Below are 268,493 nucleotides of genomic sequence, written 5' to 3'. Positions count from 1 at the left end.
TATCACGCACGATTTTGAAGTCTTGGAGGTTGGTGGCGAGGGCTCTGACAGCATCTGGTGGGACAAAGCCACAGCATCTGGTGGGACAAAAGCCCCAGCATCTGGTTGGACAAAGCCACAGCATCTGGTGGGACAAAAGCCACGGCATCTGGTGGGACAAAGTCACAGCATCTGGTTGGACAAAGTCACAGCATCTGGTTGGACAAAGCCACAGCATCTGGTTTGACAAAGTCACAGCATCTGGTGGGACAAAAGCCACAGCATCTGGTGGGAAAAAGCCACAGCATCTGGCTGGACAAAGTCACAGCATCTGGTGGGACAAAGTCACAGCATCTGGTGGGACAAAAGCCACAGCATCTGGTGGGACAAAGTCACAGCATCTGGTTGGACAAAGCCACATCATTTGGTGGGACAAAGCCCCATCATCTGGTGGGACAAAGCCACGGCATCTGGTGGGACAAAGCCACATCATCTGGTTGGACAAAGCCACGGCATCTGGTGGGACAAAGCCACGGCATCTGGTGGGACAAAGTCACGGCATCTGGTTGGACAAAGCCACAGCATCTGGTTGGACAAAGTCACAGCATCTGGTGGGATAAAAGCCACAGCATCTGGTGGGACCAAGTCACAGCATCTGGTGGGACAAAAGCCACAGCATCTGGTGGAACAAAGTCACAGCATCTGGTGGGACAAAGCCACAGCATCTGGTGGGAAAAAGCCACAACATCTGGTTGGACAAAGTCACAGCATCTGGTGGGACAAAGCCACAGCATCTGGTGGGACAAAAGCCACAGCATCTGGTGGGACAAAGTCACAGCATCTTGTGGGACAAAGTCACAGCATCTTGTGGGACAAAAACCACAGCATCTGGTGGGACAAAGTCACATCATCTGGTGGGACAAAGTCACAGCATCTGGTGGGACAAAAACCACAGCATCTGGTTGGACAAAGTCACAGCATCTGGTGGACAAAGCCACAGCATCTGGTGGGACAAAGTCAACGCCAATTGTAATAAAGAAGTTGTTCATCCATATCCATATCCTTATCCTCAATATATCATAGACTCCCATTAGAAACTGGATGCTATAGTGCTATAGTGCAGCCGTTTCGTGACAAATATAAGGTCAATTTTGCCAGTCTGAACAAGAACACGAACAGCCAAATATCGGAATCGTTTGCCAGTTCCAAAGGTGAAACACATCTATTCTGTCTTACAATGTAATCTGCATAACAACGACATCAGTATCAACTGTTCAAATGACAATCCTATCATGACCCTTTCTGGCAGCATTTGACGTGTGGCAACAGAGCCATGGATCCCCCTCTTCATCTGAACATGGATGCAGAGCAGTGATTGGTATGACACCCATTGCGTGGAATTCCTTCAGGTGCGTTTTGGCTCATCCTCAGCTGATATAACCATCAATGTTTCTGAATCTCGGGTTTGGCCCTACAGCAGAACAGGGGGTGAATTGTGTTTAACGCCACTTTTAACAGTATTCTAGTTATATCACGGCGTCAGCTTAATTTTGGAGGAAAGACCGGAGTGATGCAGGTCTCAGACGTTTACCACTTCAGTGAAACCCACGAGCACGGGTATGGTGCTGACAAGGGACGCAACTCTGCACAGCGAATTGCGGCGCCTTAGACGACCCGTGTACTCAAAGCAGAACAGGAGAGGAGTGGCGCAACCAAGGAGCCACGCATAGTTCTATGCTGATATCTTTAAATTTCAGTGGTCCATATTTTAACACGTGTGTTGAATAGATGTATCATAATTACAGTAAACTAGTTCCTCGCGATCTATAAAGTTACTTTGACTCTTGTTCTACATGAGGTTATGGGGTAAACCTGATGTCTATATTCATTCCGGGGCAGTGGGTAGCCTTGTGGTCAAAGCGTTCGCTCGTCGCGCCGACGACCCGTGTTCAATTCCCCACATGGGTACAGTGTGTGAAGCCCACAGACAAACCTTACAGGTTAACCTAGGAGGAATGATATTGAACAGTCTTTTGTAGAATCGAGCGACATTCCCCACTCTAGCACCACATGGATACAATGTGTGAAGCCCAATCCTGGTGTCCCCCCGCGATATTGCTAGAATATTGATAAAAGCGGCATAAAACCATACTCATTCACTATATCCATTCCAATCTTCATAAGTGCCGCATTTTGATGTCAACTTGGAAATCTACATCCCTCAATGGATGTCCTGTTGGGTTAACATAGGAAACTTCGCACTGTTCTTTAAGGATAAATGCAAAGCAATTCCTCTGTATATATTGATATATGTAAATATCATGTCAATGTCAACACTGATGCAGTGAATATACCGAAGGTCAGAGGCCTCTAAGCATTATGAATAAATAGACCTACTTGGCTCACTTTATAATAGCGTCGTCACGCCAAAGACCCGGGTTCGATTCCCGACATAGGTACAATGTGTGAGGCCCATTTCTGGTGTCCCCCGCCGTGATATTGCTGGATTATTGCTAAAAGCGGCGTTAAACCATACTCGCTCGCTCGTTATAATAGCGCCTCCTAATAACTGTGATCAATTCAATAACGGTTACTTAACAATCATATTTTGACACACATGTATATACACAATGTTCTAAGTAAACTTCAGTGTAGATTAGAATGTTCTGAAATTTATAAATGTCCCTTTATATATGGTGTGGGTCACCTCTACGAATGTTTAATGGAATTAGCAGGACCTTTTACCTACAAATGATCAACCTCGCCTTGACTTCACATTAAGGATCAGTAATTACAGCTGAAGAACACAAGGTGGAGAGGTGAAATGGGGTTTAACGTCGCGCCTAAGATTATTGCATGCATATAGCGACGTGCATGCACGCGCGTGTGTGTGTGACTGCTTGTGCTAGTCCTGACTGATGCCATGCCGCAGTTTAACTTGAATACCCCACTCAGACACAATATACTGACTCATAGCCGACTAGTCCTTGTTTTAGCCCACTGAGATACTATGCCACAGTTCAACTTGAATACCCCACTCAGACACAGTACACTGACTCCGAGCCGACCAGTCCTTGTTTTAGCCCACTGAGACACCATGCCACAGTTTAACATGAATACCCCACTCAGACACAGTACACTGACTCCGAGCCGACCAGTCCTTGTTTTAGCCCCTTAATGCCGAGCACCAGGCAGGGTAACAACAAGTATCACGTTTTAACTTCTTTGGGTATTTCGTGGCCGGGGATCGAACCCTGGACCTCACCCTCTCCAGGCGGACGCTCTACCAGTAGACCACGGAGGCGGTCTAAAGTAAACAAAGAACAAACAACCCGTCACCGTATCTAGACTCAACGGAAATGTAACACACACGTGTAAGTAACACACACGTGTAAGTAACACACACGTGTAAGTAACACACACATTTAAGTAACACACACATGTAAGTAACACACACGTGTAAGTAACACACACATGTAAGTAACACACACATGTAAGTAACACACACATGTAAGTAACACACACGTGTAAGTAACACACACATGTAAGTAACACACACATGTAAGTAACACACACGTGTAAGTAACACACACGTGTAAGTAACACACACATGTAAGTAACACACACGTGTAAGTAACACACACGTGTAAGTAACACACACATGTAAGTAACACACACATGTAAGTAACACACACATGTAAGTAACACACACGTGTAAGTAACACACACATGTAAGTAACACACACGTGTAAGTAACACACACATGTAAGTAACACACACGTGTAAGTAACACACACGTGTAAGTAACACACACATGTAAGTAACACACACATGTAAGTAACACACACATGTAAGTAACACACACATGTAAGTAACACACACATGTAAGTAACACACACATGTAAGTAACACACACATGTAAGTAACACACACATGTAAGTAACACACACGTGTAAGTAACACACACGTGTAAGTAACACACACATGTAAGTAACACACACGTGTAAGTAACACACACGTGTAAGTAACACACACATGTAAGTAACACACACATGTAAGTAACACACACATGTAAGTAACACACACATGTAAGTAACACACACATGTAAGTAACACACACATGTAAGTAACACACACGTGTAAGTAACACACACATGTAAGTAACACACACGTGTAAGTAACACACACGTGTAAGTAACGTGTTGAGTCCTAAACGCTGCTGTTGACCCAGACTTCGGTACGTACGGGACTGAATTAGGAAATCAGTAAATAACCACACAAGATCAATGCATAATTAACAAATCATATTGAAACACACGGGATGAGGTTTACAACTATATAAGGCAAAACAGGCCAGCGAGCATTGTGCAGAGAAATGGATAGTTTCACAATGCTGCATATTCACATGGCGTGATCCTGGTATGAGATATACCGTCTACAGACAGATCATTGATCGCAAGGTCCAGGAGCTTATGTCACGTGATACAAAAGATATGCAATCAGCCCAGCTGTCAAGGCTCATATCCTCTACAATATATCACCAGGTAGTCTTACGTTTTACTTCGTCATCTGCACAGTCCTCAATACATCAGGTATTGTTCGAGGGTTAAAGTGTCATATAGATGCTCATAGAGGGTGTTCCTTGCATCAGCTAAAGCTGTACAACATAGCAGTTGGTGCTTTATTATGTCATCGCACTCCTCATCACACATTAAACACTGTCCAGGTGTTATATTGATAGTGTTCCTAGTTTCACAAGTGCATACATAGGTCTAGTTGGTATATTGTACAAAATACACATATTCCACAGTCTATGAGGTACAAGCTTACTGTGAATTTTTCTGCATCTGTTTAAATTGAGGGTGATCTTGCAGACACGTGCGCCACTGAGCAGTGTCGTAGTTTGTTGTCTAGGTCTGTCCGGGTGTATTCCACACATCCTTGGATGGAAACTGGTTACTTTTCATAAAGTAGATCACGTGTTCTGACTTTTTTTACGTGATCTCAAAGTACATGGCCGACTGATTTTGTTTCCACCTTTAACCACTAGGACACAGCTTTTGCTTGCATTATAGGCCAGCCTCCATTAGCAAGCATATTGCTGTACCGTCTATAAGGACATACAGAGGCCACGACTTGAGGCCGTGAGGGTCAGGACTACTGGGAAGGGATCACGTCCAAGCATAACACATAGTTTTAAATTGTCAAGGCGGCTTAATGTACACAAGGAACACCCACGCAGATGATTGGGAACGTGGGACTTGTCTCGCCAGCATATTTGACACATGCAGTAGATCCGACTGGCGCATGGTATGCCAGGCTTTCCCTTGCACACCGAGGATGAACAGTTCCATAATGAGAAGTCCGTTGTGCCAGAGGCCATCAATCGCTTTCTCGTTATAAAAAATCCCACGGTGTATACATTGGAAGATATTTCCGTGTAGAAAGATATGACTTCTTTGAGTATATAGGTAGCTATGTTTGCACCATGTTCTCGCCTGAAGCCAAATTGTAATCTATGTGGGAAGTCGGGCTCCATATATTTGATATTCCTCTCAAATTTTCTCTAATAGAATTTTTTCGACCATGTTTTCCCAGCACGGACGTGAGGTTGATACCTCTATTGTTTGCAGGATCCGAGCTGGCTTCATTGTTTCCTTCATGTATTGAAATACTTGTTGCAGATCTTCACAGTGCATGGGTTTTATAATGACAGATACATTGGGACGTGAAGTGGCTGTTGCACATTTGGCAAATACGAGGTACATTGGTAGCGTTATATACGCCTCTCAGTCATTTGCTGTCATTCACACTTTTCTTGGAAATTCATAAACGCCAGTTCCTCTTTACACTATCCTGTTGTGGACGTGAATGAATGAATGAATGAATGATTGATATATTTCAATATTTAAACCCTTATCAATCCCATTGAGTAATTACTCAAATGTTATACGTTCCATACTCGGAGTAATTACTCACATGTTAACAATCCTATTGATTAATTACTCACATGTAATCAACCCCATTGAGTAATTACTCACATGTTATCAATCCCATAGAATAATTACGAACCTGTTATCAATCCCATTGAGTAACTACTTACATGTTATCAATCCCATAGAATAATTACTCACATGTAATCAATCCAGTTGAGTAATTACTCACATGTTATCAATCACATAGAATAATTACTCACATGTTATCAATTCCATTGAGTAACTACTTACATCTTATCAATCCCGTTGAGTAATTACTTTTAGGTTATCAATCCCGTTGAGTTATAACTCACATGTTAACAATCCCATTGAGGAATTACTCACATGTTATCAATCCTATTGAGTAACTACTCACATGTTAGCAATCCTGTTGATTAATAACTCAAATGTTATAAATCCCATGGAGTAATTACTCACATGCTATCAATCCCATTGAATAATTACGAACCCGCTACCTGTTCCATAGAATAATTACTCACATGATATAAATCCCATTGAGTAATTACTCACATGTTATAAATCCCATACAATAATTACTCACATGTTCACAATCATATTGAGTAATTACTCACATATTATCAATCCCATTGAGTAATTACTCTCATTTTAACAATTTCATTGTGTAATTACGTACATGTTATCAATCCCATTGAGAAAGTACTCACATATTATCAATCATATTAAGTAATTACTCACATGTAATCAATCCTATTGATTAATTACGCACGTGTTATCCGTCCCATTAAGTAATTACGCACACCCAATCAATCCAATTGTGTAATTACTCACATTTTATCCGTCCGATTGAGTAATTACGCACATGCAATCAATCCCATTGAGTAATAACTCACATGTTATCCGTCCCATTGAGTAATTACGCACATGTTATAAATCCTGTTGAGTAGTTACGCACATGTTATCCGTCCCATTGAGTAATAACTCACATGTTATCCGCCCCATTGAGTAGTTACTCACATGTTATCTGTCCCATTGAGTAGTTACTCACATGTTATCCGTCCCATTGAGTAGTTACTCACATGTTATCCGTCCCATTGAGTAATAACTCACATGTTATCCGCCCCATTTAGTACTTACGCACATGTTATCCGTCCCATTGAGTAGTTACTCACATGTTATCTGTCCCATTGAGTAATAACTCACATGTTATCTGTCCCATTGAGTAATAACTCACATGTTATCAGTGCTGTTGGGTATTGATCGTTTTCTTTAAGTATACAATTTGGAGAAAAACCTACATTTTTTCAAATCGGAGGTAGTCCCTCTGTATATTAGATGCCTCATTATTATGATTTGAAACCGAGCGCGATGAGTGAAGTTTCCAGTGTGGCTTCCGGTCTGAATCAAGCAAACAAGGTCATATGCTTCAAACAGATTGTGGGGCTGTCTATGCTCCAACATTACTTTTAAACATAATTAATATTTCCTCCTATATATGCAAGACATGGGACATGGTATCACAGCTGCATGTCATTCACAAGCGAACATGACGTGGGCACCCTGAAGAATACAAGGCAGACCTTGCAAGGTTTAGTTCTACATCACACGTCCCCATTATAACGTCACACCGTTATAACGTCGCTCATTGTAACACCGCATCTATGACGTCACAGAAGACAGCCATCTGACAACACGTCATCTACCTTCCCAGCGTGAACTGTACTGTGCTTAACCCTTTAATCATTAACTGCAAATGGACATCTTGACTGCGTCATTGTTATACATGTATTGACGGCCTGGTTATCTCTTTGGTATCCAGACCCATCATCACACAGCCATTGTACTTAGTTGAGTTCTCTCCGTCAGTCATATGGATCATATTGGCCTCCTCATTATATTATCTCTGTCCATTACCCGTACCCTCTGGATGCCGAGGTGTTTTCCTGACGCACATTTTCATAAGATCGGAAAGGTGAAGGTTGTGCGAGAATTGCGCTCACGCGGCATTGGATCTACCTCTGGCTATAAAATTACGTAGAGGTGGAGAATATTAAATTTCCTATATCATGGTGTAAATTTAACTGCAAATATTAAACCGGTTTTAAAAAAAAGACACTTCTAAGTGTTGTCCGAGAATTTATTCTGCGTTGAAAAACAATAAATTTCTCCGCTTTTTATCGAACACCGATAAAAGTACTGTGCGACGATTATTGTTTTTAGAATCTTTACGGAAAATGTGAGCGAACTAAATACTGCGTAATATCTGAACGACATAACTATATATTAAATGGTGTTATTTGCGTATTTTAAACGACATAAATTCAATGCCAAAAATAGCATGCCGTAATTTCTCTATGACGTCAAAAGGCGACAGAGAGGTTACACACGTACAAAGAAAAAGGGGCATAACTCCGCTATGCTTAGCACTAGTTTATTGTAACTCAGGTCACTTGGTGAGAATTAGCTGTGGGTAAGGACAATATATCTTAATGGTGTTTTGTTCACGAGGATATGTCAATATACAAAAATACCAATATAATGAGTAAGCCAATTTGATTAACGGCGAAAGATCTTGTGTGGAAAAAGATATTCGTGCTCGTCAAAACTCCTTTATCCACACAAGATCTTTCGACGTTCAACGGCTCTTCAGATGTAATGAAAACTTTAACTTACATTGTAGTCCTAGGCGACGCATAACAGTAGTATTTGTGGCGTCATAATGCCTATGATGTAACAGTGACAATAGAGGGAGAAGTAAAACGTAGTCCTAGGCGACAGCCAACGTTATGCTTTTGACGTCATAAAGCATATGACATCACAGCTAGTGATAATAGTGGGAGGCATGAATACATTATGGTGTGGGTGCACAAATACACATTGAGCTACATGGGGAAGCTTTGAAAATGATACTTTTGAATTAAGTTTGGGTTTCCAAAGCCTAATGAACATCTGTTCTTTTTCCATTCGTAAATGTTTGTCATTGTTAAACAGTTTATAAAACGGAAAGACAGTAAAATGACACCTCCCGCATTCATCAATGTGTTTGCTCACATTTATACAACGTACATTTGGATCTCGTATTTGTTGTCTGTGTACAGTGATTCGGTCTTTTAGTTGCACCCTAGTTTCTCCAATATAATGCTCACCACATCCCGCACATGTTAACACAAATATTACATCTTAACTGCGACAGTTCATGTTGTTTTTAACAGTAAATAGTTTATCTTGGCAAAATTGAAATTTGCAGTCTTCAATTATTATTGGGCAAGTTCCACATCGAAGTGTGTTATACTTTATTACACTGACGGTCTTTGTATTTTGTGAGTATTTGGATGGACAAAGAATTTGTTTAAGATTTTTAGGCTGTCTAGTGCTGCGTATAAGTTTACACTTAGATATGTTTTCATAGTTTTACTTTGCTGTAAAATTAGATGACTGGCTTTTATAAGGGGCATAATGTTACAGTTTCTAGGATTGCAGGTGTGTAGGTGTGTAGGATTGTAGGTGTGTAGGATTGTAGGTGTGTAGGATTGCAGGTGTGTAGGATTGTAGGTGTGTAGGATTGTAGGTGTACACAGATGGAAGAATGTCCGTGTCTGTATCTGTTTCTGTTGTTTTCATTCATGTTTCTCGTGGAATTTTCATGGCTTTATTTACAGCATCTTTAACCACTCCACATGGATATTCTTGTAGTTGGAGATTTGTCTTTAATTCTTCTAATCTTCGGTTTCTTGTGTCCACATCCGAAACAATAGTACATACTCTTCTTGCCGTCGAATGTGGAATATTAATCTTAGTGTGCCGCGGATGTCATAAATTGTATTTCTACTGATGCGTGTCCGTCGGCTTGCAGTAAATATCTGTTTTCAATTGCTTCACGTCCAAAAGTGAAATCTCATTGTGGTCACATTCCATAGTGAATGAAATCAGAGGATGGATCGAAACCAGAATCTGCCGGAAATTGTGTAACTCTTTCACTGTTGAGAACCAAATAAAACAGTCGTCCAGATATCTTCTCCATGTTTCACGAATATGTTTGGCTGTATTTACATCCATCAAATGTTCTACTTTGGGATATAACATTTCTTCTATGTATTCCATTACCAGAGTGGCGTATGTGGGTGCTACGTTTGCACCCATTGCTGTTCCGTTTATTTGCTGATAAAACTTGTTGTTGAAATAGAACGTATTGTTCTCCAGTATACATTTCAAAGATTCCATGATGAACGTATAAACATGAGATTGCAGTCAATGGCATCTGGATGCTTATTCAACCAATATTTCACCGCTTCAAGTCCAAGATCATGGGGTATATTGGTCTACTAACGTTTCACGTCAAAGGTCACGAGAACAGCATCCGTTTGTTTGACTTCCGGTAGGTGACTTAAAAAGTCTACAAGGGGTGTTCATTAAAGATTTCCCCTGACCCACTTCCGGTTGACCTAGTGGAATGACACTTGGCATAGGTATTAGTCTTTCTCCACATAGGAACCACCAAGAGTTACACACTTCTCCCATCGTTTTATGCAACTGTGGAGACCTCGCTTGTAAAAGCCCTCATTTTGCGTCTCAAACCAGGACTTGACTTCAGAAATCAGTGTTTCATCATCTGTGAAACGTTTTCCCTTCAAAAATGACTTCATGGTTGGAAAGAGGTGGAAGTCAGATGGTGCAAGGTCAGGAGAGTAAGGAGGCTGTGGAAGGATTTCATAGCCACAGGACCGCGCTTCTGCCTGGGCAATATGAGAGTTGTGTACTGGAGCATTGTCTTGCAGGAGACGGACACCCTTGGTCAGCATGCCACGCCTCTTAAGCTTGATAGCGTCCCGCAATTTCCGCAGCAGTGAAGCATAATAAGCTCCTGTAATTGTGGTACCCTTTGCCAAGAAATCCATCATCACTACTCCGTGCTGGTCCCAAAACACCGTGAGCATGACCTTGCCTGCAGATGGTTTGACACGTGCCTTCTTTGGGGGTGGTGACTCCACATGCTTCCATTGCATCGACTGAACTTTAGTCTCAGGATCATAGTGATGGACCAATGTTTCTTCCTGTGTGATAAGTCTGTTAAAAAAGTTTGCCTGTTTTTTTTGGCACATGTCCAAAAGATCCTTTGAGCAATTGACTCGTTCCTGCTTTTGGAAAGGTGTGAGCAACCTGGGAATCCATCGTGCAGACACCTTATGCATGTTCAAATTGTCATGGATGATTTTTTCCACAGACCCTACACTGATCTTGACATCTTGTGCTAACTGGCGAACAGTTATACGTCGGTCTGCCACAATGGCGGTCTCCATTTGATGGATAGTGACCTCATCAATGGCTGAATGGAGGCGACCAGGAATGTCAGCTGTTTCCACAGATGTCCGACCACACTTGAACTGGTGATGCCAGTGTTTAACAACGTCATATGATGGGACATCTTCCCCATAAGTTGCTTTCATTTCATCAAAAGTTTCTTTTGGTGTGCGACCTTTCAAATATAAAAACCTAATCACTGCTCGGTATTCTACTGGCTCCATTGTTACACCCTACTCGATCATAACACCTGTAAAAGTGGTAAGATTAATAGTTCGGTGGTGCAAATTCAGACATAACCCATAGATACATGTATCATTACACATGTGAAATTTCAACCAAATATGATAACCCTAAGTGGTTTAGGGGAAATCTTTAATAAACACCCCTCGTATATCATCTCGAACAAAACTTGGAACTTTCTTCGTGAGAGGTTTCAGAATTATATCTATGAAGTTGCTCAAACGTTGAGTAGGGCTATGGGGGCCTCCTACAATAGGCCGAAATAAGTCTTTAGGGTTATTGATCTCCGCATATTCACAATTCTGTTCCTTTACAGCTGAGTTTATCTCTTGACTTTTGTGTATTTTGGCAGTCCCTAAAAGTTTGCACTCTGGTGATTGTAATTACATAAATAATCTTGTTCCTTTTCATGGAGCTGATTAGAACAGCGTTTTGTGTACTTTTTGATTTTCTGTACTACAGCATGTTCTTGGTCGTTAGTTTCCCCGATAGAATTCCCGGTCACGTAACAATTCATTCACTTTAGTTTCCCGATAGAATTCCCGGTCACGTAACAATTCATTCACTTTAGTTTCCTAGAATGCAGAATCCATAATGACCACCGCTCCACCTTCATCAGCCAATAGCATGATCACTTTTAATTCCCGCTAATGCTTCTCTCTCCTCAAACGATAAATTCATCCAAATATTTGTCTCTATTTCGTTAGGATTAAACCCACTTTTGTTTCTTAAAAAAGACACTTAGATTCGTGGCTTACGTTTGATGTCGCAGCTTCCTGTGAGTTGACTATATCATCATCTTCAAAACCTTCAAAATATTCCATAAGTCTCAGTCGTCTACAAAAATGATGTATATCCACTTTCAACTCTTCGTTGTTCTGGTTTGGTGTTGGCGTGAATTTCAGACCCCGTTTTAATAATTTGATTTCTGTATATGTTAATTTTCTGTTTGAGAGATTTATTATTTTAGGATCAATTCGTGTATCTTCAGGCTTCTCATAATATGGTGAGGCTGTCTTTTCCTGTATCGGTTTCTTTGATGGCGGTCGTAGTTTAAATTATGGTTGTGTTTATCATTTTCATGAGGATGTTTTCTATTAGTTTTCTGTACGTTCTTGACCACAGTGGTTCACATGTCCATAGAATCCGTCAACTCGAGGATGGAAACCTACTCTTTCCTCTGGTGGACATACCTAGTATCGTCCCTCCACGTATCGTGCACGTGGTTCACATGTCCATAGAATCCGTCACCTCGAGGATGGAAACCTACTCTTTCCTCTGGTGGACATACCTAGTATCGTCCCTCCACGTATCGTGCACGTGGTTCACATGTCCATAGAATCCGTCACCTCGAGGATGGAAACCTACTCTTTCCTCTGGTGGACATACCTAGTATCGTCCCTCCACGTATCGTGCACGTGGTTCACATGTCCATAGAATCCGTCACCTCGAGGATGGAAACCTAGTCTTTCCTCTGGTGGACATACCTAGTATCGTCCCTCCACGTATCGTGCACGTGGTTCACATGTCCATAGAATCCGTCACCTCGAGGATGGAAACCTACTCTTTCCTCTGGTGGACATACCTAGTATCGTCCCTCCACGTATCGTGCACGTGGTTCACATGTCCATAGAATCCGTCACCTCGAGGATGGAAACCTACTCTTTCCTCTGGTGGACATACCTAGTATCGTCCCTCCACGTATCGTGCACGTGGTTCACATGTCCATAGAATCCGTCACCTCGAGGATGGAAACCTACTCTTTCCTCTGGTGGACATACGTAGTATCGTCCCTCCACGTATCGTGCACGTGGTTCACATGTCCATAGAATCCGTCACCTCGAGGATGGAAACCTACTCTTTCCTCTGGTGGACATACCTAGTATCGTCCCTCCACGTATCGTGCACGTGGTTCACATGTCCATAGAATCCGTCACCTCGAGGATGGAAACCTAGTCTTTCCTCTGGTGGACATACCTAGTATCGTCCCTCCACGTATCGTGCACGTGGTTCACATGTCCATAGAATCCGTCACCTCGAGGATGGAAACCTACTCTTTCCTCTGGTGGACATACCTAGTATCGTCCCTCCACGTATCGTGCACGTGGTTCACATGTCCATAGAATCCGTCACCTCGAGGATGGAAACCTAGTCTTTCCTCTGGTGGACATACCTAGTATCGTCCCTCCACGTATCGTGCACGTGGTTCACATGTCCATAGAATCCGTCACCTCGAGGATGGAAACCTACTCTTTCCTCTGGTGGACATACGTAGTATCGTCCCTCCACGTATCGTGCACGTGGTTCACATGTCCATAGAATCCGTCACCTCGAGGATGGAAACCTACTCTTTCCTCTGGTGGACATACCTAGTATCGTCCCTCCACGTATCGTCCACGTGGTTGTCTCCTTGGGTTTAACTCCATCTGATCCTCGTGAGTGTTTTGTTGGTAATTGTGTCCTGTCCCATGATGGTTAATAATGTTTCTTTTTGTTTGTAATGTTCTCGATGAAGGGATTCTTGGATGACTTGAAATCCAAGGCGACCACGTCCTTGACACCCATGTCAGCCTTGTATGGTGAAGAGATGAAGACCTGCCGTGCAGCATCCGAGGTAGCATCACTCCCTACTCTCGAAAAATGCAGACCCAGCCTGTAATTAGCCTGTCGGTCTGTCCTACCCCCTCTACTGCCATCCAGATGTCCTAGCGACTGATTTACCACTACCATTGTCTGAAGTACATTTGACTCCAAAGGCTAAAAACCCTGTAGCCATGACATGTATATGTCTCCATAACTTAATTGTCATTATTTATAAGACACTAATCCCCGTTGTTAATCCTCACCAACATTTCATTGTATTTTGACTGTCAGTCAGCCTGGACTACCATATCACTTCCCTTTAACTACTGCTTTTTATAGTATGGCATTTATTGCCTTAATTGATTTTGTTCTTTATTCCCCCAAGAGCCAATTCCCCGTCAACATGCGCGTTGACACAGACAAGAACCATCAGTCGCCCCAGGAGTTTCAACACTCTCAGGCAAGGACTTTCTCCTGATGGATGATGGCGTGGAAGAGCGTATGCTCGCCTTCTCTACAGCGGCCAACCTCCGACTCTTGTGTGATGCCGAGACTCTCTACGGAGCTAGGACATTCTACACCAGCCCGGGTTGTTTTACCAGATCTACACGCATTCTTAACAAGATCAGCTTCACATGACATACATCTAGATTTCGAAAATTAATTTTGGTGTATTTAGTGAATGTTTATATGTATCTCAAAGTCAAACGCATATATATCTATGTATTTGTGTGCATGACTGTGACGTGATAATGATATATAAAATGGTAAATAATAATCAGAAATGCCACAATTTTGTGCTTAGATACGTGTGTAATCCGGACTAACGGCTTACAACAACATGCGACGTGGTCTATTGTACCGCTAAGCCTTTATTTGGCAAACTCTCACGAAGGGGGATTAACTTACCCGCGTCCAGTCATGGGAAGGTCGACTTCGTGGCCGCATACCATATACCACATACGATAACCTCCCAATTGTCAGACATCCCATTTGTCAGACAGCTTATACCAGGAGGAGTCAAGGCTGGTTAGTCAAGCAATAGTTACCTGTTTACCTTTCAATAAAGTGGAACTGACCAGAAAACACACATTTTCAGGAATTTACAGGAGAGGTTTTTTATGTACTTTTAATCATCAAATAATACAAGAAATCACGCAATTTGACGTATTCACCGGAACTGTGATAATTTTACATAAGAAATAATATTATTACATTATTAAAAAGACGCTATATACACAATATACACTGAAACGTGTGATATCAAACATTTTGAAGTTTTGACAGGATATATGTCATTACATTATTGCAAAAGACAACATATTTCTCAAAGTTTTTGTTGTTGCTGCTTAAAGTGTTTATGAGGGCTCCTTAAGTCTTAGCAATTTCGGCAGTCCTGCCCCTCTTTGGGCCTCATGTGTGTGAGTAGGGTACACATATCTATTGCGAGTTTTAGTATTCATAAACTTTATCTTAGCCTGTTGATATGATTTCTATTTTCGTATAGTGATGATTTCGTTTTTATCTTTGTCTGCTATGTTTATACATGGTGGAGTAGATGTTCGTCTCTCAGAAATTGAGATAGTTTGACCTTCGCCATTGCATCTCTTGGCTACATGAGATCTACAACAGATAGCGGATCTAACTGCAGTTCTTGTTTTGACCGAGCACTGGCTAGGGCATGGTCTGGACATTCCAATAGCACGTGAGCAATGGATTCAGGTTGATTGTCACGTCATGGTGGTTGTTGTGAATTCCCCAAAGTAATATTGTACGGTACTTATTGTACATGTGAGATTATACTGAGGTTATGGAGTAGTTTAATATTAGTTTTTATATAACGTGTTCTTGTTCTACCTAACAATTTATGGCATGAAAATAATGCTAAACACACTCAACGGTTACAATATTTTTATTAATCTTCACTGTCTTTCCTATATTCTGTATCACTGAACAAACTACTCTAGTCTTGCCTAATAAAACAGCCGCAACCCGACACAGTTCAAACGCAACTTACAAACACAATCATAATCTGGTTAATCTGTATCACTCAACGAGTTGGAGTAGTTTACTCTGCCCACAGTTTGGAGCAACTCAGTAATTAGTAAATTGTTTGATAGGCTTTACTTAGAAGTAATAAAGATGACTAAGTAGATACAATTTTTGGATAACAACATAATTACACTGGTCACACTTGACTGGTCTGCCTGGTGATTGGGTCGTCGTATGGAGTGAACCATACATACAAGTCTTTGTCGTCCAATCATGATGTTATCAATAAAACACAATAAGTACAACTCTTCACCTGCAGCAGATCATCTGAGGTTACTATTTTCTAATATAGCTTAAAGTCCTAAAATATACATTGAGAGGAAAAACGAACTGAGCACACATCACTTCAGGAAACCAAATACCCTGAGATGGAGTGTTCAGATGTTCCAACAACGCTCAGCACTGCAGGGTTTTAGACCACGAGGAAAGCAAGCAGTGAGGGGAAAAGACACTGCACCTCGCCCTCAAGATTATTGCACTTATACTGTCCTTGTGCGCATGCGTGTGTTCCTGCGTACTTGCGTGCTAGTCACGTATCTGTCCTTGCGTCCAGGACATTGAACCATTGGGTGGTAGTAGCGTCATAGTTGGAGTGGCATCTGGGACCAAATAAAGACGAACGTGGTTGTGTTAACCGCCACTTCCAACGCACAACGTTACATCGACGAGTTCTGCTGCCTTTTCTCCTGCAGAATCCAGAGATGACGTCTGTTGTTTGTTGATATATTCCAGCAATATTCCAGCTATATGACGTCGGTCTGTAAATAATCGTGTCTAAACCAGTCAAACCTGCTATTGACATCATGAGTATCGATCTATGCAATTGGGATATGATGACATGCATCAACCAAGTTAACGAGCCTGACCACCCGATCCGTTAGTCGCCTCTTAAGATAAACATAGTCGCCTTTTTCAGCAAGCATGGGTGGCTGATGACCAATTCTACCTCGGGTCTTCACGGGTAAGATGACGTCTGACCACACACAGCCCGTACCATGATTGATTTTCTTCCGACCCAGAATATCAACGTCTTGGTCTGCCCGACCAGCTGACACATCACCCGTGGAGCACCTGACATGTCACACATCGATCACCTGATATGTCACACATCGAGCACCTGACATATCACACATCGATCACGTCACAGGTCACACATTGATCACCTGCCATATCACACATTAAGCACCTGACATGTCACACATCGATCACCTGATATGTCACACATCGAGGACCTCACATGTCACACATCGATCACCTGACATGTCACACATCGAGCACCTGACATGTCACCCATCGAGCACCTGACATATCACCAATCGAGGCCTGACATGTCACACATCGATCACGTCACAGGTCACACATAGATCACCTGCCATATCACACATTAAGCACCTGACATGTCACTCATCGATCACCTGATATGTCACACATCGAGGACCTGACATGTCACACATCGATCACCTCACATGTCACACATCGATCACCTGACATATCACACATTAAGCAACTGACATGTCACACATCGATCACCTCACATGTCACACATCGATCACCTGACATGTCACACATCGAGGACCTCACATGTCACACATTGATCACCTGACATATCACACATTGAGCACCTGACATTGTCACACATCGACCACCTGATATGTCACACATCGAGGACCTGACATGTCACACATCGATCACCTGACATATCACACATCGATCACCTGATATGTCACACATCGATCACCTCACATGTCACACATCGATCACCTGACATCTCACACATCGATCACCTGACATGTCACACATCGATCACCACACATGTCACACAATGAACAGCTGACATGTCACACATTGATCACATGACATGTCACACATCGATCACCTGACATGTCACATATCGATCACCTGACATGTCACACATCGATCACCTGACATATCACACATTGAGCACCCCACATGTCACACATTGAGCACCTGACATGTCACACATCGAGCACCAGACATGTCACACATTGAGAACCTGACATGTCATCCATCGAGCACCAGACATGTCACACATTGAGCACCTGACATGTCACCTATCGAGCACCAGACATGTCACACATTGAGAACCTGACATGTCACACATTGAGCACCTGACATGTTACACTTTGAGCACCTGACATGTCACACATTGAGCACCTGACATGTCACACATTGAGCACCTGACATGTCACACATTAAGCACCTGACAAGTCACACATTGAGCACCTGACATGTCAAACATTGAGCATCTGACTTATCACCTATCGAGCACCAGACATGTCAATCATTGAGAACCTGACATGGCACACATTGAGCATCTGACATGTCACACATCGATCACCTGACATGTCACCCATCGCGAACCTGACATGTCAACCATCGAACAGCTGATATGTCACACCATGAGCACCTGACATGTTACACATTGAGCATCTGACATGTTACACATTGAGCATCTGACATGTCACTTATCGAGCACCAGACATGTCACACATTGAGAACCTGACATGGCACACATTGAGCACCTGACATGTTACACTTTGAGCACCTGACTTGTCACACATCGAGCACATGGCATGTCATCCATCGCGCACCTGACATATCGCCCATTGATGACATGACATGTCACACATTGAGCACCTGACATGTCACCCATCGCGCACCTGACATATCGCCCATTGATGACATGACATGTCACACATTGAGCACCTGACATGTCACACATTGAGCATCTGACATGTCACCTATCGAGCACCAGACATGTCACACATTGAGAACCTGACATGTCACACATTGAGCACCTGACATGTTACACTTTGAGCACCTGACATGTCACACATTGAGCACCTGACATGTCACACATTGAGCACCTGACATGCCACACATTAAGCACCTGACAAGTCACACATTGAGCACCTGACATGTCGAACATATAGCATCTGACATATCACCTATCGAGCACCAGACATGTCACACATTGAGAACCTGACATGGCACACATTGAGCACCTGACATGTTACACTTTGAGCACCTGACATGTCACACATCGAGCACATGGCATGTCACCCATCGAGCACCTGACATGGCACCCATCGCGCACCTGACATATCGCCAATTGATGACATGACATGACACACATTGAGCACCTGACATGTCACACCTTGAGCCGCTGACATGTCACACCTTGAGCACCTGACATGTCACCCATCGAGCACCTGACTTGTCACACACCGAGCATCTGACATGTCACACACCGAGCACCTGACATGTCATCTATCGATCACCTGACATGTCACCCATCGCGTACCTGACATGTCACACATCGCGCATCTGACATGTCACACATCGATCACCTGACATGTCACCCATCGCGCACCTGATATATCGCCCATCGATGACATGACATGTCGCCCATCGATGACATGACATGTCACACACTGAGCACCTGACATGTTACACATTGAGCACCTGACATGTCACCCATCGAGCACCTGACTTGTCACACACCGAGCACGTGACATGTCATCCATCGATCACCTGACATGTCACCCATCGAGCACCTGACATGTCATCCATCGCGCACCTGACATGTCAACCATCGCGCACCTGACATGTCACACATTGAGCACCTGACATGTCACACATTGAGCACCTGACATGTTACACATTGAGCATCTGACATGTCACCTATCGAGCACCAGACATGTCACACATTGAGAACCTGACATGTCACACATTGAGCACCTGACATGTCACCCAGCGAGCACCTGACACATCACCATTTGAACGTGCAGCTGAAGTGTGCACCTTCTCAAGGAGGAAAGGCTTCGGATTCCAGTTCACGTCATCAGGTATGTGACCCTCTCGGCACGGCGTATAGTCAGGGCACGTATTGGTGCCTATGGAGTACAAAAGTGTGACTTTCTTGTCAATAGTGACATTCCTGTGTCCACCCTTCTTATGTTGTGTGAACGAATACTGATGATGCTTATCTGTTAGTGTTAAGAAGCGTATGTTACGTGTGTCACAATTAGAGGTGCTCATCTGTTAGTGTTAAGAAGCGTGTATTACGTGTATCACAATTAGAGGTGCCCTTCTGTTAATGTAAAGAAGCGTGTATTACGTGTATCACAATTAGAGGTGCTCATCTGTTAATGTAAAGAAGCGTGTATTACGTGTATCACAATTAGAGGTACTCATCTGTTAATGTAAAGAAGCGTGTATTACGTGTATCACAATTAGAGGTGCCCATCTGTTAGTGTTAAGAAGCGTGTGCACTAGTGTCACAATTAGAGGTGCTCATCTGTTAGTGTTAAGAAGCGTGTATTACGTGTATCACAACTAGAGGTGCTCATCTGTTAGTGTTAAGAAGCGTGTATTACGTGTATCACAATTAAAGGTGCCCATCTGTTAGTGTTAAGAAGCGTGTGCAATAGTGTCACAATTAGAGGTGGTCATCTGTTAGTGTTAAGAAGCGTGTATTACGTGTATCACAATTAGAGGTGGTCATCTGTTAGTGTTAAGAAGCGTGTATTACGTGTATCACAATTAAAGGTGCCCATCTGTTAGTGTTAAGACGCGTATGTAACGTGTGTCACAATTAGAGGTGCTCATCTGTTAATGTAAAGAAGCGTGTATTACGTGTATCACAATTAGAGGTGCTCATCTGTTAATGTAAAGAAGCGTGTATTACGTGTATCACAATTAGAGGTACTCATCTGTTAATGTAAAGAAGCGTGTATTACGTGTATCACAATTAGAGGTGCCCATCTGTTAGTGTTAAGAAGCGTGTGCACTAGTGTCACAATTAGAGGTGCTCATCTGTTAGTGTTAAGAAGCGTGTATTACGTGTATCACAACTAGAGGTGCTCATCTGTTAGTGTTAAGAAGCGTGTATTACGTGTATCACAATTAAAGGTGCCCATCTGTTAGTGTTAAGAAGCGTGTGCAATAGTGTCACAATTAGAGGTGGTCATCTGTTAGTGTTAAGAAGCGTGTATTACGTGTATCACAATTAGAGGTGGTCATCTGTTAGTGTTAAGAAGCGTGTATTACGTGTATCACAATTAAAGGTGCCCATCTGTTAGTGTTAAGACGCGTATGTAACGTGTGTCACAATTAGAGGTGCTCATCTGTTAATGTAAAGAAGCGTGTATTACGTGTATCACAATTAGAGGTGCTCATCTGTTAATGTAAAGAAGCGTGTATTACGTGTATCACAATTAGAGGTGCTCATCTGTTTGTGCTAAGAAGCGTGTGTTACATGTATCACAATTAGAGGTGCTCATCTGTTAGTGTTAAGAAGCGTGTATTACGTGTATCACAATTAGAGGTACTCATCTGTTAATGTTAAGAAGCGTGTATTACGTGTATCACAATTAGAGGTGGTCATCTGTTAGTGTTAAGAAGCGTGTATTACGTGTATCACAATTAGAGGTACTCATCTGTTAATGTTAAGAAGCGTGTATTACGTGTATCACAATTAGAGGTGCTCATCTGTTAGTGTTAAGAAGCGTGTATTACGTGTATCACAATTAGAGGTACTCATCTGTTAGTGTTAAGAAGCGTGTGCACTAGTGTCACAATTAGAGGTGCTCATCTGTTAGTGTTAAGAAGCGTGTATTACGTGTATCACAATTAAAGGTGCCCATCTGTTAGTGTTAAGAAGCGTGTATTACGTGTATCACAATTAGAGGTGGTCATCTGTTAGTGTTAAGAAGCGTGTATTACGTGTATCACAATTAGAGGTGGTCATCTGTTAGTTTTAAGAAGCGTGTATTACGTGTATCACAACTAGAGGTGCTCATCTGTTAGTGTTAAGAAGCGTGTATTACGTGTATCACAATTAGAGGTGCTCATCTGTTAGTGTTAAGAAGCGTGTGTTACGTGTTTCACAATTAGAGGTGCCCATCTGTTAGTGTTAAGAAGCGTGTATTACGTGTATCACAATTAGAGGTGCTCATCTGTTAGTGTTAAGAAGCGTGTATTACGTGTATCACAATTAGAGGTACTCATCTGTTAGTGTTAAGAAGCGTGTATTACGTGTATCACAATTAGTGGTGCTCATCTGTTAGTGTTAAGAAGCGTGTATTACGTGTATCACAATTAGAGGTGCTCATCTGTTAGTGTTAAGAAGCGTGTATTACGTGTATCACAATTAGAGGTGCTCATCTGTTAGTGTTAAGAAGCGTGTGCACTAGTGTCACAATTAGAGGTGCTCATCTGTTAGTGTTAAGAAGCGTGTATTACGTGTATCACAATTAGAGGTGCTCATCTGTTAGTGTTAAGAAGCGTGTGCACTAGTGTCACAATTAGAGGTGCTCATCTGTTAGTGTTAAGAAGCGTGTGCACTAGTGTCACAATTAGAGGTGCTCATCTGTTAGTGTTAAGAAGCGTGTGCAATAGTGTCACAATTATAGGTGCTCATCTGTTAGTGTTAAGAAGCGTGTATTACGTGTATCACAATTAGAGGTGGTCATCTGTTAGTGTTAAGAAGCGTGTATTACGTGTATCACAATTAAAGGTGCCCATCTGTTAGTGTTAAGACGCGTATGTTACGTGTTTCACAATTAGAGGTGCCCATCTGTTAATGTAAAGAAGCGTGTATTACGTGTATCACAATTAGAGGTGCCCATCTGTTAGTGTTAAGACGCGTATGTTACGTGTTTCAAAATTAGAGGTGCCCATCTGTTAGTGTTAAGAAGCGTGTGTTACGTGTTTCACAATTGGAGGTGCTCATCTGTTTGTGCTAAGAAGCGTGTATTACATTTGTCACAATAAGAGGTGCTCATCTGTTTGTGTTAAGAAGCGTCTGCACTACTGTCACAATTAGAGGTGCTCATCTGTTAGTGTTAAGAAGCGTATGTTACGTTTGTCACAATAAGAGGTGCTCATCTGTTAGTGTTAAGAAGCGTGTGTACTAGTGTTACGATTAGAGGTGCTCATCTGTTAGTGTTAAGAAGCGTATGTTACGTGTATCACAGTTAGAGGTGCTCATCTGTTAGTGTTAAGAAGCGTGTATTACATTTGTCGTAATTAGAGGTGCTCATCTGTTAGAGTTAAGAAGCGTGTGTTACGTGTATCACAATTAGAGGTGCTCATCCGTTAGTGTTGAGAAGCGTGTATTACGTGTATCACAGTTAGAGGTGCCCATCTGTTAGTGTTAAGAAGCGTGTGTTACGTGTATCACAGTTAGAGGTGCTCATCTGTTAGAGTTAAGAAGCGTGTGTTACGTGTATCACAATTAGAGGTGCCCATCTGTTAGAGTTAAGAAGCGTGTGTTACGTGTATCACAATTAGAGGTGCTCATCCGTTAGTGTTGAGAAGCGTGTGTTACGTGTATCACAATTAGAGGTGCTCATCCGTTAGTGTTGAGAAGCGTGTATTACGTGTATCACAATTAGAGGTGCCCATCTGTTAGTGTTAAGAAGCGTGTGTTACGTGTATCACAGTTAGAGGTGCTCATCTGTTAGAGTTAAGAAGCGTGTGTTACGTGTATCACAATTAGAGGTGCTCATCCGTTAGTGTTGAGAAGCGTGTGTTACGTGTATCACAGTTAGAGGTGCCCATCTGTTAGAGTTAAGAAGCGTGTGTTACGTGTATCACAGTTAGAGGTGCTCATCTGTTAGTGTTGAGAAGCGTGTGTACGTGTGTCACAATTAGAGGTGCTCATCCGTTAGTGTTGAGAAGCGTGTGTTACGTGTATCACAGTTAGAGGTGCCCATCTGTTAGAGTTAAGAAGCGTGTGTTACGTGTATCACAGTTAGAGGTACTCAACTGTTAGTGTTGAGAAGCGTGTGTACGTGTGTCACAGTTAGAGGTGCCCATCTGTTAGTGTTGAGAAGCGTGTGTACGTGTGTCACAGTTAGAGGTGCTCATCTGTTTGTGTTAAGAAGCGTGTGTACGTGTGTCACAGTTAGAGGTACTCATCTGTTAGTGTTGAGAAGCGTGTGTACGTGTGTCACAGTTAGAGGTACTCATCTGTTAGTGTTGAGAAGCGTGTGTACGTGTGTCACAGTTAGAGGTGCTCATCTGTTAGTGTTGAGAAGCGTGTGTACGTGTGTCACAGTTAGAGGTGCTCATCTGTTAGTGTTGAGAAGCATGTGTACGTGTGTCACAGTTAGAGGTACTCATCTGTTAGTGTTGAGAAGCGTGTGTACGTGTGTCACAGTTAGAGGTGCTCATCTGTTAGTGTTGAGAAGCGTGTGTACGTGTGTCACAGTTAGAGGTACTCATCTGTTAGTGTTGAGAAGCGTGTGTACGTGTATCACAATTAGAGGTGCTCATCTGTTAGTGTTGAGAAGCGTGTGTACGTGTGTCACAGTTAGAGGTGCTCATCTGTTAGTGTTGAGAAGCGTGTGTTACGTGTGTCACAGTTAGAGGTACTCATCTGTTAGTGTTGAGAAGCGTGTGTACGTGTGTCACAGTTAGAGGTACTCATCTGTTAGTGTTGAGAAGCGTGTGTACGTGTGTCACAGTTAGAGGTACTCATCTGTTAGTGTTGAGAAGCGTGTGTACGTGTGTCACAGTTAGAGGTGCTCATCTGTTAGTGTTGAGAAGCGTGTGTACGTGTGTCACAGTTAGAGGTACTCATCTGTTAGTGTTGAGAAGCGTGTGTACGTGTGTCACAGTTAGAGGTGCTCATCTGTTAGTGTTGAGAAGCGTGTGTACGTGTGTCACAGTTAGAGGTGCCCATCTGTTAGTGTTGAGAAGCGTGTTACGTGTGTCACAGTTAGAGGTGCTCATCTGTTAGTGTTGAGAAGCGTGTGTACGTGTGTCACAGTTAGAGGTGCTCATCTGTTAGTGTTAAGAAGCGTGTGTTACGTGTATCACAATTAGAGGTGCTCATCTGTTAGTGTTGAGAAGCGTGTGTACGTGTGTCACAGTTAGAGGTGCTCATCTGTTAGTGTTGAGAAGCGTGTGTTACGTGTGTCACAGTTAGAGGTACTCATCTGTTAGTGTTGAGAAGCGTGTGTACGTGTGTCACAGTTAGAGGTACTCATCTGTTAGTGTTGAGAAGCGTGTGTACGTGTGTCACAGTTAGAGGTGCTCATCTGTTAGTGTTGAGAAGCGTGTGTACGTGTGTCACAGTTAGAGGTGCTCATCTGTTAGTGTTGAGAAGCGTGTGTACGTGTGTCACAGTTAGAGGTGCTCATCTGTTAGTGTTGAGAAGCGTGTGTACGTGTGTCACAGTTAGAGGTGCTCATCTGTTAGTGTTGAGAAGCGTGTGTACTTGTGTCACAGTGTCCCCATGCCCGACACAGTGAAGCTGTTATAACTGTACCAGCTGTCCTCCTCATCCCCTGCCCTATACCCCGCAGCAGTACGGGGCAATTTAGTTGAATACATATGCATTATTTATGTACCAGTTACTCCTACTGGAAAAAGAACCAATTTATACATATTTCATTGGTCAAATTGCTATATGACAGTGGGAGAGTCTATAGGTTGCCATGGCAATGTAGACAACACAGTCTCCGTGATCAATCTGGCGTCCCTGCTGGACTCCGGTGCCACACGTGGAGCAGTTTACCTGACAGGTGTGAGGGGGACGTGCTCAGCTTATAGGGGAGGGCATAGCGACATCATCGACTGCAGCCGCGACACCCGACGGTCGACACATCCACGCGCTCACTGCTTGGGACTGAGATGTGAGTGGCGCCAGACAGAAGTAGTCAGTCCAGGTGTTAGTCCCAGTTTACAGCGTGCACCGTATACACGTGCATCTGTTCTTGAAGACACCAGTGTAAAACTCTGTTCACCACGTGTCTGTGTTTTGGATTTTCTACCTCGATGTACATCTCGTAGATTGGTGAGTAGTGAACTTTTCATGAAGTTGTAACTGATGCTGTAAGCATTGTATAGATATCGGAGTACTTGTACATTTCTGTCTCAGCACAGTTCTTAAAGCCTACAGCAATGGTGGTAATATCACTCAGAATATAATACTGTACTATTACGCGATATTAGTAATATAACGGTGGATCTATCACTTTCTGTGTTACCTATTTGTGTTAACATCAAGGAGAATGTAATGCAATATCACCCAAAGGTGGTAATATCACAGATAATATAAAACTATGTCACCCAATAGTGATAACATTACGGAGAATATAATACTATGTCACCCAATAGTGTTAACTTTACGGAGAATATAATACTATATCACTCAATAGTGGTAACATCACGGAGAATATAATACTTTATCACCCAATAGTGGTAACATCACGGATAATATATAATACTTTATCACCCAATAGTGATAACATCACGGAGAATATAATACTATTTCACCTAATAGTGATAACATCACGGAGAATACAATACTATGTCACCCAATAGTGGTAACATCACGGATAATATAATACTATGTCACCCAATAGTGATAACATCACGGAGAATATAATACTATATCACCCAATAATGGTAACATCACGGATAATATAATACTATATCACCCAATAGTGGTAACATCACGGATAATATAATACTATGTCACCTAATAGTGATAACATCACGGAGAATATAATACTATGTCACCCAATAGTGGTAACATCACGGATAATATAATACTATGTCACCCAATAGTGATAACATCACGGAGAATATAATACTATGTCACCCAATAGTGGTAACACCCCGGAGAATATAAAACTATGTCACCCAAAAGTGGTAACATCACAGAGAATATAATACTATGTCACCCAATAGTGATAACATCAGAGATAATATAAAACTATATCACCCAATGGTGGTAACATCACGGAGAATATAATACTATGTCACCCAGTAGTAATAACATCACGGAGAATATAATACTATGTCACCCAATAGTGGTAACATCACGGAGAATATAATACTATGTCACCCAATAGTGATAACATCACGGAGAATATAATACTATGTCACCCGATAGTGTTAACATCACGGAGAATATAATACTATGTCACCCAATAGTGATAACATCACGGAGAATATAATACTATGTCACCCAATAGTGTTAACATCACGGAGAATATAAAACTATATCACCCAATAGTGATAACATCACGGATAATATATAGAGAATCTCACCCGTGTGTCTTTTGATATCAAATATATCAACACGAGTTGATAAAAGTGGAAAAATTCCGGGCTTGCCGAGGATTTTTGCCACTTTTATCAACGAGTGTTGATATATTTGATATCAAAAGACACGAGGGTGAGATTTTATTTATCATCCAACATCATTCTTTCAACCTTTTTCAATTTGTAGACAGTAATTAGCCGTTTCTTCAGTATAAAAAGTACTGAAAACGGCTTCAGTAGCAGAGCCATTAGTGATTTCATTTGATTGTGAGGTCATGGTAACCAGTGACGTCACAATGGTCTGCAAAGCATTGTGATGTAATTTCATTGCAGCAATATCTACAGTGTAGATATCGCTTGATCTCATCCAAGCGATATCTCCTCTGGGAGCCAGTTTTGGATGATTAAATACTATGTCACCCAATAGTGACAACATCACGGAGAATATAATACTATGTCACCCAATAGTGGTAACATCACGGAGAATATAAAACTATGTCACCCAATAGTGGTAACATCACGGAGAATATAAAACTATGTCACCCAATAGTGGTAACATCACAGAGAATATAAAACTATATCACCCAATAGTGGTAACATCACGGAGAATATAATACTATGTCACCCAATAATGATAACATCACGGAGAATATAATACTATGTCACCCAATAGTGATAACATCACGGAGAATATAATACTATGTCACCCAATAGTGGTAACATCACGGTGAATATAATACTATGTCACCCAATAGTGATAACATCACGGAGAATATAATACTATGTCACCCAATAGTGGTAACATCACGGAGAATACAATACTATGTCACCCAATAGTGGTAACATCACGGTGAATATAATACTATGTCACCCAATAGTGGTAACATCACGGAGAATATAATACTATGTCATGCAATAGTGGTAACATCACGGAGAATATAATACTATGTCACCCAATAGTGATAACATCAGGGAGAATATAAAACTGTATCACCAAAGAGTGATAACATCACGGAGAATATAATACTATGTCACCAAATAGTGGTAACATCACGGAGAATATAATACCATATATCACCCAATAGTGGTAACATCACGGAGAATATAATACTATGTCACCCAACAATGGTAACATCACGGAGAATATAATACTATATCACCCAATAGTGATAACATCACGGAAAATATAATACTATGTCACCCAATAGTGGTAACATCACGGAGAATATAAAACTGTATCACCAAAGAGTGATAACATCACGGAGAATATAATACTATGTCACCCAATAGTGGTAACATCACGGAGAATATAATACTATGTCACCAAATAGTGATAACATCACGGAAAATATAATACTATGTCACCCAACAGTGGTAACATCACGGAGAATATAAAACTGTATCACCAAATAGTGATAACATCACGGAGAATATAATACTATGTCACCCAATAGTGGTAACATCACGGAGAATATAATACTATGTCACCCAATGGTGGTAACATCACGGAGAATATAATACTATGTCACCCAATGGTGCCAACATCACGGAGAATATATAATCCTTTCTGTGTTAGTGATTAGTGTTAATATACAGGAGAATATAACCCTTTCTGTGTTAGTGATTAGTGTTAGTGTTAATGTTAGTGATTAGTGTTAGTGATTAGTGTTAGTGTTAGTGTTAGTGTTAGTGTTAGTGTTAGTGTTAGTGTTAATGTTAGTGATTAGTGTTAATATACAGGAGAATATTGGTGATTTGTGTCAGGGTTTCTGGGAATTTGTATCGAGATTACATCTTTTTTTATATATCTAAAAGTATCAACTTGAATCTCTTTAAAGATAAACACCACGGACAATGTCATTTTTGTGGCAGGATAAAACAGTTCTGAAGCATAATTTGTTTTCAAGAATTTTCAGGGACAATTTATTTATTCGAACACCATCACGTGATACCCACTAGATATGCTACAGCGCAGCATGTGTCATGTCTATATATATCGATATGTACAGACACCCCCATCCCCCTTCCATCCCCCCAACCTTCCCCTCCCCAATCTACGCGTTACACTCTATAGTAGACTGCAACCAGCCATCTGCCCATATTAATTCAACTGGTTATTTGAACTCCAAGTGTGTTGATAATTATTCTCCTTCGACGTGATCTGTTCGGAAGGCTCTGGTTCACAATGAGATCTTAACGTTCAGACTGCTGTGAGTCCAGGCCCGGGTAATTGGGCAGCCCTAGCCTAGTTACATTCCAACCATTCAAATACAACAAACTCCAGTAGGCATCATGCATTTCAATCCAGCAGACGGAGACACCGGTATGCTTTATGCATTTCAATCCAGCAGACGGAGACACCGGTATGCATTATGCATTTCAATCCAGCAGACGGAGACACCAGTATGCATTATGCATTTCAATCCATCAGAGAGATACACCAGTATGCTTTATGCATTTCAATCCACCAGATAGATACACTTGTATGCATTATGCGTTTCAATTCCCCAGATAAAAACACCAGGATGCAGTATGCATTTCAATCCTCCAGATAGATACGCTAGTATGTATTATGCATTTTAATCCAGCAGACAGAGAAAATACCCAAGAAATCATTTAAATCAAGGAGATAGAAAAACCAGTATGCATTATGCATTTCAATCCAACAGACGGAGACACCAGTATGCATTAAGCATTTCAATCCAGCAGAGAGATACACTAGTACGTATATACATTTTAATCCAGCAGACAGAAAATACCCAAGAAATCATTTAAATCAAGGAGATAGAAAAAACAGTATGCATTATGCATTTCAATCCAACAGACGGAAATAGCAGTATGCTTTATGCATTTCAATCCAGCAGACGGAAACACCGATACGCATTATGCGTTTCAATTCAGCAGATAGAAACACCAGTATGCATCATGCATTTCAATCCAGTAGATAGAAACAGCAGTATGCATTATGCATTTCAATCGAGGAGACGGAAACACCAGTATGCATTATGCATTTCAATCCAGCAGACGGAAACACCAGTATGCATTATGCATTTCAATCCAGCAGATAGAAACAGCAGTATGCATTATGCATTTCAATCCAACAGACGGAAACAGCAGTATGCTTTATGCATTTCAATCGAGGAGACGGAAACACCAGTATGCATTATGCATTTCAATCCAGCAGACGGAAACACCAGTATGCATTATGCATTTCAATCCAGCAGACGGAAACACCAGTATGCATCATGCATTTCAATCCAGGAGATAGAAACAGCAGTATGCATTATGCATTTCAATCGAGGAGACGGAAACACCAGTATGCATTATGCATTTCAATCCAGCAGACGGAAACACCAGTATGCATTATGCATTTCAATCCAGCAGATAGAAACAGCAGTATGCATTATGCATTTCAATCCAGCAGACGGAAACACCAGTATGCATTATGCATTTCAATCCAGCAGACGGAAACACCAGTATGCATCATGCATTTCAATCCAGGAGATAGAAACAGCAGTATGCATTATGCATTTCAATCGAGGAGACGGAAACACCAGTATGCATTATGCATTTCAATCCAGCAGACGGAAACACCAGTATGCATTATGCATTTCAATCCAGCAGATAGAAACAGCAGTATGCATTATGCATTTCAATCCAACAGACGGAAACACCAGTATGCATTATGCATTTCAATCCAGGAGATAGAAACAGCAGTATGCATTATGCATTTCAATCGAGGAGACGGAAACACCAGTATGCATTATGCATTTCAATCAAGCAGATAGAAACACCAGTACGCATTATGTATATATATGTGCGCCCCAATGCAGTATACCTGCCATACAAAGTTAAAAACTCTTTTGTGTTTCATATTACAGTTAGATTGTCATGCACATTTGATCTCGGGCTTCAGAGGGAATTGATAAACTGAATCATCTGCTCCCCTTCTTGCTGATCTATTTCTGTATGCATCGGAATTTCTCCTTGGATTGTCAAAATCAAAACATGGGAATTCGACCAAGAGGTTTAAGCCTGAGGTATATCCATGATCTGATATGGTTCCATAACGGTCAAACAGCCAATTCCTTTTCACTGGTGTATCCACTTGAACTAGAAACAAACGTATAGTCAACGAAGTCATCTATATCCCCCGCCATTTTAACACGTTATGGTCCCAAACCAGGTAACTGACCCAACATTTCTCTTAGGCCATCTCAAAATAGCTGCAATGGAAATTTTTAAATAAACATTTATAAAACCCCTTAATATCAAATGGCACCAGTTCAGTATGTGCTATATATATATAGACATGCAATGTTTGACAAGGAAATATTTAACAGTTTATTTGTTATACTCCATAAGTGAACCCACCCAAAAGTAAAACTGAAATCCAACTTGTTGCCATGGAAACGTAAAAAATAAAAATTTATAAAACTCCTAAGTAGCAAAAGGCACCAGTTCAGTATGGGTCTGGTAAACATGCAAAGTTTTGTAAGAAATTATTTAACGGTTTTTGAGTAACGCTCCGGAAACGAACAGCACCCTTATAGAACCTAAGTCCAACTTGTTGCCATGGAAACGTAAAACATAAAAATTTATAAAATTCCTAAATAGCAAAAGGCACCAGTTCTGCATGAGTTTGATAGACATGCAAAGTTTCGTAGAGAAATATTTAACGGTTTCACGCACACACGCACACACGCACGCACACACGCACACACGCAAACACGCACACACGCACACACGCACACACGGACGGAACCCATTTCTACATCCCCCGCCAACTTCGTTGGGGCGGGGGATAACAAAGGAGACCAGCGAGACCGCCTCGTCTGTTTCATAGTTAGATCTCTACATAAAGATTCAGAATGACAAAAACCGATCCTCAAGACGCTATGAAAAACGGGAAAAGTTCAACTTTCCAATTGTCAACTTTCCCTTTATGTCGAGCAATATTCCGACAGATCGAACTTTTGTTGTCTACATTTAACAACTTTTGAAGCACAATCCAGCATGCTGTTTCCACCAAGATTCCTGCGCTAACGTAATTTGATCAAGGTTCAAGGATCAATAACGCCTGCTTTAAATACGTTTTATGGAAGACAAGAAATTTTGATGCATCAGTGTCAAAAATGCTGTCCGATGAAATTCCCCAGTTTCGCTAGAAACATTTTAATATTCCTGTGTTTCTTTAGGTAAATAATTGGCTTGTCTTTGCATGTGTGTGTGACGGGTGCCGTAAGTGGGGCAGGATTCGCTCGCCTTGTCGTGAACACCTGGTATCAGCACTATTTGATAGTGAGTCCTAAACACCTTATCATGAGAACAAATGATGTGGAAATGTCTTTGTCGCTTTTATTGAAATGACTGCTAAAAGTGGCGATGAATTGTTTCAATCATACAACAATGTGGTGGTTGCCAGTATGTTGTGATCACTCTCTTTCATAGAATGGGGGTAGATGTAACCGCTGACGCTCTTGGTGTCTTGGTGACAGGACCCAGGACACTGATGCTGACACTCTTGGTGTCTTGGTGAAATCACCCAGGACGCTTATGCTGACACTCTTGTTGTCTTGGTGAAATCACCCAGGACACTGATGCTGACGCTCTTGTTGTCTTGTTGACAGCACCCAGGACACTGATGCTGACACTCTTGTTGTCTTGGTGAAACCACCCAGGACGCTGATGCTGACACTCTTGTTGTCTTGGTGAAATCACCCAGGACGCTGATGCTGACACTCTTGTTGTCTTGGTGAAACCACCCAGGACACTGATGCTGACGCTCTTGTTGTCTTGGTGAAACCACCCAGGACGCTGATGCTGACACTCTTGTTGTCTTGGTGAAATCACCCAGGACGCTGATGCTGACACTCTTGTTGTCTTGGTGAAGTCACCCAGGACACTGATGCTGACGCTCTTGTTGTCTTGGTTACATCATACAGGACACTGATGCTGACACTCTTGTTGTCTTGGTGAAATCACCCAGGACACTGATGCTGACGCTCTTGTTGTCTTGGTAACATCACCCAGGACACTGATGCTGACGCTCTTGTTGTCTTGGTGAAATCACCAAGGACACTGATGCTGACGCTCTTGTTGTCTTGGTGACAGCACCATTGACAATGATGCTGACGCTCTTGTTGTCTTGGTGGAATCACCAAGGACACTGATGCTGACACTCTTGTTGTCTTGGTTACATCATCCAGGACACTGATGCTGACGTTTTTGTTGTCTTGGTGACAGCACCAAGGACACTGATGCTGACGATCTTATTTTCTTGGTGAAATCACCCAGGACACTGATGCTGACGCTCTTATTGTCTTGGTGAAATCATCCAGGACGCTGATGCTGACGCTCTTGTTGTTTTGGTGAAATCACCCAGGACACTGATGCTGACGCTCTTGTTGTCTTGGTGACATCACCCAGGACGCTGATGCTGACACTCTTGTTGTCTTGTTGACAGCACCCAGGACACTGATGCTGACGCTCTTATTGTCTTGGTGACAGCACCCAGGACACTGATGCTGACGCTCTTGTTGTCTTGGTGACATCACCCAGGACGCTGATGCTGACGCTCTTGTTGTCTTGTTGACAGCACCCAGGACACTGATGCTGACGCTCTTGTTGTCTTGTTGACAGCACCCAGGACACTGATGCTGACGCTCTTGTTGTCTTGTTGACAGCACCCAGGACGCTGATGCTGACGGTCTTATTTTCTTGGTGAAATCATCCAGGACACTGATGCTGACGCTCTTGTTGTCTTGGTGACAGCATCCAGGACGCTGATGCTGACGCTCTTGTTGTCTGGTTGACAGCACCCAGGACACTGATGCTGACGCTCTTGTTGTCTTGGTGACAGCACCCAGGACACTGATGCTGACGCTCTTGTTGTCTTGGTGACATCACCCAGGACGCTGATGCTGACGCTCTTGTTGTCTTGGTGACACCATCCAGGACGCTGATGCTGACGCTCTTGTTGTCTTGTTGACAGCACCCAGGACACTGATGCTGACGCTCTTGTTTTCTTGGTGAAATCATCCAGGACACTGATGCTGACGGTCTTATTTTCTTGGTGAAATCATCCAGGACGCTGATGCTGACGCTCTTGTTGTCTTGGTGACAGCACCAAGGACACTGATGCTGACGCTCTTGTTGTCTTGGTGACAGCATCCAGGACGCTGATGCTGACGCTCTTGTTGTCTTGTTGACAGCACCCAGGACACTGATGCTGACGCTCTTATTGTCTTGGTGACACCATCCAGGACACTGATGCTGACGCCCTTGTTGTCTTGGTTACATCATACAGGACACCCAAATTGATTTTTATAACTTCAGTCATTGACCAAACATATAGCTGGAACCGTAGACGAAGTATCGTCAGTGACTCATGGCAACTGATCCACTTTATATATGTCGCATTTGTCAGATAATATGGACGGACAGCGATGTAATGTGATGCTGCGCATTTGGGCTGTAGTCAAAGTTTATATCCGCTGATTTCCTGTTTATTCCTATTGTATATTTATTTAGTGTCTCTCGTTTTATCATTGAATTCGATTCTTATTGTCTGTAAGCAATTACTCTGTGGCAACAAGCTGATCGTGTTTCGAGGTTTTGTCGTTTCCCAGCAATTAATGTTTATTGTATTTCAATGCATGTATTTATGCATCCTTACTTTATGACTCAGGGCACATATTCAAACCAGGAGTATTCAGTCCAGTCAACACGAAGCCTGCACATAAGCTGATCAATATCTACTCTTTCCTATTTTCAAGCCCAGATCAAAGCAGTATCAAAACGATTTGCGACATGTCAATAGAAAGATATAACAATCTATTCAGTCAGTGTTATTACATATATAACCCGATATGAACTCTGACCAAAGACAGGGAGAGTTGATGCAACTCTAAATTTGTTAACAATGCCTAGTGGTAAGCCCGGGCATTGTGAACATGAATTTCTATCAACAATTACTTAGTCATGACAGAGATTCCCAATACGTGAGTCAGTTTGATTTAGAAATGACGGAGTTAAAGCCACATTTTTGAAATAAGGATTATGCTGTTTGATTCCAGTGCTGCTGCTCTGATACCCTGCTTCTTGTAGACTCTTCAAAGAGTTGGTTTGTTTGTTTGTTTGTTTGTTGTGTAACGCCGCACTCAGCAATATTGCAGCTATATGACGGCGGTCTGTAAATAATCGCGTCAGGCAATCCAAAGATTGACATGAGCATCGATCCACGCAATTGGGATACGATGACAAGCATCAACCAAGTCAGCGAGCCTGACCACCCGATCCCATTAGTTGGCCCATTTCGCCTGTTACGGCAAGCTGAGCTGCTGAAGACCTATTGTACTCCGGATCTTCACGGGACTCTTTAAAACACAAGGGGATTCTCAGAAATACATTAAACTTCCAACATTGTAAGATATATTAGTTTCTGGTAATAGTTGTGTGATAATAAAGAACACATTGGTGACACATTACAACCGGTAGAGAACTATCACAGTAGATATTTGGACAGCCAACGCCATTGAAGGACGATAGTGATAAGATAGGAATTTTCAAAGTGGACCATTTTGGAACAGTGGTGCATAATGCCGACACGATTTGTCAAACATTCATTCACTCATGTTCAACCCACGGCGGCCTATGAGGTTGACGCACACGCCTCCCTGACCGACCCCTGACGTGTTCTCTAGGGCAAAGGTCTGGGTTCATTGCTGGTTATGGCATTCTATGGATGTTATGTTGTTGTCGTTGTCGTGATACAGAAGGATTTACAGATTGTCTGGAGTGATACGTGATGCAGAAGGATTTACAGATTGTCTGCAGTGAAACGTGATACAGAAGGATTTACAGATTGTCTGGAGTGAAACGTGATACAGAAGGATTTACAGATTGTCTGGAGTGAAACGTGATACAGAAGGATTTACAGATTGTCTGCAGTGATACTTGATACAGAAGGATTTACAGATTGTCTGGAGTGATACTTGATACAGAAGGATTTACAGATTGTCTGGAGTGAAACGTGATACAGAAGGATTTACAGATAGTCTGGAGTGAAACGTGATACAGAAGGATTTACAGATTGTCTGCAGTGAAACGTGATACAGAAGGATTTACAGATTGTCTGCAGTGAAACGTGATACAGAAGGATTTACAGATTGTCTGGAGTGAAACGTGATACAGAAGGATTTACAGATTGTCTGGAGTGAAACGTGATACAGAAGGATTTACAGATTGTCTGGAGTGAAACGCGATACAGAAGGATTTACAGATTGTCTGCAGTGAAACGTGATACAGAAGGATTTACAGATAGTCTGGAGTGAAACGTGATACAGAAGGATTTACAGATTGTTTGCAGTGAAACGTGATACAGAAGGATTTACAGATTGTCTGCAGTGATACTTGATACAGAAGGATTTACAGATAGTCTGCAGTGAAACGCGATACAGAAGGATTTACAGATTGTCTGCAGTGAAACGTGATACAGAAGGATTTACAGATTGTCTGGAGTAATACTTGATACAGAAGGATTTACAGTTAGTCTGCAGTGAAACGCGATACAGAAGTATTTACAGATTGTCTGGAGTGAAACGTAATACAGAAGGATTTACAGATAGTCTGGAATGAAACGTGATACAGAAGGATTTACATATTGTATGGAGTGAAACGTGATACAGAAGGAGTTACAGATAGTCTGGAATGAAACGTGATACAGAAGGATTTACAGATTGTCTGCAGTGATACGTGATGCAGAAGGAATTTACAGATAGTCTGCAGTGAAACGTGATACAGAAGGATTTACATATTGTATGGAGTGAAACGTGATACAGAAGGAGTTACAGATAGTCTGGAATGAAACGTGATACAGAAGGATTTACAGATTGTCTGCAGTGATACGTGATGCAGAAGGATTTACAGATTGTCTGGAATGAAAAGTGATACAGAAGGATTTACAGATAGTCTGCAGTGAAACGTGATACAGAAGGATTTACAGATAGTCTGCAGTGATACGTGATGCAGAAGGATTTACAGATAGTCTGCAGTGATACGTGATGCAGAAGGATTTACAGATTTTCTATAGAGAAACATGTGACACAGAAGCATATTTATGCGCAGATAAAAAATCAATCAGGTTGAACAGATGCCTCTACATCACCAAAATAAGATCATTTAAGTATTTAGGAGCATAGAAAATGTGCCAGAACGTGCCAGAACGCACAAGGACAGGCCGGAACGTGCCAGAACGCACCAGGACAGGCCGGAATGTGCCAGAACGTGCCAGAACGCACCAGGACAGGCCGGAACGCCCACGCAGTATTCCGATGCAGTATGACATGTGCTTCCATGACACCGCGAGGAAGCCGTGTTTCCCACATCTGGTGCTTGGACGTTTTCACGATGGTTTTTCGACGATTTTTAAGCGTCTACATTAAGCATTGACATCGGAATTGAGTGAAGAAAACCCGTCTTTTTAAACCATGCCAACTTGAGTGACGGGCACTGTCAGTGTAGGCTGTGTCGCACTCCCGAATCTGCGTTCTCCTGAGCGGACATTATAAGACTACGTGTCATTGTTTACAGGCGCGTACGTTGTAATAGTGCCCCTGTTCCACTGACAGGACGAAGTGATTGATCACCCAAAACTGGATTCCACAGTTTTGAGTGAGAGCAAAGAAATAACTTCACAATGCCTTGCCGACCATTGTGACGTCATCGGTTACCAAGATGTCATTATCGAATAATTACATTTTCGTTGTGTTAATTGAAATTCCTGTATTCTGATTAGCTGAATTGGTCACGTGTTATTGCATTCATTTCCCAATGAATGTAAAAATGTAAGCCACGCCCACCGAGGCGCACTTCTTTTATTACTTCGGAATGTCGGGGAATCGAAATATTACAGTCGAGGGAATTCCCTTTCTGCTCACGTGTATCGTCATGCACAGGACATTTAGCGACTTTCATGCATATTCATTGTCCAAACTGCCCTTGTTGAATGGGCGATGTTCGGATGATACAGAGGGTAGCTTTACTTGTTTTAAAGGAGACGGAGCAGGTTTTGTTGATTACTGTGTATGTTCAAGTGACTTATTTACCAGAGATATCGACTTTACTGTACGTGCACGGTGTGAGTCTGATCATTTTCCAATTGTTATGTCATTTCAAGTACATACTGACCACAGTGCAACGGAGAACGGGGCAGAAAACGAGGAAAATAATACATCATCAGATATACTAAGAAGGACGCTGTTATTGAAACTTTTCGGCAGTCTGTAGCTGATATGTTATCACCTTATGTATTATACAGTGACAGAGATCAGGTTCCACTTAATATCGAGTCTGTGGTGGAAACATTAGTTGATGTATTTCATATTTGTGCTGAGTCTTGTGGTCTTTTAAAAAAGAAATATAATGCTGTTTGCCGGACTAAGGATAGTAAGAATTGGTACGATGATGAGGGTATGAAATTAAAAATAATTTATTCAGAATCGGAATATAGTAAGGAACTTTTGTAGGAATATTTATTTTGTAATTAAGAATAAATATAGAGAGCTGTGTAGACAAAAGAGATTGAAGAATGATGAACATTGTATAAATGATTTGGTAAATAATAGCCAAAATTGTAAGTCCTTATGGAGACGCGTCAACAATATTATTTCTTCACCGTCCGTGACAGGGAACCCAGGTATTAGCAATATGCAGTGGACCGAATATTTCCAGCCTGTGTTTAATTTAACTGATATACCTGTGGATGGGGACAATCTGGATGAGGCAGAAACTTTTATGAACAGCCATGATATTAATGAGTGCAATTACTGTAATGATGATGTTATGAATAATCCCCTTAATGCTGATATAACTGAAGAAGGAATATCATCAGCTGTACATAACTTGAAACTGGGTAACTCGGCTGGACCGGATGGAAGTCGTCCCGATATGGTGAAATGTTGCAGCACTTCAATCATACCATACTTAACTATAGTTTTTAATAGGATTATTCATAGTGGTGTATTCCCTTACGAGTGGGCAAAGGGTATAGTAGTTCCTCTGCATAAGAAAGATGATATAAATGATGTCAATAATTATAGAGGAATAACGCTGATGGATGTATTTGGAAAGTTGATGACAACAATATTAAATGATAGACTCAAGACTTTTGCGGACGTTTATGATGCAATTCCGGAAGCTCAGGCAGGATTTTGAAGCGGATACAGTAGAATTGATAATATACTTACATTACAGTGTTTAGCTCAAAAATATATCTCTAAACGTCGGGGAAGACTTTATTGTTTGTTTGTTGATTTCCGTAAAGCGTTCGATTCGATTAACCGAAAGCTCTTGTGGTATTCAATAATGAATAATGGAATACCAGTCGTTTATTGGTTGTTTTGAAGGATCTATACTCTAAGATTCAGTGTGCTGTCAGGACATCAAATAACTCTCTTTTAGATTATTTCGAATCACTGCGTGGTGTTCGACAGGGCTGCGTGTTGAGCCCGTTTCTGTTCACGATGTTTATCCTTGAATTACAGTCTATGATAGAAAGTAGTGATTTGCGAGGAATTTTTATTGGAGAGGAGTTTAAAGACATATTACTTTTACTATATGCAGATGATTTGTGTATTTTCGATGACACAGTAATAGGTCTACAAAGAAAGATTGATATTTTATCCAATTTTTGTAAAATGTGGGGACTTGAAATTAACATGTCTAAAACCGAAATTTTTGTTTTCAGAAGAGGTGGTACTTTAAGGTATGACGAACGATGGTTTTTGAATGATAAACGTATCAATGTTAGTACTCTAGTTATCTGGGTGTTCTGTTTTCAAATAGATTGTCTTGGACTCAATGCATTAATACCCTCAAGATAAAAGTCAATAAGGCTTTGTTGATTGATTTAAACATATTTTATTCAGATTGAAATGGATTGGGAACAAGTTATCCAACTTAGGACTCCCTCTCCATGGTATTTACAAAGCTTGTACAGTAAATCATATACAAGAAAAACAGAAAAGAAGATGAGTGTAAAGATAACAAGAAATGTACAAAAGAGAGAGACTAGTATATGTACATTAAAGTGTTACCCAAATCTCTTTGTATGACTTATAAACATTTGCACTGCTTTAAAGATGTGTTGATTTTCGATAATGGACAAACATTCATTTCCGTTTAACATCAAATTTAAATCTAATTTAGCATTTTTGTTCACGGCGTTCTGTAAAATGTCCCGAATTATTATTAACATAGTTTTTCTTTGGTGGACGTACAATGGACACTTTAATAAATAATGATATGCGTTTTCACATGGATCACCACATTGACATATTGGATCACATTTTACCTCTATTCTGTATAAATCATAATTTAACTGGCTTTTCATGTATCTTAATCGAGTATGATAAATATTCAACTTTCTAACACCATAGGAAAAATATGGAGGTGCAATGACTTGCTCTTTTTGTATGTATGTCTTGAATTGGGATGTAGATGTACAATTTCTACCTGCTGCAGGAATAGTGTTCCATAACCTTACAGTTGATGGAATAAAAGAACACGTTGAGTGTTTTAATCTAGTATATGGAATCCCAATATTGTCTGAATTTCTTAAATTATATGATATATTTGAACCTACAGTGGTTGGTACAATGTCTTTAAGGTAAGTTGGGGCAATATTACTTTGTATTTGGTAGAACAAACATAGCTTGCGTTTCCTTCTTCGTTCTATTAACGTTTCCCATCCTGTTTCATAATACAGATGTGTGTGCGAAGTATACTTTGGGAGCCCAGTAACTACTCTGGCAGCTTCTAGTTGGAGATTTTCTAACTGAGTTGATAATTCTATATTACACCCATCCCACACTTCACACGCATATTCGAAATGGGGTCTTATGAAGATTGTATATACTTTATTTAGTGTATTTCTGTTCAATATGAATTTTAATTTTCTCATTGAATTTATCATTTTTGATGTTGACTTAATTATATTATCTACGTGACAGGACCATTTTCCGATGCAAACGTTATACCCAAATGTTTATGATTTTGAACATTCTTAACTTTACATTCATCAAAGTACAAGGGAATGAGGTCTGATTCATCTTTTAAGGAAAATATAACCGCTTCTGTTTTATCTGGGTTGTATTTAATTAACCAGCGTTTTGCCCAGTTACACAGCTTGCTCAGATTTAAATTTAGAGTTGATTCAACAAGTTGATTGTCTGGTGAAGAAAAGCCGAGTGCTGTATCGTCAGCAAAGAGTCTTGTTATGCAATCTAATTCATCAGCAATGTCGTTAACAAACACAATGAATAAAAAGGGACCTAACACCGACCCCTGTGGAACGCCAGCCTTCAAAATCCTTGGCTTGGATAGAGCCCCGCTTACAAACACTGATTGAGTACGATTGCTTATGTAACTGGACAGCCATTCAAGTAAATTCCCTTTTATACCATACATTTCTAATTTGTACATAAGCCCTCTATGCCAGACACGATCAAATGCTTTTGACACATCGCAAAAAACCATGCAATATTTTTCTCTATTATCTAAAGATATACAAATTTGATTATACAATTCAATTAATTGAAAGCCCGACTGGTATTTATATAACAATTTATTGTCATGAAAGTAGTTATAAAGAAGCTTAAATACAACTCTTTCAAATACTTTACCAATACAACTAATGAGTGATATTGGTCTGTAATTTGTCACAACTGAATGATCTCCTTTCTTATACAATGGCATGACATGCGCTCTTTTCCATTCTGTTGGATATGCATTTAAAGCCAATGAATGATTGAATAACATACATAAAACAATACTAATGCTGTTTACTGTTTTCTTTAATAGGTTGTTACTTATTCTGTCCGGACCAGATGCCTTGTTAATTTGAAGACATTTTATAACGTCAGATATTTCCTTTTCTGAGACAGTTAATTTGTCAAAAATACTCTTAGTGCGTTGATTGAAATCTGGTAATTCTTCCCGTTCTTCTGTAAGGGTAGATATGGATTGGAAATATTCATTTAATCTCTCTGATTTTTCTAAATCTGAAAATATAGTGGGACAGTCATCGGTGTCTTGTTTCCTCAACGGGGGGATGCTCGTAGATGTCCCAGAATTTTTGACGACATATCTTAGTAATTTCCAATATGATTGTTTATTTACTATATATAGTTCCGAAAGAAATTCATCGATGTTAGAATAGAACTTTTCTTTCGCATAACTTTTCATGTTGTTGACTTTATTGCGTTGTTTTTTGTATGCTATAATATCTGTCTCCTTATTACTTCTTTTTGATTTCTTTCGTAACCTATTACGTATCCTACACTCCTTTCTTAAATGTGAATCAAACCATGGTTTGTCATTTGGTCGAATAGTGACAATTTTAGATGGAATACATTGTGTTACAAAATCATTCAATCTTTCATACAACACTTCACACATATCATCAACATTTGTACATTCATTAAATAATACAGACCAATTGGTAGTGTTTATGAGATCATTCAATTTAACAAAGTCTCCTTTGTTATAACATAAAACCTTGCGTTTATAAGCTATCTTGGTGCATATTTGTGTGTCCATTTCCATATAAGTACCTCTGTGATCAGATATTGAACTATCGAAGTCGATCACACCACTGACCTTTACATCAACATCTTCACTAACAATGATTGGATCTAAAAGTGTGCTAGATTTAGAAGTGACTCTGGTGGGCTCATTAATTACATTCCTTAAATTTTTTCTGTGTAAAATTTCGTTTATGTAGTTTTTCCTGTTAGATAATAAATTTTCATTTAAATCACCGACAATCACCATTTTACTAGATATATCCAATGCAACTTCGATAGAAGTATCTAACCGACTCCAAAACTGTATAGAAGGCTTTGTTTGCTATTAAACAATTGCAGTTTCACTATGTAAATATGCCAGTTAACATTTTATTTAAATTGTTTGATATTAAGATAAAGCCCATTCTTCTTAATGGTGCTGAGATCTGGGGTTGCAAAGGTAGTCAAATTATCGAAACTTTTCATACTAAGTTTTCTAAATTTGTTTTATGAGTTGGTAAATATGTATCAAGTACAGCAATATTAACTGAATGTGGAAGATATGGTTTGCATGTGGATTATCATATGAAGTGTGTTAAATACAATCTCAGGATTAAAAATGAACTTTGAAAAAACCAAAGCAATATGGATAGGCAGTATGGCTGGTAGTAAAGTCCGATTTTGTCCTAACTTAAAGCTAGATTGGCATGATGGCAACTTTGAAGTTTTGGGCATATGTTTTAATGTTGACTTAAAAGACCTTTGGGTAATCAACACTAAAAAACGCCTTGATAATATCTATGGTATTATAAGCAAATGGAAAAAACGTAATTTGACTTTGATGGGTAAAATAACAGTTGTTAAGACCTTAATTCTCTCTACCCTTGTACATATTTTTCCGCTCTCCCAAATCCATCAAAAGCTTTTATTGATCAATTGAATAGAATTCTTTTTAACTTTATTTGGAGTGGCAAAAGAGATAAGATTAAGAGGGATTATTTGAAAAGGAATTATAGTCAAGGTGGATTGAAAATGACTGATATACCCAAATTTATATCATCTTTAAAAATTTCATGTTTAAAAAGATATTGTGAAAAAAACATTAATTATGACCTTCCTAGTTTTCAGCTGGCTCATATCTACACTTTAGGTGCCAGTTTGCACAAGAATTGGGAAATTGTAACTCCGTTCTGGAAAGATACCCTTATAGCCTGGAGTGACTTTATGCATTCATATGACTTTGAAGACTTAGAAAAAGCAATTAATTTTTAATGACTGGTTTAAAAAAGGTATAGTTACGATAAAAGACTTGTATGATGAAAACGGATGGATCCCTTTCCCACGTTTACAACAACTTTATGATCTTAAAGGAACTTTTCTCGACTATAACCGTATGTTTTTTAATATTCCAAGAAGTTGGAGACAAAATATTGATAAAAATCTACATTCCTCTTCCAATCTCACAGTATCTCCTTGGATTTATGATCTTACACGTTCTATTAAAGGAACAAAAGTGTTTTATAATAAACTGATAGGGAATTCCCTCCCTCTCCCTAAATCTGGTTTGAAATGGGAAAATCAGCTGGGATGCTCTTTTCCATGGAATCAAATATTCAGTGTATATTGCCATTGGTTAAGGGACACAAAACTCAGGGATTTCCAGTTTAGATTTATTCATAAAGTAATATTTACTAAACGTGAGTTATTAAGAATGAAACTCATTGATAACGATAAGTGTTCTATGTGTCATACTCACAAAGAAAATATTTTTCATGTTTATATCGAATGTCATGTTGTTAAGAATTTTTGGTCAGATTTCTGTATTTACTTGACTCATATCTTGCATAGAAAAATCCTTATAACTGACAACGAGCTCCTCTTTGGTACCTCTGATGTATTAATTAACCATTTGATTGTAGCTGCTAAAAGATTTATCTTTGTCCAGTGTATTAAGAATGAAAATGTTGACTTTGTTGCTTTTAAGAACACAATAAGAAGTATATATGACGTTGAATATCATATTGCACGTAGAAATAACGACTTCTCTGCCTTTAATAGAAAATGGGCTTTGTTTACTCAAACTGCAAAATAACTTATTCACTTGATGTTTGCAAAATAATTTGATGTACCATAAATACCGCATCTTCTTAATTGTATACATAAATATGCCTTCATCTGTACCATGATGTGGATTATGCCTTCATCTGTACCATGATGTGGATTATGCCTTAGGCCTCCTCTGTACCATATCCTTTTGAGGAGTACCTGTATTCATAAAGCTGTATTGTTTTCCGAGTGCTTATGTATCCTGTGTATATGACTGAATAAAAAAAAAAAGAAAAAAAAAAGTGTGTTAAATACTGATGTAAACTTATTAGAGTGAATTATGAAAGTTAGATATCCCTGACAGTGTTATTTGTTAACGAAGAAGCTGGATGAATGTGGTAGAATTACTTGGGCAACTCATGTTAAATATTTACTCAACATTTATGGATTTGGTTATGTGTGGCACGAACAGAATATTGGTGATGTTAAGTGTTTCTTGCAGTTGTTTAGACAGCGTTTGTTGGATTGTAACAAACAGAGTATACAGATGAAAATCTACGAGTCTTGTAAATTAAGGTATAATTCACATGTCAAGATATTATTGGATATGGAATATTATGTTACAGCTTTCAGAAATAGAGAAATGACTGTATACTCAGAAATGTAGCTAAGTATGAGAAGGAAGCTCTATTATTAGGGAATAAAGACCTAATATTGTACCCTTAGTATTGTTTTCAATGTACATTGCCTCAGTTGTGTGTTACTATATATAACTGAAAGGTACATGGGCCTATGGCCTCCCATACATGAATAAACATATATACAACCCTTTGATAACGAAGGCCGAGGATTAATGAAACAGCAAACGTGCAGGCTCGCTCGCCTGTTTTTGTCCCGCTAGCCTCGGTTCAACTTTCATGTCTTCGGGTTTCATTTCTAATTAGCATTTTCCAACTGTGTTGTACCGTAATCAGGGAAGCTGACCATGTAATTTGAAACAGCCGCCTTCTCCCGGACATATTTCTTCCGGTGCGTTACTCGTCTGACTGTTGCAGTTCTTTTCGCCTCTTGCCTTAATTAACAGGTCCAATGAACATTGTTTTGTTCCTGCTCTCCGTTGATTGGCTACTGACAGTGTAGGCGTGTCAAGTTATGTGCATAAATTAAACGATCACCTGATTCATGTCACGCCACAGTATGTATTCCTACACCTGGATAGTTTATCAATCTGCGCGGATTCATACAGTTTGCACATCGGTTTTTCGATTCATACCTCAATGAACCGAAAAGAATACACAGTCAATCCTTAAATGATGTCATAAATCTCTCTACGAGTGGAGCCAGTTAGCTGGATGGAAGAATGAATTTGGATGATAAATACCCAATTCACATGCGCCTCTATACATATGCGTGTATATGTGCAAACATTTGTAGAAATACATACATGAGTATACATGAGCAAATTTTGCACTGTGTGTATATGTTGCAATGTGAACATTTATGTCAACGCAAGAGGATGATCTAATTAATATCTGTTCTTTTGTCAACACCAAACAAATTATCAACAGTTGCCAACTTTTATGAGTATATACAGAGTTGAGCGGACGGTGTTTTCTTTTGGTTTCAAGGAGTCAAAACTTTGTGTACAAATTGAGACAAACACATGTTGCTTCACGCGAAGATTTTCGGTGAAATAACTCTCTTCTCGTTAAACTTTGGAAAACAACCTGTTTTGTGGTGAAGCCGTGAACAGACTGACGAATATGTGTGCCTTAAACAATTTACATACTTTATTTACACACCTAAGTTGATAGTCAATTTACATATACGCACGTATGTATAGTTACACATGTGTAAAATTACTTACGTTAGTAAATGTTGTGCATGTGAACGGGGTATTACAACCGTGTCTTTTAATATAAAAATGTATCAACGCTTTCTGCTGTACTCGCTTACATTGTAATAGTGCCAGTTAGCCACTGACATGGACGACAATGATTTAACAGAACGTTCTTGACGCATCTAATTCACCCAAGTGCAGCACTAGGGGTTTTGTAATTTTCTTCTATGATATAAGGTGAACATTCGTATATCTCCTTTAAAATAAAACGTAGACTCAAGAATTAAAAGTAGTGTTATAGCTAGAAGATTGTGACAAAGCAAAGGTCACGTTACACAGGTCACGTTTCTGCATATAATATTCTGCGCGCGTTTTACAGAAGTCGCCCCAGCACAGTATTGGTTTCCTGCGTGACATGTTCACGTGACATATTGTCACAGTCCTCGGTGTAGTCTTGATGTCTCCGTCATCAGTTTTCATATTGGTTTTACATAATGTTTATTTTCACGTTGTATTTTAATCAGTTTAGAATAATCAATATTACCTGTATTTTCTGTACAATTGATCGATCAACAGAGAAGCAAAAGACACCTTTATCATACTGACATCAAATTATTCATTAAATGTCGGACTGCATGTTTCCGATTCACGTTTCTGGTTCTTAAACCCAAACATGAATCAATAACGCCCTTCCTCGCTATCCGTCGCCATCAGCAGATATATGGTCTCTGCCATCAGCTGGTATACAGAAGACCTCATTGTTTGACCTTCACGTTGTCATGGCGGTGCACGTTTGGCAATGCAAATCCTGATTAACATAACGTGCATACGAAGTGATCTTTGGATGTCAGGACATATCCAACGAGAATAATTTTGATCACATTTATTAGTGGTCAATATCGCTGATACAAATGCCATTGATTCTAATTCCAACATTACATTCTCAATATTGAATATGACGTATACTTGGTGTGGTAGACATTCAGCACTGGCACTTGTTATTTTGATATCCACATGTAACACAAAACCAGTGCAAATCTATTTGATCTGATTTCATAACTCTGAATTAAATCCAATATATTACACGCCCACGCAAGAGAACAAACAGCCTCGATTAACCAACAAAACAGAATCCATTGGCAGAGAGGGCAAATTAGCGATGAATGTTATATGAATGGATCAATGAAAATCAGTGATGACACCAGGTGTTCGCGAAGGGGAAGCATGGCCTGCCCTACCAGCAGCACCCGCCCCTCACACAGTGTGCAGAAACAGGGATGCGTTTGTTGTCCTGCATTGCGATAAAACATTGTTCAGAAGACGTTTGTCAAATTGTTTTCTGACAATCTTGGCCTAACAATGTTACAAAGGTGAGATTTTCTGTATTCTTTCTATCATATGCCTATGTTAAGCCTAACGTGAGACGTGAACATTTCGCGCACGTGTCTGATGCGAGATTGGCACATGCTTGACGTTTTCTCTTTCAAAGGCAAATTATGACAATATTCATGTTTAAAGGCAGTGCATTGCATCCAAGGTTGACAGGTATGTGTTGCGTGCATGTCCGCCCCACATTTGACGCATCAGTGACACAAATGATGTCCGATCATTCCCTTTTGTCGCTTGTACCATCGGTTCCCGTGTTTGTTTCGGTGAACAATTGACTTGCCTCTGCATGTGTTTGTGACGTGCCAGGATACGTTCACCTATTCACGAACACCTGTTTGATGGTTATTCATAGACACATGCTCATAGTAAATGTTCAGTATTGTCTTTCGAACCGATCTCCATGCTGTATGTCTTCATGTGGCACACACAATGCAATATTTGTCCTAGTTTAATAACTGATCCTGAACTTAATAGCTTAAACATACTACACAAAACTTTTTGAAGACCAACCATGTCAAATCCCATGTAGCCTTTGTGGATTGACTATCGACAAAACATAACTTTTTACATTTCAAGGGGGCACGGGTGGCCCAGTCGTCTAAGGCGCCGAAAGTCTCTGGGCAGAGTTGCGTCCCTTGGGCATGCAAGAAACCTATGATTGTGGGTTTGAATCCCGGTTCGCCCCGATTATGTTTCTAGGTTTGTCAGCATCATACCCGTGCTCGTGGGTTTCACCGAAGTGGTAAACGTGTGAGTCCTGCATCACTTCGGGCTGTCCTCCCACATTAAGCTGACACGCCGTGAGATGCCATGAACTGTCATATTGTTAAAAGCGGCGTTAAACCAAACTCACTCACTCACTCACTATTGCATTTCAGGGTGCGAATAACGCCATTTGACGTTCACCATGGCCATAACTAGATGGATAGAACATGGCGGGACGTACATACAGAAGGAGTTTAACAGAGTTTAAATTGTAACAGGCGACTTATTTCTTTATTTACTGTAAAGGCGACGTTTCGGTATAGACCCTTATATCTAGGTCAAGCAAGCCCGATCTGTACCGAAACGTCGCCTTTACAGTTAATACAAAAGTTGTTATCCATGAATTATCTCATCCGTCAGCTTCAAAGTAATGCCTATGAAACAATTCAGGACTGAACTCATTCAGCAAATAATAAGTGCAGCCATATTTTACACAAGATATCCATTTATGTTTGTGCATTGTAACATATTCACGGAATAGTAGTCTGTATTTATTACACGACAGTTGGGTACTTTTGCCAGTTACTAAACGAGCCCAAAATGTAATATACGTGTATAAATAGTGACCCTTAGGGCTTTCGTCCTAGTTCCCCACAGAACATACATTTCGGTATACTGACCTTTACGCAGAGAAGTTTTCTTAAAATTTTGAGATGAACACTTTTGTATGGGTATAGCCCTACACCTGACACCCATCAGTAAGTATGGGTATAGCCCTACACCTGACACCCATCAGTAAGTATCGGTATAGCCCTACACCTGACACCCATCAGTAAGTATGGGTATAGCCCTACACCTGACACCCATCAGTAAGTATGGGTATAGCCCTACACCTGACACCCATCAGTAAGTATGGGTATAGCCCTACACCTGACACCCATCAGTAAGTATGGGTATAGCCCTACACCTGACACCCATCAGTAAGTATGGGTATAGCCATAGCATCACTGCTTTTTTGCAGTACAAAGAACATCGCCTTATTCGCCTGATCTACATTATGTTTCAGAGAAATACTTTTTTTCTACACTTAAGAATTTCCGTTAGGCTTCGTATTGTAAAGATACGGTCCATGGTTGAATATTACACAACTCTGATAGACGAGTACATCGAGTACATCGTACACATGTGAACTGTTTCCAAACACAGCTAATGAGACAAATTCATCGATAATTCGCAGAATTTTTGTTGACACCTTTATATTAATGAATAGGGTAAATGTTGCCTTGTCAACAGATATCAGGCACATTACCACTCTCGGAGATAACATTAGCTACAAAGAAATAGATCATGACTTCGGACGTATTGTTAACATAAATATTGATGATGTAATCAGCACCGCAACACCACATGCTTAATGATGTAGAGATCACAGATGGCCTTGATGATTCCTGGTTTATAGAATGATATACTGAGTCTACAATCTCCCTCTACAGCAGTGGCTGCAGCCAGTGACTCGTCCTCTATAATATCTTCCTCATCGTCACATTCATTCAATGGCGAAAATAATCATAGAAATCTTCTGTGGATGGCAATGTTTCAGTCCTCATCAGTTCATTCGATTTTAATAATTTCCAGAATAACTGAGAATCATTATTTGCTAAATTATCGAATTTTTTTTATGATATATTTATGTGCATACCGGCATGTTTTGATTGTGTAATAAATTCATTTTGTTTTGGATCGAAGAACGCTTTCTAAATTCAGTGCGTGACTGACGATATTTACCACGTGCAAACTTACATTCCTTTCCAAACCAAAGGCAATTTGCATGCGTTTTGGTTTCCCTGGGCTCGGAGGTCGTGCAGGGTCAAGGCCGAATGTTCTTGTGGCTGTATCAATAAATAGTGTGTTCATGTCACTCATATGAATATTTACCTCCTCTTTGGATGCACCGGATGTTGTAAGTGATGCAATTGTATCTGTAATGTCATTTAGAGCAGCTGTATCTAAGCTGTTCTTGGTGACTATAACGACAGTCCCACTTTCTATGTCTATGTCTGTATCTAAGCTGTTCTTGGTGACTATAACGACAGTCCCACTTTCTATGTCTATGTCTGTATCTAAGCTGTTCTTTGTGACTATAACGACAGTCCCACTTTCTATGTCTATGTCTGTATCTAAGCTGTTCTTTGTGACTATAACGACAGTCCCACTTTCTATGTCTATGTCTGTATCTAAGCTGTTCTTGGTGACTATAACGACAGTCCCACTTTCTATGTCTATGTCTGTATCTAAGCTGTTCTTTGTGACTATAACGACAGTCCCACTTCCTATGTCTATGTCAGTATCGAAGCTGTTCTTTGTGATTATAACGACAGTCCCACTTTCTATGTCTATGTCTGTATCTAAGCTATTCTTGGTGACTATAACGACAGTCCCACTTTCTATGTCTATGTCAGTATCTAAGCTGTTCTTTGTGACTATAACGACAGTCCCACTTTCTATGTCTATGTCAGTATCTAAGCTGTTCTTTGTGACTATAACGACAGTCCCACTTTCTATGTCTATGTCAGTATCTAAGCTGTTCTTTGTGACTATAACGACAGTCCCACTTTCTATGTCTATGTCAGTATCTAAGCTGTTCTTTGTGACTATAACGACAGTCCCACTTTCTATGTCTATGTCTGTATCTAAGCTGTTCTTTGTGACTATAACGACAGTCCTACTTTCTATGTCTATGTCAGTATCTAAGCTGTTCTTTGTGACTATAACGACAGTCCCACTTCCTATGTCTATGTCTGTATCTAAGCTGTTCTTTGTGACTATAACGACAGTCCCACTTTCTATGTCTATGTCAGTATCTAAGCTGTTCTTTGTGACTATAACGACAGTCCCACTTCCTATGTCTATGTCTGTATCTAAGCTGTTCTTTGTGACTATAACGACAGTCCCACTTTCTATGTCTATGTCAGTATCTAAGCTGTTCTTTGTGACTATAACGACAGTCCCACTTTTTATGTCTATGTCTGTATCCAAGCTGTTCTTGGTGACTATAACGACAGTCCCACTTCCTATGTCTATGTCAGTATCTAAGCTGTTCTTTGTGACTATAACGACAGTCCCACTTTCTATGTCTATGTCAGTATCCAAGCTGTTCTTGGTGACTATAACGACAGTCCCACTTTTTATGTCTATGTCAGTATCCAAGCTGTTCTTGGTGACTATAACGACAGTCCCACTTTCTATGTCTATGTCTGTATCTAAGCTGTTCTTTGTGACTATAACGACAGTCCCACTTTCTATGTCTATGTCAGTATCCAAGCTGTTCTTGGTGACTATAACGACAGTCCCACTTTTTATGTCTATGTCAGTATCGAAGCTGTTCTTGGTGACTATAACGACAGTCCCACTTTCTATGTCTATGTCAGTATCTAAGCTGTTCTTTGTGACTATAACGACAGTCCCACTTTCTATGTCTATGTCAGTATCTAAGCTGTTCTTTGTGACTATAACGACAGTCCCACTTCCTATGTCTATGTCTGTATCTAAGCTGTTCTTTGTGACTATAACGACAGTCCCACTTTCTATGTCTATGTCAGTATCTAAGCTGTTCTTTGTGACTATAACGACAGTCCCACTTTCTATGTCTATGTCAGTATCTAAGCTGTTCTTTGTGACTATAACGACAGTCCCACTTTCTATGTCTATGTCTGTATCTAAGCTGTTCTTTGTGACTATAACGACAGTCCTACTTTCTATGTCTATGTCAGTATCTAAGCTGTTCTTTGTGACTATAACGACAGTCCCACTTCCTATGTCTATGTCTGTATCTAAGCTGTTCTTTGTGACTATAACGACAGTCCCACTTTCTATGTCTATGTCTGTATCTAAGCTGTTCTTTGTGACTATAACGACAGTCCCACTTCCTATGTCTATGTCTGTATCTAAGCTGTTCTTTGTGACTATAACGACAGTCCCACTTTCTATGTCTATGTCAGTATCCAAGCTGTTCTTGGTGACTATAACGACAGTCCCACTTTTTATGTCTATGTCTGTATCCAAGCTGTTCTTGGTGACTATAACGACAGTCCCACTTTCTATGTCTATGTCAGTATCTAAGCTGTTCTTTGTGACTATAACGACAGTCCCACTTTCTATGTCTATGTCAGTATCCAAGCTGTTCTTTGTGACTATAACGACAGTCCCACTTCCTATGTCTATGTCTGTATCTAAGCTGTTCTTTGTGACTATAACGACAGTCCCACTTTTTATGTCTATGTCAGTATCCAAGCTGTTCTTGGTGACTATAACGACAGTCCCACTTCCTATGTCTATGTCTGTATCTAAGCTGTTCTTGGTGACTATAACGACAGTCCCACTTTCTATGTCTATGTCTGTATCTAAGCTGTTCTTTGTGACTATAACGACAGTCCCACTTTCTATGTCTATGTCTGTATCTAAGCTGTTCTTGGTGACTATAACGACAGTCCCACTTCCCATGTCTATGTCTGTATCTAAGCTGTTCTTTGTGACTATAACGACAGTCCCACTTTCTATGTCTATGTCTGTATCTAAGCTGTTCTTTGTGACTATAACGACAGTCCCACTTTCTATGTCTATGTCTGTATCTAAGCTGTTCTTGGTGACTATAACGACAGTCCCACTTTTTATGTCTATGTCTGTATCTAAGCTGTTCTTTGTGACTATAACGACAGTCCCACTTTCTATGTCTATGTCTGTATCTGGGGCGGTCGGGTAGCCTAGTGGTTAAAGCGTTCGCTCGTCACGCCGAAGACCCGGGTTCGATTCCCGACATGGGTACAATGTGTGAAGCCCATTTCTGGTGTCCCCCGCCGTGATATTGCTGGAATATTGCTAAAAGCGGCGTAAAATCATACTCACTCACTCACTCACTATGTCTGTATCTAAGCTGTTCTTTGTGACTATAACGACAGTCCCACTTTCTATGTCTATGTCTGTATCTAAGCTGTTCTTGGTGACTATAACGACAGTCTCACTTCCTATGTCTATGTCTGTATCTAAGCTGTTTTTGGTGACTATAACGACAGTCCCACTTTTTATGTCTATGTCAGTATCCAAGCTGTTCTTGGTGACTATAACGACAGTCCCACTTCCTATGTCTTGTTTCTGTCACCGTACTACCTTTATTACACGTGTCTGTAATAGAACCAATCAAATGTAAACAACGTGGATGATGGACATCAGAGATGACTGGTTATTCGGGCTACATTGAAGCAACTCACAAAACGCGTCGGAGACAAGTAGGTGGTGCATACACTAGGGCCAACATCTGGTTTGTTACAGGGAGAGACGGTGTACGCCTGGTTTGCATGTGCACACCATGACGATGAAACTGACTACGCTCTCGTGGAGAAACGTGTTGCTCATTGATAGAAGTTGATTAGAAATGTATAAAACATGTCCAAAACTAGGTAAGCATGGCGAAATCATACTTTGTCAGGCCTGAGAATTGGCTGATAATGTCATAAATTACATCGACAAAGAACGGGATAAAATGAGGATTTGGTTTGGTTTTTAGTTTTACATCGCACTCAGCAATCTGTAAATAATCGGGTCTGGACCAGACAATCCACTGATTTACATCATGAACATCGATCCACGCAGTTGGGATACGATGACCTGCATCAAAAAAGGCAGCGTGCCTGGATTAAATAAGGATTGAAGGAGTCAAGTATCACTATGTTAACTTCGCAATCTTCACAATCATTTGATGAATGACATTACACTTTTCATTATCACGTTTCAAGATTCGCCGTGCGGGTGGTAGACGTCGTGTTTACAGGGAACGTTATGCCCGAAACTGCATACAGGAAGTGGACAGATTTGGCGGGGGTAGTGTGATGATGTTGGCGACCATCTCCTAACACTGGTGGAACAGATGTGGTGTGAGTTCAAGGGAATTCAACGGCACAACGTTACACGGATGAGGAATCCCAACATCCAGGTCCTGACAGGGATGCACTGGATCAACGAGTGTGAGCATGTCAGCAACAACCACAGTACTTCGACAGTCGGCACAAGCGCTACAGGCAGAATGGGTGAACATTCCCTAGGCCACAATTCGGGATCTGACTGCTTTAATAGGACGACGATGCCAGTCAGCTTTGGATTCTAATGGCCATACAAGATATTGATCTACTGTTCCCTGCATGCCATATGGAACCTGGGTCAATGAGAATGATGTATGCAAATTTTGAACAATCGATTACCATCTGTTGATAATTAATATATGTAAAATTTACATCTAAAATCAATTTTGCGTTTCATTTTTGCAGAGTAAATCTATGATCCGATATCTTTCAATAACAGTCAATTCCCTCCCACTGATTTACACACCTGAACTGGAGATAAAGGAGACCAGTGAGACCGCCTGGTCTGTTTCATAGTTAGATCATGCATAAGATTGTATGGCCTGAGTGATGCTGCAACTCTCCAACAGTCAACTTTCTCTTTATGTCGAGCAATAGTCCAGTAGTTCCAGTCTTAGGTGCCTACATTGCATAACTTCTGAGGTACAATCGAGCATGCTCTTATTACCAAACATATCAAGGTGACTTTGTCTTGGGCCTCTGTGCAATGTGAGTATATAAGTATACGGAAACACACTGGAATCCTTAACTCGACATGAATGGCGAGAAAACGATATTGGCAGTACACCTCGACACACATCGAATGTGATTGGATCCCGTTCGACTACATTGTTGTGTTTGATTATCTCATGCCTAAATACCCAGTACAACTTTATTTCATTTCTATGGTCATTTTGCAAAATAATACAAAAATGCTAATGTGCGTTTTCAAATATACAAACTGTCAATCCCTGATAAATATCAGATTTCTCTCTCTGTCAATCACTCACTATCCCAGGTGACAAACTTCCAACAATGGGAAGAGCCCATGAATATTTCCAATGATTATTGAAAAGTGTTTGTCGTTTATAGTTATACATCTCTGAGACCCTGGTGCCCCAAACCCCGTAATGGACAATACATCAATAAATACAGTCTGTATACTGGAACATAGTTGACAATAAAGTCCAATTACTGAGAAACATTAATAAAATATCCCGCTGTAACCAAGAGTTTGGGCGAGCGAGTGAGTGAGTATGCTGTTTACATCTTTAAGTAATATCAAGGAATATCACTCGGGGGATACATCTTTAAGTATATCAAGGAATATCACTCGGGGGATAACTCATTAAGTGGCATCAAGGAATAATACTCGGGGGATACCTCATTAAGTATATCAAAGAATATCACTCGGGGGATAACTCATTAAGTGATATCAAGGAATATCACTCGGGGGATAACTCATTAAGTGATATCAAGGAATATCACTCGGGGGATACCTCTATAAGTGATATCAAGGAATATCACTCGGGGGATAACTCATTAAGTGATATCAAGGAATATCACTCGGGGGATACCTCTTAAAATGATATCAAGGAATATCACTCGGGGGATACCTCTTAAAATGATATCAAGGAATATCACTCGGGGGATACCTCTTAAAATGATATCAAGGAATATCACTCGGGGGATACCTCTTTAAGTAATATCAAGGAATATCACTCGGGGGATACCTCATTAAGTATATCAAGGAATATCACTCGGGGGATACCTCTTTAAGTGATATCAAGGAATATCACTCGGGGGATAACTCATTAAGTGATATCAAGGAATATCTCGCGGGGGATAACTCATTAAGTGATATCAAGGAATATCACTCGGGGGATAACTCATTAAGTGGCATCAAGGAATATCACTCGGGGATACCTCTTTAAGTGATATCAAGGAATATCACTCGGGGGATAACTCATTAAGTGATATCAAGTAATATCACTCGGGGGATACCTCTTAAAATGATATCAAGGAATATCACTCGGGGGATACCTCTTAAAATGATATCAAGGAATATCACTCGGGGGATACCTCTTAAATTGATATCAAGGAATATCACTCGGGGGATACCTCTTAAAATGATATCAAGGAATATCACGCGGGGGATACCTCTTAAATTGACATCAAGGAATATCTCACGGGGGATACCTCTTAAAATGATATCAAGGAATATCACTCGGGGGATACCTCTTTAAGTAATATCAAGGAATATCACGCGTGGGATACCTCTTAAAATGATATCAAGGAATATCACGCCGAGGATACCTCTTTAAGTGATAATATCCAGCTAGATCACACAGGGTAGTACATCCAGATCAAGTGTTTTTGAGATGTGTGTGGTGTGTGAGAAATATATGAAGTGAATGTGTGTGATGTATGTGAGATGCCTGTGAGGCGTGTGTGAGGTGTGTGTGGCGAGATGTGTGTGAGGTGTGTGTGGCGAGATGTGTTTTAGGCGTGTGTGAGGCGTGTGAGATGCTGGTGAGGCGTTTGTGAGGTGTGTGTGAGGCGTGTGTGAGATGTGTGTGAGGCGTGTGTGAGGTGTGTGTGGCGAGATGTGTTTTAGGCGTGTGTGAGGCGTGTGAGATGCTGGTGAGGCGTTTGTGAGGTGTGTGTGAGGCGTGTGTGAGGTGTGTGTGAGGCGTGTGTGAGGTGTGTGGCGAGATGTGTTTGATGTGTGTGTGAAGTGTGTGTGAGGCGTGTGTGAGGTGTGTGTGGCGAGATGTGTTTGAGGTGTGTGTGAGGTGTGTGTGAGGCGTGTGTGAGGTGTGTGTGAGGCGTGTGTGAGGTGTGTGTGAGGCGTGTGTGAGGCGTGTGTGAGGTGTGTGAGGCGTGTGTGAGGCGTGTGTGAGGTGTGTTTGAGGCGTGTGTGAGGTGTGTGTGAGGCGTGTGTGAGGTGTGTGTGAGGCGTGTGTGAGGTGTGTGTGAGGCGTGTGTGAGGTATGTGTGAGGCGTGTGTGAGGCGTGTGTGAGGTGTGTGTGGCTAGACGTGTTTGAGGCGTGTGTGAGCCGTGTGTGAGGCGTGTGTGAGGTGTGTGAGGCGTGTGTGAGGTGTGTATGGCGAGATGTGTGTGAGGCGTGTGTGAGGTGTGTGTGGCGAGATGTGTTTCAGGCGTGTGTGAGATGTATGTGAGGTGTGTGTGTGAGGTGTGTGTGGCTAGATGTGTTTGAGGCGTGTGTGAGGTTTGTGTGAGGCCTGTGTGAGGTGTGTGTGGCGAGATGTGTGTGAGGCGTGTGTGAGGTGTGTGTGGCGAGATGTGTTTGAGGCGTGTGTGAGGTGTGTATGAGGTGTGTGTGAGGCGTGTGTGAGGTGTGTGTGAGGCGTGTGTGAGGCGTGTGTGAGATGTGTGTGAGGCGTGTGTGAGGTGTGTGTGAGGCGTGTGTAAGGTGTGTGTGGCTAGATGTGTTTGAGGCGTGTGTGAGCCGTGTGTGAGGCGTGTGTGAGGTGTTTGTGGCGAGATGTGTTTTAGGCGTGTGTGAGGCGTGTGTGAGGTGTGTGTGGCGAGATGTGTGTGAGGCGTGTGTGATGCGTGTGTGGCGAGATGTGTTTGAGGCGTGTGTGAGGTGTGTGTGATGCCTGTGTGAGGTGTGTTTAGCGAGATGTGTGTGAGGCGTGTTTGAGGTGTGTGTGATGCGTGTGTGAGGTGTGTGTGGCGAGATGTCTTTGAGGCGTGTGTGAGGTGTGTGTGATGCGTGTGTGAGGTGTGTGTGGCGAGATGTGTTTGAGGCGTGTGTGAGGTGTGTGTGGCGAGATGTGTTTGAGATGTGTGTGAGGCGTGTGTGAGGTGTGTGTGGCGAGATGTGTGTGAGATGTGTGTGATGCGTGTGTGAAATGTATGTGATGTATGTGTGAGGCCTGTGTGAGATGCTAGTGAGGCGTGTGTGAGATGTGTGAGGTGTGTGTGAGAGGTGTGTGTGTGAGGCGTGTCGGAGATGCCAGTGTGGCGTGTAGGATGTATGTGTGTGCTGCATGTGAGAGATGTGTGTGATGTGTATGAGAGATGTGTTTGAGGTGAGATGTGTGATGTGTGTGTGAGATGCCAATGAGGTGTGAGAGATGTGTGAGGTGTGTGAGAGATGTGTGAGGCGCGTGTCAGATGCCAGTGAGGTGTGTGAGGTGTCTGTGGGTTGTGTGTGAGATATGCGAGAAATGTGTGTGAGATGCCTGTGGGTTGTGTGTGAGGTGTGTGTGAGGTGTGTGTGAGGTTATGAAGTCTCTGTAACTCCGTGAATTAAAAGCTGTCCTCCATGCAATTATTACAGGTGCTGAGAGAACCAGTAAGTCAGCATGGACTGTGAGGCGATACAGAAGGCGAGTTCGAACCTGACCCGCACCATGGGTATCCAGCCCACCATCCAGATGTGGCAGGCACTGCTGGCCATCCTCGGGACCGGCTTCTTCGCGGCGCTCATGGCGAGTCTGTTCGGCCTGATTAGGAAGCACATCTACAACGACGTGGTAAGACTTGGGCTCCACTGGTTAGTCACATTTACTCAGCACGGGGGGTATGGAGTCTGGCCTTTAGGGGGGCATGGAGTCTTGCCTTTAGGGGGGCATGGAGTCTTGCCTTTAGGGGGGCATGGAGTCTTGCCTTTAGGGGGGCATGGAGTCTTGCCTTTAGGGGGGCACGGAGTCTTGCCTTTAGGGGGGCACGGAGTCTTGCCTTAAGGGGGGCATGGAGTCTTGCCTTTAGGGGGGCATGGAGTCTTGCCTTTACGGGGGCACGGAGTCTTGCCTTTACGGGGGCACAGTCGGCCCAGTCGTCGAAGGCGCCGCGAATCGATGTGCAGAGTTGCGTCCCTATGATTGTGGGTTCGAATCCCGGTTCGCCCCGATTATGTTTCTAGGTTTGTCAGCATCATACCCGTGCTCGTGGGTTTCACCGAAGTGGTAAATGTCTGAGACCTGCATCACTTCGGGCTTTCCTCCCACATTTAGCTGACACGCCGCGATATAACTGGAATACTGTTAAAAGCGGCGTTAAACCCAACTCACTCACTCACTCAGTCACTAAGCAGAAACAGGGTCGGTCGGGTAGCCTAGTGGTTAAAGCGTTCGCTCGTCACGCCGAAGAACCGGGTTCGATTCCCGACATGGGTACAATGTGTGAAGTTCATTTCTGGGACATTGCTTAAAGCGGCGTAAAACCATACTCACTCACTCACTTAGCAGAACCTGTAGGTATTCCGGTCGAGAGTGGCACCCTTTGTTTGTGGTGAGAGGTGACGTAATAAATCGGATGGTAAGGCTCGTGTCTCTTTGATTCCAGGGTCATTGTACACCGTCGGCGTGTATTGTTCCTGACAATATCTTGACTTGATTATTTACAGCCCGCCGCCATATAGCTGGAATATTACTAAGAGGATCGTTAAACTACAAACAAAAGGACAAAAGAGTAGAGTATCAGACGTGTCACGTGTTTTGTTGTCGAGGATGTAGGTCAGCTTCCGGTTCCGGTAGGGCGGGGCTCGGTACAGATACTCGTCTGCTCCGGTAACGATTAGATAGATGGTCCCACGTGTCCTGGAAATAATGGGTCGTGTTCAAGTGATGGGCCATGCGCGCACATCCTGTGAGTCTATGTACAGAGCAGCGACCTGCCTGTTCAACAGCTACACACGAACACCACGCTTCTGAACATGACCTCATACTTCACTGTGCTGACGGCAGACATGGAGACTCGAGTGTCGGATACCCCTTAAGTCTGTGATGGTACTCGGGACACTGAGTTACCGAGGTGACGGTGCGTGTGTCGGATACCTATATATCATGTGATGGTACTCTGGATACTGAGTTACCAAGGTGACGGTGCGTGTGTCGAGCGTCGGATACCTATATATCATGTGATGGTACCCGGATACTGAGTTACCGAGGTGACGGTGCGTGTGTCGAGCGTCGGATACCTATATATCATGTGATGGTACTCGGGATACTGAGTTACCGAGGTGACGGTGCGTGTGTCGAGCGTCGGATACCTATATATCATGTGATGGTACTCGGGATACTGAGTTACCGAGGTGACGGTGCGTGTGTCGAGCGTCGGATACCTATATATCATGTGATGGTACTCGGGACACTGAGTTACCACGGTGACGGTGCGTGTGTCGAGCTAATCCTGCACGAGACAAATGGTGCATCTCGACTCATGGATCTTTGACGTCAAATGTGATGCGTTCGTGAGCGTCGGTTCACACAACATCTAATATATCTGAGGAGAGATAACTTCGTCACGGCACCGTTCACCTGTCAAATTGACATCGAAGGCTCAACAGATTCACTGATGGGCAGTGATGCCGGTCCGCACCATTACGCTTCCACTACCGCAAACAGAACGTTGAACAGCGCAGGCGACAGTGTAACGTTCACCACGTCGACAAACACGGCGACGGCCATCACTGCTGTCAAGATGAAACCTGGACTCACCTACAGTCCTACAACTCGAACTTTCAGATGAGGTCTTGACTCTTCCAGCCGTGCAGTCTACAAAGTTGCTTTTCACAGTTTAAACACCTCAACGCTTACCCAGTGTTTTAATTAGCTCGGTCCCAATGTGTGACGAATTTCTTACTCGTGGAATTTGATGCATGCAGTGACCGGGATGCACGGGCAATTTCCGGGTCATCATGGGCTACCATGACGACGTGCATCTGGCTACCATGACGACGTGCATCTGGCTACCATGACGACGTGCATCTGGCTACCATGACGACGTGCATCTGGCTACCATGTTTGACTCGATAGCAATGTTATATAAAGGGTTTTTATGGGCACATGAGTTTTGTCCAGCTGGAGTGAGTGAGTGAGTGAGTTAATATTTAGCCACATATCGGCAGTATTTCAGCCATATCGTGACGAGAAGTACATTAATAATACATATATTTAGAATGAATAAAAACCTGTCAATGATGGACAGTAAAATAACTAGATTTATCACAGATTATATTTGAAACTAGTAGATAGCCATAAAAATATAACATCATACGTAACAACACAAGATAAAAATGAGCTATTGATCGCCAGCCACTGAAGAGAGATCACCATGCTAGGGTCCATGGGGACTTACAGTACTTTTGCATCCTGCATGGACCCCAGCCGGATTTGCATCATCCCTTCAGCTGTTGGCGATTATGACAAATTTAGCCAAAGTTAAACGAACATATATACTACTATTAAAAACGTGGCTGAAATAAATATACTTTGAAAGACGTGGTCTTAGATACCCTCTCAAGGTAACAATAATTTTACACTACTTCAACCCCCTTCGAGGATACAGCCACTAACAATCTCAGTTATCACATTTATTCTGCCGATTATAAAATATTATATACACAACATATTAATCAAAATTTATGTGACAATTCAATTTCTTTTAAAAAAACAATAATTAAATTAGAACTAATAGTGTTAAAAAGATCCTTCATAGATTTAACCTTGAAATAGTTATCCCTTGTGATGGAAAAATCAACACAGTCAAGCAGGACATGCTTGACTGTGATTCTTTCATCACAAGGGGTGCAGAACGGAGGATCCCCACCTTTCAATAAATATTCATTTGTGTAACGCGAATGGCCAATACGACATCGTCGTAAAATGACCTCTTCAAATCTGGACTGACAACCCAAGTAGGTGTAACCGATATTTGGTTAAATGTCATGTAATTTATTGATACCTACTTGGGTGTCCCACTTCTTTTGCATCAGATCTCGTATATATGATCCAGTCACAGGTCTGTAATCAGTGTATGGAACAAGAAGTGGTGTCACAGATTTGTTGAGTGCTGCTTTAGCAGCAGCATCGGCCTTTGTGTTACCTTTGATGCCAACATTGCTTGGTAACCAGGAAAAAACGATGTCGTATTGGCCAGTAGCAAGTTCATTATATAATTCATGTATTTCGATTAAAAGTGGATGTTTAGTAGATTGATTAGTTTAGAAGACAGGAAAGAGAGTCTGAAAATATAATAAATTGTTTATGCTTTGATTGTTTACGAATGTATTCTAGTGCTGTTAATATGGCGTTTGATTCGGCTATAAAAATGGAACAGTTATCTGTAATTAAAGGGGATATTGTCCTGGATCCGACGATGGTGGCGCTAGCAACTGCGTCACCATCCTTTGATCCATCGGTAAATAAGTATCATATTTGTTTCTTAACTAATTATACTCTTGTTGAAAAATTAGTTGATTTGTTTCAGATTTTTAAAATTTAGTTAATGTTAGATCCACCTCTGGTTTCAGTAACTGCCATGGGGGAAGTCAAAAGTTGGGGTTATATTTTAGCATCCGAAATGGACGATTGTATTCTTAGTTCGAGGGGTGGCGTGAGTGATGATTTTTAAGTATAGAGGTCTTCATAAAGAGGGTTAAAAACACAGTCATAGGCTGGATTGGATTTCAAAGAACGTAATTTAGAAACATTTTGTAAAGATAATTTAATGCGACGTTGTTTAAGTGAAGGCTCATCAACCTCCACGTACAGACTAGGAACTGGAGAAGTTCTAAAGGCTCCAAGGCAAAGCCTCAGGCCCTGATGGTGAACAGAATCCAGTCTTTTCAAATTGCTTTTACATGCTCCACCATAGACGATGGAGCCGTAATCAAGTTTAGCGCGGATGAGGGCTCTGTACAGTTTGAGGAGGGTTTTCTGATCCCCTCCCCATTTTGCGTTTGAATTACTTTTATTATATCAAGAGCCTTCAGGCATTTAGTTTTTGAATAATTTATGTGTGGCAGAAAGGTCAAGTGCCGGTCAAAAATAATACCAAGAAACTTGGCCTGTTTGACAACTTTGATAGGAGCACCATCCAAAACTAAATCAGGGTCCTTATGCGGCTTATACTTTCTACAAAAATGAATGCAGTTGGTCTTGGCTTTTGAAAATTTAAAGCCATTTTCAATACACCATTTATGGATTTTGTTTAAACACAATTGCAGTTGCCTTTCAATGGTATGCATGTTTTTACCACGACAAGAAACATTAAAATCATCCACAAATAATGATCCATCAAGTGAATCGTTTAAAACCTTCGACAAACTGTTAATCTTTATGCTAAACAACGTTACAGACAAGATACTGCCTTGTGGGACACGCTGATCCTGATTGTAATGGTCAGACTGGGTTGAACCCACACGAACTTGAAATTGTCTTTTTTTTAAAAACTGAGATATAAATAGAGGCAAACGGCCCCTTAAACCAAAATCATGTAGATCTTTTAAAATACCATACTTCCATGTGGTATCATATGCGTTTTCGAGATAAAAAAATATTGATACAGCATGTTGTTTATTTATTATGGAATTTTTAATAAAAGATTCTAAACGTACTAAATGATCGATGGTACTACGATTTTTGCGGAAACCACATTGAATGTTAGTAATGAGATTGTTGGTTTCCAAGTACCAAACTAAACGATTATTTATCATACGTTCCATAGTCTTACAAACACAGCTAGTGAGGGATATTGGTCTATAATTCGAGGGATCGGTATGATCACAACCAGGCTTAGGTATAGGAATGACAGTAGCATTTCGCCATGATGATGGAAAATTTCCAGAAGTCAAAATATTGTCAAAGATATTTAGCATTGTTTCTAAACACGATTCAGGTAAATGTGTAAGGATCTGATAATGAATATTATCAGGCCCCGAAGCAGTATCATGAGCTTGCCCAAGGGCAGTATGGAGCTCATGAATGGAAAATACTTCATTATAATCCTCACCGTTATCTGAGTGAAAATTAAGTTTATTTTTTTCTTGTTCTGCCTTATATTTCTGAAAGTCAGGTACATAATTGGATGATGAGGAATGTTGAGCTAATGTTTCACCTTATTTATTAGCAATATCAGATTTATCTGTTATAAGAGTGTCACCCTCCTTGAGATGGCGAACACTGGATTTGGACCCTTTTCCTTTAATTTTCTGAACCATATTCCAAACCTTTGTAATAGGCGTTCTTGAATTAATTTTAGAAACATATGTTTGCCATGACTGTCGTTTATTTTGCTTAAAGGGGCGACGAGCCTTGGCATTTGAAATTTTAAATTGATTCAAGTTGTGGACTGTTGGATGGCGACGAAAATATTTTTCTGCCTTTTTTCTAGCCTTTCTAGGTTGTTTGCAGTCCATGGTAAACCATGGTTTACGGATATGTGGAACCGTAGAGGACTTTGGGATACATTCATCCGCAATTATATTCTATTCATCAGCAAAAACCTAAATAGGATCATGATCATTTAGAAATAATTCGGGTTTTAGTCTTTAAGTGCATAATGTTTGAAACAAAGACCAGTTTGCCTTTGTAAAATTCCATCTTGTAGGAGGAGGAACATCAGTCGGATTAACAGTTGATAGAACAGTTGGGAAGTGGTCACTTCCACAAAGATCATTGTGGACAGCCCAATCGAAATCGTTTAGTAGATTTGTATCAGTAAGGGACAAATCCAAAGAAGAGTAAGTCCCGGTTGCTGGATGCAGATAAGTATGGGTGTCATCATTAAAGGTACACAGATCATTATTGGTTATAAAATCCTCAAGTACTTTACCTTTAGTATTAGTGTTTGTACCACCCCAAAGAGGATTGTGGCCGTTCAAATCACCCATGATTATACATGGCTTAGGGAGTGTTTGAAGATCAGACTGCTGGAGAGCTGACGACGGCGGAATATACAAAGAACACAGTGTAAATGCAACGTGTAAAGTAAGTCGCACTGCAACGGCTTGCAGGTTAGTATTAAGTACAACAGGACTGTGGATAACTTTCTGTCGCACAATGATTGAAGATCCTCCAGTGGCTCTATCACCTGGAGGAGAAAACGAATAATATGCTCTATACTGACGTAAGTTAAAATTGTCTGTTTGCTTTAAATATGTCTCTTGTAAGCAGAATGCTGATGGATTAAGATCTTGGACCAATAGATGTAATTCATTAAAATTAGTCTTAATTCCTCTACAATTCCACTGTACAATATTTGATGAAGAAACTATCTTTTGGGGGGATTTACTGGGGACCTACCCCTCACCTTCCTTGAGGCCGACAAGCTTTGTGCCATGTGATGGCTCACGTCGGACACATCCATGTCCTCTAGTGATCCAAACTTATTGAATAGCTGGATCTTGTTGTCTGCCCCTTTCGAGGCTCTGCCACTCTGATACTTTCTAGATTGTTCTTTTAAGGTTTGGATTTGTTCTTTGAAATTTGTGTGACAGTTATTTCCGATTTTGATTGTTCAGATACTTTTGCTGTTGTCCGGTCCTGAGATAAATCTGCGTCCTTATCACAAGATGTCATGGTGTGAGTGAGTACCGGTGACGTTTGGGAGCTAGAGTTCTCTTGTAGTTCTCCCACCTGCATTGCTGAAGATAATAACGTTGGGCCAGAGGTTTTAGCCCACGTGTAATCAGTCTGACAAGCTATAGATTTACATGAAACATGTTTAGGCTTGGAAACCTGCAAAGAAGCAGAAACGGCAGAAGAATAAGTCGGACCTGCTTGTTCCTGAGCGAGAACAACCATTTTTTGCATCGAAAAAAGATATGTTTCGTTCATGCTTTACTTTGATATTTGTGATTGTAGTTTCCAAGTAGGACATTCTTTTGAAGAAGAGGGATGGTTACCTGAACAGTTGACACAGAGGTGGTTTGTCACAGAGATAACTATCTTCGCATGTTCCACCACATCGATGACATGCAGCTGGATCATGGCAAAATTTCGAGCCATGGCCATACTTTTGGCAAGTGTAGCACCTTAAGGGATTAGGGATAAAAGTATCCACCCTTAAGTTGCAGTAACCAGCTTTGAGTGAGTCTGGACGCATTGGGAGGCAAAAAGTAAAAAGATATGTGTTAGTTTTGGTGATTTCATTGTTCCTTTTTGCTGTAAAACGTTTTACAGCAGTAACTCCTGGGGAGTGAAGCTCTGTGACAATTTCGGATTCAGTCATAACAGCAAGGCATCGTCCGATATCACGGACGATTCCTTTACTACAGTTCAGTGTCCTGTGAGGAGTAACCTGAACGGGAACAGTAGCTAGTGATTTGGTGGAAAGGAGACCTTTTGACTGGCTTTGTTTTTTTGCAGTGGATCAGCAGAGAACCAGATCTTAACTTTTTTACTTCCTTTACTTCATCAACTAAACATTCAATACCTTTAGCTATGGCAAATGGATTCAGTTTCAGTGGAGCTGACATCACGAGAAATCGAGACCAAGCATCAGGATTGATAAGAGTTTGAGGAGAATCTTCATCCCCAGAAGAGAGCGAATCATCCGATTCGTGTGAGCGTTTTTTGAGGGGGGGTGCCATGGTAGTATTAATTGTATTTCGCCCTCCTAGCTCCCCACCCACCATGGAGTGTCTACGTGGACGATGCGACACATCTGTGGATCTCCAACAGACGGCACCAGGGAAACCAGGAGGGTATACTCAAGCAGAAGTACAAATCAAAAGATCAATAAATCTACCGGATTGGACCATGAGCCACCGCCTTCTGGCACTGGCATCTAGGCAAATTTTGAATTTATCAAGTAGTGTAAAAATCAATAAAATGTATATTAAAACATTTGTCATAAACTCAAACAATTCAATTATAGATATAAATTACCAAGCCGAATAGTGAGAGCAGTGAGCAAAAAGTAAGGTGCTCAGGGCATGGCATGACCAGCAGATTGATAAGACCGGGCCCATTCTACCACCCGTCTAGGCGAAGTCAGGGTCGAAGTGGTGTATTGGGCAAAGGAACGCTATTCCTGGAACCAGTGCCCTCAACCACCAGACTCCCGTCCTCCGCCGACACAGGGGCGCAACCCACGGCAAACGGGTTGCCCAATTCGGTCGCCTTTTACGACCAGCAATGGGGTGCTGTGGACAAATTCTACCCCGAGTCCACACTGGGGAAGAGCTATTAGCGCTACCCAGCACTCACCACGAGGAGGTTGCTCTTCACGAGTGCCTTGTCCAGCTGGAAGATATAGTAGTGGGTCCGGTCACCGATCCTCTTTCATGAAAAGGTTTTATGTACAATTATTTGTGTACATGTCGTATGATGTACGTGGACAAGTAAGCTGTTTAGTTCTGAACAAACACATTAACCAACACAATACCTGTTTGGATAAACATCAATTAAAATATCAAAAGAAAGAAACACAAAACAACACAAAACAACTGAATTGATACACTTTCCTTGAACTGCCTATACTTAGCGGTTTTGATTTTGATTCAAGTGAGACAGAACGAGACACAGTCGCTTGTTATGGGCTGAATAAAACAGTTAATTGCATTTGTGAAGTAAACGTACTTTGTTTTGCGTTATGATCAATATGGGTCATTAAGACACGGTACACGTCCGCTAAGTGGAGTTACTCGGCCACCATGTCCTCATCACACAAACATACATTTTTCACAATTATTTTCATGGTGACAATATCAGTTTGGTTTCCATGGTAATCACTCCATCAGCTGACTGAAACATCACAAAATGAGCAGACTATTGAGAGGATGCTTTCCTTTATTGGTTTCATAGAAATAGGAAAGTGTGTGTGACACAGGGTGAGACCCGTGAAGATCCGGGGTGGAATAGGTCTTCAGCAACCCACACTTGCCGTAAAAGAGGACTATGCTTGCGTAAACGGCGACTCACGGGATCGGGTGGTCAGGCTCGCTGACTTGGTTGATGCATGTCATCGTATCCCAAATGCGTGGATCGATGTTGATGATGTCAATCACTGGATTATCTGGCCCAGACTAGATTATTTACAGACCGCCGTCGTATACCTGTATTGTTGCTGAGTGCGGCGTTAAACAACAAACAAACAAAAACAACACACAGGTGTAACAACACAACTAACTACTGCTAACTATTAACCTACTGCAAGGTTGATGTTCCCTGGACTGGTAATATAACTTGAAGCGTGGAGGAACTAATCAATATACATGCTGATCCATTGTTGGAGCGGTCATCGACGCCTGCTTCACCCTCACGTACTCAGTGAACATCGGCTACGTAACGGGGATACATTAAGTACACCGACACTCGGTAATCCCGTGTGAGAAAGTGGGGCTCGTCAGACAACAGTTGCCCTTTGAAGAATTAAGTGCCAATGACTCGTCAATTGATACTTACAACCTCGTCGGCATATTGTTTTTATTATTGATCTCTGTTTTATTGACAAGAAAACTCTTTAGCTAAGATGTTTGTTTGGCTGTGATTTATTGTTCCGACCGTCAGTGTCTTGTGATCCAAACTGCGCTATTCATTACCGTGAGAAAGCGCAGCTGTCTGCTGATTTATTACTGTTAAAAATAATATTCTGTTGACATGACGAACAAAGTAGGGGGATATGATCTACAAGTGAGCGACCACAGCTGGTGACCCCGTTATCCCCTGTGACCATGACGTCATCACCTGCTGGCAACCCCGTTATCCCCTGTGAACATGACGTCATCCCCTGCTGGCCACCCCGTTATCCCCTGTGTACATGACGTCATCACCTGCAGGCGACCCCGTTGTCCCCTGTGTACATGACGTCATCACCTGCAGGCGACCCCGTTGTCCCCTGTGTACATGACGTCATCACCTGCAGGCGACCCCGTTGTCCCCTGTGTACATGACGTCATCACCTGCAGGCGACCCCGTTGTCCCCTGTGTACATGACGTCATCACCTGCAGGCGACCCCGTTGTCCCCTGTGTACATGACGTCATCACCTGCTGGCGACCCCGTTGTTCCCTGTGTACATGACGTCATCACCTGCTGGCGACCCCGTTGTTCCCTGTGTACATGACGTCATCACCTGCTGGCGACCCCGTTATCCCCTGTGTACATGACGTCATCACCTGCTGGCGACCCCGTTGTTCCCTGTGTACATGACGTCATCACCTGCTGGCGACCCCGTTGTCCCCTGTGTACATGACGTCATCACCTGCTGGCGACCCCGTTGTTCCCTGTGTACATGACGTCATCACCTGCTGGCGACCCCGTTGTCCCCTGTGTACATGACGTCATCACCTGCTGGCGACCCCGTTGTCCCCTGTGTACATGACGTCATCACCTGCTGGCGACCCCGTTGTCCCCTGTGTACATGACGTCATCACCTGCTGGCGACCCTGTTATCCCCTGTGTACATGACGTCATCACCTGCAGGCGACCCCGTTATCCCCTGTGTACATGACGTCATCACCTGCTGGCGACCCCGTTATCCCCTGTGTACATGACGTCATCACCTGCAGGCGACCCCGTTGTCCCCTGTGTACATGACGTCATCACCTGCTGGCGACCCCGTTATCCCCTGTGTACATGACGTCATCACCTGCTGGCGACCCCGTTATCCCCTGTGTACATGACGTCATCACCTGCTGGCGACCCCGTTATCCCCTGTGTACATGACGTCATCACCTGCTGGCGACCCCGTTATCCCCTGTGTACATGACGTCATCACCTGCTGGCGACCCCGTTATCCCCTGTGTACATGACGTCATCACCTGCTGGCGACCCCGTTATCCCCTGTGTACATGACGTCATCACCTGCAGGCGACCCCGTTGTCCCCTGTGTACATGACGTCATCACCTGCAGGCGACCCCGTTGTCCCCTGTGTACATGACGTCATCACCTGCTGGCGACCCCGTTATCCCCTGTGTACATGACGTCATCACCTGCTGGCGACCCCGTTATCCCCTGTGTACATGACGTCATCACCTGCTGGCGACCCCGTTGTTCCCTGTGTACATGACGTCATCACCTGCTGGCGACCCCGTTATCCCCTGTGTACATGACGTCATCCCCTGCTGGCGACCCCGTTATCCCCTGTGTACATGACGTCATCACCTGCTGGCGACCCCGTTATCCCCTGTGTACATGACGTCATCACCTGCTGGCGACCCCGTTATCCCCTGTGTACATGACGTCATCCCCTGCTGGCGACCCCGTTATCCCCTGTGTACATGACGTCATCACCTGCAGGCGACCCCGTTATCCCCTGTGTACATGACGTCATCACCTGCTGGCGACCCCGTTATCCCCTGTGTACATGACGTCATCACCTGCAGGCGACCCCGTTATCCCCTGTGTACATGACGTCATCACCTGCAGGCGACCCCGTTATCCCCTGTGTACATGACGTCATCACCTGCTGGCGACCCCGTTATCCCCTGTGTACATGACGTCATCACCTGCTGGCGACCCCGTTATCCCCTGTGTACATTAGTTTGCCTCGTTTTAGTAATATATTTCATGAACCTTCAATTCTTAATTACGAAAATGCCCAACGCTGAAAACAGTAAGGGTGAAACTATACGCCGAAAGTCCGATGCATTGGGATATTTGGTCCACGATACGATACACGTGGACCTATAATCGATACGCCACGATATAGAACGCAAATCTTACGTACAGTATCCCCTCCCTATTGCGCCCTTCAATATAGCGCTACCTCGGTTATAGAGGGCGGTGAAGCATCGCTCCCAAAAACTTACTACCATTGTTAATAAGCTCAAGTTTTGAACTGACACGATGTTTTTCGGCATCTCAAAAAACATTATCAGCTGATCACCGCGAGCATGTAACACCGGAAATACCAGTCAAAAATTCCAACAGAAGTACGCCATTCAATCCCATTATTATACTATCTGGTTTTAAAACGTGTTCATTGTATATCTGTTTGTAATATTTTTATCAATTTTATTCAATATTTCATTCATATTGTTTACATTAATGTCGGCGAAATCGTGTGTGAAGAGATGGGAAGATGGCACAACTAACTGTGGGCTACAGCAGCCACGGTCAGATTCCTGCTATTGACGCCATGGAACGGCCTTTTAGGTGCCAAAGAATGGAGTTATATTAGAAATACCATACTTTGACTCATCAAAAGTCATATTTGTGGCAATTTTACAATTATTTGCTACATAACGTTTTCGCAAGCGAAATACATGTAGCGCGGGAGAATAATCAAATAATTGTATTAATATCCTGCAATAGCAATAACATGTTCAGTTTACCTTGATTACAAAACATGCCCAACGCTAAACACGGATCACGTGGCTTTCACTGACATTTCAGAAGCTGATGACAAGCAAATACATTTCAGAAATGAATAAATTTACAAATGTGCCAGTTTGTATTTGAAGGATTTTGATTTTTTGTTGTTTAACGCCGCACTCAGCAATGTTCCAGCTATATGACGGCGGTCTGTAAATAATCGAGGCTGGACCAGACAATACAGTGATTGTATTTGCAGGAGAATCGTAAACCATCTCAGGTGTTGAGTTCATCAGTCGTCCAACGCAGTTATTCAGCTGCTGTGACATGTGACTGATCACACTCCTACTTACACGTCATTATATTGTGTTTAAGTCAATTGATGTTGGAGTGTGTGTGGTCTCGTTTATTTCTGTCGCTTAGTCGAATGTCAAAACTGACATAACGTCAGCGTCATTACTGTATCGCCAGCGTCATCACTGTACCGTCAAGGTCATCACTGTACCGTCAGCGTCATCACTGTACCGTCAAGGTCATCACTGTACCGTCAAGGTCATCACTGTACCGTCAGCGTCATCACTGTACCGTCAAGGTCATCACTGTACCGTCAGCGTCATCACTGTATCGCCAGCGTCATCACTGTACCGTCAAGGTCATCACTGTACCGTCAAGGTCATCACTGTACCGTCGTGATGATACAGATCGAAATTCGGCTTCAACGGACATTCTTGTAATACGTGCCCCATATAAAGAAACACTAGGAATCTCCTACATCCATTGTCTAGTCTTGTACACTGGCGATAACGTAGCGTTATACAGCGTTATCCGTGTTTATCCCGACATCCATTGTCTAGTCTTGTACACTTGCGGGTAGCGTTATACAGCGTGATCCGTGTTTATCCCGACATCCATTGTCTTGTCTTGTACACTGGCGATAACGTAGCGATATACAGCGTGATCCGTGTTTATCCCGACATCCATTGTCTTGTCTTGTACACTGGCGATAACGTAGCGTTATACAGCGTGATCCGTGTTTATCCCGACATCCATTGTCTTGTCTTGTACACTGGCGATAACGTAGCGATATACAGCGTGATCCGTGTTTATCCCGACATCCATTGTCTTGTCTTGTACACTGGCGATAACGTAGCGATATACAGCGTGATCCGTGTTTATCCCGACATCCATTGTCTTGTCTTGTACACTGGCGATAACGTAGCGATATACAGCGTGATCCGTGTTTATCCCGACATCCATTGTCTTGTCTTGTACCCTGGGAGAAGGTTTTGACTCTTCACCTGCCGGGTGAGACCAACATGAAGGGTTTAGATTACATCGTAATTTCCATGCAATTACTTCGCGTGGATATCATGGCGTCAGACGGATTGTTCCCATAAAGATATTAGAAGCAGATTTGTAAGCAGTCGTAATTATCAAATATTTGTTTGAAGAAGAATTGGATGCGATGTCTCAGAACGATTTAGATTTGATTGAGGTTCCAGGGTTGACTTAAAATCTGTCCCTAGGTGAGTCGATCTGTTACTAATACTATTATGTTTGTCAGAGTATCGATCTGTTATCTCAGTATTTCAATCTGTGACAAATATCTGTCTCGTTATATCGATCTGTGACAAATATCTGTGTCCTTATATCGATCTGTGACAAACGACTGTATCGTTATATCGATCTGTGACAAATACCTGTCTCGTTATATCGATCTGTTACAAATTCATATTTAGGTATATCGGTCTGTGATAGACGCCCCTTAGAAGTTCGATCTGTGTCAAATGTCTGTATCATCAAATCGATCTGCGACAGTTGTCTGCCTTTGTGTAGCGACATGTGGCAACCGTATTTTACATCATGCTAGGTACTCCGCTACCTGTCGCCGGGTGACAGAGCGAACGCGCGTCCCACATCACGGGGGTGAATGACTAATCACAATGATGGTGTAATGTGACCCCGGGACTGGCCCCAGAGGACAGTGAGACTGTTAGTGATATACAGGATTCCCTTTCCTGAAGGCGACGTAGAATGACATCACGGAATTCCAGATAGCGATCGACATATTGTTTTCACATATATCGTACACAATGTATCAACACTCACTCGCTCACTCACTCACTCACTCGCTCACTTGCTTGCTCACTCACTCACTCACTCACACACTGATTGATAGAGGATTTAAAAAAGAAATTAATGTTCACCTATTTTACAGAACAATCTTGACACGGCGTTTGACGCTGGGGGGACGGTGAACGCCGGACTGACAGCCACAACGATCGTCTCCCAGTGGACGTGGGCCGCCACACTGCTGCAGTCGTCCACAGTCGCCAGTAAAGTAAGGCGTCTTTGGTCGATATGACAAACCTAGTTTATACCTCAGCATGCACTGTGTATATGATGTCAAAGACATCCGAATCACGACAGCATTTGTTCCCGCGTGATTCAACACCAGCACGTAATGATTTCCTAATCGTGACACTGTCGGGCTGCTTCGACAATCTTTGTTTAAACAGATAGCTCCTTTGGGATCGTTCCAAATGGCACAATTTGCAATGAAGGAACTCTTTGGTATTTTCAGTACAACATCTGTGGGCCCTTCTGCTAGTGTGTTTCCCATTGTTTCCTGGTGTGTTTCCTTGCGTTATGTTCTGTACGGCGTCAGTGGGCCCTTCTGCTAGTGTGTTTCCTAGTGTTTCCTAGTGTGTTTCCTTGTGTTGTTTTCAGTACGGCATCAGTGGGCCCTTCTGCTAGAGTGTGTCCTTGTGTTGTTTTCAGTAAGGCATCAGTGGGCCCTTCTGCTAGAGTGTTTCCTAGTGTGTTTCCTTGTGTTGTTTTCAGTACGGCATCAGTGGGCCCTTCTGCTAGAGTGTTTCCTTGTGTTGTTTTCAGTAAGGCATCAGTGGGCCCTTCTGCTAGAGTGTTTCCTAGTGTGTTTCCTTGTATTATTTTCAATACGGCATCAGTTGGCCTTTCTGCTAGTGTGTTTCCTATTGTTTCCTTGTGTGTTTCCTTGTGTTATGTTCAGTACGGCATCAGTGGGCCCTTCAGGTAGTGTATTTACTAGTGTGTTTCCTATTGTTTCCTTGTGTGTTTCCTTGTGTTATTTTCAGTACGGCATCAGTGGGCCCTCCTGGTAGTGTGTTTACTAGTGTGTTTCCTATTGTTTCCTTGTGTTTCCGTGTGTTATTTTCAGTACGGCATCAGTGGGCCCTTCTGGAAGTGTGTAACCTTTTGTCTCTAGTGTGTTTCCTTGTGTTATTTACAGTACAGCACCAGTGGGCCCTTCTGGTTGTGTGTTTGCTGGTGTGTTTCCTATTGTTTCCTAGTATGTAATTATTGTTTCCTAGTGTGTTTCCTTTGGTTATTTTCAGTATGGCATCAGTGGACCCTTCTGGTACGCGGCAGGGGCGACAATCCAGATCCTGTTGTTCGCCACCCTGTCCGTGCAGCTGAAGATACGGGCACCTGGCGCCAAGACTTTTCTCCAGGTGATCAGGGCGCGCTTCGGCAGGACGACTCACAAGGTGTTCTGCGCCTTCGCCCTAACCACCAACATCATCGTCACCGCCATGCTCATGCTCGGTAATGCCTTTTTATTGTGTGAGACCTCTCTACTATAGCTGGAATACGATGGCACTTTGTTCAGGGCATGCCAACGTCAAGGCAGGTACATTTAGGAATTAGGTCATGATGAGGACACTCTTATGATCGAACGACCAGCGTAATATTGTCGCGGTCATGACACACAGCCTGGTCTTTGAGTGGTTTGTTTCCATGGAGACCACGGGAAGTACCATGTTGTGGGATCGATTGTTTACTTCATAAAATGTGTGTGTGTGTATGTGTGTGTCTATATATGCATTTATGTGTGTATATATGTGTGTGTGTGTGTGTGTGTGTGGTTGGTTTGTTGTTTAACGCCGCACTCAGCACTTTTCCAGCTATATGACGGCGGTCTGTAAATAAAGGAGTCTGGACCAGACAATCCAGTGATTGACAGCATGAGCATCGATCCACGCAATTGCCTTTTACGGCAAGTATGGGTTGCTGAAGACCTATTCTATCCCGGAATCTTCACGGGTCGTGTGTGTGTGTGTGAGAGAGTGTGTGTTTGTGTATCTGTACGTGTGTCTATATGTATGCATGCGTGAATGTGTCTGTGTGTATGCATGTGTAGGTGTAGGGGTATGTATGCGTGTACAACCACCTCACTCACTCACTCACTCACTCACTCACTCACTCACTCACTCACTCACAGGTGGCGCTGCCGTCATCACGAGTCTGGTTAAGGACATCAGTCTGGAGTACGCCACGACGCTGGTGGCCATCACCATCGGCGGTTACACCTTCATCGGCGGCCTCGGGGCGACGTTCTACGTCAGTTACTTCAACACCGCCATCATCTACGTCGTTATGATCATCTTCCTCCTCAAGGTGTACGGGGACGACTCCCCCGACAACCCACTCGGTAAGCACCCTCCGCCGATATTTGACTACGGGGTCTATTGAGGTGACGATGTTTGACTATGGGGTCTACACAGGTGACGGTGTTTGACTATGGGGTCTATACAGGTGACCATGTTTGGTTACAGGGTCTATACAGGTGACGATGTTTAGTTACATGGTCTATACAGGTGACGATGTTCGGTTACAGGGTCTATACAGGTGACGATGTTTGGTTACAGGGTCTATACAGATAACGATGTTTCGTTACAGGGTCTATACAGGTAAGGATGTTCGGTTACAGGGTCTATACAGGTGACGATGTTTGGTTACAGGGTCTATACAGGTGACGATGTTTGGTTACAGGGTCTATACAGGTGACGATGTTTCGTTACAGGGTCTATACAGGTAAGGATGTTCGGTTACAGGGTCTATACAGGTGACGATGTTTGGTTACAGGGTCTATACAGGTGACGATGTTTGGTTACAGGGTCTATACAGGTGACGATGTTTGGTTACAGGGTCTATACAGGTGACGATGTTTGGTTACAGGGTCTATACAGGTGACGATGTTTGGTTACAGGGTCTATACAGGTGACGATGTTTGGTTACAGGGCCTATACAGGTAAGGATGTTCGGTTACAGGGCCCATACAGGTGACGATGTTTGGTTACAGGGTCTATACAGGTGACGATGTTTGGTTACAGGGCCTATACAGGTAAGGATGTTCGGTTACAGGGTCCATACAGGTGACGATGTTTGGTTACAGGGTCTATACAGGTGACGATGTTTGGTTACAGGGTCTATACAGGTGACGATGTTTGGTTACAGGGCCTATACAGGTAAGGATGTTCGGTTACAGGGTCCATACAGGTGACGATGTTTGGTTACAGGGTCTATACAGGTGACGATGTTTGGTTATAGGGTCTATACAGATAACGATGTTCGGTTTCAGGGGGGGCGGTCGGGTAGCCTAGTGGTTAAAGCGTTCGCTCGTTACGCCGAAGACCCGGGTTCGATTCCCGACATGGGTACAATGTGTGAAGCCCATTTCTGGTGTCCCCCGCCGTGATATTGCTGGAATATTGCTAAAAGCGGCGTAAAACCATACTCACTCACTCACTCACTCGGTTACAGGGTCTATACAGGTGACGATGTTTGGTTACAGGGTCTATACAGGTGACGATGTTTGGTTACAGGGTCTATACAGGTGACGATGTTTGGTTACAGGGTCTATACAGATAACGATGTTCGGTTACAGGGTCTATACAGGTGACGATGTTTGGTTACAGGGTCTATACAGGTGACGATGTTTGATTACAGGGTCTATACAGGTGACGATGTTCGGTTACAGGGTCTATACAGATAACGGTATTTGGTTACAGGGTCTATACAGAAGGTGTACACCCTGCTGTCCTGTAGTACGGACGGCCCTGAGGGGAACACGGACGGGAGCTACCTGACCCTCGTCTCCAACCCCGGACTAATGTTCGGCCTCATCAACATCGTGGGTAAGTCAAACCTTGTCACAGTTAACATCCCTGATCACATATCTCAGTTACCATCACTGATCACATATCTCAGTTAGCATCCCTGACCACACATCACAGTTAGCATCTCTGACCACATATCTCAGTTAACATCCCTGATCACATATCTCAGTTAACATCCCTGACCACACATCACAGTGAGTATCCCTGATCACACATCACAGTTAGCATCCCTGACCACACATCACAGTTAACATCCCTGGTCACACATCACAGTTAACATCCCTGATCACACATCACAGTTAGCATCTCTGACCACACATCACAGTTAGCATCTCTGACCACAAATCACAATTAACATCCCTGATCACACATCTCAGTTAGCATCCCTGATCACACATCACAGTTAGCATCCCTGACCACACATCACAATAAGCATCCCTGATCACAAATCAAAGTTAGCATCCCTGATCACACATCTCAGTTAGCATCCCTCATCACACATTACAGTTAACATCCCTGACCACACATCACAATTAACATCCCTGGTCACATATCACAATTAACATCACTGATCACATATCTCAGTTAGCATCCCTGATCACGCATCTCAGTTAGCATCCCTGCCCACACATCACAGTTAACATCCCTGAACACACATCACAGTTAACATCCCTGATCACACATCACAGTTAGCATCCCTGATCACACATCACAGTTAACATCCCTGATCACACATCACAGTTAACATCCCTGATCACACATCACAGTTAACATCCCTGATCACACATCACAGTGAGAATCCCTGATCACACATCACAGTGAACATCCCTGATCACACATGACAGTTAGCATCCCTGATCACACATGACAGTTAGCATCCCTGATCACACATCTCAGTTAGCATCCCTGATCACACATCTCAGTTAGCATCCCTGACCACATATCTCAGTTAGCATCCCTGACCACAAATCACAGTTAGCATCTCTGATCACATATCTCAGTTAACATCCCTGATCACATATCTCAGTTAACATCCCTGACCACACATCACAGTTAGTATCCCTGATCACACATCACAGTTAGCATCCCTGACCACACATCACAGTTAGCATCCCTGATCACAAATCACAATTAGCATCCCTGATCACACATCACAGTTAACATCCCTGACCACACATCACAGTTAACATCCCTGATCACACATCACAGTTAGCATCTCTGACCACACATCACAGTTAGCATCTCTGACCACAAATCACAGTTAACATCCCTGATCACACATCTCAGTTAGCATCCCTGATCACACATCACAGTTAGCATCTGAGACCAAACATCACAATTAGCATCCCTGATCACAAATCACAGTTAGCATCCCTGATCACACATCTCAGTTAGCATCCCTGATCACACATCACAGTTAGCATCTCTGATCACACATCACAGTTAACATCCCTGACCACACATCACAGTTAACATCCCTGATCACACATCACAGTTAGCATCTCTGATCACACATGGCAGTTAGCATCCCTGATCACATATCACAGTTAGCATCCCTGATCACACATCACAGTTAACATCCCTGACCACACATCACAATTAACATCCCTGGTCACATATCACAATTAACATCACTGATCACATATCTCAGTTAGCATCCCTGACCACGCATCTCAGTTAGCATCCCTGACCACACATCACAGTTAACATCCCTGATCACACATCACAGTTAGCATCCCTGATCACACATCACAGTTAACATCCCTGATCACACATCTCAGTTAATATCCCTGACCACACATCACAGTTAGCATCCCTGATCACACATCACAGTTAACATCCCTGACCACACATCACAGTTAACATACCTGACCACACATCACAGTTAACATCCCTGACCACACATCACAGTTAACATCACTGATCACACATCACAGTTAACATCCCTGACCACACATCACAGTTAGCATCACTGATCACACATCACAGTTAACATCCCTGATCACACATCACAGTTAGCATCCCTGACCACACAACACAGTTAGCATCCCTGATTACACATCACAGTTAGCATCCCTGATCACACATCACAGTTAGCATCTCTGACCACACATCACAGTTAACATCCCTGATCACACATCTCAGTTAGCATCCCTGATCACACATCACAGTTAGCATCTCTCACCACAAATCACAGTTTACATCCATGATCACACATCTCAGTTAATATCCCTGACCACACATCACAGTTAGCATCCCTGACCACAAATCACAGTTAACATCCCTGACCACACATCACAGTTAGCATCACTGATCACACATCACAGTTAGCATCTCTGAGCACACAATACAGTTAACATCCCTGACTACAAATCACAGTTAAAATCCCTGACCACACATCACAGTTAACATCCCTGACCACAAATCACAGTTAATATCCCTGACCACAAATCACAGTTAACATCCCTGATCACAAATCACAGTTAATATCCCTGACCACACATCACAGTTAACATCCCTGACCACACATCACAGTTAACATCCCTGACCACACATCACAGTTAGCATCACTGATCACACATCACAGTTAGCATCCCTGACCACACCTCACAGTTAGCATCCCTGACCACAAATCACAGTGAACATCCCTGATCACACATCACAGTTAGCATCCCTGATTACACATCACAGTTAACATCCCTGACCACACATCACAGTTAACATCCCTGACCACACATCACAGTTAACATCCCTGACCACACATCACAGTTAGCATCACTGATCACACATCACAGTTAACATCCCTGATCACACATCACAGTTAGCATACCTGACCACACATCACAGTTAGCATCCCTGACCACAAATCACAGTGAACATCCCTGATCACACATGACAGTTAGCATCCCTGATCACACATGACAGTTAATATCCCTGACCACACATCACAGTTAACATCACTGACCACACATCACAATTAACATCCCTGATTACACATCACAGTTAACATCCCTGATCACACATCACAGTTAGCATCCCTGACCACACTTCACAGTTAGCATCACTGATCACACATCACAGATAACATCACTGACCACACATCACAGTTAACATCCCTGACCACACATCACAGTTAGCATCCCTGACCACACATCACAGTTAACATCCCTGACCACACATCACAGTTAACATCACTGATCACACATCACAGTTAACATCCCTGACCACACATCATAGTTAGCATCACTGACCACACATTACAGTTAACATCACTGACCACACATCACAGTTAACATCCCTGACCACACATCACAGTTAGCATCACTGATCACACATCACAGTTAACATCCCTGATCACACATCACAGTTAGCATCCCTGACCACACATCACAGTTAGCATCCCTGATTACACATCACAGTTAGCATCCCTGATCACACATCACAGTTAGCATCTCTGACCACAAATCACAGTTAACATCCCTGATCACACTTCTCAGTTAGTATCCCTGATCACATATCACAGTAAGCATCTCTGACCACACATCACAGTTAACATCCCTGATCACACATCACAGTTAATATCCCTGACCACATATCTCAGTTAGCATCCCTGATCACACATCACAGTTAATATCCCTGACTACACATCACAGTTAGCATCCCTGATCACACATCACAGTTAACATCCCTGATCACACATCACAGTAAGCATCCCTGACCACACATCAAAGTTAACATCCCTGACCACACATCACAGTTAGCATCCCTGACCACACATGACAGTTAGCATCTCTGACCACAAATCACAGTTAACATCCCTGATCACACATCTCAGTTAGTATCCCTGATCACACATCACAGTAAGCATCTCTGACCACACATCACAGTTAACATCCCTGATCACACATCTCAGTTAGTATCCCTGATGACACATCACAGTTAGCATCCCTGACCACACATCACAGTTAGCATCCCTGATTACACATCACAGTTAGCATCCCTGATCACACATCACAGTTAGCATCTCTGACCACAAATCACAGTTAACATCCCTGATCACACATCTCAGTTAGTATCCCTGATCACACATCTCAGTGAACATCCCTGACCACACATCACAGTTAACATCCCTGATCACACATCTCAGTTAGTATCCCTGATCACACATCTCAGTGAACATCCCTGACCACACATCACAGTTAACATCCCTGATCACACATCATAGTTAACATCCCTGATCACATATCTCAGTTACCATCACTGATCACATATCTCAGTTAGCATCCCTGACCACACATCACAGTTAGCATCTCTGACCACATATCTCAGTTAACATCCCTGATCACATATCTCAGTTAACATCCCTGACCACACATCACAGTGAGTATCCCTGATCACACATCACAGTTAGCATCCCTGACCACACATCACAGTTAACATCCCTGGTCACACATCACAGTTAACATCCCTGACCACACATCACAGTTAGTATCCCTGATCACACATCACAGTTAGCATCCCTGACCACATATCTCAGTTAGCATCCCTGACCACAAATCACAGTTAGCATCTCTGGTCACATATCTCAGTTAACATCCCTGATCACATATCTCAGTTAACATCCCTGACCACACATCACAGTTAGTATCCCTGATCACACATCACAGTTAGCATCCCTGACCACACATCACAGTTAGCATCCCTGATCACAAATCACAGTTAGCATCCCTGATCACACATCACAGTTAACATCCCTGACCACACATCACAGTTAACATCCCTGATCACACATCACAGTTAGCATATCTGACCACACATCACAGTTAGCATCTCTGACCACAAATCACAGTTAACATCCCTGATCACACATCTCAGTTAGCATCCCTGATCACACATCACAGTTAGCATCTGAGACCAAACATCACAATTAGCATCCCTGATCATAAATCACAGTTAGCATCCCTGATCACACATCTCAGTTAGCATCCCTGATCACAAATCACAGTTAGCATCCCTGATCACACATCACAGTTAACATCCCTGACCACACATCACAGTTAATATCCCTGACCACACATCACAGTTAACATCCCTGATCACACATCACAGTTAGCATCTCTGACCACACATCACAGTTAGCATCTCTGACCACAAATCACAGTTAACATCCCTGATCACACATCTCAGTTAGTATCCCTGATCACACATCTCAGTGAACATCCCTGACCACACATCACATTTAACATCCCTGATCACACATCATAGTTAACATCCCTGATCACATATCTCAGTTACCATCACTGATCACATATCTCAGTTAGCATCCCTGACCACACATCACAGTTAGCATCTCTGACCACATATCTCAGTTAACATCCCTGATCACATATCTCAGTTAACATCCCTGACCACACATCACAGTGAGTATCCCTGATCACACATCACAGTTAGCATCCCTGACCACACATCACAGTTAACATCCCTGGTCACACATCACAGTTAACATCCCTGACCACACATCACAGTTAGTATCCCTGATCACACATCACAGTTAGCATCCCTGACCACATATCTCAGTTAGCATCCCTGACCACAAATCACAGTTAGCATCTCTGGTCACATATCTCAGTTAACATCCCTGATCACATATCTCAGTTAACATCCCTGACCACACATCACAGTTAGTATCCCTGATCACACATCACAGTTAGCATCCCTGACCACACATCACAGTTAGCATCCCTGATCACAAATCACAGTTAGCATCCCTGATCACACATCACAGTTAACATCCCTGACCACACATCACAGTTAACATCCCTGATCACACATCACAGTTAGCATCTCTGACCACACATCACAGTTAGCATCTCTGACCACAAATCACAGTTAACATCCCTGATCACACATCTCAGTTAGCATCCCTGATCACACATCACAGTTAGCATCTGAGACCAAACATCACAATTAGCATCCCTGATCATAAATCACAGTTAGCATCCCTGATCACACATCTCAGTTAGCATCCCTGATCACAAATCACAGTTAGCATCCCTGATCACACATCACAGTTAACATCCCTGACCACACATCACAGTTAATATCCCTGACCACACATCACAGTGAGCATCCCTGATCACACATGACAGTTAGCATCCCTGATCACATATCACAGTTAGCATCCCTGATCACACATCACAGTTAACATCCCTGACCACACATCACAATTAACATCCCTGGTCACAGATCACAATTAACATCACTGATCACATATTTCAGTTAGCATCCCTGACCACGCATCTCAGTTAGCATCCCTGACCACACATCACAGTTAACATCCCTGATCACACATCACAGTTAGCATCCCTGATCACACATCACAGTTAACATCCCTGATCACACATCTCAGTTAATATCCCTGACCACACATCACAGTTAGCATCTCTCACCACAAATCACAGTTTACATCCATGATCACACATCTCAGTTAATATCCCTGACCACACATCAAAGTTAACATCCCTGACCACAAATCACAGTTAACATCCCTGACCACAAATCACAGTTACCATCACTGATCACACATCACAGTTAGCATCTCTTAGCACACAATACAGTTAACATCCCTGACTACAAATCACAGTTAAAATCCCTGACCACACATCACAGTTAACATCCCTGACCACAAATCACGGTTAATATCCCTGACCACAAATCACAGTTAACATCCCTGATCACAAATCACAGTTAATATCCCTGACCACACATCACAGTTAACATCCCTGACCATACATCACAGTTAACATCCCTGACCACACATCACAGTTAGCATCACTGATCACACATCACAGTTAACATCCCTGATCACACATCACAGTTAGCATCCCTGACCACACATCACAGTTAGCATCCCTGACCACAAATCACAGTGAACATCCCTGATCACACATGACAGTTAGCATCCCTGATCACACATGACAGTTAATATCCCTGACCATACATCACAGTTAACATCCCTGATCACGCATCACAGTTAATATCCCTGACCACATATCTCAGTTAGCATCCCTGATCACACATCACAGTTAATATCCCTGACCACATATCTCAGTTAGCATCCCTGACCACACATCACAGTTAGCATCTCTGACCACAAATCACAGTTAACATCCCTGATCACACATCTCAGTTAGTATCCCTGATCACACATCACAGTTAGCATCTCTGACCACACATCACAGTTAGCATCCCTGATTACACATCTCAGTTAGTATCCCTGATCACACATCACAGTTAGCATCCCTGACCACACATCACAGTTAGCATCCCTGATTACACATCACAGTTAGCATCCCTGATCACACATCACAGTTAGCATCTCTGACCACAAATCACAGTTAACATCCCTGATCACACATCTCAGATCACACATCAGAGTAAGCATCTCTGACCACACATCACAGTTAACATCCCTGATCACACATCTCAGTTAGTATCCCTGATGACACATCACAGTTAGCATCCCTGACCACACATCACAGTTAGCATCCCTGATTACACATCACAGTTAGCATCCCTGATCACACATCACAGTTAGCATCTCTGACCACAAATCACAGTTAACATCCCTGATCACACATCTCAGTTAGTATGCCTGATCACACATCACAGTTAGCATCTCTGACCACACATCACAGTTAACATCCCTGATCACACATCTCAGTTAGTATCCCTGATCACACATCTCAGTGAACATCCCTGACCACACATCACAGTTAGCATCCCTGATCACAGATCGCAATTAAAATCCCTGATCACGCATCACAGTTAGCATCCCTGACCATACATCAGAGTAAGCATCCCTGATCACACATCACAGATAGCATCCCTGATCACACATCACAGTTAACATCCCTGGTCACACATCACAGTTAGCATCACTGATCAGAGATCGCTGTTAACATCCCTGATCACGCATCACAGTTAACATCCCTGTTCACGTATCACAGTTAGCATCCCTGACCATACATCACAGTTAGCATCCCTGGTCACACATCACAGTTAGCATCCCTGATCACACATCACAGTTAGCATCCCTGACCACACATCACAGTTAACATCCCTGACCACGCATCACAGTTAGCATCCCTGATCACACATCACAGTTAGCATCCCTGATCAAACATCACAGTTAGCATCCCTGATCACACATCACAGTTAACATCCCTGACCACACATCACAGTTAGCATCCCTGGTCACACATCACAGTTAGCATCCCTGACCACACGTCGCAGTTAAGACCCCTGACCACACATCACAGTTAACATCCCTGATCACACATCTCAGGTAAAAAAACCTGATAACACATCACAGTTAACAACCCTGATCACACATCACAGTTAACATCCCTGATGACACATCAGAGTGAACATCCCTGACCACAAATCACAGTTAACATCCCTGACCACACAACACAGTTAGCATCCCTGATCACACATCTCAGTTAGCATCCCTGACCATAGATCACAGTGAGCATCCCAGATCACACATCACAGTTAATATCCCTGACCATAGATCACAGTGAGCATCCCAGATCACACATCACAGTTAACATCCCTGACCACCTATCACAGTTAGCATCCCTGATCACACATCTCAGTTAGCATCCCTGACCATACATCACAGTTAGCATCCCTGATCACACATCACAGTTAACATCCCTGATCACACATCACAGTTAACATCCCTGATCACACATCACAGTTAACATCCCTGACCACACATCACAGTTAACATCCCTGACCACACATCACAGTTAGCATCACTGATCACACATCACAGTTAACATCCCTGATCACACATGACAGTTAGCATACCTGACCACACAACACAGTTAGCATCCCTGACCACAAATCACAGTGAACATCCCTGATCACACATGACAGTTAGCATCCCTGATCACACATGACAGTTAATATCCCTGACCACACACCACAGTTAACATCCCTGACCACATATCACAATTAACATCCCTGATTACACATCACAGTTAACATCCCTGATCACACATCACAGTTAGCATCCCTGACCACACATCACAGTTAGCATCCCTGATTTCACATCACAGTTAACATCCCTGATCACACATCACAGCTAACATCCCTGATCACACATCACAGTTAACATCCCTGACCACAAATCACAGTTAATATCCCTGACCACACATCACAGTTAGCATCACTGATCACACATCACAGTTAGCATGCCTGAGCAAACATCACAGTTAACATCCCTGACCACACATCACAGTTAACATCACTGATCACACATCACAGTTAACATCCCTGACCACACTTCACAGTTAGCATCACTGATCACACATCACAGATAACATCACTGACCACACATCACAGTTAACATCCCTGACCACACATCACAGTTAGCATCCCTGACCACACATCACAGTTAACATCCCTGACCACACATCACAGTTAACATCACTGATCACACATCACAGTTAACATCCCTGACCACACATCATAGTTAGCATCACTGACCACACATTACAGTTAACATCCCTGATCACACATCACAGTTAGCATCCCTGACCACACATCACAGTTAGCATCCCTGATTACACATCACAGTTAGCATCCCTGATCACACATCAAAGTTAGCATCTCTGACCACAAATCACAGTTAACATCCCTGATCACACTTCTCAGTTAGTATCCCTGATCACATATCACAGTAAGCATCTCTGACCACACATCACAGTTAACATCCCTGATCACACATCACAGTTAATATCCCTGACCACATATCTCAGTTAGCATCCCTGATCACACATCACAGTTAATATCCCTGACTACACATCACAGTTAGCATCCCTGATCACACATCACAGTTAACATCCCTGATCACACATCACAGTTAGCATCCCTGACCACACATCAAAGTTAACATCCCTGACCACACATCACAGTTAGCATCCCTGACCACACATCACAGTTAACATCCCTGATCACACATCTCAGTTAGTATCCCTGATCACACATCACAGTAAGCATCTCTGACCACACATCACAGTTAACATCCCTGATCACACATCTCAGTTAGTATCCCTGATCACACATCACAGTAAGCATCTCTGACCACACATCACAGTTAACATCCCTGATCACACATCTCAGTTAGTATCCCTGATCACACATCACAGTTAACATCCCTGACCACACATCACAGTGAACATCCCTGATCACACATCACAGTTAGCATCCCTGATCACAGATGACAGTTAATATCCCTGACCACACATCACAGTTAACATCCCTGACCACACATCACAATTAACATCCCTGATTACACATCACAGTTAACATCCCTGATCACACATCACAGTTAGCATCCCTGACCACACATCACAGTTAGCATCCCTGATTTCACATCACAGTTAACATCCCTGATCACACATCACAGCTAACATCCCTGATCACACATCACAGTTAACATCCCTGACCAAAAATCACAGTTAATATCCCTGACCACACATCACAATTAGCATCACTGATCACACATCACAGTTAGCATCCCTGAGCAAACATCACAGTTAACATCCCTGACCACACATCACAGTTAACATCACTGATCACACATCACAGTTAACATCCCTGACCACACTTCACAGTTAGCATCACTGATCACACATCACAGATAACATCACTGATCACACATCACAGTTAACATCCCTGACCACACATCACAGTTAGCATCCCTGACCACACATCACAGTTAACATCCCTGACCACACATCACAGTTAACATCACTGATCACACATCACAGTTAACATCCCTGACCACACATCATAGTTAGCATCACTGACCACACATTACAGTTAACATCCCTGATCACACATCACAGTTAGCATCCCTGACCACACATCACAGTTAACATCCCTGATTACACATCACAGTTAGCATCCCTGATCACACATCACAGTTAGCATCTCTGACCACAAATCACAGTTAACATCCCTGATCACACTTCTCAGTTAGTATCCCTGATCACATATCACAGTAAGCATCTCTGACCACACATCACAGTTAACATCCCTGATCACACATCACAGTTAATATCCCTGACCACATATCTCAGTTAGCATCCCTGATCACACATCACAGTTAATATCCCTGACTACACATCACAGTTAGCATCCCTGATCACACATCACAGTTAACATCCCTGATCACACATCACAGTTAGCATCCCTGACCACACATCAAAGTTAACATCCCTGACCACACATCACAGTTAGCATCCCTGACCACACATCACAGTTAAGATCCCTGATCACACATCTCAGTTAGTATCCCTGATCACACATCACAGTAAGCATCTCTGACCACACATCACAGTTAACATCCCTGATCACACATCTCAGTTAGTATCCCTGATCACACATCACAGTAAGCATCTCTGACCACACATCACAGTTAACATCCCTGATCACACATCTCAGTTAGTATCCCTGATCACACATCACAGTTAGCATCCCTGACCACACATCACAGTTAGCATCCCTGATTACACATCACAGTTAGCATCTCTGACCACAAATCACAGTTAACATCCCTGATCACACATCTCAGTTAGTATGCCTGATCACACATCACAGTTAGCATCTCTGACCACACATCACAGTTAACATCCCTGATCACACATCTCAGTTAGTATCCCTGATCACACATCTCAGTGAACATCCCTGACCACACATCACAGTTAGCATCCCTGATCACAGATCGCAATTAACATCCCTGATCACACATCACAGTTAGCATCCCTGACCATACATCAGAGTAAGCATCCCTGATCACACATCACAGATAGCATCCCTGATCACACATCACAGTTAACATCCCTGGTCACACATCACAGTTAGCATCCCTGATCAGAGATCGCTGTTAACATCCCTGATCACGCATCACAGTTAACATCCCTGATCACGCATCACAGTTAGCATCCCTGACCATACATCACAGTTAGCATCCCTGGTCACACATCACAGTTAGCATCCCTGATCACACATCACAGTTAGCATCCCTGACCACACATCACAGTTAACATCCCTGACCACGCATCACAGTTAGCATCCCTGATCACACATCACAGTTAGCATCCCTGATCACACATCACAGTTAGCATCCCTGATCACACATCACAGTTAACATCCCTGACCACACATCACAGTTAGCATCCCTGGTCACACATCACAGTTAGCATCCCTGACCACACGTCGGAGTTAAGACCCCTGACCACACATCACAGTTAACATCCCTGATCACACATCTCGGTAAGCATCCCTGATCACACATCTCAGGTAAAAAAACCTGATAACACATCACAGTTAACAACCCTGATCACACATCACAGTTAACATCCCTGATCACACATCACAGTTAACATCCCTGATCACACATTACAGTTAACATCCCTGATCACACATCACAGTTATCATCCCTGATCACACATCTCAGTTAGCATCCCTGACCATACATCACAGTGAGCATCCCTGATCACACATCACAGTTAACATCCCTGACCACCTATCACAGTTAGCATCCCAGATCACACATCTCCGTTAGCATCCCTGACCATACATCACAGTTAGCATCCCTGATCACACATCACAGTTAACATCCCTGATCACACATCACAGTTAACATCCCTGACCACACATCACAGTTAGCATCCCTGATCACACATCTCAGTTAGTATCCCTGATCACACATCACAGTAAGCATCTCTGACCACACATCACAGTTAACATCCCTGATCACACATCTCAGTTAGTATCCCTGATCACACATCACAGTTAGCATCCCTGACCACACATCACAGTTAGCATCCCTGATTACACATCACAGTTAGCATCCCTGATCACACATCACAGTTAGCATCTCTGACCACAAATCACAGTTAACATCCCTGATCACACATCTCAGTTAGTATGCCTGATCACACATCACAGTTAGCATCTCTGACCACACATCACAGTTAACATCCCTGATCACACATCTCAGTTAGTATCCCTGATCACACATCTCAGTGAACATCCCTGACCACACATCACAGTTAGCATCCCTGATCACAGATCGCAATTAACATCCCTGATCACACATCACAGTTAGCATCCCTGACCATACATCAGAGTAAGCATCCCTGATCACACATCACAGATAGCATCCCTGATCACACATCACAGTTAACATCCCTGGTCACACATCACAGTTAGCATCCCTGATCAGAGATCGCTGTTAACATCCCTGATCACGCATCACAGTTAACATCCCTGATCACGCATCACAGTTAGCATCCCTGACCATACATCACAGTTAGCATCCCTGGTCACACATCACAGTTAGCATCCCTGATCACACATCACAGTTAACATCCCTGACCACACATCACAGTTAACATCCCTGACCACGCATCACAGTTAGCATCCCTGATCACACATCACAGTTAGCATCCCTGATCACACATCACAGTTAGCATCCCTGATCACACATCACAGTTAACATCCCTGACCACACATCACAGTTAGCATCCCTGGTCACACATCACAGTTAGCATCCCTGACCACACGTCGGAGTTAAGACCCCTGACCACACATCACAGTTAACATCCCTGATCACACATCTCGGTAAGGATCCCTGATCACACATCTCAGGTAAAAAAACCTGATAACACATCACAGTTAACAACCCTGATCACACATCACAGTTAACATCCCTGATCACACATCACAGTTAACATCCCTGATCACACATTACAGTTAACATCCCTGATCACACATCACAGTTATCATCCCTGATCACACATCTCAGTTAGCATCCCTGACCATACATCACAGTGAGCATCCCTGATCACACATCACAGTTAACATCCCTGACCACCTATCACAGTTAGCATCCCAGATCACACATCTCCGTTAGCATCCCTGACCATACATCACAGTTAGCATCCCTGATCACACATCACAGTTAACATCCCTGATCACACATCACAGTTAACATCCCTGACCACACATCACAGTTAGCATCCCTGATCACACATCACAGTTAGCATCACTGATCACATATCTCAGTTAGCATCCCTGACCACACATCAAAGTTAGCATCCCTGATCACACATCACAGTTAACATCCCTGATCACACATCACAGTTAGCATCCCTGACCACACATCACAGTTAGCATCCCTGATCACACATCACAGTTAACATCCCTGATCACACATCACAGTTAACATCCCTGATCACACATCACAGTGAACATCCCTGATCACACATCACAGTTAGCATCCCTGATCACACATCACAGTTAACATCCCTGATCATACATCACAGTGGCCATGTTCCTGGTCGTTGTCGTTGAACATCCCATCTCCACGTCATCCATCACCCATCTCCACGTCATCCATCACCCATCTCCTCTACGCACCATCCCACACACCCATACTACCAACGACCAGAGCCCTTCCGTTCCGCGCCCCGTCAACACTTCAAGCACTTCTTTAAGTGACAATTTGAAGTTGAACAATGGAGAGAGTTCTAATGATGAGGTTGGATATCCATCGAACAATCTCCTTCCTTCAAAACTTCAACCATTAAATCAGACAGTAAATCCTCCATCTCGGACTATATCACCAACTGCCCCAATCACAACATCAGTTCGGAAAACTAGCAGAAGCAGTCCCGATGCACTGCCACAAGCCATCAATTAACATAGATCACTGCGATGTCACCCATCCGCCTACTATCAACTCATTCAGCAATTAATCTTTTTCCAATCTTCCAACCTATGTATACTGAACTTCTTTTTGGGGGGCATTTTCAATTCAGTTTATTCATATATAACTGTGAGGCCACAGGCCAATAGTACAGCATACATGACAATGTGGAAGCGGTTAAAAATGTTTAAAATGTTATGATTCATTTCTTAATAACGTGGCATGATGTATAATGTTGCGCAGTGGAAGGCGACATTCACGGCGGTGGCGGCGGCGGCGGCGGAGGGGAGGAGGAGGAGGTGGGGTCTTTGTTTGGGTTTGAGGGTCGTCAAAGTATGAGGATGAAAAGTGTTCTTTCGGGAGAGATGGGTGGCCCTGAAAAGGGCCGTTGGAAAACAAACTGAAAACCTGAAACGACAGGAAACGGTAGGAACACTGGAACACTGGAAAAACTGGAAACGATTGGAAACTGGAAAAAACAGTGGAGCAGCATGTCCCATGCATTAGTCACTTTGCTCAGATGATCTATCTTCTTCATCCTCTACCTCCATCTCATCCTCGGACTGAAGGCGTCGTCGCCGCTTTGAAGAGTGTTTTCTTGAGGGGCTTCTGTCCCGTTTTCTTTTCCCTAGACGTGGTGTGATGCCCGCACGGAGTTGTGTGATGCATTCTTTTAGGTCGAGGACATCGACATGCATGGCTTCTATGAGATGAAGCACTTGTGTCACTGGTGTCGACGTGGACGGTGCTGCTGACGGTTTCTTTCGACTCGGACCTGGGCAATCTGCAGCGAAATGACCTACGACTTGGCAGTTGTAACAGGGGCCCTGAGGAGTCTTCTTTCGACAGGGTTCTGGGCAATCTGCAGCGAAATGACCTACGACTTGTAAAATTGTACAGTTGTAAAATTGGCCCTGGGGAGTCTTCTGCTTATCTTGACTGCTTATCTTCCGACAGACATAGTGGCGGTGACCTTGAGTGTGGCACTCGGTACATGTCACTTCAGGGCAGTACAGGTAACTGACTGTCGGTCTGGCACTTCATACAACTGTATCGAGTCGACATGGTTGGTTTCATAGAATGCAGTGTGTGTGTGTGTGTGTGTGTGTGTGTGTGTGTGTGTGTGTGTGTGTGTGTGTGTGTGTGTGTGTGTGTGTGTGTGTGAGTGGCTTCACTCTTGTTTTATAGGAGAGGCACTGGCACCCTGCTTCCTGGTTGGTTCGTCACGCAGCGCCAACGATTGGTTCGTTCCGGTACCTGGCCTGCACCTCAGTTTACCAAACTGGACCGACCCCTGTGTTTCTTTTCCATAGGAAATGGATTTTACCATGGGAGAGAAAGCACAACCTCGGTTTTACCAATCAGAGCCCACCATGGTCTGAGCGCGGTCTCTGATTGGTCGAAAACCCAAGCCTCTGACTGCTCAGATTACGATCCGGTTTTTTTCTGGGTGTGCATTTCGATCCTGTTTTGTTTTTCTTCATCCTACAGACAACATAACACTTATGTTTGTTCAACTTTTTTTTTTTTAATCCCCCGCTCACATGAATCAACACAACAAAACAAAAGTCACAGGATTAGGGGCGTCCCTGTGATTTTTGTGAACACGAGGGTGACCACGAGGGTATGAACGTCTGTACACTTTGAAAAAACAAACAAAGAAACTTTGTCACTTGGGGTGAACAAGACACTCGACTCTTCTTTTCAATGCTTCTTTGGACACCAAACGTCTGTCTGTTTCGTTCACTTCTCCATCAGGACAAAACACACACAAGTATTCGCAGGGGACTTTGGCGTGCTTCAGATGTTCTTTCCAGGGTTTGTCTGTGGCTTCCCATTGGCAGAGTGTAACACCGCAGCAATAACAGATAACACGGTCACCTCATCCTTGATAGAAATAGCCAGCCATGGCCATGTCATAAGGGGTCTGGGTCATCTGTTTAGGCCACGTTTGAAAAGACCTCAGACGTTCTTGAAATGAATCATAGTTAGGATGAGAAGGATGACACAAGGTGTAAGAAGGAAAAGGTCCCTCCAGAATGTCACTGAGTCGCCATGTGTCGTCCATAAAGAGTGTGTCGTCCATAAAGTCTGTGCGTTTTCTCGCTTATTCTCTCACCTTTTCAGACACCCACTCGATATCGGGGACATCTCGGGAGGATGGCATGGCATTCATAGACCGTCTTTGTCCCATGATGACTGTGACTCCACTGAAAGAAGATCTGGGGGTTCGCCTGCTTTTATGAAAGTCTCCTCCCCCTTAAACGGGAGGTCATGACCTCTTCATCATCATCATCATCATCACGTGACGTCATCCTGTGTTTGGGCTGACTGACACACGGCATGACACACGGTGGTAGTAATGGTGTGTACTGGAATGACTCACACCAGGCAGCTGATCTTTCAAGCATGGCCTTTTTCTTTTATCTATTTTTTTATATGTTATTCTTTACTTTTTTTCTTTACTTTGGTGTGTACTGACAGATAGACAGACAGACAGACAGACAGACAGACAGACAACGTAGACGACATCTCAACTCAGCCTCTACCCCCGGTTCAGCACTCTATTGGAGTTGAGATCAATCAAGACAAAAAGAGTCTGTTCAATCAATCATTGTTTAATAATGAACAACAACAACAACCAGATACATAGGAAATACGAAAAGACAATTGAGGAGGGAGTGCTTTGCATGTCCCAACAACAACAACGCGTAAACGTTTCCTCTTCCATCTTCAAGCTCTTCCATCTTCAAGCTCTTCGAGTGAAGATGAGGGTCACCATAAGATGTGGTCCTCCATCATACTGTCCCAAACAGGTCCCAAACATGTGAGAGGTCCGTCAGTAAAACAAGTACAGTCTATGGCCTCCCTGAAACAGACATGACACATCACTTGACCACTGTTGCAGCTTATGTATCTTAACATGTTGTTGTGTCGGCAGACACTACATTCACGTTGTAGGGGAGTGAGTTGAGCTTCTCCATAAGGATCCTGGTCAACGTTGTCATCATCGTTGCAAAGCATGGGCATACCTGAGGAGAAGACATTAACATCTTCCGGTGATGCTGGTGACCAAGAAGCATCAAGCAGGGTGGCTGTGTCCAGATCCATGGAAGGGAGGATTGTCAGCTTGAGCGCTTCATGATCATCACTGTCACCAGTCGTCATCATCACAGGCGCATTCGGTGAATAGGTTGGCTCCCGAGGGATTTGTTCCCACCACTGTTCTAGCACGGACTGCCCTGAACTGGCATCTGGCCATGGGGAAGGAAGGATGGGTGTCCTGTCAATCCAACAAGTAAAGAACCTTTCAGTATACTCACGATCATCGTCATGCATTCGTAATATTCATCATCATCATCATCATCATGGCATACACATTGCAAAGAGGGGCGGTCGGGTAGCCTAGTGGTTAAAGCGTTCGCTCGTCACGACAAAGACCCGGGTTCGATTCCCGACATTGGTACAATGTGTGAAGCCCATTTCTTGTGTCCCCCGCCGTGATATTGCTGGAATATTGCTAAAAGCAGCGTAAAATCAAACTCACTCACTCACTCACCATTGCAAAGAACAGCATGGTACTTACAGATGTTCTTGATGAGAGATCTTCATAGACAATTTCTTCCGTGGTCGTCTTTTTGCATGTGTTGCAGGTTTCAAAAAGGAGGTCCCTTTCGTTTCGGAGTCTGCTGCTGCTGCTGCTGCTGCTGCTGCTGCTGTAGTGGTGACTGGTGCTGTTGTGATGGTGGTGGTGGTGGCAGCGGCAGCTGCTGCTGTGGTGGCAACTGCTGCTGTGGTTGTTGTTGATGCTGCTGCTGCTGGTTTGCTTGTTTTTTTCTTCTGGGTCTTCTTTATCGTCTTCTTTGGTGCTACTTTCTTGGGTTCAGTCAGTTTCCTCATCTTTGAACGTATCTTGGTGTACGCGTCGTCGGCCTTTATCTTTGCACACAACATGTTGTACACTTCACCCCACAATTCAGCAGTCATGTCACCGTTTCCATCTCCACTGCTTCCTTTACCACGCATGTTGCTCCGTGTCTCGGCATTCATCCGTTTCACCATGATGTTGTCCGGATTTTCTGTTCATTGTTTCTTCCCAAGTCTTCACAGATGTGTGTCAACACTTGATGGTACTCTCTCCAAACACGTGTTTCTTCAAGATAAAACACCAACAACCAACACAACGTGAGGAACATCAATCAGAGGTGTGATGTTGTTGCTTGGTCCGTTCAGTGAAAAGTGATGACCGGAGAGCGTTGGTCGTATTAGAAGGCACTGATGTCCTGCTTTCTGATTGGTCCGTTCCGGTGCCTGGTCTGAGTCTCAATTTTTCCAAACTGGACTGACCCTTGTGTTTCTTTTCCATAGGGTCAGGCTTGTAGCGTAAGAGAGAAAGCACAACCTCTTTTCGACCAATCAGAGGGCCGCCCAAGGCAAAGGCGGCCCTCTGATTGGTCGAAAACCCAAGCTTCTGATTGGTCAGATTTCGATCCGTTTTTACTGTAGGTGTCCATGTCGATTCAGTTTCGATCCGTTGTGATGAAATAAAAAAAATAAATGATCTAGTCGTCTCTGTACCCAAAGGGTAGCGTGTCTACAGGTAGCCCTGTGGTTTCGTCGTAGACTAGACGCCGCTGGTCGTACACGGTACAATAGTCTTTTCAGGTGGGTCGGGTCACAAGAGCGTTTCCGTACCAAGGTCCTTTACGAATGATTTGATGAGGGTAATCCAAGCTGATTTCTCCCCCTCCTTCCCAGGCCGTTGTCCCAGTATCAGTCCTTTCATGGTGTCAAAGTTGAGTTGTTGTTGGTTTCTGTAATTCAAAGTGAACCCTCGCACTTTGCAGGTCGTGCGCGTTCCATCAGGTCTGGGGTTCATTAACTCATAGCCATAGTTTTGGGGGCCTCCTGACACAAACGTCTTGATGGTGCTTCCATCCAGTTCATCTGTAAACTCACGCAACGAATGGCCCAGCTCTGGATTCGTGTCGTGGGGTCGATGAATGTAAATGACGCTGTCCGTGTCAAAGTACAAGACCCTGCGACCCACCAGGGCAAGGGTCTCGTACAGCTTGAGACGTCCTTGGGCGGTGACCCAAGCAGCGACATTGAAATGAGAATGAGGGGTTTGGAATTCTTCCTTGTGGGTACAGGTCACTTCCACCATGTGTTCGTTGACAACGGTGACATTCTCGATGGTATTGCGTTCATCCCTCCACAAGGCAAAGTACTGTACAGGATCATTCATATAGATGTTCTGACTGTAGTCTAATTGTTGTCCAAACTTGCCCCAGAGCAAATTCAGTTGCATCTTGGCAATCGTGCAAAGTCCTGGTATTTTTTCGATACAGTCCTTGTCCAACCCAATGCCTTCTTTGTCGTAGATCTCCTGGATGTAAGCGTCGTGATCCGTACATCCCTCGGGGTATCCGCTGGCTTCGAGCTTCTCCTTGAAATGACGATCGATATAAGTGTCAAAGAGTCCTACTTGCTGGGTGTCGGGGTCATGCTGTGCAAAGGTGTCAAAATGCGAAACGTCGTAGATCTGAAGAACCTGGTAGTCATACTTCTTTACGTACCCACCCATGACCTCTCTTCCTCTGTGTGCAAGCAGGGGGAGTCTGACCGGGTATCGGCACACGTACGGCACAAAGGACAGAGCAGTTTGCCACCCGATCGGTAAGGCATATGGTAGAGTCGTTTCGGGGGTAGGACAGGACATTGGATAAGTCCTTTCAGCTCAAGCAACGTGTCCACAGGTGGTTGATGGAGAAGGGTCGGTTGTCCTGTGCGAAATGCTCCGGTCTTACAAATGTAAGGATAAAGGGAACAAATATCGATGTACTTGATGGTTTCACCTTCTTGGGCTTCGTAGCATAATCGCGTGGCATTGGTGCGTCCTCCATAGAAGGCGTCGCGAGGGTTGAGTGGTCCAGGGACGTGGAAACAGTGGGGTCCCTGCAAGAAAGCACGCAGAGCGGAGTTCTCCTGTTGCATTTTTGTAAACTCGTGCTCCCACAGGGTGACGATCTGTTTCACCTCAGGGTGTTGACTCAAGAGACTCAGGCGGTAGCGGGTGTCGGTATAACGTGCTCCCAACGACGTGCCCAAGGATGGGATGAGGTTCTCCACGTTGGGTCTTGTGACATGCCTGGCACCCATGCCAGAAACACCCCAGGAATTCGTAGATGGTGCCTGTCGCTGGATCGTAGCCATCGACACTGTACCGATGTTGGCCCTCTCCACACGTGAACGCTTTTTCACCTCCATTCCTGGCGTGCTGGAGGTGCAGATGGGGGTGCGTCTCCATCAGATAATTTAACCAGTGCATACAGGCCTGGGAATAGTTTCTCTTGGGTTGGTAGCCTTGAGGTGGAAGAATGGCAATGGTATTGGGTTTCAGATCGTGTTTTCGGAAGGATTTCATGGTGAACGCAGCAGCTGTCATCAACTCTACAAAGGGATCCATGCGAACCAACCTGATGGCATTCTGTCGGAAGTCAGCGCATCCCCGTCCCAAAATGTCCACATCGCTCTGGCAGTAGGCTAAAAGTTCTCCTTGCAAGTTAAACAAGGCTCCTTCTTGCACTTTTTGGGTATGCCACTGGAGGAAGGCTGTGCGTTCTGCGGGAGACATGCCATCGGGATTGTACATGATGGCTGGTGGATAGGGACCTCTGTAGGTCTGGTTGGCTTTGGTATTGAAAAAGTGTGGAAAATACCCTTTCTTCAGTTCTTTCAGCCCAAAGCTCTTTGGAAATGCTTTCAGTGGGTAGGGTATGAAATTTAAACTGTCTTCAAAACACAAGCGTCCCAGGGTCACCTGCAAAATCTGTTCCGAATCTTGGTGGCGAGTTTCACCAGAAGGGGTTACAGGCCCTTCAGGATCAAGTGCAAATCATAGGATCGTGCATTATGTGCCATCACATAAATGCGGTCCTCCTTCTGGACTGTAGTGGTGGTGGTGTTCTTGTTCTTTGTCTTCTTTGTCTTCTCCTTCCCCTTTTCCTCCTCCAACGGGGTGGGCGCGTCCACTTCCATGGCATCCTCCCCTTCCTTCTCCGCCTCCTCCTACTGGGGTGACGAATGTCGTTCACGTTTTGAAGAGTGCTTTCTTGAGGGGGTTCCATTCCATTTTCTTTTCCCAAGGCGTGCTGTTGCTCGAAACACGATCTCATGGCTGGGACCATAATCTTCTTCTCTCCATGGACAGTGTTCGCACAACTCCTTGCTCACTTCACTGATACATCGTCCACATCCTAACTGCACCACGCACAAATTTGGAATGTGTTCCCCCGTGTCTTGCATGCATTCAAAACCATAGAACACATATTTGACGTTGTCTCGTATTTGATGTTGTTCCTCTTCCTCCTCTTCCCCCTCTTCTCCCCCTCCTCTTCCTCATGGGCTTCATGGAGGGGTGTCATGTAACAGTGATGGTTTGGGGTCATGGGTTCTCGACACACTAAGCATGGATGTTCTTCATCTGAGCACTCGTGGTGAGCAATGGGGGTCTCCAAGACGCGGACCAGCTGAAAACAGGTTGGGCACCTGTGAATGGATTGACAGGTGCTGGGTTTTCCCTCTGACGGTGACTGGAGATGTTGGGTGTAACAGTGTTGATTTGGGAACCAACGTTGACATGTCAAGCAAGGGATCCTGTGCTCTTCCTTGGGTCCGCAATAGCTAGAGTGGAGGCAGCGGTGGCAGCGGTATTGCTTGGTGCAGGGATGGTGATCGGGATGTTCGTAACGGTGGTCGCAGTGTTCGCAGTAATGTTTAGACGCATAAAAAGCTGGCATGGAAGTGATCACATCGTAGTGCTTATCATGATGGTATAAATGTAGCACGGTGGCATTGGGTGGAGCCTCATCACACTTGTACATCAGTCTCTGGTCCACCCCTTTAAATGTAGACTTTTAGTTGATAATTCAAGTGGGCCAAGGCGCGTCCCACGCGTGCTAGGTCGTCCAGGCCCTGACAGGGACCTTCAGGCAGGCCAAGACGCCAAAACAAGTCCCATGCCCGTATGCCTTGAACATCGACACGATCCATTCTCGTCAGTCTCATTCGCTGGTTGGCCCATTCTTGGGTCAGAGGGTTGGGCTTCTGGGCATAATGCTGTGCCACCACCAGGGCCCTTGCCAAACAGGATTGATCTTTGTTCTTGATCCGTACAATACTCCTTTTGCGTGTTAAAAAGGCTATTCACACGGCCACTGCCTGATCCTAGCCTGTCGGCATCTGCTACGTGTACTAAAGTCACAACCATGGTGGCATCGATGTTCAGGTCTTTGTTGGACTGTTGAACTTTTCCACGGCATGTAAAATATTTAGTCCATGGAGATCTTCAAAGCGACGAAAGGGAATCTGTTTGGGGGTGTTCAAAGCGGGATGATCGATACCTAGACCAATACGATCTCCTTTCTGGCCTGACATCTGTTGATAAAAGTCATTGATCACTCTGTCAAATAAAGCTGGCAGTTCAATGGGAACGTGGTCCGGTGGTACGGTGTCCAAGTAGTCTGGGTTGAAAGTCAAACGATAGGTAGGATTAGCAGTTCTTAATCGTCTGGAGCGTGTGGTGTCTTTCCCCTCCAAACGATAAGGCGTACTTAGGTTGCTCGTCATGATAGCGATGCGTGTCTGATGAACTTCTGTACTATAAGATTGACTTAACGTCTGACTTATAGACAACCCTTCCCTAAAACAGGATCGAAACCTGACCAATCAGAGGCTTGGGTTGTCAACCGATCAGAAGACAGCACCAACCAATCAGAAGACGGTAACCGAGCCGAGTTGTGCTTTCTCTCCCATGGAAAAAAACATTTCCTATGGAAAAAAAACACAAGGGTCGGGTCGTTGAAGAAAACCGAGGTGCAGGTCAGGCACCGGAATAGACCAACCAGCGCGCCGCGTGTTGGACCCATCAGGAAGCAGCGATTTTCGATCTGGTTCTTCACCTATAAAACAAGAGAACAGTCACTCGAGTGGGTCAGTGTCACTTGTGAAAAAAGAAAATCATCATCATCGCATCAAGAATGACTGAGACAAAGAAGAGTTGTACGACGACGTGTGACGGAGATATGGTGACTGATAGTGCAGATACTCGTGGATGCTTGAGTAAGAGTACAGATGCTGATGATAAGATGTCGCCGCTCAGTAACACACCATCGCCCTATTATCTACGCTTTGAAAGAAGGCTCGCTTCGTTTGAGTCGTGTCTGACGCAAATGAATCAGACTGCTGAAGAGATGGCCCATGCAGGCTTTGTCTACACCCAGGGTGCCGATTGCGTGTACTGTTTCCAATGCGGTGTGCGCCTGAGACGATGGGAGTCCCATGACGATAATTGGGTGGAACACCACAAGTGGTCCCAACACTGCGACTACCTCAAACTAACCGGTCTGGTGAGACATAAGAAAAAGCTACAGCTACACTATCTCTGTGAGGAGAATGTGAATCAGAAGAACACGAATGGCGTAGCATGGCCGGCTGCCTAGGAGGACGTTTTCCGTTTCCTTCGTTCAAGTTCCCGTTCAAGTTCCCGTTCAAGTTCCTGTTCAAGTTCCTGTTCATGACTATTACCGCTTCCTGTTACCAACAAGTTTTTTCTTTGTTGGACCCACAAGTGGTGCCACGTAGGGCACCCAGATGGTATACCCAGATGGCATACCCAGATGGTATACCTAGATGGCAACAAGTTCCGCTTCGACGATCCTTGTCTTGCAATAAGATTGGACATGTTTCTTCTTTGACAGCAGCAGAAAAGTTTTTCTTCTTCAAAACGGCGCTTTTCAGGGCCACCCATCTCTCCCAAAAGAAAGCTTTCATCCTTTGCTTTGCCAACCCAAACAACAACAATCCAAAACAAAGAACCCACACCCTCCCCAGTCCTCTTGGAGGCACACGCCTACGCGTGACACCACAATTGTACGTCTCAAAATAAATAAATATATATATATAAATACACGTATGACACCACTTTGCATAGAGACACGTAGTACACCACGTTTGCATGGAGACACGAGTCAAACATCATGTGTGCATGGAAACACGTGTAACAGTATGCATGTAGACCTTCACGAGTGTCAACACCTCTGTATAAATAAACGAGTGACGTCATAAAAATATGGATCAACGTCTTTTTTTAGACACACACACACACATGACACTACGTTTGCATGACGACACGGGTGAAACACCACATATGTCTATCGATCTTTCTTTATCCATCTAAATACTAAATAAGTATAACGTCTGTTTGAAGACACACACACACACACACACACACACACACACACACACACACACACACACACACACACACACACACACACACACACACACACACACACACGTTTGCATAAAGACAAGCATGAATCACCACGTTTGCATAGAGACACATAGAACATCACGTTTGCTTGGAAACACAAATGGTAGTACGCCTGTAGGCATACACGTGTACCAACTCCTCGGTATAAATAATAATAATAATAATCCTATCGATCAACGTAAACGTCTGTTTGAAGACACACACATGACATGACGATTTGCATTGGGGGTGAAACAACATACATCACGTAGGCATTCACACATCACGCTCATGTCTACCTATGACGGCCCACTTTTAGCATTCAGACGACCGTCTACCTAAAAAATACCAAGACTACCCAAGAAAAAAAACGGATCGAAATCTGACCAATCAGAAGATTGGGTTTTCGACCAATCAGAGGCCGCGCTCGGACCATGGTGGGCTCTGATTGGTCGAACTGGGGTTATGCTTTCTCTCCCATGGTAAAATCCATTTCCTATGGAAAAGAAACACAGGGGTCGGTCCGTTTTGGAAAACTGGGGTGCAGGCCAGACACCAGAACGAACCAATCAGAGCCGCTGCGTGGGAAACCAACCAGGAAGCAGGATGTCAGTCCCTTTCCTATAAAACAGGAGAACAACCATTCGAGTGGATCAGTGTCACTTGTGAAAAAAGAAAATCATCATCAGCAGCAGCAGTAGAAAACTTGGACTTTGAGTTAACTCCAGTTGCACACCCTTTGCCACTGTGCAAAGGGTGTCACTCGGAGTTGGAGACAGAAGCATTGCCACCCCCTCCTCCATGGCAATGCGACAAGTGTCAAGGCTGCCTGCCTGTGTATGCTTTTGGGACAAAGGCACGGGATGGAACATTTCAGTGCGTGTATTGTTATACTATCTGGAAGGACACGTACATGAGACGTTTAACTCACACTAGCAAGTGTCCTGTGAGACGAAAGATAACAGCCCACCCGTGCCTTTGCACCACTGAGTGTATGTGGGTGAAGGAGTGATCGACTTCTTCCCTAAAACGGCCCTTTTCAGGGCCACCCATCTCTCCCGAAAGAACGCTTTTCATCCTCATGCTTTAACGACCCTCAAACCCAAACAAAGAACCCACCTCCTCCTCCTCCTCCCCTCCGCCTCCGCCGCCGCCGCCGCCTCCGCCCTCCCCCTTCGCCGCCGCCGCCCCCCCTCCAACGCACATGCATGACCAACAATGCCCTGCGCAAACCAAACCGAAAGTGACGTCATCAGAGGTCACGTGACCCCACCGACCAATCAGAAGCCAGGAGCGGTTCTGTAGTGGGGCCATCAACTACTGACGCTAAAGTGTCTTGCTCCAACGAACGAAAACCCTTCACTGACGATTGCAATGCATCACGTGTCATTTTCTGCACGTGAAACGAATGCCACGATCTGATTTCCGCGAAGCATGTTGCTTTTATGCTAAATGGTCATGTTACATGAACCGAAACAATGTTTCTTCTGTTTTTATTATTTTCTCCCCTGTGTTTTCTTATATGTACATCAGTTAAATAATTGTGTGCATATTTGCATTTTTAGATATCTAATAATATTCGCATTTGCTAGAAACATCTAGAGTAGATCTCCATGTTTGAAAGTACACGTCAAAAAGCGTCTGTCTTATTTTTGATATACAAGGGCATGCGACCACTACGTTAGAAATACTATGTTTAACACCAAGAAATCTTTTACAGGCGTATCAATGTACATATTCAATTTCTTTCGCCTCTGCAAAACCCCACATTTCCGAACCATAGGAAAGAATAGGAGCTATTTTTGTCAAAAGAAGAAAGATTTATAAGCACACTTGCTAAAATGTTCGAACGTCTATAAAATTCTAAATAACATCATTTTAGCTTGGATTGCTGCATTACGCATATGTCGGTTCCATGATAATTTACTTGAACACATTACACCAAGATATTTCTATGAGGTTTCAGTTTGAAGTAATTGTCCCTGAAAGTACCACTTTTAATTTTTTTGACAGCGTATTTGCTTTGCTAAATACAACAATGTTTGTTTTATCCAGATTAACATTAAGTTCCCACAGTACAATTCTAGCTGCTTTATCAAAGTTTGTAAACCTTTTACAGTACTTGAGAACATGATTATATCATCTGCAAATGGAAAATAAATATTTTTATATATTCAGGATGTAAATGTATACTATCATCATAATTTCTTTTGATTTGGGCTGCAAGCTCATTAATAAAAAACAGAACAAAACAGGGCGTAATACACATCCTTGGCGTACACCAGTATGGGAGATAAAAGAATCTGAATACATGCCGTTTTGTTACGTCCTTATAAAAAAACACATAACGATTTACCCATTTTGTTACTGACGGCATGTAAATTAATTAGATACCATAAATTGTCTCTACAGACTGAATCGAATGCTTTAGAAAAGTCTACAAAAATAGCGTACAATTTTCCACGTTTACGTTGAATATACCTATCTGTAGGAGCCTGGAGGATAAACATGTTATCAGTGGTAGAGTCACCTTGTCGAAAACCTGCTTGCTCTTCCTCAATACCAAGCGTGTATTAATAATGCTAATAAATATCTTACTGAATATTCTGGTAAGTGTAATCCTCCTGTAATTGTCAACATCTGTCACTGAGCCTTTCTTGTGAATTGGAACGATCGTATCATTTGTCCAATCTTTTGGAAAGTAAGAGGTATCCATTATTGTATTAAAGAATATTTCCAAATACGACAGGGTGCTATCAAGAGGGTATTTGAAGAATTCTGTTATTAATCTATCAATTCTAGGGCTTTTCAAAATTTTCAGATTTTGAATAGCAGATTTAATTTCTTCTTTTGAGATTGGGGAATCTAATATTTCCGTTGCAAAATTGGTTTCATCATTATCAAAAGTGTTCAACTGGAAGTTATTTGTGGAATCATCACCGCTGAAAAGATTTTTGAAATAATACAACCACTCATGAATTTCAATGTTACTTTTAGTTTCCTTCTTTTTGCTGATGCTTTTCAAGGTCGTCCAAAACTATTTTGATGAGCAGATTCTTTCTTCTAGTTTTTCTGCTATTATCCATAAAATTTTATTTCTGTTTACTGCAATTAGCTTTATACGTATTTTTCGAATCAATGTACCGAGCAAGTGGCGTTTATCGTTTATCGAAATGGTTTAAAAGAGTGCATCTTTCCTTCTTTAACAACTCACATTCCGAGTCCAACCGCTGTTTACTTTCTCTGTTGGGGGTTACTCCCCGTTTCCAATCTCATTAAAATCACATCTAAGTTCTCGCTGCCGCTAGCTTTATTTAACGATAGCGAGAACTAAGATCTGGTTTTAATGAGATTGTTCCCTTTTCATTTCATTCCCTGCATATACAATAGCTTCTGTAAATAACGACCCACTGTCATCAATATTTGTAAAAACAGAATCAATATCTTTATGTAAGAGGCATGCGAAAGTGTCTGATAACAGACGTTCTTGGAAAATGTCTGCTTTGCTGTTATCCCAGTTAAACATGGAATGACTATGGTAGGCGTTATCAAATCATGGTTTTCCACATGAATGAAGCACTCGTAAACACATTGTGATGCAGGTGCAGGTGCTGTGACTCAATATCAACATTTTGACACAAGTCAAATAAATCTATGGTGCTAATAATGTAACTTGCCCCAGCATTGCCAACACATGTAACGTCACCTTCCCGGAATCACCTCCACAGGCGCCATTCATAATGTGTATATTTAAAACAGCACGTACATTTATATAACATTTTCCAAAATAATTAAGAACAGTATCGTTTGAATATCTACACAGATTAAACCTGTGTAAGAGAAAGTCTCAGTATGAAGTATCCTGGCCATGGAGATATTCAAGTTTATCATCCTCTACATAATCTGGCTCTTTGCCAGTTCTCGCATTAAAGTCACCCCCTTAAATGCACGAAACGTCACCAACTCCACTTAGAATGTCAAGCACTTCATCCCGAAATAGCAATATACCGTTTTTAGATCCAACATTACTGTCGTTCCATGTAGATCCATATAAACACAGCAGTATAACACATATCTTCTCTTTTTTAGTCCAAACAGTGACCTGTCAAGTAATAGATATACTGAGTCAAATTAAAAACTTCACATTTTTAAAAGTAATCCAATATATAATATACAACGGACAAATGTATCAGAGAAGGTAATTTTTAATCATTAATGTCCAAAGAAGGATTTTAATTAACGGTGGTAACCATAATTTGTTCCAAGCACCTACGGTATTCGGTAATAACATCAACAGTTTAAATCATAAGTCCCAAGCACGAGAATCTGATGGCACACAAGTTCAGTAGCGTGTATTGCCACCATGTGCGTTGACAACTGCCACACAACGCCCCCGCATGGACCTTGTGATGCTAGTGAACACATGATTGGGAAGACGACGCCATTGTTGCTGCAAAATGGTGCCAAGATCTTGCAAATTCTGTGGTTGGTTCAGGAGAGTGCGCAGACTTCTGCCAAGAGCATCCCAGACGTGTTCGATGGGATTGAGGTCGGGAGACCTTGACGGCCAGTCCATGAGGTTGACTCCCGCATTCTGAAGGAAATTCCTTGTCACAATTGCTGTGTGGTGTCTGGCATTGTCGTGTTGGAAGATCAAACCGGGTCCATGTGCTGCCATAAGAGGCAGAAGTTCTGGTGCCAGTACCGGTCGCGGTAAGCAGCAGCGTTGAGGTTGCCACGGATGACAAGAAGCCTGGAACGTGCATTGCCGTAGAAAGCACCCCACACCATGACACTTCCGCCTCGAAATCTGTCAACTTCCTGTACACAACACTGGTCGTAACTTTCATGACGGCGCCTCCACACCCTCGCCCTACAATCAGCAAATCGAAGACTAAATCGTGATTCATCACTGAAGACGACTTGATTCCAATTCCTCTGAGTCCATCGTAAGTGTCGTCGCTGTGCCCACAATTGACGTTGACGTCTGTGTAATTGAGTCAGACTCGGCCCGCAGTATGGCCGTCGTGCTTAAAGGTGAGCAGTTCTCAGACGGTTTCGAACAGTTTGCGCACTCAGTCTACCCCTAAACAGTTCATTTCTGGTTGATGTAGCCGTCAAAAATCGGTTACGGAGGTGACGTAAGACAATCTGACGATCCTCTGCATGTGACGTCACACGTGGTCGACCTAGCCGAGGGCGATCAGCGGTGGTACCCGTTTGCTGTAGACGCGTCTGTAAATCATAAACAGTCCGTCGACTACAACCCATCGTCCTTGCGACTTCAGCTACGGACGTTCCCGTCTGCAACATGCCGATGGCACGTTCACGTTGCACATTTGAAAGGCGTGGCATGACAAATGGCCGTAAAGACATTTGTTTTCTTGTGTTTTTCTTTTTTTGTTAATGACTGCTAACAAGTATGGCTGAAAACACGTGCGGTATTATGGCCACGTGATCAGTTGCACATGAAAAACCACTTTTGCCACTATAGTGCTGTGCACATGATTTTGATCGATTCACCTGCACAAAAACGGGTGTTATCTGAAGACAATACGTGGCCATGACTGTTTAAATACACAATAAGGGCCCACAATGATAACAGGCCAAAATGTTAAGATTTTAGGATTGTGAAGTTTTTAATTTGGTTCAGTATATACACCATTTGCCGTGATCCAAGAGTTTTTAACATCATCGACAAGTTTCCTTTTTACGAGAACACAAATTACACCTGAAGGTCTTCCAAAATTTGCTATCTTGTCTACTGTTTTAATAAAGATGGTATATTCGCAGAACGCATCATCAAAAGTCAGATTCAGGGCCCATGTTTCTGTCAAACCAATCATGTCAAAAAAAATATTCATAAATGATAGACACTCACTGTCTTATTAGTTTGAGAGTTTCACAGCATTAATGATATTACTAGTAGGTTCCGACGACGCCCCCTGTATATCCGGGCCCCGCCCACACCCCTATTTCTTGTGTGTTGGTCTCCCACCCCTGTCTGGGTTACCTCTGTCGGCCCGACGTGGGTTGTTTCCGTCACGTGACTCGGGTTGAGTCACCTCTGTATTTACGCGTGAAGTGTACGTATCGCTAACAGGAGCGGACGACAGTTTATCACCTTTATAGAAATAATGTTGGCTTGGGTCTTTCTCTTTGTATTGTTTTATTTCTTGTCTCTTGCAGATCGTTTGCTAAACTGTAACACTCTGGGCTTAAGAGAACCTCTCAAGTTCAGAGTCTTTTTGTTATTGTTCCAATGAACCATTTTTGCTATAACTGGGCGTCGTTTATCGGACGACGTGCGTGCGTGCGAGCGTGTGTGTATGTGCGTGTTTCGATACATCAGCACACCTGCGAGCGTGAGTGCGTGTGTGTGCGTGTGCGTGTTTCGATACATCAGCACACCTGCGAGCGTCAGTGCGTGCTTGCGTGCGTGTGTGCGTGTTTCGATACATCAGTAAACCTGCGAGCATTAGTGCGTGCGTGCGTGCGTGTTTCGATACATCAGCACACCTGCGAGCGTTAGTGCGTGCTTGCGCGCGTGTGTGCGTGTTTCGATACATCAGCACACCTGCGAGCGTTAGTGCGTGCTTGCGCGCGTGTGTGCGTGTTTCGATACATCAGTAAACCTGCGAGCCTTAGTGCGTGCGTGCGTGTGTGTGCGTGTTTCGATACATCAGTACACCTGCGACCGTGAGTGCGTGTGTTCGTGCGTGCGTGTGCGTGCGTGTTTCGATACATCAGTAAACCTGCGAGCCTTAGTGCGTGCATGCGTGTGTGTGCGTGTTTCGATACATCAGTACACCTGCGAGCATGAGTGCGTGTGTTCGTGCGTGCGTGTGTGTGCGTGTTTCGATACATCAGCACACCTGCGAGCGTTAGTGCGTGCTTGCTCGCGTGTGTGCGTGTTTCGATACATCAGTACACCTGCGAGCGTGAGTACGTGTGTTCGTGCGTGCGTGTATGTGCGTGTTTAGATACATCAGTAAACCTGCGAGCCTTAGTGCGTGCGTGCGTGTGTGTGCGTGTTTCGATACATCAGTACACCTGCGAGCGTGAGTACGTGTGTTCGTGCGTGCGTGTATGTGCGTGTTTAGATACATCAGTAAACCTGCGAGCCTTAGTGCGTGCGTGCGTGTGTGTGCGTGTTTCGATACATCAGTACACCTGCGACCGTGAGTGCGTGTGTTCGTGCGTGCGTGTGTGTGCGTGTTTTGATACATCAGCACACCTGCGAGCGTTAGTGCGTGCGTGCGTGTGTGTGTGTGTGTTTCGATACATCGGCACACCTGCGAGCGTGCGTGCGTGCGTGCGTGTGTGTGTGTGTGCGTGTTTTGATACATCAGTACACCTGCGAGCGTGAGTGCGTGCATGCGTGCTTGTGTGGGTGTTCGATACATCAGTACACTTGCGAGCGTGAGTGAGTGCGTGCGTGCGCGCGCGCGTGTGTGTGTGTGTGTGCGTGTATCGATACATCGGTATACCTGCGAGCGTGCGTGTGTGCGTACGTACGTGCGTTCGTGCGTGCGTGTGTGTGTTTGCGTGTGTGTGCATGCGTACGTGCGTGCGTGTGTGTATGCGTGTTTCGATACATCAGCACACCTGCGAGCGTGAGTGCGTGCGTGTGTGCGTGTGTGCATGTGTGCATGTGTGCGTGTGTGTGCGTGTGTGTGCGTTTTTCGATACATCAGTACACCATCGAACGTGAGTGCGTGTGTGCGTGTGTGCGTGTGTGCGTGTGTGTGCGTGTGTGTGCGTGTGTGTGCGTTTTTCGATACATCAGTACACGTGCCACCCATTACACGATTTTGTCTGCAGGTAACTTCGGCACAGTGTTCGTGGACCAGTCCTACTGGCAGAGCAGTGTCGCTGCCAAACCCAAACAAGGAGTGGTGGGTTTCCTGTGTGGCGGCATCGCCTGGTTTGCCGTCCCCTTCTGCCTCGCCACAACCATGGGGCTGGCTTACATAGCCCTCAGCACCAGCCAGGGAGGACCACTCCTCACCGCGGATGACGTCGACGCCGGTGAGTGTCAGTCCATAATATACAGTGTTTCTCCATATATACACTGCCTCACCAAATCCCTTATATACTGTGTCCGTAATATAGTGTCCCTCCATATATATACTGTCTCACCAAATCCGTTATATACTGTGTCCGTAATATAGTGTCCCTCCATATATACACTGTCACACAAAATCCGTTATATACTGTGTCCGTAATATAGTGTCCCTCCATATATACATTGTCACACAAATCCGTAATATTCAGTGTCCGTAATATGCAGTGTTTCTCTATACAAACATATACACTGTCTCACTAAATCCGAAATAAACAGTATCCGTTATCTATAGTGTCTCACAATACACAAATATGTTCACTGTCTCACCATTCTGTAATATACAGTTTCTCTCCATACACACACACACACATATATATATACTGTCTCACCAAATCCGTGATACACAGTTTCCGTAATATACAGTGTCTCTTCATACACACATATACACACTGTCTCACCATTTCGTAATAAACAGTGTCTCTCCATACCCATATATACACTGTCTCACCATTCCGTAATAAACAGTGTCTCTCCATTCACACATATGTACACTGTCACACCTTTCCGTAATATACAGTGTCTCTCCATAACCATATATACACACTGTCTCACCATTCCGTAATATACAATGTCCGTAATATACAGTGTCTCTCTATACCCATATATACACTGTCTCATCATTCCGTAATAAACAGTGTCTCTCCATAACCATATATACACTGTCTCACCATTCCATAATAAACAGTGTCTCTCCATAACCATATATACACTGTCTCACCATTCCATAATAAACAGTGTCTCTCCATAACCATATATACACTGTCTCACCATTCCATAATAAACAGTGTCTCTCCATAACCATATATACACTGTCACACCATTCCGTAATAAACAGTGTCTCTCCATAACCATATATACACACTGTCTCACCATTCCGTAATATACAATGTCCGTAATATACAGTGTCTCTCTATACCCATATATACACTGTCTCATCATTCCGTAATAAACAGTGTATCTCAATAACCATATATACACTGTCTCACCATTCCGTAATAAACAGTGTCTCTCCATAACCATATATACACTGTCTCACCATTCCGTAATAAACAGTGTCTCTCCATAACCATATATACACTGTCTCACCATTCCGTAATAAACAGTGTCTCTCCATAACCATATATACACTGTCACACCATTCCGTAATAAACAGTGTCTCTCCATAACCATATATACACACTGTCTCACCATTCCGTAATATACAATGTCCGTATTATACAGTGTCTCTCTATACCCATATATACACTGGCTCACCTTTCCGTAATATACAGTGTCTCTCCATACCCATATATACACTGTCTCACCATTCCGTAATAAACAGTGTCTCTCCATAACCATATATACACACTGTCTCACCATTCCGTAATATACAATGTCCGTAATATATAGTGTCTCTCTATACCCATATATACACTGTCTCATCATTCCGTAATAACAGTGTCTCTCCATACCCACATATATACACTGTCTGACCTTTCCTTAACATACGGTGTCTCTCCAAACACACATATGTACAGTCTCACTATTCCTTAACATACAGTGTCTCTCCAAACACACATATGTACAGTCTCACTATTCCTTAACATACGGTGTCTCTCCAAACACACATATGTACAGTCTCACTATTCCTTAATATACACTGTCGTAATCTACAGTGTCTCTCCAAACACACATATGTACAGTCTCACTATTCCGTAACATACAGTGTCTCTCCAAACACACATATGTACAGTCTCACTATTCCGTAACATACAGTGTCTCTCCAAACACACATATGTACAGTCTCACTATTCCTTAACATACAGTGTCTCTCCAAACACACATATGTACAGTCTCACTATTCCGTAACATACAGTGTCTCTCCAAACACACATATGTACAGTCTCACTATTCCTTAACATACAGTGTCTCTCCAAACACACATATGTACAGTCTCACCATTCCTTAACATACAGTGTCTCTCCAAACACACATATGTACAGTCTCACTATTCCTTAACATACAGTGTCTCTCCAAACACACATATGTACAGTCTCACTATTCCGTAACATACAGTGTCTCTCCAAACACACATATGTACAGTCTCACTATTCCGTAACATACAGTGTCTCTCCAAACACACATATGTACAGTCTCACTATTCCGTAACATACAGTGTCTCTCCAAACACACATATGTACAGTCTCACCATTCCTTAACATACAGTGTCTCTCCAAACACACATATGTACAGTCTCACCATTCCTTAACATACAGTGTCTCTCCAAACACACATATGTACAGTCTCACTATTCCGTAACATACAGTGTCTCTCCAAACACACATATGTACAGTCTCACTATTCCTTAACATACAGTGTCTCTCCAAACACACATATGTACAGTCTCACCATTCCTTAACATACAGTGTCTCTCCAAACACACATATGTACAGTCTCACTATTCCTTAACATACAGTGTCTCTCCAAACACACATGTACAGTCTCACCATTCGGAACATACAGTGTCTCTCCAAACACACATATGTACAGTCTCACCATTCCTTAACATACACTGTCTCTCCAAACACACATATGTACAGTCTCACTATTCCTTAATATACACTGTCGTAATCTACAGTGTCTCTCCAAACACACATATGTACAGTCTCACTATTCCGTAACATACAGTGTCTCTCCAAACACACATGTACAGTCTCACCATTCGGAACATACAGTGTCTCTCCAAACACACATATGTACAGTCTCACTATTCCTTAATATACAGTGTCTCTCCAAACACACATATGTACAGTCTCACTATTCCTTAACATACACTGTCTCTCCAAACACACATGTACAGTCTCACCATTCGGAACATACAGTGTCTCTCCAAACACACATATGTACAGTCTCACCATTCCTTAACATACTGTGTCTCTCCAAACACACATATGTACAGTCTCACTATTCCTTAACATACAGTGTCTCTCCAAACACACATATGTACAGTCTCACTATTCCTTAACATACACTGTCTCTCCAAACACACATATGTACAGTCTCACTATTCCGTAACATACAGTGTCTCTCCAAACAGACATATGTACAGTCTCACCATTCCGTAACAGTGTCTGTAACAAACAATGTCTCTACATACACACACTTATACAATATCTCCCTACACACATATATATACTGTCTCACCATTCTGTAATATACATTGTCCGTTATATACATTGTCCGTAATATATAATGTCCGTAATATATAGTTTCTTTCCATACACACACATATACACTGTCTCTCCATTCCGTAATATACAGTGTCCGAATCATACAGTGTGTCTCCAGTGTATCTAAACGTACACCCGCACAGTGTCAGAATGCCATGTCTCCAGTGTATCTAAACGTACACCTGCACAGTGTCAGAATGCCATGTCCCCAGTGTATCTAAACGTACACCTGCACAGTGTCAGAATGCCATGTCTCCAGTGTATCTAAACGTACACCTGCACAGTGTCAGAATGCCATGTCTCTAACGTGTTGCAGGCCTTGTTCCACCCGTGGTGGCCCAGAAGCTGTTCGGACGCCAGGGGGAGATCTTGATGCTACTGATGGTGTTGATGGCCATCACGTCCACAGGGTCGTCCGAGGTCATGGCGGTCACTTCCATCATGGTATATGACATATACGGCCTGTATCTGAAGGTGAGTCTGTATGTCAGCCTGTGCCTGTATGTCAAGGTCAGTCTGTCAACACCTGTCCAGTCTGTATGTTGAGCTGAGTCTGCCAAGAGTATACGTCAAGGCCAGTCCGTCAACATCCGTCTGTATGTTTACCTGAGTTTGTGAATGAAATGCGAAAAAATGGGAGTGGAGTTTGCTCGCATTAAATAAGTTTCGCATTTATGTCTCCAAAATAAACTCCACACTATGACGGCCTCACTGCACACACTGGATGGAGGAAATACCAACCTGAATATGAACACAAACACGGTGTACTATCATTCAAACAAGAGGAATTACACAAAGGGCACCCGGTGAGTTGTCACAGTGTAGCAAGGCAATCTATCAAGTGAGACTATATGTCAATGTAAATCTGCATGTTTCGAGGGCTGTGTTACATCGTACTGTTGTTTTCAGCCCTACAGACTGATGACAGACACCAACAGCTGCATCTTGTGCGGGAAGGGGCGTGGTCGGATGGCGAACCCCAGGGACAAGTGCGTGTGTGAGAGCATGACGTACTGCACAGCCTGTCATAGTGACGACAAGTAAGTGGAAGCAAAAGACAGGGTACCTGTGTGTGGAGAGGCGGGTACCTGTGTGTGGAGAGGCGGGTACCTGTGTCTAGAGAGGCGGGTACCTGTGTGTGGAGAGGCGGGTACCTGTGTCTAGAGAGGCGGGTACCTATGTGTGGAGAGGCGGGTACCTGTGTGTGGAGAGGCGGGTACCTGTGTCTAGAGAGGCGGGTACCTGTGTGTGGAGAGGCGGGTACCTGTGTCTAGAGAGGCGGGTACCTGTGTGTGGAGAGGCGGGTACCTGTGTGTGGAGAGGCGGGTACCTATGTGTGGAGAGGCGGGTACCTGTGTGTGGAGAGGCGGGTACCTGTGTGTGGAGAGGCGGGTACCTGTGTGTGGAGAGGCGGGTACCTGTGTCTAGAGAGGCGGGTACCTATGTGTGGAGAGGCGGGTACCTGTGTCTAGAGAGGCGGGTACCTGTGTATGGAGAGGCGGGTACCTGTGTGTGGAGAGGCGGGTACCTATGTGTGGAGAGGCTGGTACCTGTGTGTGGAGAGGCGGGTACCTATGTGTGGAGAGGCGGGTACCTGTGTGTGGAGAGGCGTGTACCTATGTGTGGAGAGGCGGGTACCTGTGTGTGGAGAGGCGGGTACCTGTGTTATGAGAGGCGGGTACCTGTGTCTAGAGAGGCGGGTACCTGTGTGTGGAGAGGCGGGTACCTGTGTTATGAGAGGCTGGTACCTGTGTCTGAAGAGGCGGGTACCTATGTGTGGAGAGGCGGGTACCTGTGTCTAGAGAGGCGGGTACCTGTGTATGGAGAGGCGGGTACCTATGTGTGGAGAGGCGGGTACCTGTGTGTGGAGAGGCGGGTACCTATGTGTGGAGAGGCGGGTACCTGTGTGTGGAGAGGTGTGTACCTATGTGTGGAGAGGCGGGTACCTGTGTGTGGAGAGGCGGGTACCTGTGTTATGAGAGGCGGGTACCTGTGTCTAGAGAGGCGGGTACCTGTGTGTGGAGAGGCGGGTACCTGTGTCTAGAGTGGCGGGTACCTGTGTGTGGAGAGGCGGGTAGCTGTGTGTGGAGAGGCGGGTACCTGTGTCTGGAGAGGCGGGTACCTGTGTCTGGAGAGGCGGGTACCTGTGTGTGGAGAGGCGGGTACCTGTGTTATGAGAGGCGGGTACCTGTGTGTGGTGAGGAGGGTACCTGTGTTATGAAAGGCGGGTACCTGTGTCTGGAGAGGCGGGTACCTGTGTGTGGAGAGGCGGGTACCTGTGTTATGAGAGGCGGGTACCTGTGTGTGGTGAGGAGGGTACCTGTGTTATGAGAGGCGGGTACCTGTGTCTGGAGAGGCGGGTACCTGTGTGTGGAGAGGCGGGTACCTGTGTTATGAGAGGCGGGTACCTGTGTGTGGAGAGGCGGGTACCTGTGTGTGGAGAGGCGTGTACCTGTGTCTAGAGAGGCGGGTACCTGTGTGTGGAGAGGCGGGTACCTGTGTCTAGAGTGGCGGGTACCTGTGTGTGGAGAGGCGGGTACCTGTGTGTGGAGAGGCGGGTACCTGTGTGTGGAGAGGCGGGTACCTGTGTTATGAGAGGCGGGTACCTGTGTCTAGAGAGGCGGGTACCTGTGTGTGGAGAGGCGGGTACCTGTGTTATGAGAGGCTGGTACCTGTGTCTGAAGAGGCGGGTACCTATGTGTGGAGAGGCGGGTACCTGTGTCTAGAGAGGCGGGTACCTGTGTATGGAGAGGCGGGTACCTATGTGTGGAGAGGCGGGTACCTGTGTGTGGAGAGGCGGGTACCTATGTGTGGAGAGGCGGGTACCTGTGTGTGGAGAGGCGGGTACCTATGTGTGGAGAGGCGGGTACCTGTGTGTGGAGAGGCGTGTACCTGTGTGTGGAGAGGCGGGTACCTGTGTGTGGAGAGGCGTGTACCTGTGTGTGGAGAGGCGGGTACCTGTGTCTAGAGAGGCGGGTACCTGTGTGTGGAGAGGCGGGTACCTGTGTGTGGAGAGGCGTGTACCTGTGTGTGGAGAGGCGGGTACCTGTGTGTGGAGAGGCGGGTACCTATGTGTGGAGAGGCGGGTACCTGTGTGTGGAGAGGCGGGTACCTGTGTGTGGAGAGGCGGGTACCTGTGTTATGAGAGGCTGGTACCTGTGTCTGAAGAGGCGGGTACCTATGTGTGGAGAGGCGGGTACCTGTGTCTAGAGAGGCGGGTACCTGTGTATGGAGAGGCGGGTACCTATGTGTGGAGAGGCGGGTACCTGTGTGTGGAGAGGCGGGTACCTATGTGTGGAGAGGCGGGTACCTGTGTGTGGAGAGGCGGGTACCTATGTGTGGAGAGGCGGGTACCTGTGTGTGGAGAGGCGTGTACCTGTGCGTGGAGAGGCGTGTACCTGTGTGTGGAGAGGCGTGTACCTGTGTGTGGAGAGGCGGGTACCTGTGTGTGGAGAGGCGGGTACCTATGTGTGGAGAGGCGGGTACCTGTGTGTGGAGAGGCGGGTACCTGTGTTATGAGAGGCGGGTACCTGTGTCTAGAGAGGCGGGTACCTGTGTGGAGAGGCGGGTACCTGTGTCTAGAGTGGCGGGTACCTGTGTGTGGAGAGGCGGGTACCTGTGTGTGGAGAGGCGGGTACCTGTGTTATGAGAGGCGGGTACCTGTGTCTGGAGAGGCGGGTACCTGTGTGTGGAGAGGCGGGTACCTGTGTGTGGAGAGGCGGGTACCTGTGTGTGGAGAGGCGTGTACCTATGTGTGGAGAGGCGGGTACCTGTGTGTGGAGAGGCGGGTACCTGTGTGTGGAGAGGCGGGTACCTGTGTTATGAGAGGCGGGTACCTGTGTCTAGAGAGGCGGGTACCTGTGTGTGGAGAGGCGGGTACCTGTGTGTGGAGAGGCGGGTACCTGTGTGTGGAGAGGCGTGTACCTATGTGTGGAGAGGCGGGTACCTGTGTGTGGAGAGGCGGGTACCTGTGTGTGGAGAGGCGGGTACCTGTGTTATGAGAGGCGGGTACCTGTGTCTAGAGAGGCGGGTACCTGTGTGTGGAGAGGCGGGTACCTGTGTTATGAGAGGCGGGTACCTGTGTCTTGAGAGGCGGGTACCTGTGTGTGGAGAGGCTGGTACCTGTGTTATGAGAGGCGGGTACCTGTGTCTGGAGAGGCGGGTACCTGTGTGTGGAGAGGCGGGTACCTGTGTTATGAGAGGCGGGTACCTGTGTCTAGAGAGGCGGGTACCTGTGTTAGGAGAGACGGGTACCTGTGTGTGGTGAGGAGGGTACCTGTGTGTGGAGAGGCGGGTACCTATGTCTGGAGAGGCGGGTACCTGTGTTATGAGAGGCGGGTACCTGTGTCTAGAGTGGCGGGTACCTGTGTGTGGAGAGGCGGGTACCTGTGTGTGGAGAGGCGGGTACCTGTGTTAGGAGAGGCGGGTACCTGTGTGTGGTGAGGAGGGTACCTGTGTGTGGAGAGGCGGGTACCTATGTGTGGAGAGGCGGGTACCTGTGTTAGGAGAAACGGGTACCTGTGCGTGGAGAGGCGGGTACCTGTGTGAGGAGAGGAGGGTACCTGTGTGTGGAGAGGCGGGTACCTGTGTGAGGAGAGGCGTGTACCTGTGTATGGAGAGGCGTGTACCTGTGTGTGGAGAGGCGGGTACCTGTGTGTGGAGAGGCGGGTACCTGTGTGTGGAGAGGAGGGTACCTGTATGTGGAGAGGCGGGTACCTGTGTTAGGAGAGGCGGGTACCTTTGGTGGAGAGGCGGGTACCTGTGTGTGGAGAGGCGGGTACCTATGTGTGGAGAGGCGGGTACCTGTGTGTGGAGAGGCGGGTACCTATGTGTGGAGAGGCGGGTACCTGTGTGTGGAGAGGCGGGTACCTGTGTGTGGAGAGGCGGGTACTTATGTGTGGAGAGGCGGGTACCTGTGTGTGGAGAAACGGGTACCTGTGCGTGGAGAGGTGCGTACCTGTGTGTGGAGAGGCGGGTACCTGTGTGTGGAGAGGCGGGTACCTATGTGTGGAGAGGCGTGTACCTATCCCTGGGGAGGCGTGTACCTGTGTGTGGAGAGGAGGGTACCTGTGTGTGGAGAGGCGGGTACCTGTGCGTGGAGAGGTGCGTACCTGTGTGTGGAGAGGCGGGTACCTGTGTGTGGAGAGGCGGGTACCTGTGTGTGGAGAGGCGGGTACCTATGTGTGGAGAGGCGTGTACCTATCCCTGGGGAGGCGTGTACCTGTGTGTGGAGAGGCGTGTACCTGTCCCTGGGGAGGCGTGTACCTGTGTCTAAAGAGGCGGGTACCTGTGTGAGGAGAGGCGTGTACCTGTGTGAGGAGAGGCGTGTACCTGTGTGTGGAGAGGCGGGTACCTGTGTGAGGAGAGGAGGGTACCTGTGTGTGGAGAGGCGGGTACCTGGGTTAGGAGAGGCGTGTACCTGTGTATGGAGAGGCGTGTACCTGTGTGTGGAGAGGAGGGTACCTGTGTGTGGAGAGGTGGGTACCTGTGTCTAGAGAAGCGTGTACCTGTGCGTGGAGAGGCGTGTACCTGTGTGTGGAGAGGCGCGTACCTGTGTGTGGAGAGGCGGGTACCTATGTCTGGAGAGGCGGGTACCTGTGTTATGAGAGGCGGGTACCTGTGTCTAGAGTGGCGGGTACCTGTGTGTGGAGAGGCGGGTACCTGTGTGTGGAGAGGCGGGTACCTGTGTGAGGAGAGGCGGGTACCTGTGTGTGGTGAGGAGGGTACCTGTGTGTGGAGAGGCGGGTACCTATGTGTGGAGAGGCGGGTACCTGTGTTAGGAGAAACGGGTACCTGTGCGTGGAGAGGCGGGTACCTGTGTGAGGAGAGGAGGGTACCTGTGTGTGGAGAGGCGGGTACCTGTGTGAGGAGAGGCGTGTACCTGTGTATGGAGAGGCGGGTACCTGTGTGTGGAGAGGCGGGTACCTGTGTGTGGAGAGGAGGGTACCTGTATGTGGAGAGGCGGGTACCTGTGTTAGGAGAGGCGGGTACCTTTGGTGGAGAGGCGGGTACCTGTGTGTGGAGAGGCGGGTACCTATGTGTGGAGAGGCGGGTACCTATGTGTGGAGAGGCGGGTACCTGTGCGTGGAGAGGTGCGTACCTGTGTGTGGAGAGGCGTGTACCTGTCCCTGGGGAGGCGGGTACCTGTGTGTGGAGAGGCGTGTACCTGTCCCTGGGGAGGCGTGTACCTGTGTCTAAAGAGGCGGGTACCTGTGTGAGGAGAGGCGTGTACCTGTGTGAGGAGAGGCGTGTACCTGTGTGTGGAGAGGCGGGTACCTGTGTGAGGAGAGGAGGGTACCTGTGTGTGGAGAGGCGGGTACCTGGGTTAGGAGAGGCGTGTACCTGTGTATGGAGAGGCGTGTACCTGTGTGTGGAGAGGCGGGTACCTGTGTGTGGAGAGGCGGGTACCTGTGTGTGGAGAGGAGGGTACCTGTATGTGGAGAGGCGGGTACCTGGGTTAGGAGAGGTGCGTACCTGTGTGTGGAGAGGCGTGTACCTATCCCTGGGGAGGCGGGTACCTGTGTGTGGAGAGGCGTGTACCTGTCCCTGGGGAGGCGTGTACCTGTGTCTAAAGAGGCGGGTACCTGTGTGAGGAGAGGCGTGTACCTGTGTGAGGAGAGGCGTGTACCTGTGTGTGGAGAGGCGGGTACCTGTGTGAGGAGAGGAGGGTACCTGTGTGTGGAGAGGCGGGTACCTGGGTTAGGAGAGGCGTGTACCTGTGTATGGAGAGGCGTGTACCTGTGTGTGGAGAGGCGGGTACCTGTGTGTGGAGAGGCGGGTACCTGTGTGTGGAGAGGAGGGTACCTGTATGTGGAGAGGCGGGTACCTGGGTTAGGAGAGGAGGGTACCTGTGTGTGGAGAGGCGGGTACCTGTGTGTGGAGAGGAGGGTACCTGTGTGTGGAGAGGTGGGTACCTGTGTCTAGAGAAGCGTGTACCTGTGCGTGGAGAGGCGTGTACCTGTGTGTGGAGAGGAGGGTACCTGTATGTGGAGAGGCGGGTACCTGTGTTAGGAGAAGCGGGTACCTGTGTTAGGAGAGGCGGGTACCTGTGTGTGGAGATGCGGGTACTTGTGTTTGGAGAGGCGGGTACCTGTGTTATGAGAAGCGTGTACCTGTGTTAGGGGAAGCGGGTACCTGTGTTAGGAGAGGAGGGTACCTGTATGTGGAGAGGAGGGTACCTGTGTTAGGAGAGGCGGGTACTTTTTCTGGAGAGAGGGATGGGTACTTCTGTGTGTATGAGGATTGGTACCTATGTGTATACCCGTGAAAATCCGGGTTAAAATAGGTCTTCAGCAACCCATGCTGGTCTCAAGAGGCGACTAACGGGATCGGGTGGTAAGACGTGCTGATTTGGTTGATGCATGTGCATGCCTTGGTTGAAGTCATCCACTGGATTGTCTGGTCCAGACTCGATTATTAACAGACCGCCGTCATATAGCTGGAATATTGCTGCGTGCGGCGTTTAACAAAAAACCCCAAAACATCTTTGTGTAGCAGGGTTGACACCTATGTGTGTAGAATTGTGGGTATTTCTGTGTGTAGTACTGGGAGAAGTGAGGGATGACATTCACTTGGGATGGACTTATATTTTCAGAGCTCGGGAGGTTTGTCGGCGCGCCATCAAGCCGGAGTACAAGTGCACTGTCCACGGCTCCTACCGGGTGTACAACGATCTGCTGCTGCGTCTCAAGAGTTGGTGCCTCGTGTGGACAACCTTCAGCATTCTGCCTCTCACAGTCATCCTCTCTCTCATGCAGGTCAGTGTGTCTCTCATCATTTCTCTCATGCAGGTGGGTGTGTCACTCATGCATGCCAGTGTGTCTCTCATGCAGGTCAATGTCTATCATCCTCTTAACAATCATCCTGTCACTGATGCAGGTCAGTGTGTCTATCATGCAGGTCAGTGTGTCACTCATCCCCTTAAGAATCATCCTGTCACTGATGCAGGTCAGTTTGTCTCCCATGCAGGTCAATGTGTCTCTCTTGCAGGTCAATGTGTCTCTCATCCTCTTAACAATCATCCTGTCAATGATGCAGGTCAGATTGTCTCCCATGCAGGTCAATGTGTCTCTGTTGCAGGTCAATGTGTCTCTCATCCTCTTAACAATCATCCTGTCACTGATGCAGGTCAGTTTGTTTCCCATGCAGGTCAATGTGCCTCTCTTGCAGGTCAATGTGTCTCTCATCCTCTTAACAATCATCCTGTCACTGATGCAGGTCAGTTTGTCTCCCATGCAGGTCAATGTGTCTCTCTTGCAGGTCAATGTGTCTCTCATCCTCTTAACAATCATCCTGTCACTGATGCAGGTCAGTTTGTCTCCCATGCAGGCCAATGTGTCTCTCATCCTCTTAACAATCATCCTGTCACTGATGCAGGTCAGTTTGTCTCCCATGCAGGCCAATGTGTCTCTCATCCTCTTAACAATCATCCTGTCACTCATGCAGGTCAGTGTTTCACTCATGCAGGTAAGTGTTTCACTCATGCAGGTCAGTTTGTCTCCCATGCAGGTCAGTGTGTCTCTCATCCTCTTAACAATCATCCTGTCACTGATGCAGGTCAGTTTGTCTCCCATGCAGGCCAATGTGTCTCTCATCCTCTTAACAATCATCCTGTCACTCATGCAGGTCAGTGTTTCACTCATGCAGGTAAGTGTTTCACTCATGCAGGTCAGTTTGTCTCCCATGCAGGTCAGTGTGTCTCTCATCCTCTTAACAATCATCCTGTCACTGATGCAGGTCAGTTTGTCTCCCATGCAGGCCAATGTGTCTCTGATCCTCTTAACAATCATCCTGTCACTGATGCAGGTCAGTTTGTCTCCCATGCAGGTCAGTGTGTCTCTCATCCTCTTAACAATCATCCTGTCACTGATGCAGGTCAGTGTGTCTCTCATGCAGGTCAATGTGTCTCTCATCCTCTTAACAATGATCCTGTCACTGATGCAGGTCAGTGTGTCTCTCACCCTTCTAACACTCACCCTGTCAATCATGCAGGCTAATGTGTCTCTCTTGCAGGTCAATGTGTCTCTCATCCTCTTAACAATCATCCTGTCACTCATGCAGGTGAGTGTGTCTCTCATGCAGGTCAGTGTTTCTCCCATGCAGGTCATTGTGTCACTTATCCTGTCACTTATGCAGGCCAGTGTGTCACTCATGCAGGTCAGTGTGTCACTCATCCTGTCACTCATGCAGGTCAGTGTTTCTCCAATGCAGGTCAGTGTGTCACTCATGCAGGTCAGTGTGTCACTTATCCTGTCACTTATGCACGCCAGTGTGTCACTCATGCAGGTCAATGTGTCACTTATCCTGTCACTCATGCAGGTCAGTGTGTCACTCATGCAGGTCAATGTGTCACTTATCCTGTTACTCATGCAGGTCAGTGTTTCTCCCATGCAGGCCATTGTGTCACTCATGCAGGTAAGTGTGTCACTCATGCAGGTAAGTGTGGCACTCATGCAGGCCAGTGTGTCACTCATCCTGTCACTCATGCAGGTAAGTGTGTCTCTCACCCTTCTAACACTCACCCTGTCACTCATGCATGCAAATGTGTCTCTCTTGCAGGTCAATGTGTCTCTCATCCTCTTAACAATCATCCTGTCACTCATGCAGGTGAGTGTGTCTCTCATGCAGGTCAGTGTTTCTCCCATGCAGGTCACTGTGTCACTTATCCTGTCACTTATGCAGGCCAGTGCGTCACTCATGCAGGTCAGTGTGTCACTCATCCTGTCACTTATGCAGGTCAGTGTTTCACTCATGCAGGTCAGTGTGTCACTCATCCTGTCACTCATGCAGGTCAGTGTTTCTCCAATGCAGGTCAGTGTGTCACTCATGCAGGTCAATGTGTCACTTATCCTGTCACTATGCACGCCAGTGTGTCACTCATGCAGGTCAATGTGTCACTTATCCTGTCACTCATGCAGGTCAATGTGTCACTTATCCTGTTTCTCATGCAGGTCAGTGTTTCTCCCATGCAGGCCAGTGTGTCACTTATGCAGGTCAGTGTGTCGCTCATGAAGGTCAGTGTGTCTCTCATGCAGGTCAGTGTTTCTCCCATGCAGGTGAATGTGTCACTCATCCTGTCACTCATGCAGGTCAGTGTGTTGCTCATGCAGGTCAGTGTTTCACTCATGCAGGTCAGTGTGTCACTCAGGCAGGTCAGTGTGTCACTCATGCAGGTCAGTGTGTCACTCATCCTGTCACTCATGCAGGTCAGTGTGTTGCTCATGCAGGTCAGTGTTTCACTCATGCAGGTCAGTGTGTCACTCATGCAGGTCAGTGTGTCACTCATGCAGGTCAGTGTGTCACTCATCCTGTCACTCATGCAGGTCTGTGTGTCACTCATCCTGTCACTCATGCAGGTCAGTATGTCACTCATGCAGGTCAGTGTTTCACTCATGCAGGTAAGTGTTTCACTCATGCAGGTCAGTTTGTCTCCCATGCAGGTCAATGTGTCTCTCATCCTCTTAACAATCATCCTGTCACTGATGCAGGTCAGTGTGTCTCTCATGCAGGTCAATGTGTCTCTCATCCTCTTAACAATCATCCTGTCACTGATGCAGGTCAGTGTGTCTCTCACCCTTCTAACACTCACCCTGTCACTCATGCAGGCCAATGTGTCTCTCTTGTAGGTCAATGTGTCTCGCATCCTCTTAACAATCATCCTGTCACTCATGCAGGTGAGTGTGTCTCTCATTCAGGTCAGTGTTTCTCCCATGCAGGTCACTGTGTCACTTATCCTGTCACTTATGCAGGCCAGTGTGTCACTCATGCAGGTCAGTGTGTCTCTCATCCTGTCACTCATGCAGGTCAGTGTTTCTCCAATGCAAGTCAGTGTGTGACTCATGCAGGTCAATGTGTCACTTATCCTGTCACTCATGCAGGTCAGTGTTTCTCCCATGCAGGCCATTGTGTCACTCATGCAGGTAAGTGTGTCACTCATGCAGGTAAGTGTGGCACTCATGTAGGTGAGTGTGTCACTCATCCTGTCACTCATGCAGGTAAGTGTGTCTCTCATGCAGGTCAGTGTTTCACTCATGCAGGACAGTGTGTCACTCATGCAGGCCAGTGTGTCACTCATGCAGGTCAGTGTGTCACTCATCCTGTCACTCATGCAGGTCAGTGTGTCTCTCATGCAGGTCAGTGTGTCACTCATGCAGGTCAGTGTGTCACTCATGCAGGTCAGTGTGTCACTCATCCTGTCACTCATGCAGGTCAGTGTGTCACTCATTCAGGTCAGTGTGTCACTCATGCAGGTCAGTGTGTCGCTCATGCAGGTCAGTGTTTCACTCATGCAGGTCAGTGTTTCACTCATGGAGGTCAGTGTGTCACTCATGCAGGTCAATGTGTCACTTATCCTGTCACTCATGCAGGTCAGTGTTTCTCCCATGCAGGCCATTGTGTCACTCATGCAGGTAAGTGTGGCACTCATGCAGGTGAGTGTGTCACTCATCCTGTCACTCATGCAGGTCAGTGGTTCACTCATGCAGGTCAGTGTTTCACTCATGGAGGTCAGTGTGTCTCTCATGCAGGTCAGTGTTTCTTCCATGCAGGTCACTGTGTCACTCATGCAGGTCAATGTGTCACTTATCTTGTCACTCATGCAGGTCAGTGTGTCACTCATGCAGGTCAATGTGTCACTTATCATGTCACTCATGCAGATAAGTGATTCTCCCATGCAGGCCATTGTGTCACTCATGCAGGTAAGTGTGTCACTCATGCAGGTAAGTGTGGCACTCATGCAGGTGAGTGTGTCACTCATCCTGTCACTCATGCAGGTCAGTGTATCGCTCATGCAGGTCAGTGTTTCACACATGAAGGTCAGTGTGTCACTCATGCAGGCCAGTGTGTCACTGATCCTGCCACTCATGCAGGTAAGTGTGTCTCTCATGCAGGTCAGTGGTTCACTCATGCAGGTCAGTGTTTCACTCATGCAGGCCAGTTTGTCACTCATTCAGGCCAGTGTGTCACTGATGAAGGTAAGTGTGTCACTCATGCAGGTCAGTGTGTCGCTCATGCAGGTCAGTGTTTCACTCATGCAGGCCAGTGTGTCACTCATGCAGGTCACTGTGTCACTTACCCTGTCACTTTTGCAGTCCAGTGTGTCACTCATGCAGGTCAGTGTGTCACTCATCCTGTCACTCATGCAGGTCAGTGTATCGCTCATGCAGGTCAGTGTTTCACTCATGCAGGTCAGTGTGTCACTCATGCAGGCCAGTGTGTCACTCATCCTGTCACTCATGCAGGTCAGTGTGTCTCTCATGCAGGTCAGTGGTTCACTCATGCAGGTCAGTGTTTCACTCATGGAGGTCAGTGTGTCTCTCATGCAGGTCAGTGTTTCTCCCATGCAGGTCACTGTGTCACTCATGCAGGTCAATGTGTCACTTATCCTGTCACTCATGCAGGTCAGTGTGTCACTCATGCAGGCCAGTGTGTCACTCATGCAGGTAAGTGTGGCACTCATGCAGGTGAGTGTGTCACTCATCCTGTCACTCATGCAGGTCAGTGTTTCACTCATGCAGGACATTGTGTCACTCATGCAGGCCAGTGTGTCACATATGCAGGTCAGTGTGTCACTCATCCTGTCACTCATGCAGGTCAGTGTGTCTCTCATGCAGGTCAGTGTGTCACTCATGCAGGTCAGTGTGTCACTCATGCAGGTGAGTGTGTCACTCATGCAGGTGAGTGTGTCACTCATGCAGGTCAGTGTGTCACTCATCCTGTCACTCATGCAGGTCAGTGTGTCGCTCATGCAGGTCAGTGTGTCACTCATGCAGGTCAGAGTTTCACTCATGGAGGTCAGTGTGTCGCTCATGCAGGGCAGTGTGTCACTCATGCAGGTCAGTGTGTCTCTCATGCAGGTCAGTGTGTCACTCATGCAGGTCAGTGTGTCACTCATGCAGGTCAGTGTGTCACTCATGCAGGTCAGTGTGTCACTCATGCAGGTCAGTGTGTCACTCATGCCGGTCAGTGTGTCGCTCATGCAGGTCAGGGTTTCACTCATGCAGGTCAGTGTGTCACTCATGCAGGTCAGTGTGTCACTCATGCAGGTCAGTGTGTCACTCATCCTGTCACTCATGCAGGTCAGTGTGTCACTCATGGAGGTCAGTGTTTCACTCATGCAGGTCAGTATGTCACTCATGCAGGTCAGTGTTTCACTCATGCAGGTAAGTGTTTCACTCATGCAGGTCAGTTTGTCTCCCATGCAGGTCAATGTGTCTCTCATCCTCTTAACAATCATCCTGTCACTGATGCAGGTCAGTTTGTTTCCCATGCAGGTCAGTGTGTCTCTCATCCTCTTAACAATCATCCTGTCACTGATGCAGGTCAGTTTGTCTCCCATGCAGGTCAGTGTGTCTCTCATCCTCTTAACAATCATCCTGTCACTGATGCAGGTCAGTTTGTCTCCCATGGAGGTCAGTGTGTCTCTCATCCTCTTAACAATCATCCTGTCACTGATGCAGGTCAGTTTGTCTCTCATGCAGGTCAATGTGTCTCTCATCCTCTTAACAATCATCCTGTCACTGATGCAGGTCAGTGTGTCTCTCATGCAGGTCAATGTGTCTCTCATCCTCTTAACAATGATCCTGTCACTCATGCAGGTCAGTGTGTCTCTCACCCTTCTAACACTCACCCTGTCACTCATGCATGCAAATGTGTCTCTCTTGCAGGTCAATGTGTCTCTCATCCTCTTAACAATCATCCTGTCACTCATGCAGGTGAGTGTGTCTCTCATGCAGGTCAGTGTTTCTCCCATGCAGGTCACTGTGTCACTTATCCTGTCACTTATGCAGGCCAGTGCGTCACTCATGCAGGTCAGTGTGTCACTCATCCTGTCACTTATGCAGGTCAGTGTTTCACTCATGCAGGTCAGTGTGTCACTCATCCTGTCACTCATGCAGGTCAGTGTTTCTCCAATGCAGGTCAGTGTGTCACTCATGCAGGTCAATGTGTCACTTATCCTGTCACTATGCACGCCAGTGTGTCACTCATGCAGGTCAATGTGTCACTTATCCTGTCACTCATGCAGGTCAATGTGTCACTTATCCTGTTTCTCATGCAGGTCAGTGTTTCTCCCATGCAGGCCAGTGTGTCACTTATGCAGGTCAGTGTGTCGCTCATGAAGGTCAGTGTGTCTCTCATGCAGGTCAGTGTTTCTCCCATGCAGGTGAATGTGTCACTCATCCTGTCACTCATGCAGGTCAGTGTGTTGCTCATGCAGGTCAGTGTTTCACTCATGCAGGTCAGTGTGTCACTCAGGCAGGTCAGTGTGTCACTCATGCAGGTCAGTGTGTCACTCATCCTGTCACTCATGCAGGTCAGTGTGTTGCTCATGCAGGTCAGTGTTTCACTCATGCAGGTCAGTGTGTCACTCATGCAGGTCAGTGTGTCACTCATGCAGGTCAGTGTGTCACTCATCCTGTCACTCATGCAGGTCTGTGTGTCACTCATCCTGTCACTCATGCAGGTCAGTATGTCACTCATGCAGGTCAGTGTTTCACTCATGCAGGTAAGTGTTTCACTCATGCAGGTCAGTTTGTCTCCCATGCAGGTCAATGTGTCTCTCATCCTCTTAACAATCATCCTGTCACTGATGCAGGTCAGTGTGTCTCTCATGCAGGTCAATGTGTCTCTCATCCTCTTAACAATCATCCTGTCACTGATGCAGGTCAGTGTGTCTCTCACCCTTCTAACACTCACCCTGTCACTCATGCAGGCCAATGTGTCTCTCTTGTAGGTCAATGTGTCTCGCATCCTCTTAACAATCATCCTGTCACTCATGCAGGTGAGTGTGTCTCTCATTCAGGTCAGTGTTTCTCCCATGCAGGTCACTGTGTCACTTATCCTGTCACTTATGCAGGCCAGTGTGTCACTCATGCAGGTCAGTGTGTCTCTCATCCTGTCACTCATGCAGGTCAGTGTTTCTCCAATGCAAGTCAGTGTGTGACTCATGCAGGTCAATGTGTCACTTATCCTGTCACTCATGCAGGTCAGTGTTTCTCCCATGCAGGCCATTGTGTCACTCATGCAGGTAAGTGTGTCACTCATGCAGGTAAGTGTGGCACTCATGTAGGTGAGTGTGTCACTCATCCTGTCACTCATGCAGGTAAGTGTGTCTCTCATGCAGGTCAGTGTTTCACTCATGCAGGACAGTGTGTCACTCATGCAGGCCAGTGTGTCACTCATGCAGGTCTGTGTGTCACTCATCCTGTCACTCATGCAGGTCAGTGTGTCTCTCATGCAGGTCAGTGTGTCACTCATGCAGGTCAGTGTGTCACTCATGCAGGTCAGTGTGTCACTCATCCTGTCACTCATGCAGGTCAGTGTGTCACTCATTCAGGTCAGTGTGTCACTCATGCAGGTCAGTGTGTCGCTCATGCAGGTCAGTGTTTCACTCATGCAGGTCAGTGTTTCACTCATGGAGGTCAGTGTGTCACTCATGCAGGTCAATGTGTCACTTATCCTGTCACTCATGCAGGTCAGTGTTTCTCCCATGCAGGCCATTGTGTCACTCATGCAGGTAAGTGTGGCACTCATGCAGGTGAGTGTGTCACTCATCCTGTCACTCATGCAGGTCAGTGGTTCACTCATGCAGGTCAGTGTTTCACTCATGGAGGTCAGTGTGTCTCTCATGCAGGTCAGTGTTTCTTCCATGCAGGTCACTGTGTCACTCATGCAGGTCAATGTGTCACTTATCTTGTCACTCATGCAGGTCAGTGTGTCACTCATGCAGGTCAATGTGTCACTTATCATGTCACTCATGCAGATAAGTGATTCTCCCATGCAGGCCATTGTGTCACTCATGCAGGTAAGTGTGTCACTCATGCAGGTAAGTGTGGCACTCATGCAGGTGAGTGTGTCACTCATCCTGTCACTCATGCAGGTCAGTGTATCGCTCATGCAGGTCAGTGTTTCACACATGAAGGTCAGTGTGTCACTCATGCAGGCCAGTGTGTCACTGATCCTGCCACTCATGCAGGTAAGTGTGTCTCTCATGCAGGTCAGTGGTTCACTCATGCAGGTCAGTGTTTCACTCATGCAGGCCAGTTTGTCACTCATTCAGGCCAGTGTGTCACTGATGAAGGTAAGTGTGTCACTCATGCAGGTCAGTGTGTCGCTCATTCAGGTCAGTGTTTCACTCATGCAGGCCAGTGTGTCACTCATGCAGGTCACTGTGTCACTTATCCTGTCACTTTTGCAGTCCAGTGTGTCACTCATGCAGGTCAGTGTGTCACTCATCCTGTCACTCATGCAGGTCAGTGTATCGCTCATGCAGGTCAGTGTTTCACTCATGCAGGTCAGTGTGTCACTCATGCAGGCCAGTGTGTCACTCATCCTGTCACTCATGCAGGTCAGTGTGTCTCTCATGCAGGTCAGTGGTTCACTCATGCAGGTCAGTGTTTCACTCATGGAGGTCAGTGTGTCTCTCATGCAGGTCAGTGTTTCTCCCATGCAGGTCACTGTGTCACTCATGCAGGTCAATGTGTCACTTATCCTGTCACTCATGCAGGTCAGTGTGTCACTCATGCAGGCCAGTGTGTCACTCATGCAGGTAAGTGTGGCACTCATGCAGGTGAGTGTGTCACTCATCCTGTCACTCATGCAGGTAAGTGTGTCTCTCATGCAGGTCAGTGTTTCACTCATGCAGGTCAGTGTGTCACTCATGCAGGTCAGTGTGTCACTTATCCTGTCACTCATGCAGGCAAGTGTGTCACTCATGCAGGCCAGTGTGTCGCTCATGCAGGCCAGTGTGTCACTCATGCAGATAAGTGTGTCACTCATGCAGGCCAGTGTGTCACTCATGGAGGTCAGTGTGTCACTCATCCTATCACTCATGCAGGTCAGTGTGTCTCTCATGCAGGTCAGTGTGTCACTGATGCAGGTAAGTGTGTCACTCATGCAGGTCAGTGTGTCGCTCATGCAGGTCAGTGTTTCACTCATGCAGGCCAGTGTGTCACTCATGCAGGTCACTGTGTCACTTATCCTGTCACTTATGCAGGTCAATGTGTCACTCATGCAGGTCAGTGTGTCACTCATCCTGTCACTCATGCAGGGCAGTGTATCGCTCATGCAGGTCAGTGTTTCAATCATGAAGGTCAGTGTGTCACTCATGCAGGCCAGTGTGTCACTCATCCTGTCACTCATGCAGGTAAGTGTGTCTCTCATGCAGGTCAGTGGTTCACTCATGCAGGTCAGTGTTTCACTCATGGAGGTCAGTGTGTCTCTCATGCAGGTCAGTGTTTCTCCTATGCAGGTCACTGTGTCACTCATGCAGGTCAATGTGTCACTTATCCTGTCACTCATGCAGGTCACTGTGTCACTCATGCAGGTCAATGTGTCACTTATCCTGTCACTCATGCAGGTCAGTGTTTCTCCCATGCAGGCCATTGTGTCACTCATGCAGGTAAGTGTGTCACTCATGCAGGTAAGTGTGGCACTCATGCAGGTGAGTGTGTCACTCATCCTGTCACTCATGCAGGTCAGTGTATCGCTCATGCAGGTCAGTGTTTCACTCATGAAGGTCAGTGTGTCACTCATGCAGGCCAGTGTGTCACTGATCCTGCCACTCATGCAGGTAAGTGTGTCTCTCATGCAGGTCAGTGGTTCACTCATGCAGGTCAGTGTTTCACTCATGGAGGTCAGTGTGTCTCTCATGCAGGTCAGTTTTTCTCCCATGCAGGTCAGTGTGTCACTCATGCAGGTCAATGTGTCACTTATCCTGTCACTCATGCAGGTCAGTGTGTCACTCATGCAGGTCAATGTGTCACTTATCATGTCACTCATGCAGGTCAGTGTTTCTCCCATGCAGGCCATTGTGTCACTCATGCAGGTAAGTGTGTCACTCATGCAGGTAAGTTTGGCACTCATGCAGGTGAGTGTGTCACTCATCCTGTCACTCATGCAGGTCAGTGTGTCTCTCATGCAGGTCAGTGTTTCACTCATGCAGGCCAGTGTGTCACTCATGCAGGCCAGTGTGTCACTCATGCAGGTCAGTGTGTCACTCACCTGTCACTCATGCATGTCAGTGTGTCTCTCATGCAGGTCAGTGTGTCACTCATGCAGGTAAGTGTGTCACTCATCCTGTCACTCATACAGTCCAGTGTGTCACTCATGCAGGTCAGTGTTTCACTCATGCAGGTCAGTGTGTCACTTATCCTGTCACTCATGCAGGCCAGTGTGTCGCTCATGCAGGCCAGTGTGTCGCTCATGCAGGCCAGTGTGTCGCTCATGCAGGCCAGTGTGTCACTCATGCAGGTCAGTGTGTCACTCATGCAGGCCAGTGTGTCGCTCATGCAGGCCAGTGTGTCGCTCATGCAGGCCAGTGTGTCGCTCATGCAGGCCAGTGTGTCGCTCATGCAGGCCAGTGTGTCGCTCATGCAGGCCAGTGTGTCGCTCATGCAGGTCAGTGTGTCACTCATGCAGGCCAGTGTGTCGCTCATGCAGGCCAGTGTGTCACTCATGCAGATAAGTGTGTCACTCATGCAGGCCAGTGTGTCACTCATGCAGGTAAGTGTGTCACTCATGCAGGTAAGTGTGGCACTCATGCAGGTGAGTGTGTCACTCATCCTGTCACTCATGCAGGTCAGTGTATCGCTCATTCAGGTCAGTGTTTCACTCATGAAGGTCAGTGTGTCACTCATGCAGGCCAGTGTGTCACTGATCCTGCCACTCATGCAGGTAAGTGTGTCTCTCATGCAGGTCAGTGGTTCACTCATGCAGGTCAGTGTTTCACTCATGGAGGTCAGTGTGTCTCTCATGCAGGTCAGTTTTTCTCCCATGCAGGTCACTGTGTCACTCATGCAGGTCAATGTGTCACTTATCCTGTCACTCATGCAGGCCAGTGTGTCACTCATGCAGGTAAGTGTGTCACTCATGCAGGTAAGTGTGGCACTCATGTAGGTGAGTGTGTCACTCATCCTGTCACTCATGCAGGTCAGTGTATCGCTCATTCAGGTCAGTGTTTCACTCATGAAGGTCAGTGTGTCACTCATGCAGGCCAGTGTGTCACTCATGCAGGTCAGTGTGTCACTCATGCAGGCCAGTGTGTCACTCATCCTGTCACTCATGCAGGTCAGTGTATCGCTCATTCAGGTCAGTGTTTCACTCATGAAGGTCAGTGTGTCACTCATGCAGGTAAGTGTGTCTCTCATGCAGGTCTGTGGTTCACTCATGCAGGTCAGTGTTTCACTAATGGAGGTCAGTGTGTCTCTCATGCAGGTCAGTGTTTCTCCCATGCAGGTCACTGTGTCACTCATGCATTTCAATGTGTCACTTATCCTGTCACTCATGCAGGTCAGTGTGTCTCTCATGCAGTTCAGTGTTTCTCCCATGCAGGTCACTGTGTCACTCATGCAGGTCAATGTGTCACTTATCCTGTCACTCATGCAGGTCAGTGTGTCACTCATGCAGGCCAGTGTGTCGCTCATGCAGGCCAGTGTGTCGCTCATGCAGGCCAGTGTGTCGCTCATGCAGGCCAGTGTGTCGCTCATGCAGGCCAGTGTGTCGCTCATGCAGGCCAGTGTGTCGCTCATGCAGGTCAGTGTGTCACTCATGCAGGCCAGTGTGTCGCTCATGCAGGCCAGTGTGTCACTCATGCAGATAAGTGTGTCACTCATGCAGGCCAGTGTGTCACTCATGCAGGTAAGTGTGTCACTCATGCAGGTAAGTGTGGCACTCATGCAGGTGAGTGTGTCACTCATCCTGTCACTCATGCAGGTCAGTGTATCGCTCATTCAGGTCAGTGTTTCACTCATGAAGGTCAGTGTGTCACTCATGCAGTCCAGTGTGTCACTGATCCTGCCACTCATGCAGGTAAGTGTGTCTCTCATGCAGGTCAGTGGTTCACTCATGCAGGTCAGTGTTTCACTCATGGAGGTCAGTGTGTCTCTCATGCAGGTCAGTTTTTCTCCCATGCAGGTCACTGTGTCACTCATGCAGGTCAATGTGTCACTTATCCTGTCACTCATGCAGGCCAGTGTGTCACTCATGCAGGTAAGTGTGTCACTCATGCAGGTAAGTGTGGCACTCATGTAGGTGAGTGTGTCACTCATCCTGTCACTCATGCAGGTCAGTGTATCGCTCATTCAGGTCAGTGTTTCACTCATGAAGGTCAGTGTGTCACTCATGCAGGCCAGTGTGTCACTCATGCAGGTCAGTGTGTCACTCATGCAGGCCAGTGTGTCACTCATCCTGTCACTCATGCAGGTCAGTGTATCGCTCATTCAGGTCAGTGTTTCACTCATGAAGGTCAGTGTGTCACTCATGCAGGTAAGTGTGTCTCTCATGCAGGTCTGTGGTTCACTCATGCAGGTCAGTGTTTCACTAATGGAGGTCAGTGTGTCTCTCATGCAGGTCAGTGTTTCTCCCATGCAGGTCACTGTGTCACTCATGCATTTCAATGTGTCACTTATCCTGTCACTCATGCAGGTCAGTGTGTCTCTCATGCAGTTCAGTGTTTCTCCCATGCAGGTCACTGTGTCACTCATGCAGGTCAATGTGTCACTTATCCTGTCACTCATGCAGGTCAGTGTGTCACTCATGCAGGTCAATGTGTCACTTATCCTGTCACTCATGCAGGTCAGTGTTTCTCCCATGCAGGCCATTGTGTCACTCATGCAGGTAAGAGTGTCACTCATGCAGGTAAGTGTGACACTCATGCAGGTGAGTGTGTCACTCATCCTGTCACTCATGCAGGTCAGTGTGTCTCTCATGCAGGTCAGTGTTTCACTCATGCAGGCCAGTGTGTCACTCATGCAGGCCAGTGTGTCACTCATGCAGGTAAGTGTGTCACTCACCTGTCACTCATGCATGTCAGTGTGTCTCTCATGCAGGTCAGTGTGTCACTCATGCAGGTAAGTGTGTCACTCATCCTGTCACTCATACAGTCCAGTGTGTCACTCATGCAGGTCAGTGTTTCACTCATGCAGGTCAGTGTGTCACTTATCCTGTCACTCATGCAGGCAAGTGTGTCACTCATGCAGGCCAGTGTGTCGCTCATGCAGGCCAGTGTGTCACTCATGCAGATAAGTGTGTCACTCATGCAGGCCAGTGTGTCACTCATGGAGGTCAGTGTGTCACTCATCCTGTCACTCGTGCAGGTCATTGTGTCTCTCATGCAGGTCAGTGTGTCACTCATGCAGGACAGTGTGTCACTCATCCTGTCACTCATACAGTCCAGTGTGTCACTCATGCAGGCCAGTGTGTCACTCATCCTGTCACTCATACAGTCCAGTGTGTTACTCATGCAGGTCAGTGTTTCACTCATGCAGGTTTGTGTGTCGCTCATGCAGGCCAGTGTGTCACTCATGCAGGTCAGTGTGTCACTCATGCAGGCCAGTGTGTCACTCATCCTGTCACTCATGCAGGTCAGTGTGTCTCTCATGCAGGTCAGTGTGTCACTGATGCAGGTAAGTGTGTCACTCATGCAGGTCAGTGTGTCACTCATGCAGGTCAGTGTGTCATTCATCCTGTCAATCATGAAGGTCAGTGTGTCTCTCATGAAGGTCAGTGTGTCACTCATGCAGGTAAGCGTGTCACTCATGCAGGTCAGTGTGTCATTCAACCTGTCACTCATGCAGGCCAGTGTGTCACTCATGCAGGTAAGTGTGTCACTCATGCAGGTAAGTGTGGCACTCATGCAGGTGAGTGTGTCACTCATCCTGTCACTCATGCAGGTCAGTGTATCGCTCATTCAGGTCAGTGTTTCACTCATGAAGGTCAGTGTGTCACTCATGCAGGCCAGTGTGTCACTCATGCAGGTCAGTGTGTCACTCATGCAGGCCAGTGTGTCACTCATCCTGCCACTCATGCAGGTAAGTGTGTCTCTCATGCAGGTCAGTGGTTCACTCATGCAGGTCAGTGTTTCACTAATGGAGGTCAGTGTGTCTCTCATGCAGGTCAGTGTTTCTCCCGTGCAGGTCACTGTGTCACTCATGCAGGTCAATGTGTCACTTATCCTGTCACTCATGCAGGTCAGTGTGTCTCTCATGCAGGTCAGTGTTTCTCCCATGCAGGTCACTGTGTCACTCATGGAGGTCAATGTGTCACTTATCCTGTCACTCATGCAGGTCAGTGTGTCACTCATGCAGGTCAATGTGTCACTTATCCTGTCACTCATGCAGGTCAGTGTTTCTCCCATGCAGGCCATTGTGTCACTCATGCAGGTAAGTGTGTCACTCATGCAGGTAAGTGTGGCACTCATGCAGGTGAGTGTGTCACTCATCCTGTCACTCATGCAGGTCAGTGTGTCTCTCATGCAGGTCAGTGTTTCACTCATGCAGGCCAGTGTGTCACTCATGCAGGCCAGTGTGTCACTCATGCAGGTCAGTGTGTCACTCACCTGTCACTCATGCATGTCAGTGTGTCTCTCATGCAGGTCAGTGTGTCACTCATGCAGGTCAGTGTGTCACTCATCCTGTCACTCATACAGTCCAGTGTGTCACTCATGCAGGTCAGTGTTTCACTCATGCAGGTCAGTGTGTCACTTATCCTGTCACTCATGCAGGCAAGTGTGTCACTCATGCAGGCCAGTGTGTCGCTCATGCATGCCAGTGTGTCACTCATGCAGATAAGTGTGTCACTCATGCAGGTCAGTGTGTTATTCAACCTGTCACTCATGCAGGTCAGTGTGTCTCTCATGCAGGTCAGTGTGTCACTCATGCAGGTAAGTGTGTCACTCATGCAGGTCAGTGTGTTACTGATGCAAGTCAGTGTGTCTCTCATGCAGGTCAGTGTGTCACTCATGAAGGTCAGTGTGTCACTCATGCAGGCCAGTGTATCACTCATGCAGGTCAGTGTGTCACTCGTGCAGGTCAGTGTGTCACTCATGCAGGTCAGTGCGTCACTCATGCAGGTCAGTGTGTCACTCATGCAGGTCAGTGTGTCGCTCATGCAGGTCAGTGTGTCACTCATGCAGGTCAGTGTTTCACTCATGCAGGTCAGTGTGTCACTCATCTTGTCACTCATGCAGGTCAGTGTGTCGCTCATGCAGGTCAGTGTGTTTCTCATGCAGGTCAGTGTTTCTCCCATGCAGGTGAATGTGTCACTTATCCTGTCACTTATGCAGGCCAGTGTGTCACTCATGCAGGTCAGTGTGTCACTCATCCTGTCAGGCATGCAGGTCAGTTTCTCGCTCATGCAGGTCATTGTTTCACTCATGCAGGTCAGTGTGTCACTCATGCAGGTCAGTGTGTCACTCATGCAGGTCAGTGTGTCACTCATCCTGTCACTCATACAGGTCAGTGTGTCACTCATGCAGGTCAGTGCTTCACTCATGCAGGTCAGTATGTCACTCATGCAGGTCAGTGTGTCGCTCATGCAGGTAAGTGTTTCACTCATGCAGGTCAGTTTGTCTCCCATGCAGGTCAATGTGTCTCTCATCCTCTTAACAATCATCCTGTCACTGATGCAGGTCAGTGTGTCTCTCATGCAGGTCAATGTGTCTCTCATCCTCTTAACAATCATCCTGTCACTGATGCAGGTCAGTGTGTCTCTCACCCTTCTAACACTCACCCTGTCACTCATGCAGGCCAATGTGTCTCTCTTGTAGGTCAATGTGTCTCTCATCCTCTTAACAATCATCCTGTCACTCATGCAGGTGAGTGTGTCTCTCATTCAGGTCAGTGTTTCTCCCATGCAGGTCACTGTGTCACTTATCCTGTCACTTATGCAGGCCAGTGTGTCACTCATGCAGGTCAGTGTGTCACTCATCCTGTCACTCATGCAGGTCAGTGTTTCTCCAATGCAGGTCAGTGTGTGACTCATGCAGGTCAATGTGTCACTTATCCTGTCACTCATGCAGGTCAGTGTGTGACTCATGCAGGTCAATGTGTCACTTATCATGTCACTCATGCAGGTCAGTGTTTCTCCCATGCAGGCCATTGTGTCACTCATGCAGGTAAGTGTGTCACTCATGCAGGTAAGTGTGGCACTCATATAGGTGAGTGTGTCACTCATCCTGTCACTCATGCAGGTCAGTGTGTCTCTCATGCAGGTCAGTGTTTCACTCATGCAGGACAGTGTGTCACTCATGCAGGACAGTGTGTCACTCATGCAGGCCAGTGTGTCACTCATGCAGGTCAGTGTGTCTCTCATGCAGGTCAGTGTGTTACTCATGGAGGTCAGTGTATCACTCATGCAGGTCAATGTGTCACTCATCCAGGTCAGTGTGTCACTCATCCTGTCACTCATGCAGGTCAGTGTGTCACTCATGCAGGTCAGTGTGTCACTCATGCAGGTCAGTGTGTCGCTCATGCAGGTCAGTGTGTCACTCATGCAGGTCAGTGTTTCACTCATGCAGGTCAGTGTTTCACTCATGCAGGTCAGTGTGTCACTCATGCAGGTCAGTGTTTCACTCATGCAGGTCAGTGTTTCACTCATGGAGGTCAGTGTGTCACTCATCCTGTCACTCATGCAGGTCAGTGTGTCACTCATGCAGGCCAGTGTGTCACTCATGCAGGTCAGTGTGTCACTCATCCTGTCACTCATGCAGGTCAGTGTGTCACTTATGCAGGTCAGTGTGTCACTCATGCAGGTCAGTGTGTCGCACATGCAGGTCAGTGTTTCTCCAATGCAGGTCAGTGTTTCACTCATGCAGGTGAGTGTGTCACTCATGCAGGTCAGTGTTTCACTGATGCAGGTCAGTGTTTCACTCATGCAGGTCAGTGTGTCACTCATCCTGTCACTCATGCAGGTCAGTGTGTCACTTATGCAGGTCAGTGTGTCACTCATGCAGGTCAGTGTGTCGCACATGCAGGTCAGTGTTTCTCCAATGCAGGTCAGTGTTTCACTCATGCAGGTCAGTGTTTCACTCATGCAGGCCAGTGTGTCACTCATCCTGTCACTCATGCAGGCCAGTGTGTCACTCATGCAGGTCAGTGTTTCACTCATCCTGTCACTCATGCAGGTCAGTGTGTCACTTATGCAGGTCAGTGTGTCACTCATGCAGGTCAGTGTGTCGCACATGCAGGTCAGTGTTTCTCCAATGCAGGTCAGTGTTTCACTCATGCAGGTCAGTGTGTCACTCATGCAGGTCAGTGCGTCACTCATGCATGTCAGTGTTTCAATCATGCAGGTCAGTGTGTCTCTCATGGATCGTCAGTGTATCACTCATGCAGGTCAGTGTGTCACTCATGCAGGTCAGTGTGTCCCTCATGCAGGTCAGTGTTTCACTCATGCAGGTCAGTGTTTCACTCATCCTGTCACTCATGCAGGTCAGTGTGTCCCTCATGCAGGTCAGTGTTTCACTCATGAAGGTCAGTGTGTCACTCATGCACGTCAGTGTGTTACTCATCCTGTCACTCATGCAGGTCAGTGTGTCACTCATGCAGGTAAGCGTGTCAATCATGCAGGCCAGTGTGTCACTCATGCAGGTAAGCTTGTCACTCATGCAAGTCAGTGTGTCACTCATGCAGGCCAATGTGTCACTCATGCAGGCCAGTGTGTCACTCGTGCAGGTCAGTGTTTCACTCATCATGTTACTCATGCAGGTCAGTGTTTCACGCATCCTGTCACTCATGCAGGTCAGTGTTTCACTCATGCAGGTAAGCGTGTCACTCATGCAGGTCAGTGTGTCACTCTTGCAGACCAGTGTGTCACTCATGCAGACCAGTGTGTCACTCATCCTGTCACTCATGCAGGTCAGTGTGTCTCTCATGCAGGTCAGTGTTTCACTCATGAAGGTCAGTGTGTCACTCATGCAGGTCAGTGTGTCACTCATCCTGTCACTCATGCAGACCAGTGTGTCACTGATCCTGTCACTCATGCAGGTCAGTGTGTTACTCATCATGTCACTCATGCAGGTCAGTGTGTCTCTCATGCAGGTCAGTGTGTCACTGATCCTGTCACTCATGCAGGTCAGTGTGTCTCTCATGCAGGTCAGTGTGTCACTCATCCAGTCACTCATGCAGGTCAGTGTGTCCCTCATGGACGCCAGTGTGTCACTCATGCAGGTCAGTGTGTTACTCATCCTGTCACTCATGCAGGTCAGTGTGTCTCTCATGCAGGTAAGCGTGTCACTCATACAGGTCAGTGTGTCACTCATGCGGGCCAGTGTGTCACTCATGCAGGCCAGTGTGTCACTCGTGCAGGTCAGTGTTTCACTCATCCTGTCACTCATGCAGGTCAGTGTTTCACTCATCCTGTCACTCATGCAGGTCAGTGTGTCCCTCATGCAGGTCAGTGTTTCACTCATGCAGGTCAGTGTTTCACTCATCCTGTCACTCATGCAGGTCAGTGTGTCCCTCATGCAGGTCAGTGTTTCTCTCATGAAGGTCAGTGTGTCACTCATGCAGGTCAGTGTGTTACTCATCCTGTCACTCATGCAGGTCAGCGTGTCACTCATGCAGGTAAGCGTGTCGATCATGCAGGCCAGTGTGTCACTCATGCAGGCCAGTGTGTCACTCGTGCAGGTCAGTGTTTCACTCATCATGTTACTCATGCAGGTCAGTGTTTCACTCATCCTGTCACTCATGCAGGTCAGTGTGTCACTCATGCAGGTAAGCTTGTCACTCATGCAAGTCAGTGTGTCACTCATGCAGGCCAATGTGTCACTCATGCAGGCCAGTGTGTCACTCATGCAGGGCAATGTGTCACTCATGCAGGTCAGTGTGTCACTCATGCAGCTATGTCTGTCACTCATGCAGGTCAGTGTGTCACTCATGCAGGTCAGTGTGTCACTCATCCTGTCACTCATGCAGGTAAGTGTGTCACTCATGCAGGCCAATGTGTCACTCATGCAGGTCAGTGTGTCACTCATGCAGGTCAGTGTGTCACTGGTGCAGGTCAGTGTTTCACTCATCGTGTCACTCATGCAGGTCAGTGTGTCACTCATCCTGTCACTCATGCAGGTAAGTGTGTCACTCATGCAGGCCAATGTGTCCCTCTTGCAGGTCGGTGTGTCACTTATCCTTTCACTCATGAAGGCCAGTGTGTCACTCATGCAGGTCAGTGTGTCACTCATGCAGGTCAGTTTGTCACTCATTCTGTCACTCATGCAGGTCAGTTTGTCACTCGTCCTGTCACTCATGCAGGTCAGTGTGTCACTCATGCAGGTAAGTGTGTCACTCATCCTGTCACTCATGCAGGTTAGTGTGTCACTCATGCAGGTCAGTGTGTCACTTATCCTGTCACTCATGCAGGTCAGTGTGTCACTCATCCTGTCACTCATGCAGGTCAGTGTGTCACTCATGCAGGTCAGTGTGTCACTCATGCAGGTAAGTGTGTCACTCATGCAGGTAGGTGTGTCACTCATGCAGGTCAGTGTGTCGTTCATGCAAGTAAGTGTGTCACTCATCCTGTCACTCATGCAGGTGAAGGTGGGTGTGTCACTCATGCAGCTTAGTGTGTCACTCATGCAGGTAAGTGTGTCACTCATGCAGGTAAGTGTGTCACTCATCCTGTCACTCATGCAGGTCAGTGTGTCACTCATGCAGGTAAGTGTGTCACTCATGCAGGTAAGTGTGTCACTCATGCAGGTAAGTCACTCATGCAGGTAAGTGTGTCACTCATGCAGGTCAGTGTGTCACTCATGCAGGTCAGTGTGTCACTCGTGCAGCTCAGTGTGTCACTCGTGCAGGTCAGTGTTTCACTCATCCTGTCACTCATGCAGGCCAGTGTGTCACTCATGCAGATCAGTATGTCACTCATGCAGGTCAGTGTGTCACTTAACCTGTCACTCATGAAGGCCAGCGTGTCTCTCATGCAGGCCAATGTGTCTGTCATCCCTCTAACAATCATCTTGTCACTCATGAAGGCCAGTGTGTCACTCATGCAGGTCAGTGTGTCACTCATGCAGGTCAGTTTGTCACTCATTCTGTCACTCATGCAGGTCAGTTTGTCACTCGTCCTGTCACTCATGCAGGTCAGTGTGTCACTCATGCAGGTAAGTGTGTCACTCATCCTGTCACTCATGCAGGTTAGTGTGTCACTCATGCAGGTCAGTGTGTCACTTATCCTGTCACTCATGCAGGTCAGTGTGTCACTCATCCTGTCACTCATGCAGGTGAGTGTGTCACTCATGCAGGTCAGTGTGTCACTCATGCAGGTAAGTGTGTCACTCATGCAGGTAGGTGTGTCACTCATGCAGGTCAGTGTGTCGTTCATGCAAGTAAGTGTGTCACTCATCCTGTCACTCATGCAGGTGAAGGTGGGTGTGTCACTCATGCAGCTTAGTGTGTCACTCATGCAGGTAAGTGTGTCACTCATGCAGGTAAGTGTGTCACTCATCCTGTCACTCATGCAGGTCAGTGTGTCACTCATGCAGGTAAGTGTGTCACTCATGCAGGTAAGTGTGTCACTCATGCAGGTAAGTCACTCATGCAGGTAAGTGTGTCACTCATGCAGGTCAGTGTGTCACTCATGCAGGTCAGTGTGTCACTCGTGCAGCTCAGTGTGTCACTCGTGCAGGTCAGTGTTTCACTCATCCTGTCACTCATGCAGGCCAGTGTGTCACTCATGCAGATCAGTATGTCACTCATGCAGGTCAGTGTGTCACTTAACCTGTCACTCATGAAGGCCAGCGTGTCTCTCATGCAGGCCAATGTGTCTGTCATCCCTCTAACAATCATCTTGTCACTCATGCAGGTCAGTGTGTCTCTCATGCAGGCCAATGTGTCTCTCATCCTTCTAACAATCATCCGGGTCACTCGTGCAGGTCAGTGTGTCTTTCATGCAGGTAAGTGTGTCTCTCCTCCTGTCACTCATGCAGGCCAGTGTGTCTCTCATGCAGGTCAATGTATCTCTCATCCTTCTAACAATCATCCTGTCACTCATGCAGGTAAGTGTGTCACTCATGCAGGTAAGTGTGTCACTAATGCAGGTCAGTGTGTCACTTAACCTGTCACTCATGCAGGCCAGCGTGTCTCTCATGCAGGCCAATGTGTCTGTCATCCCTCTAACAATCATCTTGTCACTCATGCAGGTCAGTGTGTCTCTCATGCAGGCCAATGTGTCTCTCATCCTTCTAACAATCATCCGGGTCACTCGTGCAGGTCAGTGTGTCTTTCATGCAGGTCAGTGTGTCTCTCCTCCTGTCACTCATGCAGGCCAGTGTGTCTCTCATGCAGGTCAATGTATCTCTCATCCTTCTAACAATCATCCTGTCACTCGTGTAGGTCAGGCGTCACTCATGTCCAGACATTACCCTTCCCTCCAGACATGACCCCACCCTCCAGACGTGACCCCCACCCTTCAGACGTGACCCCCACCCTCCAGACGTGACCCCCACCCTCCAGACGTGACCCCCACCCTCCAGACATGACCCGACCCTCCAGACGTGACCCCCATCCTCCAGACGTGACCCCCACCCTCAATGACATTACCCCTTCGTGACATCCTACGTTTTCACTCTCTGTTTCAGCTCAGCTTGGGCTGGGTCTACCTGTTTATGGGGATTCTGATTGGCTCAGCCGTAATTCCAATCACGTTATCCATGTTCTGGGAGCGACTGACGTCAGCCGCAATGATGGCAGGGAGCATTGGCGGAGCAATCATCGCCATCGTCGTCTGGTTGAGCGTCGCCTCGACCTACCCTGGTGGCCTCGATGACTTTCTCATTAACACAGGTAACGTACTGTTGCCACACAATCATGTACAGCACTGTCACACGTCCCCCTCTTACGCCCCTCACACCTGTATACATCCCTCTTACGCCCCTCAAACCTGTACAGCACTGTCACACGTCCCCCTCTTACGCCCCTCACACCTGTATACATCCCTCTTACGCCCCTCAAACCTGTACAGCACTGTCACACGTCCCCCTCTTACGCCCCTCACACCTGTATACATCCCTCTCACGCCCCTTACACCTGTACAGAACTGTCACACGTCCCCCTCTTACGCCCCTCACACCTGTATACATCCCTCTCACGCCCCTTACACCTGTACAGAACTGTCACACGTTCCCCTCTTACGCCCCTCACACCTGTATACATCCCTCTCACGCCCCTTACACCTGTACAGAACTGTCACACGTCCCCCTCTTACGCCCCTCACACCTGTATACATCCCTCTCACGCCCCTTACACCTGTACAGAACTGTCACACGTCCCCCTCTTACGCCCCTCACACCTGTATACATCCCTCTCACGCCCCTTACACCTGTACAGAACTGTCACACGTCCCCCTCTTACGCCCCTCACACCTGTATACATCCCTCTCACGCCCCTCACACCTGTACAGAACTGTCACACGTCCCCCTCTCACATCCGTCTCGTACGCCCCCTTCACACCTGTACACATCCCTCTCTCACGCCCCCTCACACCTGTACACATCCCTCTCTCAAGCCCCCTCACACCTGTACACATCCCTCTCTCAAGCCCCCTCACACCTGTACACATCCCTCTCTCACGCCCCTCACACCTGTACACATCCCTCTCTCGCCCCCTCACACCTGTACACATCCCTCTCTCAAGCCCCCCTCACACCTGTATACATCCCTCTCATGCCCCTCTCATTCCTGTACACATCCCTCTCTCAAGCCCCCTCACACCTGTATACGTCCCTCTCATGCCCCTCTCACTCCTGTACACATCCCTCTCTCACGCCCCCTTCACACCTGTATACGTCCCTCTCTCACGCCTGCCTCACACCTGTACACGTCCCTCTCACGCTCCCTCACACCTGTACACATCCCCCTCTCAAGCCCCCTCACACCTGTATACATGTACGTCCCTCTCACGCCCCCCTCACACCTGTATACGTCCATCTCTCACGCACCCTTCACACCTGTACACATCCCTCTCTCACGCATCCTTCACACCTGTATACGTCCCTCTCTCACGCACCCTTTTCACCTGTACACATCCCTCTCTCACGCCCCCTCACTCCTGTATACGTCCCTCTCTCACGCCCCCCTAACACCTGTATACGTCCCTCTCTCACGCACCCTTCACACCTGTACACATCCCTCTTTCACGCCCCCTCACACCTGTATACGTCCCTCTCATGCCCCCCTCACACCTGTACCACACTGTGACACCTGTACCACACTGTGACACCTGTACCACACTGCGACGCGTGTCCCACACTTTGACGCCTGTACCACACTGCGACGCCTATACCACACTGCGACACCTGTACCACACTGCGACACCTGTACCACACTGCGACACCTATACCGCACTGTAACACCTGTACCACAATGCACCACCTGTACCACACTGCGACACCTGTACCACACTGTAACAACTGTACCACACTGCAACACCTGTACCACACTGCAACACCTGTACCACACTGCAACACCTGTACCACACTGCAACATCTGTACCACACTGTAACACCTGTACCACACTGCAACACCTGTACCACACTGTAACAACTGTACCACACTGCAACACCTGTACCACACTGCAACATCTGTACCACACTGCGACACTTGTACCACACTGCAACACCTGTACCACACTGCAACACCTGTACCACACTGCAACATCTGTACCACACTGCAACATCTGTACCACACTGCAACATCTGTACCACAATGCAACACCTGTACCACAATGCAACACCTGTACCACACTGCAACACCTGTACCACACTGCAACACCTGTACCACAATGCAACACCTGTACCACACTGCAACACCTGTACCACACTGCGACACCTGTACCACACTGCGACACTTGTACCACACTGCAACACCTGTACCACACAGCGACACCTGTACCACACTGCGACACCTGTACCACACTGCAACACCTGAACCACACTGCAACACCTGTACCACACTGCAACATCTGTACCACAATGCAACACCTGTACCACACTGCAACACCTGTACCACACTGCAACACCTGTACCACAATGCAACACCTGTACCACAATGCAACACCTGTACCACAATGCGAAACCTGTACCACAATGCAACACCTGTACCACAATGCAACACCTGTACCACAATGCGACACCTGTACCACACTGCGACACCTGTACCACACTGCGACACCTGTACCACAATGCAACACCTGTACCACACTGCGACACCTGTACCACACTGCGACACCTGTACCACACTGCAACACCTGTACCACAATGCAACACCTGTACCACAATGCGACACCTGTACCACACTGCGACACCTGTACCACACTGCAACACCTGTACCTCACTGTAACACATGTACCACACTGCGACACCTGTACCACAATGCAACACCTGTACCACACTGTAACACCTGTATCACAATGCGACACTTGTACCACAATGCGACACCTGTACCACACTGCGACACCTGTACCACACTGCAACAGCTGTACCACACTGCAACACCTGTACCACACTGCGACACTTGTAACACACTGCAACACCTGTACCACACTTTGACACATGTAGCACACTATGACACATGTAGCACACTATGACACCTGTTGCACACTATGACACCTGTATCACACTATGACACATGTACCACACTATGACACCTTTATCACACTATGACACCTGTACCACACTTTGACACATGTTGCACACTATGGCACATGTACCACACTATGACACCTGTATCACACTAAGACACATGTACAACACTATGACACCTGTAGCACACTATGACACATGTAGCACATTATGACACCTGTAGCACACGATGACACCTGTATCACACTATGACACATGTAGCACACTATGGCACCTGTAGCACACTATGACACCTGCACAACACTATGACACCTGTACAACACTATGACATCTGTACGACACTATGACACATGTACCACACTGCGACACATGAACCACACTATGACGCATGTACCACACTATGACGCATTTAGCACACTATGACACCTGTAGCACACTATGACACCTGTAGCACACTGTGCCACCAGTAGCACACTATGACACCTGTATCACACTATGACACATGTACCACACTGCAACACCTGTACCACACTGTAACACATGTACCACACTGCACCACCTGTACCACACTGCGACACCTGTACCACACTGCGACACTTGTACCACACTGTAACACCTGTACCACACTATGACACATGTAGCACACTATGACACATGTAGCACACTATGACACCTGTTGCACACTATGACGCCTGTAGCACACTATGACACCTGTAGCACACTATGACACCTGTTGCACACTATGACGCCTGTAGCACACTATGACAGCTGTAGCACACTATGACACCTGTTGCACACTATGACACCTGTTGCACACTATGACGCGTGTAGCACACCATGACACCTGTACAACACTATGACACCTGTACAACACTATGACATCTGTACCACACTATGACACATGTACCACACTATGACACATGTACCACACTATGACACATGTACCACACTATGACGCATGTAGCACACTATGACGCCTGTAGCACACTATGACACCTGTAGCACACTATGACACCTGTTGCACACTATGACGCCTGTAGCACACTATGACAGCTGTAGCACAATATGACACCTGTAGCACACTATGACACCTGTTGCACACTATGACGCGTGTAGCACACCATGACACCTGTACAACACTATGACACCTGTACAACACTATGACATCTGTACCACACTATGACACATGTACCACACTATGACACATGTACCACACTATGACACATGTACCACACTATGACGCATGTAGCACACGATGACACCTGTTGCACACTATGACGCCTGTTGCACACTATGACACCTGTAGCACACTATGACACCTGTAGCACACTATGACACCTGTAGCACACTATGACACCTGTACAAAATTATGACACCTGTATGTTTCAGGACAGGAGTTGTCGATGCTGTGTGGAAACCTAACTGCCATCTTATCAGGGGGGATGATCACAATAGTAGTCAGCTTAGTAACCAATCGCAGCCAAGATCCAAGCAAATCTCGCGAGATTTGGGAGCAGACACGTGACGTAGACAACCCTCTCTGCCCCTGGACAGAGAAATATGCGCAGTAAGTTGTGGCTCCTTTGAACACCCTCCATTAGAACGTTTATCGACCACATGGGAAACGTCATTATTCCTACAGTTGGACATCAGTTGTCGGGACTACACGGGCAATTAAACAGTGTCATTATGTCCTTGGACTACACGGGCAATTAAACAGAGGCATTGTGTCCTTGGAATACATGGGGAAACGATGGCATACATCAACCAAGTGAGCGAGTCTGACCACCCGATCGCGTTACTCGCCTCTGGCGACAAGCATGGGTTGGAATCACGATGGAAGTATGATGACACCAGGTGTTAATGTATAATAATAAATGTCAACACAATCGTCTCAACTTGGACAACAGCTTTTTTTGAATATATTGAAAATTAAGTACCATCACTATTCCCGAACGTTTATATCAGTTGTCTGGAAGAAACTTGAACTACCTATGGTCGCCATTGCCGAACGTATATAGAAGTTGTCCGGAAGAAACTTGAACTACCTATGGTCGCCATTGCCGAACGTTAATATCAGTTGGCTGGGATATGCTTGAACTACCTATGGTCAACATTGCCGAAGTTTGTCATCATTTATCTCTCAACAATATGTGTCAACTTTGTGCTTATACTATTGTAGAACATTGGTTGTGATCTTCTTGTAAAACATGCGGCAGTAATCTTCATGTAAAACATGCGGTGGTTATAATCTTGTAAAACATGCGGCAGTGATCTTCATGTAAAACATGCAGTGGTTATATTCATGTACAACATGTCGTGCTGATCTTCATGGAAAACATGCGGTAGTGATCTGCATGTAAAACGTGCTTTGGTGTTAATCGTATAAAACAAATGTTGGTGATCTTCATGTAAAACATACTGTGGTGATCTTCATGTTAAACATGCGGTGGGGATCTTTATGTAAAAATGCGGTGGGGATCTTCATGTACATCATGTCGTGCTGATCTTCATGTAAAACATGCGGTGGGGATCTGCATCTAAAACATGCGGTGGCAATATTCATTTCAAACATGCTGTGTTGATCTTCATGTAAAACATGCGGTGGTGATCTTCATGTAAAACATGATGTGGTTATATTCATGTAAAACATGCGGTGATGATCTTCATGTAAAACATGCGGTGGAGATCTTCATGTAAAACATGCGGTGGTGATCTTCATGTAAAACATGATGTGGTTATATTCATGTAAAACATGCGGTGATGATCTTCATGTAAAACATGCGGTGGAGATCTTCATGTAAAACATGCGGTGTTTTTTTTTCTTGTAAAAAATGAAACTCAATATGTTCACAAGCTTAAATTCATTTGAGCACCAATCAGGTGGTTATTTTACGTAAGCATCTACAACAGCTAACCCTCAGTGCCAAACACGACGCTTGGAATAAGCTGGACACTACTCGCCAGCCTTCTGAGTGTCAGATCTCTGGGCCGAAAGGTTTCTAAAATTCGTGGATTATAGTTTCCTTTCCTTTATTTTGAAATTGTAAAATGCATTATATATTTGTTGTTCTGCAGGAATGTATTCTGAAGTATTCGTGGAAAAAAAGAAATGCTAGTTTCAGAGGATTATGTACTGTCCGCAATACGTGTGATACTACAGCGGGTCATTGTTGATGCAGCCGGACATTGTTGATGCAGCGGGTCATTGTTGATGCAGCGGGTCATTGTTGATGCAGCAGGACATTGTTGATGCAGCGGGTCATTGTTGATGCAGCGGGTCATTGTTGATGCAGCAGGACATTGTTGATGCAGCGGGTCATTGTTGATGCAGCAGGTCATTGTTGATGCAGCGGGTCATTGTTGATGCAGCAAGTCATTGTTGATGCAGCAGGACATTGTTGATTCAGCAGGACATTGTTAATGCAGCGGGTCATTGTTGATGCAGCAGGACATTGTGGATGCAGCGGGTCATTGTTGATGCAGCAGGACATTGTTGATGCAGCAGGACATTGTTGATGCAGCAGGTCATTGTTGATGCAGCAGAACATTGTTGATGCAGCGGGTCATTGTTGATGCAGCAGGACATTGTTGATGCAGCGGGTCAATGTTGATGCAGCAGGACATTGTTGATGCAGCAGGACATTGTTGATGCAGCAGGACATTGTTGATGCAGCAGGACATTGTTGATACAGCAGGACATTGTTGATGCAGCAGGACATTGTTGATACAGCAGGACATTGTTGATGCAGCAGGACATTGTTGATGCAGCAGGACATTGTTGATGCAGCAGGACATTGTTGATGCAGCAGGACATTGTTGATGCAGCAGGTCATTGTTGATGCAGCAGGACATTGTTGATGCAGCGGGTCACTGTTGATGCAGCAGGACATTGTTGATGCATTGGGTCATTGTTGATGCAGCAGGACATTGTTGATGCATTGGGTCATTGTTGATGCAGCAGGACATTGTTGATGCAGCGGGTCATTGTTGATGCAGCAGGACATTGTTGATGCAGCAGGACATTGTTGATGCAGCGGGTCATTGTTGATGCAGCAAGTCATTGTTGATGCAGCGGGTCATTGTTGATGCAGCAGGACATTGTGGATGCAGCGGGTCATTGTTGATGCAGCAGGTCATTGTTGATGCAGCGGGTCATTGTTGATGCAGCAAGTCATTGTTGATGCAGCAGGACATTGTTGATTCAGCAGGACATTGTTGATGCAGCGGGTCATTGTTGATGCAGCAGGACATTGTGGATGCAGCGGGTCATTGTTGATGCAGCAGGACGTTGTTGATGCAGCAGGTCATTGTTGATGCAGCAGAACATTGTTGATGCAGCGGGTCACTGTTGATGCAGCAGGACATTGTTGATGCAGCGGGTCAATGTTGATGCAGCAGGACATTGTTGATGCATTGGGTCATTGTTGATGCAGCAGGACATTGTTGATGCAGCAGGACATTGTTGATGCAGCAGGACATTGTTGATGCATTGGGTCATTGTTGATGCAGCAGGACATTGTTGATGCAGCGGGTCAATGTTGATGCAGCAGGACATTGTTGATGCATTGGGTCATTGTTGATGCAGCAGGACATTGTTGATGCTTTGGGTCATTGTTGATGCAGCAGGACATTGTTGATGCAGCGGGTCATTGTTGATGCAGCGGGTCATTGTTGATGCAGCAGGACATTGTTGATGCAGCAGGACATTGTTGATGCAGCCGGACATTGTTAATGCAGCAGGACATTGTTGATGCAGCGGGTCATTGTTGATGCAGCAGGACATTGTTGATGCAGCGGGTCATTGTTGATGCAGCAGGACATTGGTGATGCAGCGGGTCATTGTTGATGCAGCAGGTCATTGTTGATGCAGCAGGACATTGTTGATGCAGCGGGTCATTGTTGATGCAGCAAGTCATTGTTGATGCAGCGGGTCATTGTTGATGCAGCAAGTCATTGTTGATGCAGCAGGACATTGTTGATGCAGCGGGTCATTGTTGATGCAGCGGGTCATTGTTGATGCAGCAGGAAATTGTTGATGCAGCGGGTCATTGTTGATGCAGCAGGACATTGTTGATGCAGCAGGTCATTGTTGATGCAGCAGGACATTGTTGATGCAGCGGGTCATTGTTGATGCAGCAGGACATTGTTGATGCAGCGGGTCACTGTTGATGCAGCAGGACATTGTTGATGCAGCGGGTCAATGTTGATGCAGCAGGACATTGTTGATGCATTGGGTCATTGTTGATGCAGCAGGACATTGTTGATGCAGCAGGACATTGTTGATGCAGCAGGACATTGTTGATGCATTGGGTCATTGTTGATGCAGCAGGACATTGTTGATGCAGCGGGTCATTGTTGATGCAGCGGGTCATTGTTGATGCAGCAGGACATTGTTGATGCAGCGGGTCATTGTTGATGCAGCGGGTCATTGTTGATGCATTGGGTCATTGTTGATGCAGCAGGACATTGTTGATGCATTGGGTCATTGTTGATGCAGCAGGACATTGTTGATGCAGCGGGTCATTGTTGATGCAGCAGGACATTGTTGATGCAGCGGGTCACTGTTGATGCAGCAGGATATTGTTGATGCAGCGGGTCATTGTTGATGCAGCAGGACATTGTTGATGCATTGGGTCATTGTTGATGCAGCAGGACATTGTTGATGCATTGGGTCATTGTTGATGCAGCAGGACATTGTTGATGCAGCAGGACATTGTTGATGCAGCGGGTTATTGTTGATGCAGCGGGTCATTGTTGATGCAGCGGGTCATTGTTGATGCAGCAGGACATTGTTGATGCAGCGGGTCATTGTTGATGCAACAGGACATTGTTGATGCAGCAGGACATTAGTTGCGGGGAACAAATGTGAGATTCCATACGCTCATTAGTAAAGGTGTAACGACGATACATGTAACATCTAGTGTGCCCGCCATGTAAGGCAATACATGCACCACACCTTGATGGCATACGGTCCATTAACCTGCGTATGGCTGCCATTGGCATTGCCTGCCATTCCGCCTGAAGAGCTACATGTACCCCAAGCTAATCCACTTGGGCGGGTCCCGGTCTCTGCATGGAGGTACCGTGATGACAAAATAAATAGCACATTGTTATAATCATCATTGGTTACTGGCGTTCTTTCAGCATGACGGTCTTTGATCAGATCCAGCAGATACTAAGATTGTTCACGTCGGCTTAGTTCTTTTCTTATCTTATCCTGTACTCAACTGTTTTAAAACTTAAAATGAAGTTTCGACAGAAGATGACTTTGATAATATACATGATTAAGCGTTGAAGAAAGCACAGTACTTATTGCAGAGTTAACAAGAGGTGAAATCCTAAACTTCGTTCAGGATTTGAAAAAAAGATGTTTGTCTACTCAATATAAGTAATGAATTTATTTCAACCATTAACAACTGATCAAGACAATATCTACAGAAAGAACCATGTCCTCTCGACAAACGCAGACAATCAATTTCTAATGAAGAACGTGGTGACAGCGACCCAAGGACAACCGAGTAACCATTGAACTGGGTGTCCCATTTCAGAATGGTATCTTGTCGTAATAAGGTAACCGTCTATCAGTTGTTCTGGTCACTAAGGTAACGGCTGCTAATCCTCCATTACAGAGACCTGTGCCTGACCGGGGCGCACCAGCTGGACAACCGTCCGTCGCTGCAGGAGGTGGAGAAGACGTTCAAGAAGGCGAAGTACTTCGCTAACATCGGTTCCGTGGTGTTCTCTCTTCTCCTGGTGGTTGTGTGGCCATGCATCATGATCGCTGTCGATATCATGTCGTACGACCAGTTCTTCGGCTGGGTGAGTCTGTACTCTTGAACTAATTCATCTAGTGGGTGAGTGAGTAGTCTTTTACGCCGCTTTAAGTAATATTTCAACAAAACCACGGCGGGGGACACAAAAAATGGGGTTTACATATTATAATCATGTGTGGAATCGAACCCGGACATTCAAGGTACCTGACCCTTCTCTGACAGTTGATACAAGGTTATATCAAGGTGTACCTGTCCCTTGACTGACAGTTGATACAAGTGTATATCAAGGTGTACCTGTGCCTTGACTGACAGTTGATACAAGTGTATATCAAGGTGTACCTGTGCCTTGACTGACAGTTGATACAAGGGTATATCAAGGTGTACCTGTGCCTTGACTGACAGTTGATACAAGTGTACATCAAGGTGTACCTGTCCCTTGACTGACAGTTGATACAAGTGTATATCAAGGTGTACCTGTGCCTTGACTGACATTTGATACAAGGTTATATCAAGGTGTACCTAGGCCTTCTCTGACATTTGATACAAGGGTATATCAAGGTGCACCCGTGCCTTCTCTGACAGTTGATATAAGTGTATATCAAGGTGATCCTTGGCCTTGACTGACGTTTGATACAAGGGTATATCAAGGTGTACCTGTGCCTTGACTGACAGTTGTTGCAATTGTATATCAAGGTGTACCTGTGCCTTGACTGACAGTTGATACAAGGGTATATCAAGGTGTACCTGTGCCTTGACTGACAGTTGATACAAGGATATATCAAGGTGTACCTGTCCCTTGACTGACAGTTGATACAAGGGTATATCAAGGTGTACCTGTCCCTTGACTGACAGTTGATACAAGGGTATATCAAGGTGTACCTAGGCCTTCTCTGACAGTTGATACAAAGATATATCAAGGTGTACCTGTGCCTTCTCTGACAGTTGATATAAGTGTATATCAAGGTGTACCTGTCCCTTGACTGACAGTTGATATAAGTGTATATCAAGGTGTACCTGTCCCTTGACTGACAGTTGATACAAGGATATATCAAGGTGTACCTAGGCCTTCTCTGACAGTTGATACAAGGATATATCAAGGTGTACCTGCCCCTTGACTGACAGTTGATACAAGGGTATACCAAGGTGTACCTAGACCTTCCCGAACAGTTGATACAATGGTATATCAAGGTGTACCTGGCCCTTCCCTGATAGTTGATACAAGGGTATATCAACGTGTACCTGGGCCTTCCCTGACAGTTGATACAAGGATATATGAAGGTGTACCTGGCCCTTCCCTGACAGTTGATACAAGGGTATACCAAGGTGTACCTGGATCTTCTGTGACAGTTATATGTATATCTCATTTCCTGTTGTTGCAGGCCATGTTGTCGGAGGTGTGGGCGTTTGCGGCCATGGTGATCATCATCTTGTTTCCCGCCGTCAACGAAGCCTACGACATCTACCAGGCCTTCTACCAGAAACAGAAGGTGGTACCCGTGTCCAGCCTACCGAAAACATCGGCAAGTCTCAAACATGCCTCAGCCAAACCAGAAACAGGAATCTCACTCACACAAAGCTCCATATCTAACGGAAAGGACCACGGCGACGCAATGACAGACACACTGGCGACAATAACGGAAACTGGTGGTCACGTGGGAGATGAGGCTGAACCAATGGGAGACGCCGTAGTAGAAGGAGACATGGATTCATCCAACCCTCGCTGTCCAGAGTTTTGAGTTTCTGATAATTTCAATAGTAAAACACGTTCTCTGTACATATAACCGAAGTCATGTCACAAACAGATCGATGGGGGTGAGATGCCATGGGGTTGAATGTCGCGTCCAAGATCATCGCACTTATGGAGTGACGTGCATGCACGTGTGTGTGGCTGTTTGTACTATCCCTGACTGATAGAGACGCCATCCCGCAGTTTACCCCACTCAGACACAGTTTACTGACTCAGGACGACCATTCCTTGTTTTAGCTATTCAGTGCGAGCTCCAGTTAAGGTAACAACAAGTAGCATCTTTTAACGTGTTTTGGTATGACGCGACCGGGGATCGAACATCGGACCTTCCGCTCTTCGGGCGGATGCTTGACCAATAGACCACGGCGGTGCTCAGATCGATGGAGTATATGATGACATATAACCAAAGTTATGTGGCACACAGATCTTGTAACATTGTGTTAATGATAACGAACATCCACATATAGACTGACCCCTGATGTGCGTGTTTATCCTCAAGAGCGTACTTGGGCCTTCGCTGACAGTTAGAACAAGGCTATATAAAAGTGTTACCTAGGCCTTCCCTGACAGTTGATACAAGGGTATATCAAGGTGTACCTAGGCCTTCTCTGACAGTTGATACAAGGGTATATCAAGGTGTACCTAGACCTTCCCTGACAGTTGATACAAGGGTATATCAAGGTGTACCTGGTCCCTTCCCTGACAGTTGATACAAGGGTATATTAAGGTGTACCTGGTCCCTTCCCTGACAGTTGATACAAGGGTTTATTAAGGTGTACCTTGGCCTTCCTTGACAGTTGATACAAAGGTATATCAAGGTGTACCTAGGCCTTCCCTGACTGTTGATACAGGGTATATCAAGGTGTACCTAGGCCTTCCCTGACAATTGATACAAGGGTATATCAAAGTGTACCTAGGCCTTCCTTGACAGTTGATACAAGGGTATATCAAGGGGTACCTTTGCATTCTATGACAGTTGATACAAGGGTATATCAAGGTGTACCTAGGCCTTCCCTGACAGTTGATACAAGGGTATATCGAGGTGTACCTTGACCTTCTCTGACAGTTGATACAAGGGTATATCAAGGTGTACCTTGACCTTCTCTGACAGTTGATACAAGGGTATATCAAGGTGTACCTAGGCCTTCCCTGGCAGTTGATAACAGGGTATATCAAGGTGTACCTTGACCTTCTCTGACAGTTGATACAAGGGTATATCAAGGTGTACCTTGACCTTCTATGACAGTTGATACAAGGGTATATCAAGGTGTACCTAGGCCTTCCCTGACAGTTGATACAAGGGTATATCAAGGTGTACCTTGACCTTCTCTGACAGTTGATACAAGGGTATATCAAGGTGTGCATGGGCCTTCTCTGACAGTTGATACAAGGGTATATCAAGGTGTACCTTGACCTTCTCTGACAGTTGATACAAGGGTATATCAAGGTGTACCTTGACCTTCCCTGACAGTTGATACAAGGGTATATCAAGGTGTACCTAGGTCTTCTCTGGCAGTTAATACAAGGATATATCAAGATGTACCAAGACCTTCTCTGACAGTTGATACAAGGGTATGGTACTTGTTGTTACCCTGTCTGGCGCTCGGCATTAAGGCGCTAAAACAAGGACTGGTCGGCTCGGAGTCAGTTTACTGTGTCTGAGCGGGGTATTTATGTTAAACTGCGGCATGGTATCTCAGTGGGCTAGCACTATAAATCGGCATCAGTCCGGACTAGTACAAGCAGCCACATACACACACGTGCATGCACGTCTCTATATAAGTGCAATAATCTTGGACGCGACGTTAAACCAGATTTCACCTCACCTCACCTGATACAAGGGTATATTAAGGTGGAGCTCGTCTTCGACAAAATCAGTCAACGAATGCCCCGTGTCCCCGACTGGAGCGTGTGTAGATGTGTGCGAGCTGTAAGTTATGGATGGATGACACCTGACTCCACGCCTGGGCAGTAAGATCCACAGTGGGGCCTGTTGACGTGGTAAGGTGCAAGGATGAAGGCTGGTGTTCATCTCTGTGTCTCGTGTACTTCACTCATATCGGTCATCTCGTATAGCTCGTATCCCGTACAGTGACAAGGGTGAAGGAGAAACCCATGTGGGTGTATTGCACTCATATCGGTCATCTCGTATAGCTCGTGTCCCGTACAGTGACAAGGGTGCAGGAGAAACCCATGTAGGTGTACTTCACTCATATCTGTCATCTCGTATAGCTCGTATCCCGTACACTGACAAGGGTGCAGGAGAAACCCATGTAGGTGTACTTCACTCATATCGGTCATCTCGTATAGCTCGTGTCCCGTACACTGAGAAGGGTGAAGGAGAAACCCATGTAGGTGTACTTCACTCATATCTGTCATCTCGTATAGCTCGTGTCCCGTACACTGAGAAGGGTGAAGGAGAAACCCATGTAGGTGTACTTCACTCATATTTGTCATCTCGTATAGCTCGTGTCCCGTACAGTGACAAGGGTGAAGGAGAAACCCATGTAGGTGTACTTCACTCATATCTGTCATCTCGTATAGCTCGTGTCCCGTACAGTGACAAGGGTGAAGGAGAAACCCATGTAGGTGTACTTCACTCATATCTGTCATCTCGTATAGCTCGTGTCCCGTACAGTGACAAGGGTGAAGGAGAAACCCATGTAGGTGTACTTCACTCATATCTGTCATCTCGTATAGCTCGTGTCCCGTACAGTGACAAGGGTGAAGGAGAAACGGAAGACCCATGTAGGTGTATTGCACTCATGTCCAGTACTATATGTTTCATATCAACCATTAAACAACTATTTAATATCAACTATGGAATAGTTTGCGTTCATTTTCTGTTGTGTATCGGTATTCATCACGTACGGTTGGTGGAAGTAAAACCTCCGAGCGTGACGAATGTGTCACACACTGCAATGCAATCACAACACAATTCATCTGTCAGTATCTGCCTTTGTCTATCCTGTTGGGACCGACCATGTGGGGTTTTGTACTGAAATTGGATATTTTCTGCTTCGGCTGCAAAACAAGACACTTGTTTATTTAGTCTGAATTTATTTAACACCTTGCAACAATGCAATTTGTGTGGCAGGTAATTTCCTTTTTCTTGCAAAGGTTTGAAATAAATACAAGAATATTCGGGGCAGGCCAAAGCACCCCTCCCCCGCACAGGTCTACAAGCACAGATATGAAAACCCATTCCGCTAGCGTCTCCGCCATGTCGCCTTCACTTGTGAAAGTAATTTGTCTAGATGCCCAGTGACTCGATCGCCGGAAATTACCCCAACGGATACCGTTTTATCTGTTGTGTTTGTCTGCCGAGACACCTATCACCTATAAGTTATAAGAGCTTCCCGATGGTCAGGGAGTTATGACGTACAATAATCTAGCCAGTCCAAAATGTCTGTTATAACACGTGGTCTGCAGGTGTCTATTCCCTGTGTACTGACGTAACATCGATATCACTTCTTCCAACATGTTGAACTCAACCAGGCCACATCCTTGACCTTAGGGTAGCCCGCCATAATCGCCCGATAGTACTTTGACAGTCGGTAGTATCTGAAATCGACGGAGAGTGAGTGAATTGGTTGCACCTCGTTTAGGACAGTATTTCACTTCTATCACGGTGTGTCAGCTTGATGTGGGAGGAAAGCCCGAAGTGATGCAGGTCTCAGACGTTTACCACTTCGGTGAAACCCCCGAGCACGGACATGGTGCTGACAAACCTAGAAACACAATCGGGCGAACCGGGATAAGACCCATGATCATAAGTTTCTGGCACGCCTGCGAGATTTGTGAAATGACCAAAACGTTGAGAAATTATGATCCGTTTGTTGTTTCGAGGTTTTAGGAAGCAGAATCTTATACTTCAACACCAGTCTTGTTTCCAGGATGTTAGAAAACATATGTAGAAACGTGTGTTGAATCATTCATACTACGTCACAGATTTGCATTGGTGACAGTAACTTTTCACGATGCTCTCGCAGGTTCAGCTGGCGGTCTCTGTCACCGATCTTCACTCTTCATCATCTCAGTCAAGACAATTTCCACACGATCTTTTTAAACTGAACACTTTGCCCACGCCACTAATTGTACACTGGTATATGAACCCACACCTCTAACGCTGGTATATGAACCAGCTAAACAGTATGGTATATTTTTAAACATAGGTTTAATTAAATCATTTTTCCGCATTACATCACGTTCGTTGCCATGACTCGCAGGCGAAACACACTTTTCCACTGAAGGATTCGAACTCGATTCGGACTCAACCACCCGACCATTGGCAACACCAGATACTCCTCACAGCGTCTTCCTTACTTGTTGTTCCTGAAGAAGTAGACGCTGCCGTCCCCCCACTGTACCGCGGCGTCGATGGGGGATGGGAGACCTCGCCAGAACGTCCTGATCCAGAGGTACGACCCCACTCTACTGTCTCTATCTTGATCGTACACCCACACGTAGCGCTTCTACACAGAAACACGTGACACATTGTTAACATACACCCACACGTAGCGCTTCTACACAGAAACACGTGACACATTGTTAACATACACCCACACGTAGCGCTTCTACACAGAAACACGTGACACATTGTTAACATACACCCACACGTAGCGCTTCTACACAGAAACACGTGACACATTGTTAACATACACCCACACGTAGCGCTTCTACACAGAAACACGTGACACAGTGTTAACATACATCCACACGTAGCGCTTCTACACAGAAACACGTGACACATTGTTAACATAAACCGACACATAGTGCTTCTTCACAGAAACACGTGAGAGACTGTTAACATATACCCACACGTAGCGCTTCTGCACAGAAACACGTGACACAGTGTTAACATACACCAACACGTAGCGCTTCTACACAGAAACACATGACACATTGTTAACATATACCCACACGTAACGCTTCTACACAGAAACACGTGACATACTGTTAACATACACCCACACGTAGCGCTTCTACACAGAAACACGTGACACATTGTTAACATACACCCACACGTAGCGCTTCTACATAGAAACACGTGACATACTGTTAACACACACCAACACGTAGCGCTTCTGCACAGAAACACGTGACACAGTGTAAACATACACCCACACGTAGCGCTTCTGCACAGAAACACGTGACACATTGTTAACATACACCCACACGTAGCGCTTCTACACAGAAACACGTGACACAGTATTAACATACACCCACACGTAGCGCTTCTACATAGAAACACCTAACACATTGTTAACATACATCCACACGTAGCGCTTTTACACAGAAACACGTGACACATTGTTAACATAAACCGACACATAGTGCTTCTTCACAGAAACACGTGAGAGACTGTTAACATATACCCACACGTAGCGCTTCTGCACAGAAACACGTGACACAGTGTTAACATACACCCACACGTAGCGCTTCTACACAGAAACACGTGACACATTGTTAACATACACCCACACGTAGCGCTTCTACACAGAAACACGTGATACATTGTTAACATACACCCACACGTAGCGCTTCTACACAGAAACACGTGACACATTGTTAACATACACCCACGCGTAGCGCTTCTACACAGAAACACGTGACACATTGTTAACGCCAACCACACGTAGCGCTTCTACACAGAATCACGCGACACATTGTTAATATACACCCACACGTAGCGCTTCTACACAGAAACACGTGACACATTGTTAAGATACACCCACACGTAGCGCTTCTACACAGAATCACGTGACATACTGTTAACATACACCCACACGTAGCGCTTCCACACAGAAACACGTGACATACTGTTAACATACATCCACACGTAGCGCTTCTACACAGAAACACGTGACATACTGTTAACATACACCCACACGTAGCGCTTCTACACACAAACATGTGACACATTGTTAACATACACCCACACGTAGCGCTTCTACGCAGAAACAATTGACACATTGTTAACATACACCCACACGTAGCGCTTCTACACAGAAACACGTGACACATTGTTAACATACACCCACACGTAGCGCTTCTACACAGAAACACGTGATACATTGTTAACATACACCCACACGTAGCGCTTCTACACAGAAACACGTGACACATTGTTAACATACACCCACGCGTAGCGCTTCTACACAGAAACACGTGACACATTGTTAACGCCAACCACACGTAGCGCTTCTACACAGAATCACGCGACACATTGTTAATATACACCCACACGTAGCGCTTCTACACAGAAACACGTGACACATTGTTAAGATACACCCACACGTAGCGCTTCTACACAGAATCACGTGACATACTGTTAACATACACCCACACGTAGCGCTTCCACACAGAAACACGTGACATACTGTTAACATACATCCACACGTAGCGCTTTTACACAGAAACACGTGACACATTGTTAACGCCAACCACATGTAGCGCTTCTACACAGAATCACGTGACACATTGTTAACATACACCCACACGTAGCGCTTCTACACAGAAACACGTGACATACTGTTAACATACACCCACACGTAGCGCTTCTACACACAAACATGTGACACATTGTTAACATACACCCACACGTAGCGCTTTTAAACAGAAACACGTGACACAGTGTAAACATACACCCACACGTAGCGCTTCTACACAGAAACACGTGACACAGTGTTAACATATACCCACACGTAGCGCTTCTACGCAGAAACAATTGACACATTGTTAACATACACCCACACGTAGCGCTTCTACGCAGAAACACGTGACACATTGTTAACATACACCCACACGTAGCGCTTCTACACAGAAACACGTGACATACACGTATAGTCGGTGAGTGGGGTTATGGGAGACAAAGGAACGAATTAATAAATGACAAAACGCAATGAACTCACGCCAAAGACGTAAATCTTAGTCTTTCCCCTGTAGTCCCGCTCGCCTAGGGCAGCGACCGGTCTCTCCGGGGGGTAGGGGGATGGGCGTGTCGGGTACCCCCTGTCCAGACGGAACCTGGTGTAGCGCCACACCCTGTAACCTGTGACGTCATAGCATGTGTGATATAATTGTATCTCAAACGCTGTAACCAGGCGACCGTGTGACGTCATAGCATGTGTTATATCATTATTTATTACTTGCCCGTGAAGAGATCACCCGTTTAATAAACATACGCGTGCTTGTGTACTCTCGGAACACGTTTCACGAACAAATATTGAAAGCTCTCAACATCTCTTGGCTTATTCAAAAACATTGCGTGTGGAGTTGATAGATCACTGAGAGGAGCTTATGCACACACGATGACCCCAGCAACCTTGTTGCTAGGCTGACGTCACATGGCATTGTTTCGCCGATGGGTCTTGCAACAAAATTCCACAAATTACGTCATCGGGTATTGTGACGTTATTGTAAAGTTTGAGGTACAAGGCCCGTTCTACAAGGCGATCGTATTGTAGCGCAACGACAGTTAGTCGTTAATCTAAGTTAAGTATGTGAGTTGCGATAGTCTTAGCCCTACGATAATTTTGTGAATTCTAAAGGTGGACCGTTGTATGGTATTAAATTCATACCTTTCAACTTTTGACTTGTTTGAAGTATTATTCTGTTAAACTCAATTGGACTATGCCGTGGATCGTGTAGGTGTCAGCTAGCCTATTCATACTCAACAGTATAATTCTAAAAACGTTGTAAATGGCAAGTAATAAATAAAATACTAAACTCGCTCCCGTGTAAAACCAATTTTATGAAACTCGTGAATAGTTGTGGTATCAGACTCACTTTCGCTCGTCAGATACCAGAACTATTCACTCGTTTCATAAAATTGGTATTACACGGGAGCTCGTTTAGTATTCTATATACATCTTATACCCTGTAACCTGGCGAACATGAGACGTCATAGAATGTGTTAGATAGAGAATCTCACCCGAGTGTCTTTTGATATCAAATATATCAACACGAGTTGATATAAGTGGAAAAACTTTTTCAGTTTGTAGACACTAATAAGCAGTGTCTAAGTGTAAACAGTACTGCTCACAGCTTCAGTCGCAGAGCCATTAGTGATGTCATTTGATTGTGACGTCAAGATAGTCAATGACGTCCCAATGGTCTGCAAAGCATTGTGATGCAATTTCATTGCAGCGATATCTACAATGTGGATATCACTTGATCTCGCCCAAGCGATATCTCCTGTGGGAGCCAGTTTTGGATGATAAACCAGTATTTTGCTTACACCCTCGCTGACTTGGTTGATGCATGTCATCGTATACCAATAGCGTAGATCGATGCTCATTATGTCAATCACTGGATTGTCTGGTCAAGATTCGATTATTTACAGACCGCCGTCAAACAGCTTGAATATTTCTGAGTGCGGCGTTAAACAATAAACAAATTCATATACTATATATTATATAGTATATGAATTTCATATCTACATTACATAATTGACGTATTATATTCACATCATTACATATCTGACACCCCGTTCCTGTAGAACCTGGTCAATACATTATCCTTACAGTTACTACGGCAGACTAGCAGGGCCATCATACAGTCAGCATTCCAATCTGAAATACACGACCACAGAAATACAAACTGCCATTTCAACGTTGTAGACTGACTTGCACACACACCGCCTCTACAACTGCTGAGGCAGATCATCGAGGCCAGAACAGTCAGTTAGTTACCTTTGAATATATACAACCTCTTCTTTTCCGCCACATACACCGCCGCGGAGATATGTATCGGTGACCCCTTCAATACCCGTCGGAGACGATAGGGTCCTCGGTCCAAGGCCGCCCCTTCCTCGCCCCGCCCCTTCAGGCTGTACACGTGACGGCCGCTGAGCACATATCCCTGTTTCCCTGGCCCTGTATTAGAACAACACAATCTGAACACACGCTCTCTCACCTCCAACCCCCTGCCCCATCTGCCGCTCCTCCCCTCCCCCGACCCACGAAGGCCACACTTACGACATCACAGATGGAACATTACGGCCCCAAGTACGAGTTCTTGTCATTATATTTTCCGGGAGCTATGACGATTTGAACTGATGTTCATGTAAAGCGCAAATTGTAAACAGCCGGATATTCGTGGTTGATATTCGAGGTACAACAGTTAACCACGTGGTGTGGGAATGATCTTGAGTAGTTGATGGCCCCGTTCCAGGACCGCTCCTGGCTTCTGATTGGTCGGTTGGGTCACGTGACCTCTGATGACGTCACTTCCGGTTTCGGTTTGCGCAGGGCAGTACACATGTAAACATACACGAGTGCCAACTCCTCGGTATAAATAATAATCCTATGGATAAACGTCTGTTTGTAGTCACGCATGGCACCACGTTTGCATGGAAAGACGTAGTACATGACGTTTGCATGGAGACACGCGTGACAGTACGCATGTAGACATACACGAGTGTCAACTCCTCGGTATAAATAATAATAATAATAATAATCCTATGGATAAACGTAAACGTCTGTTTGAAGCCACGCATGACATCACGTGTGCATGGAGACATGAAGTAGCATGGAGACACGAATGACAGTACGCATGTAAACATACACGAGTGCCGACTCCTCGGCGTGGATGAACGAATGACAACATCACACATGTCTATCAATCTATACGTCTAGTAACGTGTGTTTGTAGTCACGCGTGACACCACGTTTGCATGGAGACACGACATGTCTGTGCATGTCGATTCACCTTTAGAAATTCAGGCAACACCTTTGGAATGCCACAACATGATCGTAGCGCTAAGGTGATCGCCACACACCTACCGTAACTTAGACAGACGACCGTCATTGCACTACAAAATGATCGCCTTGTGGAACGAAACCTTACATCTCAAAGTTTACAATCACATCACCATACCCGATGATGTCATTTATGGAATGTTGTTGCAAGATCCTTCGCCGATATGACGTCAACCTAGCAACACAGTGGCAGGGTCTTCGACTGTATATGATAAGCTCGTCTCAGTGAGCTATCATCTCCACATGCCATCGCCACACCAGTCAGTGTCCTGTCAGGAGACAGGTGGCAGGCCATCCGTGCCTTTGCACCACAGCACCTATGTGGGTGAAGAGTTAGTCTCTCACGATCAAACGGCCCTTTTCAGGGCCACCCATCTCACCCGAAAGAACGCTTTTCATCCATGGCTTTGACGACCCTCAAACCCAAACAAAGAACCCACCTCCTCCTCCTCCTCCTCCTCCTCCCTCCACCACCACCGCCTCTTCTATTTTAAGAAAAAAACACACAAAAACTGTACATCCAAGATTTTACACGCGCTGCTTTCAATGTCGATCTTCTTTGGATTTCCCCCTCCTCCCCGGAAACGGATGTGCCGCCCTCTTGGAGGTGCGCACGCCACCGGAAACGGATGTGTCGCCATCTTGGATGCGCACGCCACCGGAAACGGAAGTGCCGCCATCTTGGATGCGCACTCATGACCCACAATGCCACGTGACCCAACCGACCAATAAGAAGCAAGGAGCGGTCCTGGAAGGGGGCCATCAACTACTATCTTGTGTCTGTCGGGGTAGTACCATAAATGACGTCATCGAATGGCATGTTGCACGTGGTTGGTTCAGGCGTTGACGTAGGTGCTACTGCTGCAGCTGTTGACGTTGATACTGATGGGGCTGGGACAGGCCGTGCACCTGCAAAGACAGAATCTAGATTTTAAATCTCTCAGAACAATGAAAGTGGTACTGCCGCCGCCTCCGTGGTCTCGTGGTAGAGCGCAAGGTCCGGGGTTCGATTCCCGGCCGTGTCATACCAAAAGACATTAAAAGATTGTATTTATTGTCATCCTGCCTGGCGCTCGGCATTAGGAGGCTAAAACAGGGACTGGTTGACCCGAAGTCAGTATACTGTGTCTGAGTTGGGTATTCATGTTAAACTGCGGCGTGGTATCTCAGTGGGCTAGCACTATAAATCGGCATCAGTCCGGACTTGTACAAGCAGCCACACACGCACGCACGCACGCACGCACGCACGCACACACACACACACACACGTTCATGCACGTCGCTATATAAGTGCAATAATCTTGGACGCGACGTTAAACCCCATTTCCCCTTACCTCACAGAAGGTTTGTCTTTTCAAATAGGTCTTACAAACCTCTTACCGTAAAACGTCTGGAGTTTCCTGACGTCATCATAGGATAAACTCAGGGACGGGTCATAACCCTTGTAATGTGCGTACATGACAGCTTTCCGGTCACGTGAGTGCGGCATCCCCAGCGCGTGCCCCGCCTCGTGTAGCGCCACCACAAACAAATCCTTGCTGGTGGTGTCGTTGTCGTCAAGCGTCCATCTCTCATCGTCGTCGAAGTGGATGTCGCCGGCCACAGCAGCGTCGCCAGGACCAAATGCGTGAGCTAACTGTGGACCTGAAGCATTGACTGTGGACCTGAAGCATTGACCACGAACAGGCGGTCATCACCTACTCACAGCGTCTCCACAGACGATTCCAACACGATACTCACGCACGCACGCACGCACACACACACACACGCACACGCACGTACGCACGCACACACGCATGCACGCACGTACGCACACACTAACATACTCACACACAATCTTACCCGATGTCCTCTTACATACACACGTATATCCTTGAAGTTCTCTGATGTGATTTTAACACAGACCCTTCTCTGATGTCACACTACGCACACATCGACTCATCACATACACACGAGCGCGCGCATACACACATTTAGACCATTTCTACCCGACCGACCTCCCTCCGTCCACCCGTAACAGTACGCAGACATGAAACGCCGTTGATCTTCGTGATCACAAAACACAGACACACACGCAAACGCACACACACACACACAAAATAACATACAACACACACATATATACACTTACACACAGACACACACAACCTCTTATGTTCTCTTACACGTAAATCCTTCTCTGATGTCAACTACACACAACACAGACTCTTCATGATGTCATATTAAACACACACATACACACACTCACACACATTTATACCACGCGTCTTGACCTCGGTGACCTTTAGGAAGGTCGAATCACGTGGGTTTTCCTTACCAGAGCCATCGAAAGCGTACTGATTGCCGTCCCCGTGACTACCCCGTCCGAAGACAACCTCTATGTCGGCATCACTGCTGGTGTGCACTACTGTAAGGTTCGCCTGCGACGCCCAGATGCCAAACACACGCTTCAGTGTTGCCCTAGTAACGGGATGCGTTATTATTATTATTTTGATCAAATATGTGTAAGTTTAACAGACAGACCGCCTCCGTGGTCTAGTGGTAGACCGTCCGCCCGGAGAGCGGAAGGTCCGGGGTTCGATCCCCGGCTGCGTTATCCCAAAATAAACTAAGCGGCAAAAGAAAGTATAGGTTGGCAATTTGTAATTTTCCTAAAAACTGCGATAACTAGTGGAAAGTGGGTATTGTGAATATGATTGCCCAGGAACAGGTACCAAAATACACCTCACCCGAACGCGCCACCTTTGATGGCGCTCGTGCAGTGACAAAAAATGGTGAAACAGGTTTAACGCCTATGGCATAAACTGCACGTGCATGTTAGCTGTATAAATGCGTTCGTCTGCAGGGTCTTCGTCTTCGGCTCCGGCGTGTATTCGAGAGGTCCATCCATTCGGCGGGTGAGATGTCATGGTGTGGGGCGGTATTTGTGGAGATCAGAAGACTGATTTGGTGATTATACAGGGAAACCTGAACGCTGTGCAGTACAGAGACCAAGTGTCGCAGCCAGTTGTGCTTCCGTCCTTACAAAACCAACAGCAGGGGACATTGTTTCAACACGACAATGCCAGGCCCCTTACTGCAAGACTGACTCGGAACTTTCTAAACCAGCAGAACGTTGACGTTTTCCCCTGGCCTGTCCACTCACCCGATATGAATCCTATTGAACATCTGTGGGACCATCTTGACAGACAGATTAGAGCACGCCATCAGCCTCCCGTCAACAGACAAGAATTGCAGCAGGCCCTGAGAGACGAGTAGCAACGGATTCCAGTCCACGTCATCAGAAGACTGACGTCATCGATGAGGCAGTGTATCACAGCATGCATTGAGGCAGCTAGAGGTCATACACGCTATTGAAGGCAACTGTGTCGACAATGAACTTGTAGTGTGTCTGACACTTTTTTAGTGACATTTCAGACAACTTTTGAAAATGAAATGTCTTACCCCACCATTGTTTACCTTGAGCTTACATTACCTGTGATTGCACAATTTCATTCAAACTGAGGTTGATCAATCATTTGTTACCCCTCCCTAGATTATATCATAATTCACAACAAAACCTCTTCTTGTTATTTTTTTTATCGATCATGACACTCGACCTAAATTTTCTTTTGCCGCCCAGTTTACGTTAAAAAATGGCACTTGTTGTTACCCTGTCTGGTGCTCGGCATTAAGGGGCTAAAACAAGACTGATCGGCTCGGAGTCAGTATACTGATGTATTCATGTTAAACTGCGGCATATGATCTCAGTTGGCTTGCACAATGAATCGGCATCAGTCAGGACTAGTGCACACACACACACACACACACGCACGCACGCACGCACGCACGCACACACACACACACACGGTATATAAGTGCAAAAATCAAACTCCATTTCACATCACCTTCTAGTGTGTATCAACGATTTCTGTGTATATTGCTGGAATATTGCTAAAAGCGGCGTAAAACAATACTCACACACTCACTCACTCTGTGTATATACGTCTTGTGTTTTTACGTTCACTTTGACCGTACTTTTAGTGTGTATCAACGTTTTCTGTGTATCTACGTCTAGTGTGTATGTACGTTTACTCTGTCCGTACTTCTAGTGTGTATCTACGTCTAGTGTTTTTGTACGTTTACTCTGTCCGTACTTCTAATGTGTATCAACGTCTAGTGTTTTTGTACGTTTACTCTGTCCGTACTTCTAGTGTGTATCAACGTCTAGTGTGTTTGTACGTTTACTTTGTCCGTACTTCTAGTGTGTATCAACGTTTTCTGTGTATCTACGTCTAGTGTGTTTGTACGTTTACTCTGTCCGTACTTCTAGTGTGTATCAACGTTTTCTGTGTATCAACGTCTAGTGTGTATGTAAGTTTACTTTGTCCGTACTTCTAGTGTGTATCAACGTCTAGTGTGTTTGTACGTTTACTCTGTCCGTACTTCTAGTGTGTATCAACGTTTTCTGTGTATCTACGTCTAGTGTGTTTGTACGTTTTCTTTGTCCGTACTTCTAGTGTGTATCAACGTTTTCTGTGTATCAACGTCTAGTGTTTGTACGTTTACTTTGTCTGTACTTCTAGTGTGTATCACAGTTTTCTGTGTATCTACGTCTAGTGTTCTGTACGTTTACTCTGTCCGTACTTCTAGTGTGTATGTACGTTTTCTGTGTATCAACGTCTAGTGTTTTTGTACGTTTACTCTGTCCGTACTTCTAGTGTGTATCAACGTTTTCTGTGTATCAACGTCTAGTGTGTTTGTACGTTTTATTTGTCCGTACTTCTAGTGTGTATCAACGTTTTCTGTGTATCAACGTCTAGTGTTTGTACGTTTACTTTGTCTGTACTTCTAGTGTGTATCAAAGTTTTCTGTGTATCTACGTCTAGTGTTTTTGTACGTTTACTCTGTTCGTACTTCTAGTGTGTATCAACGTTTTCTGTGTATCAACGTCTAGTGTGTTTGTACGTTTACTTTGTCCGTACTTCTAGTGTGTATCAACGTTTTCTGTGTATCAACGTCTAGTGTGTTTGTACGTTTACTCTGTCCGTACTTCTAGTGTGTATCAACGTTTTCTGTGTATCAACGTCTAGTGTGTTTTTACGTTTACTTTGTCCGTACTTCTAGTGTGTATCAACGTTTTCTGTGTATCAACGTCTAGTGTGTTTGTACGTTTACTTTGTCCGTACTTCTAGTGTGTATCAACGTTTTCTGTGTATCAACGTCTAGTGTGTATGTTAGTTTACTCTGTCCGTACTTCTAGTGTGTATCAACGTCTAGTGTGTTTGTACGTTTACTCTGTCCGTACTTCTAGTGTGTATCAACGTTTTCTGTGTATCAACGTCTAGTGTGTATGTACGTTTACTCTGTTCGTACTTCTAGTGTGTATCTAAGTCTAGTGTGTATGTACGTTTACTCTGTCCGTACTTCTAGTGTGTATCAACGTCTAGTGTGTTTGTTCGTTTACTCTGTTCGTACTTCTAGTGTGTATCAACGTTTTCTGTGTATCAACGTCTAGTGTGTATGTACGTTTACTATGTCCGTACTTCTAGTGTGTATCAACGTTTTCTGTGTATCAACGTCTAGTGTGTATGTACGTTTACTCTGTCCGTACTTCTAGTGTGTATCAACGTCTAGTGTGTTTGTTCGTTTACTCTGTCCGTACTTCTAGTGTGTATCAACGTTTTCTGTGTATCAACGTCTAGTGTGTTTGTACGTTTACTCTGTCTGTACTTCTAGTGTGTATCTACGTCTAGTTTGTTTGTTCGTTTACTCTGTCCGTACTTCTAGCGTGTATCAACGTTTTCTGTGTATCAACGTCTAGTGTTTGTACGTTTACTCTGTCCGTACTTCTAGTGTGTATCAACGTTTTCTGTGTATCAACGTCTAGTGTGTTTGTTCGTTTACTCTGTCCGTACTTCTAGTGTGTATCAACGTCTAGTGTTTGTACGTTTACTCTGTCCGTACTTCTAGTGTGTATCAACGTTTTCTGTGTATCAACGTCTAGTGTGTTTGTTCGTTTACTTTGTCCGTACTTCTAGTGTGTATCAACGTTTTCTGTGTATCAACGTCTAGTGTGTTTGTACGTTTACTCTGTTCGTACTTCTAGTGTGTATCTACGTCTAGTGTGTTTGTTCGTTTACTCTGTCCGTACTTCTAGTGTGTATCAACGTTTTCTGTGTATCAACGTCTAGTGTTTGTACGTTTACTCTGTCCGTACTTCTAGTGTGTATCAACGTTTTCTGTGTATCTACGTCTAGTGTTTGTACGTTTACTTTGTCCGTACTTCTAGTGTGTATCAACGTTTTCTGTGTATCTACGTCTAGTGTGTTTGTTCGTTTACTCTGTCCGTACTTCTAGTGTGTATCAACGTTTTCTGTGTATCTACGTCTAGTGTGTTTGTTCGTTTACTTTGTCCGTACTTCTAGTGTGTATCAACGTTTTCTGTGTATCTACGTCTAGTGTTTGTACGTTTACTTTGTCCGTACTTCTAGTGTGTATCAACGTTTTCTGTGTATCTACGTCTAGTGTGTTTGTTCGTTTACTCTGTCCGTACTTCTAGTGTGTATCAACGTTTTCTGTGTATCAACGTCTAGTGTGTTTGTTCGTTTTCTCTGTTCGTACTTCTAGTGTGTATCAACGTCTAGTGTTTGTACGTTTACTCTGTCCGTACTTCTAGTGTGTATCAACGTTTTCTGTGTATCAACGTCTAGTGTGTTTGTTCGTTTACTCTGTTCGTACTTCTAGTGTGTATCAACGTCTAGTGTGTTTGTTCGTTTACCTTGTCCGTACTTCTAGTGTGTATCAACGTTTTCTGTGTATCAACGTCTAGTGTGTTTGTTCGTTTACTCTGTCCGTACTTCTAGTGTGTATCAACGTCCAGTGTTTGTTCGTTTACTCTGTCCGTACTTCTAGTGTGTATCAACGTTTTCTGTGTATCAACGTCTAGTGTGTTTGTTCGTTTACTCTGTTCGTACTTCTAGTGTGCATCAACGTCTAGTGTTTGTACGTTTACTCTGTCCGTACTTCTAGTGTGTATCAACGTTTTCTGTGTATCAACGTCTAGTGTGTATGTACGTTTACTCTGTCCGTACTTCTAGTGTGTATCAACGTTTTCTGTGTATCAACGTCTAGTGTGTATGTACGTTTACTCTGTCCGTACTTCTACTGTGTATCAAAGTTTTCTGTGTATCAACGTCTAGTGTGTTTGTTCGTTTACTCTGTTCGTACTTCTAATGTGTATCAACGTCTAGTGTTTGTACGTTTACTCTGTCCGTACTTCTAGTGTGTATCAACGTTTTCTGTGTATCAACGTCTAGTGTGTTTGTTCGTTTACTCTGTTCGTACTTCTAGTGTGTATCAACGTCTAGTGTTTGTACGTTTACTCTGTCCGTGCTTCTAGTGTGTATCAACGTTTTCTGTGTATCTACGTCTAGTGTGTATGTACGTTTACTCTGTCCGTACTTCTAGTGTGTATCAACGTTTTCTGTGTATCAACGTCTAGTGTGTTTGTACGTTTACTCTGTCCGTACTTCTAGTGTGTATCAACGTTTTCTGTGTATCTACGTCTAGTGTGTTTGTTCGTTTACTCTGTCCGTACTTCTAGTGTGTATCAACGTTTTCTGTGTATCAACGTCTAGTGTTTGTACGTTTACTCTGTCCGTACTTCTAGTGTGTATCAACGTTTTCTGTGTATCTACGTCTAGTGTGTATGTACGTTTACTCTGTCCGTACTTCTAGTGTGTATCAACGTTTTCTGTGTATCAACGTCTAGTGTGTTTGTACGTTTACTTTGTCCGTACTTCTAGTGTGTATCAACGTTTTCTGTGTATCAACGTCTAGTGTGTTTGTTCGTTTACTCTGTCCGTACTTCTAGTGTGTATCAACGTCTAGTGTGTTTGTACGTTTACTCTGTCCGTACTTCTAGTGTGTATCAACGTTTTCTGTGTATCAACGTCTAGTGTGTATGTACGTTTACTCTGTCCGTACTTCTAGTGTGTATCAACGTCTAGTGTGTTTGTTCGTTTACTCTGTTCGTACTTCTAGTATGTATCAACGTTTTCTGTGTATCAACGTCTAGTGTGTATGTACGTTTACTCTGTCTGTACTTCTAGTGTGTATCAACGTTTTCTGTGTATCAACGTCTAGTGTGTATGTACGTTTACTCTGTCCGTACTTCTAGTGTGTATCAACGTCTAGTGTGTTTGTTCGTTTACTCTGTCCGTACTTCTAGTGTGTATCAACGTTTTCTGTGTATCAACGTCTAGTGTGTTTGTACGTTTACTCTGTCCGTACTTCTAGTGTGTATCAACGTTTTCTGTGTATCAACGTCTAGTGTGTATGTTCGTTTACTCTGTTCGTACTTCTAGTGTGTATCAACGTCTAGTGTTTGTACGTTTACTCTGTCCGTACTTCTAGTGTGTATCAACGTTTTCTGTGTATCAACGTCTAGTGTGTTTGTTCGTTTACTTTGTCCGTACTTCTAGTGTGTATCAACGTTTTCTGTGTATCAACGTCTAGTGTGTTTGTACGTTTACTCTGTTCGTACTTCTAGTATGTATCTACGTCTAGTGTGTTTGTTCGTTTACTCTGTCCGTACTTCTAGTGTGTATCAACGTTTTCTGTGTATCAACGTTTAGTGTTTGTACGTTTACTTTGTCCGTACTTCTAGTGTGTATCAACGTTTTCTGTGTATCAACGTCTAGTGTGTTTGTTCGTTTACTCTGTTCGTACTTCTAGTGTGTATCAACGTCTAGTGTGTTTCTACGTTTACTCTGTCCGTACTTCTAGTGTGTATCTACGTCTAGTGTGTTTGTTCATTTACTCTGTCCGTACTTCTAGTGTGTATCAACGTTTTCTGTGTATCAACGTCTAGTGTTTGTACGTTTACTCTGTCCGTACTTCTAGTGTGTATCAACGTTTTCTGTGTATCAACGTCTAGTGTGTTTGTACGTTTACTTTGTCCGTACTTCTAGTGTGTATCAACGTTTTCTGTGCATCAACGTCTAGTGTGTATGTTCGTTTACTCTGTCCGTACTTCTAGTGTGTATCAACGTCTAGTGTGTTTGTACGTTTACTCTGTCCGTACTTCTAGTGTGTATCAACGTTTTCTGTGTATCTACGTCTAGTGTGTATGTACGTTTACTCTGTCCGTACTTCTAGTGTGTATCAACGTCTAGTGTGTTTGTTCGTTTACTCTGTTCGTACTTCTAGTGTGTATCAACGTTTTCTGTGTATCAACGTCTAGTGTGTTTGTACGTTTACTCTGTCCGTACTTCTAGTGTGTATCAACGTTTTCTGTGTATCAACGTCTAGTGTGTATGTACGTTTACTCTGTCCGTACTTCTAGTGTGTATCAACGTCTAGTGTGTTTGTTCGTTTACTCTGTCCGTACTTCTAGTGTGTATCAACGTTTTCTGTGTATCAACGTCTAGTGTGTTTGTACGTTTACTCTGTCTGTACTTCTAGTGTGTATCTACGTCTAGTTTCTTTGTTCGTTTACTCTGTCCGTACTTCTAGCGTGTATCAACGTTTTCTGTGTATCAACGTCTAGTGTTTGTACGTTTACTCTGTCCGTACTTCTAGTGTGTATCAACGTTTTCTGTGTATCAACGTCTAGTGTGTTTGTTCGTTTACTCTGTCCGTACTTCTAGTGTGTATCAACGTCTAGTGTTTCTACGTTTACTCTGTCCGTACTTCTAGTGTGTATCAACGTTTTCTGTGTATCAACGTCTAGTGTGTTTGTTCGTTTACTTTGTCCGTACTTCTAGTGTGTATCAACGTTTTCTGTGTATCAACGTCTAGTGTGTTTGTACGTTTACTCTGTTCGTACTTCTAGTGTGTATCTACGTCTAGTGTGTTTGTTCGTTTACTCTGTCCGTACTTCTAGTGTGTTTCAACGTTTTCTGTGTATCAACGTCTAGTGTTTGTACGTTTACTCTGTCCGTACTTCTAGTGTGTATCAACGTTTTCTGTGTATCAACGTCTAGTGTGTATGTACGTTTACTCTGTCCGTACTTCTAGTGTGTATCAACGTCTAGTGTGTTTGTTCGTTTACTCTGTCCGTACTTCTAGTGTGTATCAACGTTTTCTGTGTATCAACGTCTAGTGTGTTTGTACGTTTACTTTGTCCGTACTTCTAGTGTGTATAAACGTTTTCTGTGCATCAACGTCTAGTGTTTGTACGTTAACTCTGTCCGTACTTCTAGTGTGTATCAACGTTTTCTGTGTATCAACGTCTAGTGTGTTTGTACGTTTACTTTGTCCGTACTTCTAGTATGTATCTACGTCTAGTGTGTTTGTTCGTTTACTCTGTCCGTACTTCTAGTGTGTATCAACGTTTTCTGTGTATCAACGTCTAGTGTTTGTACGTTTACTCTGTCCGTACTTCTAGTGTGTATCAACGTTTTCTGTGTATCAACGTCTAGTGTGTTTGTACGTTTACTTTGTCCGTACTTCTAGTGTGTATCAACGTTTTCTGTGCATCAACGTCTAGTGTGTATGTTCGTTTACTCTGTCCGTACTTCTAGTGTGTATCAACGTCTAGTGTGTTTGTACGTTTACTCTGTCCGTACTTCTAGTGTGTATCAACGTTTTCTGTGTATCTACGTCTAGTGTGTATGTACGTTTACTCTGTCCGTACTTCTAGTGTGTATCAACGTCTAGTGTGTTTGTTCGTTTACTCTGTTCGTACTTCTAGTGTGTATCAACGTTTTCTGTGTATCAACGTCTAGTGTGTATGTACGTTTACTCTGTCCGTACTTCTAGTGTGTATCAACGTTTTCTGTGTATCAACGTCTAGTGTGTATGTACGTTTACTCTGTCCGTACTTCTAGTGTGTATCAACGTCTAGTGTGTTTGTTCGTTTACTCTGTCCGTACTTCTAGTGTGTATCAACGTTTTCTGTGTATCAACGTCTAGTGTGTTTGTACGTTTACTCTGTCTGTACTTCTAGTGTGTATCTACGTCTAGTTTCTTTGTTCGTTTACTCTGTCCGTACTTCTAGCGTGTATCAACGTTTTCTGTGTATCAACGTCTAGTGTTTGTACGTTTACTCTGTCCGTACTTCTAGTGTGTATCAACGTTTTCTGTGTATCAACGTCTAGTGTGTTTGTTCGTTTACTCTGTCCGTACTTCTAGTGTGTATCAACGTCTAGTGTTTCTACGTTTACTCTGTCCGTACTTCTAGTGTGTATCAACGTTTTCTGTGTATCAACGTCTAGTGTGTTTGTTCGTTTACTTTGTCCGTACTTCTAGTGTGTATCAACGTTTTCTGTGTATCAACGTCTAGTGTGTTTGTACGTTTACTCTGTTCGTACTTCTAGTGTGTATCTACGTCTAGTGTGTTTGTTCGTTTACTCTGTCCGTACTTCTAGTGTGTATCAACGTTTTCTGTGTATCAACGTCTAGTGTTTGTACGTTTACTCTGTCCGTACTTCTAGTGTGTATCAACGTTTTCTGTGTATCAACGTCTAGTGTGTATGTACGTTTACTCTGTCCGTACTTCTAGTGTGTATCAACGTCTAGTGTGTTTGTTCGTTTACTCTGTCCGTACTTCTAGTGTGTATCAACGTTTTCTGTGTATCAACGTCTAGTGTGTTTGTACGTTTACTCTGTCTGTACTTCTAGTGTGTATCTACGTCTAGTTTCTTTGTTCGTTTACTCTGTCCGTACTTCTAGCGTGTATCAACGTTTTCTGTGTATCAACGTCTAGTGTTTGTACGTTTACTCTGTCCGTACTTCTAGTGTGTATCAACGTTTTCTGTGTATCAACGTCTAGTGTGTTTGTTCGTTTACTTTGTCCGTACTTCTAGTGTATATCAACGTTTTCTGTGTATCAACGTCTAGTGTGTTTGTACGTTTACTCTGTTCGTACTTCTAGTGTGTATCTACGTCTAGTGTGTTTGTTCGTTTACTCTGTCCGTACTTCTAGTGTGTATCAACGTTTTCTGTGTATCAACGTCTAGTGTTTGTACGTTTACTCTGTCCGTACTTCTAGTGTGTATCAACGTTTTCTGTGTATCAACGTCTAGTGTGTTTGTTCGTTTACTCTGTTCGTACTTCTAGTGTGTATCAACGTCTAGTGTTTGTACGTTTACTCTGTCCGTACTTCTAGTGTGTATCAACGTTTTCTGTGTATCAACGTCTAGTGTGTTTGTTCGTTTACTTTGTCCGTACTTCTAGTGTGTATCAACGTTTACTGTGTATCTACGTCTAGTGTTTGTACGTTTACTTTGTCCGTACTTCTAGTGTGTATCAACGTTTTCTGTGTATCTACGTCTAGTGTGTTTGTTCGTTTACTCTGTCCGTACTTCTAGTGTGTATCAACGTTTTTTGTGTATCAACGTCTAGTGTGTTTGTTCGTTTACTCTGTTCGTACTTCTAGTGTGTATCAACGTCTAGTGTTTGTACGTTTACTCTGTCCGTACTTCTAGTGTGTATCAACGTTTTCTGTGTATCAACGTCTAGTGTGTTTGTTCGTTTACTCTGTCCGTACTTCTAGTGTGTATCAACGTCTAGTGTGTTTGTTTGTTTACTTTGTCCGTACTTCTAGTGTGTATCAACGTTTTCTGTGTATCAACGTCTAGTGTTTGTACGTTTACTCTGTCCGTACTTCTAGTGTGTATCAACGTTTTCTGTGTATCAACGTCTAGTGTGTTTGTTCGTTTACTCTGTTCGTACTTCTAGTGTGTATCAACGTCTAGTGTGTTTTTTCGTTTACTTTGTCCGTACTTCTAGTGTGTATCAACGTTTTATGTGTATCAACGTCTAGTGTGTTTGTTCGTTTACTCTGTCCGTACTTCTAGTGTGTATCAACGTCTAGTGTTTGTACGTTTACTCTGTCCGTACTTCTAGTAAGTATCAACGTTTTCTGTGTATCTACGTCTAGTGTGTTTGTTCGTTTACTCTGTTCGTACTTCTAGTGTGTATCAACGTTTTCTGTGTATCTACGTCTAGTGTGTTTGTTCATTTACTTTGTCCGTACTTCTAGTGTGTATCAACGTTTTATGTGTATCAACGTCTAGTGTGTTTGTTCGTTTACTCTGTCCGTACTTCTAGTGTGTATCAACGTCTAGTGTTTGTACGTTTACTCTGTCCGTACTTCTAGTAAGTATCAACGTTTTCTGTGTATCTACGTCTAGTGTGTTTGTTCGTTTACTCTGTTCGTACTTCTAGTGTGTATCAACGTTTTCTGTGTATCTACGTCTAGTGTGTTTGTTCATTTACTCTGTCCGTACTTCTAGTGTGTATCAACGTTTTCTGTGTATCTACGTCTAGTGTTTGTACGTTTACTTTGTCCGTACTTCTAGTGTGTATCAACGTTTTCTGTGTATCAACGTCTAGTGTGTATGTACGTTTACTCTGTCCGTACTTCTAGTGTGTATCAACGTTTTCTGTGTATCAACGTCTAGTGTGTATGTACGTTTACTCTGTCCGTACTTCTAGTGTGTATCAACGTTTTCTGTGTATCAACGTCTAGTGTGTTTGTTCGTTTACTCTGTTCGTACTTCTAGTGTGTATCAACGTCTAGTGTTTGTACGTTTACTCTGTCCGTACTTCTAGTGTGTATCAACGTTTTCTGTGTATCAACGTCTAGTGTGTTTGTTCGTTTACTCTGTTCGTACTTCTAGTGTGTATCAACGTCTAGTGTGTTTGTTCGTTTACTTTGTCCGTACTTCTAGTGTGTATCAACGTTTTCTGTGTATCAACGTCTAGTGTGTTTGTTCGTTTACTCTGTCCGTACTTCTAGTGTGTATCAACGTTTTCTGTGTATCAACGTCTAGTGTGTTTGTTCGTTTACTTTGTCCGTACTTCTAGTGTGTATCAACGTTTTCTGTGTATCTACGTCTAATGTTTGTACGTTTACTTTGTCCGTACTTCTAGTGTGTATCAACGTTTTCTGTGTATCTACGTCTAGTGTGTTTGTTCGTTTACTCTGTCCGTACTTCTAGTGTGTATCAACGTTTTCTGTGTATCAACGTCTAGTGTGTTTGTTCGTTTACTCTGTTCGTACTTCTAGTGTGTATCAACGTCTAGTGTTTGTACGTTTACTCTGTCCGTACTTCTAGTGTGTATCAACGTTTTCTGTGTATCAACGTCTAGTGTGTTTGTTCGTTTACTCTGTTCGTACTTCTAGTGTGTATCAACGTCTAGTGTGTTTGTTCGTTTACTTTGTCCGTACTTCTAGTGTGTATCAACGTTTTCTGTGTATCAACGTCTAGTGTGTTTGTTCGTTTACTCTGTCCGTACTTCTAGTGTGTATCAACGTCTAGTGTTTGTACGTTTACTCTGTCCGTACTTCTAGTGTGTATCAACGTTTTCTGTGTATCTACGTCTAGTGTGTTTGTTCGTTTACTCTGTTCGTACTTCTAGTGTGTATCAACGTTTTCTGTGTATCTACGTCTAGTGTGTTTGTTCGTTTACTTTGTCCGTACTTCTAGTGTGTATCAACGTTTTCTGTGTATCAACGTCTAGAGTGTTTGTACGTTTACTTTGTCCGTACTTCTAGTGTGTATCAACGTTTTCTGTGTATCTACGTCTAGTGTGTTTGTTCGTTTACTCTGTCCGTACTTCTAGTGTGTATCAACGTTTTCTGTGTATCAACGTCTAGTGTGTTTGTTCGTTTACTCTGTTCGTACTTCTAGTGTGTATCAACGTCTAGTGTTTGTACGTTTACTCTGTCCGTACTTCTAGTGTGTATCAACGTTTTCTGTGTATCAACGTCTAGTGTGTTTGTTCGTTTACTCTGTTCGTACTTCTAGTGTGTATCAACGTCTAGTGTGTTTGTTCGTTTACCTTGTCTGTACTTCTAGTGTGTATCAACGTTTTCTGTGTATCAACGTCTAGTGTGTTTGTTCGTTTACTCTGTCCGTACTTCTAGTGTGTATCAACGTCAAGTGTTTGTACGTTTACTCTGTCCGTACTTCTAGTGTGTATCAACGTTTTCTGTGTATCAACGTCTGGTGTGTTTGTTCGTTTACTCTGTTCGTACTTCTAGTGTGTATCAACGTCTAATGTTTGTACGTTTACTCTGTCCGTACTTCTAGTGTGTATCAACGTTTTCTGTGTATCAACGTCTAGTGTGTTTGCTCGTTTACTCTGTCCGTACTTCTAGTGTGTATCAACGTTTTCTGTGTATCAACGTCTAGTGTGTATGTACGTTTACTCTGTCCGTACTTCTAGTGTGTATCAACGTTTTCTGTGTATCAACGTCTAGTGTGTTTGTTCGTTTACTCTGTTCGTACTTCTAATGTGTATCAACGTCTAGTGTTTGTACGTTTACTCTGTCCGTACTTCTAGTGTGTATCAACGTTTTCTGTGTATCAACGTCTAGTGTGTATGTACGTCTACTCTGTCCGTACTTCTAGTGTGTATCAACGTTTTCTGTGTATCAACGTCTAGTGTGTATGTACGTTTACTCTGTCCGTACTTCTAGTGTGTATCAAACTTTCTGTGTATCAACGTCTAGTGTGTTTGTTCGTTTACTCTGTTCGTACTTCTAATGTGTATCAACGTCTAGTGTTTGTACGTTTTCTCTGTCCGTACTTCTAGTGTGTATCAACGTTTTCTGTGTATCAACGTCTAGTGTGTTTGTTCGTTTACTCTGTTCGTACTTCTAGTGTGTATCAACGTCTAGTGTTTGTAGGTTTACTCTGTCCGTACTTCTAGTGTGTATCAACGTTTTCTGTGTATCTACGTCTAGTGTGTATGTACGTTTACTCTGTCCGTACTTCTAGTGTGTATCAACGTTTTCTGTGTATCAACGTCTAGTGTGTTTGTACGTTTACTCTGTCCGTACTTCTAGTGTGTATCAACGTTTTCTGTGTATCAACGTCTAGTGTTTGTACGTTTACTCTGTCCGTACTTCTAGTGTGTATCAACGTTTTCTGTGTATCAACGTCTAGTGTGTTTGTACGTTTACTCTGTCCGTACTTCTAGTGTGTATCAACGTTTTCTGTGTATCTACGTCTAGTGTGTTTGTTCGTTTACTCTGTCCGTACTTCTAGTGTGTATCAACGTTTTCTGTGTATCAACGTCTAGTGTTTGTACGTTTACTCTGTCCGTACTTCTAGTGTGTATCAACGTTTTCTGTGTCTCTACGTCTAGTGTGTATGTACGTTTACTCTGTCCGTACTTCTAGTGTGTATCAACGTTGTCTGTGTATCAACGTCTAGTGTGTTTGTTCGTTTACTCTGTTCGTACTTCTAGTGTGTATCAACGTTTTCTGTGTATCTACGTCTAGTGTGTATGTACGTTTACTCTGTCCGTACTTCTAGTGTGTATCAACGTTTTCTGTGTATCAACGTCTAGTGTGTTTGTTCCTTCTATCTGTTCGTACTTCTAGTGTGTATCAACGTTTTCTGTGTATCTACGTCTAGTGTGTATGTACGTTTACTCTGTCCGTACTTCTAGTGTGTATCAACGTTTTCTGTGTATCAACGTCTAGTGTGTTTGTTCCTTCTATCTGTTCGTACTTCTAGTGTGTATCAACGTTTCCTGTGTATCTACGTCTAGTGTGTTTGTACGTTTACTCTGTCCGTACTTCTAGTGTGGATCAACGCTTTCTGTGTATCAACGTCTAGTGTGTTTGTTCGTTTACTCTGTTCGTATTTCTAGTGTGTATCAACGTTTTCTGTGTATCTACGTCTAGTGTGTTTGTACGTTTACTCTGTCCGTACTTCTAGTGTGTATCAACGCTTTCTGTGTATCAACGTCTAGTGTGTTTGTTCGTTTACTCTGTTCGTACTTCTAGTGTGTATCAACGTCTAGTGTTTGTACGTTTACTCTGTCCGTACTTCTAGTGTGTATCAACGTTTTCTGTGTATCTACGTCTAGTGTGTATGTTCGTTTACTCTGTCCGTACTTCTAGTGTGTATCAACGTTTTCTGTGTATCAACGTCTAGTGTGTATGTACGTTTACTCTGTCCGTACTTCTAGTGTGTATCAAAGTTTTCTGTGTATCTACGTCTAGTGTGTTTGTACGTTTACTCTGTCCGTACTTCTAGTTTAGTGTATGTGTTTGTCTAGTGTCTATCTACGTGTCGTGTTTTACTACGACAGGTTTGATTGTAAGTTAAGTGTGTTTGTAAGTCTTGTGTGTATCTACGTCTAGTGTGTATCTTCGTTTTGTATGTATCTATGTTAGTATTTTAGTGCGTTTGTACGTCTTGTGTGTTCGTACGTTTTGTGTGTTTTACGTTCAGTGCGTTTGTACGTCTTGTGTGTATCTCGTGGAGCGTGCCTCAACGACGGGTGTGTGTATGTCTATATCAGGTGCAAATGAATGGCCTCGTGGTTAACGTTTGTAGAAGTCATTCACACACAAACAGATTACTCCAAGCACTGAATCAGTCACCCACGCAGACATATCGGAATACCCCTGGGCGATTATATTTTAAATGTCCGCCATTAAAAAACTGCGATCAAAGAACATAGATTAAAGAGATATGAGGACGACGTTCTGCGCATCTCGATAAACTTCACAAGCCATTTAACATAGCGACTCTCCGTCATCGCAACCTCATCTTTATCCAGCCATGGAACGTCATAAGTTTATGTCGATGTATGTAGTAGGATGATACTAAAATGTCTTAAAAGTTTCTATTTAAAAACCCAGTTAACACAGAGGGGAACGTCCCGTGACGCTACATTCAGCGTGATCCAGCGCAAGGACGTCCCGAAGCCAGACTCACCACTGCTGCTCAGCTGTCAGGCGACCAGTGTAGCGGCTCATCTTCCACCTCAGCTGGTTCGACCGCCATTTCAATCCTGGAATCAGAATGGAGCACCGTATCAGCCTAACACTGTGTGGTTCAAGCATGAACAGAGTATAATAAGTGCTAATAAGTGCAATAACCCCCATTTCACCACTTCACAACAGACCAAACAGTCAGACTTGGAGAGGGGACTTCATGGATATATCTTTGTGCAGAATACGTCCAAAATATCAACATATATTAATATAATGATATTATCTCACTGCCATATGTCAACATGAGACATAGCTGCGACAGGACGCAACAACATCTATACCCGGCAGATGATGACAGGCATGATACCAGACAATAACAAAGGGGAACGTCCATTGTACCACGTCATGACCGTCATCGCTACAATTCAACTATAGCCATGAGGTCACGTCATTACAAGTAACACGTCCATGAGGTCACGTTATGACAACTAACATTGCCATGAGGTCGCGTCACGACAACTAACATTGACAGGAGGTCGCGTCATGACAACTAACATTGGTAGGAGGTCGCGTCATGACAACTAACATTGGCAGGAGGTCGCGTCATTACAACTAACATTGCCATGAGGTCGCGTCATGACAACTAACATTGGCAGGAGGTCGCGTCATGACAACTAACATTGCCATGAGGTCGCGTCATGACAACTAACATTGGCAGGAGGTCGCGTCATGACAACTAACATTGGCAGGAGGTCGCGTCATGACAACTAACATTGGCAGGAGGTCGCGTCATGACAACTAACATTGGCAGGAGGTCGCGTCATGACAACTAACATTGGTAGGAGGTGGCGTCATGACAACGAACATTGGCAGGAGGTCACGTCATTGCAACTAACATTGGTAGGAGGTCACGTTATGACAACTAACATTGGTAGGAGGTCGCGTCATGGCAACTAACATTGGCAGGGTCGCGTCATGACAACTAACATTGGCAGGAATTCGCGTCATGACAACTAACATTGGCAGGAGGTCGCGTCATGACAACTAACATTGGCAGGAGGTCACGTCATGACAACTAACATTGGTAGGAGGTCGCGTCATGACAACTAACATTGGCAGGAGGTCGCGTCATGACAACTAACATTGGCAGGAGGTCGCGTCATGACAACTAACATTGGCAGGAGGTCGCGTCATGACAACTAACATTGGCAGGAGGTCGCGTCATGACAACTAACATTGGCAGGAGGTCGCGTCATGACAACTAACATTGGTAGGAGGTCACGTCATGACAACTAACATTGGCAGGAGGTCGCGTCATGACAACTAACATTGGCAGGAGGTCACGTTATGACAACTAACATTGGCAGGAGGTCGCGTCATGACAACTAACATTGGCAGGAGGTCGCGTCATGACAACTAACATTGGCAGGAGGTCGCGTCATGACAACTAACATTGGCATGAGGTCGCGTCATGACAACTAACATTGGCAGGAGGTCGCGTCATGACAACTAACATTGCCATGAGGTCGCGTCATGACAACTAACATTGGCAGGAGGTCGCGTCATGACAACTAACATTGGCAGGACGTCGCGTCATGACAACTAACATTGGCATGAGGTCGCGTCATGACAACTAACATTGGCAGGAGGTCGCGTCATGACAACTAACATTGGCAGGAGGTCGCGTCATGACAACTAACATTGGCAGGAGGTCGCGTCATGACAACTAACATTGGTAGGAGGTCGCGTCATGACAACTAACATTGGCAGGAGGTCACGTCATTGCAACTAACATTGGTAGGAGGTCACGTTATGACAACTAACATTGGTAGGAGGTCGCGTCATGGCAACTAACATTGGCAGGAGGTCGCGTCATGACAACTAACATTGGTAGGAATTCGCGTCATGACAACTAACATTGGCAGGAGGTCGCGTCATGACAACTAACATTGGCAGGAGGTCGCGTCATGACAACTAACATTGGCAGGAGGTCACGTCATGACAACTAACATTGGCAGGAGGTCGCGTCATGACAACTAACATTGGCAGGAGGTCGCGTCATGACAACTAACATTGGCAGGAGGTCGCGTCATGACAACTAACATTGGTAGGAGGTCACGTCATGACAACTAACATTGGCAGGAGGTCGCGTCATGACAACTAACATTGGCAGGAGGTCGCGTCATGACAACTAACATTGGCAGGAGGTCGCGTCTTCACAACTAACATTGGTAGGAGGTGACGTTTTGACAACAAACATTGGCATGAAGTCGCGTCATTACAAGGAATACGTCCATTAGGTCACGTCATGACAATTAATAAACACATGAGGTCACGTCATGACAACTAACACGTCATTAGGTCACATGACGAATAACACAGACATGAGGTCACGACATGGCAACAAAGCCACCAGATTACGTCATTTCAAGATCCGTGATGGAATAGGTCTCCAGCAACCCATGCTTGCCGTAAGAGGCGATTATGCTTGTCGTAAGAGGCGACTAACGGGATCGGGAGGTCAGGGTCGCTGACTTGGTTGATGCATGTCATCGTATCCCAAATGTTCATGCTGTCAATCACTGGATTGTCTGGGCCAGATTCGATTATTTACAAATTGTCGTCATATAGCTGGAATATTGTTGAGTACGACGTTAAGCAAAAAAAACAAACAAACAAACAAACGTCATTTCATTATATGTAGCTGCAGGAACGCGTCATGGAAGCAATCAGCACAATCGAGATCTGCACGGAGTGATTCAGCAGCACCCCAATCTAACCATAAACAGAGTTCACCGCTTTCTTGAAGCCTGTGAGCAGGGCCCGCTTGTGTCGATGTTTTCTATTGGGCGAGCCTAAGGTAGTATCTATATCCGGTACACCACAGCGAGGCTGCTTCATGATGTTCACGGCTTGTCTGCTGAGTCTTCCGTTGACCTTCAAATGGTTGAACCTCTGGAACGACCTGGAAGACGCAAGACGCGTGAAGAGAGAGGGACAGATCCTGCTTTCGGTGTACATGATCAAAAACAACACAAGGTAGATAAATAGATAACACTGGGTATACTAGAACAACACTCCGGTAAATATAAACACACGGGTCTTCATGAACAAATCTTGAGAAAATGGACAAGAGATGTATGTGAAGAACGGATAAAGATATAGCAGCACTCGAGCAGGCGGAGTGAGTGAGTGAGTGAGTGAGTGAGTGAGTGAGTGAGTGGGTGGGTGGGTGGGTGAGTGAGTGAGTGAGTGAGTGAGTGAGTGAGTGAGTGAGTGAGTGAGTGAGTGAGTGAGTGGGTGGGTGGGTGGGTGGGTGGGTGGGTGGGTGGGTGAGTGAGTGAGTGAGTGAGTGAGTCAGTGGGTTTGGGTGAGTCAGTGAGTGAGTGAGTGAGTGAGTGAGTGGGTGGCTGGCTGGGTTTGGGTGAGTGAGTGAGTGAGTTACCTGATGGCGTGTTTCCAGGTATGTCTGAGGTTCCTGGTGTGTTGAAGTTGGTCGACCTCAAGGTAACCGTACTTGGCCAGGTATTGCTGTGCCGGGAAAAAAGGCAGGGATGTAACTTTATTCCATGACACGCACAGACACACAGACAAGGCACACACATTCATACACACACATGAAAAGGCACTCGCTCACTCACTCACTCACTCACTCACTCACTCACTCACTCACTCACGCACGCACGCACGCACGCACGCACGCACGCGCCAGCTCTGTGGTCAACGTTTATTTGTACTTACATGACAGTAGAACCAGCTCAAACTAAATCTATATTCTACATGGACGTGGTTTGGTTTGTAACAACTGCAATTATTGAAGAAAATGCCTGTTTGATCGAGTTATATGCGCGTCAAGGTTGCCCTCGATCCTTTATAAATATGTTTCAGGTAGTTTGATTATTTGTGGTGACAGTAGCGTGACTTTATGCGGTGACTGTAGCGTGACTTTATGTGGTGACTGTAGCGTGACTTTATGCGGTGACTGTAGCGTGACTACTTACTTAGTGAGGAGGAAGATATACGCATTGATGATCGTAAATCCCATGACAGTGTGATAAACAGATTTGGGCAGATATTGTTAGACATGTGTTATTCATTCCAGGTATTTATTGTTAACGGCAGGGTATATGAAGACGCAGAAGGGGAATATACATATTGTGGTCACCGGGCATGTAGTGTGAATTATTAATTTATCTGTTCTCCATATGTTTTTCAATACATTGACATGTTTAACCTTGGAGATCGTATAGATCGGGTTCCATCATTTACCATTAGACTCCCAAACATGAGCAACCAACATGATACGCCGACGTGGTGGTTTCAAAGATACAATGTTTGGAATTAATTATAATCCCTTTGTGGAACGTTTTTAACAGCCTGTCGGAGAGGATGGAGTCTTGTAATCAACCACGTCTGAGTAAACTGGATTTTAACTTAGATGGGACTTTAGATGCTTTCGTCCATGTGATCCTAGATTCGTCAGATTTTATGAACAAACATACATTTATGCATAATCAAGATACTATAGTAGTTTTAGGACCATGAAATGACGAATGTAAGATGGGTAGACGAGACACTCGCAAAGCATTGAGAACATTTAGACGTAGACGTGCTGACACCAATAGAAATATCTACAGCAAAAAGAGAAATCAATACAATTCCTGCTGCAGGAACCGTTAATCCGACTTGTATATTTGGGGCTCAGTGATACTATCCATTCTCCCTCAAAGTTTTGGAAACAAATACGTTCATTTTTAAAGCAGTCAAATACAATAAATACTATATCAAAGGCTGAGTGGCCTTTTTATGAAAGTTAGTTTTTTCAAATGACACTGTTTTCAACACTGACAGTGATGTGTTTGCGGTGTTTACACTGATATACGTTTTTAATTTGAAGTTTACACGATATGCGGCTTTTCCATTGGACGAGAGATCGGTCACATGACCGCGAAATTTACGTTCATAAGTGTAAGAACGACACAATTTGACGTTCATACGTTTTTCACGAGATCGTGTTCTTGAAATGACGTAAACACTGACGGACTACTTCCATATTCCTGGGGAAACCCCTGGGAATTCCCTAGAACGAACATACATAAGAGTTCTTTCTGATCATTTAGACCCTTTAATCTTGAACTCAGGGTTTCAGTATACATTGACCAACGTCAGAGAATTTGACTGCATGATCGTTTACGAATATTGTCATAGCGACTGATTTATGACTACCATTGTCTGCAGTACATTTGACTTCAAGGGCAATTTACCCTGTAGCCATGTCTCCATAACTTAATTGTCATTACGTTTTAGGCGCTAATCCCCGTTGTTAATCCTCACCAACATTTCATTGTATTTTGACTGTCAGTCAGCCTGGACTACCATATTACTTCCCTTTAACTACTGCTTTTTATAGTATGGCATTTGTTTGTGTTGTCAGAGCAGGTATTCCGCTCATTGTGCAATTGTTGTTTATTGTTTACATGTTGTGCATAAAGCGTTCCGGGACAGTGATGTCGATTTTGTCCTTTATTCCCCCAAGAGCTAATTCCCCGTCAACATGCACGTTGACAACTGGTGTTAGAATCCGGCTGGAGTAACTCTTGAGTTTACTCCCGATCCAGTAACCTCTCTGTATGCCTACCACCCTGAAGAACAATCATCAACTCGAGCCATGAAGAAACAAGATTGAAGAAAACAACAGGAATCTCTCCGAATCTCTCAAGATTTCGTTCATACACAGGACCAAGGAAGTATAAACGCCTATCCCGTAGTGATCCTGACCACAGCCATCATGATGCAGATCATACAGAAACCGCCTCACGGGCACCTACAAGATGGACACTGTGTACAAGATATCTCATTGGGACTTACTAATTTGTGTTTACTTACATGGACTCAATCCAGGATATATGATGTGTGACTGTTGATAAGTGCAACCAGGTATGTTTAATCAAAGCCAGTATATTAATGCCAAAATGTGTCTTTCCAAAATTATTTTTTATATGTGCAATATACTCCAATTCCATGTTTAGTCACGCTAGATCTTTGAAGTTATTGTGTAGGGAATCTTTGAAATGTCTCTAGGCCACGCCAGACATATAGATACAGCTAGGGCCCAGACAAACCTAAGCTGTAGGGTTATCGAGTCACACCTGAAAGTTAGACTCGTAATTTCAAAAATCTAAACGACCAAATTTGTCATTCGTTACAAGTTTTTAATGTGCACAGTTTGGTACAAGTTTGAAAGTATTGTCTTGGACTTTGAATTCAGATTAGGGATTTTCTTGGGTTATCCACCCACACACATGTATATTGTATGTCAGTATTAAGTAATTAACAACACAGCGGTATTCAGCATTTCAGAATTTTGATGTCGGAATTAAGGATTATTATTTTCCTTGGGCATAGCACCCATAACATATGGGCAAGCTCCGTTAAAGACACGGGAAGAGCACCCATTGTACTTAAAAGGGCAAACGTACCCACAAGTAACGTTTGAGTCGCGCGGTAAAGTTAGACTCCTGGTTTCAAATTTCTTTATGCGAAATATTTGCTGAGATGTTGAATTTGTACTTTTTATGACATTAATCATTATCATTATTCGGTACTGAGTCGCACCGCCAAGCCAGACTCCTGAATTCAAAGAACCTTCAGTGATATATTTATTGAATCTGTGCAAAGTAGTAATTACCTTGTAGTGAAATTGCACATTACAAAGATCACTTGGTTAGTTTTCAAACTGGAACTAATTCAAATTGGCTAGATGATCACTTTCATACCGTCATTGCATAGGTATATTTGTTGCACAAGAATTTCAACGATATCATGAATTCATCTAACTGATTTTGTTCACATTTTGCACTATTGTTTCCGTTGGTGAAAAAGTTCACACATATCAATTTGGACTTGTCAAAGCTTGGGGTCCAAGCTTCACGGAACGGAGGGAAGTTGTCATAGCGACTGATTTATGACTACCATTGTCTGCAGTACATTTGACTTCAAGGGCAATTTACCCTGTAGCCATGTCTCCATAACTTAATTGTCATTACGTTTTAGGCGCTAATCCCCGTTGTTAATCCTCACCAACATTTCATTGTATTTTGACTGTCAGTCAGCCTGGACTACCATATTACTTCCCTTTAACTACTGCTTTTTATAGTATGGCATTTATTGCCCTAATTGATCATCCCATGAACTGTGTTTGTTAATCACGCCCACATGTCCAAAGCAACGTCGTTGTCTCTTTGTCTGTCCATTGTTGTTCATTACTATATATGTGCTACCATTACACAGTTACTACGGTGTTAGTCAGGCTTGGTATTCCGAGTGCTGGCATAGGGACGACCTCGAGCAGGATATGCTGCTCGTAGGAAACGCCCTGAGGTGAGCTGGAGCTCCGCTCACCTCTTGTACGCCTGAGCTGGAAAGTCCGCTCATTGCTGTGTTTGTGTTGTCAGAGCAGGTATTCCGCTCATTGTGCAATTGTTGTTTATTGTTTACATGTTGTGCATAAAGCGTTCCGGGACAGTGATGTCGATTTTGTCCTTTATTCCCCCAAGAGCTAATTCCCCGTCAACATGCACGTTGACAACATCCTCGCTACGACCGAACCTTAGTGAACAAAACGAAGAAATGCATATCCAAACTATCGAAGTATCGACTCGATTCGTGTTTAGGCTGACAGTGACAGTCTACAGCAATCTATGAATTTACCTTAGTGTATAATTAACACATCTTTAATCACCTTTCAATGATGGACCGGGTGATCAATGATGACTAAAACATGTAACCTCCACAGGTTCATTATCAACTGTCGAAATCTCTCCCGATACATTTATCGTGTCGGCCATTTTGACGTCTTGTAGTAGTACTTGATGTAAATGTATCACGACCCGCTGTCATTGTGACTGACTTACTGAGGTAGTTCTTAACAGACATTTCTCATCTTATGAGGATATTATTTGAATACATTTGTTGTAAAGAAACTACACAAGTTGTTCCTGTAGAGCATGTTGAGCATATATACGTGCATGTCACCTCTCGTTTTGAGGACCTATTGTATTCCGCGATACAGCTGGTTGTTGTATGGCTGTCAGTGTAAACATGAAGTCACGCATAGTAAATATTGCGTATAGATGTAGATCCTTTGCGGTAAAATAATAGTGATACCAAAAATTATAAGAATTTACTTTCACTTTGTGTGAGTTCATTGGAGTATGAAGCTCCCAGGTTCATACAGTTTGGCCCTCACTCTATGACTGTTCATACTCCAATGAACTCCCACAAAGTGAAAGTCAATTCTTAAGTAATTATTTGATGCCCAAATGTAGACAATCCGGTTTTTGAATGGCATTTCTGCGATACGATTGTCACGAAAAACTACAATTTTTAGCCTGTAAACAATTCTTATCTGTCTTGTCCATCAAAAATAAAATGGTACGGTGTATGGCGAGTGTTGCAGATACCTTTTATACAGAAACTTCTAAACTAGATGTTTGAAATACTGGTTTAATATTCTCGGATCAACGCCGAATACGCCAAACCTGCTTGTTCATTCAGATGACAAAGTCATCAAAGTAAAAAGGGCACCACATATTAGAAACCTCTAGTGTTCTCATAGCTACGGCTTTGTATGGTTAAACCAAATAACTGGTGATCTAAAACGCGTTTCGTGAGCAGTCTATATATATATTTTTCCAAGAAAGGCATTCCACTCTAGAAAACAGTTCAAGGTATGACTGGTGTAGAACGTTTAAGAGTCTTATTCAACCAGAAAAATACTTGTCTACATTTACATCAAGAACCCTTCGACGTCCGTTTAATCAAGTTAGCCTCGGATTGTTAGATCTCATGATAAATGAAGGAAGAAAAATCGAACAGTTTTGTCCTTTATTTCATTCCGTGTAGAAAATGAAAACATGTTTGCTGTTGTATGTCCCAGTTATGTTGATCCAAAAACAATTTATTCCATACTTTCATGAATATAACTTCTATAAGTCTGGAAGGTAATTTAAGGTACCGACGTTTGCTACAATATCTGAAAAACTATTGGACCTAATCCAGTCAAAGTTGGTATGAGATTATTAAACAGTCATACATAACTGGATATTACATTTAAAGACAATCGGTGCATGAATAAAAACTCTGTCTATTTAGCTATCACTATATTTCATCAACAACCAGACCTGTTCGTCACGGGTGGAACGAGCATTCATTGTAACAGCCATCTGCATAATGCTACACCTGCGTCACTGGGCCATATGACACACCGAACCAATCAACTCAACTCGAAAGGTTGCACGGGAATCACGCACGCACGAATACGGTGTTAGCGTTGGGCGTCTCAAGCAGTTCTTAATAATATTTATCAAATTATTTTTGCATTCTTTTTCAAGTCAGTGTTATTGACTTGTATGTATAAGTCCTTGCCACATTATTATATTTCATGCATCATGTTATTAGGTGTCATATATCATACGTAATTATTCATTTGGACATATCATTGCTTTATGGTTTGGAAAAAAATATTTTAATATTTTCGTAGATGATTCGAGACTTTCGGGGCTGTTTCGGGTGAAAGAGAATCGAATTCTGAGCCAAGAATTGCACAAAGTGGACAAGGTCCGATTACGACATGTACTACAAAGCACGAACCTGAAATTCGTAGACGATTCCTAGAAATTCTTTGATAAACACATTTTTTCTCACGAATCCCACGAACTACAAGAATGTTTTGGAATCAAATAAGATATATTTAAGATTCTTAAGAAATGATTAAGAATATGTACGAATATGTAAGAATTCATATCCGTTGTAATTCGGGCTATTACATGTCGTAGTGAAACAGGGGTATATGTATTGCACCATTCTTGGTCCCACGAAATGCCCTCGTCGTCAGATTCGGAGTCTGTGCTGTCACCTAAATGAACACCAACAGGCTGGACAGTATCTGGTCGGATACAGTCTTGTCTCCAATACTCTTCCTCAACTTTGATAACATGTTGGACACAGTTTGCCCAACGTACATCTGTGATTTCTCCCATCCCTTTCAAGACAATCTGCTTGACGTCGACAAGCTTGAAGGTCTTATTTTGCCGTGCAACCATATTTTTCAAATCACCCCAGATTAGTTCGATGGGATTCAAGACACAATGGTAAGGAGGAAGTCTAAGCACTTCGTGGCCGTGTTCTCTAAACATGTTGTCAATCAAATAAGAGGGCGGGGGCTTGTTCTGAAGAACCAGTTGGTATTAGTCATTTTTTTGTTTTGGCTTTCGTGGGCCGAGCAATGCGGTTGTTGTCCAACCACTGACATATCTCACCTTTGGTGGAATTTGAGGTTGGACAACGGTTAATAGGATCTCGACAACTGTGATAGGGAGCATTGTCCATAACCACCAAGGATTTATCAGGCAGTGCTAAGAGGAGCTGCTCCTCAACATACGCAGTGAAAACCTGACTATTCAACTCGGTATGGTAGTCTCTGCCATCTGAAGATCTGGATCTGAACACTAGATCACACTCAGGGAGGAAACCTCTGTGGGAGCCTGCATGGAGGACAATCAGGCGCTCCCCTTTACCAGGGGGGATCTTGGCTGTGGCTCTCTGGTATCTGGGTGAGACCATTGGTAAGCCGCTGTGTGGCAGGCGTTAACCCAGGTTTCGTCCAAATAGACAGGCTCATAGCCTTCTTCTCGTTTCTTTTTAATAGTGCGCAAATAATTGATACGCAAACGAATGATATCTGGTCGTTCACACATTGCTAGTTTCGACCCTTTCGTCTTTTTGTACTGATATCCAAATTTGGAAAGGAGTTTACAAATGGTCCATTTGGAAATATCTAAGTCATGCTCTGTAAGGAGAATTTGTTTTAGTTTTCGTGTTGAAATACATTCATTTTCTCGTGTCAACCGCCGAATCACGTCCCTGACAACTTACTTATCAAAGGAATCTAACTTTAATTTCCTATCCTATTTGAGATGCCCCCTAAGGGATGTGCAGGGGAGCATGTGTTTTTATGAGAGTTCAAAATCTTAACTACGGTTTGTTTGGGAAGCTGTAACGCATGAATTGTTCTTTTCATGTACTTTGAAATGTCAAAGAAGGGCGAACGTCTTTCACTTTCAGCCTTAAAGTATTCAAATATTTTAACAACGAAACCTTGCGCTGAGACATCATGAAATCTAATGCTAACACCGTATTCGTGCGTGCGTGATTCCCGTGCAACCTTTCGAGTTGAGTTGATTGGTTCGGTGTGTCATATGGCCCAGTGACGCAGGTGTAGCATTATGCAGATGGCTGTTACAATGAATGCTCGTTCCACCCGTGACGAACAGGTCTGGTTGATGAAATATAGTGATAGCTAAATAGACAGAGTTTTTATTCATGCACCGATTGTCTTTAAATGTAATATCCAGTTATGTATGGCTGTTTAATAATCTCATACCAACTTTGACTGGATTAGGTCCAATAGTTTTTCAGATATTGTACTAAACGTCGGTACCTTAAATTAACTTCCAGACTTATTCTTGAGAACTTTTAACATAAGCCTTTCCCTTGTTTACCGATCCCGATTCATTGAATACAAATATATTTAAATCATAAATATCAGAACACTATCTGTCAAATAACCCCGTACCTGCTTTCATTTCTCTTCTTTCTTTAAAATATGATGCTGTCATATATGTTTCTCTTAGAAACGATTGTTAAACATTAGAATACAGTCAAATCTCGTTAATCCGACAATCCGTTCTATCCGACACAAATCATGGGACACGATTCTAATTAGACCCGTTAATCCGACAGTCTCGCACTCCGACACACCTAATTAGCAACGAATTACCGAAATCCCTCATTAATCAGTCTCGTTAATCCGACACAGTGATCCGTGGTCATCTGCCCTCGAGTACACAGCCGGTGTTTTGATGCGAGACGAGTCGGCTGCTAGCTGCATATTACAAAGGCTGCAGAGATAAACTAGCCTAACAATAAACAATTAATGCTTTGAATAATCCAAATATGTAAAACTGCTTATATGTAACGCCTTTGTGTATGGGCCAGAGGCTTACATGCGATACATATCTTTGACTTTGGGTACTGACGGTGACTGTAGTATGAATATTCGCAATGGGCGTTGTAGACCCACTGCAGTGAGCTTTTGAGATTTGTGTCAGGTTGTGTCCTTGTCTTTGTCTCTGTTTGTTGTTTAACGCCGCACTTAACAATATCCCAGCTATATGACGGCGGTTTGTAAATAATCGAGTCTGAACCAGACAATCCAGTGATTGATAACATGAGCATTTGGGATATGATGACATGCATCAACCAAGTCAGCGAGCCTGACCACACGATCCCGTTAGTTGCCTGTTACGGCAAGCATGGGTTGCTGAAGACCTATTCTACCCCGGATCTTCACGGGTCGGATGTGTCAGGTATGAGTGAGAGATACAGATAGAAATTGATTGTGTTCTACAGTGACACAATATCAGTCTGAATATTGCAATTATTTAGATTGCGCACGACCGTGAGCGGTTGGTCCCCGCGAAGACCTGATTGCTATAATCGCTTGCTACTCCCCAGCTACCATCATTTCGCCACACGACACAAGGACGACTGGGTCACCATGATCACAATCTCCAGTGTAGAACATATGACGCTGAATAATGAATAATAATGAACATAAATAATCCAAAACCGTTCGTCAAAACAATTTGTCAGGTCCGGGTTCGAACATCATGTGATGATTTGCCTACACCATTGCTGAACTTCATGATCGTAAGGTGGGACGGATGGCCCAGTCGTCTAAGGCGCCGCAATTCACTGTGCAGAGTTGCGTCCCTTGGGCACGACAGAAACCTTTGATTATAGGTTCGAATCCCGGTTCGCTCCGATTATGTTTCTAGGTTTGTCAGCACCATACCCGTGGTATGTGCCTTCCACATTAAGCTGTCACGCCGCGATATAACTGGAATACTGTTAAAAGCGGCGTTAAACCCAACTCCCTCACTCACTCACTTCAGCAGTTTTTGTCCTCCAACAGCATAAGTTGACAAGTGTTTATCTATATGCCGATATTGAAAAACACGTGTCCTGAAAGCTCGTCATAAAAAGCTACTGCCAACCAAGTGTTCTGAATACAGCAGTCTCATGATGAATGCTAGTTCACACATACGAAGTTGGAAAACCTAGTTTGAAAAGCTTACTATTTGCGAGATCTCTGCGCTTTTCTGAGAGAGCATACACCGTGATCAGGCCTTTAGATCCTGCACCAGATAACTTTATTCTTTCTGTACTTTGATTGATGGGGCATTCTAATGCGTTTTTTTCGTGAGGTTTGAAATACAGATATAATAATGTGTTATCAGCCACTATCATCGACATAGGGTGACAACCGGCGTGAATATGTCGCAGGATTCATGGGAGAGGCTGAAAGCTGGTGATAAAAACATCAAATCCCGATGAACTGACATTTAGACCTGGTGGACTGACATTAACACCTGGTGGACTAACATTAACACCTGGTGGTCTGACATTAACACCCGGTTGACTGACATTAACACCTGGTGGACTAACATTAACACCTGGTGGACTAGCATTAACACCTGGTGGACAAACATTAACACCTGGTGGATTGACATTAACACCCGGTTGACTAACATTAACACCTGGTGGACTAACATTAACACCTGGTGGACTAACATTAACACCTGGTGGACTGACATTAACACCAGGTGGACTGACATTAACACCTGGTGGACAAACATTAACACCTGGTGGACTAACATTAACACCTGGTGGACTGACATTAACTGACATCAACACCTGGTGGACTGACATTAACACCTGGTTGACTGACATCAACACCTGGTGGACTGACATCAACACCTGGTAGACTGACATTAACACCTGGTGGACTGACATTAACACCTGGTGGACATTAACACCTGGTGGACTGACATTAACACCTGGTGGACTGACATTAACACCTGGTTGACTGACATTAACACCTTATGTACTGTCATTAACACCTGGTGGACTGACATTAACTGATATCAACACCTGGTGGACTGACATTAACACCTGGTGGACTGACATTAACACCTGGTGGACTAACATTAACTGACATTAAGACCTGGTGGACTGACATTAACTGATATCAACACCTGGTGGACTGACATTAACACCTGGTAGACTGACATTAACACCTGGTGGACTGACATTAACACCTGGTAGACTGACATCAACACCTGGTGGACTGACATCAACACCTGGTAGATTGACATCAACACCTGGTGGACTGACATTAACACCTGGTGGACTGACATTAACACCTGGTGGACTGACATCAACACCTGGTAGACTGACATCAACACCTGGTGGACTGACATTAACACCTGGTGGACTGACATTAACACCTGGTGGACATTAACACCTGGTGGACTGACATTAACACCTGGTGGACTGACATTAACACCTGGTGGACTGACATTAACACCTTATGTACTGTCATTAACACCTGGTGGACTGACATTAACTGATATCAACACCTGGTGGACTGACATTAACACCTGGTGGACTGACATTAACACCTGGTGGACATTAACACCTGGTGGACTGACATTAACACCTGGTGGACTGACATTAACACCTGGTGGACTGACATTAACACCTTATGTACTGTCATTAACACCTGGTGGACTGACATCAACACCTGGTAGACTGACATCAACACCTGGTGGACTGACATTAACACCTGGTGGACTGACATTAACACCTGGTGGACATTAACACCTGGTGGACTGACATTAACACCTGGTGGACTGACATTAACACCTGGTGGACTGACATTAACACCTTATGTACTGTCATTAACACCTGGTGGACTGACATTAACTGATATCAACACCTGGTGGACTGACATTAACACCTGGTGGACTGACATTAACACCTGGTGGGCTGACATTAACACCTGGTAGACTGACATCAACACCTGGTGGACTGACATCAACACCTGGTAGATTGACATCAACACCTGGTGGACTGACATTAACACCTGGTGGACTGACATTAACACCTGGTTGACTGACATCAACACCTGGTAGACTGACATCAACACCTGGTGGACTGACATCAACACCTGGTGGACTGACATTAACACCTGGTGGACTAACATTAACTGACATTAAGACCTGGTGGACTGACATTAACTGATATCAACACCTGGTGGACTGACATTAACACCTGGTGGACTGACATTAACACCTGGTGGACTGACATTAACACCTGGTAGACTGACATCAACACCTGGTGGACTGACATCAACACCTGGTAGATTGACATCAACACCTGGTGGACTGACATTAACACCTGGTGGACTGACATTAACACCTGGTTGACTGACATCAACACCTGGTAGACTGACATCAACACCTGGTGGACTGACATCAACACCTGGTGGACTGACATTAACACCTTGTGGACTGACATCAACACCTGGTGGACTGACATTGACACCTGGTGGACTGACATCAACACCTGGTGGACTGACATCAACACCTGGTGGACTGACATCAACACCTGGTGATGCAGGCTCTTGACTGACGGATCAACATGGAAATATCTATGTTATACATTTTAAGGAGATCGTATCATTTTTTTTATATAATCCTACAGATATGTTTTAGAAAATGTTTCCTAAATGATGTTAGAGCTGTGTCTTGTAGTTTTGTTATGTGTTTGCATGATGTCTTGCGCCGCACCAGTGAGCTGTCTCCCCACGCCGACTGGGAACGAGATGACTGTCAGCTTCACCACTCGACCCATTAAATTCCCCTGGCACAGGTTGAATGAACAAGGGTTTGTAACGCGGAATATCCCTAAAAAGGTTGCATGAATACCATTTTCAGGAATATTCTAAACCGGAAGCAGATCTGTTTCCATGTTGGTGTTTTCTTATCGGACATAGGTGGCGATGCCGTGAAATCGATGTCTGCCATTTCGATATATCTGTTAATAAGATGTTACCCTGTGGTGTTGGCGGGGTCTTACCCTTACATTAACGTGATATCGACCCGCCTGCTTTCACTTTCAATGTTCTTTATTTTAATTTCTATGTTCTGGGTGTTATAGCACATTGTTTGAAACACTGTGATTTAAAAAGAATGATAATAATAAGTCTTTGAAAGGCATTTGGAAATTATACACATAAGGAAGAGAATCTATGGATGTCAACTCATTATTATGAAGAACACTCATAATAAAGAAGTTGACATAATAAAATCTCTTCCTTAATATAATAAGAGATAGAAAAAAACCAGTTAAGTCACGGCATACTTTTTTTCCCATTAATGTCGGTACATACCTCGGGATCAACATCTGTAGATCCAGCCTCCCCCCTCCCGCGTCTTGGTCCGGAGGGGATGGAGAGGATACCCCCCAGGCATAACACAAGCACGACCCCTACAGCAGCCCCCGGGGCACACAACGACCCCATGCCAGCCATCTTCTCGCGGCGTCACCTGTATATGACACCACGCACTGCAGGACTGTGGCGACAGAAGGAAGGCGCTCGACCATGGAGCTCACACAAACTTCACCTTCAACAACGGGAGGAGAAAGGCCAGGAATTGTCACATACAGTCTTTCTGGCGTGAAGCCGCGGACCGCTGTCATTATGGACTTTATGTCAGTAGTTAATCGGGGTAATGAGGGAGGGGGTTGTCGGGTGCTCTCACTCCCTTTCAGCTAGGTATTTCCATCGCCCATATCTTTCATTGCAGTGAATAGTCCTGCACTTTGAAGTTTGCATTGCAAGGATTTGGTATGGTTTCGGGATAAAAGATTGCAAGGATTCAGTAAGGTATGGGGTAGGGAGGATTGCGAGGATTCAGTAAGGTACGGGGGAAGGGAGGATTGCAAGGATTCAGTAAGATATGGGGTAGGGAGGATTGCAAGGATCCAGTAAGGTATGGGGGGAGGGAGGATTGCAAGGATTCAGTAAGGTACGGGGGAAGGGAGGATTGCAAGGATTCAGTAAGATATGGGGTAGGGAGGATTGCAAGGATCCAGTAAGGTATGGGGGGAGGGAGGATTGCAAGGATTCAGTAAGGTTTTAGGGGAAGGGAGGATTGCAAGGATCCAGTAAGGTATGGTGTAGGGAGGATTGCAAGGATCCAGTAAGGTATGGGGGAAGGGAGGATTTCAAGGATTCAGTAAGGTACGGGGGAAGGGAGGATTGCAAGGATTCAGTAAGATATGGGGTAGGGAGGATTGCAAGGATCCAGTAAGGTATGGGGGGAGGGAGGATTGCAAGGATTCAGTAAAGTATGGAAGTAGGGAGGATTGCAAGGATTCAGTAAGGTATAGGGGTAGGGAGGATTGCAAGGATTCAGTAAGGTATAGGGGAAGGGGGGATTGCAAGGATTCAGTAAGGTATGGGGGAAGGGAGGATTGCAAGGTTTCAGTAAGGTATAGGGGTAGGGAGGATTGCAAGGATTCAGTAAGGTATAGGGGAAGGGGGGATTGCAAGGATCCAGTAGGTATGGTGTAGGGAGGATTGCAAGGATCCAGTAAGGTATAGGGGTAGGGAGGATTGCAAGGATTCAGTAAGGTATAGGGGAAGGGGGGATTGCAAGGATTCAGTAAGGTATGGGGGAAGGGAGGATTGCAAGGTTTCAGTAAGGTATGGGGGGAGTGAGGATTGCAAGGATTCAGTAAGGTATGGGGGGAGTGAGGATTGCAAGGATTCAGTAAGGTATGGGGGTAGGGAGGATTGCAAGGATTCAGTAAGGTACGGGGGAGGAAGAATTGCAAGCATTCAGTAAGGTACGAGGAAGGGAGGAGTGCAAGGATCCAGTAAGGTATAGGGGAAGGGAGGATTGCAAGGATCCAGTAAGGTATGGGGTAGGGAGGTTTGCAAGGATTCAGTAAGGTATAGGGGAAGGGAGGATTGCAAGGATCCAGTAGGTATGGTGTAGGGAGGATTGCAAGGATCCAGTAAGGTATGGGGTAGGGAGGATTGCAAGGATTCAGTAAGGTATAGGGGAAGGGAGGATTGCAAGGATTCAGTAAGGAACGGGGGTAGGGAGGATTGCAAGGATTCAGTAAGGTTTTAGGGGAAGGGAGGATTGCAAGGATCCAGTAGGTATGGTGTAGGGAGGATTGCAAGGATCCAGTAAGGTATAGGGGAAGGGAGGATTGCAAGGATTCAGTAAGGTATAGGGGAAGGGGGGGGGGGGGGGGGGGGGGGGGGGTTGCAAGGATTCAGTAAGGTATGGGGTTGGAGGAAGGGGGTGGGAGCGCGTTGTACTGTGTCATGCTTATTGCTGTCCTTTGAAAACCTGGGGTCGGAGGAGTTACAAAGAGTTATTAAAGTATCGGGCGGGTGGGGGCGGGGAGGTAACATGTCACGTTCTCTTAAGGACGTCCACGGTTGAAAGGGATGATCAATTCGGGTTTCAAACCCTCCCATTTCTCAGGTGTGTCAACTCTGTCAGAAGTTAACATGGTGTATATGTTATATCTTTACTCTGTCAGTTTTGTTATAAAATAAATGCAGATATAAAGCACACATTTACCTATGTATTCAGAATGTAACCACTTTGACTTTTGGTTTGTGGTCGTTTCGACTTTTCATGTGGCCATTTAAAATATGGGTTTGTGGCCATATTGACTTGTTTTCGTCCCCTTTGACCAGTGTGTTTGTGGCCCTTTTGACCAGTGTGTTTGTGGCCCTTTTGACCAGCGTGTTTGTGGTCCTTTTGACCAGTGTGTTTGTGGCCCTTTTGACCAGCGTGTTTGTGGACCTTTTGACCAGTGTGTTTGTGGCCCTTTTGACCAGCGTGTTTGTGGCCTTTTTGACCAGCGTGTTTGTGGACCTTTTGACCAGTGTGTTTGTGGCCCTTTTGACCAGTGTGTTTGTGGCCCTTTTGACCTTTGTGTTTGTGGCCCTTTTGACCAGTGTGTTTGTGGCCCTTTTGACCAGTGTGTTTGTGGCCCTTTTGACCAGTGTGTTTGTGGCCCTTTTGACCAGTGTGTTTGTGGCCCTTTTGACCAGCGTGTTTGTGGCCCTTTTGACCAGTGTGTTTGTGGCCCTTTTGACCAGTGTGTTTGTGGCCCTTTTGACCAGCGTGTTTGTGGCCCTTTTGACCTTTGTGTTTCTGGACCTTTTGACCAGCGTGTTTGTGGACCTTTTGACCAGTGTGTTTGTGGCCCTTTTGACCAGTGTGTTTGTGGCCCTTTTGACCTTTGTGTTTGTGGCCCTTTTGACCAGTGTGTTTGTGGCCCTTTTGACCAGTGTGTTTGTGGCCCTTTTGACCAGCGTGTTTGTGGCCCTTTTGACCAGTGTGTTTGTGGCCCTTTTGACCAGCGTGTTTGTGGCCCTTTTGACCAGTGTGTTTGTGGCCCTTTTGACCAGTGTGTTTGTGGCCCTTTTGACCAGCGTGTTTGTGGCCCTTTTGACCTTTGTGTTTCTGGACCTTTTGACCAGTGTGTTTGTGGACAAACAACAACAATATAATAATAATAATAATAATAATAATAATAATAATTTCAGACATACATCAGTTGCTCGAAGATTCAGTTCAGACATACATGAGGAGCACGGAGTTCAAGCTCAGGCATACATGAGGTGCTCGTAGTTCTAGCTCAGACAAACATCAGGTGTGCTGAGTTCAAGCTCAGATATATATGGAGTGTGCGGAGTTTAAGCTCAGACAAACATCAGACGGAGATTCAGTTCAGACATTCATGAGGTGCACGGAGTTCAAGCTCAGGCATACATGAAGTGAACGGAGATTCAGTTCAGACATACATTAGGTGTGCGAAGATTTAGCTCAGACAAACATCAGATGGAGATTCAGTTCAGACATACAAAAGGTGTGCAGAATTCAAGCGCAGATATACATGAGGTCTGCGGAGTTCAAGCTCAGACAAACATAAGGTATGCGGAGTTCAAGCTCAGACATATATGGGGTGTGCGGAGTTCAAGCTCAGACAAACATCAGACGGAGATTCCGTTCAGACATACATGAGTTGTGCGTAGTTCTAGCTTTGGAGTATTCGGACTTTATTTGGTGGACTTGTACACATTCGGATGCCCCGAACGGATCCCCGTATGTACGGCTCCCCGTATGTACGGGATCTCCGTGGGTGCGGATCCCCGTGTTTACGGATCCCCGTGGGTACGGATCCCCGTGTGTACGGCAACCCGTGTGTACGGGATCCCCCGTGTTTACGGATTCCCGTGTGTACGGATGTCCGTGGGTACGGACCCCCGTGTGTACGGATCCCCCGTGGGAACGGATACCCGTGGGTACCGATCCCGGGTGTGTACGGGATCCCCGTGTTTACGGATTCCCGTGTGTACGGATTCCCGTGTGTACGGATGTCCGTGGGTACGGATCCCCGTGTGTACGGATCCCCGTGGGTACGGATCCCCGTGTGTACGGGATCCCCGTGTTTACGGATTCCCGTGTTTACGGATCCCCGTGGGTACGGATCCCCATGTTCACGGATCCCCGTGTTTACGGATCCCCGTATGTACCGATCTCCTTGGGTGCGGATCCCCGTGTTTACGGATCCCTGTGGGTACCGATCTCCGTGGGTGCGGATCCCCGTGTTTACGGATCCCTGTGGGTACCGATCTCCGTGGGTGCGGATCCCCGTGTTTACGGATCCCTGTGGGTACCGATCTCCGTGTTTACGGATCCCCGTGTTTACGGATCCCCGTGTGTACGGATCCCCGTGTTTACGGATCCCTGTGGGTACGGATCCCCATGTTTACGGATCCCCGTGGATAAGTGTTATATCTGTGACACGGGTACGTAGTACTACGTCTCTCCTGAAACATTATTTCAAGGGTGGACAAATTTTATTACTGTTATTAAACGATGTCCAGTCTTCACATAGTCCTGCATTCAAGCAGGTGAAAGGAACCACCATTGTCACTTTACCCAACCTGGCCACAGTAAATTACTTTTCCACTCAAATGACTAAATAAAAGATGGTACCAGGGAAAAGCCATTTATCACATAATGGGTAGGTTTCTCGACAGGATAAAGCCAACAGATAAAAACGATATCCCTTGGGGTCATATGCGGATAGAGATGCAAAATACCAAAGGTCAAGGTGGGACTACTTTCAGTGTTTAATAAACAACATAGGCTCGCTAAATACAATGTTTATTCCTAAAACAGGGTATTTCCCATCCCAAAACACACTCGCGTAATAACATCTATTTACGCCTTGACGCAAAAAAATCAGTACTGCAAATTCGTTTTTTTAGGAGTAAAAAGTGTCACAACCACAGAAGTAATTTGATCAGCTGGCCTCATCCGTCTCGGAACTAAACCAACAAAGTGTACCAAGCTCCTCACAGGAACGAAGGTGTTATGCACAAGCAAGGAGCTCGCAAAGTGTATACCAAGCTCCTTCCCAGCGCGTGACACCTTCGTTACACTGTCGGTATCATCGCTGTCACCCTCTAACCCCAAATGTAGTAACGTTGATACTTTTGTTTATGTCTTTGGGAATGCCATGATATTTCATTTTGAAAAGGTTTACGACTGACCATGTTTTCAGTCGAATTTACTTTGTTGTTTTAATAATCAGATTTGTTCGAGATTGCAGACTAACGGAAAATCAACCTTTTTTTCCCTTACATTCTTACTATATCAATAACACGATAGTTCTAATGAAACAGAAATTCAAATTGACAAACGAAGAAAGTAATTTAGCAGCGATAAGTGTATTCAGCGTCACGACAGTCGTTACTTGTTTGTAAACATAACGGTCATTCGGTTGCGAGTTCAACTCCAAGCATGGTTGGGGCCACCTATTCACAGTGGGGAGTTTTGACTGGTGGCAGCGATAGTATAGAGAGCTCCGCGAACGGGCTATCGCTGTGAGGAGCTTGAAAGTGTACCGTCTAGGGGAGATAACTCTAATTCTTGTCGCTTTCCGGAAATTTCGTCATTTGGTCACGCTGCAATTCATTTTCGCTTCCTAAATGTTCCACGCGATGTCGAAGCACGCACCGTTTGCTTAATGAGCACACAGAAGAGACACATATCAACGATCGGACACGTGTTCTTAGTATGCTTTGTGGCACATGTCATTGTGAAATACATAACTTCACGTGACAGAATGGCTTTGACTGTCCCTGCAACTGCGCACCAAAATGTCGTCTGCTAGATCTAGTGCCAGGCGGGCGAGTCACAGCTGCTTTCTTCTCTGCCGTGAGGGTTTTTATTCTTCAGCCCCATCCCAGTCGGCGATATACAACAACTGACCCAGCCACTGAACATCACTAGGCATCACTAGGTTTTGACAATGTCTGACGCACGGCTGTGATATTTAGATCTGTACATGTTATGAATATGAATAACGACAGAAATTCACGTGAGCTGCATAACAATCACATGGATCGACTGACATACCATAGTTTACTGACTTCCATATGGTGCCTTACTTAAGATTTTTCACACAAATTCAAAAGAGCATTTCCTCTGATCACAATCAATTTACCAGTGTCCTGTCTACAACATGGCTGAGAAGCATGGCGCAGTGGAGTTTGTTTTGGGGGGAATAGCGACATGTGGTGCGGGGTTTTTCACGAACCCCCTGGAGGTGGTGAAGACACGGATGCAGCTACAGGGGGAACTCCAATCGCGGGGGCAGTATGCCATCCACTACAGAAACGCTGCCCATGCCTTCTACACTGTAGCCAAGAACGATGGAGTGTTCGCACTTCAGAGTGGCCTCGTCCCTGCGTTGTGGTACCAGTTCTTCATGAATGGCATCCGGCTTGGAAGCTACCAACTCCTAATAAACTTGGAGATGACGATGGACAAAACAGGACATCCAAGCTTCCTACGCAGCGTCATGGCTGGAGCATTTGCAGGATGTATTGGAGCCATGGTCGGGAGCCCATTTTATATGGTATGTTAAGAAAGGAGCATGTTTGGTAGTTAATGTAGTGGGGAGACCGCTTGTATCGGCTGCTTAGTATCATTATTCTAAAATGTTTGTAAATATAGATATGCGCCCTTGGAAGTATGGAGCCTTGTTATGTTGGCTCTGTAGTGTCACAGAAACTTAATATGGATATTAAGTGTCCCTGGATGCATGGACTTGATATAAGCAGGCTCCATACTACCAGGGACACTTAGATCTCAGGGTAGAATAGGTCTTCAGCAACCCAGACTTGCCGTAAAAGTTGACTATGCCTGTCATAAGAGGCGACTAGTGAGTGAGTTGGGTTTAACGCCGCTTTTAACAGTATTCCAGTCATATCACGGCGTGTCAGCTTAATGTGGGAGGAAAGCCCGAAGTGATGCAGGTCTCAGACGTTTACCACTTCGGTGAAACCCACGAGCACGGGTATGGTGCTGACAAACCTAGAAACATAATCGGGGCGAACCGGGATTCGAACCCACAATCATAGGTTTCTGGCGTGCCCAAGGGACGCAACTCTGCACAGCGAATCGCGGCGCCTTAGACGACTGGGCCACCCGTGCCCCCATAAGAGGCGACTAAGGGGATAGGGTGGTTGGGCTTGCTGACATGGTGGATGCATTTCATCATATCCCAACTGCGTGGATCGATGCTCATGATGTCAATCACTGGATTGTCTGGTCCAGACTCAATTATTTACAGACTGCCATCATATAGCTGGAATATTGCTGAGTGTGACATTAAACAACAAATAAAGAAAAAACAAAACAGGGACACTTAATATTGGTAAAGATTATTTTTTGTTCCTTGTACTATTCATATCACTTCATATCCAACATATTCTCCAGGCTGCTGCTGTATAACTGTGTTTGTGTACATGCAGGTGAAGACGCATCTCCAGGCCCAGGCTGTCCGGGACATTGCCGTGGGAACCCAGCATCCCCACGAGAGCATGAGTCATGGTATACGCACAATATACTCCCAGTTTGGTGTGCAGGGATTGTGGCGAGGCGTCAACGCAGCCATCTGCCGCGTCACAGTCGGCTCCGCATCACAGCTGTCCACTTTTTCTGTTGCGAAGGATTACGTTGTGGAACGCCAGGTTCGTGCTGTGTATTAATAAGCAACTCTGTTCTTTCCCAGGGTTTTTCCTTGACTTTCAAGGTGACGCCAAATAATTATTTTAAGGGTCCCTGTGAACTGTATGTTTCAATCACTCTGGAGCCTGGACTGAATCAATCTAAATGAATAATAATGTGACAGTGTTAATAATTGATGGATGAAATACCAGCTGCTATTGAATCGCTGGAGGAAATGAATATTATTGTGCGTCCCTAGAGGTAGTATGATGTTTTCTTGTGTCCACATCTGTGAGTTGCTTAAAACCCTGCTGCCTTATTGCAATCAATTTTATTCAGACAAGACCAGAGGACAAGAGGAATGTAATTGATGGCTTGAAAATTTGAGCTGTTTGGCAATTTTCTTTGTAGGTGGAAAAGTATTATGTTAGGCTGCCTGCATCATCCTCAAGTCCACCGCACTTTTCATTTTTCTTTCCATTTTCAATTTAAAAAAATAATCCTAATACTTCAAAACAATGCAATCCAATATAGCACACAGTTACTTCCCTTTACATGCACACTGCTTCGCTGCACATCTCATGTTATGGTCATGGCGGCAAAAGGAGTTTGTATGCTTATTCATGTAGCGAGGCTTTTTCCCAGGTTGATAGTACACAACTGTTTGTTTGGTTACATTCTAGTTTGAACAAGCCCCCCCAAACCCCCCCCCCCCAAAAATCCAAACACCTCCTGCCCTCACTGTATTTTCAAAAGTCATTGCCTAGGAACCACTTCTTTTATTTTTTTAAGCCTTACACCTGTTTCCATGGTAATCACTTCTGCATGCAATATTCTGATATTGTGCAGTGTTATTCTCCAGGTATGTTTTGTTAAACTCTGTTGGTAAACGCCAGTGTGATAAACCACCGTCCTTCATTGGTGCATCTGTACGCAGTGCTTCGGGCGAGACCGGTGTTGCTTTTGTTTGTTGCCTCACTTGGCAGTAACAATATATTCCAGATACATACACAACCAGTCTTGCCTCATTCTCATCTGTGTGGACCAAAGTGTACCAATGTCATAAAGCAACGTCATACACCCATGTAATCCACCCATGTCAGACCGCCTCCGTGGTCTAGTGGATAGAGCTAATGTCATACACCCATGTAATCCACCCATGTCAGACGGCCTCCGTGGTCTAGTGGATAGAGCTAATGTCATACACCAATGTCATACACCCATGCAATCCACCAATGCCAGACCGCCTCCGTGGTCTAGTGGATAGAGCTAATGTCATACACCAATGTCATACACCCATGCAATCCACCCATGCCAGACCGCCTCCGTGGTCTAGTGGATAGAGCTAATGTAATACACCAATGTCATATGCCATGTCAGACTGCCTCCTTGGTCTAGTGGATAGACCTAATGTCATACACCCATGTCATACACCCATATCATACACCCATGTCATAGGCCAAGTCAGACTGCCTCCGTGGTCTAGTGGATAGAGCTAATGTCATACACCCATGTCATATGCCATGTCAGATAGCCTCCGTGGTCTAGTGGATAGACCTAATGTCATAAACCCATGTCATATGCCATGTCAGACTGCCTACGTGGTCTAGTGTATAGAGCTAATGTATACAACCATGTCATACACCCATGTCAGATGGCCTCAGTGGTCTAGTGTATATAGCTTATGTCATACAACCATGTCATATGCCATGTCAGATAGCCTCCGTGGTCTAGTGTATAGACCTAATGTCATAAACCCATGTCATATGCCATGTCAGACTGCCACGTTGGGTGTATGACATTAGGTCTACCCACTAGACCAACTTGGCAGTCTGACATGGCATACGACATGGGTATATGACATCAGCTCTATCCACTAGACCATGGAGGCGGTCTGACTTGGCGTATGACATGGGTGTATGACATAGGTGTATGACATTAGGTCTACCCACTAGACCATGTCATACACCCATGTCATACGCCAAGTCAGACCGCCTCCATGGTCTAGTGGATAGAGCTGATGTCATATACCCATGTCGTATGCCATGTCAGACTGCCAAGTTGGTCTAGTGGGTAGACCTAATGTCATACACCCAACGTGGCAGTCTGACATGGCATATGACATGGGTTAATGAAATGGGTGTATGACATTAGGTCTACCCACTAGACCATGTCATACACCCATGTCATACGCCAAGTCAGACCGCTTCCGTGGTCTAGTGGATAGAGCTGATGTCATACACCCATGTCGTATGCCATGTCAGATAGCCTCCGTCGTCTAGTTGATAGACCTTATGTCAGACACCCATGTCATATGCCATGTCAGATAGCCTCCGTGGTCTACTGGATAGAGCTAATGTCATACAACCATGTCATACACCAATGTCATACGCCATGTCAGATAGCCTCCGTCGTCTAGTGGATAGACCTTATGTCAGACACCCATGTCATATGCCATGTCAGATAGCCTCTGTGGTCTAGTGGATAGACCTAATGTCATACACCCATGTCATACACCCATGTCATACGCCAAGTCAGACCGCCTCCATGGTCTAGTGGATAGACCTTATGTCATACAACCATGTCATATGCAATGTCAGACTGCCTCCGTGGTCTAGTGTATAGAGCTAATGTCATACAACCATGTCATACGCCATGTCAGACTGCCTCTGTGGTCTAGTGTATAGAGATAATGTCATACTTCCATGTCATACGCCATGTCAGACGGCCTCCGTGGTCTAGTGGATAGAGAAAATGTCATACACCTATGTCATACACTCATGTCAGACTGCCTCCGTGGTCTAGAGGATAGTGAGTGATGGAGTTAGGTTTAACACCGCTTTTAACAGTATTCCAGTTATATCACGCCGTGTCAGTGATGCAGGTCTCAGACGTTTACCACTTCGGTTTACCACAGGTATGGTGCTGACAAACCTAGAAACATAATCAGGGCAAACCGGGATTTGAACCCACAATCATAGGATTCTGGTGTGCCCAAGGGACGCAACTCTGCACAGTGAATCCCAGTGCCTTATACGACTGGGCCACCCGTGCCCCCTCTAGTGGATAGAGCTAATGTCATGTAATATAGCCATGTCATACACAATGTAATACATCTATGCAATATACCCATGTTATTCAAAATGTAATATAGCCATGTCATACACAATGTGATGCATCTATATAATATAGCCATTTCATACACAATGTAATACATCTATGTAATATACCCATGTTATTCACAATGTTATATACCCGTGTCATATACAATGTAATACATCTATGTGATATACCCATGTCATACAGGATGTAATATACCCATGTCAGATGCAATATAATACATCTATGTAATATACCCATGTCATACACAATATAATATACCCATGTCATACACAATGTAATTGTGGGCGCGGGTGGCTCAGTCGTATAAGGTGCCGTGATTCGCTGTGCAGAGTTGCGTCCCTTGGGCACGGCAGACACCTATGATTGTGGGTTCCAATCCCAGTTCGCCCCAATTATGTTACTAGGTTTGTCAGCACCATACCCGTGCTCGTGGGTTTCACTGAAGTGGTAAACGTCTTAGACCTGCATCACTTCGGGCTTTCCTCCCACATTAAGCTGACACGCCGCGATATAACTGGAATATTGTCAAAAGAGGCGTTAAACCCAACTCACTCACTCACTCACAATGTAATACATCTATGTAATATACCCATGTCATACACAATGTAATACATCTATGTAATATACCCATGTCATACACAATGCAATACATCTATGTAATATACCCATGTCATACACAATGCAATACATCTATGTAATACACCCATGTCATACACAATGCAATACATCTATGTAATATACCCATGACATACACAATGCAATACATCTATGTAATATACCCATGTCATACACAATGCAATACATCTATGTAATATACCCATGTCATACACAATGCAATACATCTGTGTAATATACCCATGTCATACACAATGCAAAACATCTGTGTAATATACCCATGCCATACACAATGTAATACATCTATGTAATATACCCATGTCATACAGAATGTAATATACCCATGTCATACACAATGCAATACATCTATGTAATATACCCATGCCATACACAATGTAATAATCTATGTAATATACTCATGTCATACACAATGCAATACATCTTTGTAATATACCCATGCCCTACACAATGTAATAATCTATGCAATATGCCCATGTCATACAGAATGTAATATACCCATGTCATACACAATATATCACATCTATGTAATATACCCATGTAATACATCTATGTAAAATACCCATGTCATACACAATGTAATACATCTATGTAAAATACCCATGTAATACATCTATGTAATAGACCCATGTCATACACAATGTAATACATCTATGTTAAATACCCATGTCCTACACAATGTAATACATCTATGTAATATACCCATGTTATTCAAAATGTAATATAGCCATGTCATACACAATGTGATGCATCTATATAATATAGCCATTTCATACACAATGTAATACATCTATGTAATATACCCATGTTATTCACAATGTTATATACCCGTGTCATATACAATGTAATACATCTATGTGATATACCCATGTCATACAGGATGTAATATACCCATGTCAGATGCAATATAATACATCTATGTAATATACCCATGTCATACACAATATAATATACCCATGTCATACACAATGTAATTGTGGGCGCGGGTGGCTCAGTCGTATAAGGTGCCGTGATTCGCTGTGCAGAGTTGCGTCCCTTGGGCACGGCAGACACCTATGATTGTGGGTTCCAATCCCAGTTCGCCCCAATTATGTTACTAGGTTTGTCAGCACCATACCCGTGCTCGTGGGTTTCACTGAAGTGGTAAACGTCTTAGACCTGCATCACTTCGGGCTTTCCTCCCACATTAAGCTGACACGCCGCGATATAACTGGAATATTGTCAAAAGAGGCGTTAAACCCAACTCACTCACTCACTCACAATGTAATACATCTATGTAATATACCCATGTCATACACAATGTAATACATCTATTTAATATACCCATGTCATACACAATGCAAAACATCTATGTAATATACCCATGTCATACACAATGCAATACATCTATGTAATACACCCATGTCATACACAATGCAATACATCTATGTAATATACCCATGACATACACAATGCAATACATCTATGTAATATACCCATGTCATACACAATGCAATACATCTATGTAATATACCCATGTCATACACAATGCAATACATCTGTGTAATATACCCATGTCATACACAATGCAAAACATCTATGTAATATACCCATGCCATACACAATGTAATACATCTATGTAATATACCCATGTCATACAGAATGTAATATACCCATGTCATACACAATGCAATACATCTATGTAATATACCCATGCCATACACAATGTAATAATCTATGTAATATACTCATGTCATACACAATGCAATACATCTTTGTAATATACCCATGCCCTACACAATGTAATAATCTATGCAATATGCCCATGTCATACAGAATGTAATATACCCATGTCATACACAATATATCACATCTATGTAATATACCCATGTAATACATCTATGTAAAATACCCATGTCATACACAATGTAATACATCTATGTAAAATACCCATGTAATACATCTATGTAATAGACCCATGTCATACACAATGTAATACATCTATGTTAAATACCCATGTCCTACACAATGTAATACATCTATGTAATATACCCATGTAATACATCTATGTAATATACCCATGTCATACACAGTGTAATACATCTATGTAAAATACCCATGTCATACACAATGTAATACATCTATGTAATATACCCATGTCATACACAATATAAGACATCTATGTAATATACCCTTGTAATACATCTATGTAATATACCCATGTCATACACAATGTAATACATCTATGTAATATACCCATGTCATACAGAATGTAATATACCCATGTCATACACAATGCAATACATCTATGTAATATACCCATGCCATACACAATGTAATAATCTATGTAATATACTCATGTCATACACAATGCAATACATCTTTGTAATATACCCATGCCCTACACAATGTAATAATCTATGTAATATGCCCATGTCATACAGAATGTAATATACCCATGTCATACACAATATATCACATCTATGTAATATACCCATGTAATACATCTATGTAAAATACCCATGTCATACACAATGTAATACATCTATGTAAAATACCCATGTAATAAATCTATGTAATATACCCATGTCCTACACAATGTAATACATCCATGTAATATACCCATGTAATACATCTATGTAATATACCCATGTCATACACAGTGTAATACATCTATGTAAAATACCCATGTCATACACAATGTAATACATCTATGTAATATACCCATGTCATACACAATATAAGACATCTATGTAATATACCCTTGTAATACATCTATGTAATATACCCATGTCATACACAATGTAATACATCTATGTAATATACCCATGTCATACACAATGTTAAATATCTATGTAATATACAGATGTAATACACAATGTAATACATCTATATCATATACTCGAATTGCCTTCCCCAATGGTCCACTTACCTACTATCCTACTAGGTACAGTGTTTCCCCTGTTTGAATAGTACTAAAAGCATGCTGTGCACATCTGAAATCACAAATGATTAACACAACTGTAACACAACATTTCAGTGGTTTCCGAGAGACAGCTGGATGAACGCTCTGTCAGCCAGCATGGCCAGCGGCATCATCGTCACCTGCTTCATGACGCCGTTCGACGTGGTGACAACGCGACTCTACAACCAGGGCGTGGACGCACATGGAAAGGGGCTGCTGTACTCGGGGGTGTCCGACTGCCTCGTGAAGATTCTCAGGAAGGAGGGTTTCTGGGGGTTCTACAAGGGCTGGGGGGCAAGCTACTTCAGACTCGGACCACACACGGTCATCAGTCTTGTGTTGTGGGATGAGGTGCGCAAACTCTACTCCCTGTGGAAGAAACCTCACCAGGGCAAGAAGGAAACATACCAGAGCTGATACACATGAGTTATACCTGTATATTGCCTAGCCTCATCAGCAACGTGGACCACATTCAAATGTAGCTGTGTGGTGGCCATCCTCATCAGGAAGGTGGACCACACCCAAATGTAGCTGTATAGTGGCCATCCTCATCAAGAAGGTGGACCACACCCAGATGTAGCTGTGTAGTGGCCATCCTCATCAGGAAGGTGGACCACACCCAGATGTAGCTGTGTAGTACCCATCCTCATCAGCAAGGTGGACCACACCCAGATGTAGCTGTATAGTACCCATCCTCATCAGGAAGGTGGACCACACCAAGATGTTGCTGTGTGGTACCCATCCTCATCAGGAAGGTGGACCACACCCAGATGTAGCTGTGTAGTACCCATCCTCATCAGCAAGGTGGACCACACCCAGATGTAGCTGTATAGTACCCATCCTCATCAGGAAGGTGGACCACACCCAGATGTAGCTGTGTAGTACCCATCCTCATCAGGAAGGTGGACCACACCCAGATGTAGCTGTGTAGTACCCATCCTCATCAGGAAGGTGGACCACACGCAAATGTAGCTGTGTAGTACCCATCCTCATCAGGAAGGTGGACCACACGCAAATGTAGCTGTATAGTGGCCATCCTCATCAGGAAGGTGGACCACACCCAAATGTAGCTGTGTAGTACCCATCCTCATCAGGAAGGTGGACACACGCAGATGTAGCTGTGTAGTACCCATCCTCATCAGGAAGGTGGACCACACCCAAATGTAGCTGTGTAGTACCCATCCTCATCAGGAAGGTGGACACACGCAAATGTAGCTGTATAGTGGCCATCCTCATCAGGAAGGTGGACCACACGCAGATGTAGCTGTGTAGTACCCATCCTCATCAGCAAGGTGGACCACACGCAGATGTAGCTGTGTTGTACCCATCCTCATCAGGAAGTTGGACCACACCCAAGTGTAGCTGTGTAGTGGCCATCCTCATCAGGAAGGTGGACCACACCCAGATGTAGCTGTATAGTGGCCATCCTCATCAGGAAGGTGGACCACACCCAGATGTAGCTGTATAGTACCCATCCTCATCAGGAAGGTGGACCACACCCAGATGTAGCTGTGTAGTACCCATCCTCATCAGGAAGGTGGACCACACCCAAATAAAGCTGTGTAGTGGCCATCCTCATCAGGAAGGTGGACCACACCCAGATGTAGCTGTGTAGTACCCATCCTCATCAGGAAGGTGGACCACACCCAGATGTAGCTGTGTAGTACCCATCCTCATCAGGAAGGTGGACCACACCCAGATGTAGCTGTGTAGTACCTATCCTCATCAGCAAGGTGGACCACACCCAGATGTAGCTGTATAGTACCCATCCTCATCAGGAAGGTGGACCACACCCAGATGTAGCTGTGTAGTACCCATCCTCATCAGGAAGGTGGACCACACCCAGATGTAGCTGTGTAGTGGCCATCCTCATCAGGAAGGTGGACCACACGCAGATGTAGCTGTGTAGTACCCTCATCAGTTGTAGTAGTGTAATGGTCTTTCCTCCTGATGAAGCTGTGGTGTGCTGTATCTGATGTGTTGGATAATTAAAAGTGGACCAGTTAAGTGAGGGTTGACAGTGGTTCATGAAATCTGCATTTTTCAAGGCTGTATCATAGTTATATTGTGTTTTTTATATCTTTATGCTGAGAATTTGGAGTTGACTAGGTAGCAAAGACTGATGTTTGGGTTGACTAGTTAGCAAGGACTGATGTTTGTGTTGACTAGTTGGCAAGACTGATGTTTGAGTTGACCAGTTAGCAAAGACTGATGTTTGGGTTGACTAGTTAGCAAATACTGATGTTTGAGTTGACTAGTTAGCAAAGACTGATGTTTGAGTTGACTAGTTAGCAAGGACTGATGTTTGTGTTGACTAGTTGGCAAAGACTGATGTTTAAGTTGACCAGTTAGCAAATACTGTTGTTTGAGATGACTAGTTAGCAAAGACTGATGTTTGGGTTGACTAGTCAGCAAATACTGATGTTTGAGTTGACTAGTTGGCAAATACTGATGTTTGAGTTGACCAGTTAGCAAATACTGATGTTTGAGTTGACTAGTTACCAAAGAATGATGTGGGTTGACTAGTTAGCAAAGACTGATGTTTGAGTTGACCAGTTACCAAAGAATGATGTTTGAGTTGGCTAGTTAGCAAAGGCTGATATTTGAGTTGACTAGTTCCCAAAGACTGATGTTTGAGTTGACTAGTTGACCATTAATAGTGTAGTGTCCTCAGCGTTTACTTGGTGAATGGAATCTGTCACATTATTAATAACTGTTTGATTATTATTGCTAGTTACCAAAGACTGAGATGGTTGTGTTTGACAAGTTAGTAAGGTTTGAGATGTTTTTTTGTTGATGAGTTAGCAAGGACTGAGTTGTTTTCGTTGACGAGTTAGCAAGGACTGATGTTTGAGTTGACGAGTAAGCAAGGACTGAGACGTTTCTGTTGACAAATTAGCAAGGACTGAGTTGTTTTCGTTGACGAGTTAGCAAGGACTGAGTTGTTTTCATTGACGAGTTAGCAAGGACTGAGTTGTTTCAGTTGACGAGTTAGCCAGGACTGAGTTGTTTCAGTTGACGAGTTAGCAAGGACTGAGTTGTTTCAGTTGACGAGTTAGCAAGGACTGAGTTGTTTCAGTTGACGAGTTAGCAAGGACTGAGTTGTTTTCGTTGACGAGTTAGCAAGGACTGAGTTGTTTTCGTTGACGAGTTAGCAAGGACTGACATAAGATGTTGTGTGTTGTGTGATGTTTTAGTGACATGACAATCACGTCCAGAATGGATGGGATTCAATGTGTGTTAAATGTATCATCACTTTGCAGTGTGTGAACTTAAGGTTGGAGTTCAACGATTGTCCAGACGTCTGTGGATTTCATAGCTGAAGTATACCCCAGTTTTCTCACTGTACCAGCATGTTTAGCCAGTGAAGATAGATGAGAATATATGTACAGAGTTCTGGGTGATTACAAAAACAGATGCTAGTGATAAATATACAGGAAAACATTTCCAGATGGTGACAAGGAGGGGGGCCCAGGGTAGATCGCGTGGAGGGGGAGTGGGTGTAGACTTGAATCCAGTCAACACGGCAGCTATCATTTGCCTTACAGTTGTTGTGAATCAATAGATTTCTACCTGATCTCCAATAAAATTGTGAAGTGAGATATTATGGACCAAAGTTTGCAGGGAGGGCAACGTACTAATGACTTAATACTGGTCCGACATAATCGGATACTCACCATAACCTGGTATATCATCAGACAGTTTTATTGAGAATGGATTACAGTTGTATGAATGAGAATATATTGAAAAGCTCAGTGTCTTTTTATAAACGAAATCCCACCATGAGTCAGCAGGTGACTTCATCAAGAAGCGTTGTACTTCTGTTGACGAATGCTACAAGGGTTGATTGAAATGTTCTCACGCGGAAGCAATTGCATTATAGTGACACTTGTTGTGTTAAAGTGGTCCATCCAGAAAGACTTGAGTCAATTGAGCAAATTGTTTCGCTGTGACTAAAATAAGCAGGGGTCTGTGACCAAACATTCCAAGTCAAGTCTCTGATAATAGCAATTATAACCTTAGAAATAGATCTAACATACAAACAATCAAATGTAGAACCCAGACCTATGCAAAGTCATTTCTTCTGGATACGATTAACCTGTGGAACACACTACCCAATGAAGTTACTAATGCTTGCCCATTAAAAGAATTCAAATCCTTAATTAATCGTTCTGATACAATTATTAATTATTTTGACTTAAAATACGGTCATAGATCATGCCAAGTTGTCCACTGTCGCCGTAGACTCAGCTGCAGTGACTTACACGCTGGTGTGAAGTGACAACATCACCATTATAGATGGAAGTGTGTCCTTGGTCATACTTTGACATCAATCCTTGATTATTCAGTTTATCAGATGCCCATTCCAGTTGGATAAATAGCTGGACCCGTTCTCTACCACAGCACGATGGCATGACACTAAACATACTCCACGATATTTTTGAAAATATACTTACCGCCAAAGGAAACACAAATGCCATACGTATTGATTAATATATGAAGAATTATTCATATTCAAGAGATATTAGATTGGTTGATGCACAAACGAACATAATGGTATGTTGTGTGAACCGATGATCATGAACGCATCACATGTGATGTCATAGATCCATGACTCGAGATGCACCATTTGTCTCCTGCAGAATTAGCATGTAAAGTTTGAAAATCATGAGCAGCATATCGTGATGAGAATAAAGACACTTTGGTAACACTTCACTGATTGTTAGTTTTGTCAGAAAGTGGTACACATTGGAAACATCTCTTCTTAACGTACATACTTTCTTTATGTTTCAATGGTTCGCGTTTCTTTTGGCGGTGAGTATATAATGGCGATATTATGCACAGGAGATTCAAGATGTTCGCTGTCACAGAAATCTGTTCTTCCCTAACCAAGCCACTGAACTTATTAATTTGTCCAAGTGTTTGAATGAGAATAATCAAAATGTGTTTTGAAATAAAAGATTGTCTGGATGAGTTTGGTTAGTTATAACACTTTAACACTATATTCAAATCTCACCCCAGCTGTAACGAAGGCAAGGAATAAGTGAATGACCCACAGGGTGCAAGGAAGTACTGATTTTCTGTCAGGAGGGAAATACTTTTGAAATTTCCTTGCCTAGGCAACTTTTAAAATGACTTCAAGAGGGAGAGATAATGTGTAATTCCAAGTTCCAAGTAGATTTTTGTGTGTAATCGACATCCTTCCCTGTAGGTAATATAGTGACAGCCTCCAGACAAGTCGTCTCCCCTGTGGGTAATATAGTGACAGCCTCCAGACAAGTAGTGTCCCCTGTGGGTAATATAGTGATACAACCTCCAGACAAGTCATCTCCCCTGTGGACAATATAGCGATACAACCTCCAGACAAGTAGTCTCCCCTGTGGGTAATATAGCGATACAACCTCCAGACAAGTAGTCTCCCCTGTGGGTAATATATCGATACAACCTCCAGACAAGTTGTCTCCCCTGTGGGTAATATAGCGATACAACCTCAAGACAAGTCTCCCCTGTTGGTAATATAGCGATACAACCTTCAGACAAGTCGTCTCCCCTGAGGGTTATGTAGCGATACAACCTCCAGACAAGTCGTCTCCCTTGTGGGTAATATAGCGATACAACCTCCAGACAAGTCATCTCCCCTGTGGGTAATATAGCGATACAACCTCCGGACAAGTCGTCTCCCCTGTGGGTAATATAGCGATACAACCTCCAGACAAGTAGTCTCCCCTGTTGGTAATATAGCAATACAACCTCCAGACAAGTCGTCTCCCCTGTGGGTAATATAGCGATACAACCTCCAGACAAGTAGTCTCCCCTGTGGGTAATATAGCGATACAACCTCCAGACAAGTCTCTCCTGTTGTTAATATAGCGATACAACCTCCAGACAAGTCGTCTCCCCTGTGGGTAATATAGCAATACAACCTCCAGACAAGTCGTCTCCCCTGTTGTTAATATAGCGATACAACCTCCAGACAAGTCGTCTCCCCTGTGGGTAATATAGCAATACAACCTCCAGACAAGTCTCTCCTGTTGTTAATATAGCGATACAACCTCCAGACAAGTCGTCTCCCCTGTGGGTAATATAGCAATACAACCTCCAGACAAGTCTCCCCTGTGGGTAATATAGCGATACAACCTCCAGACAAGTAGTCTCCCCTGTGTGTAATATAGGGATACAACCTCCAGACAAGTCGTCTCCCCTGTGGGTAATATAGCGATACAACCTCCAGACAAGTCTCCCCTGTTGGTAATATAGCGATACAACCTTCAGACAAGTCGTCTCCCCTGAGGGTTATGTAGCGATACAACCTCCAGACAAGTAGTCTCCCTTGTGGGTAATATAGCGATACAACCTCCAGACAAGTCGTCTCCCCTGTTGGTAATATAGCGATACAACCTCCAGACAAGTCGTCTCCCCTGTGGGTAATATAGCGATACAACCTCCAGACAAGTAGTCTTCCCTGTGGGTAATATAGCGATACAACCTCCAGACAAGTAGTCTCCCCTGTTGGTAATATAACAATACAACCTCCAGACAAGTCGTCTCCCCTGTGGGTAATATAGCGATACAACCTCCAGACAAGTCGTCTCCCCTGTGGGTAATATAGCGATACAACCTCCAGACAAGTCTCCCCTGTTTTTAATATAGCGATACAACCTCCAGACAAGTCGTCTCCCCTGTGGGTAATATAGCGATACAACCTCCAGACAAGTCTCCCCTGTGGGTAATATAGCGATACAACCTCCAGACAAGTAGTCTCCCCTGTTGGTAATATAGCAATACAACCTCCAGACAAGTCGTCTCCCCTGTGGGTAATATAGCGATACAACCTCCAGACAAGTCTCTCCTGTTGTTAATATAGCGATACAACCTCCAGACAAGTCGTCTCCCCTGTGGGTAATATAGCAATACAACCTCCAGACAAGTCTCCCCTGTGGGTAATATAGCGATACAACCTCCAGACAAGTAGTCTCCCCTGTGTGTAATATAGGGATACAACCTCCAGACAAGTCGTCTCCCCTGTGGGTAATATAGCGATACAACCTCCAGACAAGTCTCCCCTGTTGGTAATATAGCGATACAACCTTCAGACAAGTCGTCTCCCCTGAGGGTTATGTAGCGATACAACCTCCAGACAAGTAGTCTCCCTTGTGGGTAATATAGCGATACAACCTCCAGACAAGTCGTCTCCCCTGTTGGTAATATAGAGATACAACCTCCAGACAAGTCGTCTCCCCTGTGGGTAATATAGCGATACAACCTCCAGACAAGTAGTCTTCCCTGTGGGTAATATAGCGATACAACCTCCAGACAAGTAGTCTCCCCTGTTGGTAATATAACAATACAACCTCCAGACAAGTCGTCTCCCCTGTGGGTAATATAGCGATACAACCTCCAGACAAGTCGTCTCCCCTGTGGGTAATATAGCGATACAACCTCCAGACAAGTCTCCCCTGTGGGTAATATAGCGATACAACCTCCAGACAAGTAGTCTCCCCTGTGTGTAATATAGGGATACAACCTCCAGACAAGTAGTCTCCCCTGTTGGTAATATAGCAATACAACCTCCAGACAAGTCGTCTCCCCTGTGGGTAATATAGCGATACAACTTCTAGACAAGTCTCCCCTGTTGTTAATATAGCGATACAACCTCCAGACAAGTCGTCTCCCCTGTGGGTAATATAGCGATACAACCTCCAGACAAGTCTCCCCTGTGGGTAATATAGCGATACAACCTCCAGACAAGTAGTCTCCCCTGTTGGTAATATAGCAATACAACCTCCAGACAAGTCGTCTCCCCTGTGGGTAATATAGCGATACAACCTCCAGACAAGTCTCTCCTGTTGTTAATATAGCGATACAACCTCCAGACAAGTCGTCTCCCCTGTGGGTAATATAGCAATACAACCTCCAGACAAGTCTCCCCTGTGGGTAATATAGCGATACAACCTCCAGACAAGTAGTCTCCCCTGTGTGTAATATAGGGATACAACCTCCAGACAAGTCGTCTCCCCTGTGGGTAATATAGCGATACAACCTCCAGACAAGTCTCCCCTGTTGGTAATATAGCGATACAACCTTCAGACAAGTCGTCTCCCCTGAGGGTTATGTAGCGATACAACCTCCAGACAAGTAGTCTCCCTTGTGGGTAATATAGCGATACAACCTCCAGACAAGTCGTCTCCCCTGTTGGTAATATAGAGATACAACCTCCAGACAAGTCGTCTCCCCTGTGGGTAATATAGCGATACAACCTCCAGACAAGTAGTCTTCCCTGTGGGTAATATAGCGATACAACCTCCAGACAAGTAGTCTCCCCTGTTGGTAATATAACAATACAACCTCCAGACAAGTCGTCTCCCCTGTGGGTAATATAGCGATACAACCTCCAGACAAGTCGTCTCCCCTGTGGGTAATATAGCGATACAACCTCCAGACAAGTCTCCCCTGTGGGTAATATAGCGATACAACCTCCAGACAAGTAGTCTCCCCTGTGTGTAATATAGGGATACAACCTCCAGACAAGTAGTCTCCCCTGTTGGTAATATAGCAATACAACCTCCAGACAAGTCGTCTCCCCTGTGGGTAATATAGCGATACAACCTCTAGACAAGTCTCCCCTGTTGTTAATATAGCGATACAACCTCCAGACAAGTCGTCTCCCCTGTGGGTAATATAGCGATACAACCTCCAGACAAGTCTCTCCTGTTGTTAATATAGCGATACAACCTCCAGACAAGTCGTCTCCCCTGTGGGTAATATAGCAATACAACCTGCAGACAAGTCTCCCCTGTGGGTAATATAGCGATACAACCTCCAGACAAGTAGTCTCCCCTGTGTGTAATATAGGGATACAACCTCCAGACAAGTCGTCTCCCCTGTGGGTAATATAGCGATACAACCTCCAGACAAGTCTCCCCTGTTGGTAATATAGCGATACAACCTTCAGACAAGTCGTCTCCCCTGAGGGTTATGTAGCGATACAACCTCCAGACAAGTAGTCTCCCTTGTGGGTAATATAGCGATACAACCTCCAGACAAGTCGTCTCCCCTGTTGGTAATATAGAGATACAACCTCCAGACAAGTCGTCTCCCCTGTGGGTAATATAGCGATACAACCTCCAGACAAGTAGTCTTCCCTGTGGGTAATATAGCGATACAACCTCCAGACAAGTAGTCTCCCCTGTTGGTAATATAACAATACAACCTCCAGACAAGTCGTCTCCCCTGTGGGTAATATAGCGATACAACCTCCAGACAAGTCGTCTCCCCTGTGGGTAATATAGCGATACAACCTCCAGACAAGTCTCCCCTGTGGGTAATATAGCGATACAACCTCCAGACAAGTAGTCTCCCCTGTGTGTAATATAGTGATACAACCTCCAGACAAGTCTCCCCTGTGGGTAATATAGCGATACAACCTCCAGACAAGTAGTCTCCCCTGTGTGTAATATAGGGATACAACCTCCAAACAAGTTGTCTCCCCTGTGAGTAATATAGCGATACAACCTTCAGACAAGTCTCCCCTGTGGGTAATATAGCGATACAACCTCCAGACAAGTCTCCCCTGTGGGTAATATAGCGATACAACCTTCAGACAAGTCTCCCCTGTGGGTAATATAGCGATACAACCTCCAGACAAGTCTCCCCTGTGGGTAATATAGCGATACATCCTCCAGACAAGTCGTCTCCCCTGTGAGTAATATAGCGATACAACCTCCAGACAAGTAGTCTCCCCTGTTGGTAATATAACAATACAACCTCAAGACAAGTCGTCTCCCCTGTGGGTAATATAGCGATACAACCTCCAGACAAGTCTCCCCTGTGGGTAATATAGCGATACAACCTCCAGACAAGTAGTGTCCCCTGTGTGTAATATAGGGATACAACCTCCAGACAAGTCGTCTCCCCTGTGGGTAATATAGCGATACAACCTCCAGACAAGTCTCCCCTGTTGGTAATATAGCGATACAACCTTCAGACAAGTCGTCTCCCCTGAGGGTTATGTAGCGATACAACCTCCAGACAAGTAGTCTCCCTTGTGGGTAATATAGCGATACAACCTCCAGACAAGTCGTCTCCCCTGTTGGTAATATAGCGATACAACCTCCAGACAAGTAGTCTCCCCTGTGTGTAATATAGGGATACAACCTCCAGACAAGTCGTCTCCCCTGTGGGTAATATAGCGATACAACCTCCAGACAAGTCTCCCCTGTTGGTAATATAGCGATACAACCTTCAGACAAGTCGTCTCCCCTGAGGGTTATGTAGCGATACAACCTCCAGACAAGTAGTCTCCCTTGTGGGTAATATAGCGATACAACCTCCAGACAAGTCGTCTCCCCTGTTGGTAATATAGCGATACAACCTCCAGACAAGTCGTCTCCCCTGTGGGTAATATAGCGATACAACCTCCAGACAAGTAGTCTTCCCTGTGGGTAATATAGCGATACAACCTCCAGGCAAGTAGTCTCCCCTGTTGGTAATATAACAATACAACCTCCAGACAAGTCGTCTCCCCTGTGGGTAATATAGCGATACAACCTCCAGACAAGTCGTCTCCCCTGTGGGTAATATAGCGATACAACCTCCAGACAAGTCTCCCCTGTTTTTAATATAGCGATACAACCTCCAGACAAGTCGTCTCCCCTGTGGGTAATATAGCGATACAACCTCCAGACAAGTCTCCCCTGTGGGTAATATAGCGATACAACCTCCAGACAAGTAGTCTCCCCTGTTGGTAATATAGCAATACAACCTCCAGACAAGTCGTCTCCCCTGTGGGTAATATAGCGATACAACCTCCAGACAAGTCTCTCCTGTTGTTAATATAGCGATACAACCTCCAGACAAGTCGTCTCCCCTGTGGGTAATATAGCAATACAACCTCCAGACAAGTCTCCCCTGTGGGTAATATAGCGATACAACCTCCAGACAAGTAGTCTCCCCTGTGTGTAATATAGGGATACAACCTCCAGACAAGTCGTCTCCCCTGTGGGTAATATAGCGATACAACCTCCAGACAAGTCTCCCCTGTTGGTAATATAGCGATACAACCTTCAGACAAGTCGTCTCCCCTGAGGGTTATGTAGCGATACAACCTCCAGACAAGTAGTCTCCCTTGTGGGTAATATAGCGATACAACCTCCAGACAAGTCGTCTCCCCTGTTGGTAATATAGAGATACAACCTCCAGACAAGTCGTCTCCCCTGTGGGTAATATAGCGATACAACCTCCAGACAAGTAGTCTTCCCTGTGGGTAATATAGCGATACAACCTCCAGACAAGTAGTCTCCCCTGTTGGTAATATAACAATACAACCTCCAGACAAGTCGTCTCCCCTGTGGGTAATATAGCGATACAACCTCCAGACAAGTCGTCTCCCCTGTGGGTAATATAGCGATACAACCTCCAGACAAGTCTCCCCTGTGGGTAATATAGCGATACAACCTCCAGACAAGTAGTCTCCCCTGTGTGTAATATAGGGATACAACCTCCAGACAAGTAGTCTCCCCTGTTGGTAATATAGCAATACAACCTCCAGACAAGTCGTCTCCCCTGTGGGTAATATAGCGATACAACCTCTAGACAAGTCTCCCCTGTTGTTAATATAGCGATACAACCTCCAGACAAGTCGTCTCCCCTGTGGGTAATATAGCGATACAACCTCCAGACAAGTCTCTCCTGTTGTTAATATAGCGATACAACCTCCAGACAAGTCGTCTCCCCTGTGGGTAATATAGCAATACAACCTGCAGACAAGTCTCCCCTGTGGGTAATATAGCGATACAACCTCCAGACAAGTAGTCTCCCCTGTGTGTAATATAGGGATACAACCTCCAGACAAGTCGTCTCCCCTGTGGGTAATATAGCGATACAACCTCCAGACAAGTCTCCCCTGTTGGTAATATAGCGATACAACCTTCAGACAAGTCGTCTCCCCTGAGGGTTATGTAGCGATACAACCTCCAGACAAGTAGTCTCCCTTGTGGGTAATATAGCGATACAACCTCCAGACAAGTCGTCTCCCCTGTTGGTAATATAGAGATACAACCTCCAGACAAGTCGTCTCCCCTGTGGGTAATATAGCGATACAACCTCCAGACAAGTAGTCTTCCCTGTGGGTAATATAGCGATACAACCTCCAGACAAGTAGTCTCCCCTGTTGGTAATATAACAATACAACCTCCAGACAAGTCGTCTCCCCTGTGGGTAATATAGCGATACAACCTCCAGACAAGTCGTCTCCCCTGTGGGTAATATAGCGATACAACCTCCAGACAAGTCTCCCCTGTGGGTAATATAGCGATACAACCTCCAGACAAGTAGTCTCCCCTGTGTGTAATATAGTGATACAACCTCCAGACAAGTCTCCCCTGTGGGTAATATAGCGATACAACCTCCAGACAAGTAGTCTCCCCTGTGTGTAATATAGGGATACAACCTCCAAACAAGTTGTCTCCCCTGTGAGTAATATAGCGATACAACCTTCAGACAAGTCTCCCCTGTTGGTAATATAGCGATACAACCTCCAGACAAGTCTCCCCTGTGGGTAATATAGCGATACAACCTTCAGACAAGTCTCCCCTGTGGGTAATATAGCGATACAACCTCCAGACAAGTCTCCCCTGTGGGTAATATAGCGATACATCCTCCAGACAAGTCGTCTCCCCTGTGAGTAATATAGCGATACAACCTCCAGACAAGTAGTCTCCCCTGTGGGTAATATAGCGATACATCCTCCAGACAAGTCGTCTCCCCTGTGAGTAATATAGCGATACAACCTCCAGACAAGTAGTCTCCCCTGTGGGTAATATAGCGATACATCCTCCAGACAAGTCGTCTCCCCTGTGAGTAATATAGCGATACAACCTCCAGACAAGTAGTCTCCCCTGTTGGTAATATAACAATACAACCTCAAGACAAGTCGTCTCCCCTGTGGGTAATATAGCGATACAACCTCCAGACAAGTCGACTCCCCTGTGGGTAATATAGCGATACAACCTCCAGACAAGTCTCCCCTGTTGGTAATATAGCGATACAACCTCCAGAGAAGTAGTCTCCCCTGTGTGTAATATAGGGATACAACCTCCAGACAAGTCTCCCCTGTGGGTAATATAGCGATACAACCTTCAGACGAGTCTCCCCTGTGTGTAATATAGCGATACAACCTCCAGACAAGTCGTCTCCCCTGTGGGTAATATAGCGATACAACCTCCAGACAAGTCGTCTCCCCTGTGAGTAATATAGCGATACAACCTCCAGACAGGTAGTCTCCCCTGTGAGTAATATAGCGATACAACCTCCAGACAAGTAGTCTCCCCTGTGGGTAATATAGCGATACAACCTCCAGACAAGTCTCCCCTGTTGTTAATATAGCGATACAACCTCCAGACAAGTAGTCTCCCCTGTTGGTAATATAGCAATACAACCTCCAGACAAGTCGTCTCCCCTGTGGGTTATATAGCGATACAACCTCCAGACAAATCGTCTCCCATGTGGGTAATATAGCGATACAACCTCCAGACAAGTCTCCCCTGTGGGTAATATAGCGATACAACCTCCAGACAAGTAGTCTCCCCTGTGTGTAATATAGGGATACAACCTCCAAACAAGTTGTCTCCCCTGTGAGTAATATAGCGATACAACCTTCAGACAAGTCTCCCCTGTTGGTAATATAGCGATACAACCTCCAGACAAGTCTCCCCTGTGGGTAATATAGCGATACAACCTTCAGACAAGTCTCCCCTGTGGGTAATATAGCGATACAACCTCCAGACAAGTCTCCCCTGTGGGTAATATAGCGATACATCCTCCAGACAAGTCGTCTCCCCTGTGAGTAATATAGCGATACAACCTCCAGACAAGTCTCCCCTGTGGGTAATATAGCGATACAACCTTCAGACAAGTCGTCTCCCCTGAGGGTAATATAGCGATACAAATTCCAGACAAGTCATCTCCCCTGTGGGTAATATTGCGATACAACCTCCAGACAAGTAGTCTCCCCTGAGGGTAATTAATCAATTAATGATTTAAGTTTATTGATGTAGGTCTCCGACTCTTAAAAAAGTACTCTCACAAAGTATATGTTCATCAGGCATATACGCCTTGACAGCAGGTGACAGTGAGCAACAGCAGGCAACACTGAGCAATAGCAGAATACGGGAAGTGACAGTAGGTCATTATTTTACGTGCGCTTAATACACACCCATACTCCATGTTTACAGTCTCTTCAGACATTTAGTTTAACGGTGACATTCTACAGTTAATTATCTAAAACAGAATCCGAATCTGTAATAAATGCACCATTTAATCTCTGCAATAAACCATGAAGGCTTCTACACAAACAGCACCATGATGATCCCCTCCATACATTAATCCATGCATGCCTAAGATGCTGGTGGTTCTGTTCATTGTTACTCAGCTATGTCACATTCATCATCTTTATACAGCATCATATTACATTTTTAACACATCTGTGTTCTGGTAATCTAGTTATTTTCATTAGTAGTTCATATTTTGGTATCGAGAAGTTTGAAGAATATATTCATATTTTTAGTGTGAATATTATTAAAACTTGTTTAAAGCTTAATTTAGCTTATTAATGATTGTTGTAGCACACTTTCCTGCCAATTTATGTTACTAGTAAATGTCTGACAAGATAGTTATACTATTTTACAAGTTCAAGTTTGCTGTTTTAGTGGTACCATACTTCTAAGTTTGCTAATCTGCCACCTTTTTTAAATCCATAACTTTCCTAGTCAAGTTTACAGATAAACCTGATTCCACTGAAAATATTGACAAGTCATCCAGCTGAGATGTTAATCCTCTTATATAATCTGAAAACAAAACCATGCAATCTGCAAACAAGAATAAGTATAATTGTACTGTCAGAAAACATCTATGCCATGAGTATCTCATTCTCCCTCATGTCTTTACTTACTCATTTATGTTTATTTGTTCTGTATATTGTTTAACGCCGCACTCAGCACTATTCCAGCTAATCGACTGCGGTCTGTAAATAATCGAGTCTAGACCAGACAATCCACTGATTGACATAATGAGCATCGATCTAAACATTTGGGATATGATGACATGCATCAACCAAGTCAGCGAACCTTACCACCCGATCCCGTTAGTCGCCACTTACGACAAGCATAGTCTCCTCTTTAGACAAGCTTTTGGTTCTGAAGAACAATTCTAAACCGGATCTGCACGGGTAACACATTTCTGACGAGAGAGAACATCATCGGTCTTAATACGCACTCCTGCGTAGCCCTTGTGGACAGTCAAATACCTCAGATTATTGTTTCCTACATATGCAATAACACATTTATAAATACAACACTTTCATAATTTTACCGTTCACGTCTAGCCTCAGGAAAACATTTCATAACTGCTCCCAATCTACTGTCTAAAAAATCCACATAAATCTTTCATCTTCTTTTGTATATGTGTTTTTGTACAACAGTGTTCAAGATAAATATATATCAGTTGTTGAGTACTGCTCACTAAAACCAACTTGTGCCACAGGAATAAAATTATATAACTCGGCCCTACTCCCGGTCTTCTATGTACTATTGCTGTAAATAAAAGCGACAAAACCCTTTCCATATTCATAAAAAATCTCTGCCCAAAGCTGAGTCGACTGTACTGTAACGACTATATCATGAGCATGTGTTTATGAATCACTATCAAATAGTGATGACACCAGGTGTTTGCAAGGTGAGCGTATCCTGCTCCACCAGTGGAACCCATCATAAATACATGCAAAGGCAAGTCAACTGTTCACTTCGAAAAAACAGGGGAACGTATGGTTCAAGTCAAAATACGTAAATGCATCGGACATCATTTTTGTCACTAATGTGTCAAATTTGGACATGTCCTCCACCGAAGTCAAGTCAAGTCAACCGAAGAAAAACTTGCAGCCATGGAAACTCGATTAACCAGACAAGAAAATGAGGTTCAGGAGAACGAACGTTTTCAGCATGGATTCAATCTGCTCTTCTGTGGTCAGGGGAACAAGTGAGAGAACTCAGTACAGACTTGATGTTTACTAACCTGAAATTGAAAAACAACAATAGGAAAATGCAATATTTCGCACAGCGAGACCCCAAGTTCCTTTTTAAGTCTGAAAGTTCTGAAGGGGAAACAATATGTGAAAGAAGTCCTTCCAAAACTGAACAAAAAGAAAGTTGCTTTGCTCAATGAAAACTTTACCTTGGAGTAATCTAACTTCCATGGCAGGATTCAGAACAGTTGTCGGGGCCAGATCAAGCTGAAAACCACGTGACATGGTGTCCAGGGAGAACACACCGAACAGGGGGACACAACTTACATGTGACGTCAATCTACCCATTCAAACAATCGAAACGGACGTAAAATCCCCGACTCCGTGAACTGTCGATGAAAGTAATAGGGGAGGTGGGGAGAAATGGTGCTAAACGTCGCGTCCAGGATTATTGCACTTGTATAGCGGCGTGCATACATGAATACCCTACTCAGACACAGTATACTCCGAACCGACCAGTCCTTGTCTTAACAACTCAATGTGCAGCGCCAGGCAGGGTAGCAAGTACCATCTTTAAACATATTAGGCATGGGGCGGCTGGGGATCGAACCTACGATCGTCCGCTCTTCGGGCGGGCGCTCTACCACTACACCGCGGAGGCGGTAATGAAGGTACAGTCATTTGATAGGTTACATAATGATTAACATGGAAATAATTCAAAATATAGTATTTTAATAAGATATGAAGTTGCAACAACTTTGGTTTGTGTTAACATATAAGAGAGTTATTCTCCTTGTTGCTAGAGTGTCACTCCAAAATCTTACGAAGTATTAAACCTGATCACAAGATTGTGTGTTTAGAAATAGACACGCAAAAAGATTTGCTGCAAACTTTTAGCAAATAAATAATGGATATTTAGAAGGTGAAGAATATAAACTTAAAATAAATTATTGAATTGAATGAATGGGAATGGATAAAATATTGCAAATTTCAATCACTTCTACTAAGGACAAAATCAAAGCTAGAAATATAACGGAAAGGGAATTGATTAATCAGTTATCAGTTCTCGACGCCAAACTGATAGGAAGCAATCATGATACACGACGGCAGCAATATGTAAATACGTAAAATGAATTGAAAAATATTTATTTTAAAATAATCAAAAGGTTCTTTTATTAGATCGAGAAGTAATTGGTTTGAGATGGTGAAATGAGTTCAAAACATTTTTATAATTTCACGAAGAAATAAAGAACCTTAAAACAACTCAAAACTCAAGTTGACGTCATTGTGCATGAAATCAAAATCGTCAAGCAATTTCCAATTTTTTATAAAGATCTATATTCACAACAGGAAATACCAACAGAATCTGAAGCCTTTCATTAAAGGCAGATATATTGGAGACAATGGAACAATGTATGATGATTCTGTTGAATGGTATTCGATGTTTTAAAAAACCGTTTATAAAGTTACCACTACTGGGCTTGTCCAGGTCATGGCCTGTGTGCCTGTGTGCCTGTGACGTGTCATCAACCTGGTGCCGGTACAGCCGCAAAGTCTTGACACGTGATCGTGTGTGGCTCCCATCTGTATCCCACCTCCTGCCATTTCTCTCCCCTGTCGGCAGCCTTGGCCTGGTCGTGATGTGGGTGCGCAGACGACACTCACACAGCCTAACTGTCCCAATAACATCGTGCTGCGCGTGCATAAAACTTTCCCCGTGAAAGTCATTTTGCATGTGGCCTCGTGACCAGAATTGCGGTTTTTAGGAACACAAGTGTTGGCTGTGTTGTTTTACAAAATATTGATTTTAATACGATACATTATAATCTAAAAATCTACACACACGCACGCACGCACGCACGCACGCACACACACACACACACATGGAATATCAAATGGGCGGTTCCTTACCGCGGCGTACAACAACATTCACTTTGTCCCCGATCCCCTACTTTACTCCAACCATCAGCAGTTTCCTCCCACTTCCCTCATCACGATCTCTTCGCATTTACCCTTCCTCAGAGACAGTCGTCGACCATTGATGTGGCTGGCGCGGTGATTGTTTGATGATGTGTTGCGTCGTGAAGAATCCATGTAACAGACCTTTAAAAGCCTCCACGGCTCAGTGGAGAAAGCCATCTATCACAGGCAATGTTGAAGGCAATCCTGACGCTATTAGGGACGAGGGAAAGGCCAATCTAGTAAGAAAGAGACTGGGATTGTTGACAATGTTAACGAGTAAAGAGGATTCCGGAGTGACAACCTCGCCATTAACGAAGGTCGTGATCGGAATCTCACTTGTTGTTTTGTCACACTGGTTAAAAGTCGGAAATAATGGATGGAGTCCCAGAGGGTGGTTGGGGAAGGAGGACTCGATGGGACTGGTATTGATTTGAACAGATGTCGGGTTTGAGGAACGGGGTCCGCGAGGGGTCTTGGAGGATTGTATGCTTGCGTGTATAAAGCTTGAGCACGCCAAAGTTCCCGACACTACGTGAAGCGTGTGTGTTGGGGGAATGAGATGTTGGTTTGGTTTATTGTTTAACGTTAAAGTGGAGCCAATAGCATAAGGTTATAGCATTTCTTTTTTGTTTCTCATTACCGGCCTGTCCCGTAAAATTGCCCCAAGTAAGTTTTGAAAATATGTAATCATAGACAAGAATATTTGTCTGACTTACCAAACCAAAGATACACGCGTGTATGTAAGGCAATGTCCAAGTAAAAGTAGACACAACGTATAGACAACCACTTCTCTATTTCACTGTAATAGCGTTATGGATACATGTACTGTTGTGCTTGAAGCTTAGTGTCATTGTGTATCCCAAACACTAGTCCACGTGCACCGACCCACGGTGGATGTCGGGGACAACATCCAAGTCGTGAGCTTCAGCGACATCATCGACAGTTTGTGCGCAACAGATCATAGGTTCATCTTTCACTTGGAAAAACACACGGACAATTTTGTTATGAATATTTTTGTCCCCCTTGGGTATCCATGACATTTCAATATTTTGTAAATGAAAGATAAGATTTCCCCGATCTCGGGAACATGGTGGTACACGGCAAGTGCACATTTCCAAACAGATTTTATGTGGGTGAAATCTGCGAATCGGTGTCCATGACTATAAAATATGCTATATTTGAGAGAACACTTTCTAAATAAAGTAAAGGTGCTAGTACTTGGAGGGGGGAGGGGCGAGTCCCATCCGTGATTTCAACCCACACCGCCTGAGTGAGGTACATAATCGCAAGCACAGCGATCTAACCCAGTCAGGCACTGAAACTTCCTCCCTGGCAGTGTGTGGATGGGACCTCAGACCCCCCCCCCCCCCCCCCCCACACACACACACACACACCAAAATCTGTACTTTACTAAGAATGGTATTGTGTGTTCGTGGAGTATCTAGTGTTTGAGCGGGGTCTGATATTCCTTACTATTTGCCCCTTTCCGTCACCTGAAACAACTCAGGCAGTCACAGCGATGATGAGTTCTTGTCTACATAGACGAGTTAAACACGCTTAACAGTGGAGCCCATTGAGGAACGGAGCTTCATGTAGGTGCAGTTCGTCACGAATCAGCAAGGATCGTACTTGAAACAGATTAACTCACTGGGATTCTTTTGCAAATTTATTTTTTCTCTGAAAGGAGGAAGCAAACGATACTTTTCGGACCCAAAACACATTTTTGATAAACATTTATTACGAGATTGTACATTTATCTAGGTAACTGAATAACCCGACTGGATCGGACTCGGAAGCGGGAATGGAAAGGATAGACTAGGTTCAGTCTATAGAACGGACTGAACTATAAATAATCGGCAACTACAATATGTACAAGAGGAGAGAAGACGAGAGCGAACGCGGTTAACGCCGCAGTGAGTACATTTCAGAAAACGGCACCGTTGTTAGAGACTGACTCGGGTGTAACGCCCCATGGAACAATAGTTTAGTCCTAACACGGCGTGTTAGCTTCAAGTGGGAGAAATGCCAGGAACACGCAGGTAGCAGGTTTAAATTATCACTTAGCTGGAACCCACGCTTATCGAGCTACAAAGTCATGCCATTCAGATGTCGACCAGTGAGTGAAAGTAGTCGAGCATTGAGTGAAAGTTGTCGAGGAGTGATTGAAAGTTGTCGACCAGTGAGTGGAAGTAGTCGAGCAGTTAGTGAAAGTTGTGGAGCATCGAGTGAAGGTTGTCGAGTAGTGAGTGAAATGTTGGGTCATACATCAAACAGAGATACTTGGGACTGATTCTGAATGAGGTGTTTGACTGCAAGCGAAAGTGACCGGTTACCGTGATTATAGTAACATTTGACAATCTTCGTCGTGAACCTATTTAGGACATTTGGAAGATTGCAGTAATTTGAAAGTGGTTGTATGAAAAACGTTTAAATTTGTTCCCTGCATTTTAACTGGTCAGATTGTTGCCAGGCCTCCATAGTTAGGGTCAACTGCCGCCGGCCAATACAGAGCACATAGGATAGGAGCATTTGAAGACCACAACATTATCTAAACTACCGGGCAAAAGAAAGTTTTCACTATAAAAATAGTTGTATAAAAAGCAAAAAAGCTGGTACAGGTTTGAACCCCCGCAGAAAACATTCGCCCAAATGCAACATGACCAAAACCACAACGCAGATTTTCGAACGCAGCTTTCCAAATCATGCAGTGTTGAAAACGTGCAAAACGTGATTTTGAGACATTGGTCCAAATGCACGTGCGTGATTGTGGCATAAATACCGACGTTGGAAAGAGCAGGCATTCAGTAAGCAAAACAACACCAAGAATATGCCCAGACTTACACAAGCGCAACGAGACAGAGCGATCGGTGTGGCCAATATGGGGGCTACTCAACGTCAGATAGCCAGGACCTTCAACTGCCCCCAGACCACCATCAGCAAGTTGATAATCCGCTACCAACAGACAGGACAGACTCAAGACCGGCCAAGATCGGGAAGACCGAGAGTGACAACACCGACCGAAGACCGCTACATCCGGCAGATTCACCTCCGAAACAGATGTGTGACGGCGACGTCAACGGCGGCAACAGCACTAGGGCATGCCATCAGCAGATGAACAGTCCTTCGACGACTTCGTACGGCTGGTATACGAGCCTACCGACCCTTCCGTGGAATGGCCTTGACCCGTCTACACCGTCAACGCAGACTGCAATGGGCACGAACTGTATGTCGGTGGCAGCGACGTGACTGGGCGAGAGTGCTCTTTACAGATGAAAGTCGGTTCTGTCTGTTCAGTAACGATGGCAGAGTTCGAGCTTTTCGACGAAGGGGAGAGCGACTGGCGCCAAACTGCATTAGAGAAGTTCACCCGTTTGGAGGTGGAGGCGTCATGGTATAGGGTGGCATTTGTGGCCAGATTACAACACGGCTGGTTATTATCCGAGGAAACCTGAATGCTCACCGATACAGGGATGAAGTGTTGAGACCTGTTGTGGTGCCGTTTATTCAACATTAGCCAAGAGGATTAATTTTGCAACAAGACAACGCAAGGCCTCACACCGCCCGAATTGTTCAAGACTACCTGAACTAACGTCAACATATTGCCCTGGCCACCTTGTTCTCCAGACATGAACCCCATTGAACATCTCTGGGATCATCTTGATCGTCAGCTGAGACAACATGTACCGCCTCCAGCGAACCGACAGGAACTTGAACAGACTCTATTGAACTTATGGAACAGGATTCGTGTTGACGCTATCCGCCGACTGACGACGTCAATGAGGAGGCGTGTGTTGGCGTGCATGGATGCCCAGGGTGGTCACACTCGCTATTGATGACGTGTTACCTGACTACTGTGTCATTAATGGACTCTTCATGCACTTTTTCAATGACTCTGATTTGTGTATTGCGGAGAGTGAGTGAGTATGGTTTTACGCCGCTTTTAGCAATATTCCAGCAATATCACGGCGGGGGACACCAGAAATGGGCTTCACACATTGTACCCAAATCGGGAATCGAACCCGGGTCTTCGGCGTAACGAGCGAACGCTTTAACCACTAGGCTTCCCGACCGCCCCTATTGCGGAGAATGCAATATCGGCATTACAATGCATTTTGATTCTAATTCATGGAAAATGATTTCTGTTCATAAATTAATCATCATAAATCTATTATATGCCTTTGTTTTTTGTGTTTATATTTCAACATGTTCAGGAATTGTATGATATTTATGAATTACTCAAATTCAAATTAAGAAATCTAAAAATATGTTTTTATTATATTTCAGTTATATTGGGCGTAAAGAGCAAAGCAGCGGTGAATGTGATATGAATGAACAAGAGAAATGAGTGATGACACCAGGTGTTCGCGAAAAGGGTCAGCATTATCCGCTTCACCGAGAACACCCGGTACCCATTGATGCCAATCCTGACGTCATAGGCCATTGTAATTAATTTTCAACAATACTGCAAAATTCAACATGTCCACTAACGTTCCCTATTTAGACTTGCAACATATGGTCCCGTGTTTTCCGGGTAAACATTTGACTTGCCACTGCATGTATTTGTGACGGGTGCCAACCTAGGGGTACCTGGTATGTCATCACTATCTGATATAGTCGGAATCGTACAACGGACTCTGCTTTCCTTTTATTATGAATATGGAAAGGGTTTGTCGCTTGTATTAATTCGATGAACCGACACCGAGTGTGAGGACCCGGAGTTCAGGCTGTCATCAAACTGACGTCGAGTCCGATTTCCCCTGCGCCCGCAGTGTTTTAGTCAGTGTTCATGTTTGTCCCCGGGTTTAAACTCTGTCCCGAGGTCACAGTAAACGTGTATCATTAAATCAGTCGTGTAATGCGTATTTAAATTGGTCCAGGACATCATCAGTGGGTTTATTTTGATCGACATTTTAGTATTCCTGTCCTGTGCCCCTACAACAACGTGCACACAATTTGAATTATTCCGCGAAAAAAAAGGTCACCCTTACTGAAAAGGGCGGGGCAGTCGGGTAGCCTAGTTGTTAAAGTGTTCGCTCGTCACGCCGAAGACCCGGGTTCGATTACCGACATGGGTACACTGTTTGAAGCCCTTTTATGGTGTCTCCCGCTGTGATATTGCTGGAATATTGCTATAAGCGGCGTAAAGCCATACTCACTCACTCACTCACTCACTCACTCACTCACAGACACTGTAAAGGACAGTGAGACAGCGTTATTGGAAAAGCGCTGACTTGTTTCGGGTGAGTGAGTGTGTATGATATTGCTGCAATATCACGGCGGGAGACACGAGAAATGGGCTTCACGCATTGTACTAATGCGGGGTACAGGGCCTTCAGCGTGACGAACGAACGCTTTAGTCACTAGGTTACCCGACCACCCGGCTTTTTTTGAATAGACAGGTTGGAATCCCTATACCTGTACAATGTGTGAAGCTTATTCTGTGTCTCCCCTCTCATCATATGGTTGGAATGTTGCTGAAAGCGACATAAACCTTCACGCTATTCATAAGACACCCATTGGGGAGGCTGGGCCAGCGTGAAGCCGGAAGTGATGCAGGTTTAAGATGTCTACCACTTTGGCGAAACCCACGAGCGCGGGATGGTTACCTTGAAACATAATCAGGGTGAATTTGGGATTTCATCATAGGTTCCTGACACACCTAAGGAGGACAACTCTGGACAGCGAATCATTTTTCTATACTCAACGAGGACACCCGTGACCCCTGAAAACAGACAAAGTAAACTCAGGTCTTGATCACGTGAGCCGCTGCACTGCCAGGGTCCTAGCCCTCGTGAGGCTCCCAAGAGATGTTCAGTGGACCCCCCTCCCTTCTGCTGTAGTCGTGATGTACAAACATAGCATCCCAGTGTCATTCCCCGTCAGCTGCTGGTCTTTCTCAGTACATGTGTACTGTCTTGTGACGCCGTGTGGTTAAAAAGACTTCACATACGGGGACACAGTGTGAAGCCCATTTTGGCGTTCTCAACGTGGTATGACCTGAAAACCAGACATATTCCTAGAAAACCAGGGATATTCCTAGAAAATCAGGAATATTGCTAGAAAATATGGAATATTGCCAGAACACCAGGACTATTCCTGGGAAACCAGGAAACTTAGTAGAAAACGAGGAATGTTGCTAGAAAACCAGGAACATTGCTTAAAGTCACGGGGAAACATATTAACAAAAGTACTGTCCGAAATAGAAATATATTAATTTTTGGCTTTTAATTCTCAGTTAAGAGTTATTTTCACCATTCAAGGAAGTTATTAATCATTACAGCATCAGTACCTGTGTCTGGTAATCATATACAGCAAACAAGGCGACAAGCACAATTTAAAGGAAAGAAAATAAAGCCACATTTAGCGTCTCCAACGGAACAGTACTGAAACAATATATTATTATGTAAATTAGATAATCAGATGGATAGACGGAACAAGCTGCAACTTTTAACTGAAGTATTAGTTGAAACAATACGAGGCATTTATCCAAAATTCAAAAGTTGGTTTATGCTTATAAAGGAAAACATTATATGTTGCTATCACTGCACCGAGCTACATGTATATTGAGCTAACCACCTGGCACCACGTGGATTTCCCCACCCGTCAGAAGTCACCTGGCGACGGTGTCCTCACACTGACCAGGCACAACATAGTAGGATCTGTTTCAAGTGTCAGGGCACACGGTGTGAATCACCCGGCGACGGTGTCCTCACACTGACCAGGCACAACATAGTAGGATCTGTTTCAAGTATCAGGGCACACGGTGTGAATCACCCGGCGACGGTGTCCTCACACTGACCAGGCACAACATACATGTAGTAATATAGCATCTGTTTCAAGTGTCATGTCGCTGGGACTACAATACCTGTACGTGTCAGCGTTATTTCTCATAGATGCTTTGATGGCTGAAGCCACTGGTTCAATTGGTAAGAAAGTCCTTATATTCATATATGTTACTAATCGTATTCATTGCAAATTGTGTGAGTGGCGGTGCTCTCGGTAGGGCAGGACATACTTACCCTTGCTGCGAACACCTGGTGTCATCACTGATTTTTCACTGATCCATTCATATAGTTTCCACCGCTATTTTGTCTTGGAATCTGTTATTTTCTGACGTTGACGTTTTCTGTGGGGGAAAGAAATCAATTTATTTTCAATTCCAACAATGCTTTAACTGCAAACAAAGCTTTGCTTGAGGTTTCCGAAAATAACATATGAAAGAAATATTGCCCGAATTTCTGTCAGGGCATACTGTTTCATTACCTTGACTTCAACGTACGACCTGTACAATGGTAGTCCGGGACACGACCAGACACTCACTCATATAAACACCTGGTGTCTTTACCTCAACGTACGACTTGTACAATGGCAGTCCGAGACACGACCAGACACTCACTCACATGAACACCTGGTGTCTTTACCTCAACGTACGACTTGTACAATGGTTGTCCCGGACACGACCAGACACTCACTCACATGAACACCTGGTGTCTTTACCTTTGTAATGATTCACGAGAACACGTAGAATTCCGCATTTCCTATTGCTGTCACGAAATACCTTACATGTGGATTTGAGGATTTGTATCTGGATTAAGCAAACAAAAAACAAAATAAGTGACCCACCACTTCATAGTCTTGGCTGGTTTGGGATTTTTGTTAGTGACCTGATATTGTTACAACACATGTATTTGTTCTGTGAAAAGAGTCTAAAAAAGCAATTCACAACACATTTTGTTAAGGACAACCGGCATGCTCAGCGAAGATGTTTTGTTCTTTTAAACCCAGAAGACAAATAATAATTTTATAGAGTTTTCTGGAACGTATATATTTTACGAAACAATCTCAATAGTCGGTCCTTCATGACGTCAGTGGAGACAATTCACAAAGGACAAATACATCTTGTGAATAGAAACACAGTTGTGTCCATTCGGAAGTAATTGATTCAGTAATTGGGCTCTAGTGGTCAATCACTGAATGAATATCACTTCCAAATGGACTATTTATCTAATTCTGTGGTGCTCGACACAATTGTACACGCAGTGTGTTCCAACTCCCGCAGTCTCACCTTAATCAATGGATGTTGCAAAATGGAATAATCTAAAGATGGTTGAATGGTGCGAACATATTCAGGGTTGGGGTTCTATCCGGAATCCCCAGAGGGATCAACCAAGAAACCCCAAAGGGTTCTACCCGTAATCCCCAGAGGGTTCAACCCAGAAGCCCCAAAGGGTTCTACCCGGAATCCCCAGAGGGTTCAACCCAGAAACCCCAAAGGGTTCTACCCGGAATCCCCAAAGGTTTCTACCCGGAATCCTCAGAGGGTTCAACCCGGAAACCCCAAAGGGTTCTACCCGGAATCCCCAGAGGTTTCTACCCGGAAACCCCAGAGGGTTCTACCCGGGATCCTCAGAGGGTTCAACCCGGAAACCCCAAAGGGTTCTACCCGGAAACCCCAGAGGGTTCTACCCGGAATCCACAGAGGGTTCTACCCAGAAACCCCAAAGGGTTCTACCCGGAATCCCCAGAGGGGTCTACCCGGAATCCCCAAAGGGTTCTACCCGGAATTCTCAGAGGGTTCAACCCAGAAACCCCCAAAGGGTTCTACACAGAATCCCCAAAGTGTTCTCAGACAAATGGGGGGCACGGGCTCGCTGTGCAGAGTTGCGTCCCTTGGGCACGCCAGAAACCTCTGATTGTGGGTTCGAATCCCGGTTCGCCCCTATTATGTTTCTAGGTTTGTCAACACCATACTCGTGCTCGTGGGTTTCACCGAAGTGGTAAACGTCTGAGACCTGCATCACTTCGGGCTTTCCTCCAACATTAAGCTGACACGCCGTGATATAACTGGAACACTGTTAAAAGCGGCGTTAAACCCAACTCACTCACTCACTCACTCTCAGACAAATGTAACTGAACTGACACAAGTCGGCTCTCACTCATTTCACCATTGTGACGTGTCAGCAGTGTCACGCATGGCCAGCTCGCACACCTACGCCTACCACAGGGGATTGTATGGCCAGCTCGCACACCCACGCCTACCACAGGGGATTGTAAAACGGAATACGAAGATAAGCAGATGCAGATGTGATTGTATCCCAGCTATAGGTCCCTCAGTCTAGGTGTGCTGTACCGCGCTATCGATCACACAACAAAGCCACGCTTGAAGGTAATGGAGTGGGGATTGTGTTTGGGCGGGCATAGAGGAGCGGAATCATTGAAAGTTCATTTTGGAGTTGTGAAGAAATAAAAAGACAAGGGATTAACTCATATGTGATGAGATCCCGCGAGACTTGAGTGAGGGATGGTGATTAATACCGACTTAGGTTTTCTTTCGATGGAAGAGTTGTGTCAGTTTCCACTTTTATAACATGCTGACGATGGCGCGGGTCGTGGAGATGGTGATGTTGTACACGTTGACGTTTCAGGTAGTGACGTTCACGAGGGCTCTATCAGGTAGGAGCATGTATATTATTTAAAATTTCATTGTTACGTGAGATGTGCTGCAATAAGATATTTAAAAAAATGTATATAATATTTATTGTTTTACGTTGCGGTCATCAATATTCAAACACTATCATGGCGGTGGGTAGAACCAGGGCCAAGCAAACAAGTGGTTGATATAATGAGCAACAATCAACAACGGCGTAAACCGAGTCCCCACATGGTATAAATTCATAAAAGATATGTATAAATTGTCACCGCATGAGAATAAGCAGTCTAGATTATCCACCGAAACAGATTCTATTTGGCGTAAAGGAAAAAATAGCTGTGAAAAGTATATGAATGGACCATAGAAAATCAGAGAAGACACCAGGTGTTCGCTGAAGCGGAAAGCATGTCCTGCTCTACCGTCACTCGCACAGTTTGCATAAAAAATAAGCGTTTGTTGCCTGCCGCCGCACAGCAGATCTCTTGTATAGAAACATGCTGAATGCACTATGTACGTCGTGACTTGTAAACAAACAAGCTGAATGCACTACGGACGTCGTGACTTGTAGAGAAACAAGCTGAATGCACTATGTACGTCGTGACTTGTAGAGAAACAAGCTGAATGCACTATGTACGTCGTAACTTGTAAACAAACAAGCTGAATGCACTATGTACGTCGTGACTTGTAAACAAACAAACTGAACGCACTATGTACGTCGTGACTTGTAGAGAAACAAGCTGAACGCACTATGTACGTCGTGACTTGTAGAGAAACAAGCTGACTGCACTATGTACGTCGTGACTTGTAAACAAACAAGCTGACTGCACTATGTACGTCGTGACTTGTAGAGAAACAAGCTGAATGCACTATGTACGTCGTGACTTGTAAACAAACAAACTGAATGCACTATGCACGTCGTTACTTGTAAACAAACAAGCTGAATGCACTATGCACGTTGTGACTTGTAGAGAAACAAGCTGAATGCACTATGTACGTCGTAACTTGTAAACAAACAAGCTGACTGCACTATGTACGTCGTGACTTGTAAACAAACAAACTGAATGCACTATGTACGTCGTAACTTGTAAACAAACAAGCTGAACGCACTATGTACGTCGTGACTTGTAGAGAAACAAGCTGAATGCACTATGTACGTCGTGACTTGTAGAGAAACAAGCTGACTGCACTATGTACGTCGTGACTTGTAAACAAACAAGCTGACTGCACTATGTACGTCGTGACTTGTAGAGAAACAAGCTGAATGCACTATGTACATCGTGACTTGTAAACAAACAAACCGAATGCACTATGCACGTCGTTACTTGTAAACAAACAAGCTGAATGCACTATGCACGTCGTGACTTGTAGAGAAACAAGCTGAATGCACTATGTACGTCGTAACTTGTAAACAAAAAAGCTGAATGCACTATGTACGTCGTGACTTGTAAACAAACAAACTGAACGCACTATGTACGTCGTGACTTGTAAACAAACAAACTGAACGCACTATGCACGTCGTGACTTGTAAACAAACAAGCTGACTGCACTATGTACGTCGTGACTTGTAGAGAAACAAACTGAATGCACTATGTACGTCGTGACTTGTAGAGAAACAAGCTGAATGCACTATGTACGTCGTGACTTGTAAACAAACAAGCTGACTGCACTATGTACGTCGTGACTTGTAGAGAAACAAACTGAATGCACTATGTACGTCGTGACTTGTAGAGAAACAAGCTGAATGCACTATGTACGTCGTGACTTGTAGAGAAACAAGCTGAATGCACTATGTACGTCGTGACTTGTAGAGAAACAAGCTGACTGAACTATGTACGTCGTGACTTGTAGAGAAACAAGCTGAATGCACTATGTACGTCGTGACTTGTAGAGAAACAAGCTGAATGCACTATGTACGTCGTGACTTGTAGAGAAACAAACTGAATGCACTATGTACGTCGTGACTTGTAGAGAAACAAACTGAATGCACTATGTACGTCGTGACTTGTAAACAAACAAGCTGACTGCACTATGTACGTCGTGTTTTGTAGAGAAACAAACAAGCTGAATGCACTATGTACGTCGTGACTTGTAGAGAAACAAGCTGAATGCACTATGTACGTCGTGACTTGTAAACAAACAAACTGAATGCACTATGTACGTCGTGACTTGTAAACAAACAAGCTGAATGCACTATGCACGTCGTGACTTGTAGAGAAACAAGCTGAATGCACTATGTACGTCGTAACTTGTAAACAAACAAGCTGAATGCACTATGTACGTCGTGATTTGTAAACAAACAAACTGAACGCACTATGTACGTCGTGACTTGTAAACAAACAAGCTGAATGCACTATGTACGTCGTGACTTGTAGAGAAACAAGCTGAATGCACTATGTACGTCGTAACTTGTAAACAAACAAGCTGAATGCACTATGTACGTCGTGACTTGTAGAGAAAAAAGCTGACTGCACTATGTACGTCGTGACTTGTAGAGAAACAAACTGAATGCACTATGTACGTCGTGACTTGTAGAGAAACAAGCTGAATGCACTTTGTACGTCGTGACTTGTAGAGAAACAAGCTGAATGCACTATGTACGTCGTGACTTGTAAACAAACAAGCTGAACGCACTATGTACGTCGTGACTTGTAAACAAACAAGCTGAACGCACTATGTACGTCGTGACTTGTACACAAACAAACTGAACGCACTATGCACGTCGTGACTTGTAAACAAACAAGCTGAATGCACTATGTACGTCGTGACTTGTAGAGAAACAAGCTGAATGCACTATGTACGTCGTAACTTGTAAACAAACAAGCTGAACGCACTATGTACGTCGTGACTTGTAAACAAACAAGCTGAACGCACTATGTACGTCGTGACTTGTACACAAACAAACTGAACGCACTATGCACGTCGTGACTTGTAAACAAACAAGCTGAATGCACTATGTACGTCGTGACTTGTAGAGAAACAAGCTGAATGCACTATGTACGTCGTAACTTGTAAACAAACAAGCTGAATGCACTATGCACGTCGTGACTTGTAGAGAAACAAGCTGAATGCACTATGTACGTCGTGACTTGTAGAGAAACAAGCTGAACGCACTATGTACGTCGTGACTTGTAAACAAACAAGCTGAACGCACTATGTACGTCGTGACTTGTACACAAACAAACTGAACGCACTATGCACGTCGTGACTTGTAAACAAACAAGCTGAATGCACTATGTACGTCGTGACTTGTAGAGAAACAAGCTGAATGCACTATGTACGTCGTAACTTGTAAACAAACAAGCTGAATGCACTATGCACGTCGTGACTTGTAGAGAAACAAGCTGAATGCACTATGCATGTCGTTACTTGTAAACAAACAAGCTGAATGCACTATGTACGTCGTGACTTGTAGAGAAACAAGCTGAATGCACTATGTACGTCGTGACTTGTAAACAAACAAGCTGAATGCACTATGCACGTCGTGACTTGTAAACAAACAAGCTGAATGCACTATGCACGTCGTGACTTGTAGAGAAACAAGCTGAATGCACTATGCACGTCGTGACTTGTAAACAAACAAGCTGAATGCACTATGTACGTCGTGACTTGTAGAGAAAGAAGCTGAATGCACTATGTACGTCGTGACTTGTAAACAAACAAATTGAATGCACTATGCACGTCGTTACTTGTAAACAAACAAGCTGAATGCACTATGTACGTCGTGACTTGTAAACAAACAAACTGAATGCACTATGTACGTCGTGACTTGTAGAGAAACAAGCTGAATGCACTATGTACGTCGTGACTTGTAAACAAACAAACTGAATGCACTATGCACGTCGTGACTTGTAGAGAAACAAGCTGAATGCACTATGCCCGTCGTGACTTGTAGAGAAACAAACTAAATGCACTATGTACGTCGTGACTTGTAAACAAAAAGAATGAATGCACTATCCACGTCGTTACTTGTAAACAAACAAGCTGAATGCACTATGTACGTCGTTACTTGTAAACAAACAAGCTGAATGCACTATGTACGTCGTGACTTGCAAACAAACAAGCTGAATGCACTATGCACGTCGTGACTTGTAGAGAAACAAGCTGAATGCACTATGCACGTCGTTACTTGTAAACAAACAAGCTGAATGCACTATGTACGTCGTGACTTATTATGTACATTGTGTGAAGAGTCCGGTTTATGACTTCTTGGCTTTATCAGGGCTTCAATGCACAATAAATCTGAGACAAGATCACATACGTATGACAGGGTTCGTTGGCCAGCAAGATCTGAAAGTTGTTTCCATTGTTAGAATTTTCGTCAGCCTACAGCTGTAGTAATGTCTGTTCCGAGTGGAAGTCCAGACGATATAACTTAATAATATCTTGCTATGTGCGGCGTGAAACAATCACTCACTCACACACCAGTAGTTTGCCCTGTTACCCTTACGACCACGATAGGAATAATTGACAAGAATAGCAGAATGATTGGCAGGAATACCGGAATACTTGACTGGAATAGGAATTATTGACAGGAACAGCTGAATACTTGACAGGAATAGCGGAATACGTGACTGGAATAGGAATTATTGACAGGAACAGCGGAATACTTGACAGGAATAGCGGAATACTTGACTGGAATAGGAATTATTGACAGGAACAGCTGAATACTTGACAGGAATAGCGGAATTCTTGACTGGAATAGGAATTATTGACAGGAACAGCTGAATACTTGACAGGAATAGCGGAATACTTGACAGGAATAGGAATTATTGACAGGAACAGCTGAATACTTGACAGGTATAGCGGAATACTTGACTGGAATAGGAATTATTGACAGGAACAGCGGAATACTTGACAGGAATAGCGGAATACTTGACTGGAATAGGAATTATTGACAGGAACAGCTGAATACTTGACAGGAATAGCGGAATACTTGACAGGAATAGGACTACTTGACAGGAATAGGAATACTTGACAGGAATAGGACTACTTGACAGGAATAGGAATACTTGACAGGAATAGGAATGCTCGACAGGAATAGTTGACTACTTGACAGGAATAGTTGACTACTTGACAGGAATAGGAATTACTTGACAGGAATAGGAATACTTGACAGGAATAGGAGTACTTGACTGGAATAGAAATACTTGACAGGAATAGTTGACTACTTGACAGGAATAGTTGACTACTTGACAGGAATAAGAATACTTGACAGGAATAGGAATACTCGACAGGAATAGGAATACTTGACAGGAATAGGAATACTTGACAGGAATAGGAACGTTTGACAGGAATAGGAATACTTGACAGGAATAGGAATACTTGACAGGAATAGGAATACTTGACAGGAATAGGAATACTTGACAGGAATAGGAATACTTGACAGGAATAGGAATACTTGACGGGTATAGGAATACTTGACAGGAATAGTTGACAACTTGACATGAACAGCTGAAGGATTTACAGAAATAGCTGAATAATTGACATAAATAGCGGAATACTTGACAGGAATAGCTACTCACATAGATGAGAACGTTCATCTTATCGGAACTGAGGCACGAGTATGCTTCTTCCTTTAAGTCAGTTGTTAGTGTGTACTTTTCATGGCATCCGAAGTTGTGATAACAAATATGTATTCTACTTGATTATTCTGAATATCATTACAAGCGATGTTTTGTGCTTTCATAAATTTATGAATAGAAATGCAGCGATGATATTTCGTGATATTATGTCACGATGGCATATGAGGTTTCAAAAGGTTGTGAGTAGAGTCGAGTCGATATTGTTTGTGCTTTCACGAAGTTGAGAAGAGGAACGTGCAGATGTACACTGTACTGTGATGAAGGGTTAACAAGGCATTAAGGCCAATGATTCACTCGTCAACTGGAAAAGGATTGTGTGGATTTCGTGGTTCCCTTTCAAGACATGTTATTGGTTCTCTAATTAAGTCATCAGTGGGAGTGTGTGCAATAGCTTTGGTTCTCTCATTAAGCTGTGAAAAGGAATATGGATAATACTATTGGTGTTTCATTAAGCCGTGAGTAGGAATATAGGCAAGGTTATCAAGCTGTAATAGGAATATGGAGAAAGCTGTTGGCTCCCTAATTAAGTCACGAATAGGAATGTGTGTCCCGTGGTAATCTCATTACATCGTGAGTAGGAATGTAGGGGATATAGAGGTCCTCTCATTACACCGTGAGTAGGAATGTAGGGGATATAGATGTCCTCTCATTACATCGTGAGTAGGGATGTGGGAGATATAGATGTCCTCTCATTACATCGTGAGTAGGGATGTGGGAGATATAGAGGTCCTCTCGTTACACCGTGAGTAGGGATGTGGGAGATATAGAGGTCCTCTCATTACATCGTGAGTAGGAATGTATGTCATGTGGTACTCTCATTACATCGTGAGTAGGAATGTGGGAGATATAGAGGTCCTCTAATTACACTGTGAGTAGGAATGTGGGAGATATAGATGTCCTCTCATCACATCGTGAGTAGGAATGTAGGAGATATAGAGGTCCTCTCATTACACCGTGAGTAGGAATGTGGGAGATATAGAGGTCCTCTCATTACACCGTGAGTAGGAATGTGGGAGATATAGATGTCCTCTCATCACATCGTGAGTAGGAATGTGGGAGATATAGAGGTCCTCTCATTACATCGTGAGTAGGAATGTGGGAGATATAGAGGTCCTCTAATTACACTGTGAGTAGGAATGTGGGAGATATAGATGTCCTCTCATCACATCGTGAGTAGGAATGTGGGAGATTTGGGGTCCTCTCATTACACCGTGAGTAGGAATGTGGGAGATTTTGAGGTCCTCTCATTACACCGTGAGTAGGAATGTGGGGGATATAGAGGTCCGCTCATTGCATCGTGAGTAGGAATGTGGGGGATATAGAGGTCCTCTCATTACACCGTGAGTAGGAATGTAGGGGATATAGAGGTCCTCTCATTACATCGTGAGTAGGAATGTGGGAGATATAGAGGTCCTCTCATTACACCGTGAGTAGGAATGTGGAAGATATAGAGGTCCTCTCATTGCATCGTGAGTAGGAATGTGGGAGATATAGAGGTCCTCTCATTACATCGTGAGTAGGAATGTGGGAGATATAGATGTCCTCTCATCACATCGTGAGTAGGAATGTAGGAGATATAGAGGTCCTCTCATTACATCGAGAGTAGGAATGTGGGGGCTATAGAGGTCCTCTCATTACATCGAGAGTAGGAATGTAGGGGAAATAGAGGTCCTCTCATTACATCGTGAGTAGGAATGTAGGAGATATAGAGGTCCTCTCATCACATCGTGAGTAGGAATGTAGGGGAAATAGAGGTCCTCTCATTACATCGAGAGTAGGAATGTGGGGGATATAGCGGTCCTCTCATTACATCATAAGTAGGAATGTGGGAGATATAGAGGTCCTCTCATTACACCGTGAGTAGGGATGTGGGAGATATATAGGTCCTTTCATTACACCGTGAGTAGGAATGTATGTCATGTGGTACTCTCATTACATCGTGTGCAGGAATGTGGGAGATATATAGGTCCTTTCATTACACCGTGAGTAGGAATGTATGTCATGTGGTACTCTCATTACATCGTGAGTAGGAATGTGGGAGATATAGAGGTCCTCTCATTACACCGTGAGTAGGAATGTGGGAGATATAGAGGTCCTCTCATTACACCGTGAGTAGGAATGTGGGAGATATAGAGGTGCTTTCATCACACCGTGAGTAGGAATGTCGGAGATATAGAGGTCCTCTCATTACACCGTGAGTAGGAATGTGGGAGATATAGAGGTCCTCTCATTACACCGTGAGTAGGAATGTGGGAGATATAGATGTCCTCTCATCACATCGTGAGTAGGAATGTGGGGGATATAGAGGTCCTCTCATTACATCATAAGTAGGAATGTGGGAGATATAGAGGTCCTCTCATTACACCGTGAGTAGGGATGTGGGAGATATATAGGTCCTTTCATTACACCGTGAGTAGGAATGTATGTCATGTGGTACTCTCATTACACCGTGTGCAGGAATGTGGGAGATATATAAGTCCTCTCATTACACCGTGAGTAGGAATGTATGTCATGTGGTACTCTCATTACACCGTGAGTAGGAATGTGGGAGATATAGATGCCCTCTCATCACATCGTGAGTAGGAATGTGGGAGATATAGAGGTCCTCTCATTACACCGTGAGTAGGAATGTGGGAGATATAGAGGTCCTCTCATTACACCGTGAGTAGGAATATGGGAGATATAGAGGTCCTCTCATTACACCGTGAGTAGGAATGTGGGAGATATAGAGGTCCTCTCATTACACCGTGAGTAGGAATGTGGGAGATATAGAGGTCCTCTCATTACACCGTGAGTAGGAATGTGGGAGATATAGAGGTCCTCTCATTACACCGTGAGTAGGAATGTGGGAGATATAGAGGTCCTCTCGTTACACCGTGTGTAGGAATGTGGGAGATATAGAGGTCCTCTCATTACACCGTGAGTAGGAATGTGGGAGATATAGATGTCCTCTTATCACATCGTGAGTAGGAATGTGGGAGATATAGAGGTCCTCTCATTACACCGTGAGTAGGAATGTGGGAGATATAGAGGTCCTCTCATTACACCGTGAGTAGGAATGTGGGAGATATAGAGGTCCTCTCATTACACCGTGAGTAGGAATATGGGAGATATAGAGGTCCTCTCATTACACCGTGAGTAGGAATGTGGGAGATATAGAGGTCCTCTCGTTACACCGTGTGTAGGAATGTGGGAGATATAGAGGTCCTTTCATCACACCGTGAGTAGGAATGTGGGAGATATAGAGGTCCTCTCATTACACCGTGAGTAGGAATGTGGGAGATATAGAGGTCCTCTCGTTACACCGTGAGTAGGAATGTGTGTCATGTGGTACTCTCATTACATCGTGAGTAGGAATGTGGGAGATATAGAGGTCCTCTCATTACATCGTGAGTAGGGATGTGGGAGATATAGAGGTCCTCTCATTACATCGTGAGTAGGAATGTGTGTCATGTGGTATTCTTATTACATCGTGAGTAGGAATGTGGGAGATATAGAGGTCCTCTCACCTAGCCGTGATTGGAATGTAGGCCGATATTCTGATGGCCGAATTAACAAAGCTGAGGTTAAGCGAGGCTACACACGCAGTTTCACCCGAGACGCCAGTAGCTCCATGTTTGGTGTACGAAACGCCAACTATGACGACGAATCATCCAGGCTATGAATAGGTTTGGCAGTCGGTTTAGTGAAGGTCATCCTGTAAGTTCTATTCTAATGGTAGAAGGTCGCGATGCCACATTACGACATCTTTGTTTAAAACATTACTCTGGTGACGTCACTTGAGCCCTGACGAGAAAAATGTTATATACAAAAGTGACATTTCACATTAGTTGTGTCGACAGTAGCATGGGATGGGGCGTATCCCAATACCACGTGGTGTCGCTCCAATCGCATTTGCCGATCCATGATCAGTAGCCAGGCTTTGAATATTAATGAAGTCATCCATGCTTTCTTGTTTACATACCAGTCGACCATGTTTTATATACCTGTTCGTATTTTAAACTGGCTTCATGCACATTTATCTGGCTTCAATTTGTAAACTACATTTGTATAGCTTTGTACAAACAGGTTTGAAAAGCTTTTCCTGTTAATTGTTAAGTTAATCTCTGCAGCCAGTGCGTGTCAAAACACGGGGTTGTGTACTCGCGGGCAGATGACCACGGAGTACGCTGATCACTGTGTCGGATTAACGAGACTGATTAATGCGTGATTTCGGTAATTCGTTGCAAATTAGGTGTGTCGGAGTCGGAGTGCGAGAATGTCGGATTAACGGGACTAAATAGCGCTGAATCAATCGGTTCCCATCATTTGTGTCGGATAAAGCCGAGTGTCGGATTAACGAGACTTGACTGTACGAGAATTAAATAAATCCGTAAAAATAGAATAAGTTTTTAGTGTTACAACTGGAAATAGCACAAAACGATTTAGTATAATACCATAAGATTTGTGACTGATATCGATGCAACATAGCGCCTAACTACACATGATGGTTGCCTCTAGTTGTCCTATTCTGATGATGACGTTACATGGCACTGGTCATTATTTCTGTGCTGGTTGCAATAAAGTAGGCATTATCAGGCACGGGTCTGGAACAGTGTATGTAGCTAAGTGCTTTGGAGGGAAAATCAGTCGTGTCGTTTGAGTGTCATTCATGAGAAAATCTATAACCGCGGCTGTTGTCCACAGTCAATACATGTCCGACCGGAGTCTCCATAGAGTTATCGTTCCTAGACCGTCTCTCCTCGTTCTGGGGGAGTGTGGGGGGATCCTGTATTTGGTCTCCTTAAGTGCGTGCGTGCGTGCGTGCGTGCGTGCGTGCGTGCGTGTTTGTAACTTCCATCGTGTCTGCTGTCCTAACGCGATCAGAGTCAATAAATGTCTCGATGCTTGTGATAAAATACCTTTCAAACACAAAATGTTCGTTGAACTCATACACTATATTACTCACGTGCGTGCTTGATGTTGCACGTGTCATATTCGTTTGGTTTAATGCATCCATGCCATTTGAAGAAGTAGTTTATGAATTTGCTTAATCTACGTGCCACCCAATATTCGCCCTGCTTTTGATATACGCTTTTTTCAGCACCAAACACGGGTAAATGTTTGAGACATGTATCTCGTCACGTTCTCTCTCCACATCAGTTTGACACGCTGTGATAGAACTGATTTATATTTTTTAATTATCTCTCATCCCTTCTCTCTCTCTCTCTGTGCCACAATCCCCACTCCACTCCACATACAGACACACACACACACACACACACACACACACACACACACACACACACACACACACACACACACACACACACACACACACACACACACACACAAACACATACACACAAACATAGCACACACATTTCGTGTTAATCTTTTGAAGTGGCACCATAAGTGACACAGAGAACAAAATGTTGAGCGATTGCAAGAACACGGCCGGGCCTTGATCACAATGACACAACCCTAGAGCACAACAGACACCAATAACACAGCCATAGAGCACAACAGACACCATTAACACAACCCTAGTGAACAACAGACACCAATAACACGACCCAAGTGCACAACAGACACCAATAACACATCAAAGTGCACAACAGACACCAATAACACAACCCATGTGCACAAGACACCAACAACTCAACCCATGTGCACAACAGACACCAATAACACAACCCATGTGCAAAATAGACACCAATAACACAACCAAAGTGCACAACAAACACCAATAACACAAAAAAGTGCACAACAGACACCAATAACACAACCCATGTGCACAACAAACACCAATAACACAAAAAAAGTGCACAACAGACACCAATAACACAACCCAAGTGCACAACAGACACCAATAACACAACCCATGTGCACAACAGACACCAATAACACAACCAAAGTGCACAACAGACACCAATAACGCAACCCAAGTGCACAACAGACACCAATAACACAACCAAAGTGCAAAACAGACACCAATAACGCAACCCAAGTGCACAAGAAACACCATTAACACAACCCTAGTGAACAACAGACACCAATAACACAACCAAAGTGCACAAGAGACACCAATAACACAACCAAAGTGCACAACATACACCAATAACACAACCAAAGTGCACAAGAGACACCAATAACACAACCCATGTGCACAACAGACACCAATAACACAACCCAAGTGCACAACAGACGCCAATAACACAACCAAAGTGCACAACAGACGCCAATAACACAACCCAAGTGCACAACAGACACCAATAACACAACCAAAGTGCACAACAGACACCAATAACACAACCAAAGTGCACAACAGACACCAATAACGCAACCAAAGTGCACAACAGACACCAATAACACAACCAAAGTGCACAACAGACACCAATAACGCAACCCAAGTGCACAACAGACACCAATAACACAACCCAAGTGCACAACAGACACCAATAACACAACCCATGTGCACAACAGACACCAATAACACAACCAAAGTGCACAACAGACACCAATAACGCAACCCAAGTGCACAACAGACACCAATAACACAACCAAAGTGCACAACAGACACCAATAACGCAACCCAAGTGCACAACAGACACCAATAACACAACCCAAGTGCACAACAGACACCAATAACACAACCAAAGTGCACAACAGACACCAATAACGCAACCCAAGTGCACAACAGACACCAATAACACAACCCAAGTGCACAAGAAACACCATTAACACAACCCTAGTGAACAACAGACACCAATAACACAACCAAAGTGCACAAGAGACACCAATAACACAACCAAAGTGCACAACATACACCAATAACACAACCAAAGTGCACAAGAGACACCAATAACACAACCCATGTGCACAACAGACACCAATAACACAACCCAAGTGCACAACAGACACCAATAACACAACCCAAGTGCACAACAGACGCCAATAACACAACCAAAGTGCACAACAGACGCCAATAACACAACCCAAGTGCACAACAGACACCAATAACACAACCAAAGTGCACAACAGACACCAATAACACAACCAAAGTGCACAACAGACACCAATAACGCAACCAAAGTGCACAACAGACACCAATAACACAACCAAAGTGCACAACAGACACCAATAACGCAACCCAAGTGCACAACAGACACCAATAACACAACCCAAGTGCACAACAGACACCAATAACACAACCCATGTGCACAACAGACACCAATAACACAACCAAAGTGCACAACAGACACCAATAACGCAACCCAAGTGCACAACAGACAACCAATAACACAACCAAAGTGCACAACAGACACCAATAACGCAACCCAAGTGCACAACAGACATCATTAACACAACCCTAGTGAACAACAGACACCAATAACACAACCAAAGTGCACAAGAGACACCAATAACACAACCCATGTGCACAACATACACCAATAACACAACCCATGTGCACAACAGACACCAATAACACAACCCAAGTGCACAACTGACACCAATAACACAACCAAAGTGCACAACAGACGCCAATAACACAACCCAAGTGCACAACAGACACCAATAACACAACCAAAGTGCACAACAGACACTAATAACACAACAGAAGTGCACAACAGACACCAATAACGCAACCAAAGTGCACAACAGACACCAATAACACAACCCAAGTGCACAACATACACCAATAACACAACCCAAGTGCACAACATACACCAATAACACAACCCAAGTGCACAACAGACACCAATAACACAACCCAAGTGCACAACATACACCAATAACACAACCCAAGTGCACAACATACACCAATAACACAACCCAAGTGCACAACATACACCAATAACACAACCCAAGTGTACAACAGACACCAATAACACAACCAAAGTGCACAACAGACACCAATAACACAACCGATGTGCACAACAGACACCAATAACACAACCCAAGTGTACAACAGACACCAATAACCCAACCGAAGTGCACAAGAGACACCAATAACACAACCAAATTGCACAACAGACACCAATAACACAACCCAAGTGCACAACATACACCAATAACACAACCGAAGTGCACAACAGAAACCAATAACACAACCGATTTGCACAACAGACACCAATAACACAACCCAAGTGCACAACAGACACTAATAACACAACCAAAGTGCACAAGAGACACCAATAACACAACCAAAGTGCACAACAGACACCAATAACACAACCGATGTGCACAACAGACACCAATAACACAACCCAAGTGCACAACAGACACCAATAACACAACCCAAGTGCACAAGAGACACCAATAACACAACTCAAGTGCACAACAGACACCAATAACACAACCCAAGTGCACAAGAGACACCAATAACACAACCAAAGTGCACAACAGACACCAATAACACAACCCATGTGCACAACAGATACCAATAACACAACCAAAGTGCACAACAGACACCAATAACACAACCCAAGTGCACAACAGACACCAATAACACAACCAAAGTGCACAACAGACACCAATAACACAACTAACACAACCAAAGTGCACAAGAGACACCAATAACACAACCAAAGTGCACAACATACACCAATAACACAACCAAAGTGCACAACAGACACCAATAACACAACCAAAGTGCACAACAGACACCAATAACACAACCCAAGTGCACAACAGACACCAATAACACAACCAAAGTGCACAAGAGACACCAATAACACAACCCAAGTGCACAAGAGACACCAATAACACAACCAAAGTGCACAAGATACACCAATAACACAACCCATGTGCACAACAGACACCAATAACACAACCCATTTGCACAACAGACACCAATAACACAACCAAAGTGCACAACAGACACCAATAACACAACCCATGTGCACAACAGACACCAATAACACAACCCATGTGCACAACAGACGCCAATAACACAACCAAAGTGCACAACAGACACCAATAACACAACCAAAGTGCACAACAGACACCAATAACACATCAAAGTGCACAACAGACACCAATAACACAACCTAACCTGGCATCTTGCTTTTCTGTACCAGCATCTTGCTGTTCTAACCTGGCACCCTGCTGTTCTAACCTGGCATCTTCCTTTCCTAACCAGGCATCTTGCTGTTCTAACCCGGCATCTTGCTTTTCTATCTTTGCATCTTGCTTTTCTAACTCGGCATCTTGCTGTTCTAACTCGGCATCTTGCTGTTCTAACCCGGCATCTTGCTCTTCTATCTTTGCATCTTGCTGTTCTAACTAGGCATCTTGCTGTTCTAACCCGGCATCTTGCTGTTCTAACTCGGCATCTTGCTGTTCTAACCTGCCATCTTGCTGTTCTAACCCGGCATCCTGCTGTTCTAACCTGGCATCTTGCTGGTCTAACCCGGCATTTTGCTGTTCTAACTCGGCATGTTGCTGTTCTAACCCGGCATTTTGCTGTTCTAACCCGGCATGTTGCTGTTCTAACCCGGCATCCTGCTGTTCTAACCTGCCATCTTGCTGTTCTAACCCGGCATCCTGCTGTTCTAACCTGGCATCTTGCTGGTCTAACCCGGCATTTTGCTGTTCTAACTCGGCATGTTGCTGTTCTAACCCGGCATCCTGCTGTTCTAACCTGCCATCTTGCTGTTCTAACCTGGCATCCTGCTGTTCTAACCTGCCATCTTGCTGTTCTAACCCGGCATCTTGCTGTTCTAACCTGCCATCTTGCTGTTCTAACCCGGCATCCTGCTGTTCTAACCTGGCATCTTGCTGGTCTAACCCGGCATTTTGCTGTTCTAACCCGGCATGTTGCTGTTCTAACCCGGCATCCTGCTGTTCTAACCTGCCATCTTGCTGTTCTAACCCGGCATCCTGCTGTTCTAACCTGCCATCTTGCTGTTCTAACCCGGCATCTTGCTGTTCTAACCCGGCATTTTGCTGTTCTAACCCGGCATGTTGCTGTTCTAACCTGCCATCTTGCTGTTCTAACCCCACATCTTGCTGTTCTAACCCGGCATCTTGCTGTTCTTACTTGGCATCTTGCTGTTCTTCCTTGGCATCTTGCTGTTCTTACTTGGCATGTTGCTGTTCTAACCCGGCATCTTGATGTTCTAACCCCACATCTTGCTGTTCTAACCCGGCATCTTGCTGTTCTAACCCGGCATCTTGCTGTTCTAACCTGCCATCTTGCTGTTCTAACCCCACATCTTGTTGTTCTAACCTGCCATCTTGCTGTTCTAACCCCACATCTTGCCTATTCTAACCCGGCATCTTGCTGTTCTTACTTGGCATCTTGCTGTTCTTCCTTGGCATCTTGCTGTTCTTACTTGGCATGTTGCTGTTCTAACCCGGCATCTTGATGTTCTAACCCCACATCTTGCTGTTCTAACCCGGCATTTTGCTGTTCTAACCCGGCATCTTGCTGTTCTAACCTGCCATCTTGCTGTTCTAACCCCACATCTTGCTGTTCTAACCTGCCATCTTGCTGTTCTAACCCGGCATCTTGATGTTCTAACCCCACATCTTGATGTTCTAACCCGGCATGTTGCTGTTCTAACCCGGCATCTTGCTGTTCTAACCCGGAATCTTGCTGTTCTAACCCCATATCTTGCTGTTCTAACCCCACATCTTGCTGTTCTAACCCGGCATGTTGCTGTTCTAACCCGGCATGTTGCTGTTCTAACCCGGCATCCTGCTGTTCTAACCTGCCATCTTGCTGTTCTTACTTGGCATCTTGCTGTTCTAACCTGCCATCTTGCTGGTCTAACCTGCCATCTTGCTGGTCTAACCTGCCATCTTGCTGGTCTAACCCGGCATGTTGCTGTTCTAACTCGGCATGTTGCTGTTCTAACCCGGCATGTTGCTGTTCTAACTCGGCATGTTGCTGTTCTAACCCGGCATGTTGCTGTTCTAACCCGGCATCCTGCTGTTCTAACCTGCCATCTTGCTGTTCTTACTTGGCATCTTGCTGTTCTAACCTGCCATCTTGCTGGTCTAACCTGCCATCTTGCTGGTCTAACCTGCCATCTTGCTGGTCTAACCCGGCATGTTGCTGTTCTAACCCGGCATGTTGCTGTTCTAACCCGGCATGTTGCTGTTCTAACCCGGCATGTTGCTGTTCTAACCCGGCATGTTGCTGTTCTAACCCGGCATGTTGCTGTTCTAACTCTTAGATCAACATTTTAAGAACAGTTTCGTCTTTACAACCGACTTACACTTCAGAAATGGTAAAGTCCTCCCAAGTAGATTGATATTGGAAGCCCTTTTGCCATTCATCGACAACTCGTTCCTTTCATTTTTACCATGCTGTCTATATTTTTAATATCAACTATCACACTTTTAGAAATAACATCCGCAGCATTGTTGCACAGGGGCATTGATTCGTTTGAATCCGATGTAGTTGTTTAAGAAACAATATCAGATTTTTGGTTCGATTGTCAACTAATATTTCCCATCTCAGAACGTGTATGAAGTCCACTGCTTTAACGCGAGTGCCATCAATGGTCATTCTTCTACCTCGTGGTTTTGGGTTTAGACCGAAGTGGTTCTGGTTTAGGAAAGTGAATCCACTCCACTCCTCTCCAAGGCAGTTTGTTAGTTACAGTTTCAGGAAAACGACGTCTTAATAAAATCACATCCGCAAAACTACTTCGGTTAAGGGTAATACCTTTGCTTCCTTTGTAAATCGATTTATGATGATCGATAATTGCAGACAGACAGGCCGATTGTTTATTACAGTCTTACCTCTGTTTACATATTATGACAAATGACATAGCAAAATAAACATCACAGAGCCACCCGTCTACGAGTTATGAGAGACTATTAAGATACAACTGCGAATTGCATAAAACTATTTACTAAAAGCCGAATAAACATTAAATCAACCAACACACATTCTACAACAGGCAACAGCAATTTACACACCATGATATAACATAGATTTGCGTTGTTGTAATAACAGTTTGCCGGTCATGGCAGCTGAGTACAGTACATCTGGGTTGGACAGTATAAAAGACAATTTTTCAACATCAGAATAATCATTGAAAATATCACAGATTTGAGTACATCTTCTTAATAATGGCGCCCTAATTTCAATAAAAAGGGGGCAGTGTCACAAGAATTGACATTCATGCTCCACATACTCTTTACAATTAAAACACACCCTTTCTACCAAAGGCAAGTTACTGTTAAAGGTGTACGGCTTGTCTGGTTGTTTATTCTTCTGTTGCAATGGCGGTGTAAAGGACGGAAAAACGAGGCTTGATTGACAAGTTCTGAGCCTCACGGAGAAGGATTTGCGTAACAGTAAAATATGTTGTGGACATTATAAGTTGTCAGTCTCGAAGGGTATATGGTGTGATGTACTCTGTGCGTCAGTTTATGTACGAACAGACATTCATTCAGATCCGGGATACATGACCGATGTTTCACAGAGTAAAACGCTTTGATTCAGCCATTTTGACAGAAGACGCAAACCGAAGTACATCATTTACCAAATGCATTCGGATAAACATCGGTTAATTTCAGGCTCAACGATACTTATGCGAGATAAGCAAGGTGTGTTCCGATTAATTTCACGGCGGTGTACATGAGCGCATTACCTGGAAAATAACTGCCCGCTCCTTAACCAATCAGAAGCTAGTATTTAAATGTAAGATGAGATCATAAACATGATGTCATAGAGGTGTATCCACAAAAACGTGAGTCAGCTGAACAAATGTTTGTCTGTGTCTGTCAGATATGCATGGGGTCTGGGACCTTGGAGCATGTACAACTGTGAGTCACGTGCAGTGAGCAAGCGCGTGCAGAAAAGGTCCTTACACCAAACTCCATCTATGAAGATGTGAGTACAACTTCCTATGCATTACAGGAAGAGCCTCGAAGACCACTCTCCTTCCTGTGACGCCACAATCACCAGAAATGATTCCGAGAAATATGATACAGAAATGATTCCGAGAAATATGATACGGTGATTGCCTACCGGCGAATATCTAAGCGTCTGCTTGCTAGTTCAGCTGGGTTCACCACTTCTAAACAATAATCAAAACAGTGGAAGCATGTGACGTCACCACCACCACCACCACCACAGAAGGCCACGAATGTCCCGTCAGCCGGAAGGCCATTGCCTGTGTTGAGGCAGTTAGAGGGTGACAAGTAGAGACATATGAAGCTGAGACAATAAGTTCCCAAATCTGTAATTGCCATGGTTACAATCAACGAGTGTGGCATCAAACTTCCATCTGCAACAAACCATGAAGAAAATTCTAGCTGGAACCCAGGTCGACCTGAACAATGACGTCATAGCAGCTGTGGAGAACGTTTGGGACAGCCAAGATGAGGACTTCTATGAATCTGGGACAACCCAAAATTATGTTGAAAAGTAAATTATTTTAATGTCTTTAGGTCAAGTCTCTCAAAGTGACGCTCAGAACGTAGGGATCCTATATCGGAGTGTTTATGGTAATGCCGCGGACCTGATTTCGCTCGATATATACCCCGCCCCTTCCCAGTGTGAGAGTAGTAATAAGACGAGATTAAAGCTGGCTCCTAAAGCGACGTCCAAATAAACACTGTATTCATATTCCACGACTCACAATTACTAACTTTGCATTATACCAGAGATCTATTATATGGTCTCTGATTATACTAGGCGCGCTCTGTGTTTAATGATACAACCCTTAATCGATAGAACGTATCCATTTAAAGAGCAATAAATCATGTATTTAACCCAATGATGCTGATGCACGCAGTCGGATCCCAACTGAAGGATCACTGAAGGATGACAATCATGACATAGTATCAAGCAGTGCTAAACGAGAACAACATCAACTACTACTACTACTACTACTTCTACTACTACTACTACTACTACTACTACCACTACTACAACTACTACTGCTACTACTACTACTACAGCTACTACTACTACTACTACTGGTGCTACGGGTGCTACTACTGCTACTACTGCTGCTACTACTACTACTGCTATTACTGCTACTTCTGTTACTACTACTACTGCTACTACTACTACTACTACTACTACTGTTACTGCTACTTCTGTTACTACTACTACTGCTACTACTACTGGTGCTACGGGTGCTACTACTGCTACTACTGCTGCTACTACTACTACTGCTACTACTGCTACTGCTATTGCTGCTACTACTATTATTGCTACTACTACTACTACTACTGCTACTACTACTGGTGCTACGGGTACTACTACTGCTACTACTGCTGCTACTACTACTACTACTACTATTGCTGCTACTACTACTACTGTAGAAGCACCTTATTGTCGGGGTGGGAAACACAACAAACAGCTACAGGGTGTGAACTGATGGATGTTTATTCTCTCAGAAGAGAAATGCGAACAAATACGGCGAGATTGGTGAAACCTGTGCCGTGTCACCAAGGCTTCTAAGGTAGTGCCAGTTACATCCTAAGATACATGAAATTAACACATCCATTGGATCCATGAATAAAATTCCGAACACAAGATCCATCCAAAAATATACACAAAATGACTATGATGTACATACGTCAAGTGTAATCTGGCAACTGACGAAGATCACGAGAAAACAAAGGTATATCTGTGGTCAGCTGTGAGTGACCACAGAGAACAACAGAGTAGTCGAAGCGTGGAGTGGGATGCTGAGTGCTGTGGGTGAAAAGCATGCAGTGGTATGGTTAGTAAAGGCTTGATGAATAATATACTGATAAAACAGATAAGCTATGGTATTGATGTTTAAACTGAAATACAATTATATAGCAAAAGTAATAGGCCATGGGCTACTTAGGTCCACCGTGCACACACACCCACACACCTCCCAACAAAACTTACTTTTCCTGAATCCTTAGAGTGTCCTGAACATGAAATCATATGTTAACATTGAAAATATAGGGATGCACTTCCTGTTTTCATCATATTTGTGGAGGTACCGATTTTGCATTCCACGTCAGCGTCATTTTTGTACTGCAACAAAAAGGTCAATAAATGACTTTACAATTGTCCAATATCCATGTGTAATATATCAAAATAAAGCTGAAGTTATTCCGGTTACGATTATGTTATTTTCATATAAATATAATGACAAGTTTAGTGGCTATTAAACTTTTACTTAGTAGAACACACATATGCAAATTCGCTCCTCGCAGATCGCTCAAACTTTCCATAATTTTCTATTATATGGAAAAATAAATACAAGGTAATCACCAAAACAAATACAGGCAATAATCTAGTGATATATAACATTATCTTGAAGAAAATCCACATGTTGCCACGGCTAATGGTTGATATAACTGAAACAGGGGATACAAGCAGTGATGAGGAGTCTGACTCTGATGATATATCTCTTCCTGATGCAGTAATCTTGATGTTGATAGTTCAGACAGTGACTAGATTGAACATTTAGTGTGCCTACAGATGTTTGAAATTTTGTTAATTGTTTTATTGTCATGAATTTACATCAATGCTTGTTTCTTATTTGTTCCGATGCAATCATGTATTGATACATTTGTATTTTCCAGATATGACTAAAAATCTGAAATCAGAGATACATGTATATATGTTGACATGAACACTAGACTTGTAAATATGTCCGTTGTCATTTTAATGGAAAACTATACTTATGATATGTAAAACATGTACTGTAATACCTAATTTGATATCTACTTATGTGGCCAAGAGTCTTTTTAAAATTTAATTTGTTTGACCCAAATGTAATTTCAGATATTCTATATTGCCAAACAAAAGCTATTCTAAGTGAAAAGAAATCTATAATGAAAATGGTAATTCTATGGATTGTACCATGTATAGTTTGAATTCTCATGTGTCCAATTATCATGTTTATTCAAATGATTTTTTTTCAAGATAAAGTTATATTTCACTCGATTATTGCCTGTATTTGTTGTTGTTTTTTTTTTGGGGGGGGGGCGGGGGGGGGTGCGCAAGGTGGACCTAAGTAGCCCATGGCCTATAAGACATAGTAAATAAACTATGTACTTAATTCAATACTGAAATAGAATGTGTATAAAACTATGGCTAAAATAGAATTAAAACCTAACTTGTACAAAATATCACTCTGCCACACCACTACTGCTACTGGTGCTACTACTATTGTCACGGCTACCGCTTCCGCTCCCGCTACCACGACTACCACTACCACTACTACTACTACCATTACTATTACTACTATTCCTGCTAAGTCTATTGCTATTACTAGTGCTGCTAGTGCTGTTTCTACTACCACTACCACTACTACTACTACCATTACTATTACTACTAGTCCTGCTAAGTCTATTGCTATTACTAGTGCTGCTAGTGCTGTTTCTACTACCACTACCACTACTACTACTACTACCATTACTATTACTACTAGTCCTGCTAAGTCTATTGCTATTACTAGTGCTGCTAGTGCTGTTTCTACTACCACTACCACTACTACTACTACTACCATTACTATTACTACTATTCCTGCTAAGCCTATTGCTGTTACTAGTGCTGCTAGTGCTGTTTCTACTACCACTACCACTACCACTACTACTACTACTACCATTACTATTACTACTAGTCCTGCTAAGTCTATTGCTATTACTAGTGCTGCTAGTGCTGTTTCTACTACCACTACCACTACTACTACTACTACCATTACTATTACTACTAGTCCTGCTAAGTCTATTGCTATTACTAGTGCTGCTAGTGCTGTTTCTACTACCACTACCACTACTACTACTACTACCATTACTATTACTACTATTCCTGCTAAGTCTATTGCTATTACTAGTGCTGCTAGTGCTGTTTCTACTACTACTACCACTACTACTACTACCATTACTATTACTACTATTCCTGCTAAGCCTATTGCTATTACTATTGCTGCTAGTGCTGTTTCTACTACTACTACTACTACTACTACCATTACTATTACTACTATTCCTGCTAAGCCTATTGCTATTACTATTGCTGCTAGTGCTGTTTCTACTACCACTACCACTACTACCATTACTATTACTACTATTCCTGCTAAGCCTATTGCTATTACTATTGCTGCTAGTGCTGTTTCTACTACTACTACTACTACTACCATTACTATTACTACTATTCCTGCTAAGTCTATTGCTATTACTATTGCTGCTAGTGCTGTTTCTACTACCACTACTACTACTACTACTACCATTACTATTACTACTATTCCTGCTAAGTCTATTGCTGTTACTCTTGCTGCTAGTGCTGTTTCTACTACCACTACTACTACTACTACTACCATTACTATTACTACTATTCCTGCTAAGTCTATTGCTATTACTATTGCTGCTAGTGCTGTTTCTACTACCACTACTACTACTACTACTACCATTACTATTACTACTATTCCTGCTAAGCCTATTGCTATTACTATTGCTGCTAGTGCTGTTTCTACTACTACTACTACTACCATTACTATTACTACTATTCCTGCTAAGTCTATTGCTATTACTATTGCTGCTAGTGCTGTTTCTACTACCACTACTACTACTACTACTACCATTACTATTACTACTATTCCTGCTAAGTCTATTGCTGTTACTCTTGCTGCTAGTGCTGTTTCTACTACCACTACCACTACTACTACTACCATTACTATTACTACTATTCCTGCTAAGCCTATTGCTATTACTATTGCTGCTAGTGCTGTTTCTACTACCACTACTACTACTACTACTACCATTACTATTACTACTAGTCCTGCTAAGTCTATTGCTATTACTATTGCTGCTAGTGCTGTTTCTACTACCACTACTACTACTACTACTACCATTACTATTACTACTATTCCTGCTAAGTCTATTGCTATTACTAGTGCTGCTAGTGCTGTTTCTACTACTACTACTACTACTACTACTACTACTACTACTACTACTACTACTACTACTACCACTACTGCTACATCTTCCCGAGTCAAGGGAGTTAACTGACTTTAAAATATCTGTTGACAACGAGTTGGCGGTGCACATGCTTTGTAAATCCTGCAATCGACCGAACTCTTCATGACAGTTTACGAACGGGAATTCGATTTCGTTTCGCGATTTTATTGGACTATGCATAGACTCGTTAGTCCAGACAAAATGTAACTCCATAATACTAGCTTAGTTCGGCAAGGGTGGAAACTGGGCTTTTATAGTCAGTTAAATCCCTTGCCTCGGGAAGATGCTACTACTACTACTACTACTACTACTACTACTACTACTACTACTACTACTACTACTACTACTACTACTACCACTACCACTTCTATTACTACTATTCCTGCTATGTCTATTGCTAATACTTTTCCTGCTAGTGTTGTTTCTACTACTACTACCACTGTGCTATGTCAGCAACCACTCACACAAACCCCTATCTACACAACTGATGGGGTAGCGGGGTTGGGGGTTGCAGTTAGGGTTGGTGTTGGGGTGTGTGGTTAGCCCAGTTGTCATAACGTTCGAAACAACATGAGTCATGTGACCCGGTAGCCTGGCTCTCCCGATCACATTCAGGTTGTCAGACTCGGTGACGTCATTAATGTCGCGACTCGTTGCTTATGCAATCAGTTGATTGTCTGGTCCAGACTCGATTATTTACAGACCGTCGTCATTTTGCTGAGTGGTTCTCAGAGCTCCACCCTGCCATATACACGTCATTGATCTAGGATTTAGGTTTGGTTTGGTTTGTTGTTTAACGCCACACTCAGCAAGATTACAGCTATGTGACGGCGGTCTGTAAATAATCGAGACTGGACCAGACAATCCAGTGATTACCATCGTGAGCATCGATCCACGCAATTGGGATACGATAACATGCATCAACCCATCAGCGAGTCTGACCGCCCGATCCCGTTAATCGCCTCTTACCATTGATCTACCAGTTGATGCACAGATTGATGAGGAGGAACATGAGTGGAGGTGAAATATCAAGCGAGTCATCAATCAACAACCACTGCGGGTACAAGACGTAACTCCCCGACGGAAGACAGCGAGAGATGCTACAGGGTTCAGAAAGTCACGGATATTGAGCTGTGGTCTGTGTAAATGATGATTAAATCGGCCCAGGGTACCACGACTCATTGGGGATGTTTGTGAAAACTGACAAACACGTGACCGTCGGGGAGAAACTGACCGCAAATCGGTTAAACATGAACTTAATTTATGGACTTCACCGAGGATGATTGAACATGCAGCCATGTTGGATGAAACTTGAACTCCGCGACTGTTGACAGGGGACTCCCACTGGGGACAACTTGCTACTGGCTGGCTAATCACTTTTAGCGAAAGGGTCGGGTTATATCGTTGTGGTTGAAGATGAGCTATTGACGCTGTGGGTTCAGGAAAATATACATCAGCATGTACTCACTGCGGGCATGTCAACTGGGATACGGTGTTGTTGATTAATGCTGAAACTGGGAGACCTCAATCGCTTCTCGTTTGAACTATATTTCCATTATATCCAAATCAACTTGATAACAACTTTGCTCGTCGGTCGTGTGAGTCTTTAGAGAGCACCTGCGGCCAGGTCGTTTTGAAATGAAATATACAACAAAATATTGGAATTCAAATGTCATCAGTACAGGACTTCGGTTACAATACAACGTGTCAATTAAAAAAACTCTTTGACGTTTACAACTTTTTGTGAAAGACCAGTGATAGGTATCAGAGCAAATCTGCGCATCAGCTGGTTTTTACATTGGTAAGGGAAGCAACACTAAAGAGAAAACTGCGGCGAGCCAGATCTCTTGGCATCCGATGAATGTGTGTCTTTGATTCCGGATCAGGGCGTAGAAGTCCTGTGAGATCGGATCAGCCGGTGACATGACAGACAGTGCGATGTTCCTCCATCACCAGTGATTACCTACGGCGACGATGCGGTGTACTAGTGACGCGTGTCAGTTTGGTGGACGAAAGTCAAGTGAGCCCTACTCCGTTCATTAACATTGTCCTAGCGTTGTGCTGACCCAGCCGGTGTTGGGTAGTGACGCAATGTGTAGAGTGCTAGGTAAAAGATGTATGGATCTTCTTTATTACAATTTGGAGCGACGTTTCGATGTAGGTTCTAACACCATTATCAAGCAAGTGATGTACATAGTATGGTTGACAATCATATATACAGGTAGTCGGCAGTGTTTATACAGTAGAGTAGATTTAAGGTGTAGATACACGGAAGCCTGTTATGTACACGAAGGGTAGTAAACATACTGACCGGTGAAGTCAGTAATATAAACAAAAGGGTGAAGTCAGTAATATAAACAAAATGATTATGACTGATTGGGGTATGTGATAAGGAACATCACAGGATTAGACCAAACTGCAACGAAGTATACGGAACATCACAGAATTAGACCAAACTGAAATGGATCATACGGAACATCGCAGGATTAGACCAAACTGAAATGGATCATACGGAACATCGCAGGATTAGACCAAACTGAATTGGATTATACGGAACATCGCAGGATTAGACCAAACTGAAATGGATTATACGGAACATCACAGGATTAGACCAAACTGAAATGGATTATACGAAACATCACAGGATTAGACCAAACTGAAATGGATTATACGAAACATCACAGGATTAGACCAAACTGAAATGGATTATACGGAACATCACAGGATTAGACCAAACTGAAATGGATTATACGAAACATCACAGGATTAGACCAAACTGAAATGGATCATACGGAACATCGCAGGATTAGACCAAACTGAAATGGATCATACGGAACATCGCAGGATTAGACCAAACTGAATTGGATTATACGGAACATCGCAGGATTAGACCAAACTGAAATGGATTATACGGAACATCACAGGATTAGACCAAACTGAAATGGATTATACGGAACATCGCAGGATTAGACCAAACTGAATTGGATTATACGGAACATCGCAGGATTAGACCAAACTGAAATGGATTATACGAAACATCACAGGATTAGACCAAACTGAAATGGATTATACGGAACATCGCAGGATTAGACCAAACTGCAATGAATTATACGGAACATCGCAGGATTAGACCAAACTGAAATGGATTATACGGAACATCGCAGGATTAGACCAAACTGCAATGAATTATACGAAACATCACATGATCAGACCAAACTGAAATGGATTATACGGAACATCACAGGATTACACCAAACTGCAATGAATTAAACGAAACATCACAGAATTAGACCAAACTGCAATGAAGTATTCGGAACATCACAGGATTAGACCAAATCGCAATGAATTATTCGGAACATCACAGGATTAGACCAAACTGCAATGACTTCTACGAAAAATCACAGGATTAGACCAAAATACAATGAATTAAACAAGAAGGAATTACACATAATTGAACGCAAGAACAAAGAACAGCATTGAACTACAGAAATAGACAAGAACTTCAAGGAAGAACAAGGAACTCGATCTTGAAATGAACTACATGGAAGAACAACGCATATACATTTCACATCCTGATTGGTCGCCTTGCGGGTTATTCATTTAGAATCATCTAACAACTAACTTTAAGTGCTGAGAATGGTGTGCTTTATCCCTCACACTCAGTGATAGGATCGACGTATGACAGCCTCGGCATATACACCTGCATCTGTTTGAATTGTGGCCTAATTCGTTTGAGGATATAAACTACATTAAGAATTTCTTCGAAAATGAAACTTAAATAAAGGCTATAATCGTGAACTACTGAACAGGAATTTAAACTCCCGGTTTTTCACAAATGTCAAGACACTGGTCGTGAAAATTTGAAAATCGAATAATGTTTTAATGTGTTAAGGTTTCAAATGCATGGCGTGCACCCTCATACATTCTCTACGAAAAGGCAACATAATGCGTTTATCGTGATTCAGGGAAACGTAACTAAAACTAAACGTGAAAATGTTAAAATCGAATTACTAATTTGTTGGCCTTTCTAATGCATGGCGCTCACCCCCATGTGCAAACTGCAAGACGGATTGAAAGGTTGGGGGAATAACACCATCAATCCAACCTTTGACATTTGCTGCGTTGAAAAGTCACCCTGTAAACCAAATAAAACGTGTTAGTTTCTGAGCTGCGAGAAAGAGATAGTTGACGTGGTTGGTAGTGTTACAGAGTAGGTGGAACGAGCTAACAGTAATTAATCTGTTAATACATAGTTCGGGCTGGCGACCAAATCTATGGACCCGGGCAAAGTATTTATAAAAACACGACGTGTTTGCTTGAAAATTTCATTTCCACAACAAGACGTCATAACAACACTGTGTAGAGTCAAAGTATTGGAGTTTGATAAAAGGACTTAATTTTTGCTGAGATCAATGTTCAATTGTATGATCAGTAGGTCTTTCTGTTCTGAAGAATTGCATATGGAACTCGAGATAATCCAATACCTGGTGCGTGAATGATTGTATGGGAACGTGGTGCACTGACCAGGGAATG

General features: G+C 44.2%; 3 protein-coding genes across 3 annotated transcripts; 2 read left to right on the top strand and 1 right to left on the bottom strand.

The window, feature by feature from the left end:
- The first annotated feature begins 25,676 nt into the window (after positions 1–25,676).
- LOC124127675 (urea-proton symporter DUR3-like) lies at positions 25,677–156,474 on the top strand. The gene is made up of 14 exons (XM_048393191.1): positions 25,677–25,938; positions 58,946–59,141; positions 73,870–73,992; positions 75,029–75,239; positions 75,916–76,125; positions 77,486–77,611; positions 110,524–110,730; positions 114,353–114,510; positions 114,946–115,076; positions 121,631–121,793; positions 143,387–143,591; positions 147,776–147,953; positions 153,019–153,208; positions 154,542–156,474. Exons 2-14 carry the CDS (start codon positions 58,971–58,973, stop codon positions 154,896–154,898), a joined length of 2,430 nt encoding a protein of 809 aa, XP_048249148.1. The 5' UTR covers positions 25,677–25,938; positions 58,946–58,970; the 3' UTR covers positions 154,899–156,474.
- A 1,508-nt stretch (positions 156,475–157,982) lies between these two features.
- LOC124120008 (matrix metalloproteinase-19-like) lies at positions 157,983–198,848 on the bottom strand. The gene is made up of 11 exons (XM_048393190.1): positions 198,702–198,848; positions 185,790–185,875; positions 185,125–185,309; positions 182,346–182,421; positions 166,991–167,133; positions 166,054–166,317; positions 165,469–165,582; positions 163,606–163,788; positions 161,824–161,963; positions 159,236–159,384; positions 157,983–158,473 (listed from the first exon to the last, which is right to left on the bottom strand). The coding sequence occupies exons 1-11, from the start codon at positions 198,840–198,842 to the stop codon at positions 158,377–158,379; spliced, it is 1,578 nt and encodes a 525-aa protein (XP_048249147.1). The 5' UTR covers positions 198,843–198,848; the 3' UTR covers positions 157,983–158,376.
- Positions 198,849–204,285: 5,437 nt separating this feature from the next.
- LOC124120005 (solute carrier family 25 member 35-like) lies at positions 204,286–218,044 on the top strand. Its single transcript, XM_048393189.1, has 3 exons — positions 204,286–205,279; positions 206,178–206,396; positions 213,149–218,044. Exons 1-3 carry the CDS (start codon positions 204,884–204,886, stop codon positions 213,488–213,490), a joined length of 957 nt encoding a protein of 318 aa, XP_048249146.1. The 5' UTR covers positions 204,286–204,883; the 3' UTR covers positions 213,491–218,044.
- The last annotated feature ends 50,449 nt before the right edge of the window (positions 218,045–268,493 follow it).

This window comes from Haliotis rufescens, unplaced genomic scaffold, assembly GCF_023055435.1.
Source record: "Haliotis rufescens isolate VD_foot unplaced genomic scaffold, xgHalRufe1.0.p SCAF_117, whole genome shotgun sequence".
NCBI lineage: Eukaryota > Metazoa > Mollusca > Gastropoda > Lepetellida > Haliotidae > Haliotis > Haliotis rufescens.
The sequence above is the reverse complement of the archived record's forward strand: the minus strand, read 5'-3'. Positions and strand labels throughout refer to the sequence as shown.

Coding starts and splice junctions, on each gene's coding strand:
- LOC124120005 (XM_048393189.1), top strand. CDS start 204,884: ATGGCTGAGAAGCATGGCGCAGTGGAGTTTGTTTTGGGGGGAATAGCG. Junction 205,280..206,177: donor TCGGGAGCCCATTTTATATG/GTATGTTAAGAA, acceptor GTGTACATGCAG/GTGAAGACGCATCTCCAGGC. Junction 206,397..213,148: donor ATTACGTTGTGGAACGCCAG/GTTCGTGCTGTG, acceptor ACAACATTTCAG/TGGTTTCCGAGAGACAGCTG.
- LOC124120008 (XM_048393190.1), bottom strand. CDS start 198,842: ATGGCTGGCATGGGGTCGTTGTGTGCCCCGGGGGCTGCTGTAGGGGTC. Junction 185,876..198,701: donor CTACAGATGTTGATCCCGAG/GTATGTACCGAC, acceptor TTCCCGGCACAG/CAATACCTGGCCAAGTACGG. Junction 161,964..163,605: donor GAGGTTGTATATATTCAAAG/GTAACTAACTGA, acceptor ATGACGTCACAG/GTTACAGGGTGTGGCGCTAC.
- LOC124127675 (XM_048393191.1), top strand. CDS start 58,971: ATGGACTGTGAGGCGATACAGAAGGCGAGTTCGAACCTGACCCGCACC. Junction 76,126..77,485: donor CTCCCCCGACAACCCACTCG/GTAAGCACCCTC, acceptor ATTTGGTTACAG/GGTCTATACAGAAGGTGTAC. Junction 121,794..143,386: donor TCATCCTCTCTCTCATGCAG/GTCAGTGTGTCT, acceptor TCTCTGTTTCAG/CTCAGCTTGGGCTGGGTCTA.